The sequence below is a fragment of the Hibiscus syriacus genome, unplaced genomic scaffold, assembly GCF_006381635.1.
Source record: "Hibiscus syriacus cultivar Baekdansim isolate YM2019G1 unplaced genomic scaffold, ASM638163v2 tig00111238_pilon, whole genome shotgun sequence".
Lineage (NCBI taxonomy): Eukaryota > Viridiplantae > Streptophyta > Magnoliopsida > Malvales > Malvaceae > Hibiscus > Hibiscus syriacus.
This window is the reverse complement of record NW_024063030.1, coordinates 598,538-813,712: the sequence shown is the minus strand read 5'-3', so window position 1 is coordinate 813,712 and position 215,175 is coordinate 598,538. Positions and strand designations below refer to the sequence as shown.

Genomic DNA, 215,175 nt, shown 5'->3' with positions numbered 1-215,175 from the left:
ACTTTAGTACTTAAACGATTGCTTTTGTTCCGCTTTGATATCCAAATTTTATCTTTTTTCAAAACCATACTTAATGTTTAATTTAAGTTGCATTTTGATATCTTACCGTTAAAAACTAAATGGTGATGTTAATGTGTTAATATAAGATAATATTATGTCATCATTGAAAAAATGCCACATCAACAATTCTGGTAGCTTTTTTAACAACATGTATCAAATTGAAACTTAAACTAAACGTTAGACTTGATTTTGAGAAAAATATTAAAGTTTAAGTACCAAAAACGGAATAAAAGTAATAGTTTAGTTACTAAATGTGTAGTTTAACTTTATTTTAAATGATAGTTTCTGTTTATTAAACCAAATATTTGACCTACCTACCTGTTTATATGAGTTGTCTTGTGTGATTGGAATGCCTTTGCAGGGTTGACCCTGCTACTATTAGTTTGTAGTTGTCTTTCGTAAATTGTAGTCAACCCCTTGAATGAGTCGAAACCTGATACAAGTAGATCAAGGAATTAGTCACCAGCTGGTTAAGCGAATTCTACAAGTAAAAATGAGAAGAAAGAAGAACTCGCAAATGCAAACTGATATGGTATCTCTGTCTGTATACGCAAGTCAAAGTACAAGCTAAGCTTTCTCTGGTTAAATTCGTTTGATTGCTGGATCATTCATTGCTTTGAGATTTGTCAGGAAATTAGGAAACGCGGGCCAACATTGCCGATTGTCATTCTCAGGTCAGCCCCCCTAAAACTCATGCACGCTGTTAGCAGTCAAGGGCGGTAACCATCTACATGAGAAGTCGATAGTGTGTCGGTTTCTCTACTCCCTGAAGCTAGCATTGCAACATGTTGATATCAGATATATTTCAACATTAACCTGCTGAAAAAAAAGGGGAGCATTAACGTGCTTATTCAAAGCAGGTGGGGGGTTGATCCTCTCTACTTATAGAATCAGCAGAGTTACTGGTTCATGGCAGGAAGAGCTATATTGGGTGATGAGGAGCATCAGAGGGAAAGCTATTAGTTAGTGCTGCTGCATTTAGATTGGCCCCGAATGCTCAAATGTACTTCCTATGGCAAGAAAGAAATTGAAGACTTCATGGCTGACAGCACCAAGAAGCTATTAGTCTAACTGTAAATATCGTTAATGATAGATTAGTAGGCACAATAACAACACTAATCGATTTGTTGACTGCATAAGTAACTAGCATTTTACAGGATGTAAACACCAGTAGCAGTTTTCTCTGCTTATTGGATAGAATAAATAAGTTCTTAAATAAATATTGTGAAGTTCATGTGTAAACAGGATTTATATGAAGACAAAAAAAATCAAAACTATGAACGAAGATCAAACAAGTTACCTCACGGAAGGCAAGGAAGGCAAGGAAGGCAGGGACATAAGGAATGTCAAGTCTGACGAAGGTATATTCCTGATACACAAGGAGTAGATTATAAAGAGGTCCAAAACCACCAAGTTCCCTCATGCCATGGATGGATCTTCCTTGGAGAAGCTGACGTCCACTCCTACATACTTGAGCTGTTGCTGCTGTGATTGTGGAGCGGGTAATCTCCATGGGAAATAATCGACTATAATCATACAAAATCACTGCGTTATAAGCGAATTCACATTGATGTGTGCAATCGTTACAATGGACGAATGTCACCGAGATTAGCATAATATCTCAAAAAATTCGTACACTTAAAAGTATGCGCATAGTAAATGTTGAAGACACGAACACAAACACAGTGGAAGACAGCAGCATACCTGCGAGGCGAGGGCCTTATCATTCTACATTCAACAAGAAAAAGGAAGGAAAAACTCCACATCCAAATATGTTTCATTTCCCAATGTAGAGTATGTGCTTTTTAAACTCTTTAAGCATTACTAAGTTCACAGTTACGTTAACCAAATCCGATTAATACAGTTACAATTTACAATCACGTACTACGTTCATCTCAGCCGAACCAGGACCTGGACCTTCTTGTGCTTCCTCTTTCTCATTTATCCCTTCCATTTTCACTTCCTCTAACTGATCTTAGAAAATTCTTCCATTTTTATGGAAAATTGAAATTTCTTCTTATGTTTTAATTTTTCACGCCTCAAAAATTGCTTCTAGATTAAAAGGAAAAATCGCGAGAAAAAATGCTTCGGGGGAAAAGAAAAGAAAAGCGAAGGAAGGACACGCGCGTTATTAGAGGACGGAGTCCTCGAAAAAAAGAAAAAGAAATACAGGCTTTTACAGACACGTGTATTTTAGGCGAGTGGAAAAGTAGGGGAGAATAGTGACGACTGGTGTTGGGAGGTGGTGATTTTACCCCACTGACACCGTTTGTTTTTATTTTTACTTTTCTAACACCGTTCGACCAATATTTCCAAAACTAGCACCCTTTATGCTGAGTTGGCAAAGGCGCGTCCCCGGGGGCGCGCTTTACCCGGTTTTTCGCTGAGTTGGATGCCACGTGTGAAAGGCGCGTCCCCGGGGACGCGCCTTTGCCAACTCAGCAGACACGTATTTTGTTTTATAATAAATAGTTTATTTTTATTATTATTATAAATTAATAATATATATGTAAAATGTTTCGATTATATTATGTAAAATGTTTCGATTATAATGTAAAAAATATAATATAAATATTATATTAAATAAATATATTAAATATATTTATGTATTTAAAAGTTAAAAAAAATTATTTAGGTGTACATACATTGACAAATTATATAAATGCAATAACATTAAATTATTAGAAATAAAAACATTCATTTAAAAACTTTAATTACATAAGAGTTAACGGTTATATGATGATAACAGAGCTGGACATTTTTTTCTATTGTGCCCGATGTTTCTACAATGCCCACATCGTTTTTGTTCTGTTGACTTCTCCCGAATATCCATATCACAATGTATTCTAGTAGATTTTGGACGACCTGAGTCCCTCAATAGCAATGGATCTGGGACAATTGTAAGCCAAGTTTGAATCTCATTTGGGTCTCTTTCGTTTCCTATGGGCGGAAACTCAAATTCATATACCTTGAAAACTTGTGAAAGTTGGTATACGGGATCAACATAATTTTTGTAGTCCAAATGCGAATGTCATTCATGTCATTCATGTCATTGCCCTATTATGTCATTCATGTCCCTCGGGGTCACTAGATATATCAATACCTATTATTTCACTATTCACGTGAAGGCGCGTTCCCGGGGGCGCGCCTTCCATTATTTCGTCAGAGAATATTATCATTGCCCTATTATGTCATTCATGTCCCTCGGGGTCACTAGATATATCAGTACCTATTATTTCACTATTCACGTGAAGGCGCGTTCCCGGGGACGCGCCTTCCATTATTTCGTCAGAGAATATTATCATTGCCCTATTATGTCACTCATGTCCCTCGGGGAATAACTTAAATTTAACTTCTTTTGAATGTTCAACAAGTTAAGAATAACTTAAATTAAAACGTTATGTGAAGTTTGAATAAATTAGATAAAATGTTATTGATAAATTGAATAAATGTGAAGTGATAAGTTGATTGTGACATTGAAATTGTATGGAATGAGCATTGAAATGTGACATTGAATAAATTGCCAATTCACCCCCCTCTTGGTTGATTACGTCGATCGATGAACTCAACATAAATTGATTTTAATGTATACGTTTTAATATATATGTTAATGATAAAATCATATGTATGGAGTCCTTTAATTTCAATTTAAGTATTGTGAACTATAATTGGAATATAACTTTTAATTTCGAATACAATTGGAATATTAAGTTTAAATTTAATGTTAAATTTCGAATACTATAATTTATATTTTAAATTTAAATTTGAATAATATTATTTTTATTTTTATTTTAAATTTCGAATAATATAATTTGTATTTTAAAAACATTTATCAAACATTTAATGTTAAATGTGAATAAAAAATAACATAAAAAAATATGTATGTAACAACCATGAAACATTTAAATAACATAACCAAATTACATAAATTCTGAAATTTAATTATTTAAATAACATTAAATATAACTGGATCACCGATGTCGTCGTCTCGAATGAGTTCCACATGGCGGTGGTTGCCTATTTCGTGGAGGATTTCTTCGTGGAACTTGTTCTTCAGTCTCCTCATCTTCACTATCATCATCAGCAGCATTTTCTTCATTTGGTGCAGATGACGCTGAAGGGGCTGAAGGGCCTGTATAAAATAACGACCCTGGAGGAGTGCTAGTAACAATCCCACCGCTCCCCGGGAACTGTGGAAACTGTGGAAACATTGGCATCGATGTATGTGATCCAGATGAAGATTGAGGTGTCTGCGGAGAAGCACCACCAGCCAAATAAGATGCATATGAAGCATATGCTGGATCATTAAACATAGTCGTATATGCACCTCCATATGGTATAAAACCCTGCGGGCTAGGCATGTAACCTGGCGGGCTAGGCATGTAACCTGGCGGGCTAGGAATGTAACCCTGCGGGCTCGGAATGTAACCCTGCGGAGATGGCATATAAACTGGTGGGCTTGGCATATGAAGTGGAGGGCTGGGCATGTACCCCTGCGGCATCGACGAATAAGGATGTTGTGGTGGGACTGATGCAGAACCGGTAGCGCCTTCTCTCCGTCCACGCGTCGGGGGACGATGATATTGAGACGGTTGACGTCTTTCTCGACGCCTAGGAATGTTAACCCTCGTGCTTCCGCCGAAAGTAGAAACGGCTTCCCATTTTCATTAAACCAGTCCATATAGTTATCCGTAACCATATGACCAGTTTCAGCGTATTGTCGAGGGGCCAACAGTGTATATCGGTTCTCCCAAAGCGCAATCCAATCTCTGTGTCTCACCACCCAGTTAACATCTTTCTTTCCCCGTCTATCTATGTTATGCACGTCGTCTAAATTTCTAGGAGCTCCAGGAATATATTGCGTACAACCATACTGACGGAGCACGCGATCAACTGGATGCCACTCAATAATAGCATAACATATAAGAGGTATAACCGATATCCATACCTCTAATGACCCTCTAAGGTGGGGTGGGATGCAAGCTTTCACTTCATCGCTCGCATAAGGTATCCACTGAAACTGAAATATAAATATACAATTCAAATAAATAAAATATTCTAATTATATCTAACATTTTAAATTAAAATATTAATAATTAAACAAATTTAAAAACATACCTCAGACCCAGCTTTCGTATCAATAAGTAAACGAATTTCCTCTAAAACAGTAGGTACTTTTATGGTCCTTTCTTTTCATCGACCACCTATGAAATATAATATAAACTAAATATCACCATATTTAATTGAAAATATTTAAATCAAAATTTAGTTCGAAAATTACCTCAACAATAAGGGGAATACGTATGGTTCATTCACGATCGGGCATAAGAAAGGCATGCGGAACCACGCCCATGATTGTAGAAGCAGAAGACATCCACCGATAGCAGTTTTCTTATAATTCGTCGCCCGACACATTTCTCTAAAGAGAAATGCCAAAACTGCAGCACCCCAACTATATCTTCCAGCTTCATCAAAATCGATCAGATGCCGCAACCACATACAATGCACCTGGTTGCGAGATTTGTCGGGCATCAATATTCCTCCAATTATTCGTAGAATATATGCCCGAGCACATGCCTTTGCTTGATCCTCTGAAGCATTTTCATTTAAAACCTCAAAATTAGCTTTCAACCAAGATAAAGCTATTCTACCTCCATTAAACTCTGGCGGAGCAGCTCCAAGATAATCAATGCACATTGATTGCCAATCACCATCCGCCATACCACACATCATATTTCCGTCGACGGGAAGCCCCAGATGCATAGAGACATCCTCCAACGTAATTGTTGCCTCTCCACATGGAAGGTGAAAAGTGTGTGTCTCGGGCCTCCACCTCTCAATCAGTGCAGAAATTAGGACAGGTTCGAGTTTGCAACCGCCTATAATTGTTGCAATATACCCGAACCCAGCAGAAGCCAAATATGGCAAAATACGTTCCGGTGTCGGTATACGTGGATTTTTAATAAAAGTTTCTAAAATACGATCAGCATCCTAAATAATATATATTATAAAAAGTAAAAATTAATATAAATTCATAATAACTTTAAAATAAAAATAAATTTAAATATTAACATTAATTATAAAAAATATTACCATATCGCTAAAATGTCTGGAGATATGATCATTATCCAATCGCAACAGCATTTCGTTTTCCATTATAACTGTAGACAAAACAATATAATTAGCAAAAAAATTAATAATTCTAAATAAATAATAATTATATAAATATTATTTAATAATAAAATAATTTTACATAAATATATTAATATAAAAAATAATAACTATTTAAAAAAATACTAACATAAAAATAAATTTCTTACCACTAATAACAAATTTAAAACTCAAATAGTTGGAGAATTTGAGTTATATAAGAGAGGAGAAGATGATTTTGGTGTGAAGAATGAGTGAGGGTTGAGGGGGTTTATATAGGGGAGGAGGAGGGGTAGTTAGGAAAAACGGATGGGAGCATTAATGACATTTAATGGAAGGCGCGTCCCCGGGGATGCGCCTTCCACACGTGTCTGCTGATATGGCAAAGGCGCGTCCCCGGGGACGCGTCTTTCACACGTGGCATCCAAATCAGCGAAAACACGGGTAAAGCGCGCCCCCGGGGACGCGCCTTTGCCAACTCAGCAGAAAGGGTGTTAGTTTTGGAAATATTGGTCGAACGGTGTTAGAAAAGTAAAAATAAAAATAAACGGTGTCAGTGGGGTAAAAAAGCCTTGGGAGGTCTGGTCATAATAAAAACGAGACTTTGAAAGTAATCGAGAAGCAAACATTGCTCTTCATCTTCTTCTTCTCGTCTTTGCTGGGATTTTTGGTCCAGTCTTTGTCTTCTGCTCTTTCTTTTCCTTTTCTTTTTTGTTTGCTAAATATTTTGCTCGTCTTCTTAGCCTTGCACTTCTTCTTGCTGGAGGCATTTGATGAATTTATTAAATTAAGCATCTGGATCAGTCGTTATCCAAATTCCGTCTACTCTTTTTGTTAATAATAAATTTCAGGTATGCATTTTATATATCCCCTTAAATCCACTCTCTTAATCACTTGTCCTGCAAAAGTTTTGGCTGCTTTTCTGCAATTCTCCGAGCTTCTTTCTATTTCAACGTCTTTTCATAATCTGATTTATGCCTTCTTGCTGGAATATGTTATTCTTTTTGATAATTTAGGTTTTCCAATTAGAAAATGAAAATTTTGGACTGGGAAGGATGTAGAACTTGAGTATAAAATTTAAAGGTAAGAAATTTGGTTTTCTATTTGTGTTTGGTTGGTCTAAAATTCATTCTATTGCTGGTACTTTGAGGGTTTGACTGTTTTTTGAACGGTTATTTTGGCTCATGAGCTTCGATTCAGCTTAAGCAATCCGGGATCCTCAGTAATTGCAATTCTAGGGTTTGTTAGCGGTTCCAAGGGTTCTATTTTTCCTAACTAAATACGGTTTGCCTTATTTCTTAGTTCGATTCTTTTAAAGCTAAACTCATGAACGATCATTTCTGAAGTATCTCCTTTCTCAAATAATTTAAATTAGAAACAAACCCCAAGAGAAAAATGTAAGGGCCCGGCTGTCTGATGATATACTTATCCTCTTAAATCTCCAAATATTTACTTACCTCCCTTTGCTTGCTGATGGATTGGGTATTTCTTTGATTCTGTCTATCAACTTTAGTTATGTCATAAAACCTGATCAGTGCTCTTCCATAATCTTTAGCACTTAATGTCAGACGGAAACTCACAGGCTTTCGTTTTTGTTGGTTTTAGGGCAGGTCGTGTAGAGATTGTGCCATCAAATGAGTATCAAGAGTTTGGGCTGAGGAAATCTGCTTATCCTAGTTTTTATCACTTGGGGTTTCATTCATGATTGGGAAAATGGTTGAGGGTCCTAAATTTACAGGACTTATCGGAGGAACCAACAACAATGATAACAATTACTATGATTTTACTCAAGGGTTTTACCAAAAGCTTGGAGAGGGAACTAACATGTCTATTGACAGTTTACAGACAAGTAATGCTGGTGGGTCTGTGTCCATGTCAGTTGAAAACAGTAGCGTCGGTTCTAATGATTCTCTAACCCACATTTTAAGCCACCCTGGTCTTAAGCCTACTAACCGTCACAATTACTCCGTGTCTGTGGGACAGAGCGTGATTCGTCCTGGTAAAGTTGGCCATGCACTGACTGATGATGCATTAGCGCAGGCATTGATGGATAATAGATATCCAACTGAGGGATTGCCGAATTATGATGAGTGGACAATTGATTTAAGGAAACTTAACATGGGTTCAGCTTTTGCTCAAGGAGCCTTTGGGAAGTTATATAGAGGTACATATAATGGTGAGGATGTTGCGATTAAGATATTAGAAAGGCCAGAGAATAGCCCAGAGAAGGCACAAGTTATGGAACAACAATTTCAGCAGGAAGTTATGATGATGCTTGCAACACTTAAGCATCCAAATATTGTGCGATTTATTGGGGCTTGTCGCAAACCTATGGTTTGGTGCATTGTGACAGAGTATGCAAAGGGTGGCTCAGTTCGACAGTTTCTGACCAGGAGGCAGAATCGTGCTGTGCCATTGAAATTGGCAGTTAAGCAGGCATTGGATGTTGCGAGAGGGATGGCCTATGTGCACGGGCTTGGGTTTATTCACAGGGATTTGAAGTCAGATAATCTTCTAATAGCTGCTGATAAATCAATAAAGATTGCAGATTTTGGAGTAGCACGTATTGAGGTGCAGACTGAGGGCATGACACCAGAGACAGGGACGTACCGTTGGATGGCTCCGTAAGTCTTTTTGAACCATATATGTTCAAGTTTCTACCCATTTTGCAATATACCATTTATATCTTTTTGTTAAAAAATATTGGTGGCAGTTTCCATCTTTGTTTAGATGATTACTGCTAATTTGCATGGACTTGGATATTTTTAAAAGAAAAACCCATAAGGCTCTGCATTATTTCTGTGTTGATTTCCTACCCATTTGTTTAATTGACTATAATGATTTGCAGATTATCTTTGATATTCTTTTGTTGTGATTTGTGAATTATGTTAGTAAGCCTTGCTGTTAAGGTTCTGATATTTTCTATTTTTGCCTTTTGAGCTTGCAATTGTATATTCTTAAGTTTTCTGTTTGAAACCATCAGGAAAATATATTTTCTTTTTGTATAATCACATCTTTATTTGTTGAAGTCTGAATTTGTTTTGACATTTAGTTTATCATTAGTTTTCACAGAATTTTCCTTTACATGAATCTGTATTCATTAGTTGACCGACTGAATTGGTGTCTGAAGTGTATCTGTTAAGTAATTTATACATTTTTGTTCATTAGTAGTTATCTTTTGTTTTTACAGAGAGATGATACAGCATAGACCGTACACGCAAAAAGTAGATGTGTATAGTTTTGGAATAGTCCTTTGGGAGCTTATCACAGGCTTGCTTCCTTTCCAGAACATGACTGCGGTGCAGGCAGCATTTGCTGTGGTGAATAAGGGTGTTAGGCCAGTTATTCCAAATGATTGCCTCCCAGTGCTGAGGGAGATCATGATGCGTTGCTGGGACACCGACCCAGAAGTCCGTCCTCCCTTCACTGATATCGTGAAGATGCTTGAGATTGCTGAAACAGATATACTAACAACTGTTCGTAAGGCCCGCTTCAGGTGTTGCATGACTCAACCTATGGCAATTGACTGATCCAGGATAGAAAGAGTGAAGAAAAGACAGTAAAAGGAAATGAGGATATAAATGGAAATGCAAGGGAAGCAGTAAGAATTTATATATAAGTTCATGTATGTATCAGTATTTTACATTATCTTTTTTTTCCTTTTACACTCTATTTTCCAGGTAGAAGATAAGTTGTTGGGCTGAGAATGCTGATTTCTGGATTTTGGTGTGAATTTGTTCTTGAACAAGTGGTGTTGTAGTTTTAGTAGTAAGGGGATCATGGATGTGGTTTCCTTTCCTTGTGTACCTATACAATATTTGTGGGACTTGCCATATCTCTTACTCTTTTGATTGTTTAAGTGCAGGTTCTCAATTTGGATGAGCCTCCTCTTCTGGTTTTTCTTTGCTCCTTTTCTTTTGTTACTTTCTCAACTTTGGCTTTGAATTTCATGGTTAAAATGAAGTATGCTTTTGCCTTTCAATTTTGTATATATATATAATAGGAAATCACCATGGATGTTCAAATAATCGAAAGGGAACAAACCTTTGATGTCCCATGCTTACTGTTATTAGGGTAAGCTATCTTGATAGTAGTCAACTATTTTTATTCTAGTCACTCTCGATTGATATTTTCTCAATTTCGTCATCAAAGTTATAGAATAAGATTATTTTAGCCAGTCACGTTAAATGATTAATTGAATTGTTGACATGATTTGTTAATTGTTATAGTAACATATTTAATCTCCGATATTTACAAATCCTTAATTGAACCTTTAAATCTGAATAATTTAAGTCTTGGTAGTTATAAATCATAACAATTTAGGCTTGAAACAAATCATCACCCGCATAGAAAGAAAAAGATGCAACTTTCTTTTACTTCTTTGCTCTTTCCTTAAAACTAAAAGCCTAACATTTTCATCCTTTACTTTATACCCCTTCGCCGTCGGCAAGGGGCATCATAAGCACGCTGGTTTACTTCCTTCACCCTCTCTATCTCACATTCTTCTTCTATATGCTAAAATCAACCCGATATCAGATTTTCGACCGGATTAGTCCACTCGAATTTGAGCCGAAACCACTTTGGTGGGCCTCTCCAACCAGCCCTTTTTCACCTAACTCAAATTACAACTCTTGAGTGACATAAGCCACAACGCGTTCAATGCAGCAGCATTCCCGCCGGACGTTTCCATCCTTAAGTTCCTCAACATCTTTAATGCATACAACAACAGTTTCAGGGGTCCATTGCTGAGATATTATTTCATAGACTTGCGGTTCTTGGTGAAAGATACCTTCGAAGGTGTAATTCCATTTGGCTGTGGAAAGTTACAAAACTGGAGTTTTGATAGGGAATGCATTGGAAGGCACCTTACCCCCTCAACTAAGATTCTTGGACCAGCTTGAGCATATATTTAATGCTTTCTCTGGCACTCTTATCTAATCTCAAGTACTTGCTTGAGGGCAATTTAACCAAGAGAGAATGTTTGCATTTGTTTAAAACTAACTTTACAGGTGAAATCCCAGTGAGTTACACGAGTTAAAAGCTTTGAACCAACTCAGTGGCTCAATTAGGGGTGTAAACGAGTCGAGTCGAGCTCGAGTATTGCTGAGCTCGACTCGACTCGAAAATTCTGAAATGGAGCTCGACTCGACTCGACTCGAAAACTCGCGAGCTTAAAATTTTCAAGCTCGACTTGAACTCGAAATCCTGAACTGAAGCTCGTGAGCAGCTCGAAAAGGCTCGAAATGAAAAAAAAAATCTTAAACTTAACTCGATTGAAGCCTCAAACTCAAACTCGAACATGAACCTTAAATACATGAAATCTTACTGTATTTAAAAAAAAGCAATACATAAATATTAATATTATTATTATTATTAATTTATTTTTTAAAAAATTAAATCTTAATATATTATATTTTCGAGCTGCTCACGAGCTTTTCGAGTCGAATATCGAGTAGCTCGTTTCAGCTCGTTAAGAACTCGAGTCGAGTTAACATGGTTGAGCTTAATCGGCCACAAGATTTCTGGTACTATCAAAGCATCGGTGAATTGCCAAATCTCAACACTTTTGTTACCACAATTTCAGTGATTTGTTGGCCTTCATAAAGCAATCATGGAGATGGTATTGGTGAAGTAGATTGATGAGAGGTATGATAATGATAGAGGAATTCCTTGAATTAAATTAGTTGAATATATAATTAAAAAATGTAAATTTATTTAACTATTTAAAATTACGATTAAATGAATAAGATAAGAATTAAATATAATATTATAATAAATGAACAATCAGTTACATCAGCAAATGTCAAACATTCCTTTCAAATTTGATCTTTCTCGAACGCCTGCTAAGTTGGTCGGATTTACCAAATATATAGAAACCCTTTCCCCCCTCTCTTTTGAATGAAATAATTTCAGTGTTCCGTATAAAATATTACCGTTTTGTCTTGATAATCAAAGTGAAACCATTCGCATCTGAGTGGAATCCAATGCCAAACTGTAAAGGAAAAGGCTATATTGGCATTGCCAGTGCCAACAAGTTGAGTGGAAAGAAAAGAGAAGGAAAGAAAATATACTTCATTCATAAACATTGCGTCTCAATTTTAAACCATAGTAATCATTCACTTTCAAATGCTCATGCTTCTGGAAATTCATGAAATAACCAGACAATCTGAAAACCTAACATGATCCATGATGGATAAACTCCTTAAAAACACTGCTACTCTAGTTTCAAGACACAGTCATCGAATACTACAAAGGAGATTTTATTATCCAGGTAAGACTTAAATAATAGTGTAAGTAAACTAGTCCTCCACAGCTTACAGCTCAACGGAAAAAAAGATTCTGCAAATGAAGCAAGACAGATAGATTACGAAAAATTCAAGTTTGATGAGTTTCTCAAATGAACTTGACTCGAGAAACTCATGAACAATTAAAAAAAATAATATGTTAAATTTTTAATTTTTAAATTAAATTAAATTATTAATAATATTATCATTTATACATTGTATTTTTAAAAAGATGTAATACAAGGTTTTCTTACACTTACGGTTCATATTCGATCATGAGTTCGAACTTGAATTTAGTTTGATTTCGAGCTTTAATCGAGCTAAGTCTGAGAATACTTCGAATTGAAATCTTTTTCAAGCTCGAGTCAAAATTCAATTTTTGATTTTGAGTTCGAGGTAAACTTGATAATTTTAAGCTCGTGAGCTTTCGAATTGACTTAGCTTTGAACTTTTTGAGTCAAATCAAATTCAAAATACTCAAACTTGATTCTACTCATTTACAGTCCTAACGAAGATGCTAGTTTTTTTTTAACCCTTTCTGATCCTCCTGTGCATTCTATACACAAAATATAAACAAGCAAACAACTAATTATGAATTAGCTAGTAAATCAGCCCTCCTTATACGAATAAGCTCATGCGTACATAAAATTTTTGGATTGAATATTCCAGGTAGATAGTAATAACCAAACGTAATCACCTCCCCTACAAAACACAATGACGCAACTGCTGTGCATTCATCAGCTCAGAAACAAAAGTTATATGCTAAATTTGACCCCAACCAACACTTACTTCAAGGTGTAAAGAAAACTGGACATAGATGAGACCTTTTGGTTCATTTATAACCTGCAAAAAAGATGGCAGAATAGGTTGCGACTGTTTCAGCTACGTTCACACTTCATTTTTTTAAAAGTACCCACACATGTCCAGGCAGAGATATGAGGTATGACTACGGGCACTCCAGATACATGGAAGAGCAGAGAAAAAACTTAACATACAATTTTGAACACTCGCACCCGAGTAACATAACATGATAACATAGAACTTTAGTACTACATTATGAACTGTCCACAAGAGAATGTGTACAATGATGCACAAAAAGTAGTATAGCGATTAACTCTTAAGAATAATTCCCTATTAGCAGAGAAGCAAAGCATCTCACAGCCACAGGCCTCACTTGCATTATTCAGCGGTATCAAATTATCAAAAATAGAACAAACACTATCTTTTAAGATATAAATACAAACAACCATAGACAGCTGATTAAAACTTGCACATGTGATGAAGAGTCATGCTAACAAGGGGAATGATCATAAGAAGAATTTTCTTTTCAATTATTTCAGTAATAGAAGACGAGGCAAATCAGATCTCAACTATGTCTATGGAAATATAAATAGCAAGTATGATTTGAATCCCAGAAGAAGGCAATTAATTTGACAGTAACTTTGTTAATTTAGAAACAGGAAAAGAGAATGACCAATAATATCAAACTAGAATACTTTTCTGAGAGATACAAGTAAATAGTTTCTTACGAGATAGATAAATATGTTAAAGAAGTTTCAGTTCAGGACATTATGCAAAACAAGCACAAATTTACCTTACATACTAGTAGGGTTTTTTTTTCAAAGAGTGAAGTTGAAATCAACACAAACATGTGTCTGTAACAAAAGAACTTTAATGGATAACCCTTTTCCAGCTAAACAAATACAGCTCCCCTATCCCACACACCCCTTTTATCCCTTTCCAAACCAAAAGGATGATAAAAAGAGGGCGGGAAACAAATAAACAAAAAAAGCCAGAAAGGATGCCCACTTCCAAAAGCATATAGGGCAGTGAAAGGAGAGCAAAGTCCATGCACCCTCTCTTGACCCTGTAAAACTAAGAAAATGTAAAAACACAGCTAAGAACTATACTACACTAAGTCTACTCAGGCCGCATATATCTAGAAGTTACACGCTCCAATAACCAGAATCCAAATATCCCCAATTCATACATTACCCCGGGCAAGTTTAAACCAGTCAGTCAGTCACCTTCGCCAATGTTCTTCACAAACGCACTTCCTCCTCCTTTGTGTCAGTGTTTTCAGCAGCCTCATTGCTAATTTCTTCGCACCTCAACTTGTTTTTGTCCTCTTCAACAGTCTTCTCCGCCGCAAACTCACTGTCTCTGGCTTCATCACCCTTGGCATCATTTTCCTTTTCTCGAATTGTTCCCTCCCTCACATCTTGAGGCTTCAATTCACTGTTCCCCTTTCCTTCGTTGTTTAGCTCATTTTCTCTTGCAATCTCATCCATAAAAACATCCATTACAATTTCATTGCGTGGCATTCCACCATTATTATTCTCCTCCATAACATCAACGTTTCTAGTATTTTCAGCAGCAAACCTCAGCATTTCCACATTACTATGAGCAGCAGCACTGGTAACCACCCTGAGATCAGAGCCACCATCCTCACTCTCCTTATCAGACCCATTCTCCACAACCTCCTCATTAGCATCTTCCACTATCTGACTCTGCCTCTCTAAAAACTGTAACCTCCTCCTCAAATCCCCCAATTCCCTCTCCATCAAAAACAACCGTTCTTTTAATGTCAAATTATCTTCTTCCAACCGAGCTATATGGGTATCTTGATAATCCACTCTATTCTCCAAAGAATTGTTATAATCACCTCCATAACTTGGATATATCATCTCAAACCTACTTAAATCGTGGTCCAACCTCCTCTCCACTTCCACGTGTTCTTCCACATCACTCTCACTTGAATCCCCACCATTTCCCCCATCCTCGTCTTCCTCTTCATCATGACCAATTTCCGGTGATCGAAGCCGTATCAACCCTTTCATTGACCCATAACCATCCACACCCCATTCTTCCTTGGCCATATCACCCAAAACCTCCCTTGATGGTGAAAACATTGGCGTAGGAAGAACCGCGGGCGTCACAGGGCATGGCGACACCAAAGACGTTATTCCACCGGACTTTTTTGCTCGGATTATAAACGAAGTTGTATTTCGCGGAGCATAAGGAGCAAATCGGTTGTTGCCGTTATTGAATTTCTTCTTGATACCGTAGAATTTTCTGGCTTTTAACCGGTTATGATTTTGAAGCTCGTTGAGAGTTGGAGGTTTGTATCCTTGACTACCGGAAGAAGCAGGCACAGAAGAAATAGCAGAACCAGAACCCATGGATAAAGGCTTATTCTCAAACTTCCAAGAATCTTTACCGAATGAAACTTTTTTTCCCTTCCAGTTGTTATTACGATTGAAAGGAGAGAATTTCTTGCTAAGGTTAGGGTTTTGATTTCGTTCCTGGGGTTGCCAAGGCTTATAGCTTCGATTCAACATCATCGGACGCGGAGGCTGAGTCATCATCTGAGGACCAGAACTTATGGGCTGCGACTGCACCGCCGCAAATTGCTTCATCGCCTGAGAGTGAGCCGCCGACGCCATCAACTGATGAGACTGATTCATCATCTGCGGCTGAACTGGAAGTTGACCCTGGACCGTGTTCATCATCATTTGCGGTGGCTGATTCATCATCTGAGACTGATCGTTCATTGTTTATAAAAGAAAATGCGAAGGAAAACGAAATCAAAGAAATCTAAATAGAGAGAAAAAAAAACCTAATTCTTCAGTTTTAGAATTGAAATTTGCCGCCAGATCAAACGAATTACTACTGATCCTTTAATTTCCTTTGATTCGTCTAGTTTTCTCAAATCTAAAGCTAAGAATTTTAGGTTCAATTGCTTTGAGTTGAAGCTTTTTCCCATACGTTCCGCGTCGAAATCCCTAAATCTGGAAAAATCGTATTACCCGACGCTTCAAGGCCAATGGTTGCTTTTATAGGGAACGAAAAGAGTCTCTGGACGGTTAGATTTTTAGGATTATAGATTGACAGCAGGATCTGATTTCGTGTCGATGCAGAGACCGACAGGTAATCAGTTTGTTAGACGGGGTTTCTTTTCTGTCCTTTATCTTTTGAAATTTCCAGATATGACCCTTTTCTTTGAAGAAATTATCTCTTTGCAACATATTTTGTTGTAATTTATCCTTCGACCCCTTTGATTTAATTGCTTAGTTGTCAATTCCATATGTTTTCTTAATATATTTTTCCTAATAATCTTTCAAAGTCCTTAAATTATTAATAAGTGTTATAATTATAAAAAAATATTTTTAGGGTAGAGATTTTCGTACTCGGATTGAGATTTGTTTCTTTTAAATAAAGTCTAAACTCAATTATATCGAATATAATTATTTTTTTTATTATTTAAAAAAAATCTTGAATCTTAAAATATTAAGAATATAATTTATTATTATAAATTCCTTATCCAAACTCAATCTAATTTAGATTTGTAGATATAAATTTGATTTGATTATGCCGGTTTAAAATAGAGACCTAATTAAAAATCTATAGAAAAATGTGCTATTATAGCAATTATCTCGGGGTCAAGCTATAAAATTTTCACCCCTCTACCTAAACCCAACCGACCTCATCCTATATAAAATTTAATTAAATCTAATCTCATATGACTCCGACTTCTTTCTAAAAAAAATAATTTGATAAAGTAAAATCAAAATCCATCGATTTTAGATTAAATTATTATATTTGTCGACAAGGGCGGGCAGGACTTAGGTTGGGAGTGTTGGATTCTGGCACGATATTTGAATTTGGTAGGTAAGAAGACCTTTAAGGAAGCATTAGATGAATATCCCGGAGCAAATGAGTAATCACATGTGGTTGGAGAAGCACCGAATGAGCAGGCTTGGGCTAGACATATGTGTATGGAGAATGTGGAAGATGCTGGATTTCAGAAGCCTGTTGCGAGTGGAGTAGGCACTGATGATCAATCTGCTAGCTTTGTGGATGTTGGCACGAAACCCAGTTCGGGATAGCCCAGTAACGAACCATTACATTCGAACAACTAATCTTCACTGCTCTTTTCTTCCAAATTCTTCTGTTTATATTTGAAGGAATACGTAATGTGTTTAACATTACAGAGTGTGGTTATAATTAGAAACGGTCATGAGTCCGGTCCAGTCCGGTCAAATTTTTAATTTATCTAAATTTAATCTGAAAATTAAATTTTTATTTATATCTAACTCGATTTGAGTTTAGGAGGGTTTTACACAATCTAATTTTGAGATGAAAATCCACATCTCACTCGTAATATATATATATATATATATAATTTTTAGTTTTATTAGGTAAAATAAAAATCTAATTGAAAAATAATATCAAGAGTAGTAAGGGATAATTATAATACTACCTTAGATTGAATCGAGTTTTTCATCCTAAATTCGAACCCAATCTAAACCCATCCTATTAAAAAACCTAATTTGATCTTGATTTTTTTTAAAAGAAGGTCGATTCAATCAAATCATGTATCAAAACTCATTAAATGTGAGTCAAATATTGATCCCTAGTTGTAATGTGGTCTAGAATACTAAGTTTTGATATAGATACTGGATTTTTGGATACATTAGATATAATGTATTTGTACCGAGTGGTGGATCCACCCTTAGCTCAGGGTGTGCACGTGCGCATCCTGAAATCATAATTTTCTTCGGTTAGTTACCTATTTATATTGATTGTGCCCACCTTATAATTTTATTTATATCCATCCCATATAAAAGTTTTGTGTTATTAATGCATGTGTTCCCATCTTCAAAAATATTTATGGATCCACCACTGTTTGTACCTTTCGTAATCTCTACATTTATAATGATTATTTTTCTTTTCATCTGTATAAGCAAGCAAGACTGAACCACATTAAATCTCGTTTTTGGTGTGTTATTTTTTCCATGTTGATCTCATTTTAATTATTTTTCCGCTCATAAATTCTTAACAAGGGTATACAAACCATGGTTTGAGTTATGAAGTTTTGAATGAATTTGTTGTTGCATATTCTGTTAATAATTTTGAATACACACAAGAGGAATTTATACCATAACGAATTTTTAGTTGTAGGGGGAATAATTCCCAATCAATCTAACGACACTTTAATAGATATTACATAAAAATTGAAGTTGTTACATATTTACTCAAATTCTAATTGGTAATTAATTAAATTAAAATTTATTGTAATTCTAATTATTGAAAATTACATCATAATTGAGTTTATTTGAATTAATCACTGGTATTCGATCTTTGATCGACTAATCCAGATCAAGTACTACAGAGGTAAGGGCGACCCTCCCAACCCAGTTTGCTCCATTCGCAAACGTCAGGGCTTGAACTAAGATCACTGGTATCCGATCATTGCTTAAAAAATTTAGTGCTTCATCTCACTAGACTAACCGGTTGTTGGTCATAATTGAGTTTATTTAATAAGTAAATACTTATTTTAGGCAAGAAATCTTATATAATTAGATTTTTTGGTAACCAAATGTTTGACTATGTAAACATAAAGTATTTTTTAGCTTTAGAATTATGAGAGAGAATTTTTTTTTGGAGAGAGATGTAATCCTTTTGTAGTCTCTATAACTTTTAAGATTTTTGTTGTAGAGATTAGTATCATAAAGATATTAGAAAACTAAGAAAACTAATTTGTGATACTTTGAGTTTTGGTATAACTATCGAATTTTATGATTCATCATGATATATCATATATTTGTATTATTCGTGATCTCTATGTCTACAACATATTATTCTTCTTCTCATCCGTGGAAGTAGACAAAATTGAACTACGTTAAATTTTGATTGTTATGTGTGATTTTTTTTCTATATTGATTTCGTGTTAGTTATTTTTCTACTCACAAATTCCTAATAATTTAGGCACCAGTCCACCACATAGTAACTACAAAAAATTATAATTTTTATATATACTTGATTAATAAAATGTAATTGTAGACTCGTTTGTTAATAAATAAATAAAAATAATTTGAAAATCGTTATCACTAATTGTGTTTTTTCTATTGTAATTGAATAGAGTAAGTGGATACTTCAATTACACATAATTCAGTGATACACGTCAATCACGATGAGTATCTAAATATATCACAATTGTATAATCCAATCGAAATATAATTAGTTTATATGCGTAAATAAACATAAAATAAAAAACTAAACTAGTTCTTTAAATTAAGTTAAAAATTAACGGTTTCTGGTGCAACAAATGATCATTAAGTTGATAGGATACTGATAGGTAATTAAAATTAAAAAAATAAATTAAAAATAATTTTGGAGGGATTTCACATATACCTTCCATATAGAGACCATTTTCTTGTATGTATGTATGTATATAAGAGTTTTTTCTTCCCTTTCTAATCACAAATATTTCAGAGCATCAAAACATCTTAGGCTTCCATAGTTGTAAGTCTCTTTTTTTCATATATATATATATATTTTTTGTCTTTGCTTGTCTCCTCCCTCCCTCCCCTCTCTCGTATGTGTAAAGAGAGAAAAGGCAGTAGGAGCTCATACTGATTATTGATCGAGATCGGATCATTACATTGATTTTATATTATAAAATATTATGAAAAAAAAACCATTTTCAAATCGATATTTTTTTACTGTTAGTTTTTGTTTCGTTGTAATTATTATCCCCTAAAAGGTACGACCAATCCCTGCATGTGTGTCAGTCTTCCAGATCATCTTGTTGCTCTACCTATTCACTTCTGCTTTATTCTCTCTCTTTGACCATCTGGTTATTTGATTTTGTTCTTGGTCGAAGGAAAAAACAGTGAATCCATGGATAACTCAAGGACATTCAATCGAGCAGCTGGTGAAATAAACCAGCAAGATAATAGGGTTGACCTCTCTCTCACATTGGGTCTACCTTTGTCTGATCTTCATCCAAACGCGACACTCTATCATAATACTCAGGTTACTCACCATTCCTTTCTCCTATAAATTATATACACACTAGTCTTTTTGTGTGTTAGTTTCATGTATAATGGTACAAGGTTATAAGGTTTTTCTAAAACAAAATAAATTATTTCATTATTTAAAAACAAATGGTAGGATTTTTATATTTGTTCTATTGATTGATTATATTGTTTTATATAAACTCATTAAATATATATGGAATTATAATAATTTTTTAATATTATTATTTTATGTCAAATTCATAAAAAATGGAAATGCCAACGAAGCTTAACGGTTTTATTATTAATTGGGTTTTTTGAATTAATAAGGAAATAATAAAATCTACGCTGGATATATATTTTTTGTCGTCTCGTTAATAAGGTGATAGGCTTATGGTTATTATAAAAATAATTTTATTGTGCGTTATACTTTTTAACTTAAAAATTATAAATTTTATACAAGAATTATAAATTAATAGAAATATTTTAATTTAGCCATTAACTTTAAACGTTGATATCATATTGATTGAGCGAGTAAACAAGTAGAAATATGTTTGGTAGTCAAGGAACAAGAGAAAAAGATAAAGGAAATATTTATTAAAAATCTAATATACACTTGAGCTTTGACTAATTAATCTTTTGTCTTTTGATTTTTATTTATTCTTTTACATTATTAACTGGTTTATGATTCAGCAAGGACTAGTTAACCAAGGAGCAATTGTTGAAGGTCAGCAAAGCTTCAATGGCAACCAAGCTCAGTTTGAATGGCCATCAAATCAACTTGGTAGCGGTGCCCATAACATGAAGTATGCAAATGCATTTAACCCTTTCTCAGGCCCTTCTATAGGGTTTAGTTCTTATGGCACCACCAACTCTCCCCCCTACAATTTCACCCCTACTCGTCCTCTCCCTGTGCCGCCTCCTCCTCCGCATGAGGTGCCTCCGAATACCTACACCCTGATTGATGTCCCTCCAAGGAGAGCCGCCGCAAATCAGCATCATCTCGAGATCGGGAACTCCTCCAGCTCAGGTTTGGGCGGGCAGGTCCCCTGGCGTATTGGCACCTACAACGACCCTTTCAAGCGCTGCACTAACTACAACTGCAACACCAACGATACTCCTATGTGGCGTAAAGGACCTCTCGGCCCCAAGGTACACATAAATTTCCCAATTTATATATATTTATTAGAAATTAGACATGGGAACTTTGAAAGTATATTCATTTATTGATAGTTAGATTTAGTAATAATGAAAGACATGGTCATCTAAAAGAAGATCAATTCCTAAAAATGAAGGAACTTCAGTTTTGTTATTGAAGTTTATTTATTAATCCATGTAATTCAATTATAGTGAATTTGCAGTATGCATGGTGGAACTTTGAATAACATATGGAGTAATTTTCTCATACTTTTATTTAAATTGTAGACTCTCTGCAACGCATGTGGTATCAAGTATAGGAAAGAAGAGGAGAAGAAGAAAGGAAAAGAAGTCGGAGGTAGAAGCCGACGGTCCAACACTGATGGATAGAGGTAGAGGCCGACAGTCCAACCCTAATGAGTAGAGGTAGAGGCAGGCAGGCAGACATACCAACTCTAATGGATAATTAATGATTCTATAAAACCAGTATTTCCTTTTTTGTTTTGGAACTTTTCTCTCTCTTTCAGTTGTGATGAAAACATTTTATTGAGATATCAATATGCAAGCAACTTTATTTTGTTCTTTTCGTTTACTCTAAGAATATACACATATGAATGCATATGATAGATAATGCTATGCTGTGCATGAACCATCCGGTGTTGTACCAGCCAACGAATGGCCTCTCTAAGCGCGAGAGCATTATCTACACTTGGCGAGAAGAAACTTTTTTTTATTAGTACGAGATGATTATAAGAGAGTATTTGTTCAGAATTTTTTAACCTATTAACAATGCACATATACCCTAACGACGCAACTACTCGAACTTAAATCCTTTAGGAGGAGCAATACTTTTGTTTATTGTAACTGAAGTCTTCAATGGATTATGTTGTACTAACAGATTTAAACATCGCACAAAGGGCAAGTCCGAAAGTAAATCAAGTTGACTCCAACTTCGCCAACACTCGACAGCAAACAGACAAGAGAGAAAGACATGGTGTGTGTCTTCAACATATCCACAATGCAAATAATCCACGTTTAAATCAGTTCTTCGGACTTTGGAGATATACATATTTTTTACAAAAAAAAAAATTAATTCCGACCATTCGCATCAGCAAAAACATTACAATAAAGAGAATAAGCCGCATGGTATACTGATTCATCTGTAACTTATAATTTGAACTGTAATTATTAAATAGTAATGACCAATAAAGATGAGATCAGTGTAGTGATTTTTTTCTTCGTTGCTAAAATTCAAACTGTTTTATAAAATACAAAATATAACGGATTTTTTTATAAAAAAGTATTATTTGCCTAAATTTGTGTATTATTAAAAAATATATTTTATATCTGTACTTGTAATATGTAGTAAAATATATCAACGAAAATCTTCAATTGATAATTAATTTATTCATAAAATTCTACATTCTTAGATATTATATAAACCCAGCTTGTGTTAAAAGCTCTTACATGCAAAAGAAATCTCAATTAGTTTTATCCTATTAAAGTTGATGTAACAGCTGAAACTATGAATAAAAAAAATTGAATATAGTATCATCCCCAAATAAATAGTTAAGTTAAAAAAAATGAAAATATCACAAATAATGACGCATATATTACCTTCCTCCAATAAATAGAAGAGAGAAAAAAATAAAATAGAAACATTGTTCGATGACGTACTTTTCTTCATAATAATGAGATGTAAATCAATGCATACAAAATCATAATAGTTAGGGTACCTCCAGAGCCCATTCCGTACATGCATACATTCATATATCATTAAAAATAAGAAGAAAAAAAAACCCTAGAAGAACATTCTTGCACTCCAAGCTACCTTTCCATCCCGGGAAAAAATACAAAAACGCATAATCGACTACACCGAAATAACCCATTGGCTAAAGCAAGAGTTGTTACCCAACACAACATTAGGAATTTACATTCCTGTCTGGCGCAATTCTTCAGTTCCATGCGCAAAGTGGCACCTCTCACCAAAGGTGCAGGATCCTTTCGAAAAGTTCTCGCAAAGCTTAGTTTTAAAGTTGTTCCCTGAGCCGGACCCACTCTTACCGGCATTCTTCATGCTACTTCCATAGGCCGAGCCGACATTTAAAATCAGTTCATGAACCATTGCGCTGGCTTGCTTGATCTGATCAAATGTTCCCTCCAGCTCAATGTTCCTTGAACTAGGATCTGACTCATTCTCCCTTATGGAAAGCTTGGCTCCTGTAACCCGACAGATATGCTTTGAGTTCACACCATTTTTCCCAATAATAGCTCCAGCAAGTGACGCATCAATGCTGATCTTGGCAGTGGCAGATGCTCCGAAGCTGGCTGCAGCACCAAAACCAGGTGAGGGAGGCTCCATCCTGCCGGCCATCCTTCCAGGCACGGCTCCCATGGAACGAGGATCCTCATAAGCAGGACCAGTCCGCTTGCCAAGCTCCCACTCGCCATGAGCAAAATGGCATTTATCACCAAACTTGCAACCTTCTGGTGTGCTGAATTTGCTGCACAAACGGGTCTTTACAGCTGGAGGAGATGAGCCGTCAGGGAAGGATGGTGGGGCTACTGAATTTCTGCCAGCTGCAGGAAGAGCCGGGTTGTTACCAAGCATCTGAGACACTGCTTTGATGCCACCTGGAACGTAATGCAAGAAGTGACAGCTCTCACCAAATTGGCACCCAGAAGTGCTGTGAGATAAACAAAATTCAAGAATGTCAATCTACTATCAACAAACTACTGTTTTGCTAATTCAATAATACAAGTACTAGTTCAGTCTATGAGATACAATTAGGAATCTATCCAAGCTCTTCATGCATAAACCAGCTGATGCAATACTATGAGGTAAATGTTACTGCTTGTACCATCAAGAATCACAACAGCAATCTTCTGCATTACTACATTGAATAACAAGCACCGAGAACATGACACCGCCGTTATTATTGTTCAGAACCAAGCATCAGCAGTTCTGTATCATTTCTCAAGCATCTTCATGTGATAAATATGAGGAATTTTCAACCAAAACATACTCAGAAAACTGTTATCTCTCTTTATGTTTAATATAGTCCATCATGTAGCTAGTCCAAGAATTCACCAAGCAACCAACCATTTTTATCCCATAATCTTTCTTATCATGATTAGAGCAGAGGGCATTACCTGTATAATCATCACTTTAAGTGACCAATTAATTAGTCATAATCGCATAAAGTTTACTTCAGAAGGTTGTCGTCAAAGGAAAAGTTTACTCGCAACTTATAACTTAGAGAAGATGGAAGTGCATTAGGCTATTTATTTTGGATAGGTTAAGATTTGAACCTGAAAAACTTTGTGCATGGCTTTGATTTGCTTCCTATACCAGTTGGAAAGGACTCCATTTCTGTTGCAGAACATTAATTAATTTATCTCAGTTATAATTTCAGAGAGTAATTTATTTTTGAACTTTACAAAGTATTTAGTACCCTTTTACAATTTCTTATCAGTACTATAAAAGAAAATATGTGCTTTAACTAATACGAATAATTGGTTTAGATCATTTTTAAGAATAGAACCATCAAGCTTATTAATTAATTGAATAGTGGGTTGAGAACTTTGCAACTACACCTAGTAAAAGACTTTTAAAAATGTTCTGTTTGAGGCAATACTTCAAGCAAATAAGGAAATAAAGGGAAAAGGATATTCAAACAACATGTTTTCTATTTTTGTTTCCAGAGAAAAACACTCCCCCCCCCCCAATTTTCAGTTGAGAAATCATAATTAAGACAAATATCTCTTCGCTTCGTACATCAATCCCAAAAACTTCTACATGAATTACCATGAAAGAGAAATTTTCCAAATTTTCAAATACAAAGATATATATGACAAATCAAGACTATAAAATTGCAACAGTACAATATATATAAGCACTGGATTCACAAACAAAGTAAGACATCACTTATAATGATGTAAAAAAGCTTAACCATAATGAAATAAGGATCAATGTAGAATGCACTCAATCTTTTACCCAAAAAATAGAATGATAAAGGAACAAGAGATGAAGCAAAATAGATCATCACGATCACCAATATAAACCTAGCTATGCAACAACACTATGATACAAATAGTGATAAAGCAAAAGAGCAATCACATGCAGACTCACTACCGTTTAAGCTCAGGAAATCCAAACTAAGTGGGATAAGAAACACAATGGACCGTGGACAATACCCTACTTAATTGGCAAAGGATTCCAAATGTCTACAAGCAAGTTTAATTAGTCACTAAAACCATAAATATCTACAGCATATGTTATTAAACGAATGTGACAATCAACAAACCAATTATAGTGTAATTAATTCCATGCTCAAAGCAATAGATAATTGCATTACCAAAAACAGGGGGTTTACACTTCTACGAAATGCTAGATAATGTGCTTACTTAACACTTTTATATCGATTTCTAAAACTCCACGCAGCAAGCATAAAGCTGCTTGTAGAGTTTCAAAACTCCACAATGTGTGTTTGTGATTGAATGTGACATAAATAAGCAAAATCATAATTCAAAATGTCTTCTTTTTCACTTTTATTTTTTATAAGCTTTTTTCCCTTTTCCCACTCATTAAGTTTCCATAGTTAAATTAAACTAGAGCATAAATCAGTCAATTTATATTTATCCTTGTGCATTCCCAGAAATTTTATATCAATTTACCAAAAGTAAATTTAATATTCAAATCTCTTTTAGTACTTTCCAAGTAATCAAACACTCCTAAACTACACAAATTCGAAGCTTGCTACTTCCTCTGCACCTCAAGAAAGTGAGGGGAAAGATTACAAAATTAAAGGGGGAAACAAAAGCCAGAAGAAAGGTTCTTCAAACCCTAGAAATAACCATTCCATCACAAATATAGCACAAGCAGTCATATAATCATAGATATAAACAAGATATGCATATAAGTAGCAGAAAATTCACACCTTGCTTGGATTTTTTGAAGCCACCATTGCCGTTCAAGGCAGTCTCGGGCCTCACTCTCTTGCGTCCACCACCAAAGTCCATTGTGCGAGCAACAAGATCTAAGAGGAAGAAAAAGAAACTGAGAGAAGGGGACGCTAGGGTTGGGAGGAGAAGGGAATGCGCGGGGGAGGAGAGAGGAAAATGGTCGAAAAGAAGCTAGTTTTAAATTAAAAATGGCTGATACATGGATGATATTCTGAAAATTGTGAATTTAATAATCCCCAAATTACAGGGAAAGATTACTAGTGGTGTTGCTGATCACGTGACTGCTCACGGGCTACGACTTATAGCGTTATTACAGAAGTTCAGAGAGCAAGATTCCACAGTAATTTTGAACATTTTTTCTATGAACTTCTATTCATTCTCATATCATCAAATGTAATTAAATAATTACGAAATTTTAGATTTTAAAATAATATTTTAAAAAATATATAAAATAATATTTTATTTTTTAAGAATATGTAGTCTGAAATTTGTGTCATTGATATACTTTTATTTAAATTTTTTATTTAATTAACCTAATATCTTTTTTAATAACAAATTAATTTGACTTATTTTTTATTGTTAATTAATTATTTTTAAAATTAACAAGTGATGAATTTATTAAGTGACCTTAAATTCTTAAAGGTAAAAGGGTATTATTCTTTATAAAATTTGAATTCAAACCGTTATGTTATGATGTATGCACGATTAATGTATTAGAAAATTTGAATAAATACTAACTTATAATTATCATATATTATTAAAAAAATAAGAAATAGAGAAAAATATACAAATGGTATTTCGACTATAGTGTTGCTTTATTGAATTCATCGACTATTAAAAGTTACAAAATAGTTATCAGATTATTCATATGCTCTAAATTCATCATTTTCTGTTAAAAGTTTATGAGCTTCTGAATTACACTTCAACATGTTGACTGAAATATGATAAAATTATATCTTAATGGTGTCTATCGTTACCGTCGCTGCTTTCAAACACTAATTTCTCAACATAATATTTTAAGCATTGATTCAATGGTATAATGTAAATGAATAGTCGACTTATAAAATACAACTCAATTGATTATGAGATCATATTTTTATTTTATCTCAATCAACATGTTAACGTTCAATTTAGATAGTCAATTAGTTTATAACGAAAATGACTAATTTAAAATATATATAAATAATTGAATGATTATTTTATAACTTTTAATATTCAAAAAATCAACGGAACAATTATTTATAATAAGAAGATTATTTTATACAACGTTATAGTTAAGAATTATAAGTACTTTATCCTTAAAAAATAACGTAGTAAAAATTTGGATGATGGCCGTTGGGTTATGTTTTTAGTCGCCCAAATGACAATTAAATCCCCAAATTCTCCCATCAAAGCTCTCCATCTAAGTTTTCATGGTTTCTTTTAGATCACAAACCCGCATTTTACTTTGTTCTTTTGTTTTCTCTTTCCGGAATTCTATTCCACAATCTTTCCATTCAGCTCTCTCCAGAAATGTCAAACTGCAAAGTGGATTATCCCACTGTTGAAACGCCTGATAAAGTGAAGCTGAGCGCAAGAGTTTTCAAACCAAAAGAAGAGATCAAAGACAACAACTTAGTCATAGTCCTTGTCCATCCATACTCGATCTTGGGTGGTTGTCAAGCTCTTTTGAAAGGGATTGCTACTGGGTTAGCTCAAAATGGTTACCGGGCTGTTACTTTTGACATGAGGGGTGTTGGAAGATCGACCGGAAGAGCTTCTCTCACAGGTTTTGCTGAGATCAAGGATGTCATTGCTGTCTGCAATTGGGTTTCTGCAAACCTTTCTTCTGATAGAATCTTGTTGGTGGGTTCTTCTGCAGGCATATTATAGACATTTTTTTGCGAGTATCTTCGATTTTGATATGTCCTATTGAAGTATTGGTGGGTTTGGGTCGTAATTACATTTTTTGTTTTGTTTCAAATTCAGACCCCTTTAGTAATTTACCATGGAAAGGAAGAAACTTGAAATGAGAATTGATTGGTGAAGTTGTATTTCTGGATTTTGTAATTAGAATTACTTCCGATATTGTTTAAGTTGTAGTGTTTCCAGATTTTATAATCCGTTCTAAAAAATCTCCAAAATGTGTGGAACTTCAGTCAAGAAAATCCAACTCATACAATGGTTATCTTTCCTCTTTTGTGATTTTCTATTCATTCCCATTAATTTTACTAGAAATGTTAAGTAATATATCATTTACTGATTTCTTTCCTTGGGTTACAGGTCATCAAACAAAGAGGTGGAAATGCCTGAAAACATATTCTCGATTGGGGCGAATGAAGGCATTTATTCCTTATATTTTTTAAAAATTTTATATTTCACATAAAAGATTTTATAATCCGTTCTAAAAAATCTCCAAAATGTGTGGAACTTCAGTCAAGAAAATCCAACTCATACAATGGTTATCTTTCCTCTTTTGTGATTTTCTATTCATTCCCATTAATTTTACTAGAAATGTTAAGTAATATATCATTTACTGATTTCTTTCCTTGGGTTACAGGTCATCAAACAAAGAGGTGGAAATGCCTGAAAACATATTCTCGATTGGGGCGAATGAAGGCATTTATTCCTTATATTTTTTAAAAATTTTATATTTCACATAAAATAACGAGTCTATCCCAGTACTCGATCTCTCTTTCAATTCTAAAAATCTAAAAATGAACTTTTGATCTCCGACCTACGAAATTTTGTTTCCAAAAACTGAAAATTTAAAGAAAACTATAAATATACATGCTCAGCATTCAAATCGTATAAAAAGCCACAATTTATCTTAAGATCATATGCTTAATTTTGATGTTCTAGGAAACGAACAACTCTTTCTTCTTCTTGGAAAGGCGTGCTTTCCTTCCCATTGATTCCCTTCATCATCAAATAACACCCAACAATCTTCATTTCGATTCGTATAAGTAATAGTTTTAGTTTATTTTTTCCTTCCCCTTTGATTAGCTGCAAAATATAACAGAGGACTTCAAAATATATATATATATAATCCAGAATGCTGCTAACTATATGTTAAATGTAGTCTCTAAAACAAAATTACATCGTGTCAAAAAATATACGTGATGTTTGATTAAATAATCATTTCAGTCCTTATTTTTTCGAGTATTTTACCCCTCAATAACGTTTTATTTTATGATTAAAAAGAACCCTTAATGTTTGATTAAATAGTTCATAGTTTGGAGTGTTATTGACTAGCACGAACCAAGCGACCCTATTGATTGAGGGAATTTGTTGTTATCTATGGAGGTTCCGGGTTCGAGCACTGCGTATATAGGGATATGAGCTTTTATTGTCAAATGGTTGAGAATCTTTGAACATATATTATATTGTATTTATCCTATATCTATTATAAAAAACCATTTTCATTTACGAAAGAGTCTTTTCACCGTAAAATAAAACATTAGGATTAAAACACTTTAAAAAGAAGAATAAAGATGAAATTAACTAAAACCTTCGGAATATTTTTTTAACATGATGTCAAACAGAAAATACTTACTGTTTGATGGTTGCTGCATTTACGTTTTCATAGACTAGAAATATTGAGAAGACTTTTTAAAATGGCCGGTAATGTAAAAGAATTGCAGTGAAGGTAAAAGTAACGTAATGTACGTGCGAAGGTAAAAAGGAGGTTACAGTGATGGATGTAGATTTGCAACGTAGGAAGTGATTGTAGTCAACTGAAACTTACCTTGATGGATTGTACTTGGGGGATGTTTGTGGAGAATAAGGAAGATGGGAAAGCTGAAACTACGGAGAAGAAGATTGACAAAAGACTAAAACAAGGGCGTTGATCATGGAGGAAGGATCCCCTACACATGCTTATGCGCGCCCATGATACCTTCGAAAGGAACAACAAAGACGAGGAAGAGGAACACTACTCAAAGCCGAACCACATACAGGATATCAGTCATGGAATCTCACTAGCTGAAGATCAGTCCAATGTATTTAATTATTTATATATATAGGTTCATAAAGGTTATAATTTAGTTATATTAAACTTCAAAAAAATATATAGATATTTTAAATAAACGCTAAACTCAAACACTGGCTTTCATTAATTTCCTTGTTTTTTTTAATGATTCCTGAGGATTGATTTTTCAGGAAATCGAGTTTAGTTTTTATATTTGCATTTTGTCTTAAGTTAATTTTGTGTTTTCCGGTGAAGTTCGAGAAAAAACTCAGATTTTTTTTAAACTTATTTTTAGGCTAAATTTGGAACATATTTAACTAAAAAATACACAAAAACAGTATAGTTTATGTATAAAAAAAACACTCTAATCTTAAAAAGAAATGTTAAGAATTTACTATTCATCCAGGGGAGAAAGTACGAATTTGTTTATCTGAAACGATAATACGAGGTAACGATTTTATGTGTGGACTAAATTAATATATAAATAAAAAATTAGTATTTAAATTTGATATATTTTAAAGTTTAATAATAAAATTGATATATAAACTAAAAAATATAGAAAAAAAATTATCAGATTATAACGATTTTAATGATTTAAAATTCAGTATCTTAATTAAACCCAAAATAGATTTTAATGTGAAAAATCAAAATAATTTAATGACAACCTACAATCTAAAATTTAATGATGTTTAGTATAATTTACCCTAAAATCAAACAACACGTATAACAAATTTACCCCGCCTCGCCCGTTGCCGATTCTCTTTCAAGAGAAACCTGTCACAGATTAATGGTTCTTACAAATTTACGAGTGCTCATTGAAAACGTTATACAACACCATATGAATCTTCAATTGTCTCGTCATGGGTTGATTGATTATCCGATTGTGATTGTGGTCCACTAAGTGCTTGTTCTAGTCTACGGAAATGGTCCATACTTATTCCATTGGTCCCAATTTCACATTTTTGTCTCGTTTTTCTTCTTCAATGGTCCCTCTATGTTATGTACTTGCCTAGCTATGCTTATCCTTAAAAAAAATCTCAGCAGTAACGAAAAATACAAATTAAATAAGCTGTGTTTTCACGTTAAGTTGTACCATTTCTGCTGCAAGTTTTTAAAATGCTTTAATAAAATGAATATTTATTTATTTTAAATATAAATAATGATTAATATGGTATTGAAAGAACACTATGCTTGTGTTGTTGATATGTTGTGTCGTGCCGGGAGGATCGTAGAACGGTAGAAGCTTACGAATTGGTGAAGGAAATGCCATTTGTAATTACCGACTCGATTGTCGGTGCTTTCTTCAATGGTTGTAAAGTCCATGGGAGAAAAGATTTGGCAAAACTGATGGGCGAACAAATTCTTAAAATGGAACTGAAAAGGCGGAGTGGTTTCGTTACACTCTCGAATATTTATGCTGCTGATGGAGAATGGGAGAGGCTGTGGAGAATGTAAGAAAGGTCATGAAAGAAAAGAAAATCCACAAGAAGCCCGGCTTTAGTTGCAAGCAAATCGGCAGCATTCTTGGGGAATAAGAAATGTATAAGTTCTCCTCATTTTTGGATGCAGGAAAAATTAGCCATAAGCCTAACCCAGTTGCTCAAAAATAAAGACTAGCCTCAAGTCGTTCTTTAGTTATTTCAAGTTTTTATTCTTTTTTTAAAGGCCAAAGTTAATTCAAATAAGCATGTACCGTAAACCTTTTTATTTCTCCATAACCCATAAGGCAGATGAACATCCATAATGTTCACAATACAGAATTCGAGATATTAACCTCAGATGGAGATGCTATATGGGACTCCCTTCCCAGTGACCCCAGGCTCGGAGAACGGCTTCAAAAACTCATATGGAACAATTCCGGCACCATTTCTGTTCTTCAAATCCGGGTTTGCATTCCTTGCATCAATAATCCCTTCAAGCTCCATTAACCTCCCATTAAACTTTTCAAATGCTGCTTTGATCACAGGATTGTCAGCCCAAGCCAACTCCGACTTTTCTCCCAAGTACTCCTCATCTGGAGAATGATTCGATAACACATCCAAAATAGCCATCACTGTAGCAGCTTGAATCTGTGAAGGGAAGCACCTTAGGAGTAAAGCTTCGGGTTTCTTCATGAAGAGTTCCCAGTCTTTTTCGGTTGCCTCTTCGCTTGGCATATTCTTTCTAGCAATTGTTGGCCTATTGGGGAAGTAACCGGAATATGTATATTGTCCAAAGTTGACGGATGCATGATGACCCGAGGTTACCCAAGCGATGGTTGTAACGATCTGGATCAAGTCTTCTGGTGTTTGAGGACAGGCCACCATGGTTCATCTTTCTTGTCAGCGTGCCCGACCTCACGAATTTCTGTCCACCATGCCTGAAGTTCTTCATCCGACTGCACTAGACTTGCATCCGGATAGTAGTGGTTCACATAATCAGAAAACCATTCTTTGAGAATATCCCAGAGAGCAAGTCCATCGTTGGCAAGAGGGTAATCCTTGATCGCTAACCTCAGGCCATGAGGAGCTTCAGGATCTTCAACAGCCAACCCCCTAGAAAGGAAGAAAATTGTGAATATTTAATGTCTACGAAAATTTCAAAGAATATATATCTTGAAAACCAATGACAATACCTGCTAATCAAGTCTGCAGGTAACGCTTGATGATCAAATCGCCATTGAAGGTCATAAGCAACAGAACTAAGCTCGATAGAGTACTTGCCAGGGCTGAAGGAGGACTCGATGATCCCATCTGCACTGATAAGATACTCTCGAGCTAGTGCATTTATTTCCATTGTGTAACGGAAATGGGGATGGAGCAATCTGTAGATTGGATGCATTTCACTGAGTTGTCGATTAGTGGCAATTATGTAAGGTTCGGTACAACAGTGTGTTCTTAACCTGCAATACAAATTACAAGGTTACTTGTAACTCGAATTCATCAGACAGAGTTATGAGAAACTTTGTATTATTGCAGGATTCAAAATACGTACCAGTGACTAACAAGCTGATGATAACCCGAATCGTGAGCAAGTACATGAGCTTTTGCAAGCCTCCAAAGCCAGACACCAGAACTATGCCAAGCCGGCGTATGTACATCCCTCCACTGTGGCTTCCCATCCATAGGCGGTCGAGTTAGCTCGATGGCCACTGGCCTCAGGGTCTCATCAGGACCTAGGAAAAATAGTGATCGTGACCCATATAATGTTGTCCCTGGAAGCTCTCTCACTTTCTTCACATATGGTAGTAACAAGTCATGGTAATCCAGGACGAACAACTTTTTTTGTTTCACTGCCTACAAATATATACACAATATAATTACTCATTCAAAAAATAATGTTTCTCTGTGTGTTAACTTTTGAATGAAGATATGGACTACTTTGGTACCTCTTCTACTGTCATGTATCCTCTGATTTGACGCTCCACCAACTCTTTGGTGATAGCAGATACCGGATCTCCATAGATTTCTGGATCAAGATTGCTCTTCAATGGCCACTCCTATAGTTTTTTTTTTCGTGTTGGGGGGTGGGGACTATCAGTCGAGAATTAGGTAGAATTTGAAACTTTTTTTCAGTATTTAGTAAATATCATACCGTGACCAAACGAAGAGCATATGGATTGATCCCGGCAAGGGTTTGTCGAGCAAATTCCTCATCCCTAAACCAGAAGAATTTGTCACCTTCAAAAAATTAAAACAAAAAAAGAGAATTAGCAATTGATTAAATAATGTCAACAAAACTAAAATAAATTAACTGAATTAGAGAGTTGATTTATGTGATTTGAGAGAGAGATGAGCTCACGATTCATAGTCTCAGGCGTTTCAAAGCGCAAGGCATTGTTGTCAGAAATGACCTTGAGTAGTCTAGGGAGAACTGTTTTCCACAAATTTTGTCCGTCCATGTTAGGCAAGCGAATCCCCTCATTGAACAACTGATCGATGGCCGTGAAGTATGGGAATCCAAGATCCTTGTCTACAATCGCCGTCTGCAGCGATGGGACCACCGCATGAAACACCGAGTACAACGTCTTTGCCGAGAACGTCATTTTGTTTCACCTCCGAGAAGCTCTCATCCCTTGGCACGTAAAATATGTTGGTCTTTGTCTCCGAATTAGGATCTGCAATTATTATTTTACTTAGTTACTTTGATAATAATATAATTTTATCCCACAAATAATAATAATAATAATAATAATAATAATAATGGTAATTGGTTATCGAGAATAAATTTTAAAAAGTTTTTGATCGCTAAATATTATTAAAAAAGTATAAGTTATTATTATTATCTCTATAATTATATAATTTTTTATTTTTTTAAAACTTCATTTTTACAATTAAATTTTTCAAACACAACTAATCAATTTTAAATTGTTAATTAACACAAAACTTTATAAAAAATAATTAGCAATTGATATGAAATTTATTATCAAATAAAATAATTTAAGCGTAAATTCAAGAACAGAATAGACATAAAATTTTATGTTAGAGGTCGAACTTATAAAATTTTAAGAAGTGAAAATAAATTATCAATAATATAAATTTAAAATTTTTACGGAAACGATTACCTCGCGCAAGCTCCCTTGATACATATTGAGTGTAATGTCATATGTAAATATTAATATTAACATAATATCAATAATCGAGTTGATTACCTGTTTTACAGCGTGGACGACCTGTCCGACACCGTCTAGGATAAGGTAATTCTTTATTACCACCAAGCACGGGTCTTTTTTTATTCGGATCGGAATCAGGGTTGCCGAGGTCGTTGTAAACATCGTAATCATATATCCTCTCAAATGACTTACGCTCTCCCACACCGTTCCCTCTCAATACCTCCAGCTCTTCGTTCCTTAGCCTCTTCAACCCGCTTGGTGTTTGTGACGGCAAGTATGACTGTATTATTATAGCAAATGAATTAAAAACAACAACTACCACAGCAGCAGCAAAATTTTCTTTGTTAACGGAAGCAACGAGGCATGAGATGTTGCAAAATCATGTTATGAAAACTTCAATTGTCTCATCATGGGTTGATTGAATATCCGATTGTGATTGTGGTCCGCTAAGTGCTTGTTCTAGTCTATGGAAATGGTCCATACTTATTCCATTGGTCCCAATTTCACATTTTTGTCTCGTTTTTCTTCTTCAATGGTCCCTCTATGCTATGTATTTGCCTAGCTATGCTTATCCTTAAAAAAAAAATATCTCAGCAGTAACGAAAAATACAAAAATAAAAAAGCTGTGCTTTCACGTTAAGTTGTACCATTTCTGCTGTATGCTTTTAAAACGTTTTGATAAAAAGAATATTTATTTTAAATATAAATGATGATTAATGTGATGTGGAAAAAAAATAAACCAAAGTGGGCCTAACATATCAGATCAACCCTTACGAAATTTTCGGCCTTTGTCAGTGACATGCAGTGTAGTGTCTAAATCCTAACGGGGAACATTGAATCTAGTGATGTTAATAGAGCACGCTTCCATTTTGATTTATGTGGTCACGTTAGTCATTAGTTTCTTATTATAAAACAATATATAAGGGTGAATGTAGAGGAAATTGCAACCTTGTGGGTGAAAAAGACTCGCTTTTGGGGATTGTCGAACTTGGAGTGAATCCAAGAATTACAGCTGACGGTAATTGGATCGGAGTCTTGGAAGCCATCCAGCACGATATCTGTTAAGAACATCTCTTTGTGATGCTCGTTCTCCACAATGACCGCACCTATTTCCCCAAACTCTGGGCCTACTGTGAAATCCGCCTCGTATGTCGCATCCTCACCATCTTGTTTCACTCGATGTGCATAAGCTTTGATCGTCTCCTTCTCTAACCCCGTTTCTGCACGCAACCACATTAGATTCGGTAATCAAATAAACTACTCATCAAAACTTGTCTTTTTATCTTTTTCTTTCTAGTTAGTTGTCAAGGATGAATCGAGGAGATTTTGAAAGCGGCTATATTTTTTGAAAATTTTAAATTTTTTAAATTTTAATTTAATTTTTTTAAAAAAAACAGTGACACTAATATAAAATCTTATATCTCTAATCCTTTCATAAACAAAATTTTATTCAAACCCGGCTATCCTTAGAATTTATAAGATTAATTATAAACAAAATTTTATTCAACTATTTTATATTAATGTAAATAAATTTATAGTCGTGTCATAATAATAACCATAATAAATTACGTAAAATATGAAATAAGCTGTTGTGTACCATTACTAATTGGTTTGACTCCTTAAATGCTGTCATCAACGCGTGATTAAGTGAACTAACTAAAAACACTAACATATTGTTTTCAAAATTTAATCACTTTAAAAAATTATTTAAATAATTTTAAATAGAATTATTATGAATCACGACCATACAACAATAAATTAATTCAAGTAAATAATGCAAAAATATTAGATCAATATATATGTAACACAATAGGAAAAAATAATTAAAATGAGACAAACAAATAAATAAACACGAAACAAACGTCAAAATATATAGAAACGACATCAACTCATAAAAGAATTATATAATTTTATAACAGTGTATCTATAATAATATTATAAAAAATTAGGGGTAATATTAGAAATATTTGAAACAAATTTCTCCTTCTTTCCCTCTCTTCTTCGTTTGTACAAACGTTTTAGGGTAAAAAGTGAGAGAAAGGAAAACGTGTCTTTTTCTCAAGGCATCTTATCTGTTGTTTCCAACACGATATCTTATCTACTCCAACTTTATAATTAAGCATATACTTATGAATATTTAGACATAGATAAGATTAAGCTACTCAATGTAAAATTAAAAGATTTTACTTTGATTGATGATCGTGAATGAGTGAAAATATTCGACTGAGATTAATAGTATGAAATTAAAAGATATTCGCTAAAAAAAATAAGAAGATAATTTCAATCTTTTTTTCTACTCATCCAATGATCTTAAATCAATGTAAATATTAACAAATTATATTATTTAAGTAAATATTAACTGTATAATTATTTGTTAATTTACTTTTAAAATGTATATTTTTATATAAAATATTTTCATATACTTATCATGAGCAACGGCGGAACACAATGGAGACTAGGGGGCCATGGTCCCCCATATTTTAAAAATTATACTTTAGACCTTTAAATTTTCAAAATATTTAATTTGTCCTCATAAAAATTTTGAAATTCATATTAATCTTTAATTTTTTTGAATATTCTTTATTAAATTTCTCCCATAATATTTAAAAATTCTCATTAAGTCTCTCAAATTTTCAAAAATTATAGTTAGAGCCCAATTTTTCTAAAAAATGTAAATTGAATCTTCAATTTTTTTTAAAAATTAATGTAAACCTGTGAATTTTTTAAAGTTTTAAGTTGCCCCTTAGACTTTATCACCAAATTCCACCACTGATCAAGAGTATGCCAAAATTATATATTGTAAGTGTGAAAAGTAAATATTGTTAAATTGTTTTTAACGGTACGAGAGGATTGTAAGGTAGTATTTGTTTAAAAATTTTCTTCCATGGACAACACATACCCAACATATAACATAGTTGATCAAACTAAAAACCTAAAGGAAAAATAATCCTCTCTTTTAATCACTGAGTCACCCAATACATTTAAAGTTAGAATTTAATATTCAGGCAAGACTGGACAAAAGATTGATAAAAAAATCCCATAGGTTGCCCTAGCTTAGTAAGTCCAGTGCCACAATTATTGGAGTTACCAGGTTAAATATATATAAATATGAATCGGTAAAGTGGGAAAAAAAACTGTGAAATTAGGTTCATCACTTACTGGGGTCAAGCTCGGCACTAACGAGCTCCAAGAGAAGTGATTTACCAAGCAAGTCTTGTATATCATCTAGCCCTCTTTGGAACCCTAAGTTGGTAATGAGACCACCGACCCCAGTAAGAATGGCTTATGCAATGGCAATGGCAGGGTTTTGTTGGTGGAGGGATGGTGAACATGTGTCTTCAACATCTCTGTAGATAAGTCGATAGACAGATAGATAAATCTAAGGTTGTAGTTGCAGAAACCCTAATCAATGCCGTTTTATTTATAGATGAAGAAACAGGTCATGCAAATAAAACGTTTTATTTATTTATTTATTTATTTTATTATCATTATTTCTCTGGCTTAGGATCTTGATTTTGTATATTTTTTCCGTTTTGTGTTTGGACATTTTGTTTATTATTGTGACAGTGATGAATGAATGAACAGATTTCTTTGCTTATCTGTAAAACACAGCACGTGATAAATGAACCCAAATGAGGTATCCTCCTCTGGTTGACGTGTTCATACCACCTAATATGTTGTCCCCAATGTATAAAACAAAATTTTGAATTTTAATCATTTTTAAATAAACAAAAGCATGACCTAAATACCAAGTCTCTTACCACAATTAGGCACTGAGAAATGAGAATATAATTTTAGTGTAAAAATTATCATCAATAATATTAGTGTAAAAAGTGTATTCAATAATATAATTTTAGTGTAAAAAGTGTATTAAATAATATAATTTCAGTGTAAAAAGTGTATTAAATAATATAATTTTATGTGTATTCTAATGGTTTTAACGTTGGAGTGGCCTTTTCAAAAATATGATCTAATATTGCCGATTTTGTACATTTTATTTTCAATAGTTTAGAACATACTATTTATTTATTTTAATTAGTTAATTATAATATAACCGTGCAAATGTATTTGTTATAATGGAATAAAAGGTAAATTATTTTAAATATCATTGGATTTTAAATTGTGAATTGTTTTTATTACTAAACTTTAAGTTCAATAATATTAATATTAATATTAAACTTTAGTTTCTAGATCAACTAGGATATTAGACCATTAAATCGTTAACGATATAGTAATGAGTTGTTTCTTGTTAGGTATGACTCATAAATATACCGGTAAAGTGGACAGAGGATATAACGGTACATGGTTATTTTTGTAAATATGTACCAGAGTTTATTTATTATAAAAGGAGATGTAATCTAAACGTATGAGACATTGAGATATTGAATAAAAAAATTCTAGCGCCGCACCGAGGACGTAAGCATATTGCTGAACCTCGTTAAAATTCTTGTGTTCTTTCCGTTTTCTTTACCCGATTATTCAACATTTTCTTTCTCATTAAATTTAATTTGTGTACCCATTTTGTTATTAAACTTTAAAATATTTCAATTTAATTTAGGTATTGAACTTGAATTTGTGTATCAATTTAGTCCTTACAGAAAATTGTCAACGCATCCGATTGTCGCTACCGATCAATTATCGTTGGTCATTAATTTTCATTTGTGGCAACTTATTCTCTAAAACTAGCTTTTCATCAAATTCACTCGAAATCGATGAAAATTTATCTAAATATTTAGCGTTTTAATACTCTGATCTCATTTGATGGCCATACAATGAAACTAGTTTCAAGGTATTTTAAATTTCTCCAAAGAATTGTTCTCAATATTAAATTTTTCTAACAAATACTTCAAATTTAATCAAACCCCTAAACCCAAAATATTAATTTCTCAGGTTTTAAATTTTGTGTTTCTAAATAATTTTTTAGTAAAATATATTTCGATAAAATGATGGGACAATGAGACAACTTTATTGGTATTTTAGGGTGGTTGCAAAAGATATTGAAAAATGATAATTATCGATAATTATTAAAAACATATGAAAATCACCCGACTTTTATGAAGAAAAAGAATAGGTAAATTAAAAAAAACATATTTTATTTCCATCTCAGCATCAAACTGTCATATCATTCGAGTATTAATGATTTGAGATCTTTGTACTTTTAAATTTAGGATATGACACTTCGTTATGGAGGTAAATAAAAATTTGTTGACTGGTGAATTGATTAACAATCGTGGAAGGGGATAGAATATGGTAAAAAGATGGTTCTGATGGTGATTCCGGTAAGTTTTGGGATGTTGGTGGTTTTCAGTTGAGATGTGTGTTTGTCTTCTGCTCTCCATATGAGTATTTATAATGTCTTGTATAGATGTAGGTTATGAGTTATTGTGTCACTGGTACAAATTAATTAGATGTTCTAGGGTGTGAAGGCTCAGATTAGGAGATCACGTGTGTTAACACGAGGCCTACAAGGGTGTGTTCGTAAAAATTTAATGTGATTGACACATGATTGTCGATGACGTTAGAAGGATATGTTCGCAAGGATATTAGGTGATCGGCACTACAAGAAAATGCACTTTTAGTGACATCTAGATTGGTAACTAAAAAATCTAGTCACTAAATTTTCTATAGATGAGTCATCATTCGTCGTCGCTAATAACTCTGTCATTATTATATTAGTGATAACTTTATAAATTTCATCATAAAGTTTGTTATTTTTATTTTTATGACGACACTTCTTGGCACAAAAATTTTAATAATAGTGACAAATGTTTTGTCACGGCTTATATTTAAATTAAATAACAAAAATTTAAATATGAAATTAATTATAATAAATAATATATTTTTAGTTGTAACAAAATCATTTTTTAATAGTTTGGGTTAGTATATGTTCATAATCTTTCTTAGACATTGACAATGTGCACACACACTTTGCAGATGTGACTACTCAAATTCGAGTCCTATATGATAGTTTATTCATTATATTTATATCATTAGTTAGTTATTTGTTTACGATAGTTGATGTTTCATTTTTATTTCTTTTAATGAATTAATACAATGCATAGCTTTTAGAGGATCGAACTTAAAATTTTTAAGGAAAGAGTGCAACGTCTAATCATTAGGCTAAGTCAAAAACTTTAAAAAAAATATTGAGACCTCGTTAAAATCCCTCATAATTAATTTCAAGTTAAGAACTCAAATTAAAGAGTGGAAGGGGAAAAAGAGTGCCCATATACTATTATTAAAACTCGAGAAATGATACAAGAACAATGTTTCCAATACAAGCCAATTCACACAGCAAACACCTTCGAACGTAATTACTAGAACCGGAACCCGAACCCCATCAGAGCCACACTAACTATCCAGAAAGAAGATTCTCTGGAACACTTAACTAGCCCAAATAAAACAACTTGCAGGCAAGCTATAAGAAACGCCTAATCAATGCCTGCTTAGGCTAAAACATCCGCCTCAATATTACACAATCTGGATACATGACGAATGAAGAAATCTTTAGCACGAACACATTCTGAGATAGGCTTAGGGGCTGTTTGATAAAATAAAATGATTAATCGATGAATAATTCAATGGCCTGAATGATTCAAAGGCTCTGTATGAATTGACTCTGAATGTGACATATTTGATAATGGTTCTGAATGTACAATCTGAATTATGAATATTTTCATTTTAACCTTCATAATGATTTATTATATTATAAGATATGATTGTTTAATAAGATAACATGTGAAAAAATATGTATTATGGTGAAATACCAGGTGTTTAATGATTCAGAATGTACTTTAATGCTGAATCATTCAGCAGTGTTTTGCTGAATCAATCTGCATAGTCTTCATTCAGAGGTGAGAACGGTTCAGCATTCAGCGCTAAACGGCTCAGTATTCAGCGTTGAATGGTTCCATTCCACAGTAAACAAACGGCCCCTTAATCATTGAAGCGAAACAAACAGTAAGTATTTGGATTTTTAGTTCATAACTGTCATATCTCCCGATTATATTAAAGAAAATCGCCATCACAACTGATTAATCATATGTGATATTTGTAACTAATGTAGTCTTGTATATTGTGCAGTAAACGTGGGTAATAGTTTATTTTCTTCTTTACCACCATCAATAATAGAGTCTACTGTTTGGTACGTATGATTGTTCAATGGCCAATTGTACTTTGTTTGATTATGATATAAGAAAACTACTAGAAAAATTATTTTTTTCTCAATTAAAAATAATTAATAGAATGAATGTGCATTAACAAATATACACATTTGTAATTTTCTGTTGCTTGCTAAGGATATTTTCTCTTTTTTTGTCGATTACTGACACGTTGACAGTTGTGTAATTTTTTGTATTCATTAACGACAAGTTTGGAAAAAAGAGAAATCGTGTGATGGAGAAAAAATCTCTTAGCAAAACCATTAATTAATATGGGAAGTTGAAGGATTTTGGGATTAAAAAAACTGAATTCTAGATTTTTTTAATAATCACAATTGAATTTCACTGATAGAAATAAATTAATTAATTAAAATTATAATGCACTTAAGCATAGAAAGAAATGGAAATAATAATAACCAAAAAAAACTTGAACAAAATAAAAGTATTAAATTCAAAGATACAAAGAGAAATGAAATATTCCTTTGAGAATAAAGATCAACATAAAAAAAATTCAGTAAGTATTAAATCCAAAGATACAAAGAAAAATGAAATATTCTTTTGAGAATGAAGATCAACATAAAAAAAATTAGTAACCTTCATAAAAATGAAATAAATAAAAGAGACAAGAGACGCTTTACAAAGTGATAAAAGACTAGTGAGCGAACTAAACTATTTGGCGGACTGCTTCGCTACACAATTTTGACTATATATGCAAACACCATTTTACCAAAGATGAGATTTGAATAAACTTGTTATTTGGTAAAATTCAGGTCGGAATTTACCGGGTACGAATGGACTTCAAGTTGGGTCATTTTCGGGTGAATTATTTTTCGTCTTTCATTAATGACGAATTGTAATTTGTAATTGTATAGAGTTTGTAGTAAATTTAAATAAAATAGCAATATTTATGGCCAAATTCATATAAAATATAGTTTAAAGGACTAAATTAAACAAACATAAAATTACAAAGTGAGATTTAAATAAATTAAACAACACGCATGGATCAAGTTGAAACAAATGGAAAATTTAAAGCTAAAATTAATATCAAATTGTAGTAAATTGAATTTGTAACACCCCAACCCGTATCCGACCCGGATACGAGTCTAAGATGTCACATTGACATTTTAAAACCTTTATTCTTGCAAAATATCAGAACATTTGAACTTATATTCATATATATATCACACGTACATGTATTCACATAAATCACATGTAAAAATGCACTTACTCTATAGACATATACATGTATTCATTTCATTGCTCTTATGATCACATATTTCTTAAATTCTATCACATACCACATGTATCACATACTGCATATTCAAGTAATCATGTAAATCATGTCACATATAATAACATATACTTATTTTCATGTGCTCATGCACATATAAGAATTCCATAATATTTTAAAAGTTATTTTTTACCATAGTAACTCAATCACTGGCTCATCGCAAGCCAATGTTCGTTCAATAACATAGGTACAAATTAATTTGCACTCACCTTAGCCTTGTTTTGATTCGATCCTAATCCTTTGATTATTCCGGAACTTATTTAGGCTCAATATCTACATAAATATAACATTTCAAAACAACTTTCAGAAGCCTAAACCTTAAACTTGATGTTAATAACTTAAGCCGGTTTAATGAACCAAAATTTCATTTTTCATTTAGGGGGAATCGATACCCCCAGGGGGTATCTGTTCCCCCTGCACAATCTGGAATTCCCGTTCAAGCCCAGAAATCATTGTTCATTGCACGAAAATTCACTATTTCCACTTCAATTCTTCATGTTTCATCCATTTTTCTATTCTTAACTCAAATATACATACTTAAACTAATTTATATCCATTTATTTCATCTTAAACCTCAAAATTATATTCTTCATATAGAAGTCAATAATCATACCAAATTTTCAACATGTTCTAATTTCAATTCTAGCACTTCATATCTCTTAATTTAGCTTATGACAAGTCAAATTTAACTTCAAATTCAACTTATCATCTCTATTTCAAGATTTTACTCAAAAACACCAAATCTTTAATCTTCTCTAACTCCTGTATCTTTTGATTTTAAGATAACTTAAGCTTTTCTTAAGCTTAGTTATCATCTAATGATCAAAACTCAACCTTTAATTCAACAAATAATCAACAAATTAAATTGAAAACTCACATTTGCCTAGCTTCCACGGTTGGAGAAGAGAAGAAAATGAAGAAGATGAAATGTTTGCATCTTACTCTCTCCACGTTCTTATCTCTTATTAAAGGGGGGAAATATCTTTAATGTCAAATGATCATTTTTCCATTTAATTCCTTTGATAATTACTAATAACTTTCCGAAAATATTTCTAAATAAATCATTGAACGATTCAACTATTTTACTTTTATCACCAAATTCTACAAATTTACGATTTAGTCACTAACCCGTAATTTGGGATGTTACAGAATTCATTTAAAAATTTGGTGAACAAAAGTTTATAGGGTCTTGAGATTAAGATTTGAAATAAAGTTTAGGATGTGATTTATAAGGTTTGGAGTAAAATAAAAATAAATAAATAAATATGTTTGTTCAATTTAGTCCATAAAGGTATATTTTTATCTGAAATTAGTACATAATTTTTTTTATTTTTTAACTTACTCTAAACCTTGTAAATCACATCCTAAACTTCATTTCTAATCATATAAATTATATCATGTTCACAAAACCTTATAAACTTTTGTTCACCAACTTTTTAAATGAATTCAATTTAGTCCAATTTGATATTAATTTTAGCTTTACATTTTCCAGTTGTTTGAACTTGATCCCTATGTGTTGTTTAATTTATTTAAATCTCACTTTGAAATTTAATTTTGTTCAATTTAGTCCTTAAATTATATTTTTATATAAAATTGGACGTAAACATTTCTAATTTATTTAAATTTACTACAAACACTGTACAATTACAAGTTATAATTCGACATTCATGAAAAGAGAAAAATAATTCACCCGAAAATGACCTGAACTGAAGTCCATCTGTGTCCGATAAAACTTGACCTGAATTTTTTTCAATAATGAAGTATCTTAACGAGATATGACCTAAATTAAAATGTTATTGAACTGATTTGCACCCAAACTGTTTGACATAAATTGATATTAATCCGAACTAAAATTAATCCGACCCAAACAGAATTGAATTTGATTTCAAATCAATCTAAAAATAACTCAAACCTGAGTTGACCCGAACCTAATTTGATCTGTGTCAAATCATTAAATTAACCTGACATAATATATATTTCATTTGACTTATTTTGACATAATTTGATTTGAAACTACGATTACTAGATTTAAATTATACGTAGATATATCTACTTCACTGTAGCAATAATTTAAAAATGAACAGTAAAATAGATTGTGTACATATCGTCTTCATTGTAAATGAAATTTAAAATTTTAAAAAAAGGTGAATAGTGAAAACGGAGTGTAATGCTATCGCCTTTACTGTACATGGGAATTAAAATTAAAAAAGTGAATAGTGAAGATGGAATATATTTCTATCATCTTAAAATTTTAATTATAAAATAATCACATAATAGAGAAGACAGTGGTGTTTTTCTTAAAAAAATCACAAGTGATCGGTATATTTATCGATCTAATGCCGATGAGATTATATTTTCTGATCTAATACATGTAGCAGTAAAGCGTGCCCCCTGAACCGCGCTATACGCTGATTTGGCGTCACATGGAGTATAGCGCGCCCCCTGGCCCTCGATATACGGTGATTTGACGCCACGTGGGTATAACGCGCCCCCTGATCCGCGCTATACCTGGTTATCTGACATGTGGGGTATAGCACGGTGTAGGTAGCGCTATACCCCTAAATACCCACCCCCCACATCCCAATCCTCCCTATAAATACCCTATCCTCAATCACTTTTATCACATCAAATTCTCTTAATTTCTCTCAAATACTCTCTCTTTTAAAGTATATTTTATAATATTTTTAATATGATGTATTTAATTTATTTAAGTATTTTACTTTATTTAATAATTTAGTAATATAATTCTTTTGCAGATATATAATGGAAGACAGTCTACTTCGCTCGGATGGAAATCATATATCTCTACACTTTGCTGATACGGTAACATTTTAACATTTTAATTTAATTTAAATTATTAGTAATAATTAGTTGATTTAATTAATGCATGATTATTAGATTAAGAATTAAATGTCTCGACACTTTGATGATACGGTAACATTTTAACGTTTTAATTTAATTTAAATTATTAGTAATAATTAGTTGATTTATTTAATGCATGATTATTAGATTAAGAATTAATTTTTGTAATTATTTATTTTTATGAGAAGGATCGTGTATTAGATCATTTTATTAAGAATCTTAAGTTAGTGATACCCAGCCGTGTCTTGTCGTATTTAGTAGAGGATGGATTCGGTTACATAGGTAGATATCAGGGTCACTGTAAGATAGAGCCAGACCTGATTTCTGCCTTAATAGAGCGGTGGGGCCAAAGACTCACACATTTCATCTTCCGTGCGGAGAGTGCACGATCACGCTTGAGGATGTTTCTATGCACCTGGGGCTTCTGGTGGATGGAGATGTAATATCGGGGATAGCTTCCGGTTCTTCGACTACTTTGTGTCGGGATAGTCTAGGACGTGTCCCGAAAAATTTTATCGGAGGTAAGATACCGTTAAATTGGTTATACGCCAATTTTCGAGAGTTGAGCGCAAACGCCTTTGAGGATGAGGTTAAGATGTATGCACGGGCATGCATACTGCAGCTGATAGGAGGGTTGCTGATGCTGGAAAAATCGCGCAACCTAGTTCACTGCATGTGGTTGTGACATCTTAGCGACTTTCGTCTCGCCGAATCATTTAGTTGGGGCTCGGCAGTTTTGGCTTTGTTGTACATGGAGATGTGTGGAGCCATTGACTACAGGCGTAATGCTATCGGCGGATGTCTCCTGCTGGTGCAGTCTTGGACATGGTATCGATTGCCCCTTTTTATCTCCCGTTGTGAAGAACTCATTCGTATTTCCACTACTTCTTAGGTAATTATAAAACTAATTTTGTATATTAATAATTTTATACAGCGTATAACAAATATTTTTCCTTAAATAGGTGGTCTACTGATAGGAAAAATCATCAAGAGCTACCTGATGATTTAGAAAAAATTAGGGTGCTAATCGATCAGAAGACTGGCACACAGGTATGAATTTTAATGTTTAAAAATCGATTTTAGATTATAGTTATATAATTATATTATTATTTTGATAAAAATTATATATTATTTGTTTTAGTTTGAATGGGTGACATATTCTAGTGATGATGTGAGGGCGGAAATCCCCCCTGAGTTGAGGGGTCCATTAGATGTTTGGATATCGATGATCCCTCTGATCTGTTATGCAACCGTCGAGTGGCACTCAACTGATCGCGTGCTCCGGCAGTTTGGTTGTTTTCAACCAATTCCGGAAGCACCTCGCAATATGGATGAGTTGCATAGCTTAGATAGACGCGGCAAGACAGATACAGATTTGCTGGTGAGACATCATGAGTGGGTCGTGTTGTGGGAAGATCGACATCGGCGCCTTCCACGTAGAGAGCTCATTTTTACTGACTTCTTGATGTATGGTGAGGATTATTATGAGTGGTTCAACAGTAATGGGAAACCATTTCTACTTCCTGAGGATGCACGAGGGCAGACCTTTCCACGACATCGACATAGACGTTCACCGACAGAGAACCATCGTCCCCTAACTCGTGGACGGAGAGCAGGTGCTTCCGGTTCATCCTCAGCTGCACCAGCAGGACCTTCATAGCAGCCACCGCAGCCATTTATGATGTCGCAACCATATATGATGCCGTCATCTCCTTTCCATTACCAGATGTCGTTGCCGCCGCCTTCACCTGGTTTTATGACCACCGCCGCCGTCACAGATGACCCCTCTTGGAGGCTATTATGGGTCTATTTTTGTAGATCTGACTTAGGGTTCATATGCTAGATATTTGGCGGGTTCAACCTCATCACCCATGGCCGCAGCACAGACACCTCCTGTACAGTTTTCACACTCAGCGATGTCTGGGTTTTCCCAGTTTTCCCAGTTTTCGCAGGCCGGTGGGATAGTCAGTCATACACCTCCAGGGTCCTTATTCTATGAAGGTGCTTCATCGTCATCAGCTCCTCATCAACCTAATGTATCTGCTCAGGACGACGACGATGACGACGATAGCGATGATGATGACAGCGAGGAGTCAGAACCAATGATACGAATAAATCCTCCTCGAGACCGACAGCCACCGCCCTGCGGAACACATTCGCGTCGCATGCATCAATAGATTTTTTTTTATTATATTTGTATTTTTTTTATTTTGTTAAATTGTAATTTTTTTATTTATCATTTAATACTTACTTTATTTTGTTAAATTTGTTGGACTTTTTTAAATTGATCTCCAATATACTTGTTTTTAAATTCTTTTAAAAACAAAGACCAAGTCAACTGGTCGGTTGACATTCTCATGGTGACATTCGTCCACCATATCCTCGCCTGACCCCTCAATAAAGACACAGCTCCATTTAATTTCTCCACTTCGGAACAGTGGAGACCATCTAACATGATTTTCAAATCATTCAACCAAAGATCCGCTGACACCAGACCTTCCTCAGCTTTTCCCTTAAATTCAGGAGCTCCTAAACTTCTCAATTCTTTTGCTACATTAATTCTTGGAGTTAGTGGAGCAGGAGGTTGAAGACGCGTCAGAATAGCGTCTAACGTTCTGAAGAACGTATCTTGATCTTGTACAGGCACTCCTTGAGATGCCTGTTCTTCACCTTGCCTGGCCAGGGCAGGTGAATTACTGCTTTCAGCATGCCTATCTTCTCCCGCTTCACTTCGGGAGCTATTATGTCCGGACATCTAATAAGAATAAACACATTATCCTATTAGCAAAACAGCATACTCATATTATACCAGATCAGAAGTTCTCACTATTAGTTGGCATGTATTCCATTTAAAGACTCCATAGACTCTGGTTTATGCCTAGAATCGGCTAAACCATAGCTCTGATACCATTAAATGTAACACCCCCAACCCATACCCGACCCGGATATGAGTCAGAGATACTACATTGACTTTAAAACACAACTCTTAATAAATAATAGTAAAATATTTGAACTTGTATTAAGAAAATACAATAATATACATACTGTAATATAAGTTTACCAAAATATTCAGAGCATACACAACTTAACCCTTTAATTACATGCCAACTGCTATTTACATCACAAAATGACCTACTGATTAAGTTGCTTCTGATCTGATGATTGCAGGAGTAATACTGTCAAGCTGCTTCACCTGTCTCGTCTAATTCCTCGGATCCTACGTGTGAAACACTCACACGCTAAGTCATCGACTTAGTGAGGCAATAATAATAAAGCACATGTAATGAAGATATCATGATCATATGAGATGAGATGCAAACATGTACTTAATCCATGTAGTATACATCATTCATATCCATACCTGTAAGCGTATGACTGTAACATTCATGAATCTGTATTAATAAGTTTATTGGCCCATGATAGCATATTGAGAACCTAAGGTATTTGAGTAATGTGAGGTTGTGCACTATGCTGTCACCACAGCTCGTATAAATGCACCGAAGTGCCCCGTAGAATTGCACCGAAGTGCCCGTAGAATTGCACCGAAGTGCCCGTAGAATTATGTCCATAAGGACCACGTAGAATTCCTTAAGAATCATATACATATACTATGGATCAAGTATGTGTCTTTCAAGACTTCACACAGGTTCCAAAGGATATACATATGTCCTAAAGAACCGAGTATACCCTCTACCCTTGGCATGCCAACTATACCTATAGTTCTCATCTACATAACATGGGCTTATACATTTCCCGTAGTTCATATCGCGTAGTCATATTATTTCCATACCTTTATCACATAGACATATCATTTACATACCTTTATCACATAGCTCATATAACTTTTTCTGCATATTCATGTCATGCAATACACATAATATAAATTCATGTCATGTATCATAATATGGAATGTGATCATATGTCAAAATATGGAATCTAGACTTATCACAAGTCTAGAACTGAATATAATACTATATTCATGCTATGCATATGCACTCACCTATACTTCTTTGCCTTTTCCTCGATCGATCCTACTTGTAGATTGTTCCCGAACTCGAGTAGGCTCGGTATCTACATAAACATAATTTTTAAGATGATCATCAGACGTCTATGTCTTGAAATTAAGCTTTAATAGCTTACTAATTTAAAGAATTTATAGCTTAGTCTTGCTTTCTTTTCTTTCTTCTTCTTTTTCTCATGGGGGAATCGGTTCCCCCCCTGGGGGGTATCGATTCCCCTCAAGCAATCTGGAATTTCATATACGATGAGGGGGTATCGGTTCCCCCCCTGGGGGTATCGATTCCCCTCTAACATTCTGGAAATTCATTTCGTTGAAGGGGTATCGGTTCCCCTTGAATGGGTACCGATTCCCCTAGCCCGAAAATCCTAATTTGAGCTCGGAAATCATCCCATTTCAGCTCAAACATACATATTTCAATCCCTTTACTACTCTTATCTCTCATACACTTACTTAAACTAATTATTATCCATTAAATACCTCTAAAACTTAGAAATCTAATTCTCCATGTAAAATGTAAGAATCCAACCCAAATTCCAATATGTTCTAATTTGAATTCTAACACCTCATACTTCTTAGTTAGCTTCTTGACAAGTCAAAATCTGATTTAAACATCAAAAACTCATCCATATCAAAATTTCATCTAAAAACTCATTTTCCAAATCATTCTCTAAATCACTTATCTTGTTGTTTTAATGTCATATAAGCTTTCCTTTAGCTTATATAACATCCAAGCTTTCATTTCCAATCTTAAAAATCAAAGAAACTACCAAGGTTCAGATTCTTACCTTTAATTGCAAGCCCACGTTTGGAGAAGGAAGAGAAGAAATAAGAAAGAAGGAATGAGAGTATTCTGGAACCTAACACTCCACGTGGGTTCTCATATATCCCCATAACATTTTTTTTTAAATTTTCCTTACAAATGACCATTTGGTCCCTACCTCCATCTCATATTTACTAACCATACTTTTTAAACTATATAATTATTCTACTTTAATCATCAAATGTTGAAACTTTGTAAATTAATCACTCACCCGACATGGAGGATGTTACAAATCTCTCCCCCTTAAGAAAATTCGTCCTCGAATTTTTCATTGCACGAACAAATGAGGGTATTGATGTCGCATATCCTCTTCACGCTCCCACGTTGCTTCTTCTACTCTGTGATTTCTCCACAACACTTTGACCAAAGGAATGGTCTTGTTCCTCAATTGCTTAACTTCATGCGCTAAGATTTGAATCGGTTCTTCCTCATAAGTCAAGTCAGGACGAACCTCAATCTCTTCTGGTGTCACGATATGAGAAGGGTCAGATCTATATCTTCGAAGCATTGAAACGTGAAAAACATCATGTATCTTTTCCATCCCAGGTGGTAAAGTTAGCTGATATGCTACAGGTCCTACTCTCTTTACAATCTCATATGGTCCAATAAACCGAGGACTCAATTTTCCTTTCCGACCAAATCTCAACACCTTCTTCCATGGAGACACTTTTAAAAACACCTTATCTCCAACTTGAAATTCAATTTCTTTCCTTTTAAGATCAGAATAGGAATTTTGCCGATCAGAGGCCACTTTGAGGTTATGCTGAATTTCTCGAACTTTCTGTTCTACCTCCTGAATTAAATCCGGACCAAGAACACTTCGGTCTTTGAGTTCATACCAATTTAATGGAGTACGACATTTTCTTCCATATAATGCTTCATATGGGGCCATCTTTATACTAGACTGATAACTATTGTTGTAAGCGAACTCTGCCAGCGGTAAATACTTTTCCCATGATCCTTTAAATTCCATTACGCACGCTCTCAACATATCTTCCAATATCTGAATAGTTCTCTCTGATTGCCCATCAGTCTGAGGATGAAAAGCCGTACTAAAGTTTAAACGAGTCCCCAACGCTCCATGCAAAGATTTCCAGAATCTAAAAGTGAATCGAGGGATACTTAACCAATCTTGGCTTGTTTTAGTTTTAAGAAAAATCCGATCCTCTTATTGTGTTTTGAAATATTTCGGGTTTTCAAATTCTGGGTTCCATTGTTTTTGCTTTAAAAGCAGCTATTCTGGGTTATAACATTAAGAGAGAGAGAGTGGTTAACTTTTTTGTTTGGTCTAGTCGAGAAAGAAGGAGGGCCTGCGACTGTAACTAGGAGGCAACCCCCGCCGCCCCTTCCGCCATTCTTGAGCTTCTTTTGCATTTGGGGGTTCCTCTATATTTTTGTTCGTTTTATATTTGTATATACGTTTTCATCTGAAATTCTAAGAGGGTTTCGGTGTTTTAAGCTGTGGCGTGATTTGTCGGAGGAGTTCTCTGTTGTGATTTGTTTGGTCTAGTCGTGATTTGTTTTTGCAGAAATTTAGCAAAGCTTCCGATACAAGATTGAGAGACGAAGGTTACGAGAAAGTCTCGGATCTCAGTTCGATCGGACCACCTTCCTCATAGAGCAACGATCGCCTTCGTCAGCGGTTTAATTTCTGAACAAAATTTCTGGGTTTTCTCTTTTTCTTCTAATTTCATAAGATTTTGCATGCTAATTTCTTGATAGGTAAAGGTTTGATTTTGTGTTATAGCAAGGTTTTTATCAGATTTTTATTTGAACAAAGATTGTTAATTTCGCATCCACGAATTTTGATATATCCCTTTTAGCTCTGTCGTTGTTTTGCATATCCCTTGCATATTTTTGTACTTAATATTTCATAATCTTGTTGTTGTTGGATCTGCTTTCTTTGACTTAGCTTCTTGCTGTTTTTTCTCTTGTTTTTTATATTGATCTTTTTTTACCAGCTTTGGGTTTGATGTTTTTAAATTAGTTGAGTAGGATTTCATTACTCTTATATCTCGTGTTACAATTTTAATCCTTTTTTGCTTAGCTCGGATATTTATTAAACATTTTAAATTATAGTTTCTAGATATTGGCATATAGTTAAATAAGATAGTATTATTTTTCTTAAAATCCTATTAAGTAACCAACTAGGATTTTTAGTACTCCTCAATTCTCTAGCGTTTTATTTAGTGCATCTTCTGTCTTATTTGGATTCTTTTTTCATAGTTCCTCATAGCTTCGGTTACAGATGCTTACTTGAGGTCATGTCATTCTTTTAGATCCCATGGGGCGTATAGGGGGAGGGCTCGACAGAGTGGTGACAAGGAGACTAGATTAAGAGTTTGCTCGCTGAATGTAGGCACATTAAATGCTAGGCTGCTGGAGCTGACCGGCGTACTTAATAATAGAAAAATAGATTTTGCATGTATTCAGGAGACTAGGTGGAAAGGGTCTCGCGCAAGAGAGTGTAATGGGTACAAGTTGTGGTATTCAGGCGTAGATAACGCTAGAAATGGGGTGGGTATCTTGGCATCCTCTAGGCACAAGGAAAATGTAGTTGAAGTTTGCAGATACCGGGATAGGATCATGATGATTAAGGTTATTATAGAAGAGGAAGTAGTGAATGTCCTTTCAGTGTACGCCCCACACGTTGGCCTAGGGGAGGGGGAGAAACGTTGCTTCTGGGATCAGTTAGATGATATACTTAGGAGCATTCCGGAGGACCAAAGAGTTTTCATAGGGGGAGACTTCAATGGCCATATAGGAAGCGCAACCGACGGGTATGACGGTGTTCATGGGGGTTTCGGTTATGGTAGCAGGAACGATGGGGGGCGTACGTTGCTTGATTTTGCTACTGCTCACGATTTGGTGATCACTAACTCCTTCTTTAATAAGAGAGATGCGAACTTGATTACGTTTCATACCGGGGGACATTGTACACAAATCGACTACATCTTGATTAGAAATCAGGAACGATGGGCTTGCATTGACTGTAAGGTGTTCCCTGAAGAGGCATGTGCATCACAACACAAATTGTTGGTTTTGGTATATCGCGTACCCCACGGGCGGAGCACTCATAGGAGGGCTAAACTTGGTAAACCTAGGATCCTCTGGAAGAACTTACATGGAGCGACAACTGATGACTTTAGGAGTAAGGTTTTGTCTAATATTAGTTTTGAAACTACAAACTCAAAAAATGCAGATATGTTATGGAAAAATATGGCAAATTCCATCAGAGATGTTGGCAAAAATACCCTTGGGTTGTCGACGGGGAAGGCCAAGGAACATAAAGAATCGTGGTGGTGGAACGACGAAGTCCAAACTAAGGTGAAGACAAAACAAACTTGCTTCAAGGAGTTTCTACAATGCAATGACGACGAAGAAAGGTCGAGAGCTAAACAAAGATACCAAGAGGCAAAGCGGGAAGCCAAGAAAACGGTAGCTAAAGCAAAGGATAAGGCATACGAGGAAATGTACAAGAGATTAGACACCAAGGAAGGACAAAATGGCATCTTCAGACTTGCAAAATCTAGGGAGATTAGGAAAAATGATCTAGGTAACATTAGGTTTATTAAGGACAACAATGGTGTTCTTTTAGCGAAAGATCACGATATTAAGAGGGTTTGGGGTAGTTACTTCTTTAGCTTATTTAATGACGGTGCCTCTCCATGTAGAGATAGTATCGCTGATGGGTTAACCGACTATCATACTACGGCCAATGACTGCCCTACAAGTAGGATTGGGTTTGAGGAAGTCAAAATGGCTCTTAGAAAGATGGGAAGGGACAAAGCTGTCGGTCCTGATCAAATTCCTATCACTGTGTGGTTGGCCCTAGGAGAAGAGGGAGTTAAGTGGTTGACCAACATCTTTAATATTATTCTAGAGACTGCCAAGATGCCAGAGGAGTGGAGAGAGTCTACGGTGATACCAATCTATAAAAATAAAGGAGATCCCCAACGTTGTGGTAACTACAGAGGTATTAAACTCCTCAGCCATACCATGAAGCTATGGGAAAGGGTGATAGAGGCTAGGTTGAGACAAGTTACTAGGGTTTCGGAAAACCAATTTGGCTTTATGCCAGGCAGGTCTACCACGGAGGCGATTCATCTACTTCGACGGCTTATGGAGAAATATAGGGAAAAGTCTAGAGATCTTCACATGGCGTTCATTGACCTTGAGAAGGCTTATGATAGTGTTCCCCGCGATACGATCTGGAAGACTTTGGAAACGAGACGGATCCCAACTGCGTATATCCGGGCGATTCGTGATATGTACTGTAGATCTACTACTTACGTCAGGACTACAGTTGGCGACACCGAGGCATTCCCGGTGGAAATCGGACTCCACCAGGGGTCGGCTCTTAGCCCTTACATCTTCGCCTTGATCATGGACGACATCTATTGTGCGACACCAGACGGTGTACCATGGTGTATGCTTTTCGCTGACGACATTGTCTTAGTTGCTGAAACAAAATCTGAGTTGAATAGTAGACTGGCTACCTGGAAGACTGCTTTGGAAGAAAAAGGTTTAAGGATCAATATTGAAAAGACAGAGTATTTATGTTCAAACTTCAATGGGAACCAAAACGATGAAGATGTAGAAGTATGCATAGAAGGACACGTTCTCCCCTCAAAGGATTGTTTCAAGTACCTAGGGTCTATGATACATAAAGATGGGGGTGTAGATGATGACGTTACACACCGTATAAAGGCGGGATGGCTAAAGTGGAGGGCCGCTACTGGAGTTCTGTGTGACAAGAAGGTCCCTCTAAAACTTAAGGGAAAATTTTATAGAATGGCAATAAGACCAGCGCTGTTGTATGGATCAGAATGTTGGGCAACCAAGAAGGATCACGTAAGGAGGATTGAGGCCGCAGAAATGAGAATGCTTCGATGGACATGTGGTAAGACTCTGAGGGATATGACGACAAACTCTGCTATTAGGATGTCCTTGGGGGTGGTGTCTGTTTCCGAAAAATTGAGGGAGGGAAGACTACGGTGGTTTGGGCATGTCCTTAGGCGACTACCGTCGGATGCGGTAAGGAGGGTAGAGTCGATTACAGTCGACGGTGCCAGAAGGAAAGGACGACCAAGGCGAAAGTGGGAAGACTGCTTGAGATCTGATTTGAGGGATTTAGCCCTTACCGAAGACATGACCTCTGATAGGAAAATATGGAGGCTAAAGACTAGGGTAGTCGAGTAGTGTGGGTCACATCTATAGGGTGTATCATCTCTGTCTTCTTTTAATGTCTTTGTAGTATTTTCCATGACTTATACTTTTTATACGTTTCTGTTATTGGTATTTATGAAGGATTAGAACTGGGCTTGCTAACGTTGACTTCTGTGTATCATTCTCTTCATGTTTCCTCTTTTAAATTTAGCCGGATCTTATCTTATGTTTATGTCTATATGCAGAGATTCTTTCGCAGGGATAATTATGCAGGGATTAATTCCTGTTACAGACGCACATATGATTTTAATGACTGCATATGAATACTGTTTAGCTATGTATTTATGTATTTATTTATACATGCATTGCATTTTATCTAAATTTTTAATTTTCTGACTGCCGGAGGTCTTCCACGGAAGTTACTCTCAACCTGGCGTTGGGGGTAGCCTACTACCCTACCTCCCCCTTACCCCATACATATGGGAATTGGGTTTTGTTGTTGTTGTTGTTGTAAAAGTGAATCGAGGGTCTCGATCAGAGACTATGGAAACAGGTACTCCATGCAATCTAATAACTTCTCTAATATACAGCTCTGCATACTTTTCCATAGAGAAATCCGTTCTAACAGGGAGAAAATGCGCTGACTTAGTTAACCGATCAACAATTACCCAGATTGATTCTCTTTTGTTCGGAGTCAAGGGTAACCCCGAAACAAAATCCATCGTAACATTTTCCCACTTCCATTGAGGAATGAAAAGCGGTTGCAATAATCCTGATGGAACTTGATGCTCGGCTTTGACTTGTTGACATATCAGACACTTAGACACAAATTCTGTGATGCTTCGCTTCATCCCTGACCACCAAAATCGATCATTCAAATCCATATACATCTTGGTTCCACCCGGGTGCATCGTTAACGGACTGCAATGAGCCTCTGTTAATATCTCCTTCTTCAAGTCGTCATTGTCGGGTATTACAATTCTTCCTTTACAATATAGATTTCCATCTGACTTAATCTCAAAGTCTTTAATCTCTTTGTTCTTTACTTGCTCAATTCTTTTCAAACACATTTCATCTTTACCTTGCAATTCTCCTATTCGTTCCAACCATGCTGGTTTAAGGGTTAATTCCGCACAAAGACCACCGTCTCCCGTTAAAGATAATCTTGCATCCATAGCTCGTAAAGCTGCAAACGTCTTTCTACTCAGAGCATCTGCTACCACATTAGCCTTTCCGGGATGATAGTCAATTATCACATCATAATCCTTTAAGAACTCTACCCATCTACGTTGCCTCAAATTCAATTCTTTTTGAGTCATCAGGTACTTCAGGCTCTTATGATCCGTATATAAGTAGCAACGTTCCCCATAAACATAATGACGCCAAATCCTGAGAGCGAATACTACAGCAGCCATTTCTAAATCATGAGTGGGGTAATTCCTTTCATGTGGTTTCAACTGTCTCGATGCGTACGCTACCACTTTTCCTTCTTGCATTAGTACACACCCCAACCCGTTATGGGATGCGTCACTGTATACTACAAAATTCTTGCCAGATTCCGGTTGAACCAATATCGGAGTTTCCGTCAGAATTCTCTTTAAAGCTTCGAAACTTTCTTGACATTCAGAAGTCCAAACAAATGGTACGTTCTTTCTCATTAGCTTTGTTAGAGGCAGCACAATCATCGAAAAATTCTTAACGAATCTTCGATAGTAACCGGCAAGTCCCAGAAAACTCCGAACTTCAGACACATTCTTAGGAACTTCCCAATCCATTATAGCTTTAACTTTCTGAGGGTCTACTCTAATCCCAACTGCCGAGATCACATGCCCCAGGAAAATTACTTCCTTTAACCAGAACTCACATTTGGACAATTTGGCATACAACTTTTTATCTCTTAAAATTTGCAAGACGATCCTCAGATGTGTGCTATGCTCTTCATGGGATTTCGAGTACACCAGTATGTCATCAATAAAGACAACGACAAACTGGTCCAGATAGGGCTGAAAAATCCTGTTCATGAGATCCATGAAAGCAGCAGGTGCATTCGTTACTCCGAATGGCATTACGATGAATTCATAATGACCATATCTCGTTCTGAAAGCTGTCTTCGGAATATCTTTCTCCTGGATCTTCAATTGATGATAACCCGAACGTAGATCAATCTTCGAAAATACCGAAGCTCCTTTTAGTTGATCAAACAAGTCATCAATGCGCGGAAGGGGATACTTGTTCTTGATGGTCACCTTATTGAGCTGTCGATAGTCAATGCAAAGACGCATTGATCCATCCTTCTTTTTAACAAATAACACCGGAGCTCCCCAAGGCGATACACTTGGTCGGATAGATCCCTTCTCTAGCAATTCTTGTAATTGATTCTTTTACTCTTGCAATTCTTTCGGAGCCATTCGATAAGGTGCCATTGTAATCGGAGCTGTTCCCGGCATTATTTCAATTTGGAATTCTACCTCTCTATCCGGAGGTAATCCTGGCAATTCAGCAGGAAAAACATCAGGGAACTCTCGAACTATTGGAATTTCCTCTAACCTTTTCTCTTGAGCTCTTGAATCAATCACATTTGCAAGAAAACCCTGACATCCTTGTAGCAATAATTTCTTGGCAGACATCACTGATATTACATTTGCTAAAGGATTAAACTTTTCACTGCTCACACTTATCTCTATTCCGTCTGGACTTTTCAGAGTTACCTTTTTCAATCTGCAACTAACATCTCCATAATACCGGAACAACCAATCCATTCCCAAAATCACTTCAAACTCGTCAAAGGGTAATTCCATCAGATTAGCAGGGAATTCAATTCCCTGAATCTTTATGGGACACCCCTTACAAACTTTATTCACCCGGGCACTCTGGCCTAACGGAGTTGTTACTATAATCTCATTACTCGTAGCTTCTAAGGGAATCCCCAACTCCTTTACTAACTTACTTGTAATATAAGAATAATTAGAACCCGGATCAATCAGTACCAATACTAATTTATCATACAACTGAAAAGTACCTGCTATAATATCAGGGTCATCACGGTCTTCACTTGTCTTTAGGTTGTATACTCGAGCAGTGGATCGAACTTCAGGTTGAGCAGAGAATTCAGACGGGTTCCTTCCTCTGCCTCTTCCTCGTCCTCTTTGTGAGAAAGAACCAGCTCTTCCAGATGGTGCCGGCTCACCAACAATCAAGGGACAATCCCGGACAAAATGTCCGGCCTCTCCGCATCGAAAACAAGTCCCAGCTGCCATACGACAATCCCCATAATGGTTTTTCCCGCAGTGCTCACACTGTTTCCTTTGACCCGGAGTAGGTCTCCCATCACCGGATTCCACTGACTGCGTCTGTCTAGTTCTTGCCTGACTTGCTCCCCTAGCAGACGATGCAACTGATTCTGATCTAGTTTGTGATCGATATCCCGAGTCTCTTCCCCTTTTTGTTGGTGTTGAACCAGAATAAGTAGTCGTCCTCTTTGATGTTTGAACTCTTGAGTCTCCAAATCTTTCATTCTGAGCCCTTTCAAGAGCTTTTGCACGATTGATCACCTCCTGGAACGAGGACAAGTTTAATGCTATCAACATTTCTTTAAGTCTAGGGCGCAAACCCTCCACGAACCATTCACAAGCATCTTTCTCAGTAGGCACAAGCTCAGCTGCAAACCTGCTCAGCTTATTAAATTCACATTCGTACTCATATACAGAGCGGCTCATCTGCTTCAAACTCATAAATTCATGCTTCATTTGGCGGATAAACTGATCTCCAATATACTTGTTTTTAAATTCTTTTAAAAACAAAGACCAAGTCAACTGGTCGGTTGACATTCTCATGGTGACATTCGTCCACCATATCCTCGCCTGACCCCTCAATAAAGACACAGCTCCATTTAATTTCTCCACTTCGGAACAGTGGAGACCATCTAACATGATTTTCAAATCATTCAACCAAAGATCCGCTGACACCAGACCTTCCTCAGCTTTTCCCTTAAATTCAGGAGCTCCTAAACTTCTCAATTCTTTTGCTACATTAATTCTTGGAGTTAGTGGAGCAGGAGGTTGAAGACGCGTCAGAATAGCGTCTAACGTTCTGAAGAACGTATCTTGATCTTGTACAGGCACTCCTTGAGATGCCTGTTCTTCACCTTGCCTGGCCAGGGCAGGTGAATTACTGCTTTCAGCATGCCTATCTTTTCCCGCTTCACTTCGGGAGCTATTATGTCCGGACATCTAATAAGAATAAACACATTATCCTATTAGCAAAACAGCATACTCATATTATACCAGATCAGAAGTTCTCACTATTAGTTGGCATGTATTCCATTTAAAGACTCCATAGACTCTGGTTTATGCCTAGAATCGGCTAAACCATAGCTCTGATACCATTAAATGTAACACCCCCAACCCATACCCGACCCGGATATGAGTCAGAGATACTACATTGACTTTAAAACACAACTCTTAATAAATAATAGTAAAATATTTGAACTTGTATTAAGAAAATACAATAATATACATATTGTAATATAAGTTTACCAAAATATTCAGAGCATACACAACTTAACCCTTTAATTACATGCCAACTGCTATTTACATCACAAAATGACCTACTGATTAAGTTGCTTCTGATCTGATGATTGCAGGAGTAATACTGTCAAGCTGCTTCACCTGTCTCGTCTAATTCCTCGGATCCTACGTGTGAAACACTCACACGCTAAGTCATCGACTTAGTGAGGCAATAATAATAAAGCACATGTAATGAAGATATCATGATCATATGAGATGAGATGCAAACATGTACTTAATCCATGTAGTATACATCATTCATATCCATACCTGTAAGCGTATGACTGTAACATTCATGAATCTGTATTAATAAGTTTATTGGCCCATGATAGCATATTGAGAACCTAAGGTATTTGAGTAATGTGAGGTTGTGCACTATGCTGTCACCACAGCTCGTATAAATGCACCGAAGTGCCCCGTAGAATTGCACCGAAGTGCCCGTAGAATTGCACCGAAGTGCCCGTAGAATTATGTCCATAATGACCACGTAGAATTCCTTAAGAATCATATACATATACTATGGATCAAGTATGTGTCTTTCAAGACTTCACACAGGTTCCAAAGGATATACATATGTCCTAAAGAACCGAGTATACCCTCTACCCTTGGCATGCCAACTATACCTATAGTTCTCATCTACATAACATGGGCTTATACATTTCCCGTAGTTCATATCGCGTAGTCATATTATTTCCATACCTTTATCACATAGACATATCATTTACATACCTTTATCACATAGCTCATATAACTTTTTCTGCATATTCATGTCATGCAATACACATAATATAAATTCATGTCATGTATCATAATATGGAATGTGATCATATGTCAAAATATGGAATCTAGACTTATCACAAGTCTAGAACTGAATATAATACTATATTCATGCTATGCATATGCACTCACCTATACTTCTTTTCCTTTTCCTCGATCGATCCTACTTGTAGATTGTTCCCGAACTCGAGTAGGCTCGGTATCTACATAAACATAATTTTTAAGATGATCATCAGACGTCTATGTCTTGAAATTAAGCTTTAATAGCTTACTAATTTAAAGAATTTATAGCTTAGTCTTGCTTTCTTTTCTTTCTTCTTCTTTTTCTCATGGGGGAATCGGTTCCCCCCCCTGGGGGGTATCGATTCCCCTCAAGCAATCTGGAATTTCATATACGATGAGGGGGTATCGGTTCCCCCCCTGGGGGTATCGATTCCCCTCTAACATTCTGGAAATTCATTTCGTTGAAGGGGTATCGGTTCCCCTTGAATGGGTACCGATTCCCCTAGCCCGAAAATCCTAATTTGAGCTCGGAAATCATCCCATTTCAGCTCAAACATACATATTTCAATCCCTTTACTACTCTTATCTCTCATACACTTACTTAAACTAATTATTATCCATTAAATACCTCTAAAACTTAGAAATCTAATTCTCCATATAAAATGTAAGAATCCAACCCAAATTCCAATATGTTCTAATTTGAATTCTAACACCTCATACTTCTTAGTTAGCTTCTTGACAAGTCAAAATCTGATTTAAACATCAAAAACTCATCCATATCAAAATTTCATCTAAAAACTCATTTTCCAAATCATTCTCTAAATCACTTATCTTGTTGTTTTAATGTCATATAAGCTTTCCTTTAGCTTATATAACATCCAAGCTTTCATTTCCAATCTTAAAAATCAAAGAAACTACCAAGGTTCAGATTCTTACCTTTAATTGCAAGCCCACGTTTGGAGAAGGAAGAGAAGAAATAAGAAAGAAGGAATGAGAGTATTCTGGAACCTAATACTCCACGTGGGTTCTCATATATCCCCATAACATTTTTTTTTAAATTTTCCTTACAAATGACCATTTGGTCCCTACCTCCATCTCATATTTACTAACCATACTTTTTAAACTATATAATTATTCTACTTTAATCATCAAATGTTGAAACTTTGTAAATTAATCACTCACCCGACATGGAGGATGTTACAGATATCCACCATCATATGCGTTCGTCCACATTTCTTTGTCGATGAGGCTAATGTAATCGTATCCTTCCTAGTTCTTCGCCCGCAAATCTTGAAGCATTGATTCAAACGTTCGAGGAAGTAGTTCGTAACCTTATCAAAAAATTTATAACTTACTAACTTGCTTTCTTTGCAAAATTAAAATGATCAAAAAATGTATAACTTACTAACTTGCTTTCACTTACCCATGCGCACAATTAATTGTCGCTCATCATTCTTCTTGTACCTTCCATGATAGTTCGCAGCAATGTGTCGGAGACAATACCTATGTTGGACAAAGGGTGGTTTCCACATTGGACCCAAAGACTCCATTGCTTCTTTGATCCCAGCTTCGCGATCTGAAATGACACAGATGTTTTCCCTCGTGATAACATGTGCACGTAAATTTCGGAGGAAAAAAACCCAAGAATCTGTATATTCTCCTTCGACAAGAGCAAAAGCAATTGGAATAATATTGTGATTGACATCTTGGACAACTGCCAATAATAAAACTTGCTTGTATTTTCCATACAAGAAAGTCCCTTCGATCTGGACCACAGGCTTGCAGTATTTGGCAGCATTAACGCACTGTGGGTAACTCCAAAAAACCCGGTAGAATTGGCATCAATCGCGAAGAACTCGATCATTATGATATGCATAGGAGGTTTCGAAGTCCACAATTGTCCCAGGATTCAACGTCCACACCAGCCTAAACCAACCTGGAAGTTCGTTGTAAGATGCATCTCATTCGCCATGAAGTTTGACAATGGCATTTTGTTTTGCCAACCAAGCTTTTTTATAGGAGACAGTGTACCCATACTGCGATTGTATAGCTGAAATCAACACTGCAACAACTATATGAGAGCTTGCTTTTACCATGGGTATGATGGCTTGGCATATCACTTCAGAGTCCAAGTTGGGATTATCTTGGTTGACCCCTCCAGCACAATATGTGTGAGGACCGTTGTATAATGTTAGTTCACATATGTTGTTTTTCCTCTTTATTTTCGATACGCGAACCATCCAATTGCATCCATTTTCACGTCAGGCACAGTAGCATACATATTTTTCGGTCGTCGATCGGTTGACTCTGGACTGAACAGAATTACGGATATTGTAATTTTTATAGCCATCATCGCTTCTTCTTTGCTTGAAAACTCCATGCCTAAAGATAACTCATCATTATTTATTGATGAGTAATATCCATAGTCACCGAGATGAGGCATATCCGCAAATTCTGGCCCGTACATTGCACCATAATCAGCTTCATACATGTGTACAGAAGGGTCAGTTTGTGTTATATTTCCTGGTACTTCAACTACATCATCATCATCGGAGTTGAATTGCGGTGATTCTGGGTGAATGAATAGTCCAGTATCAACACCATCTGCACCAGACTCACAAAGCGGTTCTTCTAGTGGAGATGATGGTTCCTCCATGCGCTCCACATTTAGGTCGAAGAACCTACTACTTGCATGTCTTCCCCTTGAACCATAATGCATATCGACATTGAGATCGAAAAAGCTCGAAGTCGAATGCCTCCCCCTAGAGCTTGAAGCCATCGTGTGAAATGGAAACTGCACAGATGGTTGCGTCGATGGCATCTCCATATGGTCAAAGAAATTTGAAGATGAATGTCTTCCCCTTGAACTGGACGCAGTGTTTCCATACGGATTGTTCGTAGACCCACCTCGGTATATATCGTAAGGAGTTGCGGATGAATGTCTCCCTATTATGGCATTAAAATCATTACACATTACTGTAGTCGGGCTGTCAACTTGCTCAGTCAGCCCATAGTGGGAGCTTAATGATTGACCCCGAACAACATGCACTTGAACAAAATGTGCATACATCTCAATAGCGGCGTCTTAATAATTACTTTGAGCATCAACCATCATTTGAACATCATCATTGTTCGAAAGTTCGAACGTTGTATAAGTTAATGGCAACAATGATGTTGGAAATCTGTACTGCAACGACGACATTCTTCTACTACTTCCAACATGGAATCTTCCTCGAAATCACCGTTATCAGCTCCTCAAGAGTTATGTTTTTCTTGAATGATATTTTAACACGCTCATTTGATACGAAAACAACGCCGGTTTCATCTTCTCGAATTTCACCATCATAATAAACAATAGCTGAAAGTCGCGCCATTCTTTGAGTTTAAAAATGCGACAATATTATATCTGTAAAAAAAATAACTGAAACAAACCTGGTTAAATAAATTATATATGAACGAAAATATAACACAATAATTTTTTTTACACATCAACGTAAATAAATTAAATAATATAATTTTATATTTTTACCTGCACCACAAAACTATTTCGACGTATGTTCCTGCTTTTCAATTTTACAAACATAAAAATTAATTGAATATAATTAGTATAATTGTTTTTTCAAATAATGATAATAAATAAACAATAAGTATAATTAAAAAATTATAACAAAATTAATTTATAACGAAAAATTGCAGGAACTTCTAAATCAAATATGAGAAGATTGCCAGAATTATTACTTGTTGACGAAATTGTTGTATTAATTTATAAGTTGAGAGGAGAGATGAGATGTGAGAAACGTAACCGGAGGAGGGTATTTATAAACATATAAGGCGCGGTACTTGCATCGCGATATGTAATTATTATATAGCGCGGACCAGAGACCGCGTTAAATATAATTTTGGTACGGCGTATAGCGCGGCCCCTGATCCGCGCTATACCCCTACATGGCGTATAGCGCGGTGTAGGGGGCGCGCTATATCTCACGTGTAACCCAATCAGCGTATAGCGCGGTACAGGGGACGCGCTATACTCCACGTGGCGTCAAATCAGTTATAACGCAGTTTAGATGATGAGCTTTACTGCTACGGGCGTTAGATCAAAAAATATAATTTAACCAATGTTAGATCAATAAATATACCGATCACCGGTAATTTTTCGAAAAAAATACAGAAGACAGTGCGTAATCACATCAACTTTAAATCTACTGTAGAAAACACAATGGATTAAAAAAAATTAAACTGGTGAATCTTTGATTGAAAATCATAAGGCTGCCACTTGGCAGGAAAAACGATGGCTGTGGAGAAATGTTAGATGTTCAGTCTGATCAACCTGTCCCCGAATATTGCTATTATCCTGCCGTGCCAAAAGAAATTTCCACCCACAGCATGGGCGTAGATGGAAGGCTCTAGCCATTACCACAAAATTCTGATATGCATTTAGTTGCGTTTGATTCACAAAATGTAAGATTACCAGTGGTAATATAAGATTATCAAGGAATAGGATTACTGGGATGTTATATTTGATCGTGTTTGATTAAAGAAATAAAGGATTATTAGAATATATATATATTTAACCAAATTGTCCTTATTATATATTTTTTTTAACAAGTTAGAAAATATTTATATATTTTCTTTAAAAATTTAAATTCATAAAATTTATATAAATTTTTTACAAAATTGAAAATATAAAAATGTTTAATGAAAGGGTAAAATTTATTTTAACCCATATAAAATTTTAATTATAGATTTTTTTTATAAATCTAAAATAGTGTAAGGATAAATTTGTAATTTAACCTTCGTAGAATTTTTATTATTTAATGACAGAATAAGGATATTTTTGAAAGAAAAAAATTAAGGGCATTTTAGTCCAAAACGCCGGTAATCCAACAATACCTAAGGAAATGGAGGTAATGACATTCCCGGTAATATACCCCAAAAAATCTACTATTGGTAATAAAACATTACCGGGAATGAGATTCCCGGCCAATATTCCTTGAACCAAACACCCCCTTATTGGTTTAGATCGTGAGTTTTTTCTATATTGATTTGGTTAAAACTTAATAAATGTTTTATTTTAATAGATTTAAAGTTTCACATCGATTAGAGTTCTTAACGAATTGAAATAATCTATTTAATATTTGATTCGAAAAATTTCCGAGTAATTTAAAAAATATATATATATTGATTTTTAAAAAATATATTAAATTATCAATAATATTAACATTTATGTATAGATTTTTTCTAAAAAATGCAGTATAAGATTTTCATGTAATTAAAGTCTAAGTTCGAATTAGAGCTTCAATCGAGTTAAATTTAAGATTTTTTTTTGAGCTTTTACGAACTTCAATTAATGATTTTGAGTTTGAGTTTGAAAATTTTAATCACGAGTTTTCGAACCGAGTCGAACTTTATTATAAAATTTTCAAAACGAGTCAAGTTTAACGATTCTCAAATTCGACTTAGTTTGTTTATAGCCCTAATCACGATTGTCAACAAAGTCGGAGGACCATGAATGTACCCACAGACTAGGCAATGTATCAGTGTCTGGTAGACAATGAGCATGTAATTACCGGGACAGAATTGCAGCATTATGTGAAGGACAATTCACAAGTAGCGAGATAGAGCTGTTCATTATCCCTTTGGTTCGCCAACAACTGATCCCTCATTCTACGGCGGCTTTAACATTCCATTTGATGGTACAAGTTCACCAGAGGAACTACTTGACGATGACTTAATACAATACACAAGAAAATCACTCAACATATCAAACACTCACATCCATGTTCAAATAGCACCGTCATTAGTTTCCATAACAAGGATGCATTTGCAGGGTTTATTTTCAATATACACTACAGTAACCTACATGTATAGCATAGATATCAGGTGTTGCCTATCATATCCTCTATGAATCTTCCAATTGAATTAAATGAAGATCCACCTTCAGTAACAGCCTTCCTAGCCATCCCAGCTATTTCCTTCACTTTCTTCCTAACCTCGCTGCCTGCATCCATAATCTGCCGCACGCCTTCCTCTATCTCTTTTGCCGTCACAACTTCACTTGTCCCTCCCCTAAAATCCAACTTCATCACTACCGCCAATCCCATCTCCTTCATCATATATGCATTCAGTTGTTGTTCTGCATGCATTGGCCATGTTACTATCGGAACTCCACACCACAAGCTTTCCAGGATCGAGTTCCAACCGCAATGAGATACAAACCCTCCTACTGCCCTGTGGCCGAGCACCTCCAGCTGCGGTGCCCACCCGCATATCATCCCTTTCTCTTGAATCCTTTCCATGAATCCTTGTGGCAACATTTCCTCAGGATTCTTGTAATGAACAGTTCCGGCAGCATCATTTTGTGGCGGTGGCATATGGAAGGACCATAAGAACCTACGCTCACTCTTCTCTAGCCCAAGTGCTATTTCTTTCGCTTGGAGTGGTACATGGCTACCCATGCTTCCGAAGCAAAGATAAACCACTGATGATTCAGGCTGATTATCGAGCCATTTCCTAATCTTGTCGCGTTGGACCTGGTCCAACTCAGGGTGAGACAAACTGTTGAGGTGAATTACTGGTCCAACTGGATAAATTGGAGGGTTTTGCCCATTGTAAAAACAATTAACAGCATAAGTCTCAAGCTCTTCAAACGTATTTACAATGATTCCATTGGCAAGCCCGAACTTTTCAGCAATCTTGACAAGTGCGTTATAACCTCCATCCTTGTTGAACACAAAGGAAGGCAGAACACGTGAAGGGACGGGATTTACAAATCCTGGGATCAAATGTTCAAGATCCGTGTTTCCAGTCTCGGGTTTCGGGTATTCAAATACCGAGCTGTTCTGGAGATGTCGGGTTGATAGGTACAGCATCAGGCCAAAGAAGGCAGCATTTGTGGTTAAGTATATATAAGAAGGAAGACCCAATTCTGTAGCGATATCAACCATGGGGGAACAGAACAAATCAAGAACTAATCCTGCAACTCGGACTGAACCCGAATCCGGATCCAAAGTAGATGTCATGGACATAATATCCCTGACTGCATTTCTCACGGGGACAAAGTAGTTTTGGATGGCTTCATAGAAAAAGGCTTCTGGTGATAATTTATAAAGATCTAGTGAGGGAAGATCTACCTGAGGAAGGTGCATTATGTGGATTCGATCGGGTTCGCAAGCAGCAAGCGATTCGGTGTAGGCATCGGCAAAACCCGGAAACCATTTCATGGAAAGAATAGTGACTGATATTCGATGATCGAAATGGATAAGACGCTTTGCGAATTCACCAGTTGACACCAAGTGGCCCACTCCTGGTGCTGGAACAAATATCAGCTCCACTTTCTTCATCTCTGATCTGTTTAATCTTATTTCTTGCTCTGCTCGCTCCATAAATTCTCTATTTAGCCTTCACTTTAGGTAAACAATCGTCAGCTAGTTTGGTAGGTTGGGTAGCATTTTCTTCTTTTCTTTGTATTGAATCAACTAGGTTAGTTGGGTAGGTTGGGACAATACATTTTTAATAATTAATTATAAAAATAATATCTAAAAAATATATAAAATTATTAAATATTAGAAAAGAATGTATGGACATGTTGGAAACGAATTTGGATAAGTAATGTACAAGCTTATCTCCTATATTTAGGGTCGGGTTTGGACCGACCCGACCCGAAATATATATACCACCGACCAGAATTTGACCTGACTTTTTGAAATAAAATTTCAATCTGATCCGACCTGATCTAAAATAATAAAAATATTATTTTTATTTAATAAAAATAATGATTTAATTGAAAAAAATAATATATAGAGGGATATTATTATAATTATTCCTAAATATATATATAAAATTAGTTTTTATCCGGGTCAGGTCGAGTCGGGTATTTTTCACTATAAACCCGAATCCGACCCGGACATCATCTTTATAAAATCCAACCGACCCGATCTGAATCCAATTATTTTTAAAAAAGCCGACACAATCGAATCGGGTCGGGTTCGGTCCCTTGCCCATCCCTACCTATATTACTATCTGACTGCAGAATTTGGGAGTATGAACCAAGTAAAAATCCTTGGTCAATGCCCAAACAACGAATGCAGAATTTGAAGTACCATATACATGAACAAAATTCTTCTACCTCGAAAATATGTGTCTAACTGTGTCCCACCAATACATTTATAATGCGTGTTTCTAACTTAACCTTTCGTTAAACGCTATCCGTTTTAATTATATTTATTACTACTGCTGGTCTTTTTTTCTAAAAAAAATCCCAGGAATCATCTTCTACAGCAGAACGACAGTTACAAAACAAACTCTTGGAACAAATTATTTTGGAAGCTTAAATTATCTATTAAAATCATTTTGTTTATTTGAAAAGCATGCTCAAATAGTCTCCCTAGTAACCAAGAAATCAGGAAATATGCATTCTATTGATCTCTTAGTTTCTTGTCTTCTTGTTATTGCTCTAGAGCTGTCTACTTGGGTTCGTATTGCAGTTTCAGAACTACGAAACTTTGATTGCAATGTATTAAATCCTTCATTTATCATCAAATTCTTCAGAGTAATGTGAATCGTAAACTGGAAGTTGATACTTATCATCAAATTACCAGTGTTTTATGTTGCAGATAAATGAAACTTGTTTGAACAAAAGTAAGAGCAATCATGTAAATGTTGTTTTTTGAAGCCAGACACTCTACTTCCGGTGAAAGACGAATATTTGTTATTGAAGTAGGTTTGTCATCGCCATGAAGATCCCAATCTTGTTACGATTGTGAAGAAAGGTAGGCAAGGTTTTGGCATAGCTTTCGCTATAATTTGTAAACCTCGTAATTATATACTCTGTTGTATGGAATTCAAACTCTATATCTTTGAATTTATCAACATGAACTCTAGTTCCTCCATATTTCAAGATTCGGGCTTTATTGGTTTCAATTTGTGGGACTCTTTTATTTTCATGAATTTATCCAATATGAATTCCATGAATTTAGTTTTCCATAATTTGATTTTTTTTTCAACTTGTTGCTCTAGTCCGAGGACTATGGTTTGGCAAATCCTTCATTTCTTAATGCAACTTTCAGCTTGAATTTTGCCTAGAATTCCCATTGTAGTCGTCGTTTTGCTGTAGAAGATGATTTTTTTTTCTTTTTTGAAAAGGATAACGGCAATAGTAATAAATATAATTAAAACGGATACCGTTTGGTGAAAGATTAAGTTAAAAATACATGTCATAAAAGTATTGATGAGACATTGTTAGTGGCATGTTTCCGAGGCAAAAGAATTTTGTTCCTTATACATCATTATTAAGGATACTGAAATTTATATAATCTAACATACTAAAAACTATTTAAGTATCTTAAATATCATTATTTTTTATTAATTTGGAGTAAATAAAAAATAATATATTTTTAAAAATAACTCTTAACTATTTGACATTGACCTCTTATATTCTTAATATTTATAGTGTTAGAATTTAAAACCTGAAGAAATAATAATAATTATTTTACCAACGAAATTACTTAGTTCGTGCTCTCATACATCATTACTATAATACTAACAAAGTGAAAGGCAAAATCAAAAGCTGTGGTCCAACTCATAAACATAATTATTACTACATAAAAATCACTTGTTCCTACTATACAGCATACATCGATATCTGCTTCACCTAGCTTTTTTTCCGGCTCTCTTCTTTCTCTGCGGTTCAAACCCACATAATAAATGCTTTCATACATCCATTTCCCCCCTGTTTTTTAGTGCAAAAGAGCGAGCTGCTTTCGTATCTGCTTTTTTTGCGAAATAGTGGTTATTATGCATAAAACATAATAATCATAGGTCGCAACAACTGCAAAATTTGCTTTAATTAGCTATCATTGCTGCTGCCGCTGGCGTTGCGAGGAACACGAGCAATTTGCACGACTATCCGAGAGTGTCTGAAACTATCGAGACGTGGTGAACTCAAAATGGAAAAAAGAGAGGTTCCGTTGCAACTATTTCTTGGTGGGTTTAGGGTTCATTACCTTGATCTGTTTCTGGAGGTCTCTGATATAATCAACGGCCAAATCTAGCATATCGGCGGTGTTTGTTTGCTGCAAAACATGGAAATAAAAACGTGGGTTTTTTCCTTTTCTCATCCCCCCAACCCCAAATTTTAAATAAAGAATCTGTTACCTTATCCATGTTTGGAACAAGGTCTTGTAGTTTCTTCATGCGCTCACTTATTTTCGTTCTTCTGACCTGAATGTACGTAACAAAATATTTTAAATAAAGCTCGTGGATTTTCTATTTTCAGCAACAAACTCATTAATTTGCATGCAGTCATATAAATTATACATATAGAACTTATACTTTTCAAAATTTAATTTCGTATACAAATCATATTTTACTATATTGATTATATATTTTATTTATTTGTATAGATTATGCATGTCAAGTTTTAGAAGAAGAAAAAATAAAAGAAAGATGTAATGTAAGGTCCAAAGATAACCCTCTCAGCAATGCTTCTAGGGTGAGTAGCACAGCCTCTCTTGGCCCGGATCTTACAAGGAACAGAATCCTGATACTGCAAGAACATCTCAATGGCAGACATATCTGATGAACTTTTCGGTAAACTCAAGTGATGAGCCAAAAGTGGCGGCCGACCGTGATTGCCGTCGTCTGCGTCCTATCAGAGATTGACAACAACGACAACAAAAAGGGGGGAAATATAATTAGATGAGAATATTATTGAATATGAGAAAAACGTGGCATTGTATTAATGCATGCTACCTTAGTTTCTGCTCCGTCTAAGGCAAGGCCAGAAAGTGATCTATCATCTTCCCTGAGTCTTTTTATGCCAGACATGTTATCCGAAATCATCATGGAATTGTCCCAAGCAGCAGCTGGAAACCCTGAGGAGTAATTGCTGGGATGATTTTCACCAAAACCAGCATTTTCTGAGCTAATATTTTTGTTCCCCATCTCCACAATTGGAGATATCAGCCCGGAGGGCGGTGGTGGTGCCGGTGGCTTGCTTGCTGAATGGAATGCTGCTTCTCTGTTGCTTCTATTAGCGCTTCCATAATCTCCCATTCCCCTCATCGCTCCATAGCCTGCAACTTCATTACACTTGCAGTCATTCTCAGATTTTTTGACAAAGTACTCGGAACAAATGAAATTGACAATTATATTAATCAAATCCTCAAAAAGAGCAAAGAAAATGGTAAGTTCAATATCTTTGATTGGTCTGGTAGATTGAAAATTCCTTCTTTTATCCACGAAAAGAGTCGATTACAAGCTCATGGTACTGAAAGAAGCTTTTTCACTGATTATGGTGAAAAGAAGCCCCTGTGAGTCCTAACATGAAACTATATATAAAAACACAAAGGCACTTACTGTTTTCCATGTTTATTTTGGAGAACCACCCGGCAGGTGAGCTACTGTGTCTAACGAGATTCGATTTGCCGCCGCCCGTGGCTGAACCCGGTTGCTGATTTACCGAATACTGTTGAGGTTGGCTTTGGTATAGATTATGGGGAACAGGGGAATAATTCGCCTGCTGCTGCTGCAAAACCCCTGTTTGATCATCCATTGGCGTCATAACATGCGTTTGCGGCTCGATTTTCACTGTTGTGTCTCTAACAGGAGAAGTCGGCGTTATGTTGCAAACATTCTGCTCTGGAATCTTCTCTGTATTAGCATCACCGCTACCACCAGCAGCGTCATCGCCGCAAGACAAAAACTTCGCGATAATTCGTTCTGTTTCTGGACTGGAAGGCTGATTTAGAATCTCTCGGCAGAAATCCCAGTCCAAGATGTTGGAAAAATACGAACTCGGTGCAGATTGGTACCTCGTCAACCCAGAGTTCATATGCCTCTGATTGTGTTGACGTTGATGATAATCAATATGATGATGATGGTAGAGTTGAAGATCTGACTCCATTTCTTCCTTCACAATTTCACAAATAATTGTAAAACCCCCAAATCAGTAACTAATTTTCCTGTTGTCAGGAGATTTCAATTCAGAGTCGAAGGGCCCAATTAGGAATAACCAAAGCCTCTGCTTGTTTCCCAAGAAAGTAGCTCCAGAAAAACTTTTCTCGGAAAGCTTCATCTAATACAACAAAGAGAACACCAAGAAATATGAAACTACTTTGTGTGGATCAATTTTAAGAACCCCAAAGTTGAATCACAAGAGTTTGACTGGCTTGAAACTCAAGTTCTAGTGTTCTACCACTACTAGGCTATCAGAGGATGATCCAAAAACAGAGGAAAACAGAGATTCCAACACGAAGTTCTTCACTTACAATCAAAACTGAACGAAACCCATTTTTCTATTCATGGAACCAGGGCACTTAGCTGTAGAAGATAACACACATAAGGCTAAAAAAAGAAACAACAAAAGAGAAGTGAGCCGCTTAATGAAAGGAATATAATCACAAAAACAGAAGAAGAACAAAAATATAATCACCACCCTACCTCTCGTGTCTCTCCACTTTGGAATTCACTTAATTTTTATCCCCTTCTTTCCCCTTCAGTTCTATCTTGACATGTGTTTCGGGGCTGATAATTGTGTTGATGCAACTCAGTAATGGGAGAGAGAGACAATGAAATAGAAAGGAAAAAAAAAGAGAAGGGTTAATTGAGGACTGAGGCATCCCCCCAAAAAAAAATTGTATCGGAAGTAACAGAGTGCCTCAGATTTAGTGCGTTTTTATTTTATTTAAGATTTATTTTAAGTACGAAACAAATATTTTAGTACCACAAACATATTTAATCGGTTAGTTAAATTATTTATCTTTATTTTTTATATTCTCTTAGAATATGTGTTTTAAATTTAATAGGAGCACTATACTTTCCCTCCTAAAATCCTCTCATCATCTCTCGTTTAGATATGATTAAGATTAAATTTAAAATTTGTTAAGAAAATATTTTAGTACTTAAACATATATCTAGATATTCCAGATTCAAATATTGTATTTACAATAGTGTTTAAGTATTTATTACTATGTAACTAAAAGTATTTTTAATATATATTATATTGTAATTATTTCAGACTAATACAAAATATTTATTCAACAAAATGTTTATTTTAAAATAAATATTAGAAATATAATATTTTTATGTAGACATTTTAAGTAGTTTTTATTAATATATATTATTTTTTTATTTATGTATTTAAATTATAATAATTTTATCTAGACATTTGAAGTATTTAAAATATAAACATAAACATTATAGATAAAGGAGCCTTGATTTTGGTTAAAGTTGGTACTATACTTTTAGGGCAACCTGAGCTCGAAGCTCATATTTTTGGGGTAGTTGAACACAGAGGAACATAGACGAGTCCTATTTTCAGCAGAAAGACAGGGTTTTATATGAAATAACCCACAAATGAAAATTACCTTATTAACCCTTTTGTTGGACCACAACAATTGCATATCAGTGTGTTAAAACCCTGAACTACATTTGGATTAGCCTAGGAGGAGATAAAAACATCACAATTTTTTTAAATAGTTTTAATAATTATAATATAATATAATTTTTTTAATCATTAATAATATATAGACATCCTATGGACGCAATTGTACGAACCTAATAATTTTAAAAATAATAACACTCTTTTTAACTACCGAGATCGCTTGATAAATTCAACGTCACAATTATTGTTTACCTGGATGAATAACATAAAATTACATTTTTAAGGTATTGTTCATCTTCAATACCACTTTGCCTCTATTAACAAGCTTTATTGTGTTTCGATTGTTAATTTTGTTAATTTGGAAACCTGTTGATGGAGTTTATACCACTTTAGTAATTGAATTTCAATGTATACAAATTTGACCTTAATCTCAAGTCACCTCGTTTTATTCTTTATTCTTTATTTTTTAGACAACTATTTAATATTTAATTGATTGATTGATTAGTTATATTAAATATTAAAGGGAATTATTATATAACGATCCTCACAATCTAATTTATTTCATACATAATATCAAAATTAAAATTTCAAGCATTTTTACATTATCTTGATAAATCAATTATTAGATTAAAGAATAGGACAAATTTATATAAACTACAGTTTATCAGATTTCTTCTTCTCTTCCTTTAAATAATGGATTTTTAGATTTAAAACTGTATTTGGAGCCACGCGGCTATATAACCATGAAGAGAGGCTATATAGATAATCTTTCATGGACCCTATGTTGAATAAGCGGGGTAATTGAACTTTACAAAGACTACATCGTCCCTTGAAAGATTATTTAATTAAAGGCAGTTTTGTCATTTAAGTACCCCTTTGGTTAAAGAAAACAAAAGTGGTGGTGTTTTGTGCTGCTTGCGTAGTTCTTGGAAGGCAGCCTAATAAACAACAATTTCTCAACTTAATATAAAAGGCAAGACAATGACGACACTGATTTTGATTGCAAAACAACACTTAAAATAGGTTATGCTTTAGATCTCAACTTATATATTTAATTACATATGTCGATGAAGTGTCACCTTTATACCACAACTTTATTGTAAAGTACGACTTCCTGTACAATTACAATACGTATTAATAAAACGCAAAAAGAAATCAAATTTATTTTCTGCCGACGTAACAGAGAAACATTTGCGTAGCTCAATCGGACAAGCAATCGACATAATACAATTGGGCCCAACTCCTACTTTTAGGCGGAAACATTATTGTATTTTCTAATTCTAATAGGGGTGGGAATAAGTCAGGCCGGTTTATTGGGACCTACGGCGTGGCCTGTAAAAAGCCTGGTCTGACCCGACTTATTTAAAGTAACTACTTTATAAAATAAGCTAAGTTAGAGTGACTTAATAGAGATTTTACTCTAAAATTAATGACTAAACTGAAAATATTAAATGTTTATTGTGAAACAGACTTTTAAACAGGTCAGACCGAGCCTAAATAAAAGCATTTGACAGGCTACAGGCCAGGCTCAGGCCTACAAATATCATCGTAGGCCAGGCTCAGGTCTATTAAAGCCTGGCCTGACCTGGCCTATTCCCACCCCTAATTTTAATTTAGACCGAGTTTACTATATTTATAATATTAAAGAAATAGATATGTTCAATATTTATATTTTGCTTATATTAAACAATTGTTTAATTAAAAAATGATGATACATTTATCATCTTATTTGAGAAAATTGACAAAAATGAAAAATAGGGACCAAACCTGAACAATTGGAAATAAGGATGACTTATGGTATAATATTAACAAATGTGTTATTTAGTTTAAACTATGATTTGTAAATATTTTTAAAGAAAATACGATGATGCACATTGAATCCTACTCGCCTATGATTGGTTTTAATTTCCACTTACATAGGTTGGATCCCTTTGAATCACATTGTATCCCAGGTGCCTATGATTGTGTCAATGTACGTATATGCCTCGAATGGGTGTGGAATAGGGTTGTAAACGAGTTTGAATATTGTTAAGTTTGATGCGACTCGAAAAGTTTTAAATTTGAGTTTAACTCAATTAAAAAAATCACGAGTTTAAAATTGTCAAGTTCAATTCGAACTCGAAATTAAAAATTAAAGTTTGACTTGACTCGAATCTTAAATTTTTTAAGCTTGACTCGAATTCGAAAAAACTGAAACCCGAAACATTCTTAGGCTTAGTTCGATTGAAGCTTAAACTCCAGTTCGAACTTGAATCTTAAGTAGATGAAAGTTTTATATTGTATTTAAAAAATATATATAAATGTTAATATTATTAATAATTTAATTTTAAAAATCAAATATATATATTTTAATTACTCGTAAACTTTTCGAGTCGGAATCTCCTCTGTTTTGAAAACCGGATCGGATCGGCCGATTCAACCGGGAACAGTTGCTTAGTCCGGTTCAATCTAAACCGGTTGAACCGCTATTAGTGAACCGGCCAGAACCGCTGAATCGTTCGAACCGGACCGGCTGAAAACCGGAAAAAATCGGGAAAACCGGGATTTTTGTTTTTTTTAAAAAAAAAATTAAACCAAACAACGTCGTTTGTTAAACGAGCCAAGTCGAACTCGAGTATTGCTGAGCTCGACTCGAACTTGAAAACTTTAAAAGTAAGCTCAACTCAACTCAAACTCACAAGCTAAAAATTATCAAGTTTAACTCAAACTCGAAATATAATATTGAAACTTGAACTCAAAAAGGTTTGAACTCAAAAAAAATTTTAGAAGCTCAATTGAAGCCTAAAATTCGAGCTTGATTGAAATGAAAGAATAATTCACTCAATGATCACCAAAAGGCTCCATGATTTTGAATGTCAAATTACCTCTATTATTTATAGAAGTTAGTTGTGATGCGCTTCTATGTTTCTTAGCAATGTGAGATTATTTTGTTCTCATATTTTTACTCTTTAGACTTTTGAGATGCTCTTCTATGTTTTTTAGCCATGCGAGATTGTTTTAAAAAAAAATAAACCAAACAATATCATTTTGTTATGATTTTTTAACCCAAAATTTATTTTTTAATTATAGTTATATAATTATATTTATTATTTAATATGTTTTACCTTAAATATTATGTTGTAGTTAATTTAAATCATTTTGTTTTACTTGATTTTATGATTTTTAACTTATATATGTTATGACTTGCTTTGAATATGACTTGTGATATAAAAAATTATTTTTTATTAAATATTTTTGGTATTTTTATTTAATTTTTTAAATAATTATGACGTCGTCCGGTTCTTCTGACCGATCGAACCGGTTTAACCGGTTGAACTAATAAATCGATAGCATGACCGGTTGAACCAGTGAACCGATAACATGACAGGTTTGTTAACCAGTCTAGTTCTGAAAACCGTGGGAATCTCTCATTTCCAGGCCTAACTTGGAATACCTAATACCGAAGAAATTTGAGAAATGGGATCGTGGAATGCAACAAAATGAAACTTGTGTAAAATACCTAATCACAAGGCTTGCCGCTTTAATTGCTAAAAGATAAACAACAAAATGGAATAGACAAGCAGTTTCTGGAGCATTGAAGATTTTTATTGACGACGTGTGTAAAATACAGTTTTATATAAAAAATAAATAAATAATTAAAAAGAACGACAAAAATAAATAGGATAATAAATAGTTTAACCTTTTAATTTTTATCATTCATTTGTAAAATATTAAACGTGGTTCAATTTTTTTCCAGCAAATTTATGCAAAATTCCTCTTAAAATATAATATTTTGGACTTATTTTCTTTCACTAGAGCCAAAATATTGCATTCAAAATATGAATAACGAGGAGATAAAATATCTTCATTTCATGATTAAATATAAAAAAATTATTATTTCAAACAATTCAATATTACTTATAACATGTACCCATCACACCTACGTCCTTAATATCAATCAGTGTGAATTATTAGTGAACAGATTATAGAATATAAATTTAAATAATTCGCTTGTTTATATTTACAAAACCAATTAAAAATGAGAAAATCGCCTCAGTGACCAAAAATGTCTTATAATATACGATTTTAACTAACTTTTTCCGGATTTGCCAAAATGACCAACAAAATCGCAATGCGATCGTTAATTCGCAACGCGATCTCCATTATCGCAAATTCGCGTTGCATTTTCGCGTTGCGATAGTTGGAAATCGCGTTGCGATGGTCTACAGTGTCGTTGCGATTTTCCCAATTCGCAATGCGAATAAGTAAATCGCAACGCGAATTGGGAAAATCGCAATGCGATACTGACTATCGCAATGCGATAATACAAAATCGCAACGAGATACTGACTTTCGCAACGCGATTCTGACTTTCGCAACGCGATTTACATAGCGCCATTCGTATTTTTTTTTCAAATCCAAACACGAATTTTTTCTTAATAAATCGGAAACTGAACCGTCCACAGTAATCGCAACTCATAACCTCAAACCCAAAATCACAACACTCAGTCCCATCTCATCTCTCACTCTCTACGGCGAAATCCGTCCCCATCTCCGAAGATTTCCGTCCCCATCGCCGGCGAAATCTCTCACAACCATTCACAGTCAAAAATCCCTCACAATCATTCAGAAATGTAAAATCAACCTCCGAGGGTTAGTTTTTTTTATTTTTATTTTGAAATTTTTGCATTATTTTAGGTTTTTCATATTGAGATTGATGATAAGTTTACTGGTAATTTCAATAATAGATTAACCATTTCACTTAGATTTCTTATTAAATTCATTCGATTGCTGCCAATACTGCTAAACTGTTTAGCCTGTGAAGTTAGTATTTGTCTTTGTTTTGTCTTTTGGTTGAAGTAATGCAGAAGAAGAATAGTTTCGAGAATGAAAATCGCAACGCAGAATTAACTATCGCAACGAGAGAATCGCAACGCGAAATAAAAAACGCAACGCGAAACCAAAATCGCATTGCGATTTTCATTTCGCGTTGCGATTCTCTCATTGCGATTTTCATTTCGCGTTGCGATAGTCATTTCGCGTTGCGATTCTCATTATCTCGTTGCGATTTTCATTTCAACCAAAAGACAAAACAGTGTTGCAAATTTTAGTTTCAAGAATAAACTACTATTTATGTTTATTGTTTTTGGTATATCTTGACATTGTAGTTTTTGGTATATCTAACTTGGTATGTTTATTGTTTTTGTAGAAATTTTTTTCTGCTTCATTGACATTAAGGAATAAAGTTAGCCTAGCCACTACAATTGCTTCGAAGCTTTCACCTGCACAAAGAAAATTGTTTGAGGAAACCTGCTTCGGGCCATGGCTGAGAGTACAGCATCCGGGTGGAGATGCTAATTTGACCCATTTGTGGCTTCAGACCATGACTAGAGATCTACCCGACAGTATACAACGTGGTGAGGAAGAGATATGGTTTCATTTTCCACCGGCGTATACTTGTTTTGGGCGGAAGGAGTTATGCTTAATCACTGGTCTACGATTCGGACACGATGATGTAGGCCGGTACACTCGTCATATCACCCGCCCATCATGGTTATCCAGGGTTTTTCCTGATGAGTCAATAGAGAAGCCGAACTTACACGTCGACGACATGAAGAAATTGTTTAATAAGAAAGATGGTTTTACTCGGATGAATGACGTCAATGTTGTCCGAGTATGCCTTCTACTACTTTTGTATGCAGGCTTTTTAGGCAGAGAGGCCAGACAACCTATTCCTCAGGAGCTAATATTATTGGTAGGGGACCTAAATGCATGGAATCTGTTTCCGTGGGGTTCGTATATATGGAAAGCTACCTGGACTAAGTTGTCGTATGCCTTTGATGACTGCAAAAGTTTGCGGGGTGATGGGTCGAAATACACTTTGTCAGGCTTTGTTTGGGCCTTTAAGGTAAGAATTTCTATATAATGTTTTCAAAATTATAATTAATTATTTAACAATTACTAATGTTTGTTATTATATTGTTTATAGATTTGGATATTCGAGGCCTTTCCCGCCATGAAGACATATGCAATAAAAACTTCAAATGATATTCCCAGGGCTATTTCCTGGAAGAGGAAACGTCTGTTGGATTGGGAAGACTTAATACCATATGCGACAATAAATAATGTAAGTTAACACAAATACTATCATATATAAACAAGTTATTAATAGTAGACGTTTAACTTTGTTTGAGTTTTTATATTTTTAGGAGGCCAACATTCCATTAATGAGACTGACACCCACGGAGGCTGAGCTTGCCACTGATTGGTGGCAAGCTAGTCAGCGTTTTCTTGATGGCACGAATGATGAGCAGCCTCTACTTCCTCCACTTCGAGAGCCATCACCTCATCCAGAGCCATCACCTGATCGACCCGACTATACACCTCTACAACGAGAGCCATCACCTATCCCGTCACATCATCGAGCCTCTTCTCCACCATCACCTCATGATAGGCGACCGACAAAGATGCCACGACTTCTATCTCCCTGTTCTCCACCTCCACGGGATGAGTCAAGGGAGTTACGTGATGAGGTCAATGCCTTGCGTGAGGAGATCGGTACTCTACGCGATAACGATGGTGCATGGCGTGTGGAGGTCAATGCCTTGCGTGAGGAGATCGGTACTCTACGCGATAACGATGGTGCATGGCGTGTGGAGGTGTCTACTTTACGTGGTGAGGTTGTCGCTCTAAGTGAGATGGTAGTATCGTTGCAGAATGAGGTTCACACTCTACGCAACGAGGTAAGTTTAAGATTTTCCATATTTAACTTGATGATAAATTTACTCGTAATTTCACTTAAATTAACTATTTCAATTAGATTGCTTAGTAAATTTATTCGGTTGCTGCCAATACTGCTAAACTGTTTATTAACACTGTGAAGTTAGTATTTGTCTTTTTGTTTTGTCTTTTGGTTGAAGTAAATTTATTCGGTTGCTGCCAATTCTGCTAAATTGTGTATTCTTTAACACTGTGAAGTTAGTATTTGTCTTTGTTTTATCTTTTGGTTGAAGTTTTGAAAATATTTGTCTTTGTTTCACTGTTTAATATCATGTCGGTTTATTTACTGTTTGTATTTAATTATTTAGCGGAACGATAAGGTGGATGCTTTACGTCGGGTTTTTCTTGCACGACAGAGTTCACGCATCAGACGGCGTGCACGTGCTATTAAGTCTCCGTATACCCCAATAGTGCGAAGACACCGCAAGAAGCCCGACTCGCCTGTCATCCCTCAAGAGTCCACTCCTATCATTGAAGAGGCCCCTATCATTCCTCGAGAGTCCCCTCCCACCGTTCAAGAGGCCACTGTCATCCCTCAAGAGTCCACTCCTATCATTGAAGAGGCCCCTATCATTCCTCGAGAGTCCCCTCCCACCGTTCAAGAGGCCACTGTCATCGTTGAAGAGGTCCCTCCCACCATTCAAGAGCCCGATTCACATGGCGTCATATGTAGGATTCTTGAGAAACCCTCTGACGTGCCGGACATGATGGATTCAAGTTGGCTCTCGTATGAGTTACCGGCCAGTACCATACCGGTATATGAAGTGGAGAGGGAACAACTACTGGACACAATTTTGGATAACACCCTTTGGGCTAAGACCGCAGTTGATTTTCATCTACATGAGCGAAGCCAGGGGTGTTTCACTGACATATGCAAGCTCAATGATGATATCTATTTGTTGCTTGATCGGTCTTGGTGGGGCGTATTATTAGGGGTCGAAGACAATGGCTATTTCGATGGAGGGGTAAGTCTTATATTTTTCTTATATTTTAATTTGATTATTTTTTTGTAAATTTATGTAAGTTACTAATATATGTCTTTTTTTTGTAAAACAGCATATCGATGCGTGGGTGTCACGTCTTCTAATAAATAGAAAACTTAAGGAAAATAAAAGAAATACACGATATACAATTATGCCGACGTCTTTTAACGCCGTTCACTTGAAGAATCAACGAGATGAATCATTTGCGTTGGGCAATGGACAAGCTAAACTTTATCCTGCATGGTGGGAGGTCGATAAGGTTAGTGTTTATTTTAGATTGAGTTTAAAGGTATTCATAAATAAGTACGCAAATGAATGAATTATTACTTATGATTGCAGGTGTTTATCCCTGTTTTGGAACGTAACCATTGGCTTCTCGTCGAGCTTCAGATCCCATCCCTTAAGGCAATAGTATATGACAGCATGATAAATTACATATCATTGGTTGATTTAAGAGATATTATTAAGGGATGGAGCTCTTATTTGGCTAAATTCTTGGATGCGATAAATTATTGGACTCGTTCTGGAAACAAGAAGCTAAAGAAGCTCAATATTACAGTTAGCAGAGACGAGACCGCACCACAACAAACGAAAGGACCCAGAGGGGATTGTGGTCCTCTCGTATACTTGGCGTTGGACCGTTTGATCACAGGAAGTATAAAGTATCTACCTCCCACCGATATAGATAGAGCTGCAGTAGGCTTGTGGTTTCGACATTATATGGCTAGATCGATATATACGAGACGCTGCCTACCTGCATCCGCGTTATAAAAATATCCATAAACAATTGGTATGTTTATAGGCTTGTGGTTTGAAAATGTTTGGTTAAGTACCTAGAATTCAATAATTTGCTGTTTGTAGGTTTTAGATGTGTAGAAAGTGTTGTTTGAGCAAATGTTTGGTTTATGCAGGTTAATCTCAGAAGTGAGCTGCGTGAAAATGATGTATGGCTGCAAAAGTTGATTCAATAGTAGAAGTGTTATTTTCTCTAATAATTATTGCTTATTTTTTGATTGTTTAATTGATTTGTAAAAGGTGATTTGTAAAGTTGATTTGTTTAATTGATGTTAACATAATTCTTATTTGTGCTTGTTTAATTGATTGAAATGTAATGGTTGATTTTGTTGATTTCAATCTGCATTATGTTGAAGACAAAAAGTACTATCGCAATGCGAAATGAAAATCGCAACGAGAGAATCGCAACGCGAAATGAAAATCGCAACGAGAGAATCGCAACACGAAATTAAATTCGAGTTGCGATTTTCATTTCGCATTGCGATTCCTTCGTTGCGATTTTCATTTCGCATTGCGAAATTAGCGTTGCGATTTTCATTTCGCATTGCGATTCTCTCATTGCGATTTTCATTTCGCATTGCGATAGTAATTTCCGCGTTGCGATAGACATTAAGATGATTGCCTATTAAGTGATAACAACTGAACAGATCATAGCAATTTTCAAACTCAAGTTACTAATACATGCCTAACTGAAAATGTTAAAAGTTCACACATAAAATCTACATAATACAACGTTTGCATTTAAAAATCACCTAAGTTAACAGTCCCAAAAGGTGAAGCCAGTTGTGATTGGGATTTTAAAGATGATTGCGATTTTGATTGCCTTTTTCTTGACACCATATGAGCTTTGGATTTTGATGATGATCCATATTTTGGTAGAGGAAAAGATGATTGTGATGGCACTGGTGATCCACATGTCAACCTTGTATGACCACTTTCCTTGCACCGACTACATGTCGATCTCTTCTTCTCTTCATCCTTAGACGGTATACGATCGTGACTTTTTGGTCGACCAGGTAGCCTACTGTCCATGGCTGGTGGCAAAACTGTTTGTATGTCATCTGGTATGTCCCACTCAGAAGGATGTGGAATAGGGTAGACAATCTCGGCATAAGTCTGTCGATATACTTCTGTAGTGTAGCAATCCATAGCGTATGTGCTTGAATCATCTTGGTTTAGATGAAGAGCAACTTTTATAACATGGCCACACGGATAACCAGATGTTTGCCATTTCATACAACTACACGTCCTTGCATTTAGATCGACAAGCCCATTTAAGTTATTATCCAGTACTTCAAACAAAGTGTTTGAACATGGTTCAACTCTCCATGACGTTGACTTCACAACACGTTTCGTTATCTTTTTTTCAGTCCATGGTGTAACACGATGTTCCAATGTTCCTGTAAATTTAAATAAATAATACTTAGTAAAATATGATAAGTTACGAATTCAAAGAAATAATACCTGCATGGTTCTTTCTTGTAGTACCACTGTTGAATAGAGGCTCGAAAAAACTCCATTAACATAGTAATGGGTAATTTTCGGGAATGACGACTTAGAGCGTTGATTGATTCTGCACTATTAGACGTCATGAAACCATATCTTGCTCCAAGTTGATGTACTCTTGACCATCTTTCAAACCCGACATCTTCTAGTGTTTGAGCACACTGAGGCAAAACACGTCTTAAACAGTTATATGCTATTGAAATCCACTTCCCGATAAGCCTTTACAGCCTTCCAGTATGTCCATTTGTGCTTTTTTATACCAGCAGACCTTGATTTTAGATTTCTATACAAATGAACACCACAAAGTCCATGAAAAGCATCTGGGAAACACCTTCTAACAGCGTTGTCAATTGAGTTTTCCCTATCGGATATGATTGTCAGATTGCTAATAGGACCTATGCAATCCCTAAGATGCCCCATAAACCATGTCCATGAATCAGAGGTTTCAGATTTGCCAACCCCGTAAGCTATTGGCAATATCTCATTGTTAGCATCCATGGCTACTGCTAATAAGTTTACTACAAGGTATCGACCTTTCAAATGTGCTCCGTCAACTATAATAACTGGGAGCATGCAAGTAATAAACGAACGAATCTACAAAATAATATACACAAGAAATATAATCATTTAAATGTGAAATGCATGTAACTAACAGAAATGAGTCAACAGAATTATATTGATTTACTAACCGCAGCACCAATGGCGATAAACAGCAACTCAAAGCGTCCATCTCTATCTGTTTTGATATGAGTTACCGACCCAGGATTTTTCAGCTTTAAATTGTGACAATAAGCCGGCAGTTGGGCAAACGATGCTTCTGGCGACCCCCTCAACAATTCCAAGGCATAACATTTGGCTCTCCAAGCTTGAGAATATGATATACTAATCTTGAAACTGAGCATTCATGTCAGTCATAATTTCATGTCCCCGATATACCCTGCCATTCAAAACATTAACTCAGCCAGAAAACCACCCAACACCTTTTTGTTTGCCTGTCTATGGTGAGGAAAAACTTGGTTCTTGAACATGTATTTATCAATAAAAGTCCTAACTTGAAACATTGCGCAATCTTTTATCCTCTTTGCAATCATACGCCACGTACAGTTTTTGTCAATCATACACCTTGTTTCGAAACGATCTTTGCTTGATTTGTTAACTTTTAGTTGATAGCTATCTTCCACACATTTCGTATACAAAGCTATCTTCAAGTCTTCCTTTGTATCAAAACAATCATCTTTCTTGATACGAATAACTTTTGTGTAACAATCAACTGCTTTCTTTGCCAACTCTTCTTCCGGTAGCTAAAGTAATTCTGGCATATTCCAGTTATACTCCCGTGGCATTTTCTTTTCTTCGGGGACTTTTTCTTCTTCTTTTTCTTCTTCAAGATTATATGAATTACAGAATGGATGTTCAACATGTTCATTCACAGTCGTAACTTCCTCCTCATTATCATCAACAATATATTCCTCGGCAACGGGTGTTTCATCATCAAAATTCGGGTATTGACCAATATCAAATCATTACACGCAGGGTATGTTTCTTCTTCTGATACATCATCAAAATCCGTGTATTGACCAATATCAAAGTCCGGGTATTGACCAAGATCAAATTTTGAATACTGACTAGTACTCACAATTTTTTCTCTTGGCTCATCATCGTCTAATTGATCAATACGAAAACCGGAATTTGGTGCTGAAAGTTGATTTGGATTTGGATTAGAGAAAGGCTGTGGGTTTTGAGACCCACTTAGTTGATTACTACCCGCTACTGACCTAACAATAGTACTTCTAGGTTCAACAACATACAATGTAACATCATCACTTGAAACATTAATGTAAGCAATGAATCGTTAACATCATTATCGGTTAACAAATAAACTTTACCATTTCTCTGATAAGATAGCCTAAATCCACTTAGGGCTCTAAATTCAATTTCTTTGAAACACGTAACATTAGGGTTCATAAGTTAACTTCTTTAATGACAGTTTTAGTTGAAGATTCATGGGTAAAAGCATATATTGTAAAACCATGAACATCTCCCATGACCCTTCAAACACAAATCTATCCAAACATGATCAACATTAGATGATTTCATGGTTGTAACTAAACAAACGAGATGTGAATGAGTTGTTGCTGCTGCGTAGATATATACACAAAAAATTTGGCTTGCGAAACTAAAACCTGTTGCGAACTTTGAAACTCGCATTGCGATTCTGTATTATCTCGTTGCGAAAGTCAGAATCGCGTTGCGAAAGGCAATCATTTGACCATCGCAATGCGAAATGCAAATCGCAACGATAGAATCGCAATGCGAAATGAAAAAGGCAACGAGGATTAACATGCATAAACTTTTAACAATTATTGAATTCTAGGTACTTAACCAAACATTTTCAAACCAAAAAGAGTATATATTTTAACAAAACTTGCATTATGTGTATTTTATGTGTGCACTTTTAACATTTTCAGTTAGGCATGTATTAGTAACTTGAGTTTGAACATTGCTATGATCTGTTCAGTTGTTATCACTTATTAGACATTCATTTGACTATCGCAACGCGAAAATGGCTATCGCAACGAGAAAATCGCATTGCGATTTTTTCGTTGCGATTTTCATTTCGCATTGCGATTTTCTCGTTGCGATAGCCATTTCGCGTTGCGATAGTCTGTTTTGCCTTCAACATAAAGCAGATTGAAATCAACTATTACATTTCAACACAAATTATGTACACATCAATTAAACAAATCAACATTTACAAATCATCTTTTACAAATCAATTAAACAATCAAAAAATAATAATAATTCTTATTTCTTCATTAATTTGAATCAATGAATCAACAACTTTGTGACCCCGTACATCCATTTCACGCAGCTCACTTAAGGATTAATCTGCAGAAACCAAACATTTGCTCAAACAAGACTTCCTACACATCTAAAACCTACAAACAGCAAATTATTGAATTCTAGGTACTTAACCAAACATTTTCAAACCAAAAGGAGTATATATGTTAACAAAACTTGCATTTGACTTACCAATTAACAATGGACACTTTCATAACGCGGATGCAGGTAGGCAGCGTCTCGAATATATTGCTCTAGCCATATAATGCCGAAACCACAAGCCTACTGCAGCTCTATCTCTATCGGTGGGAGGTAAAAACTCTGTGCTTCCCGTCGTCAAACGCGCCAAGCAAAGGCATACGAGAGGACCACAATCCTTTCTGGCTCCCGGTGATTGCTGTGGCGCGGTCTCGTCTCTGACAACTGTGACATTGAACTTCTTTGGCTTCTTGTGTCCAGAATGACTCCAATACTTAATCCCATCCAAGAATTTAGCCAAATGAGAGCTCCATCCCTTGAAAATATCTCTCAAATCAAGGGATGGAGCTGAAGTTGGACGAGAAGCCAGTGACGACGTTCCAAAACAGGGATAAACACCTGCGATCATAAGTAATAATTTATTTATTTGCGCACTTATTTATGAACACCTTTAAAAAATTTAAAAAATAAACACTAACCTTATCGACCTCCCACCATGCAGGATAAAGTTTAGCTTGTCCATTGCCCAACAAAAATGATTCATCTCATTGATTCTTCAAGTGAACTGTGTGAAAAGCCATCGGCATTATTGTATATAGCGATTTTTTTTTATTTTTCCTAAGCTTCCTTATTATTAGTAGACGTGACACCCATGCATCGATATGCTGTTTTACAAAAAATACATATTAGTGAATTACATTAATTTTTAAACAAATTAATCAATCATATATAAGACAAATATAAGACTTACCTCCCCATCCAAATAGCCACTGTCTTCAACCCCTAATAGCACACCCCACCAAGACCGATCAAGCAACAAAAACATTTCATCGTTGAGTTTGCTGATGTCAGTGTAACACCCTTGGCTCGCTCATGTAGATAAAAATCAATTGCGGTCTTAGCCCAAAGGGTATTATCCACAATTGTTTCTGGTAGTTGTCTCCTCTCCACTTCAGATACCGGAAGGGTACTAGCCGGTATCTCATACGAGAGTCAACTCTCATCCATCAGGTCCGGAACCGGTAGGGGTTTCTCAATACTTCGATATATTACCCCATGTGAATCGGGCTCTGAAATGGTGGGAGGGACCTCTTCAACGATGACAGTGGCCTCTTGGACGGTGAGGGGTGAATCTTGAGGGAGAATATGGGCCTCTTGAACGATTGGAGGGGACTATTGAGGGATGACCGGTGAGTCGGGCTTCTTCTTGCGGAGTCTTCGCACCATTGGGGTGAATGGAGACGTAATAGCACGTCCACGCCGTCTGATGCGTGAACTCCGTCGTGCAAGGAAAACCCGACGTAAAGCATCCACCTTATCGGGCCGCTAAAAAAAATTAATACATAAATCAGTAAATAAACAGACATGATATTAAACAAAGACAAATATGTTTCAAACTAGCATTGTATCACCCAAGTCATTATTCTATCATAGTTCACAAATGCTCAGATAACTTCCAGAAGTAAGCACTTATATAAACATTTAAAAGGACAACATATATAAACATTCCAGAAGAAGAATAGTTTACTTTCGCAACACGAAACTTAAAATCGCAACGCGAAAATGACTATCGCAACGCGGAAATGGCTATCGCAATGCGAAATGAAAATCGCAACGACAAAATCGCAATGCGAAATGAAATCACAACGACAAATCGCAACGCGAAACACAAATCGCATTGCGATTGACAACATATAAACATTCCAGAAGAAGAGTTTACTTTCGCAACACGAAACTTAAAATCGCAACGCGAAATGACTATCGCAACGCGGAAATGGCTATCGCAATGCGAAATGAAAATCGCAACGACAAAATCGCAATGCGAAATGAAATCACAACGACAAAATCGCAACGCGAAACACAAATCGCATTGCGATTTTGTCGTTGCGATTTCATTTCGCATTGCGATTTTGTCGTTGCGATTTTCATTTCGCATTGCGATAGCCATTTCCGTGTTGCGATAGTCATTTTCGTGTTGCGAAAGTAAACTATTCTTCTTCTGCAAATTGAACTTGAATGGATTGCATTACTTCAACCAAAAGACAAAAACAAAACCAAAAATAAATACTAACAAAAACAGTTTAGCAGTATTGGCAGCACGAATGAATTACGAGTATGAAAATCTTAAACTTACCTCGTTGCGTAGAGTATGAACCTCATTCTGCAACGATGCTACCATCTCACGTAGAGCGGCTACCTCACGCGTAATGTAGACACCTCAACACGCCATGCACCATCGTCTTTGCGTAAAGTACCGACCTCCTCACGTAAGGCATTGACCTCATCACGTAACTCCTCTAACTCATCCCGTTGAGGTGGAGAACAGGGAGATAAACGTCGTGGCATCTTTGCCGGTCGCCTATCTTGCGGTGATGGTGGAGAAGAGGCTCGATGATGTGACAGAATAGGCTGTCGTTGTGGAGGTGTATAGCCGGGTCGATCAGATGATGGCTCTGGGTGATGTAGGTCTAGGGCGAGGTGATGGCTCCCGAAGTGGAGGCTGCTCATCAACCGTTCCATCAAAAAAACGCTTACTAGCTTGCCACCAATCAGTGGCAAGCTCAGCTTCCGTGGTGTCAACCTCTGTAGAGGAGTGTTGGCCTCCTAACATATAAAAGCTCAACAAAGTTAAACGTGTACTAGTAATAACTTGTTTATAAACATATGGTATATTTATGTTAACTTACATTATTTATTGTCGTATACCGTAGTAAATCTTCCCATTGCAAGGTCCGTTTCCTCTTCCAGGAAATAGCCTTGGGAATATCATTTGAAGTTTTTATTGCATATGTCTTCATGGCGGGAAAGGCCTCAAATATCCAATCTACAACAATATAATAACAAACATTAGTAATTGTTAAATAATTACTTATAATTTTGGAAACATCATATAAAAATTCTTACCTTAAAGGCCCAAATAAAGCCTGTCAAAGTGTATTTGGAACTATCGCATGCAAACTTTTTTCGATCATCCAAGGCAGACGATAACTTATTCCATGTAGCTTTCCATAAATACGAGCCCCACGAAACAGGTTCCACGCATTTAGGTCTTCTACCAATTTGATTAGATCATTGGAATAGGTTGTCTGGCCTCTCTGCCTAAAAAGCTGGCATGCAAAAGAATAGAAGGCATACTCGGACAACGTCGACGTCATCCATCCGAGTAAAACCGTTTATTATTCAACAATCTTGTCAAGTCTTCTACGTGTAGACTCGGCCTCTCCAGCTCAGGAAAACCCGGATAGCCAGAGGGGCGGGTAATGTGTCTAGTGTACCGACCTACATCATCGTGTCCGAAGCGTAGACCGGTGATTAAGCAAAACTACTCCTGCCCAAAACACGTATACGCCGGTGGAAAATCATACCATATCCTTTCACGACGTTTTATAGTCTCTGGTAGATCGCTAGTCATGGTTTGAAGAAACGTGTGTCAACATCGCATCTCCACCGGGATGTTGTACTTTCAGCCATGGCCCGAAGCATGTATCCTCAAACATTTTTCTTTGTGCAGGTGAAAGCTTCGACGCAATTGTTTTGGCCAGGCTGACTTTATTTCTCAAGGTCAATTGAGCCGAATAAAAGTTCTACAAAAACAATAAACATACTAAATTAGATATACCAAAAACTACACTGTGAAGATATACCAAAAACAATAATAAACATAAAGAGTATAGTTTATTCTTCAAACTTAAATTTGCAACACTGTGAATTTCGTATTTGTCTTTGTTTTTTTGTTGAAGTAATGCAATTCATTCAAGTTTCAATTTGCATAAGAATAGTTTCTGAAAATGAAAATCGCAACACGAAAATGACTATCGCACGCGAATTTGACTATCGCAACGAGAGAATCGCAACGCGAAACTAAATCGCGTTGCGATTTGCATTTCGTGTTGCGATTCTCGGTTGATTTAATAAGCAATCTAAGTGAAATGGTTAATCTTATTGAAATTACTAGTAAACTTATCATCAATTTCAATATGAAAAACCTAATAATAATGCAAAAATTTCAAAAGAAAATAATTAAAAAACTAACCCTCGTTGGTTGATTTGGTTGATTTTCCATTTCTGATTGTGAGGGTGCTCTGAGAGATGGAGATAGACGGATTTCGCCGGAGATGGGGACGATTTCGTCGAGATGGGTGAGAGAGTGAGATGGAGATGGGACTGAGTTGTGATTTAGGTTTTAGGTTATGAGTTACGATTACGGATATACTGTGGACGGTTCAGTGTTCCAATATATTAATATTCGTGTTTGGAATTTAAAAATAAAATACTTGGCCAGGATACTAATGGCGCTTTGAAAATCGCATTGCGATTATGTATTATCGCGTTGTGAAAGTCAGAATCGCGTTGCGAAAGTCAGTATCGCGTTGCGAAAGTAAGTATCTCGTTGCAATTTTGTATTATCACATTGCGATAGTCAGTATCGCATTGCGATTTTCCCAATTCGCGTTGCGATTTACTTATTCGCATTGCGATTTTCCCAATTCGCGTTGCGATTTACTTATTCGCATTGCGAATTGGGAAAATCGCAACGACACTGTAGACCATCGCAACGCGATTTTCAACTATCGCATTGCGAAAATGCAACGCGAATTTGCGATAATGGAGATCGCGTTGCGAATTAGCGATCGCATTGCGATTTTGTTGGTCATTTTGGCAAATCCGGAAAAAGTTGGTTAAAATCGTATATTATATGAGATTTTTGGTCACTGAGGTTATTTTCTCATTAAAAATCCAATATGGTCTAAATTTTAACGACAATAATACGGCTAAAAAAAAGCCCAATTCAAATATTAATATATAAATATTATTTGTGTAAATTACATATTTAGTATCTAAATTATCAGATTTATTTCATTTTAGTACCTAAACTTTTATTTTTACAAAATTATACCTAATATTTACTTTTTATTTCATTTTAATACCTCAAAATTTAACGGAATTGTTGCACATAGTATTTTTATGGGTAAATTATATCATTCATCACTTAAAATTAATAATTCCAATTTATTTTATTAATAATTTTTTTGACATGAAATTTTTGTTATTATTTTATTAATATATTATTTAAAAATAAATTAAAAAGTGAGTGATTAAATTATTAGTAATTTAATAGTTAAGTAATTAAATTAAAAAAATAAACTTTAGTAACCAAAATATAAATGATAAGATAGTTGAGTGATAAATGATGTAATTTACCCATGAAAAAGTGTCTGCAACAATTCCGTTCAGTTTTTAACGACGAAGTACTAAAATGAAATAAAAAAGTAAATGTAACTATGATTTAGAAACAAATGAATGTTTAGGTGCTAAAACGAAATAAAATCGATAATTTAGGTAAACAACGAAATAAAATCAATAGTTTAGGTACTAAACGTATAGTTTACCCAAAAATAAAAAGCCAAAAAGGGGTTTACTTGTGGAATTGGGTCTAAAATAGACCCATTATGAATCCTCCCCAAATTCCGAATTTCAGACTTTCATCGCGAGAACACCTTTGCTTCTCCATTAAAGACTGCAACATTTCTTAATCACAATATCGCCTTCTATCTTTGTCATTCATTCATCTCAAACTCCCAATCTTATATCATACTCTCCTTTGCATTCAACCCCCGCCTCCAGGAGCCACCCATACTCCCACTCCCCTAATTTGCCACCGTCTTCGATAGGCCAACGCTTGCATTCCCAGCTGCAATTTTAGGGTATGTTGATTTTTATTATTTTTTAAAGATTTTCTGTTGAATTTACGTACAATTATTAGTGATATTGATTTTGGTAGGTAAATGGAATGAACTCCTTTTTCTAGTTTCAGGCACATCTGTAAAGACTTTTTTGGAACTTGGTTGTATATAGCATAGACTTAGTATGCTGCCTGGCTTGTGTGTCTTGTCTGAGATATTGTTTTCTTTTATTATTGCTGCCTTTCTTCTTTAGTATTTTTTTTTTTTGATCCTGTATTAACTTGACATGTATTACATCTATATTTTAGGCAGTATCCTTTTGAAATCATGCAATCAAAGGATTCTATTGTATCTTGACAATGCTTTATGGTAACCTCGGTTCGAGCGGAAAAGCATAGTGTATGCAGTGTGAATCTTAGTAATCTCCTTAAGATAATGGATTCTAGCATTGGCACCACTGATGCAATTTCAGCTCCACACCCGGATATGGAATTTGAATCACATGAAGCCGCTTATTCATATTACAAAGAGTATGCCAAGTCTGTGGGCTTTGGCACTGCTAAATTGAGCAGTCGCCGGTCCAGGGTGTCCAAGGAATTTATTGATGCTAAATTTACATGCATAGGATATGGAAACAAGCAACAGTCTAACGATGCCATTAACCCTCGGCCTTCCCCAAAAATTGGTTGTAAAGCTAGCATGCATGTGAAGAGAAGGCAGGATGGAAAATGGTATGTTTATAGTTTCATTAAAGAGCATAATCACGAACTTTTGCCGGATCAAGCACATTTTTTTCGGAGCCACCGAAATGTTGATCCACTTAAGGCTGATGTTGGAAGGAGAAGGAAGAATCTGGCTGCAGTTTCTAAACTATTTGGTGCCTATCAAAATATTGACTTTTTGGAAGGTTATATGAAAAACCAGCATGATAAGGGGCGGAGTTTGAATTTAGAAGAGGGAGATGCTCAAGTACTTCTCGAACTTTTAATGCAGATGCAAGAAGAAAACCCAAAAATTTTCTATGCGGTTGATTTGAATGAAGAGCATCGGTTGAGAAATGTATTTTGGGTTGATGCCAAAGGCATGGAAGATTTCAGTAACTTTGGCGATGTTGTTTCTTTTGACACTACATATTTCACAAACAAGTATAAAATACCTTTGGTACTCTTTAGTGGAATCAACCATCATATTCAACCCACATTACTTGGTTGCGCTTTGATTGCAGATGAAACAGTTTATACTTTTCTTTGGCTAATGCAAACATGGTTTATAGCAATGGGGGAAAGGGCTCCTGGAGTGATGCTCACTGATCAAAACAATGCCATAAAAGCTGCTGTGGCTGCTGTGTTTCCTAGTACACGCCATTGTTTCTGTTTATGGCATGTGTTGGAAAAACTTACCAGGCATCTTGAATATCCGAGCCTGTGGCATAATAGTCTAATGCTAAAACTTGGTAAATGTATTTATCAGTCTTGGACTGAGGAGCAATTTGAAAAAAGGTGGTGGAAGATGGTTGACAAGTTTCACCTAAGAGAAATGCAGTGGGTTCAGTCTTTGTATGAAGATCGGAAACAGTGGGTTCCCGTCTTTATGAGGGGTGTATCTTTTGCTGGATTATCTACTTCTTTACGCTCAGATAGTTTGAGTTCTTCATTTGACAAATATATGCATGTAGAAACATCATTGAGGGAATTTATGGAGCAGTATAGATTAATTCTTGAGGACAGGTATGAAGAGGAAGCCAAAGCTGATTTTAATGCATGGCATGAAACTCCAGAGCTGAAGTCTCCATCTCCTTTTGAAAAACAAATATCGCTTGTATACACACATGAAGTTTTCAAGAAATTCCAAGTTGAGGTTTTGGGAGCTGCTGCTTGTCATCTTAAAAAGGAAAACGAAGATCAGGTGCCCGCAACATATAGTGTTAAGGACTTTGAAGATAATCAAAATTATATGGTTGAATGGAATGAATCTAAATCAGATATATACTGCTCATGCTGCTCTTTTGAGTACAAGGGCTACCTTTGTAGACATGCTATTGTTGTGCTCCAGATGTCTGGTGTGTTCAACATCCCATCAAAATATATTTTGCAACGGTGGACTAATGCTGCCTTGAGCAGGCGTCCAATCAGTCAGAAATTGGATGAGGTCCAATCTAAGGTCCGACGGTATAATGATTTGTGTAAACGTGCCATAATATTAAGTGAAGAAGGCTCACTTTCTCAAGAGAGCTATAATCTTGCTCTATCTGCCATAAAAGAAGCTCTGAAGCAATGTGCAAGTGTCAATAATTCGGCTGGGAATGATGACAGATCTAATACCTCAGTGATTCATACCGAGTCTGGTGTTGAAAGAGTCAACCCATGTGTAAATACTTCTCTAGAAAAAACTCCAGACCCTAGAATTACAAATAGAAAAGGAAAGGTAAGTCAGCAGTCTGCTTACGTGTATGATTTCCTATTAGAACATTTTGATTTATAAAGGGAAAGGAAAAGAAAAAGTAAATCACCAGAAATTGCTTCTCTAAACAGCAGGTATCTCCTGCAGGAGCTGCCAATGTTGGGTCACAAAATGGCTTTCACCAAATGGTTTGTTGTACTTTCACCTGTTCCTCGTTCTATATTGATGATGTTGTCATATTTTCATGAATTCTGGAAATGATTTGTAATGCACTTAGTAGTTAGTTCTCATGATTTTGTTGTTGCCTTAGAAGTGTGTAATATCTGAACCATAGCATATGCAACAAATTTTGTTTAATTATGTGTATAATATGCTAATATTAGGTTGTACCTTTCAAATTCATTATCAGCATCATCTATGCTTTACTCAATATAGAATTTCTCCAAATGCGTGTCCTTAGATCTGTGTTCTTTTTAGCTGCATGTAGTTGTGTAACCTTCAATCTTTGTAATGCTTGTTGCAGGGGCTGTCAGACATGAGGCCTACGCCAATGCATAATGTGATGCCACCAACGCAATTGCATAATATGGTGCCGACTATGTTTACAAATGTTGCATCAACACATTTTCAAAACGTCACCGCTGCACATTTGCATGACAGCCGACTCCGTCGGTGACTGTTTTTTACCTTGATTTTGTAAAGATAATGTAAAGCTACTTTAGGGTTGTAGGAAGAGCAGTTTATGATGTTGCAATTGTCTTGACTTGCATCACAAGGTTTTGGTGCAGCTGACAAGATTGTTATGTTTCCCTCTGCCGACACTGTGCTATGCCAATTGCATGCGAATTTGTCACGAGTGTTGGATACGATTGTGTATTTTATATAATATATTAAACTTTTTTCTCTTAATTTTTTCAATCATACCTTCAAAATGGATCAAGGACAAAGTTTAGGGAGTGGTTTTAGTTACCGGAGATAATATACTGGCAACTTTAACTACCAAAGAAATAATCTTTGGCAGCCTAATTAATCAAGGGTACGGCAGTGTAATGGGCGGAGGTTTGCAATCCTTCTATGCTGCGCTAGTTGAATGTTAAAAATATTTTTTTTTTAAATGTCACGTGACTTGAGTAAAATGCATGTTGATGGAAGATATTATTTTAACATCAAACTCATTTCTTGAAGATATGCATTGGGAATCTACACAATTGTTTGTTGCATGATATCCACATAACTTGTTTTTTCACATGATCTCTTCCATGATTTGGATGGCCCGCACTCTTTTCCCTGGGCATAGGGACGGTCCAGATGAATGAAAGTGTCATGGCCCACGGTGAAGAGCTTGAGAAATTGAATGGTGAACTGAAAAATCTGACGAAAAGGTTATGGATTGCAAACAAAGGAATTGGGGAAAATATTGGGTCCACAGAGAGGATGGATGCACGTGGGGGAAAAGAATAACAGGGCCTGAAATATGATATAGTGAAGCAGGCCTCAATGGGGAAACAAGTGACAGGCTGTTATATCAGCAATGACCCAAAAGATAGTCTAGCAGGCAACCACAATGGAGCACTCTGAAGAATTCTGTTAGCGGTATACCTAGAGCTGTCATTAAATAAAGAGAAAATAACCTCAGTGACAAAAAATACAAGTCAAGACCACTGAGGTTATTTTTGCGAAATGCAACGCGAATTTGCGATAGTGGAGATCGCAATGCGAATTAGAGATCGCATTACGATTTTGTTGGTCATTTTCGTAAATCCAAAAAAAGTTGGTCAAAATCGTATATTATCTAGGATTTTTGGTCACTGAGGTTATTTTCTCTTAAATAAAACATCTGTAGTACACAAATTTATTAAGATATATATGATACGTAACTGCTAAATGCATTCATCGTGAATGAATTATTAATAATATGTATTTTATGGATGTAAATGTAATTATTAGTATTCAAGACCACTAAGAGGAATAAAAATACTTTTTTGCCATTGATATAGTACACCCTTCTACGTTCCAAGAAATGGGAGAGTTTTCGACTTAACCAGTTTCCGTATGTTGATATCATGCAGAAGGCCCAATTTATTTCTTAGCTTGATGTGTCCAATAAACTACTATTTGGATCTCTTGCTTCAGCCCAAAGAATCTGCTTCCTGTGAAGCTTAATCCAAAAGGCTGACCTTCATGCTTCTGCATCATCATTCCACACTTTCACAACAACAACAACAAAACCCTATTCCCATATGCAATGGGGTAAGGGGAGGTGGGGTGGTAGGCTGCCCCCAACGCCAGGTTGAGAGCAACTTCCGTGGAAGACCTCCGGCAGTAAGAAAATTAAAAATAAAGATAAAATATAATGCATAGATAAATAAGTCAATAAATACATAGTTGAAATAGTTGAATAATTTTCATACGCTGTCTTCATATGCGCGTCTGTAATTTGAAATAATCCCTGCAAATAAATCCATGCGTGAAAATCTCTGCTTATAGACAGAAACGTAAGTCCCGGCTAAATTTAAAAGAGGAAACATAAAGAGAAGGATAAACAGAAGTCAGCGATAGCAAGCTGCGATAAGGAATAAAGTTAAAATAGTTAAAACCTAAACTAAGGTAACACTACTCCGCCACCCTAATTCTAAGCCTACATAAATTCCAATGACAGAAACATATAAAAAGGAAAATTCATGGAAATTACTACAAAGGCATTAAAAAAGAAGACTGAGATGCCCACACTACTTAGCTACCCTGGTCTTAAGTCACCATACTTTCCTATCGGAGGTCATGTCCTCGGTAAGGGCTAAATTTATCGACTTTACCCTCCTTCATATATCTTATTTTTTTTACACATATCAAAACAAATATATCAATCATATTTTAAGATTGTTTTATCATTTTTCTCGTTTTATATGACTTGACATGTACTTAAATTTATCTCTTAAAACTATGTGCTTGGTTAACAAGACAAAATTAATGAGACGGGTGAAGTATTATTTAGCTACGTAACGTAAAATTAAGGCTAGGTAAGGGAAGAGTCCATGGATGGGCAGAGGAAACTGACAATTTAGTCGTTCTTCTAAAATTTTAACTTTTTATATAATTTTAAGTATTATTTATAATTATATTTTTGTTTCATTGAATGTTTCTTATTAATTTTTTTTTAATTTTAACTTATTATTATTTAAAATTTATTTATTAATAAAAATATAAAAATATATTTTAAAAACCACAAATCAAATAGTTTTTAAAATATATGTTTTATAAAATTTAATTATTTAAAATATTTAAAATAATCATGGTCAAAGTTAAAAATACATTATTATTAAAAAATCAATAATGGGACGGAAGGTACTAATAGTATATTTCCATCCCTTTAAAATATTAAAAAAATTAAAGTAAACTACACACATTTAATATTTAAAATATTACTTTTATTTTATTTTTATACTTAAACTTTAATTTTTTAAAAAGTCATATCTGACATTTAGTTTATGTTTTATTTTGGTATTCCATCTATAAAAATTTAATGGCGATATTAACGTGTCACTATAAGATATTGTCACGTCATCATTGAAAACATATATCATATCGATAGCTCCATTAATTTTTTTAGCGGCAGGATACCAATTTGAAACCTAAATTAAATGTTAAGAATAATTTTAAAAAATAAAATTTGAGTACCAAAAAGAACAAAAATAATAATTTGAGTACTAAACATGTAATTTACCTTAAAAGTTATGTACGTATTATTTTAATAATTGTACTATTTAATAAATACAGTACGTAACGTCATTTTATCCACTTTTTCTGTTCAAATATACCGTAAATGCACATGAGATGGGGGCTTTTGCAAACTTATATCGTATTGGCATTACATCCCATTATTGGGATGTTCAAGGTGCGACGGTGCGACAATCTTAATATACAGTTAAAGAAATATGTTACCGGAAATATTAATATTTTTTTTATAATTTCTAATAAAACATCATCTAAAATATTATTTTTTTCTATCGAAAACGTTAATATCGGGGCTACATAAAATGTTCACCATACAAATTAAGAGAGAGAAAATGTATTTTTTAAATTATTTTTGATTACTTTATTGGTTAATTATTATAATAATGGTTGTGCAGTTTAATGTGATGAAAGAATTAACATAATATATGATTTTCTAAAGGAATGTAAAGCTTGCATATATTGTGTAATGAGGATATGATGAGAAGTAAATATATATAATATAGAATGAACTACATGATGTTGAAGTTAGGCTTTCCGTATATCTTCTTCTTCCTGATCAACAGACTTAAATCATTGAACTTTATTTTCAACTCTGCAACCTCTCAGGCAAACACTTGCTCAAATGGCCACTAGGAGCAGAGCATCCAAGCCAGGGAGGCAACTTGGAGAACTCCACCAAAATCATCGGCCAGGATATCTGCCACTGTGTTGAATCAACGGTTGTTGATGCCCAATCTAAGTCGATGCAACTCACAAGTCACAACACGTAATGTCAGTCTTCAGAAGTTTATAGAGGTAGAGGAGAAGATAAGGTATGATCCTCACCCAGATAATCCAACAGGATGGACCGTTTGCCGACAGGAAACTAGTATTCGTATTAAGCCATTATCGGCTCTGGCATCCATGGCTGAAAAAGTGGAGCAACGATGCGCCGCGAGGTTTATGCAAATAGCGTGAAGGGTAGAGAAGTAATGGAGAGGATCTGCAAGTATCTTGAAGCTGAATCTAGAGGGATGGCTCTATAATTTTCTCACTTGCTGCACTTTTGAAATCTCAGCTGCCTGCTTCTCTCATAGGGTAGGAAATAACAGAAGAATGTAAGATGCAAAAACCTGGAAGGTCTAGGTTTAATTTTGAATGCCCCTTTTAGACTTGGTGCAATTTTTGGTGTATTCCATATCTAATATTGGAGTAAGATTCAATTTACTCTGCCAGATGGTATTAATTTGACGGTAAACGCTGGTTGATGATGAAACTAAGCAGTAAATAGTGTAAAAGAGGGGGTTCTAGCTTTGTCATAAATAGCTAATGTTTCTCTGACTTCCATTTTCTCCTCCCCCCTCCCTTTTTTTCCACGTCTCTTCGACTGTGATGATTTTTGTTTTGTTAATTTTAATATTTGATGTCAGGATTTTCGTCCTCGACATTCTTTCAAAGCACAAATCAAAGTTACTTTGCATTTGCACCCCATTTTCACACTATACAATCACTGCAGTTATACGCCAATTAGAGGCTTCGTTTTACCGCTTTCAAAAGTACTCGAGACATGCCCCTTCACAAGAGCTTTCATTTACTTGTGTCGCCGCTTTGACTATTTGATAAATGTGATCGGGGCATAGCCATGTATTATCACTTTAATACTACTAATATTCTTACCAGAGTATTTAATAGATAGCCAATACAGGACAACTTGTTTTGAAGAGGTCTAATTCTTCTAAAATTTTAATTCAATTTTCTATTTTCAAAACACATAATTATTAAATAAGATTGTCATGGATTTAAGTAAAATTTTCTTTATGTTGATAAACCAAAAATGTAGTTACTTTGGTTTTCCCTCCAAAATAACCTGAAAAAACTTACGAAACTCGTTCAAATGACGAGCTAACCGTAAGAGATAAAGAAGAAAAATTAACAAGGACCCAACCTATAATCAAAAGTTGAGGTGAATGGGGTGGAGGCTGACATAGAATGGATGAATGAGGAACTAAAAAAAAGATGATTCGATTTGGAATTGAGCTAGACACACTTGTAAATGATGCATCAATAAAATCAATTTGGACACGCAACATCCATGTTCTTTCTCCATAATATATAGACAACTATCATCAAAATTGTGAATACTTGAGGGCCACGAACATTCCAAGATATACTATGGAGCCGTGTGATCCACAGTTTTCCATGGACGAAACCCCCCCTTATCCTTAGTTTCGATGGCCAACCCCAAAGTGAAACCTCTTTGCATGTTTGTCATTAAAAGCATATTCAAGTCGCAAAGGCCCTAAAGGCGAGTCCACTCGGATCCCAAACCCGTATCCATAGCCACTTCCAGGCTTATATCTTGCCCCCGCAGGATCACCTGAATAACAAAAAATAAACAAACACATTCATGGGAAACAAAGAATGTTAGAAAGTGCACGGAATTCACAAGAAACGAAAATAAAATGAAGATTAACCAGAAAAAGACTTACCAGGCACATTGGGTCCCGACCATAAATCATGGCCGTAATCAGCAAATATAACACCTTCCACAGGCCCCAGCTGCACAATAGCAAAAAACATAAAACGCTGCACCATCAAGGTTATCTTTTTTATTTAATTCTCATTCTCCAATGGCTAGATTCTTATCTCCCCATAACCTATCATAATTTCGAGTTCCATAAAAAAATAAATATCCTTATATCCTGAAACAACAAAAGATGAGGTGGAATTAATGGACATACCATTGGGAAAGAAACTTCACTTGAGCAACTACATAAGATCGTCCAGACCTACAGCACCTTCTTCGTAACCTCTCACGCTGTTAGTTCCACCGATAGCAAATGCTTCATGAGGAGAAAAATTTCCCACCACATGCCCACCAGACAAACTAGCAATAAAAAACAGAGCAAGTCAGCACAACTCTCTACCCTTCTCTCCCCTTCAATTTCTCTTTAGAGAAATAATGAAGCTCAGGGTCAAACCAAGCAAGAAAACTTTTGAAGTTCAGAAAACAAACAAAGAAAACAAGAGTTTATAAACCATGAGAATCATAATATGTCATTCCTTGTATACAAAATGTAAATGATAAGCAGAATACCTTAAAAGAAGGCGAGTTGGACCAATTTCAACACCTTTTCTTGCCCGAGCATTCACTCTGTTGAAAAACAACCACTCAGGCATGATGGGAAGTCCTTGTTCCATGTTAAATGCAAACTGCAAAGGTAACAAAAAGTCAGGCCCGTCCATATAATAAGTGATGAAAAACCACAGGGTGTAGATGCTAACCATGGAGGAACCTTGATCACCAGAACCAGTATAGACACTTTCAAATTTTGCCACTAACATATAGTCATAAGGCTTACCACTACATTAAGATTTTAATAGAAGGTTAGAAGCAAGAAAATAAAACAAAAAAAATCATAACAGTAATTAATGCAGTGAAATAAATCTTATAGAAGCTATACAACACCAGGCCTCAGACATACAAACCTTGCAGTAAGTGGGCTGCCATAGAAGTCCTTGATAATTGGATTTCCTTTATCATCACGAGCACCAGCATGCTGCATATTCAAACATCATAAATAAATCATATAACTGAAACATAAACCACAACCCCATAAAATATCAAATTCAGAATAGCAACTAAATTTTAGGAACTACTTTTTACAAACTTCCCTTTGAAGAAAACCTAGAACAAGCACGTCAGAAAAAAAAGTTATGGGATGAAATAACATGCCCTACCTGAAAAATAAGACCAGCTGTTCCACTCCATTTCGGCCTGAGCGGTCGACTAAACTCTATACCAGCTGTTACACGGCCAATACTCAGACTGCTATTGTCATGTTGGTTACCATGCACAAGTGTCCCCGGGGTTCTTGAATTCTGTAAAAAGAAATGCTCAAGATAGTAATCAATCTCCCAATACAATCATTGAAAACGTAAAAGCAAAACCCACCTGCACAATTATTGTTCTAGATGTCCTCTTGTCGTCTCCTTCAATCCATGGGTCTGTGTAGTTAATGCGAAATATAGAGTCAATTTGGCCCCTCTCTAAGGAAATATTAAGCTTTTGGTTTCTTCCAAACAAATTTCTATGAGAATATGCAAAGCTGCACATAGGAAACAATAGATGAGACATGATAAACTGCATAATGCATGTCATCACATTTAGCAGACCCTACATTTCTCTCCTTTTCCTCAAAAACAATTGGGCAGGAAACAAGAAACGCTGAATGCTCACAGTGATATAACAAGATGAGATATGTGGTTGCATGTAAGAAAGTTTACACCCAAGGAAGTTGAATAGAATAAGAAGACGCACTGAAAAGAAAACATAAAAACATCCAATAAAATCCACCATTACTAATATTATTCTGTCATTTAGTACCGAAAGTACCCTGGTTCTGGAACATGCAACCCCAAGAAAGCAACTTCTAGTGTATCAATTACCATGCAAGTTATCACTTGATGAGAATCATTAAGAAATAAGCAACCACAGTCAACAAGATTGACAACCAAAGGAATTGATATGGACTCTCGCAAGCAATGCAAAGCCAACTTAATTCTCAAATCAACAGGGTACTAAGGAACAAGAAAACCTACTTGTTGCTTGGCTTTTCGGTCAAATTTATTCTAGAAAACGTTCTTGCTTGTATATAGTGTAATGACAAATATTGCACACTTATGATATATTCATATGAGTGATGGAAAAAATTAACCAATGCGAACTACATCCCATTCAAAAAAAGGATTTGCTCCCAGAAGCATGAAAAGTTGAATGAGATTAAAGTTATAATTTGCATGCACAATTCAAAATGAACCGCAGGAGAAGGATGAATTGAAAAAATGGAACCAGATAAAACTGAAATTTTTCATGTTACCTTCCAATAAGTCCTGATAGAGGGCCACTTGTAATCCTACAAAATTATACATCACTTGCATAAATATTATTTAAGATATACCAACCACAAACAAATAAGTGCAGGTTTTGGTAACTAAATTAGGCAAAGACATAAGCTAGAACATGTAGCATTGCAATTTAAACTAGCATGACATACCCACTTGATATTCCACCACCAGCAGAAAAACCACCACTTGGACGTTCAACAACATTCATTATCAAATCAACTTTACCAGCATCTACAATGTTGAGAATCAAAACGATAATAGAAAAATAAATACATAGAAAATGTCTGACAATGTTAAAATAAAACAACATTAATTACAAACTATATCCAAAAAAGGTTGCATATCATCCGTTTCAACAACATTCATTATCAAATCAACTTTACCAGCATCTACAATGTTGAGAATCAAAACGATAATAGAAAAATAAATACATAGAAAATGTCTGACAATGTTAAAATAAAACAACATTAATTACAAACTATATCCAAAAAAGGTTGCATATCATCTGATGACTATTTAATCGATTAGCGCCAAATCCTGTAAAGAAAATTAAATGTAGTCCACTGGTTTCAAGTTCCAACACAAGCCTTACACAGCCTTAGTAATTAAGAGCCACACACAGCAATTACAAAGAAACTAATATTAATCGGCTACTAATGTTTGTCATAACATCATTATAGTTTTGTTAAATAGCACTGTACTTACAACCAGAACAATAATAATCTAGAACCAAATTCATTAGACATTCTTACTATTGCATTATGCCTCTGAAAACTCAGCATAAACCTGTTAAAGTCCTCACTCCTGAGCATAAAATAGCCAAACAAAAACTCACTAGGGCATTGTACATGAAATATAACATTTTCAGGAACTTGCTTAAACATTCTCTCAACAAGCAAAGAATACCTCAGAACCTTAGTTTTAAAAGGCGCAAGGCGCACCAAGGTGTAAAAGGTCCCTGGAGCCTAGGCGCAGGGCGAAGGTGCGCGCCTTTCGTAGGCGGGGCACATTTTTGTACTAAAAACCTATAAATTAATTATACAAACATATTTTGTACTCAAAAACATATTTTGTTCTTGTTTGTAAGTTCTGATTTTCTACATTTTCTTATCGGATCTAAAGGATTCGATAATCCGGTTGAAACTAACCCGAATCCATTTTGAAACTAGCTGAAATTTAAAATAGTATAAATAAAATTTAATATAGATAAAATTTTAATAATATAAATAAAAATAAAACATTTTAAAAGAATGGCAGATTGAGAAAATATGATGTCATGTATACTATCTACTGCCACTATATTGCATAATTTGGGATCATGTATTTTTTTTAAAAAAAAGGGAAAAGCCAGTCTAGTATTTATTGAACTTTAAAAAGAAAACAATTACATGTTGTCCATTTGCAATGCACTAACAGGAAGCAATCAAAGCTTCAATAAAGACTTTAGGGAACAAAGCAAAAAGAAAGAAATAACCCCAAAACAGCCCAAGAAATAAGCAAATCCAAAACTAGAGAATAGCTAACCTTTCTTCTTCCTTGCTCAAAAACTAAAGGTTTTTATCAGAGAAGACCCGATAGATTTTGAACAGAAATGAAGAAGCAAAGAAGAGATGGAGAAGAGAGGCATGGTAAGTTTTCTACTAATTTCTCTCCCCCCACGTAAAAAAGCGCCAAAAGCGGGAAAAGCGTGCGCTGCGCCTGTGCCTTAGGAGGCGATTTTTCTGGCGCCCACCTGCGCCCGGCTCCTTAGGCACGTCTAGGCGCGCTTTTGAAAACTAAGCTCAGAACAGAACATGCAATTATTTTTAAGATTCATTAAAAGATGTATTCACTCACCCCCAGCTGGTTGAGGAATGATACTGACATCTGCCATGAGACCCATAGTTGACACCGTATCCACATCTCTTTTTACTTGAAGCATACTACACACCTATAGGAGGACGGTTCAAAAGAAGCAAAAGAAGATAGTCAGGACAAATTTTGCTATCCACAAGAACTCTTCCTTGATCAGAATATATCTTTATGACTCATCATCAATAAAACACCTATGCGAGTAACAAAAGCTAGACATAGGGTCACACCTGTCCCTTCTTGGTTGTGAGTTGCCTGAGTATTGTTTCAGGCTTTGTCTTCCCTTTAGTTGGTTCTCCACTGAAACAATTACAAGCATTTCGGGTTATTATTTTCTAACCCTAACAATCTTAAAAGTCCGATATGCATGTTTGAGAGAGTGCCTAAGTAAATGCACACCCACGAGTAGCAAAATCAAACTGAAGGAAGCTTCTTAGTTCTTAAGTCTTTCGATCAAGGAAACGTATCGATATATTATTGACCTCGGCTTCTGCAACTTGTAACTTTATAATACCTCCAGAAAAAATATCAACTCCAGAAACCTATAAGGTCAAAGAACAGTTAATGCAACATGGTTGTACCAAAGATTAATGAAGAGTACAACTGCATCCCCAAATTAAAGAACCATGCAAGACAAAGTACTAACCAAGCCAAAAATACCACGTTCCATATACCATCCATTGATAGAATTAATTACTTCATCCAAACGCTTGAGATTTACCACTTTTCCTGCACAGCTTGACACCGAAAGTGAAAATAATGAAGGCCTCCTATGACCAGAATTAAGAATCAGCTCATCAAGTAAATCATCTAAAATGCAAGTCCATCCATACTTAAGAATGCAAAAGAAAACCTTACCATGTGCATCACAAAAAGCATCCTCGAGAAACTTTGATGGAAGAACATTGGCCCCTTCACAGACCAATCCGTGGAACTCCTGATTTGGTTCTACCTTATGCCACAAGAAGCCAACATCAACCCAATCAAAATTATGTTTCTATATGTGCCAAAGTTGTAGGCATATAATGCCCAAAACATGAGCGAAATGTACAGCTAACAACCAAAAGAAACTATGACACATGAAAGACCAGCCAAAAAACAGCATCACTCCATATGACTATGGTATTATCTCATTATATGAAGTTTCCACAGCGACAATCTATGAAGTAAGCATGTGCTCTATTTTTCTGGAAACAGATACCAAGAAAGACAAAAGGAAGGAGGCACAAAACGGGCAATTCACCTCCAATTCCCCTGAATTCTATCAGAAAAGATTAAACTAGTGCCAGAGAGATCACTGGCCAAAGCCCCCACAAGTAGAAATATTCATGGTAACCAGTGATTATGACTGCAATTCGGAGCAATTAAAAAGAAAAGTGAAAGCAGGACAAATATATTATTATGTATAAAACTTTTAAAGATCTATAATAACATACTTGAAACACCAATCTGATACCATCCCGCGTGTCAACGGCGACGGGTATACAGGAGGAGAAGTAGCCGCTATCAATGATCCGATGGACATCTTCCTGGACCTCCCGCACAGTCAATGCTGAGTTGGCTCGGCAAGCTTTCAACGCGGTAAGGGCTTCCATTTCAAGGTCTTTCCGCTCCAACTTCTCTCCGTCTTTGTTCCTGACGAGGACCTCGCTTATCAAAACCCTCTCCTCGTCGTATCGACTGGCAGTAGTCGACTGTCCCTTCTGAGGCACCTCCGACCCGGACTGAGCGGAGTCGGGCAAGCTCGGCTGAGACAAAGACAAGGAGGTGGAACATAGCAGAGGCGATTTAGAAAGGTTGTCGCTCGGGGTGGTTAGAGACGGACGCACAGCAGAGTAGGTGAGAGCCTCCGAGTGAATTCCAAAGGCGGAGTGAGTGGATGCAGCGGTAGGGAGGTTTTTGCGAAAATTGGAGCGATTCCTGAGGGAGCGAATGAGTTGGAAAGCCGAGTGACGAGCTCTGGAGAGGTGAGAGGCTAGGGTTTGTGAGAGAGGATGGTTGGAAGAAGGGATCTTGAAAGAAGAGGACGTGAAATAAACGCCGTCGTTGCGAGGCATTGCGGACGGTAATCTAAGTGGAGAAGAAGAAATGAGTGTGAAGTTGATTCTTCAATCAACATTGATGGGAGTCGATAAATTTGAGGGGGCTGTTATTGTTTTGGTTTTAGACGGCAGAAAATGAACTACATTCTTGAGGGTTTGACGGCCCATGAGCAGGAACTACATTTCACGTTTCTTTAGTTGACGTGCATTGCCACCAAGTGCAAGGGGAAGGCCGACCCTCACACACATCAAACTCCAAAAGGCCCATTCACCAATGAAAATGGTAAGCAGTTGAAGGCAAAAGTAGCACAGCTTAGAAAGGTGCTTTGGGTTTGCCCCGGAAGATTAGGCATAAATAGAGACTTAATCGGGTTTTGATTGAGTCGGGTTTTGATCCAACTTAGTTTTATTGGATTGAGTTTTTTAAAGAAAATTTGAGTTTGAATTTAGGGTCAAAAACACTTTACTCGAATTATATGTTTAAAGATAACTATAATAATACCTATATATATATATTCAATTAGATCTTTATTTTATCGAATAAAATTAATATACATATATGTTTATAATAGATCGGGTTAGATAAGAATTTTATCTAAAAAGACGGATTAGATTTAGAATGAAAGAGACATATTTATCAGGTCTGATTAAATTAGACCCGTGGGTATGTCTACATAAGATGCCAAATGGTAATTCTCACCCAATCACTAGTATTTTTCTGCAGATGCCAAAACCATATAAACAGCCCATATGTTTGTTTAAGAGATGAGATGCATTCTGCCTAATTGAAGAACAAGCAATATCAAATTGGACCATTTCTTTTCCTTTTCCTTTTGGGGTCCAGGAATCCACAACCAAAGTAAGCCCCCCATGGAGGCATGGACCATGGGATTTTCTTTTTAAAAGCTTAAATGTATTTTAATTTTTAAAATTATATTTTATTATCATTTTGATATTTAAAATACTTTTTTAGTTTAATTTAACTTCCCACTTCGGGAGTTTAAATTTTGAAAATTTTTAATAAAATTTACTATTCATAGTCTCTTCAAATAATAAATATAAAAGAATTATTATTCATAACTACTTCAAATTAAATTAGAATATTAAAAATAAGATTATAAAATATTAGTATTCTGTTTATATTCATTTAAAAAAAATTAAATATACGAATATATCACTCGTTGGCCATGGAAGAGAGGGTCGTTAAGCAAGGTGGTGGGAAATGGAATATAAGACGATAAGTTCAAATATTCATTTTTTATATCTTTTCTTGACTAAGAAAGACGAACGCAAACAACTCTCTCGAAGAGCCAAAGCCTGCCTCTTCTTTCTTTCTCCCGCAACCGTCCATTTCCAATTCCCCTTATCAAATCCTAATCCACTTTGTTTAATCTCAATTCCCATTCTAATACCCTAATCACCCCCCTCTTTTTAATAGAGAAAGAACTTTTTCCTTTATCTTTTCCCCCAATCAAAACATAGGCTCACCATTAACTGACTTGAAAGGAAGGTCTCTTTGATCTTTGTGTGCGGCGTATTTGTTTGTATGTGCGTGTTTTTGATGCCAGAACTTTGGGTTTTAATTGTTTGGCTTGTTTAAACCTCGGGGTTTCTTTTTTGAAGCTTATTTTCTTTGCTTATTGATTCATATTCCGACTTGACCGAACTTAATATTTTTGAAGAAAAAAAATGTTGTTTTCAGTTTGAATTTCCATATTCTTCTCTGGGTTTGTTTTGTATTCAATATTCATGAATGCTTTTCGCGGGCTTTAAGTTTTTTTAAAATGGTTGATAAAATTAAAATTCTAATTCCCAAGCAAGTTTTATCGTGTTTGATTTGTACAAAGTCTTGGCGGCTTTTTTTGTACTTTGTTTTTGCTTCTTTTTTCCTTTCCCCTCGATTGTGTAATTATTTAATAGTGCAATCCATTTTTTTTCTTTTTCTTTTTGCTGTATGATATCTACAACAGTTGTTTTAGAGTAATGATTCAGCCCTAATTTTGTTGTTTCTTTTTTAGTTCAATTTTATCTAACATTGAACAGATTTTTTTCTCATATATTTCAGTATATTTTTTTTAAGCTTTTGCAAACCGACTGAAATTTTGCTTCGGAAACTGGTTTGTTATTGAAGAAATCTAAATTGCTTTATTTATATTTATTTATGTTTTGCTTATTGTGTTTTCACAGAAGCCATGAATATTAATGTTGGAGACAAAACAATGGAACTAAATGGGAGGGAAGATCTTAAGAGTCCTTTGCTGGAGCCTTCAGATAGTGTTTGCGTAACTATACCTGAACCAATTGATAAGTCGGGAAAGAAGAGAACAGTGATGTTCAAAATAGGGGATATCAAGTGCGCATCCTGTGTTGCTTCCATAGAAGCTATGCTTGGAGAGCTCAAGGGTGTTGAGAGTGTATCAGTGTCGCCAATTCATGGTCAAGCAGCAATTGAGTATTTTCCAAAGCTCGTTAATGTAAGTTTTAAGAGTGATTTATGGTCACTATAGAAAAATTTTAATTCCTTCCCTTTATTGTGTTCCAATTTATTTATTGTTTTACTGCTATTCTTTGGAGCCATTGTTATAATGTTGCTCACATTTTTTATTGCTTGAACCTTTGTCTATTTTACTTTAGACGAAACTGATGAAAGAGACAATAGAGGATGCTGGTTTCCCTGTTAGGAGTTTTCAGAGCAAGAAATAGCAGTCTGCTGGCTCAGGATTAAGGGAATGGCATGTACAAGCTGTTCAGAATCCCTTGAACGTGCTCTGAAGTCCCTCGATGGAGTTAAAAAGGCAGTGGTTGGTCTAGCTCTTGAAGAAGCGAAGGTGCACTTTGATCCAAATGTTACTGATTCTGAACGCATTGTTGAAGCAATAGAAGATGCTGGCTTTGGAGCTGATCTAATTAGTTCTGGAAATGGAGTGAACAAAGTACATATAAAACTTGACGGAGTGTCATCTGTAGAGGAGATGAATACTATAAAGTCCTACCTTGAATCAGCCATAGGTGTAAATCACATAGATATGGACTTGGAAGAAAACATGGTCACAGTCAACTATGACCCAGACCTTACTGGTCCGAGATCTCTTATTGAAGCTGTACAAGAAGCTGCTCATGGATCCTACAAGGCAAGCTTGTATATACCTCCCAGACAAAGAGAAACTGAGCAGCAGCATGAAATTAATTCCTCTAGGGATCAGTTCCTTTTAAGCTGCCTGTTCTCAATTCCTCTGTTTATATTCTCTATGGTAATTCCAATGCTTCCTCCTTTTGGTGATTGGTTAGAGTACAAGATCTACAACATGTTTACTGTTGGGTTGCTTCTGAGATGGATTCTTTGCACACCAGTACAGTTTATTATTGGCCAAAGGTATTGGTATTCATTTTCCCTGCGCAATTGTAGCTACTTCTTCTGTTATTGGCGTTTTGTCAATGATTCAGCATTTCCATTCCTCAGAGGTGGCATTCACTCTGATTATATAACCAGTCCTTCAGCATAACAATTCTGTCTTTTGTTGTATTTGTCAGGTTTTATAAAGGGTCATACCATGCATTGAGACTGAAATCTGCTAATATGGATGTTTTAGTAGCCATGGGTACAAATGCTGCATATTTTTACTCCGTGTATGTAGCTATTAGATCTTTGAGCTCTGACACATTTGAAGGGCAAGATTTTTTTGAGACAAGTGCAATGCTGATATCCTTTATTCTCTTAGGAAAATATTTAGAGGTATTGGCTAAAGGGAGAACCTCAAATGCTTTAGCCAAGCTGACAGACCTTGCTCCTGATAGTGCTTGTTTGCTGACATTAGATGATGATGGAAATGTTGTTTCAGAGGTGGAAATCAGCACCCAACTAATACAACGGAATGATATAATCAAGATCATTCCTGGGGAGAAGATTCCTGTTGATGGCATTGTCATTGATGGTCAAAGCTACGTGAATGAGAGTATGATCACAGGGGAGGCACAACCTATTGCTAAAAAGCTTGGTGACAAGGTATTATTTAGTTTCCTTTTTTATATTTTAAAGTATGCCTGAGTTTATGAATGCTGATTTTTTTATTCAATTGTTATGAGTAGGTCATTGGTGGAACTATGAATCAGAATGGATGTTTACTGGTCAAGGCTACTCATGTTGGGTCAGAGACTGCACTTTCCCAAATTGTTCAGCTCGTTGAAGCTGCTCAGCTTGCAAGAGCACCTATTCAGAAAATTGCTGACCGGATTTCTCGGTTTTTTGTTCCTGCAGTAAGTTCCAGTTTCCATCCTCAAAAATGTTTTTATACTATTTTATCGCACTTTCAAATTGATTTTTTCAAAATATTAAAGGGTTTCTGTTTCCTTCCTCAATTTTTTGTTTATACCTCTCTTTGCAAGTTGCTAAAAGAATGTACTATTGTTTTTCCGTCCAATATCAGATTGTTCTCACTGCATTTATAACTTGGTTGGGATGGCTTATCCCTGGAGTTATTGGTATTTACCCTAAACATTGGATTCCAAAAGGAATGGATAAATTTGAACTCGCACTCCAGTTTGGTATTTCCGTGCTTGTGGTTGCTTGCCCATGTGCTCTAGGACTAGCAACCCCTACAGCCGTCATGGTCGCCACAGGGAAGGGTGCTTCACTTGGTGTGCTTATTAAGGGTGGAAATGCACTTGAGAAGGCACATAAGGTAAAACCATTTTTGTTTAGAAACAGCTAAGAACAGGTAAAGTTTGAAGTTGGATTGATGATTTGGTATATGAGTTTCACAATCATGATTGAGCATCATAAGCAACTTGCTATCTCTTCTGAAAAATTTGACAATTGATAATTTCACTTGCTTTGAAGTAGCATGAACTGAAAACTAACTCAACTTTGCTATTACAAGAATTGCAAATGCTTGAAGTTACAATTTTTTAAGTGGCAGTCATTTTCAAAAGTTATCTACTGTAGGTTCATAATCATTCCATGATAATTGTTTTTGTTAGGAAACTAGAATTTTTTACTTTTCAAACTATATATCAACTCAACTTTTTTTTCTGAAAATGTGAATTTCATTAAAAAAGTATCACCCTTTGATTTTATATTTTCATGATTGTTGCTTGTAGCGAAAGGGCACTTCTTCATTTCAAATAACCAGTATATCAGCATCAATAAACTTTTGTCACTGTGCCATTCATTTATAATTCTATACTGAAATCACAGACCCTCAGAAGGGTTGTTTATTGCCTTATCATTACAAGCCCTTTAACAACAATACAATACATTGGCCAAAAAATATGTATAACAATACAACTAACACCTAAGTCTTGAAAGTTGGATACAAGTTCCCTTGCAGATGGCTGTTGCAACCTGAACTATCTTTTCCCTGTCTCCTGTAGGTGAAAGCAATTGTGTTTGATAAGACGGGGACATTGACAATTGGGAAACCTGAAGTTGTAAATGTTGTGCTCTTTTCAACTGTGTCAATGAGAGACTTCTGCGATGTTGCTATTGCTGCAGAGGTACAGACCTAGTTTTTCCTACTTTCTGATTATATTTAGTGAAGTTGCTATGGAACGAAAACAAGAAAGCTTGGTGAGATATTTGAATAACCTTAATTGTACACCTGGATCTGGATTTTTTTATTACTTTTGGTTTTTGAGGAGGTGGAAATATTAAACCAAAGCTTATAATGTGCAATTCTATATATTAGATTTAACCAAGATTGGTCCAAAATGCCACTGAATGACTTAAGCTAGTACATCCAAGCTTTTATCTGTTTATTGCTATCGATTGAGTCCTCAAAGATCTATTTCATCTGTTTGCTCCCTCAATGACCGTCAACCAATTCCATCCGATCAATGGCTCAATCAGGTGAAAATAAATGTTTGAGGGTTCAATTTATTGCAATAAGATATGGATTTGGATGGGTTTTCTTAATTACATGTGTATATATTTATATATAGTTTAGGGGATCTTTTACATTTAAGCCCTAAAATTTCAGGCAAATAGCCAGCATCCAATAGCCAAAGCTTTCCTGGAGCATGCTAGAAAATGGAAGATAGAATCTGACAATCAATCCGATAACCAACATCTCATGGAGGCAAAGGACTTTGAGTTGCACCCTGGCACTGGGGTGAGCAGGAAAGTTGGTGACAAAATGGTCTTGGTTGGTAACAAGAAGCTTATGCAGACTTATGATGTCACATTTGGTCCTGAGGTTGAGGGCTACATTTCAGAAAATGAGAAGCTGGCTCGAACATGTGTCTTAGTTGCCATTGATGGTGAAATTGCTGGAGCTTTTGCAGTAACCGATCCAGTGAAACCAGAAGCTGAGCATGTCATATCATATCTTCGCTCAATGGGCATCTCAAGCATCATGGTAACCGGTGATAACTGGGCTACTGCAACTGCCATAGCAAAAGAGGTTGGAATAGAGAAGGTGATAGCCGAAACGGATCCAATGGGAAAAGCTGATAGGATCAAAGAATTGCAGGCAAGCTTCTTTTCTTTTTCCTCTCGTTTTGTTTTTCAATTTTACATGGCTTGATCCTATGAAAAACTATTCATGTGTGAAAAGGTTGTGAAATGTTCAGCATTAGAAAGTAGAAAAATACATTTATCATATGCTATGAACAATAATTTTCTGAGGCATGGTGTTCTAGTAATTTTCAATATATAAATTGGGATGAACGGTGGGGGTAAGAAAGAGGGCTTCATATCTGGCTAGCCTTGAAAAAGTGCCTAGAAGGGCTTCAGTGTAAATTATAGTTTAATCTACAAGTTCAAGTCTTCATGCGTGAAGCAGATAACATCATTTGATTAATTTTCTCTCTTGTAAACATGGGATGCATGAAGGGTTTGACTGTTGCTATGGTGGGAGATGGAATAAACGACTCCCCTGCTTTAGTTGCAGCTGATGTAGGCATGTGATAACTCCGTAAAAGGTCACATTTTTGTACCTTTTTACTTAAGTTATTGAATGCCTAAAAGACCATTTAGAACCATTTAGATGCATTTAGGAGCATATAGTGCATGTGTGGATTTCATTTGCCGTGGCATATTTTTTTACAGCGGTGCTGCTTTATGGGAAGGTACTTGTCTGATGTGCAGGTGTTGAAAGCACAGAAAAGAGGATTTAAAATGTCGTGACATAAGGATGCTGAGCTAAATAAAAATGCCAAGTTCAAATGGCATTTCAGAGCGTACAAGGAGAGAGAAGATATTTTCTAGCCAGCTGTCCCGGATTTTACGCATGCTCTGCCCGAGATACCCACCGCAACATGGCGCTTCAACCACCGGTTCTGTTGATGACATTGCCTAGTCTGACCCTGCAGATCCTGTCGGTCCTAGGGCGCCTGTAGCAGGATTATGCCAGTCTGCTAGACTCCCAAGCAACTCAATCATGGTTTTGGGGTTTTCTAGGATGGTTAACACCAAACCTTAGGATTTCTTTTCCCCTATAAATAGAGGAGGAAGCCATATTGATGGGGATTTTAGTTCCAACCATATTTGATCTTAAAAAGTTAGAGAGAGAAAGTCTCATCTTTCTCCGTCAATCCCACTTGCCGTGGCATTTCTCCTTGACTAGCAGAAGGGAGTGGCGTTCTGAGCATCCGAGAGGAGCCAGTCCGCTAAGAGCAGCTCGTGGTGGCAGAGGGAAGCATTAGGCAGTGCACGTCGAAGGCTTTTTCTCCTCCCCTTAGTACTTGCTTTTATATTTTGTTGTTGGGTTGTAAGGAACGAATGAATCTTGCTTTGTGCTTGTTGATTTCGAACCCCACCATGAACTAATCCTATTTGGTGGGAGTTTGCATGGATATTTAAGTTTTTATTTTAATGAATGGTTGTTGTTTCATGCTCTATTCTGTTTTGTTTATGATGCTTAAAGCCTTGAGGTTGTAGGAGCTACGAGAGTAGCCTTTCCTTAGGAGGGTTCATGAGGTTCGAGAATGCCTTGGCAATTTATCTTTAGTCTTCGAGAGAAGCTAGGGAGAAACTACATAAACAACGGTTCTAGATAGTAACTAGGCCTAATCCACCTTAGAGATAAGATAGGATTTCATTCGATTAAAAGGAGTTGTGTATAACGATAGGTTAGATGTTAATGCCGCAAAAGGTATTACCGAGACATATTCTATTAGCTGAGTCAATAGGATCACTGCTTGGGCTTACGCCAATCGGTTTTGCCAGGGTATCTTTAGTCTGTCGAGTCCCTTACTAGAGATAGCATAGGGCACGTCAGTAGATTCTGTCGGGCAGGGTAAGCATAGAAGAAGCACCATTCAGAGAAATAAACTTAAGTTTTCCTTGTGTCTCCCATCACTCATTTCCATTGCTGCTTGTCTTGTGAGAAAGCTAAAGTCCTACATATATTAAATCTAGTATTTGCATTTTTATTTTGCCTTGACATTTCCATTTGTTTTCACGTATCACAATTTAATTTGCTACGACATATCCATCTGCTACCACACTATCACCACTCCATTTCCACTACGTCCATTCCATTTTGCCACTGCATTCTCATCTGTATATACCATAAATAACTTTACTTAGGTGACAAAGTAAAGTGCCTTGACAAACCTATTTGATTTCTCCAATTTCCTGTGGAGACGATACTATACTCATCACTTTATTACTTGTTCGATTGTGTATACTTGCACACATATCCGCATCATATTTTAGTACTCACAAATAGCGGACAGCATGGCAATTGGTGCTGGTACTGATGTAGCCATAGAGGCAGCTGACGTAGTACTTATCAAAAGCAACTTGGAAGACGTAATTACGGCAATAGACCTGTCCAGAAAGACCATTTCACGCATTTGGCTTAACTATGTGTGGGCCCTTGGTTATAACATTCTGGGCGTGCCAATTGCTGCTGGAATCTTATACCCTTTCACTGGAGTCAGGTTACCACTTGGCTAGCCGGTGCATGCATGGCCGCCTCCTCTTTCAGCGTCGTTTGTTCTTCTCTATTGTTGCAGTCTTATAGGAAGCCTTCGGTATTTTAAGATTCAAAAGGACACAGCCATTGCTCCAAATCCACATGATGGGGTATTTTCTGGTAATTCATATTTGATTGCATATTATCGGTTTTTAACATGTAAATTTAGAAGGCCCTTCGATTATTACCGGTTCCAGGTTCTGAATCAGTCAATGTTATTGCTAAGCATTTGTTTGCAACCAAGGCTAATATCACATGTTCTCGAAAATGGTACTTCAGGAAACTAGGATATGATATAGTTGTATTTCTTGTATGACAAAATGTTAAGTTTGTCATTTCGGATTATTGGATCATTCTGAACGAGAAAATTGAAATACATGAAACATTATGGATATAAACCTCTCTATATTTTAGGGACACAAACTGTTTCATGTTGTTGTAGCTTTGTAATGCTTGCAAATGCATGTCATTTCGTGTTTCAAACATTTCATCTGATTTCGAGAACCGTTCAGATTTCTGTCTTCATTATTATCACTTGGTAGTGTTTAACTGTTATGGATTATAGCCGGAAGCTGGGGTAGCAAGTTGAGAAGAATGAGCTGAGAAAAGAAACACCAGGCTGCTTGCTATTCTTCAGCTCTCCTTTTTTTCCCTTCCATACAAAAGCTTGAGCCACTAATGATGAATCTTTTTAATTGAATGATCTTCATCTAATGAGGTTCTAATTTGATATTGACAACATATTCTATTAAATATTAAACTTGATTTAGTAATAATGCATTTTTATACACACTCAGCAGACTTGGTTTCGAATTCTCCTTCAATCCTTTTTGTTTCCATTTAATTTTGACCAATAAAGTAACCTTTAACATGTCTTAAACCTTAATATTCCGAGGTTCAATCCACTCTGCTCCCACTTTAGACTTTAATTTTCTTTATACAATCAGATGGTGACATGTGTCATTATCTGATTGAATGATTAAATTTGTTAAATTAAATTAAAATTAAGACTAAAATGATAAAATATATAAATAATGAGAACCAAATATAAAATTATACAAATTTGTTTAAGCGTTGTGTGAATATTTTTGTTAACATGACATTGACTTAATTAATATTATTTAAATAATTAAATAATTTGATTTATAAAATTAATAAATTAGTAATTGAAAATAGAGAATTTTTTTTATCCTAAAAAATAAAAGAGAATTTTTCAGGTGTATGAAAATATAGTTCCATGTTCTGTTGCAATTCAATGGGAGCTTCCCTTCAACAATATTTATACATATACTGCTCCACATTTTAAGGTTGGCCAAGTCTTTTCATCCATTTATTTTATTTTAATTTTTCCATTTACATGATTTATGTGATGTGTGATTGTTCAAGTGCTAACTGTTTTATTCTTCTTTGGGTTCAATGGACATGCTTTCATTTCGGCTCATTCTGCTCTTGCTCTTGTATTTTAACTCCTCTTTCTTCTTCTTCTTCTTATAAACCCCATTTCAGGCCTTTGTTACTTGTATCTCTCTAATTTGTTCATATCCTTTTACAGGCCAGTCAGTAATTTATAGTCTTAATAATTCTTTTTATGTAGATATGATTTTTCTTTTATCTTCTTCACATAAAATGAACATTTGATCTTACTTTGAAAGAATAAAAGTTGCTTTTTATATCTTCATGTCATGTTCGTGTTATTTTTATTTTTATATCGTTTTTTTCCCGAAGTTCTGTTCTTCCCCGGCTCGTTATAATCATAATATTTGGGTTCTTTGATTAGGTTGTTTGTGGAGAAATGATGGCTGATAGGCACCAACATCCTTCTGTCATGCAAAAGGTTGCTGGACAATTTCATCTCGGTTCGAACCTTTCACAAGATGTTCGATACCGGTACGGAGGATTCCGAAGGCCTGTCCCAAATCAGAGGCGTTTTGCATCTGCAAGTTGCAATGCAGCACTACGGCATCCCATGACACAGGCATGCCGAGTAAACTATGATCTCTCGATTGTTGGTTTGAGTTCATCGCCTTTATGTGTCCAGGCTCCATCGGAGAAAGGCATTTCGGGTTTCGCGATCGATTTTCTCATGGGCGGAGTCTCTGCTGCTGTGTCCAAAACTGCTGCTGCACCTATTGAACGTGTCAAGCTCTTAATTCAAAACCAGGATGAGATGATTAGGGCGGGTCGGCTTTCCGAACCTTACAAGGGAATTGGTGATTGCTTTAAAAGAACAATGGCAGAAGAAGGCGTGATGTCATTGTGGAGAGGAAATACGGCTAACGTGATCCGTTATTTCCCAACTCAAGCCTTGAACTTTGCCTTCAAGGATTACTTCAAAAAGCTGTTCAACTTTAGGAAGGACCGTGATGGTTACTGGAAGTGGTTTGCTGGGAACTTGGGATCCGGTGGTGCAGCGGGTGCCTCTTCCCTTCTCTTCGTCTATTCCCTGGATTATGCTCGAACTCGTCTTGCCAACGATGCCAAAGCTGCAAAGAAAGGTGGGGAGAGGCAGTTCAATGGTTTGGTTGATGTATACAAGAAGACTCTTCAGTCAGATGGTATTGCTGGCCTTTACCGCGGTTTCAACATTTCATGTGTCGGTATCATTGTGTACCGAGGTCTATACTTCGGAATGTATGATTCTTTAAAGCCAGTGATCCTTGTTGGCAAGTTGCAGGTCAGTAGATTTCTTGGTGGTCTTTTGGACTATAATTTCCTTTCATTCTTTGGCTTTATTTTGCATCAAGTAACATTCACTCTATCTTGTGGTAATAAAGTGAAGCCAAAGGGACTTTCTCACCTGCAATTTTTTGTTGTTGTCGTAAAATATCAGGATAGCTTCTTCGCTAGCTTTGCTCTGGGTTGGGTTATTACAAATGGTGCCGGTCTTGCCTCCTACCCGATCGACACAGTCCGCAGAAGAATGATGATGACATCGGGTGAAGCCGTCAAGTACAAGAGCTCAATGGATGCGTTCACGCAGATCCTTAAGAGGGAGGGCACGAAGTCTCTGTTTAAGGGAGCCGGTGCAAACATTCTGCGTGCGATTGCTGGTGCTGGTGTGCTTGCAGGCTATGATAAGCTCCAGATGATTGTTTTCGGAAAGAAGTACGGTTCTGGTGGGGCATGATCATGCCAACTACAGATGGTGATCAAATTCATATGCAAATTTATCTATTACCTTCCACATTTTGTCTTGCTGATCGCAAATATATATAATATTTTTCTCATTTGAATAACTTAGTTTAGAGGGGTTGTCTAGTCTCCTAGAAGAACATTGTGGTGCTCTTGGGATGAAATTTTTACCCCATTTATCTTAACTATTTGAGTGGTTGTAACCTTACATATTACATCACTACTTTTTGGAATTATATTCACTTTTTGGTTTTCTAATATTGGTTTATAATTAATTAATAGCGTTTTTTCACTATCAATCATTAAATAATTGAGCTATGCAACTAACAAACCGGAATGCATATGAACAATGATCACAAGTGTCGGCATCATCGAGTATAGGTGCCACAAATGTCTTGAATTGTGCTAAAATCATCATGTAGAGGCTGCATGCTCTTAAGGAAGACGCGGTTGGTTGACTCCGTTACCAGTTTCTGAGTCTAACTGGGTTTGATTTTAGATGTGTTTGATGCAGAGCTTTTGGATTATCTTTAACCAATGACAATGATCTTTGCAATAATGTAATGGGAAAAAGTTTAATGATGGGTACTGAGCAATGATAATGTTTCTTTTCACCGTTTTCATTGGATTCTTGACAGAGCATGCATATGAGATAATTGGAGTAATCAAGAACCAAACATGATTATGTGGGTTAATCTTTTCAAAATCCCATCACGCCAGTGAGACTGGAGGCTGCTTGGAGAAGTACATGTAGTTTAAGGAAAAAGGTAGTACCAAAGGTTGTGCTTACATGTTGTCGAAGACCTCTCGTTTTAGCGACACGAATTGCGTCCTTAGGCTAATGAGATGATTCATTGAAACAATGGATTGGATTCCAGAAACGTGTGTTCCATTAATCTTGAACCTGCACATACTGTTGAGAGTTCAGATTTTAGACAGATTTTCCTTATTCAGGTGCCCTTAGTCTGTATAGTTACTGCAGCTAAGTTTAGTATATATCCGTCTTCCGTGTTCTTTATCTGCTTTGTTCTGTTAGGGTACTCGACAAATCTCTGGAGCCATACCTTGGAACTGATTGAAAAGCCAAATTTCATCCTCCTGCTGATGCATGAAGCTTTTTAACATTACTAGGCCACGGGAAAGAATTAAGAGCTGAGAAATGCTTACTTTTGCGTTGCATCTTGAGTGTACTAATTCCTATTGACATGAGTTTGGTTTTACTGCATGAGTTTTAGCACTTTAAAGATTCTGTTGACACAAAGTGTAGAGACAAAAAGAATGTAGGAATATAATGATTGGCAGGGCAGTGATGGATTACTTGCACGCTAGGTTTGGTTTTGTTCTCTCTCATTCATAATTGTTTGTCTGCTTTCTCTGCCATCTCTCTCTCCCACATGCCTTGCAGCTTTTGGTTTGTGGATGATGGAATGGCAGTGATGATCCTCACCCTCCTTTGCCTTTGGTAGATTGTGTAGACTCCAACCTGTAAAAAGTTTTTATTATTATTGGACCAACAAAATCATTGGGATGCATGCAGCCTGCTGCACCACTCAACTTCTTTTTTTCTCCTGTGGATCTGCATGCTTTATCATTTACACCAAGAACCCATCTTCTACTTGTTTCAACTAATGGGGAAACCAAGTTTTACAAGACTTCATTACTCCATACACAGTAAATTTAAAGAAACTTAAAGGTAAAGTACCGAAATTATCACTAAATTATGCTAAAATGTATTTTTTATTATTAAATTTTCTAAAGTGTTATAAAATGGTCATTGTATTATAAAATGTTGATAAATTATAACAAGTTAAATGATCATTTTGTAACAGTTCGATAAGTTTAATACAATATATGTAAAGATTCTCTAGGATAATTTACATTATAAGTCACTTAATTTAGCATCAATTTTTATTGAAGCCATAAATCTTTGATTTCATCAAATTCTATCACTAAACTTTTAGTATTAATCACTTATACTACCTTAAGTAATTCTAATAGAAATGTTGGCTCAGCATCTATCCATGACTTTGCATAATATCCTAAGCATAATTGTCCTTAAACATAAGTCACAAATGCATGTTGAGATAATCGATAATCAAAGCTAAACACATGATTTTATACCAGAGAATAACAAATTTATAAAATTTCAGGGGATAAAAATTGATTATCAATAAAAAATATAAAAATTATATGAGAATTTAAAGTTTTTAAAGAATGATCACTCAACCCATTCATATCGATAATTATATTAAAAATATCCAACGAAATTAGCAGCAACAACCTAATTTATTAATAATAGAAGTTTAATAATATAATCTGATAAAATTAGAGATTTGTGGTTTATATAAAAATTAATTTTAAATTTAATAATTTAAAATATAAATGATCTGATCTATTAAACAAAAATAATATTGCATAACCATATCTGCTACCGCGGGACATAGTATCATTTCCCATCTAAAGTTATGACGGAGTTTGCGTGTTACTGAAACAACTGTATAAAGGCGCCACTACCACTTCCCTGCTACATTAATAAATAAAAAAACCAAAAACAATAAGACGGAAAGGGTTTGCTAAACTGAGCTTAAAATAAAAGCGATGAATGTCGGCTGGTAATCTCTTTAATTTCTCAAAGAATCTCTTCTTTTCAAGATTTATTTTCCCATTTTCTTCTTCTGATTATATTTTGACTCTGTTCTCTTTCTGGTGTCCTTTCAATCCATTTCTAGTCCTCTCGCAAGAAGATCTCGCATTTCCTCTGATGGAGATCTCACAATCATAGAATGAGGTTGTTCGTTTTAAGTTTTTTCACTCACATTTTCCTGTTTGGTTGCTCAAAAAGTTCAGTTTCAGCGTCTAAGCAACCGGAAGAGTGAGCGTCTCCGTAGAAGATTGAATCGGCTCTGACTAAGCTTAACTGTAATTTCCTTCTCTATGTTCCTTATTTTCCTGCCTTCTATCCGTTACCAAACGCAAAGTTTAATTTTTTGTTTAAAACATTGTCATTTACTTGAATATTTGCTAACAAGTTACACGTTTTGTTGCAGTAATTGGATCTCGTTGTTTCAATTAACTTGTTCTTCTACACATTATGTATTTATTTAGAAAATTTCTTCCAGAGATTCTATATAATTTACGTTTTAATCTCTATTTGTTACTGTCTTGTATGATTTTTCCGTCAAAGCTAGAATACTAAAATGTACTAGCAGTTTTGTGATTTTTTTAGATCATTGTTTCTACTGCTCATTGCAAATTTGAATTGTCAAATTTTATGCTTGTAGAATTGTTGGATTTTTGGAAATGAGTTGGAATCCACATATGGAGGTTCAATACATCAACAGTAACTACCCTTATAATAGTGCTGGCAGCTTTATGGAATATTTTGAAGGTCTTACTTATCAACATGTCAATTTTATTTTCAACGGTGCCACCCATGTCCAGGTACCGTTTATTATCAAAAAAAGTTTTTGAATGTACTAAAGTGATTCCTTTAATGTCTGTTCGTTTTCAAGAGCAAATTAATCAGATAAAAAACAGGCTGACTTTTCGGATGGGTTGATTGTAATTGATCCTCTGTTTAGATTATTGTAATTTGTTAACGGATTGTTGCTATTGATCACATCCAAAAGCTGAATTTCTTTCTGTAGGAGAGTGTGTACCCACCAATGAATTCAAACTTCTACAAGTTTGGCCTATCTGATTCTGGCAGTATTTCATATTATGATCATGATAATGATCATAGTTATGAGGTGAATGATCATGAGCTATGCATTGATGAATTTAGAAGAGCATCAGAGAATTCCTCATCAATGAGTAATCAACAGAGTGCAGCAATGAATGTGGAATGGGAAAGAAACACAAATGCAACTTCACGTGAAAACTCAGTAGATTGTAAGTTTCTCAATTCTGCTTTACGTTATTGTTTCAATTCTGTGTTTGAAGGTATGTAATATAATGCTAAAAAATATTTATAACGATGTCTATCATAACATGTATTTTTAGTATTAGGCAAAGTATTTATGTCAATGGTATGATTTAACATGCTATAAGCGTTAAACTTAATACCTCTTACAGTTGCTCTTTACTTCTCAAGATTGTTTTTCCTAGCCAGTGTTGCATAATCTGATGAATTTAATTTCTACCCGGTCTTTGATTTTCTATGGTGAATTGGTCATTAACGAATTGTCAAATTGTTTGCAACTTTATGCTTTCTCTGGATTTTATGATTGGATTGGATGCTGTGTTTTCTAACAATCAAGTTGTGGCATTCAGACAGCAACTCTGTTTTGATGGATTTTGAATTTTAAATCATACTTGATTGAAGAGAAATTAAGGATTCTGTGAGTCCCATGATCAGTTGCGTTTATATCTTGTTTGGTCCCAAACAAAAGGTCCTGGTTTAGCAGTTACAGCATTTTCAAAGCTGTCCAAAGAATCTGTTTTTCCTTGATGATAGTTTTTGGATTTTCTCCAAGATGGTCTCTCTCTCTCTCTCAATATCATGAAGTAAAATGTAGTCTTTTTCTCTGTTTCACCAGTTCTGGTCATAAAGTGACCACGATATTCTTATAACAATAGCTATCTAGGATTTTTGGAAAAAGTTTCCTCATTCTAATTCTTTCACTTTACAGGTCCACGGAGACAACATGATGCTCATGATTACCAGGTGTCTCTCTCTGACTGTTATTTTCTTCATTGAGTACATGTGTGCAACACCTTTCTCGTACTATGAATTTTCATACCTATATATGTCAGTAGATTATTTGCATCATCATCTAATTTTAGCTACTTCAATCTTCTAAGTTTTAGTGCTTTATACATGTTGAAGTTTGTCTCTATGCTTTTTCTACTAGTAGAGTTACAGAGGCTTAAATTGTAGTAATTTTCATTTTCATGGTTCGCAATGTTAAACGTTGCCAAAATATGCAGGTCATTTGGCAAGATTGTGTTGATCCTGACAACATGACATATGAGGTTAGAAGAAAAAAATTCCTACTTTTGTCTTCCCAGCTTAGTAGTTGCATTGTTTCTCCAGTTTTCTCAGTATCCTTCCGCTTAACTCTTAATATGGTGGAATTCTGAGTTCAAGAAAAAGAGAAACCCAATGCGGTAATTGGTTCAATGTTTGTCGAGATGCATTTGAAGATTAAACCTTGTGTTCAAGACCTAAGTAGTTGTCTGTTAGCAATGATGTTTTATTCCATCTTTCTATCTTTTTTTCTTTTCAATGTGTTTTTCATTAAGCCATGCTACGGACAACTTGACTTGTAAGATGTGAGATAGATCTAACTGTAAATGTTAAATTAACTATTGCTAATAAGTAGGTTAGGTTTGAAAATCAGGTTTTGGGGTTGGGAAATCTAAGGATGCATTTGACTGCTATGTGATTGAGACAGTTATAAAATAAAATAGATTCAGAGGTCATTTCTCTGCTTTAGTTGTTTGGATTGGCGGACTTATGAAAGGTGGAAATAGAACATTGAGTTTGGGTTCAGAAGAGGGTGAGGTGCCCACATGTTTTCAAAAGTGTTCTTAGAATTAGTAGGAATTTGACGTAAGACATGGAGTTTGTGGGTGGCTGCCAACAACTCCATATAAATGGGGGGGGGGGGGTGCAGGAGGGACTGTTATCAGCTCTCCGCCTCTACCCTGCTGAAAATTAATTAATGGGGTGCAAAAATTTTGTTTATGTGATGGGGGTGCAGGAGGACTGTTATCAGCTCTCCGCCTCTACCCTGCTGAAAATTAATTAATGGGGTGCAAAAATTTTGTTTATGTGATTATTCCCTCAATCAAGCACATATTCGTCCTTGGTTTTAGCTGCAAATGTTGCTTAATTTCAATACGTCAAAACACAATTACCAAGCACTTCTCTCAATATTTCATTGGGTTCATGAGCACCAAATCAAAATTGAACAAACCTATTTGGACATTTTCAGACGTTTATAGAGAACATTATTGTGATTACATTTATCACTTTAGGAATTACTTGAATTAGGCGAGAGTGTTGGAACACAAAGTCGGGGTCTCTCCCAAGAGCTTATTTCTTTGCTACCCGTTTCAAAATACAAGTGCAGCATATTCTCAAGGAAGAAATCAAAGAATGAGAGGTAGTGCATATGCTTCTACTTTTGTACCTGTTAAAATGTGATTCGTTATTTTTATCAGCTGCTGCTAATGTTATTCAACAGATTTTAAATTGAAATACAACCCTAGTTCTTCTTGACATAAATTGTACTGGTTTGCGAGGTCCTGTTAATATTTGTGATAATGCCTTGGTCTAATTAGTTGTGTATGAATACTATGCATGCCTTGCACGTTCTTCATAATACCGGTGAGCTGTTTCTAGTATATGGATTCCACTCCTCTCCTGTGGTCTCTTTCCCTTTCTCTCAGCCAATATGGTGAATCTCATTATTATTTTTGGGGACTAGATGTGTAATTTGCCAGATGGAATATAAAAGAGGTGAGAGACGGATTACACTGCCTTGCAAACATGTCTACCATGCTGGATGTGGCACCAAATGGCTTACCATCAATAAGGTAACCCACTGACTCATGATTGAAGCTTTATTCCATTTATTTAGGCAAGTATTTTAGGAAGCCTGCTAATTGAAGCTTTATTTCTCCAGGCTTGCCCTGTATGTTATACAGAGGTATTTGGCGATGGGTCAAAACATTAAGCGACAATCACGATGAACATAAACAAAATATTTGTTTGCTTTTGATCAAATTTGGATTTGGGTATTTCCCTTAATACCAAGATGTTCTATTTTTCGATCTTCTGCTTTGCTCGACGGAAGATTGATATTTGTTATTTTCCAATTATTGTTCGTTTCCATCAATCATTATCACACGCTTTTGAGGAAGTGATCAACCCTTTAATCACAAATGCAGACAAGTTTTTGGAGGCTTCCCACTTTTGAGCAATTGTTGAAAAAAAATCAGAATATTGAAATGGAAGCAAGAACCCACACCGTTTGTCAAAAAAAGAAGACGATAAAAACAATAAACAAAATATTTCATTATTTTACAAAATAAAATAGAATTTTCAAAAGAAAAAAAACCTAGTCAAGTGATGAATTATTTGAACTTGATACCGTCTTCCCATCAATTGTGTAAAGTAAAATGTTTGCTTTAAAATCATTCATTGATTAAATCTAGAAGAAGAAAATGGTGGTTGTTCTTATGTAAGTCAAATAAACACGTTATAGTTGATGAATGAGCAAGTTCCAAATTGCTGCTTCTACCTGCATGTTGATTTTTAAGCCGTATTATTATAGTGCAAAAATCATCATCAGACCTATTCTTTCAGCTTCAACGCGTTGGGGGGATTTTATTTTATACTTAGCTCAGTGGACCTTTTCTTTCAATGGCCATTCCATTGGTCAAACAGACCTAAATAGTTGAAGGGAAACAGCCAATTGTGATGGCGATTTGGAGTTTTATATTAAGGCCAGATGTTAGAAATATATTTAAATCCAGCTTGCTGTTCATATTATATCAAGAAATATATTTTATTCATGATTGAGGAGATGACTATATAAAGGGGGATATCTCTTGGAGTAAATTCAAAGTCATATTTTCTTTGCTATTAGGAATTGTATTGCCTGGAAAATGGGGAGTTCAGTACACCCACCGGGGCGGTTCCCTCGGCTCATCCTTGCTTTGTCATTTTGCCTTGTAGCAACGAGTGTGGTTGCTGATCACAAACCTTACGATTATTCTTCTCCACCTCCACCATACCACTCAAAGGACAAACATTCTCCTCCTCCTTACTACTACAACTCACCACCACCATACTATTACAAGTCTCCACCTCCACCGTCTCCCTCTCCACCGCCTCCTTATTACTACAAGTCTCCACCTCCACCCTCTCCCAGTCCCCCACCACCATATTATTACAAGTCACCACCTCCACCATCTCCTAGTCTCCCACCACCATACTACTACAAGTCCCCACCTCCTTACATTTACAAGTCACCACCACCTCCCTCACCTAGCCCTCCACCACCATACTACTACAAGTCTCCCCCTCCCCCTTCTCCTAATCCCCCACCACCATACTACTACAAGTCTCCACCTCCACCATCTCCTTCTCCACCTCCTTACATTTACAAGTCACCACCACCTCCCTCACCTAGCCCTCCACCACCATACTACTACAAGTCTCCCCCTCCACCTTCTCCTAGTCCCCCACCACCATACTACTACAAGTCTCCACCTCCACCATCTCCCTCTCCTCCACCTCCTTACATTTACAAGTCACCACCACCTCCCTCACCTAGCCCTCCACCACCATACTACTACAAGTCTCCCCCTCCACCTTCTCCTAGTCCCCCACCACCATACTACAAGTCTCCACCTCCACCATCTCCCTCTCCTCCGCCTCCTTACATTTACAAATCTCCAGCACCACTATCTCCATCACCGCCACCTCCTTACTATTACAAGTCACCTCCACCCCCTTCACCTAGTCCACCACCTCCATACAACTACAATTCACAACCACCACCATATCCTAGTCCACCGCCACCATATTATTACAAGTCACCACCTCCTTCTCCATCACCTCCACCACCTTATCACTACAAATCACCACCACCTCCTTCTCCGTCACCACCGCCACCTTATTACTATTACAAGTCACCCCCTCCACCCCCTTCTTATCACTACTAATCAACTATCCTCAAGTGAAATCTCCACCTCATTACTACGATACACGCTACTTAATCTATGTTATTGTTTTAATCTCTTCGTTCGGGTTGAAGATTTGATTTGGAAGAATAATAATTATTACATTTTCAGCATTCTTCGTTTAAGTAAATTGTGTTTGCTTTCTTAACAATAAGGGTCCAATGCTGATAAAGATCCTTGATGAATTCTTTGATAATGGATGTTCCCTTGTACTATTTTGTATCGGCTTCATAGTGATTCTTTGAGCATTTTTCCTTGTTAATTGAATTCCATATCGCGACTAGCTACAATACGTGCGGGGCATGAATTAATGCCCACAAAAATATCTTAATTTCATTTATAGCGATTAAAATTAAAATCTAAAGTTTTCATAATAAAATTGTAGACAATCAACAATAATCAAATGTTACTGATAAGTCAATTTTAAAAACCTGTTGAGTGATATTTAAATTTGGCATCAATCAATACTGTCCATAAATCATTAATCAAAGGTAAATTAATGAAATGTTCTTCTTCATGTAAATGCATGACATGGTTAATGGCATCATATAATTAATTTCCAAAAGTTTGCTGCTAATTAATTATTCTACGGACGCAGAGGCAGTCAAATTAACAGCAAACGATGATTATTGTTTTCTTATGTTTCTTCTCTGTGATTGCCATATCATTAATGCTTTTTAAAACTTCAAATTTTAACTCCCAACATTTCAAATTTTAGTCAAAATAGCTCGAGTTAGACGTTAGTTGACTAACGATCAATATATATTGCTGATGTGATATTGTCATATGTGTTTAGTCGATGTGACGTATATCACGTCATCATTTTAAGTGATATGTTACATGTAATGTCATCAATTAAACGTATATAAAAATGTTACGTCAACAACATGTGTTGATTATTAGTAAACTAATGGTTTCCATTCAACAGAGAATATTTTGATAAAAATTAAAATATTTAGAGTTAAAATACTCTAAAAAAGAATAAAAGACAAAATAACAATTTATACAGACGTTAGAAATTAATTTTATCATTATATTTAAAGAAAACTAACCGAAGGGGAAGTTCCAAGATGAGATAACGAGGATAAGGCCAAGAGGCTCAGGAACCAATTCAGCATATGAAAGCAGTGCAATTATAGGAAGTTTGGCCTGTTATTTCCACACACACACACTATATATATATATATATGTTCAATACAATTTGGACCTTTTACTATCTTAATGTTAATGATAAAGCCCAAGACAGAGTAGGCAGCGTGCAACTATTAAAACAAGGACGGAGTGAAGGGGAATTTTGTTTATTTTAATAATCTTAAATTAAACTACAATTAGAGTCGTACCTGCAAAACAAATAAAGAAACGGTGCGGACCTCTATGATGTCCGGGGTATCTTAGGGGCGGACTTCCATGGTATCCGGGGTATCTTAAGGGCGGACCTCCATGGTGTCTGGGGTATCCCAGGCAACCCCTCATCCAGGGGCGGACCTCCATAGTGCTCGGGGTATCCCAAGCAACCCCTCCACAAGTGTCACCCCTAATACAAGTGACACTCCTCAAAAGTATCACTCCTAGGGCTCTTGCAATCCCTAAATTTTTGTCATGGGTCCGCCTCTGATTATTTATACCTCATCTCGGAAAGCTTCGACTTAATGTTTCCTAAATCGAGGTTTAAAGCCCTCAAAATTTGAACCTCGTAATGGAGAAGAAAAGATTGCAAGGCTCGGAGCCGAGACCTCCTCCATGATATAGGTTTGGTGTTACCATTCCTATGACATTCCCTCATCTCCATTATCTCTCTCCCCAAATCTTTCTCCATTCTTTTTGTTGGACTATCTTCCGCTGCATTTTCCCCATTCCTGTCAATACATATTTATAAAGCTCTGTCATGGTTGCCTTAGCCCTCGGCCAATAGGGTGGGGACTTCATCAGAGCGACCAACTTCCCAACCCTTCTTTTTCTAGCGTATATTAATTGAGTGAAAATGAATAAGATAAACTACGATTATACACGAAACGTGTTTTTTTAAATATTTTTTATTTTAAAAAAATAAAAATAATATAATTTTTTAATAATTTAATGTGATTATAAAGTAATATATGTTCCGAATTTTCACATATTAACAACGATTACACTTGCTGTTGCAAATATAACTGCTCTATTCCAGAATCCCGAAAAATAATATTTCCTTTTATCACTAATTTCAGCCGATGAATTCTAACATGAATTTTTTTCATAATCAAAGGATACTTATTAACTTAAAAAATGATTATAATATGAGTAAAATACCAAATTAATTCCTCAATTATAGGGGTATTAATTTTATGAGCTCTTCAACTATAGAATATTATAAAATGATTATTTGATTTATAATAATAATTTTCACTCAATTATGGGCAGAGAGCTGGTGGTTTTCAACGACTGAGCCGCCGAGGAACATGATAGGTGCTCTCGATATATGGAAACCAACCCCGTCGACAGTTCGAAAGATCGGAGACGACAATCATGGGCAGAGAGCTGGTGATTTCAACGACTGAGCCGCCGAGGAAAGCAGTCGATGAGGTGAGCAACAATGAGTTTCGGTTTCACTGCTGAACGAAGGAAAACTGGGATCTTGTTTCAGATATTGGAGCCCCAAAAGATTGGGAATTAAGATACATCATCTGATCATTTTCTTCTTATTTCAACGTAATTTCAGGCCCTGGTGCTTTCGTTGTTAAAACAAAGACTTGCATTACAATTTCAGTGAATTATGTAATTTTCATGCAGTCCATGTGCACTCATTAATGACATTTTTTCTTTAGTACTCATTAATGACATTTGTACATAGGAGAAAGAGACAAGGAAACAGTCCAACCCCCTTTTCCTATCCATTATTAAAAAATGATAAAATAACTTCAGTGACGAAAATGTGTTATGATATATAATTTTAATAAATTTTTTTTGGATTTACGAAAATGACCAACAAATTCGCAACGCGAATTCTAATTTCGAAACACAAGTTCCAAAATCGCAATACGATTTTTCAAATTTGCAACGCGAATATGTAAATCGCAACGATAATATGTAAATCACAACGTCATTTTCCAAATTCGCAACGTGATTTTCTAAATTCGCAACGCGATTTTCAAATTCGTAACGCTAATTACCGATATAGATAAACAATACTATCACAACGCGATTTACAAATTCGCAACGAGATTTTCAAATTCGCAACGCTAATTACCGACATAGGTAAACAGTACTATCGCAACGCGATTTACAAATTCGCAATGAGATTTTTAAATTCGCAACGTTAATTACCGACATAGGTAAACAGTACTATCGCAACGCGATTTACAAATTCGCAACGAGGTTTTCAAATTCGCAACGCTAATTACCGACCTAGGTAAACAGTACTATCGCAACGCGATTTATAAATTCGCAACGATATTTTTAAATTCCCAACGCTAATTACCGATATAGGTAAACAGTACTATCGCAACGCGATTTATAAATTCGCAACGCTAATTACCGATACAGGTAAACAGTACTATCGCAACGAGATTTACAAATTCACAACGCTACTTACCGACATAGGTAAACAGTACTATCGCAACACGATTTTCAAATTCGCAACGCTAATTACCGATATAGGTAAACAGTACTATTGCAACGCGATTTTGGAAACTGTGTTGCGATTTACAAATTCGCGTTGCGATTTTGGAGTTTGTGTTACAAAATTAGAGTTCGCGTTGCGAATTTGTTGGTCATTTTCGCAAATAAAAAAAATTAGTTAAAATTATATATTATAAGACATTTTCGATCACTGAAATTATTTTTTATTAAAAAATTATATACGTATTTTATCCTTATAATATTTTTAAAAGCTGTCGGAAAATAAATAATGTTTCAACCAGACGGATAAAATTAAAAGGCGACAACCACCATGATCCAATTTAATAGTCACAATTCACTTTCATCTGTCGGGAGTAAATTTTGCTTACAACTTGTACATGTCAACAATTATAAAATAAATTCATTTAGTGTTGCAGTAATAAAAAATATATATAATGTTAAAAATAGTCCCTCAATATTTATTATAATAATTATTTTAATTTATATTTTTAGAGTATTTTAACTCCTAAAAACTCCTTATATAAATAAAAAATCATTAGTTAACATGTGATTAATGCTCTAAAATAGGAGTACTTTTAATCTTAAATGAAATGATGAAGGTTAAAATGCCTAAGAAAAAAAAATAAAAACCAAAGTGATTATTATGTCAAATGTTATGAGTTTTTAATCATAAAATGAAACGTTAGTTAAAATACTCAAAAAATAAAATAGGAAATAAAATTATTATTTTGATATTGGGGTTTAATTTTAACATTATGTCTAAAAAAATATTATTCTCTTTTGAAGTCTTAAATTTGAATAATTATATATGTAAGACATGTATTGTCAATAATTAAAAAATTATAAATAGATATTATCATTTTATAATATTTAAATAAAAATATATTTTTGAAAATATCAAAATTTAATCTAAATCGTCATTTTTATAAGTTAGCGTTGATGTGGCCATAAACCTAGCTAAACCTGTTGAAATAGCCTGATAATAACGATATGGAAAGTATTAGGCTTTTCAGACCTGAACCTGCAAATTATTGTGATGTGGCCCGATTCATCATGGAAATGGTGTGTGGACCATTGCTGGTGAGAAACATACAGCTGTGTAAATGAATCGAATTTTAATAAATAAGGTTATATATATATATATATAATATATATATATTTTAATATATTTATATTTAGTTTGTGTTTGTTTAAATTTTTAATATTTATTTACGTTTATTTGTTTATTTTTAAAGGTATTTGTATAGAATTCGTTTAGTGTTTATAAACATATTCATTTAACGTTCAAGAACAAATTTATTTATATGTTCAATTCATCAACATGTTCATTTAACGTTTGCATGTTTATTTGTATGTTCAAAAAATGATGAAATTATGTCATTAGTCCTTACACTTCTTAGACTTCACAGTTTGAACTCTAAAATTTATTATGTGTTCAATTTAATCTCTATCTTTATCAATATTTAAAATGTAAAAAATGAATAAAAAGAATAGAAGAACCGGATAAACAAGTTGATAAGCAAATTTATAAACGAGTTGAGCTTATTCGTGAACTTAAACGAATAGAATGTACCTCTGTTAGTATTTGTTACTTTATTTAAGAGATTCCTTGTCAAGTCTCCCATGGACGCAGAACTGCTGATTAGAAATAGAACCATTAAAAATTGTTTGCGAAGAAGTTTCGACCTTTTTAAAGGGCCTGGTTTAAAAGGTTCGAATCAATAGTAAAAACTTCGAGTTTTCCGGTCTGGTTGAAGATCTGAGCGCATACCGTAGATCACCACGGTATAGGTGGAATGCGACCTCGAAACAAGATTAATTCAGCACACCATATAGCAGCTGCTGTTCTGCTACCACTAACTTTTAGACAAGCTGTTTTTGCAAGTCGTCTAGACCAGATTGTTAAATACATGAACTCGTGTTGGACTTAGTTTAGTTGATTTATGTAACCACCTTTGGCATCCAACAAGTTTGAAGTTCCCTATACATTTGCCAAAGAAAATAGTTCAATGCACAAGTTTGAATCTCATTGAGCAATCTCAGCTTCAGTTCCCTCCATTAGAACCATCTGAAATGATGGGTAGTATTTATATACAACATTCATTTGTCACCATACGTTGATCTTGTCGATTTTACAGAGAGGATGCCTAATGCTAATAACAGAGATCAGAAAGAAATCAGATAGAGTAGGGTCCCTCAGCCAATCTTCTCGGTGTTTGTATCATCGGAGGGCGATGGGTAGTATTTATATACAACATTCATTTTGTCACCATACGTTGATCTTGTCGATTTTACAGAGAGGATGCCTAATGCTAATAACAGAGATCAGAAAGAAATCAGATAGAGTAGGGTCCCTCAGCCAATCTTCTCGGTGTTTGTATCATCGGAGGGCCAAACAACGGTCTCCATGAGCCGCTCGCGCATCAGTTCCAAGTTCTCGTCCGAAATCTCTTTGTATATTTGAGCATGATCGCATTTCTATACCAACACAACACACAAGGTCACAACATACGTATATATTCCGTTTGTGTAAGTATTATATATGCTGAAGAGACTTTTAATTACCTTAATCCATTTCCCATACAAATGAAGCCTTGTTATCATCACTCTTTCAGCAAGCTCTTGCCTCTCCTGTCATTTCCAGAGATGAGTAACCTCATTTCTCTTTGTTTTATTATATATAATACTTAATATTTTACATTTGTGTAAGAAAAACATTAAGAAGAAAAGACTCTTTGACGTCACCTTGCCAAGGATACGTAAGAAACGCTTGCCATCACTGGGCTTATTTGCTGCTGCAAACCTGACAAAATCACAATAAATGAATTAGACACCTTTCCTTTCAGCCAAGTTCAAGGTAAACAACAGGGTAATCAGAAACAGAACAAACAAGAATATATTTGTATAGAACACTGGACACCAGATATGCCACTTACTGATAGAACCATGTATATTGTGGTGGATTCATCTCATAGAGCTGATTCAGAACAGTCCTCACTGCTTTGTACGTGAAATAGTTGAGTAATTGCTGCAAAAAAAAAAAAAGGAAAAATCAGTCACCAAATAGCAAACTTATCAGAATTTACCAACATCTTACCATTTTAACATCCCCAAAAGTATCTTCATACTGCCCTCCTAAATTGTCGATGACCACGAGTTTTCGATCCTTACGTTGCTTCCTTGAACTCTTGTTCAGGGCACCAGGAATCATCTTGTAAGACAACCTCGAGTCATGCCATGAATTTACAAAAGAGCTGCGTAATTCCAGTGACCCTGGTTTTGCGATGGCTAGCTTTCTTTTCATTGAATTCCTCCTCTGCATGACCCACTCCCCACCTGGTTTGAAGTTCATGTTGGTGGATGGCAATGCATCCAAGCACAAATATGGAGCTGTTTGAGAGTCCATAACTGACGAACCCACCACAGACAAAGCCCCCACCATCTTTGTTTTCTGGGTGACCTGAGCTCAAAGTAACAAAAGTTGCTGATCAAGCCTCGAGGTTTATTATCCAAGAAACAAAGGGATACCAACTAAAGAGAATGATTTAGTTGGTATCCAAGAAAGTGGGGGTTTGAAGGTGGGGAGTCAAAGATTCATGCGCAAAGGGAAATGGGTCTTTGTTTTGTTTTTTTGGGGCAAAGGGAACGTGTGAAGAATGAGGTGCTTTTGTAAGGGTGGGTGAAGCTTAACCAGGCAAAGATTTTGAGGTCCAAAATTGTCCAACCCCGATTTGGTTAGAAAAAATACAACCGAAATCAAAGAAAACTTAGCTTGCATGTGTTTGATTATAGGGCTCCAACAAGTAACGACCACCTGGACGGTTGCCTGTTATTTGCCATCTGTTTGAATCTTGCCGTCAAAACGTGCTAAATCCATCAAGCTGTTACAACAACTAAAATTCGTTTTATCTTCTTCTTCTCCAAGTTCTTTAAGTAACTAATATTAAAAACATCTTTAAAAATGAATTTCCATGAAAAAAAACATATAGGACTGTATGAATAGAAAACAACGATAAATTGAAGGCTGTGCTTAATCTGGAACGGAGCCATTGTGCCCATGCAACTTTTTTTCTTCTTCTCTAACAAAGTAACACTGATCAGAGAGCAAACAGAAGCTGTCATACCCAGCCAAAACTTCTCCAAATCAAATATTAAGGCCCCTGTTCATTTTTCTTAGCAAACCTTTTTCATCCTCTCTGAAACGACCTATAACCATCGTGCTATTGTGTTATTTTTTAATCAACGACGACTTCAAAATACATTATTCATACAGGGACAGAGGGAGGGAAAATTAAAGTGATTATTTAAAAAAGAAAAAATTGAAGTGACATATATATTTCAAAGTGATTGAGAATTATATCGTTCAAATTTGAATAGGAATTGAATAAACAAGTAAATTAAAGATCAAATTATGATTGAGTTAAATATTTAATTAATAATGTTTAAAATAACTATTTTAAGACCCTAAAAATAAAAAAGTAGGGACAAGATTGAAGCCGTCGACGCGCCTATAGAAGGAGCAGGTGGATAAAAGCTGGAATCGTAACAGTAGGTGACGCGATCAAAGCTAACTCTCACATTTGAAAAAATAGGCAATGCCTGTCTCCTTGACTATCTGTTTACTGAGAGTTACAGAGAAACTAGGTATCTCTCTCTCAACAAAAATCCCCAAATTTAGGGTTTCTGTTATTCTCGGTTGCACGGTAAGTGTCTTTCTCGATTCCTTTTTTTATTGGTTTATCATATTCTGATTGTCTTCGGTTGTTTCCTTCCTTCTTTTTTTAACTTGGAATTGCAATTTGTTGTCTTTTTAAGGATTTTGAGAAATTTGTTGTTGATTTTGGAAAATTTAAGAGTTTTTGGTTGTTAATTTTGATGAATTTTCTTTATGTGGGGATTTTGGGTTCTGTAGGACGACAACAAGAGGGATTTTTCTATTTGAAAATTTAAATTTGTTGATTCCATGCAGAACAGGAAATAAGAGTTTTGAATTGTGCTTGAAAGAATATAGTGAAAAATGCTTAGCTTAGAGGAAGGTTGTAAGAGACCAAGGAAAGAACTTTGTTGGGACTTCAAAATGATTTTTTTTAATTTTCAATTTGATATTTTAAGATAATTGAATGTTGTTTGCAACGAGGTTGACTTCAACTACTTCCACTGCTGACATTCAAAAAATAAGTTTGGAAATGGTTTTCGGAAGGTTCCCTTTTTTTGGGTCTGGGTTTATAGATTCTGAAAAATGTTTCAATGTAGCTTCTTATTATTTGGTTAAGAAGAATAATTTGTTTTGAATTTTCTATTCAGTCTAAAAGTCTTTGTGGTTGTTGTATATTTGAATTAAGTTTTATCTTCAATTTGAAGCTGGCAATAAGAAATTGACTACTATTTGTGTGTATTAGGAGGAATGCAATTGAAGTCTGAAGGTGGAAGGCGATTAGAACCTGATCTGCATGGTGTTCCTCCAACTGCACTTTATTCTGAACCTTGGCGGCGTAATAAAGGTTATGTTGCCATCTTCCCGGGAGTGAGAGGAGGAAATGTGTCAAATTCATCTTCAGGGGAATGCCTTAATGGTTCAGAGTCAAATGATGGCCAGACATTGTCCAACGGTTGGGTAAACAAAGAGGGCAATGTTAATAAAGAAACACAAACTGCTACATCGTCTTGTTCAGGTACTTCACAGTAATACCTGTAGGAAATAACTACTAAAATTTCATATGTATGACCAGTCTTGAGAAGGTTTCTGATGGGTCATATTGTTTATCATTTCATGACTTTCAAGACTGTTCATGGATCTGTGGGTTATTCAAAATAGATATGCGTCAAGGTTCTGTCTACTATTTCATGTAAGCCTTGGGGACTTTCCAAATGCATTGGGAGTATTTAACAGACAGATCTAAGTGGTCTGGTACTCTAGTTTAGCATTTAGTATCCAGAAGCTGAGAAAACTGGTGTTTCATCCATTCGCGTAGCCTTACATGGAAACCAAAAATTATCAAGAAACCTAGTTCAAGACAATTAGTCTCTCTTGAAGGTTATAACTAGATAAGCCAAGCTGTGGTAGTAACATTTTCCATGCCCACCATGGAGCATTAGTTGCCATAGCATGTTGGTTTTTGCTGGCTCTTATTATTCCTTTCATCCTACATATTTTTGGTTTTGGTGCTAATGTATTTTTCCTCTGTTCATTTTCAGTTGGAAATGATGGACAAGAACATCTTAATTGAAGCAGCATGTTGCATCTACCATGCCTGCTACGCATGATGAATGCTTCACACAGCCTAGCCATTCAATTGTAAGTGCATCAGGCTCTAGATTTTTTTGACATACAGTTAGAGCCTTAGATGTCATAGTTTCAGAACTTGCTATGGAAGAATCCCTAGCTTTCTTTCAATCTTTTTGCAGGTATGTGCATCAAATCCTTATCAAGATCCATTTTATGGAGGAATGATGGCTGCTTATGGACATCAGCCTTTGGTATGGAACCCTAGTTTGTTTGATCTATACGGTCAATTCAATATGCTTTCTGATATTATAATTTGATCATTCTATTTTACTTTTGTATTGAAGATATTTTTTCCTTTAGTTTTTGGCCCCCCCCCCTTCTCCTCCTCCTCTTACATAAACACATATATGGATTCATAAGCACATGGATATATGCATATGTACAGCCTTACATATATTATAGATATACATACACGTGTGTGTGCAAAGACAGAACATAATAGTTGTGAAGTCATTAGTTGGAATGAACCTGGCATTTGCCCTCTCCTGAGGCTAGCATAAGGATGTGTATGTTCATTTTTGGGGATTTAGATTCTGGAAAACGTCTTGCGGCAACTCCCTAAGTTGAAGGACTTTATTTTTCCCTTTTGTACGTATAGATCTTAAGGAACCTTGATTAGTATGTTTTCTTACCCTGTGAAGGGGTAGTTTACCCAATCAATTTATATGAGCCAACCCATTATTGTTTTTTACAAGTCTCTGCTTGGCAAAATGTCTCATGTTTTATGCTTAATGCTGCTCATGCTAGCTGGGTTTGAATGTTTCAATGGGCTTTTTATTTTATTTTTTCATTTACACCTATATTCAAACCAACTCTACATCCTGGGCTAGCCAATGCCAGTATTAAAAAGAACGAAATTGCTGAAACTAAATAAAATATGTATCATGTTTGAAGTTCACAATTAGGTAGTTGGAGACCTATATTTGGCTCTAAATTCTGTTCTCCTTAGTCTTTTCCTAGGTGTCCAGTTTTGCAGGACAGTATCCTCGGAGACTTTGCTGATTAGATGAATAGAGAAACATGCTTTTGAATTTCAAGTTCTTTGCAATCCTTTATGGTTAGTGAACCATTGCTCCATGATACTGACTTTTAAGTTTCCTTTCTTCCTATGAAAAAGAAGAGGTGGTTGGTGAGCATTAAAAAATGGCTGTTATGTTTTACATGTTAGTTTGAAAGGATTTTCTTCTTTCCTTGTTTTGGTAAGTGGGTTGTTTTCCGTCCTTTGCTTTGCCTTTCCCCCCCCCCCCCAAACTCTTTCTTCTTTTGTTTGGCGTTTGATATTTTGGGGATTGACATTTGACTCAAGGAAAACGGGGAAACTTACTGGGTCTTAGATTTTACGTATGTTAGCGGGCATCAGTCACCTGCTTTTCTTCTGTTACTGCCTTTTTTGTTAATAAATATAGTGAGAGAAATCTCTGTAGCAAGATCATCAGTCACCTTCTTTCAATACTCGACTATCAAAACAGGATATACTTTCTCAGTAGTAAATGTTTGAAATGACCAGGGTTATCCTCCATTTGTTGGAATGACCCGTGGAAGAATGGCTTTGCCAATTGAGAAGGCACCAGAACCTGTTTACGTGAATGCCAAGCAGTACCAGGGAATTTTAAGGCGAAGGCAGGCACGTGCCAAAGCAGAACTTGAGATGAAGGATATTAAAGTCCGAAAGGTAGATATATATACCTGCATACTCCTTCACTTGGTCAATCTATGCACTTTATCAAGAGATTGTCAAATAATTATTTCCTTTTTAATGTTTCACATTGAATTACATGCTTATTAGAGTTTGAATGGTGACCTAGCGAGACGCATGTTATTTTCATTTTATTTAACATGTGGTTCTACTTTGGTTCCAAATGCATGGCATCTTGCCTTTATCCTTGTAATACCTGCTCTTCAATATCCTACAGCCATATCTTCATGACTCTAGGCATCAGCATGCTATGCGCCGGGCGAGAGGTAGAGGAGGGAGTTTCGCAAAGAAGACAGATGCTAATTCTTCAAAACAGATGGAAGAAGACATAGGAACAGGGTCGGGTCTTGCTCTATCATCTCAATCTGCTAGTTCAAGTGGTTCTGAACCATTTCCAGTTGATTTTGTGGAAACCTGGAACTCCACCCTCAGCCAGAAGGAAGCAAGAGGGTCCCTTATGCATGGCACCCATCATATCAACAGCAGTGGTCATTATCAGAATCTTGGGGGTACCATCTCCTCTAACCAGGCCTCTCATAGGCCTCTTGCTATCCAGTGAACAGAGAATGCCCCTCTCAGAAGCCTAAGGGTTTAAGACTGTTGTCCATGATCCTCATCTTGACACTAGATTGTCAAGGCGGCAAATCATTCTTGGCTTTCATCTTTGCTATTAGATTGTGTATGCAAAGGGAGAAGAGATTGCAAGGAAATAAAGAATCATTCTTCCCAAGTTGCATTCTTGTACAGATGGTGTTGAATAAAACTCAAAACTTTGTTTTAGTTTGTGGGATGCCTTTCTACAAACATGTTGGATAAATGTTGGTATTAGTTTGCATTTTGAGACATTGAAACTTGGGCCTGGTTATAAAGCTTGGAAATATGAAATCACTCTATAAAAGGTTACCAAAACACATCAAATGTTTTTATGGATGTATGGTTTATACATCCAACAACATCGCTGCCCTATTGTTAGTGCTGTAACCTACCCTTATAAAAACACAAATTTGATAAATAACCGCCTTATTTTTCTCTTCTCTCACTTGATCTATCTACCAACATGATCTATCGGATGTTATCATTCTCGTATTGATCAGATTCCTCTGAACTTTCCGTTTCATCGGCAGATGTTACATTCTCCAACTGTAAGGTTACATTGCTCTCATTTGAAACATTGTTGTTTTCTGTGGCATTAAACACCGTCTGTTTCTCCATCATACTGGTCAGAGCCAGGCTAGGAGACCATTCAAGAACATCGTCAATTATATTATACATCCGCTTTTGATACCTGCAAGGTAAGGTAAACGTAAAAATTTTGGATGTACGACGGCAAAGGATTCCAATAACAATAATGGTTCAGAAAGATTGAGTTGTTTAGCATGCCAAACAAAGTAAATAAATAAAAAGAGGAAAAATTGTACCTGCCAAAGATTATAAACAACCTCATAAAAACCCAATTTCTATCGACAGTATTACCAACTAAATATACTCAAGATTTTCACAAACTGTATCAGTTTTGTTAAAGCAATAAGATTATTGAACTACTGTGCCAAACAACAGAAAAAGGGTGCCTTCTAAGTAAATATTTAAAGAAGAGCAGATTAACTGACCTTGCTCTATCAGCCTCATTAGGGGCATGGTGTCTAAGCAACAATATGACCAACATAGCCACTATTGCATAGAACAGCCTTGCTGTCCATTTTGGCCGCTCTTCTTCATCTTTTTTGGGCCAAAAACGGAATAATTCTCGCAATGTTGCCTCCTCAGCAAGAATGTTAGGGAAGAACCAAACACGCTTTCCTAGAATGATCCATGCAGCACCAAATATTGTAGCTCTCACTGCAAAATTTGTAATTAAAAGAAAATGAAAGGATTATAATAGGAAGGACTGATGATCGTATGATAGCGTAACATATATGACAATAGGATTATGTGACTAAAACAGGGGTTTAAATGTAATGCAATTCTTAGGTAGCAAACAAAGCCTTGAATGGAGGAAAAAAGATCACGACAACAACAAATCTTTGCTCAACCTGAAAATCAAACTAGCAACTAATTCTTTCTTCAGCCAGAATCATTCAAATAAATTTCTTCTTACATGGTAAACCAAAAATATTTAGTTTTTAATACAATCAAACGCATCCTAATATAGTAAAAGAACTAAACAAATTACATAAAGAAGGACCTAATATATGATAATATAAAATAATATAAAAATGAATACAGAAAAACTTACATAAAAGCAACGAGAGAATAAGTAGAAGCACTCCCACACAACAGTAGAGTATTAGTAATTTGCATCGATGTGGATATACAGGAAACAAGCAAATTGCAAGTGTCAACACAGGCCAGATAAATGAGAGAAGTGTTTGCCATAATGGCCTCTGTTTTACAAACGTCCATGCAAAAAACGCATCATTTTCAGAGAACACTTGTTCCTGCAAAAAGGTCAGGATATAGGTAAATCCACAAAACAAGAAGGCATCAGTTTCAACAGGATATTTGAATCTGTTTTTTTCAAAAATAAAAAAGAGGAAGAAATTTTTTTCTGCAAAATAATCACATGGATGATAGAACAGAGACAGCTTAAACCAAATAGCCATAGCCAATTGCAAGAACAAAGGAAAGACTGATAGAATGCCTATGTTAGCATTCCAAAATTCAAGCATCTTGGGACTTTGTTCTACTTCCGACGGCCATCTTCTTTTTGTAATAATTAAAAGAAGTTATGATGAGATAAAATGAACAATGCAAATTTAAGAAAATGCATATTATTTTCAGAATTAATATGAAGAAAAAAAACGAACTAGAACATCAAAGGTGCGCAATGGGAGGAAGGGGGGAGGGTAACTTGTTAAAATCAACTTTGCAGGAAAGCAAATGACAGTAGATTGTAATAAATATAACATCATATTTCATAGAAAACCTCAGATCCCACAGCACATAAATCGTCAAAGATACTAAGCCTTGTTGCATAGGAGACTTCTAACTTGAGGAACCACTCAATAAAATGGAACAAGCCCCTAGGACTCCTCTCAAATACATATGTATATAAAATATAAAAACTTTCAGAATATATAATATATTTAAGTTCAAACCAGTGATATCAAAGGGCAGACCATACGTACAAATCTAACATAAGGTATTTGTAAATACTAAGCACATAATCTTGAGGATTCTCCGGGAAAAAAAAGTTCGAGCAGCATCATAGGGCAGAGTAGCAGTACAGGTCTTGTCTGCATTAAGTAATTGTGGAGAAATAACTCTTTTCATATATCAAGAAGATAACTCAGATATGCATACAACATATATACATGTTTGTTTATCAGAAATTCAAGCAGCTACAACACCTAAGAGTAAACGCAGTATATGATTTATAGACTATTTTGAAGTTAAACAAGTAAAAGACTCACAGGGAAAATTTCTAAATGTGCAGGCCAGGTAGACAGCTTTTTCTTCCCTGGACGAACAGTTTTCACCACACGGTCACAGCGCACCAAAAGATTTTTTTGTAACAAAATATCGGCAATATCTTCAGCATCTAGATTTCTATTTGACTCGAGTATCTCTTTAAGCTCAGGATGATTTTTCATAAAGCTTACAAAATCCTTCCCTCTAAAATATTCAACACGAGTTTCCTGCAAGACAGCCCATCTAGAAACCAAATCTTTGTGGTCCCTCACTTTCTCAGAAAACAACTGAAACACATCCTTTTTTGTAGCTTGTTTCTGGCCAGAAAGGAAATTATACAGAAAATTAGAAAACAAAAAAATAGAAAATTCATTAATTAGGTTCAACAATAAATGCTTGGCAGTACGTCCATACTTGAAAAAACAACTCTAAAATCCATATCACAAAGATCAAAGTCGAGCATAAAAGGCAATACCATCAGTTAGTTGGGAAAACTGACAACAAATCATAATTGAGCACAAATCTCAATAGCATCATAGAAAGTCTAGTTGTTATCATAGATTCGTACCGCATTGGTAAGTTAAATTACCATTTTGCTCCACCATGGAAGCAACATTTCCTGAGTTAGCAGGGCCAAATAATCAGAAACTAAGGCTTGAAAAAAAAAACGAAAAACAAAATGAAAATGTGCAATTGATACTTTCATGACCTCTATATTGAGTTCCTCTTCTTTTAATCCGTACTATGACAATCAAACTCTTCGCATAATTTTAGTAATAGTGGAAACAAAGGATACCCGAAACTGAAACATTCTAAGACAACATAGCCCTTTCAAATGTAATGAACAATTCATACATTTGAAACCCGAGCCTGAGAATCTATCCCTTCTTTGCTTTAGTGCTAAAGGTAATTAAACAGAGCATTACAAATAATAAATTAAAGAAATAAAAGATCCTGTAGAGTTTCCGGCCCCAGCTCCTCAAAAGAGAGAGAAAAAAAGGAAATGGTATTACCCTGTTTGGGCTGGTGCAAACAATTAACACGAATCCATATCCATCTTTCATTTTTTCTAGAGATATATACATGTACTTTTCCTTGTTCAAGAAAATGTGTAGTATTTATACTAAAATTCATGACATAAAAAAATTCAAATAAAAAAAGAAAATAAACAAGAAGAAATGTCAAATAAAAGATGAAAAGAAAAACTAGATCAAAGAAATGAAATGAGAAGGAAAAAGCAAACTCTAGGAGGAGTGTCGGAGCCGGGATCTCTGCTGTCGTTTTGAACGGAAGCCGAAGATCTTCGGGCTTTCTTCTTCTCTGCTCCTGATTTCTTCATTCCTTTTCTTTTCCCGTTTTCTCTCCCTCTCTCTTTGTTTTCCTACTAATTTTTTTTCGTATTTGCGTTTCTTTATTATTTTCATGGTTTTCATAACCGGACTGATTAACAAACCGGTCATACTATCGTTTCATTGGTTCAACCGGTTGAATCGGTCTTACTGATGGGAAGAATCGGACGATGTCATAATTATTTAAAAAATTAAATAAAAATATTTAATAAAAAATAATTTTTTATATCACAAGTCATATTCAAAGCAAGTCATAACATATATAAGTTAAAAACCATAAAATCAAGTGAAACAAAATGATTCAAATTAACTACAACATAATATTTAAGGTAAAACATATTAAATAATAAATATAATTATATAACTATAATTAAAAAATAAATTTGGGGTTAAAAAATCATAACAAAATGATATTTTTTTGTTTAATTTTTTTAAAAAAATAATCTCACATGGTTAAGAAACATAGATTTGCATCCCAAAAGTCTAAAGAGTAAAAATATGAGAACAAAATAATCTCACATTACTAAGAAACATAGAAGCGCATCACAACTAACTTCTATAAATAATATATGTAATTTGGCATTCAAAATCATGGAGCCTTTTGGTGAGCATTGAGTGAACTATTCTTTCACTTCAATCAAGCTCGAATTTTAGGCTTCAATCGAGCTTCTAATTTTTTTTTTGAGTTCAAGCCTTTTTGAGTTCAAGTTTCAATATTATATTTCGAGTTTGAGTTGAACTTGATAATTTTTAGCTTTTGAGTTTGAGTTGAGTTGAGCTTACTTTTAAAGTTTTCAAGTTCGAGTCGAGCTCATCAATACTCGAGTTCGACTTGGCTCGTTTAACAAATGACGTTGTTTGGTTTAATTTTTTTTTTAAAAAAAATTCCGGTTTTTTTCCGGTTTTCAGCCGGTCCGGTTCGAACGGTTCAACGGTTCTAGTCGGTTCACTAATAGCGGTTCAATCGGTTTAAATTAAACCGGACTAAATAATGATTCCCAGTTGAACCGGCCGGTCCGGTTTAATTTTCAAAACAGAGATTATTTTGCTTTTGTTTTTAAGATATAATATCTATCTATATGGAGAGTGAGTTAAGTAACATTCTAAATTATTACAATAGGTATATGGTATTATTAATAAAATACGTATTAGAATACGTTTTTTTATTAAATATCATAATAAGTTAAAATATTATATTAAATAATTTTAGTTTTTATCAAATATTATCATTTTTTTATTATTTATTGTTAATTTTAAAGAGTATTATGTGATTATAAGATAATATATGTTTATAATTTTATTTGTTATTATTGCTAACTATTAATAATGCATACATATCTATAGATGTAACTAATCAAACTCAAAATCTTGAAAAATAACGTTCTATTTGATCATTAAGATCACAAAGTAAATTTATTAATATCTTATTAAATTTTCATAATAAGTTTAAATGTTATATGTAATCTTCAAAATTATTATTATTTTTTATTTTATACCTTTTAGTTTCTTTATATTCTCCCTTCTCGTAGTGATAAAACATCAGTTTATATTATTAAAATTATAAGTTACAAATCATTAAAGATATTTATTTGATAATAAATAAAAAAGAATTTAATGATTTCATTTAAGTTAATTTTTTAGTAATATTATTAAAAATTAAATCCACAATCTAAAGAAAAGAGGAGATATTAACTAAAAAAATTTAATCACTTGTTTTATAAATTATTGACTAATTTTAATTATTGTTAAAATATAATTTTTATCCCAAAAGATATATATATTTTTAAAATATTATAGGCTTCACTATATTCTTCCATTTCCCATTTTTAAAAAATTAATTAGATAAATTAATAAGCAATAATTTTAATTTATAAAAAAATCAATTAAATCATATAATTTTGGGATGCAAAATAATGCTAAGCAAATTGCCTTAAAGGAAACGAAAAAGACCCAAATAACCCTGTGAAACTATCTTCAAAGGTCATCAGTGGCACTGCCATCCATTGCCAAACATTAAAAGAGATACAGAAATGCTTAGTCTCCATTATTTGCTGCTTCGAAGCAACCGTTCATCACCATTTCCTCCGCTCTCTCAATGGGTTAAACTTCAACATCAACATGGCGGGAGTATTACCTGTAATTTCAATGCCAAGAAGAAAACCAACTTACCATCATCGTCTTCTTGGATTGCTCATGCAGTGGAGAAAGATACAGAGCAGTTTGAAGTAGACCCAGAAAAGGCTAAAGAAGCCCTCAAAAACCTTGACCAGCAGCTGCAAATCCTCTCTAATAAACAAGTCAGCACCCCTAAGATCAGAGGTACCTGAGATATCCCTTCATTTTTATCTTTAATTATCTGCTGTTGTTTATGTTTTGGCAACAAATTGTTAATTAAATTCATGGACGCTGTCTGGGTTTTATTTTAGAGTAATTTTCTTTTATCGTCCTGCTTAAACAAAAAGAAATCAAGTGAATGGCTTAATCAGTATAGGTAAAGCAACGAGTAAGTAGCAGCATCAACTTGGGTTTAGCCCGATTTATTCATTTAATCTTTATTAGCGATGACATTTGTTGTATTTCTGGAGTTATTCTTTCGCAAACTACAATCTGTAAACTAAAATCTTCGAAGTTTGGTAGCCAGTATTTTGACAAGATTATTGAAAAGCCCGAAAGACTTGTCGGTGTTAAATTTACTAACCGATGATTACATTTATTTACTCTGTTAATTTGTGAATAAAAAATCATGATGTAAGGTCTGATACAGAAGAACAAATACATAAACCCTATACCATCAAGGAGAATGGATACTTCTTCTTCTACCTCTCTCTTTACCTGAAGATATATGACATCGTTTATTATCTTTAATTGTCTCTGTCTATCGGTCGTAAATTGATCCATTGCGATTGTCCATCTAAATAAAAAAAAATGAACCGCTTTGATTCTATCAACAATATTTATCGGATTTGAAGTTGGAATTTCAACATCCACGAATCCTTCTCTTATCCAGACATGGATATCACTAGTCTTATTTACTAGCTTGTAGTAGTAACATGTTTACTTTCAACTGAATGCAGCTGCAGATGTAAAGCTTACGAGGGATGAAATGGTAGAAGATAGACCAGAAATTCCAGGGTCTGCCCTAGCATATTTAACTGTTGCTCTCCTTACTTTCACAATCTTCTACAATGTGTTGTTTTATTCGGTGATAAAGCCGTCCATCGATGGACCAGAGTACGATCCTCAACCTAGCAGCGCCCAGACTGAGTCAAGAGGTGCAGCAGTTTTGCGGTAGTCCTTGCTCCATTAACACCTCAAGTTTCTTTCCAGAGCTGCATCTGTTAATCAGCATCAGAATTTTAGTCATATATGTGTTTATTAAATAAAGTCCCCAGAAGAATACGATTATTGTGGATCAGGACACTGCATTATCACACTTGACACGAATGCAATCCTAATTAGCTACCAAACACTGCTTTCCCACTCCATTGAGTGCCTTTTCTATTGCTTTTTGTTCTTGTTTCGAAAAGCAGGTTCAAAATCATATGAACTAAGTTGAACTTTGGAGTTCAAACTATGAAGCCTAAAGAACTTAAGGACTAGCGGCTTAATTTCCTCATTTTTCTTTGTTTTGCAAATAAAAGGGTATATATAAGAGAGTGTTGGCTGTTCAACAATAAACAAAATAAAATAAATATGATATTGAATATTTATATGAACACGAATCGAACATAAACATTTTTAAAAATAAATAGACGAATACGAACATAGCTTTTTTGGTTCAAGCTCAATTTATTTATATCTTTAATTGTACGAATATTTGACGTGAATATTGTTCAAGTAAATCGTGTATAATTATCATAATTTTAAGTACTAGTAATGACGTCTTTTGAATATTGAAATTCGATATTATTTACAAATAATCCTTGTAGAAAACCACCACTTTTTTGTGTAAGTAAAAAAATTACACGCGCTAATAATATTGTACTTGTTAATTGCATGGAGCTGTTTACAAGAGAAATGAATGACAATGGCAATTAAGTAAGCTAGGAGACGAGATTGTTTGTTAAATATAGCAAACGCAAACATTGCATTTGAAAACGCAACTGTCAGAGAGGAGGAAAGAATTAACGATCTGCAATTTCCACCCACAAAAGAGAGAACAATTCCCCCTCCTCCAGAAAAAAGGGAACAACAAAATAGAAATCATGAGCACCGGAGAAGGGAAAACCGTGTGCGTTACTGGTGCCTCAGGTTACATTGCTTCATGCCTTGTTAAGCACCTTCTCCTTCGTGGTTACACTGTCAAAGCCTCTGTTCGTGACCCAAGTCTGTTCTTTTCTTTTTTCATGTATCTCTTCCTGCTTTTCCTTGTTTCATCATCATCATTTGTGTATCTTCTTTCTGGGCTTTGAATCTATTTTTATCTTTTTTAATGTTGATTCTTGTATCCTTCTTGTGCTCTGATCGATTACTTTGGTGCAGGTACGTGTCTCATACATGTTTATTCAATTCTTTAGCGATTTTTCATATATCTGGAAGATCATTCATTTGTCATTGTTATGCTCAATTACGTGCCAGACATAGGTATAGGATATGAATACTCCAAAAGGAAAAAAGTCCGAATAATACATGTTTCCTCTATCTTTAGAGGTGATTGAAAGAAATGTGGAATGCTGGAAAGGGGTATAGTTGCTTGATGAGAAAGAAAGAACTGACCATACAGGCATCTGCTATTTATCACGAGACAACTTTTTTGTTTCTGGCGTTTCTCTTGTTTGTTCTTGTATGAGTCACCTAGATGTTCCCTAAACCAGTTTCAATCATTTTAATTAGTTACTATTCATCGATAGGTGATCCGAGAAAAACACAACACTTACTTGCACTCGAGGGCGCTGAGGAAAGGCTGAAGTTGTTTAAAGCAGACTTATTGGAAGAAGGTTCCTATGATTATGCTGTTGAAGGCTGTGAAGGTGTTTTTCACACAGCATCTCCCTTTTATCATGATGTCACAGATCCACAGGTTGATGTTCAATCCTTTTTGTATCCACTGTGTTGTTTTCTAATGCGACACGGTAAAAGTTGCCTATCCTGTTAAGTTTTTTCTTTTATATCATCATCCATTAGGAAGCTATTTATTGCAGACATTCTAATCTTCATAGTTTCAAATGTTGTTTTCAAATGTTAAAGTCTTTTCTTTTTTCTTGGCTTGGATTTGACTTTGATGTCTCTCCTCAATTAATAAGCTTTTAACTCTTCATTTCTCATCTCAGGCAGAATTACTCGATCCTGCGGTGAAGGGAACACTAAATGTTCTGAATTCATGTGCTAATACCTCTTCTGTCAAACGAGTGATCTTGACATCTTCTATAGCTGCAGTCACTTACACTGGGAAACCTCGAACTCCAGATGTTGTGGTTGACGAAAGTTGGTTTACCGATCCCGAGTACTGTAAGAGCTTAAAGGTGAGTATATGTGCTACACATCTGATAGTGTATCGACATTCTGTTGTGTTTTATATGTAAATTCGACCTGTTGTACTAAAATTAGTACGGAGAAAGAAACAAAAAAAGGATTTGTATACGGAGATACGTTCAAATGAAAGTATATTAGATGCAAATTGTTCATTTCTGTGCTAGTTACTGAAAAACAAAGATAAATCATGTGAAATATAACAACATTCACTGAATCTTACTTTTGTTTTCTTATTATTATATCAATGCTCGAATATAGGTCCAGCTTGTACGAAATGTGAGTTTGAGCTAGTTGAAAAACTAGCTTATCGGTGCTTGTTCAATCAAATTGCAGAATAGGTTCCAATTTCATAATTTCTCTAGGTTTCCGGTCTCGATATAAATAATTTAGCTGTAAATTTTTGTCAACATACGAATGCATTCCTCTGAGTTTTCCTTCTGGCATTATTGACGGGTGGATTCGAGCTTCTAGAGATTAGGATTTTAACTATTAACAGCAGGCATATCCTCTAATTGACTTGTAGATTGGCTGGATAGTAGGTGGAAACTATGAGTCTTTTTGACTTGTAATTGGCTACTTCTATGTTAGAAGTTGTTTATGCTATCTCCAGTATTCCATATTTTAGGGCGTGGCTTGGAGTTGATGCTGTAACAAGTTGCCTAATATTTTATCATGTCACTGTTTTATATATATATATATATAAATAATAAGAGGGTATTATTTCTGAATGCCATCGTTTTTATTCAGCTCTGGTATGTAGTCTCCAAAACCATAGCTGAGGAATCTGCCTGGACATTTGCAAAAGAGAAGGGCCTCGATTTGGTTGTCATAAACCCGGCAATGGTGATCGGTCCTCTTTTACAGCCAACACTTAACACAAGTGCTGCAGCAGTTTTAAGCTTAATTAAGGGTGATTTTTGCCTGGCTACTGTTTGCCTTCAAACCCTGAACATGCCATTTGCTTTATATTTGATGATCAATATTCTTTACCCTAGTGATCGAGAAAATAGCACGTGTGCGCATACACACACTTTCTTTAATGATCTTCTGAAAGACACACTTAAACTTGTATGCCTCTTATAGGAATAAATAATACCCTTCCAACATATTGCTTCCCTGGTAAATGTCAATTGATTGAAAGGAAAATTCAATATTAAGGCCTGCTAATCAACTCCTCATGCTTGAAATTTGTGTATACGTACTGTAATAGTATCCCTGATAAAAAAAAATGGCAAGAATTTGCATGCTGGAACTCCAGTTATTATAACCTTGCTAACTTCTAATTCTTCGATAAAATTGTAACTAGTTGACAGAGTTGCCACTCCTGCATGCCTTTCGAGAAGAATGTAGACAATGCATCTGTTTTAGGGATTTCTTTTGTCTAAGTTTACACCTGCTGAGGTTATCTATCTCTTCTCGATCCTCTGTTCTTTCTGCAGGAGCAGAAACATTCCCGAATGCAACCTTCGGTTGGGTTAATGTAAAAGACGTTGCAGATGCACACATCCAGGCATTTGAGATTCCATCAGCTAGTGGAAGATATTGTTTAGTCGAGAGAGTTGCACATTGCTCGGAGGCTGTAAAGATCTTAAGTGAGCTATATCCTTCTTTCCACCTCCCAGAAAAGTAAGTTTTCAACTTCTAAATTTTAAAGCATACTACATGACTACCTCTGAGCCATGTGCTTCTCTTTCTCTTCTTGATCCTTCATTGAATGCTCGTATTTTAGGTTATATGTATTATATACTGAAGCAGTGAGCGGTTTTGATAAATTGGTGGCAGATGTGCAGATGACAAGCCTTATGTGCCAACGTATCAGGTGTCAAAGGAAAAAGCATTGAGTTTGGGAATAGAATTCACTCCCTTGGAGGTGAGTCTCAAGGAAACTGTTGAAAGCTTGAGGGAAAAGGGATTTGTCAGTTTTGATTCTTAGTAGCTCTCTTTGCAGCCCCTCCATAACAAATAAGTGGTGCATAAGCTTTTTGATGGCTTTCTCTTCTTCTCTTCTTCAAATTTCTTGAGATATTGACCTTTTTGCAGTTGCCTGCTGGTTATATTTGTTTCAGATGATTTAATAGGGAAAATGGTGATTTAATAGTGAAAACTACGTTGACTTCACTTCTAATTTTAATTTAAGCTGCTCAGTTTGTTATGGATTTCTGAAATAATCACTCCAATGGCCTTTTTGTCAAATGCCAACAAGAACAAGGTACCTTTCCAAAGACTTGTTTATGAAATTTGAGTCAAGTTTTGTTCATCCTTATATCCATCCATGTATACATGTAGGATAAACAAGCAAAACAGTATATATAAAATATCCACACGCACTCTGTATATTTTCCTCGGTTTTTTTTTTCTGTATAAGCAGACATTTAGCAACTAATCACAAACAAACATCAGCTATTCAACACAATAATCAACAATCACATATAATATAATATATAGCAGTGGCATATGATCAATGCCTTCGGTTATATAAAAAAAAAGAATTTAGTGTAATGGAGAGTTAAGACCCTCTTGAGAAGAAAGAGAGTGTAGAGGCTGGTGTCGCTTGGAAGACCTTCCTGAAGGAGGGCCCTTTATCAAGATGCTCAATTGTCTTCTTGGCATAAATTTCTTGAAAAATTGGTGAAGCCTTTTCGTCTTCAGAATCATGAAGAAGACAAGGCGGTAGCATATGAGTATGACCACCACTGCAGTTAAATCCCACCACTTGGACCGATCCGTACTCCGAAGTACTGCGTGATGATTTGATTGCAGGTTAGTTTCTGATCACCTGGTAGTAACGGATCGAATTCGAGGCTGATGAAATCATTCTTGTAGGCACCCTACATCATTGCATAGTTAGTGATTGTGATGAGCAAATACTTTACTAATTTAGCTTCATTAATAGATGAATTTCATACCTGAAGTGCCCATGAGCTAAAACTGATGTATGAAATGTGGTAACGCCAGAATATCATTGGAAGATCAGGCAGCAACCTGAAGAAGCCCGATGTCATCATTAGAATCCTCTGAAAAGTGATGATCTTGCGAGTTAAAATAACTGTTAGAGAGCTTGAAAAGATGATCAAGTAACTTTGTTTCGATTACTTACGATGATTCCGGCCCCAGTGATGATTCCCATAAGGTAATTGGGAACCAATGAAGCTACCACCATCATGAGGCTCTCAATCACAGTGATGCTGAAGAAGATATTGAGGCAAAAGAACACGTAATGCGAAAATCCGGATAGTAACTTCACCAGGTAAAATGTTATTGTTCCTGTGATGAGTGCAATAGCAACCAGAAATGGGAATGAGGACAAGAAATTGGAGAGTGTATAAGCTGCAACTCCATAATATCCATTCAGCCTTTCTTTATTAAAAACCTGTTACAACAAACAATGGGAAGTATCACATGACAACAGCAATGTTATTACCTTCTTTAACTCAACTGAATCACAAAGACTATTTCATTTTACCTTCATTTCTTCGATGAAGGAAGGAAAGCCTCCGATCGACATGAAGGTCATAAAACCTGTGATGAATGCACCACAAGCTACACGGGCAAGAATTGCGGTATTTCTGTTGCCAACATCATAGAAGACGGTTCCGACACAGATGGATACAAGTATATATATCACAATCCTTGCCCAGAAATATCCTGCATCTCTACAAATGTTGACAAATGATCGTTTTGTCAATGTTGTAAGTTGTTTCAATCATGTTGCTTCACTTCCACTGATTGCTTCTACCTCAAGTCCTTCCTGAAATCACATCAACTTTTTTTTCAGGCACTGTTTTGCATTTTAGACTTTTAGACATCAAATTAAAAGCTATAGTTTTGATTACTTACAATTTTAGATATTTCTTGAATCCTAGCTTTCGCCGCTTTCGCATACTTCGAGTGCCGGTACTTCTCGACGAGGGCAGCCATGATTTGTGCTGTTGCCATGCTTGTGAAAGGATCCGAGCTTGAAGGTTTATCCTAAAGAAATGAGATTAACTGTCAGTGTTTGGAAGAATAACTGTAATCCTAATTCCAAACAAATTAGAAAACTCTGGAGCAATACTTACACGAAGTCTTAGAGAACCTTTCAACGTGGCTGTTAGGCATCGAAGTCCGAATTTATACATCGGAGGAAGTGATCCGAAGGGTTTCTTCTACTTGGGCATGGAAAACCAGCTTTAGCAAAGATCTGTGAAGATCAAAGCTAAGGAATTAGATTACAGGCATATCAAAACTCATGCAATTAGGTAATGCAAAAGCTTGTTTGTTCCATGTTCCTATACCTGGACAGCCATTTTTGCCTCTTCAAAGTAAACAGTATCGCCTTCAGATAACAATAAAAGGTCATCAAACAATGCAAAAACTTCACTACTGGGCTGGTGGATCGAAGAGACGACGGTCCTGCCATCGCGAGCTATGTTTCGGAGAGCTTGAACAATGAAGAAAGCAGAGGTACTGTCGAGGTCAGTAGTAGGTTCATCGAGGAATAACATTTTGGGCATTGTGAGGATTTCGAGGGAAATGCTAAGTCTCTTCTTCTCCCCACCACTTATTCCTCTTAAATGCCAATTACCAACCACTGTGTCACCACATTCATGAAGACCCATATCCATGATTGTTCCCTCCACAATGTCTTTTACTTCATCTTTGGTCAAGTACGCGGAAGCCTTAAATGAGCCGAGTATGTTAGAGTTTCTCTTACTGTTAGAGTTCCCAACATCACATGCTCCTGTGTCACATAAGCCTGAAAATTTCAATCAAATTTATGTGTCAGTGAAGATTCTTTGATCCCAAGTGGTTCAATTGAACATAAATTTTGAAGATAACACACATATGGTTATTAAATTGAGGAGTAAAAAATCTTAAAACACCACCATATTCTAGCCTCGTTACCACATTTCTGGCGAGCCTGCCTGCACCAACAATATCAAGGTTTTCTTTTACCTCAGTAAAATAAAATTATCTTAATATCATTTATGAATAATCATATCAGATTATCATTTTTATAAAGAAAATGATTATTCGAATTAGATTTAATAATTAATGTCAGTAAAACAAGCTTATAATTAAAAACTTTTAATAACGTTTTTTAGTTAATAAAATATTTTTTTAATAATTTAAGATGATTATAAGATAATACATATTCATAATTTTTTTAGTTTATTAATAACTTACCACATTCTATAATTTTAACTCAAATTCTTTACAAAGAAAGAAAGATGAATTAATGAAAAACTATATTTTTTGTCCAATTTTTTTTTGCACAAGTCAGTCCAAGACATTATCGAGCCGGAAGGTAATCCATTGAACCATGTCCTGGCGTGATCTTTCAAAGAATATGAAAATAACTTCAATTTCAACACATCTTCATGTACACCTTGTCGTCGAAAGGAGTCACAGACCTCTAAAAATGCCCGAACATGTTGCCTTGTATCCTCATGAGGAGCACCACCAAATTGTCCAATCAAGTCTAACATGTCGAACATATCCGGTTTGAGCTCGAACTGGGTTGCCTAAATCTTGGGAGCTACAATAGCAGGTTTTAGGTCATCCAAGGTGGGAGCTAAGTGATCTCTAATAGTACGTGGTCGAGCAACATTCCCAACATTTGGAATTGTCGTGACATTTAGAACTGTAGGATCCTTCACCTGATTTTGAACAACATGAGCCTCAGGTTCAATATGAAATAATGGTTATTTGGGTCTTTTACGGGTCATGCGACAACGTAATACCTGAGAAAGGTAAACACAAAAACAAGTAACTATGTACAAAGAAAAAAAATAAAACGGTGCAAAAACTAAACTCAACATCTTCAATTGCCAATCCCCGGCAACGGCACCAAAAACTTGTCCGCGATTTGTGAGTACTAAATATGGGTGCGGAAATATATGCAAGTATACACAATCGAACAAGTAAAACACTGATGAGTGAGTATCGTATCCACATGGATTGGAGAGATCTTGAGTAAAGTTTATGCACTATTCTAAAGTAACTAAGTGTAGCTAATGATATTCACAAATGAGAATGTTGTGGCAAAATGGATGGAGATGTCGTGACAAATTAAATTGTGTTTAGTGCAAACAAATGAAAATGCAAAGGTAATATAAAATGTAAATACTGGATTTGATTATCAGGACTTTAGACTTCCTCACACGACAAGCTATTATGGGAATGAGTGATAGGAGTTACTTAGGAAATTTAAGTCTACTTCTCAGAATGATCTTACTTCTATGCCTTCTCTACCCGACAGAGTTTACTAAGGGTGCCCTATGCTATCTCTAGTAAGGGACTTGACAGATTGAAGATGTCTTGGCAAATCCGATTGGCGTTAGCTACTACAGGGATCCTATTGGTCCAGATAATAGGATATGTCTCGGCAATACCTTTTTGCGGTAGCATTAACATCTAACCTATCGCTCATACACAACTCATTTTAGTAGAATGAAATCCTAGCCTTATCTCTAAGGTCGATTAGGCCTAATTACTATCTAGAACCCCTTGCTTATATGGTTCCTCCCTAGTTTCTCTCGAACACTAAGGATGTGCTACCTAGACATTCTCTCAAACACTAAGTAATATACTAAGGAACGACTACTCTCGTAGCTCCTACAACCTTAAGGCACTAAGCTTCATAAACAAAACAGAATATAACATAGAAAAATAATCATTCATTAAAGCAAAACTTAAATATCCAAAATAAACTCCCACCAAATAGGATTAGTTCATTGTGGGGGTTAGAAATAAGCAAGCACAAATCAAGTTAATACGTTACTTACAACCCAAACGATAAAATATGAAAGCAAAGAGCAAAGGGAATGAGGAAAAGCCTTCGACGTGCACTGTCGAAGCTTCCCTCGGCCACCACGGACAGTCCTAGCGAACTAGCTCCTCTCGGATGCCTAGAATGCCATTCCCTCTAGCTTGTCAACGGAGGAATGCCACGGCAAAAAAGATTGACGGAAAAAAGAGAGATCTTTTTCTCCGAATTTTTAGGCTCTTGGCGGCTGTGTAAAAGTCTCTAAGTCTCTTCAAAAAGTCAGGTTTCATCTCTTATTTATAGGGGAGAATGAACCTAGGGTTTTGTGTTAAAATTACACTAGTACCCTAAAGTTCATTCATTTTATGTGAGAGTCGGTATAAAGATGGTAATTGGCCCCTCCTTTATGGCTGATTGCAAAAAGCACTTTTTATGCCATGACAGCTGACTCTTACTAAAAATATTTTCTTGGACTTTTTCTGCCCAGAAATACCGTCCGAGTTGTCGTGGCAATCACATTTTGCTAAGTAATCTCATCATGTCATGGCAATTTCATTTTGCTTATCATTGCTCCCAAATTCTGCACATCATCAAACAAAACACCTTCCCCATAAAACAACATTGATTACAAAATAAAAATGTCTCGGCAAACATAATTCCACCACATGCAACTATATGCTCCTAAATGCATCTATATGATCCTATATGAGCTTTTAGACCGTCAATAACTTAAGTGAAGAAATGCGTTATTTAGGTTTGATGAAAAATTCACTCTACTTATAATCAGTTGGTCTGATGAGATGAAACACTATATTCTTTAAACAAAGTTTAGAGGTTTGAATCATAACGTTTGTGAAAACAAACTAAGCTGGAAAAGTCGTCTTTGTCTCTACAGTATCCGATTCGGATTAATCGATTAATAAATCGAAAACAGATGATTATACCAAAAAATAATTCATTCACTCTCTCTTAATCGAAAACTAGGCTGGAAACCTTGATTTCATCACCTAATTGTGCTGATACCGAAGCATTGTAAATGTTTTGCATTGCGGGAAGAACATACTGAGCTTCAGGGTCGTTTGGTCTTATTTCGTTCCCGACTGCTATGTATACAATTTTTACTGCTGGAAAGAAGGCTAATATGTTGTTTTGGACCCAAGCGTTTGCAGTTGAGGGAGTGGAAAGGGATTGAAGGTCTCCATTGGGAACACCGAGGATTAGTTCTGTGTCTGTTCCTGCAAGAGCCTGGAGAGTTGCTTGGTCTGCATCGTAGAGTCTCATTTTCCCGATTCCATTCGACGTTGTAGAAATTGACAACGTGGAGAGCATAGGGCAGATTATCGGCAATTCTGCCATTGCATACGCCAATCGGTTTTGTTGCGCCTAAATCACGTACAAATATAAACAATTTACTTGTTATGATCGCTGCAACAAATGTAAAAAACAGATGAGGAAGGACAGAAATCGAAACTATTATCGTAATGCAGGCTATAAAAATTCCCAGGATTAAATGTGTTGCGACCATGGAGGTTCTGTTAACACTTTGGAAATCCATGGAGGTCATGTATTTTTCTTATGGAATTCACTATAACACTAGGACTATATATATATATATATATATATATATATATTAAGATACGTATATTTTGATCATTGCATATTTGCTTTCTCTCGACTACCACGGAAATTGAAAGTACGTAATAAACTCAGTTCTGCAAATCAATGAAGTTAATAAAGGTCACCAAGGCAATCAGACATGATAAAAAAAAGTAAAGTGTGAATCACATTAAATTATGGTTGATATTTACTAAATAATTAGTGTTAACCTTATAATTGAAAATTTTATTATTTAGCATAGCTCTTTCTAATTAGGTAAACTATATTTATGATCACTTAAAATTCATTTTTTCAAATTATGTAATTAGGTCATTTAATTATTTAAATAATATCAATTCGGTTTAATATTTTAAAGCTAAAATAAAAATAAAATATATTTTCTTAAATTAAGGTAAAATTATATATATAATATATAAGAATAAAATACATTTAACAAATTATGTAAAAAAATAAAATATATTTTAAAATTAGATATGAATTTAATTTAAGGTTTCGATATTAGTATACAAAATATATACCTTTAAAGGTTATTAATTATAAACTATCTAATGCTCTTGGCCCACTAGTTGAATATGAGTTTGGTTTTCCAAACTAGTGCGATTCCCCCCTTTCCCTACTGTGATCGGAGTTTGGAGAAAAGTAGATTTAATTCTCTAATTAGACGTTGGCATATGTCAATAAGAGAATTAGATTTATTTAATTAAATTAAAAATGTGCTCAAATTAAAAGAATTTATAAGTAACAAGTACTAAATGTATATTATATTAAAAAATTTAACTGTCACGTCATCTTATTTGTTAATGACTAATAGTTTGATTAGTATAATTTAAATAATTAAATGGTTTGATTAAAAAAACCTCAAAAATAAAATTTTACCTTATGTTAAGTTGCTAGAGAAGGATTAACCTATAGGTTTGAAACCATTGTTTATAAACCTAGCGTTGACCATGAATTACAAGAACATTTTGTAATTTATCTAAGGTCGTGGGAACGAGTCCCATGGAGGGCATTTCATAATTCGGAGGTCTCCTACGGAAGCTACTCTCAACCTAGTGTTGGGGGCAGTCTACTATCTTACCTCCCCCTTACCCCATTACATATGGGAACAAGGGACAACCATTTTGTAATTTATCTGGTGTGAGATATAACATTATTCGAAAATTCTTAAATACTACCGAAGGTCAACAAGGGCATTTTAGTGCGGTAAAATATTCTTACTACTTTGTAATGGGTAGCTTTTATAGATAAATTACACGAGTTATTATAGTATAGATAAATTTACAATTAAATTGTTTCATTTCAAAAGCTATAATTTTATCATTTTATTTATGCACTGTAATAATTAAATTATTATGGTTGACTTCATAGTAAATATTAAATTTTTTTGTTACATTTAAATGTGCTTATTATTATAATTAGTAAATAAAGTGACATAATTATTATAATAGATAAATACAACATCTAATTTATATTGTCTAAATTTTGTATGATTTTTGTCTTGAGATATGGCATTCATCTCACCAATGATAGCCTTTTTACTGTTCAAATCATTAAATGGAATTCCAAATCTTCAAGAAGCCTAAAATTTAAAATAGATTTTATTTTTTTTATTAATTAGTTAATTTATTTATAACTTTTTAAAATTGGATAAACTGCTCATAATTTCATTAGTAATTGAGAGACTGGATTATAATCTTATTAATTACATCTTCTTGTTCATTTTTAATAATTAAATGACATGTTTTTATAATCAATTAATTAAATGACTTATTTATAACTCTTACAAGTTAGATGATTTATTCATAATTTTATTAATAATAAAGTGATACATTATATGATTTAACATTTAGAATTGGGAACAAATAAACGAGACAAGCATAAATTATTTAACTATATTTTTTAATTAAAAAAAATGATTACTCATGCATTGATAACAGGTCTGAACAAATTTAATTGATATTCCGTATGTATAATAATTTATTTACCCCGGAAAATAAAATTCCTAAGCCCACTCGTAGTCGAAAGCTTGCCTTGGTTGATCAGAAATCAACTGAAAACAAGATTATACTTGGGCTGCTTATCAGGAGAGAAGAGTCCGAAATGGCGCTCAGTTTCAGCCGGACCCTTGAGGTCTTCATCAAACATTGCGAAGAGATAAGCTTCGATAGCTTGTCCAGGCTTCTTGGGAGTTCCATTGCTGACATGATCGATCACATTCTGGTAATAAATTCCTGCATTCTCCACCGTCGCCGCTTCTACTCCGGCAGATGGCCAACCAGTCTCCGACACAACAATCCCAACATTGGCACCCCCAGCATTTTCCAAAGCAGAATAAAAAGCATCCAAAATCGCATCGAACATGCTTTGGTAGTTCAATGAGCCATCTTGAACCACAGTTCCCGGAGCAGTAAACAAGGCATAGTCGAGACGTACGTTCTGGGGATCACTAATATAGCCAAAATAAGGGTAGACATTAGCGAGAAGAGGCGCCCCAGTGGTTGCTAAGAACATGACAATGGGTGTCATGTAAGGGCTTGAAACTGGACCAAAAGAGCCTGCTGACGGAGGGTACGATTGGCCCAACAGACTCGCTTCCACTGATGTGGAAACCTTGATTTCACTACCTAATTGTGCTGATACCAAAGCATTGTAAATGTTTTGCATTGCGGGCAGAACATATTGAGCTTCAGGGTCGTTTGGTTTTATTTCATTCCCGACTGCTACGTATACAATTTTGACTGCCGGATAGAAGGCTAATACGTTGTTTTGGACCCAAGCAGCTGCAGTCGAGGGAGTGGCAAGGGATTGAAGGTCTTCATTGGGAACACCGAGGATTAGTTGTATGTTTGTTCCTTCAAGAGCCTGGAGAGTTGCTTGATCTGGATCGTAGAGTCTCATCTTCCCGATACCATTCGATTTGTAGAAATTGACAACGTCGAGAGCAGAGGGCAGATTATCGGCAATTCTTCCATAGCATACGCCAATCGGTTTTGTTGCACCTATATCACATACAAATAAAAAACAATTTACTCGTTAAGATTACTGCAACAATTTTTTTTTAAACATGGAATCAGACGACGAGGAAGGAGAGAAATCGAACCTGCTATCGTAAGGCTGGCTATAAAAATTCCCAGGATTAAATATGTTGCGACCATGGAAGTTCTGTTAACACTTGGGAAATCCATGGAGGTCAAGTATTTTTCTTATGGAATTCACTATATATATAACATATTGATTCTCTTTCTATATATAGAGAGCGTGAGATTGAGAACTTACCATTATCGCAGGCAATTATAATGGGAAGTAATTAATATTAAAGTACGTATAATATGCTTATTATGGGAAGGAAATTGAGTAGTACATATTTGCTTTTTCTCGACTTAGAAATTGAATGTACGTAATAAATTTGGTTCCTGCAATCAAGCAAGTTAATAAATGCCATCGAGACAATCAGACATGATAGAAAAATAAAAGTGTGATTCACATTAAATTTGTAGTCGGATATTTTCTAAATTAATATTAAAACTTTATAAACGAAGATCTTATTTGTAAACATAGTAATTTTTTTAATTAAAAAATCTTAAAGCGACTTGTTAAATATTGATATATGATTATTTTTCAAAAAGTATTCCTTTCAAAGTTGATACATATACTAAGAATATATATCACTTTATTAATTTATAGAGCAAAATATATGAATAAACACTTAATTATGAGACTATTATAATTTAATAAATGATCTATTATTCTTTTAACAAATCATTTAATTATCTGAATGATACCGATTGATTTACATACCATTAATATTTAATAAAGAAATTGATGTGATAGTTTAAAAATTACTTTAAACTTTTAATTAAAAAGACGACTTAATAAGTGGTTGGAGTTGCTTCACCCCTGTTACCAATTTTGGAATTAAATTTTTGAAGGGTACAAGAGGAGAAGCCTCTACCAGGATACTGATAATGTATTTGGGAGCGTTTGATTCACGGAATGTAAGATTATCAGTGAGAGTAAAAGATTATCAGAGAATAGGATTACTGAGAATATTGTATTTTGTGTTTGGTTGGTATAACATAAATATAAGATTATCATGTTTGGTTAAAGAAATAAAAGATTATTGGAATCTATATTTTACCAAATTATCCTTATTATATATTTGGTTTTTTAACAAGTTAGAAAAATATTTATATATTTTCTTCAAAAAAAATTTAAATTCATAAAATTTATATATTTTTTTTACAAAATTGAAAATATAAAAAAGTTGAATGAAATGATAAAATTTTATTTTAACCCCTGAACTTCATATAAAATTTTAATTATAAACTTTTTTTTTGTAAATCTAAAATAGTTTAAGGATAAATTTGTAATTTAACCTTCGTAGAATTTTTATTATTCAATGACAGAAGAATGATATTTTTGAGAAAAAAAATTAAGGGCGTTTTAGTCCAAAACACCGATAATCTAACAATACCTAAGGGAAGGAGGATAATGACATTCCCGGTAATATACTAGGGATGGGCATGGGTCGGGTTTAGGGTCATCCGACCCCGAACCCGACCTATTTTTTTTATAGATAAAATCTGATCCGACTCGACCCGAAATAATAATAAAAATATTATATTTATTCAATAAAAATAGTGATTTAATTGAAAAAATAATATACATATGAATATTATTGTAATTATTCCTAAATATATAATATAAAATTATATTTTTACCTTAAACCCGAATCCAACTCGAACATCACCTTTAAAAAATCCCGACCCAAACTCGAAGCTTTTTTAAAAAAAACCCGACTCGATAAGGTTGAGTTCGGGTCTCATGTCTATCCCTAATCTTAACAACAGATTTCTTAAATGAATTTAATAAAAGTTGTTGATTAGATGTAACTTAAAATATTATATTTTTCATAATATTTTTTTGTTAAACTTAAAATATTACATTCTTCGTAATATTTTTTATTGACAATCGAAAAATATTACATAAATCTTTAACATTTTAGGTTAACTGAAAAAAATTATGAAAAAGATAATATTTTAAGTTAAGTTTAACTTAATGTTATACTTTTTGATAACATTTTCTATTACTCCTATTTCCGCTCTAATTGTGACCATCTCTCTTGGTAACATTATTTTAAGTTTAAAATTTAATTCTTTCAATAATGAACTTCAGTACTGGAAATTTAATATTTAAGAAGAAGAAAAAAACTGTTTGGACATAAAGAAAATTGATACATGAAATGTCGAAAGATTCCATGTAATAGAGTTCTAGAAAACCAAGGAGTGTGTTTAGGCCGAAGGGTCCCACATGGATTTGGATATACATGCAAAGGTTTGGTGTCGGAGGTGCAAGCCACTAATACCCAAACAAGCTCTGATCATCTTTTTGGCTTTTTTAAGTGGTGAACATCATCATGACCATTGCAAAAGCACTGAATTATTAACATTTCTATAGGTTATAACCTGAAAAAGAAACGAACAAGCACTGAGAAAAAGGAACTCACTGAGGTGATTTGTTTTTTTGCTTTAATTGAATAGTTGTAGTCCTCTGTTTTCAAGGTGTGGAATATTCTTGCTGAAGGTTGTTAGGGGCTGATAGACAAATAGTAAGTAGAAAGCTTTATTCATTTTGAGCTGGTGGGTGCTTGTTTTGGGAGGCTAAGAATTGGAGGAGTTGACCTCAATTTGGTCTCTTATTAGGAGATTTTCTGGTTACTTTTCAAGGTTCAATTTAGGCTGGTCGGTTGTTAAAGCAGAACTGGGTTTTCGTTGTTCTTTGAGTTTCAGTTTTGGTAAAGGGTTTGCTCGGAGTTCTGCTGCTTCTTTTTTTTTTTTACAGTGAGGAAATGGCTTGCATGAAACTTGGATCCAAAACTGATGCATTTAAAAGGCAAGGGCAGGCTTGGTATGTGCCTGATCTCTGCAATTCAACTACATCTCCCTCTCTCTCTTTCCCTCTGCCTGCATATCTTCTGTCATTGACTGTTGTAAGATTTTTTAACCAAAAAAAAAACAAGTATTTTCTTGTTTTGCTTCACTGTGCTTTAATCTTCACATGGATGTGTATATTGTGCTCTTTCTTTTTTTCAAGTTAAATTTGTTAGAGATACTATTATGTTTGAATTTGCATCATGCATATGGATCAAGAGAAACACTCACGTGCAGGTTTTCGGTTGAACGCAATATTATATTAGGAGTGAACTTGTAAAATTTTAGGGGATAGGCGAAAACAGATTATTAATAGAAAATAAAAAGTACCAAGAAAATTTCTAAATTATATGAGAATTTAAAATCGTAAAAGAGGCTACCGTTGTGCCAGCACCCTTCGTCCATCTTGTGTGTTTTGGTTGTTGATTTGACCGACCAAGTTAGTTTTTCTCGTTAGAGACATTTAACCTCTATATTTGTAGGTTCTGCACAACTGGACTTCCTAGTGATATTGTTGTTGAAGTTGGAGAAATGTCCTTTCATCTTCACAAGGTAATTTTCCCTAATCAAATCATATATGTATATACTACTGTAATTAATTTATGATCGATTAAGTTCTTACTTGTAGAAACATTCGTTTGGTGCAGTTCCCTTTACTCTCTAGAAGTGGTGTTATGGAAAGATTAATTGCAGAAGCATCTGAAGAAGATGAACAAAAGTGCTCCATTTGCCTCCCTGACATTCCTGGAGGGGCCAAAATTTTTGAACTTGTGGCCAAGTTCTGCTACGGTGTGAAATTTGAGCTCACATCCTCGAATGTTGTCTACCTCAGATGCGCTGCTGAGCGTTTGGAAATGACCGAGGAATACGGGGAAGGCAATCTTATTACCAAGACCGAAACCTTTCTTAATCAAGTAGTCCTCCGAAATTGGAAAGACACTTTGAGAGCACTTCAAACTTGTGATGATATCATCGATTATGCTGATGAACTGAACATTACGAAAAGGTGTACTGAATCATTGGCCATGAAGGTAACTACTGACTCCAACCTTTTTGGATGGCCCATAATGGAACATGGTGGCCCTATGCAGAGTCCTGGAGGAAGTGTGCTGTGGAATGGGATTAGTACAGGGGTTAGACTGAAAAATATGAGTTCAGATTGGTGGTATGAGGATGCATCGACTTTAAGTTTCCCTCTCTATAAGAGATTGACTGCTGCCCTGGAGTCTCGTGGTATCAGACATGAAGTAATCGCTGGCTCTCTTGCTTTTTATGCAAAAAAGTATCTACCTGGTTTGAAAAAGCGTCAGGGTGCTACCCGTACTAATTCGAGTGCTCGTCTCACACCTGTGGCCTTAGAGGCTCCTCCATCCGAAGAAGATCAGAGGGGTTTGCTGGAGGATATTGATAGGTTGCTTCCTATTCAGAAGGGCCTTGTCCCAACAAAGTTGCTCTTTGGATTGCTTCGAACAGCCATGATTCTTCGAGCTAGCTCCTCCTGTATATCTAACATTGAGAAAAGGATTGGAATGCAGCTTGATCAAGCAACTCTGGAAGATCTCCTGATGCCTAACTTCTCTCATTCTTCGGAAACACTATATGATGTTGACTGTGTGCATCGAATTCTTGAACATTTTCTTTCCACGGACCAGATTACTGGTGGAGCCTCTCCATCTTCAGTTGATGATGGTCAGATTACCGGCTCGCCTTCATTAACACCTGTTACAATGGTAGCCAAGCTAATCGATGGGTACCTTGCTGAGGTTGTCCCCGATGTTAATTTGAAGCTCCCCAAGTTTCAAGCTCTTGCTGCTTCTCTTCCCGACTGTGCTAGGCCCTTGCATGATGGTCTGTACCGTGCAGTAGACATTTATCTCAAGGTACTGTCCTTAGTTTCAAACTTATATGCATGGATTATGAGGAAGAGAACTAGATGAGAAGGCAATCGCTGTAATTTCGATTCAAACTTGTTAACTTTCCTATGCTAATCAACCTTGCAGTCGCACCCATGGTTATCAGAACCCGAGCGAGAACAACTATGCCGGCTGATGGACTGCCAGAAGCTCTCCTTGGAAGCATGCACGCATGCTGCACAGAATGAGAGACTGCCACTAAGAGTAGTTGTACAAATCTTGTTCTTTGAGCAGCTTCAGCTTAGGACATCAATAGCCAGTTGCTTTTTGGTTTCTGATAATCTTGATGGATCACGACAGCTGAGAAGCGGGTTCGCAGGGCCTACTGAAGGAGGGTGGACTGCAACTGCAAGGGAAAACCAGGTTTTGAAGGAAGGCATGGATCACATGAGAACACGGGTTTCTGAGCTCGAGAAGGAATGCTCGAACATGAAGCAAGAAATCAAAAAGATAAGTCGGGTAAAGGGTTTCACTTGGGGAAATGTCTCAAAGAAATTCGGATTCAAATTGAAGTCTCACATCTGCAGTGCTCAGGAGGGTTCCATTAGCAACCAGAAATCAAAAAGTGGAAAGATGGAGAAAGTAAAGGACGAGCAAAGAAAGCAAAAGAAAAACTCAACTCCATGATCCAGATAGGAAAAACTACTTATTTTCTCCTCACGGTAACACCCATTTGTCTCACTGTTTGTTGCTTGGTACTTTAAGCTTGCTAAAGTAGCTTCCCACATTTGATCTCACAGTATGTATATGATTGAAGGAAGTGTAAATTAATTTGTTTCATGTGATAATCCTCTAACTTTGTGGGATCAAAGCAATACATTACAAGTTGAGGGAGGGACGCCATTGTCTTACTCTTTTAGGATGTTGACACTCTCATTCTAATGATCTTCGACTTAAATTGAAAATTTACCATTACAATATATGCATATATGTTCGAAATTTCATTTTCTTCTTTTAAACGAGTTACCATGGAATATCGAATTTCAAATAAAATTTAAAAATTAACTCTTTGTTTGACACGCATGAAAATAAGTAAAATATATAATGTAACAGTTGAATTAATCAAATGATAAATAAATATGAGCAGAAAATGAACATTTATGAAACAGAGGAATAAGTGAACATGTATAGAAGTACTGGATTTGAAAAGCTTCAACAGAGGGGAAGCATCTTTTTACAGAGTACCTTGAAGGAAGAGGTAGAGGAAATGTAATTACATGCATAACATATTCATTAAATCCGAGAAGGGATCATAGGGATGTTGTTCTGCAGGTATGCGCTGGCGGCGGCAACACCGCTACCGAGCTTAACCGGATATCTGGCATCTTTGAGTATCATCTCCACACCAGCTAGGCAACCCAACAGTTGCAACTGAAAATATATAAAGAGGATGGTGATGTTGGTAACAAAGCATGTTTTAAATACCCAAACAGGAAAAGGAGCACTACTTGAAGATCATTGAGGAATTACCTCATTTAAGTTTCCAAGATGTCCTATTCTGAATACTTTTCCGGCCACTTTGTTGAGGCCGAGACCTAAGCTTAAATTGTATCTCTTCCATGCCCTTTTAACAATTTCTGTACTATCGATATATGGTGGAACAAGGACTGCAGTCACGGTGTCACTGTGCCATTCCTCCTTTCGTGTGCAGTTCTTCAAGCCCCAAGCCTCCACAGCAAGCCTGTTTCAAGATTGCAACAACGAAATCAATGGCTATGAGGTTCCCAACTGAGTAAATAGATGTGTCCACGGCTCACCTTGTTGCTGTGCCCAAACGGCTATGCCTTGCAATCACATTGTTGAGTCCTTCCTCGAAGATAAGATCCAGAGCTGCTCTTAGCCCATACAGTAGTTGGATGGAAGGGGTGTATGGCCAATATGTTCCCAGTTTGTAGAACTTCAAATAGTCGTTCCAGTCAAAGAAAACTCGAACTGATTTCGCACTTTTGGATGCCTCCAGAGCTTTGGGGCTTGCACAAACAATACCGATTCCTGTGGGAAGAGAAAGTGCCTTCTGAGAACCTGTTAATGCGACATCGACTCCCCATTCGTCCATACGAAAATCAAGGGCACAAATCGAGGAAACTCCATCAACAAGAAGTAGTGCTGGGTGCCTGTAGTGATCTGAGAAGAAACAGAAAGTATGAGAGCCATGTTTGAAAGTTAATTTGAAATTAATATACACTTACCAAGCAGCTTCCTCACTGTAGCCAGGTTGTTGGTGACTCCAGTTGCAGTCTCATTGTGAACAATGCAAATGGCCTTGATTGTGTGGGCGTGATCAGCTGCAAGTTTTTCAGCCAGAATGTCGAGGTTGGCACCTTGACCCCACTCGCTTTCAACTACGTCGACATTGAACTTGAGGCGTTGTTGTTGATCAATCCACAGCAGACTGAACTGCCCGATAAGGAAAGACACAATTCGATCTCCGGGGGACAGGGTATTAGTAAGTGCACTCTCCCATGCACCGGTTCCTGAATTCAAACATCATCAGAAGCTAATCCGAAACAAGTAAGATTCTACTATTAACAACATAGCACGTATGTGAGTAATCTTAAGTATTAGCCTGATATAGATAACCGAAAACTTGATAGCATAATTAAAACAATGAATATACCTGTAGTTGGGAACAAAAACGGAGTCCCAGTGGTAGTCTTGAAAATCTTCTTGACATCTTCAAGAAGAGTTTTTGTCATTGCAGGAATGGCTGGGGAACGGTAATCCTCATTGTTCCGGTTCATGGCCCGAATAACTGGTTCCGGGATGTTAACTGGTCCGGGAACAAAGAGATGGTTCTTCCCTGGTCCATACACATAGTCCATCTTTTCTCCCTCCTACAGATATCACAGAAAACTTTAATTTCCACTGTTTCTAAGTAGAGAAAACCAATATAAACCCGTGCTTTTGTTTCTTGTTATGCATCTAAGCATCTATTTTCTGATCAATCATAACTTTCGAAACTTAAACATAATTGTCAACACATGAGAGTAAACAAATAAGTGTGCAAAGTGGCATACCTTAGGAAGAGAATTTCCCAGACGAAATTGGATGAAGGATTGTTGCAGGCTGTTAATTGTGACTTGTAAATATATATGGTTGTGGAGTTTTTATAAGAGAGAGGGAGAATCACTCAACATAAACGTGGGTCCTAAGTGGATCAAACGTTGCAGATAAGAGCGAATTCATTTGGAATCTTGCGGCTATCAACCCCTCCGACTTGAAGGAATTCATCTACTCTTTGTTTTGTTTATTTATAGCTGTATTTTTTCCCATCTAAGGTCCTCTCCTTTTGGTGAATTTCCTTCTATGTCAGAGCTCAATATTTTGCATGTAGGGTGAGAAATGAATACCAAATTATATCGATATGTATCCGATACTCGCCTTAAATCCAAATAACATAATTTAATGGATTTGATGAAAAGGAGGGTGTACGTGTAAGTAAGAGATTGTAAAAGGATAGTGTTAGTGTGAGCAACATGCACAAAATTGAAAGAATTCCATAAAAGTAAAAGCTGAGGTTGAGAAAGCAATGCAAAGAGATAACGTGATAAAGTGCTGTCAACCACACCCTTCACTGTCGCAACCAACACCACAGATCTTACTTGTTCTATTTGGTTCATGTCGAGGGATAAAAAAAGAGTTGAATTTGTTCTTTTATCCCCTGATTTTCTGAGGCTGTCTATCGAACTTGTAGCCTGCATGCCTATGTTTTGTCCCGAAACTTTCTAACCACACAACACAAAAACCAACACTATATAAAAGTTATTCTTTCTGCAGATGCTGAATTTACGATGCTCTTTTCCCTGCCATTCTCGTACAATTTACGTAAACCGAAACAAAAACTAGTGTTGCATGGCCCCTGCATGGCCTGCCCGTTTTGCTTTCTTGTTGAGCCTCGCTTTTATATTCTTGTGCCTAATGCATCATGTTCATGCACGAATAAAATAATTTTTTTTTATTATTTCCTAAAAATTATTTGTTTAAAATTGAAAAGGTTGAAAACAATAAATTTATCATCTATATAAAATTTGTAAAGCACAAATGTGTTAAAAAATAAAATGTTATTATTAGTTTATCATATTACTAAATTCACATTAGAATTATTTACCATTATCAAATTTTAAATATAAAAAATATTTAGTTAAAACTTAAATTATACTTTGTATTTGCGCTAAATCTTCCGCTCACTTAAATTTAGTTCATTAAACGTTGAGTTATTATATTCCAATCATATCCAATAACTCAAAAACACCCGCGGGTTGGTTAGTGCACGAAATGTAAAAATATTTTCGAGAATAAGATTATTAGAGTGTAACGTTATCTTGAGAATGTCATATCGTCTTGTTTGATTTGTTTAGTATAGACATAAGATTATAATATTTGGTTGGATAAATATACGATTATTTAGATGCATATTTTACTAAATTATTCTTGTGATATATATATATATATATATATATATATTTTAACAAGATAAAATTTAATATTAACTTATAAATATTTGAATGAAATTCATAAAAATATTTCATTTTGAGGAAAAAATACACCTAACATATAATTAATATAGTTAGTATATTAAACTTCTATTTTTAAATACTTTTCATATGCGTCATATTTATTTATATATAATATAATATGAAAAAAATATTGTGGTCTCGAGTGGACAAAGATAATGTTTTTGAATGTATAAAATTCATTTTATTTAATAGGCTTAATGCAAAAATAAGTGTCCAAACTATATTCGAAGTTAACTTTAGGTGCCTAAAGAATTTTTCGTTAAAAAATAGGTGTAATATTTCCGACATTACACTTTTAGGTGTATGTTGTTGAATTCGACCGTTAAGTGACACATGTTATGCTTATAAAAATTTAAAAAATTTAATTTAAAAAATTTAAAATTTTATATGCCCGACACATGTCACTTAACGTCTGGATTTAACGGTATTAACTGTCCAAACACCTAAAAGTGTAACGTTAGAAACGTTAAACATTTATTTTTAACGAAAAATTCTTTAGGCACCTAAAGTTAACTTTAAGTATAGTTTGGAAACTTATTTTTGCATTAAGCCTTTTTAATAACTAAAAATTAGATATTATTTTAAATACTTATTTTTTTAAAAATAATATCATTTTTTCACCTCATACAAATATAAATAATTAATATATTAAATATTAAAAATATAAAATAATATTAACTACTAGAATTTATTAATATTTCACTAAATCAAACTCTTTGTATATTATTATTATATTTATAATTTTGAGTAAAACACAAATAATAAGAATCGAAGATGATACATATGAAAAAAATTCATTATTTCAATAACTAACCATAAGAATATACTTCTAGAAAAATAATATTTCTTCCAGTAATAATCTTTTCTATGAACCAAACCGCCCTAAAAAATGCTCATGTTTAGGAATTCTCATTCAATTAGTACAAGAGAATTCGACTTTCATATTATTTTTATTCTGACTTTAAGTATAATTTAATATCACTATAAAAATTTTAATTATTAAAACAGTCAATACATTTAATTATTTTAAACAATTTAATTAGTGTTATTTTAAAGTATTAAAAATATTTTTATATAATATAAAAATAAAATATTTATAATAACTTTAATTTCATATTATTTAATAAAATAATAATTTTGTTAGTAATTATAAATATAGAAAATGTTAAAACTCGGGCTTAATCAATCGGCCCATAATTCCCAATGGTTTTGGGGGGAAAAGCAGTACGTCAGCGGCTATTAATACGGCGTCGTTTGAAAAAGCCGCCTTTAGTCTGCACTTTTTAGATACCTAATAGAAGAAATAAATAAAAGGAAAAGAAAGTACGTTGAAATAATGAAATTTTAAGCTCGTCTCATCCCCAAATCCGACCAAAACCAAACCACCTCTCTCTCAAACTACCAAACCCTAATCAATACATGTTTATTTATCTCAAAATTCGGTTCCCCATGCTTTAATTCCAGGTTTCTCTTCAGATCCGATCCACATCAGGTGAGTTCTTTTTTTTTTCTTCCTTTGCCTTTTAATTTCAATTTTGAATTTTTTCCCGATTTGATATATTTATGTGGTGGCTTTCGGGGGGTCGTGGTTGATATTATTGTAATCATCTTTTTTTATCGTCGGCCTTGATGCTTTTTCTTTCTATCGTTTTGAGTTATGAATTCAAAATTTTATGTGTAAATAATTAATTTTTCTTATTATTTCTTAGAAAGAATTGAAATAGAAAAAAAAAGACGTGGCTTTGTAAATGTAACACAATACAGAGGATTTTTTTTTATTTCTCTTGTTTGCTTTTCTGAATAAATATTTTTGCGAGATGGTAATTATACGTCCGAATCTTATTTGAGACTATAAGAGAAGGGTTCGTTTCCATTCTTTTTTTTTTCTCTCTTCTTTAAAAAAAATATATTTGATCTTTTTAAAAATCTGTAAATATTATTATTTTAGATTTGTTTAAGAATAGACTGTTAATTATTTGCTACAACAGAAACAATGTCTGGGTTTGGTATGTATGGTATATGAGTCTGAGGTTAATATTAGTCTTAGGATGCTAAGGGTGGATTCATCAGTTTCCGAATCATCTTTTCCATAGATTTTTCAATAATTTACGATTATTGTTCAAGTAATCAGGTGCGGATAAGCAATACATGGTATGGTAAGGGTTTAAAATTTTCGGATTTTTTGGGGCTGTATGAAGCTTCCATTTGAAATCTGAATTAGAGTTTTATTCTTGCGAGTTGTCATTGATCCTGATGTATTCTTGTTGCATTTTGTGAGAGTTGTTGCATTTTGAGTGTTAGAAATTTTTACTGTGTGCATCCTGTAATCTGGCTATAGCGGTTGTACTATTTAAATGGAGTTATGTTGCATTTTGACTTAACATAGTGGCTCACTTTTTGGATGATCAGTGCCTTTCCCTCCATTGTTTATAGCAGCTTAGCCGTGACTGTAAAAATTCACTTTATCAAATGAAATATCACCTGTATTTTTTTGCTGATGGTGTGAAATGTCTTTAGGTTTAATTCATTTTGATGAAGTACTGTTGATGGATGATGACAGTGCCGATTGATAAAATGTCTCCTCCTTCGTCCAGGGAGCATGCGAAACGTCTTTATGAAAAGGTATTCTTTCTCATCTATTGAAATGAGGTCCCCTTGGAGTTTCTGACCATGGAAATTAATACTTGGTATTCTCTGCAGAACATAGAGTTGGAAAACAATCGTAGCAGAGATGCTAAGGCACGGGTACCTTCAGATCCCAATGCCTGGCAGCAGATGCGTGAGAACTATGAAGCAATAATTCTCGAGGACCATGCTTTTTCTGAGCAGCACAATATTGAATATGCTTTGTGGCAGTTACATTACAAGCGGATCGAGGAACTAAGGGCGCATTATAGTGCTGCTCTAGCTTCTGCAAGATCAAACACATCTAATGGTGTGAAAGTTCCTCCACAACCTGACAGGCTTACAAAAATAAGACTGCAGTTTAAGACTTTCCTTTCAGAGGCAACAGGGTTTTATCACGATCTGATTTTGAAAATCAGAGCAAAGTATGGACTACCGTTTGGGTACTTTTCTGATGATTCAGAAAGCCAAATTGTTATGGACAAAGATGGGAAGAAATCTGCTGATATAAAAAAGGGTTTGGTGTCTTGTCACCGTTGCTTGATATACTTGGGAGACCTAGCACGGTACAAAGGATTATATGGAGATGGAAATCCTAAATCACGTGAATATGCAACTGCTTCAAGTTACTACTTGCAAGCTGCATCAATTTGGCCATCAAGTGGGAATGCACATCATCAGGTTTTTCTTTATTTTCCTTTTCCCTGTTTAATAGAGTACTCTCAACTTTTATGCCCTTATATTATTTTTGCACTTCCCTTGAATTTCTTTTGTTTAACACAATTCTGAATTTTTACATGGTCAATTATCTCCTTATTTCAGCTAGCTATAATAGCTACATATTCAGGAGATGAGCTGGGGGCTGTTTATCGATATTTCCGGAGTTTAGCTGTTGATAACCCATTTTCAACTGCAAGGGATAACTTGATTGTGGCATTTGAGAAGGTATAAGTGCAATTATAGTTTTTATTTTGGGTTTTGGACATTAACCACAAAATGGCCTTTTGTATGTACTATGGGTTATGATGTGTGCGCTTGTTACAACCAGGACGTTATGTTGCTTTTTATGGTTGAACAATTTGTTGTGTGCACCATTTTCATATGTAGTTACAGTTCTTTGAAAATTGCATATGGTTGCAAACTTTATTGGGAGACATTTTGTGAAGACAGATGCCTACTACTTTCCAGTCTAATGGGAAAAAACTATTGATCCATCCTTTCTAGGTTTAGTAGTTATTTTCTTATGAAGATTAGAAATCGGATTTTATGGATTGCTGATACAAAATTTTGCCTATTTTCTAGTCTAAGATATCGTGTTACAGATAGGTATTGCATGTATTAGCAGAAGCTACAATTTGGCATGATGTTAAACAGTTACCAGAATCCTTCCATCATGGAGTTTTGGAAGGATTTTTAACTGTGTTCAATGTCATTTTTTTCTTGGTTCTTTGAGAATGCAGCCAGTTTATCGACATGGTAATTCAACTTTGAGAATTCTCTGCTTTTATATAATTGTCAACAGTTTAATTATTTTATGTTAAATGTTAATGACTTGAAACTTGAAAGGTGATTTTGAGTGGGTTTATTATTTATATGCTAGTATTTGAAAATGCAGATATTTATGGAAACTGTTTTAAATATATGTTCTTTATTTGCAGAATCGACATAATTACTCACAACTTCCTGGGGATGTTAAAGCTCCCTTCAAGGAACCTGCTGTGCGTCAATCAGGTAAAGGTAGAGGGAAGGTGGAAGCGAAACTTGCATCTAAAGATGGCAACATGGAAAAATACCCTGCTAACGAGAAAGTCTCTGGTGTTCAGGATACTTTTAAGTCCTTTTGTATTAGATTTGTGCGTCTAAATGGCATTCTTTTTACACGCACAAGGTATATTTTCTCATAAGTTTATTCACCTATGTTATTGACCTAGGTTTTCTTGGGTTGTGTCCTTATCAACTCTTACTTTTTGCAGCCTGGAGACTTTTGCAGATGTTCTTACTCAGGTTAACCATGATTTATGTGAACTTCTCTCTTCTGGACCAGAAGAGGAACTGAATTTTGGAACGGGTGCTGCTGAGAATGCCCTTCTCTTTGTTAGGATGGTTTCCATTCTCATATTTACGGTGCACAATCTGAAGAGGGAGAGTGAAGGTCAAACGTATGCTGAAATTGTACAGCGTGCTGCCCTACTTCAGAATGCCTTCATCGCCATTTTTGAGTTGATGGGACATGTAGTGGAAAGATGTTTACAACTCCGGGATGTTTCTTCAAGCTACACTTTACCTGCTATTCTGGTTTTCCTAGAATGGTTGGCTTGTTGCCCTGATGTTGCAGCTGCTATTAGTGATGTTGATGAGAAGCAGTCAAGTACTAGATCTTTTTTCTGGAAACACTGCATATCATTACTGAACAAGATTCTGTCAATTAGGCCTATGTGCATGGATGTTGATGAAGACGAGACCTGCTTTTTCAATATGAGTAGGTATGAGGAAGGAGAAACTGAGAACCGTCCTGCATTGTGGGAGGACTTTGAGTTGCGAGGGTTCTTGCCTCTTGTTCCATCGCATGCCATTTTGGACTTCTCGAGGAAACCTTCCTTTGTAAGTGATGGTGATAAAGGAAGGAAAGCCCATGTCAAAAGAATCTTAGCAGCTGGGAAGGCTCTAGCAAATGTCATTAGGGTTGATCAGAAAATTGTTTGTTTTGATTCGAAAGCTAAGAAATTTCTTATTGGTGTGGGGCCATTTCCAGATGGCACATCTGCTACCTCAATGGTAACAAATAGCTTGGTTCATGAATCCCCCTCTGAGAACATAGTTAACATTGGAAATGTTCAGTCAATCCCACAACCTAGAATCGCTGGGGAAGAGGATGACAATGATGAAGTGATTGTTTTCCAGCCAGCTGTGAGTGAGAAGAAAACTGAGGTGATTGATCCAAATCATTCCCCTTCTGAGATTTTGAAGCTCAATCAAAGTAGTGCTGGTGATCTAAAATTCTTTGGCAGTACAATGTCTGCTCCTTATGATAGTCTTCTCCAGTATGAGACGTTTGATGCTAGTCATCCACTGCCTGTATCTGTTGGTACTATTCTCCCTCAGCATCTGCAACCTGTTCAGATGCATGGATCTGGGTGGTCAATGGAAGATGCTACTTTTCTGGCTAATAGCTTTAAAGGTTTGACAACATTGGGTAATGGACATTTAACAACGAGTGAGGTGCAAGATAATTTAGGCTTTTCTCATCCTGCTACTCATTCGCTTGCCATCCAACAGCCTGTCAGTGTTGGTGCTAATGGTACATACTACAGTCCGACAAAAATGTCAGGAATTGTGATGCCATCCAGAACTAATGCTATTGTGCCAAGTGTTGGTACTGGTGATGCCTTAGCTGCTAGAACTATCTCAGCTTCATTAGTTGGGATGCAGAAGAATCCAGTTAGCCGTCCAGTTAGCCATCTTGGTCCGCCACCGGGGTTTAGCTCTGTTCCTCCAAAGCAACTGAATGAATCTGTTTCTTCCATAGGTTTGGAAAAAAGTCCGATGGATTATTATAGCTGGTTGGATGGACATCAGTCGAGATCCTTATTTAAAGGCTCTGGGATTGAGAGTTCACTCTATAATTCATCTCATGCTAATCCCCAGTATGCCAATAACAAAAGCAATGGCGTGACTGGAACAGTAAGCTTTCCTTTCCCTGGAAAGCAGGTTCCAGCAGTGCAGGTTCAAATCGAAAAGGAGAAAGGCTGGCAAGACTACAATACCCTTGAGCATCTGAAAATTCAGCATGAACAGAAATTGCATCAAAAGCAGCCCATGAATGGGAACCAACACTTTACCTCGTTGCCTGAGCAGTATCAAGGACAATCAGCATGGATGGGTCGTTATTTTGTGTGAGAATATGCAAATGTAGCTGGTAAGTGGGAATTTCCCTCGTTTTCTAACTCAATTTGATTGTAATTGTTGCTAAGGTTCACTAATGTATATTTGATTTTGTTCTTGAGGTTCTTGAGAATGATTACACCGTGAATGCACTGCTTCCATTTGCCGCCAAGTTCAACTCCAACTTTGAAGTGTTGTCAATGTTGAGTTTTTTTTTTTTTATGGAACGTGCCAGGCATTGGCTTCCAGTGGGCACTTGCTGCTAAACAGGTGAGTGTGCACTCATTATCAGAGATTATCTCAACAAAGTGAAGCTTAGTGTTAATATTGCGGAGTTAACCAGATTTGTGGAGGAAGATTGAGGAAACCAATCTTATAAGATGCTAAATTCGCAAGGGAGTAAATGGTTACTTGAGATGGAGCTGCTTGGTTTTTGGGGCCAAATAACTTGAGGAGCTGGGGTCAAGTAAAACTTGGTTTAGTATCCTAATTAACTTTGGGAATGTCTGTGCGGTTAAAAGTTAGCAGGCGGCAGATGGTAAAGTGGAGCTGTTCTCCGCAGATAGCTTTGCGGTATGATCAATGGAGGGACGGTGGGATTGGTAAAACTCAGAATTTGTGGGGGATGGTTTTGAGTTATGTTATATCTGGAGGATCCAAGACTTGTATGCTTTTATTTTGTTATATTCTAGTGACTTGTACTAGTTTGGGAATCCCTCGATACTTCTTTTATGAAATAAATGCATAATAAACGTTTGGTTGCTTGTAATTCTAGTTAATCAACCATTTTTACGAGCAATCTAATAGAGAAAGTATGTGTATCTTACTCGATGATATGCGGTTCCAAAAGAAAGGTAGTGGCAGCAGTTGTATACATTCTTATTTAATTATTATTTTAGTTTTTCGTGGTTGGTTTATTAGTATATATCTATTAATATATACTGTATTTATGGGTTGAAAATTGAATGAAAAAGGGAAAAGCATGAAGTTGGGTAGGCAGAGTAAATGGATGTGATGTGTCAAAAATCGTTGAACGAAATGAACCCTACGGTGTTGGGTAAAACAATTGGTTACGAAATTGAAAGCGTTAGCCGAGTCCCCACCATGGCTGGCATGAAGGATTTTTCCATGACCTCAATTAATTTCATCATATCGATACTTGGGAATAGATTTATATGATGTGACCCTCGAGCACATATTGTGTATATTGGATAAAGGTTGAAGCATTAAGACACTAAAACTCACAAAAATATTAATTACATAAATAATATTTATACGCGCATACGTTGATTAGAAAGTATCAAATTATAAGAAGAGTACGAGACATTTAAACGTGTTTATTTTATATGTAAATACTTTATATGCACGAAGTATTTTTACATTCATTAAATATGATATTGTATCATTAATGTTATATTTTTGAAGGACGGTTGCATCGAGAAACTGGGTGACGTCAAGTGTCCCACCAGCAGCACCAGAATGATAAGTGCAGCATAAGAATTTTAATGGGGTTATTTTCAACATATTGATCATGACTCCGGGGAACATTTATTCATTATTCCTCCACCAATATCAAGATATCTTAATCAATTCTTTTTTTATTTTATTTTAGTCTTTCTAATTTCCAAACAATTTTACCTCTCTCTTGTTTTCTTGTTAATTGGGAAGAAAGAGAGTAAAATATTGTTTCAACAATTTTTTTATCCAAGTAAAATACGAGGGAATGTCGGTGTGCCTAAGCCAAAGGGATAAAAATATTTAAACAATTACGCCACTAAATCAATGTAATCATTGTTCCAACAAAATAAGGTAGTTTTTGCCGTAAGATAGTTAATTTTAACACGATTTTTAACTTAAAATATTATCATATTCAATTTAAAATTTTATATAAATTTATAATATTTTTTGTTATAATTAAAAAGTTATATTGCGGGGTTTGGAGTTTTTAATCGGAAAAGTTACATAAATTTATAATATTTTAGGTTTTAATTTAAAATGTTATTATATTTAATCTGAAGTATTATTTTTTAATAATTTTTTTAATTATGAGGTAGAGCACAAGGTTCTTAAACTTGAGATCGTGGGATCGAGTCCCACGGAGGACATTTCATAATTCGGAGGTCTCTTACGAAAGCTGCTCAACCTGGTGTTGAGGTAACCTACTATCTTACCTCCCCCTTACCCCATACATATGGGAAAAAGGGACAACCAATTATATCATTTTTAAAACTTTATATTAACGAGTTGTATTTTTAAAATTTCCGACAAAATAAAGCAAAACAATCCATCACTTGTTCGGATAAGATTGCTTCCACCTCTACGCAAATAAGTGTGGGTTTGGCATACATTCAATTTTTTAATATTGTTTTCGTAGGAACAAAATACTAAAGTGCAGAGAAATTCTTCAGTTATTCACATGGCTTTGTTACAGTTGATAGATTACAAATCTCAGCATTTAAGTCAATACAGGGATTAACAACAGAAGTAGAGAGAAAACTAGGCTCTTCAACAAGGATGAAGTTGCTGTTAAGACGAAAAACAAAAAAAGGAAATAAAATCAACGCCAAAAGTAGTAGTTCTTAGCTCTCAATTTGCAGTAATATCTGATTCAAAAGAATGCCCGGCTACCATAGAAAACCCTGGACCCATCTTTCTTTTTCTCTTGTTCTATTTTCTTGCTATTGTTTTGAATGAAATTACCACGATGTTCATGTTCGGGTTTGTCAAGATCCATGGGAAGCTTCATTTTAGCCAAAGACTCGGTATACTGTTGCATGCTCCTCATGTACATGTCTACTATCTGTTGCTGCATTGCCGATTGCTCTGCCTCCAGATTCATGTTCCCCAATGGAGCTGAAAACACTTCTTTGCTCGAATAACTCGACTCTTTCTCCTCTCCAACTTCGCATCCTCTGTTCGAGGGACAACCACCTGGGCTCGGATTAGTCTCGGGAGTGAGAGAATTCGATGGCTTTCCTGCGAGACGGCTCTTCTTCTCATTCGAGTCAGCTGAGTTGCGATCATCACTTAGGCTTGTTGTTGTGGAACTAGAAAACCCAGAATTTTGGAGGCTTCCATTGGGAGAAAGGGATCCTCCATGGACTTCTTCGGATGAATTTACTGTCATCTCGTAGTCTTCGACAAGACCGAGTTGAAGGAATGAAGCAATTCCTGGCCTTGGATTTAAACCATTAAAGTTCTGTGAAACCATTTGCTGATTCTCCCTAACAACATTGATGTCAGGAAACTCTATCCTGGAATACTCAACAGGGTCTAAAACAACTTGGGATTCAGATATTTTCCGGTCAAGCAATACCACTTCTGCTGAGATGGAAGAATTGGTTGTTTTGGTCTGAGAATTGACAGCCATTGATGTGTTCAAAGAAAGACTCAATTTGACAGTTCCGGCAGGAGAATGGAAAAGATCAGTGGACGTGAGGCTATAATCTTGAGTGATTTTTCCTTTGCCGATAACTTGTGAAATCGGGACCAAAACAAAGCCCAAAAGCTGATCTTCCAAGTAGTTTCTGGCCCTACTGAGCATCAAATCTCGCATTTGAGGACAGCATCGATCTGGGTGACTTTCATCATCAAGTTCTCGTTGAATTCGGGATTCTTTCCGCCTCCATTGATGATCCTAGTTGAGTGGGTATCGTCAGGGTTATAGGTGAGCGAGAACTTGGCATAAACATCTTGGTTGCCGTAGATACATATGTTGTGAATATTCCTAGCATGGTGAACGTATATTTCGAGAATGCCCGAGAACTCCGAATCTCGGTCTGCATCATCAACGGTGCTTGAATTCGGGTTAAAACGGAAACCAGATGATGTACTGAAAGAATCCATGATCTGGCAAAATAAAAAAGAAGACAAGGAAAACAGAGTAAGTTGAGAGGTGAGGAATGCAATGGAAGCAACATTTAGCGGTTGTGTGTCATGTTAGATTGAAGGGTTGGTGAGGGAATTTTGCAAAAGGATCCATGAATTCCAGGAGAAGCATGGAAGGAAAGAGCGGCTGAGAGGAGGGTGGTGGTAGGTGGAAATCAACAGGGAAGAACATAAAATCAAAATCGTTGTTGATGATGAAGGTGAAGACGACGAAGTTTCTTGTGCCTCTTTTTACCACTCGTACACTTGTTCATATACTTAACCTATTGATTATATATCTCTAGTAGAAGTAATTATCCCTACTTAAATCTTTTAAAAATATAATATTTTCATTTATTATTTAGTCTATTAAATATAATAATTATTTATAAAAATGTACAAATTTAATGCATATATATATATATATATATATATATATAGAAATAAATAGATTAGGGGGTGGGTGGGGGATAGTGATTTATGGAGAGGTGATTGCTTTGCTTGACAATACAGCTTCCACTTGGTATGACTAAATTTGCTCCACTTTGGAAAATGGAGGTCCCCACTTGGGCCCCAATCTTCTTTAACAAATCACATGCCTTCAAAATTAATTATATTTTTCATTCTTAAATTAGTTTATTTAAATTAAGAATATAAATATTTAAAAATTAAAGACCTGTTATGGTTGGATTAAATTCAAGTTGTAAATAATTTCTTAGAAACGACAAACAATAAGGTTGGGACATATAATTGTAAAGACAGAATTTCCGCATTCAGCGAGAAGGTGAAATCACCGACGCCGGCATTATGAACGGCAAGGACCGACCTTTTTCAGAAGAATGATTGCTTTCATTTCAACAGCTAGCCACTCAAAACCCTAAACTCCCCGTTTTGAAACCATTCCCAACTCTCTACTGCACTTATTTCACATCGATTTCCTTTGTAACAAAGTGTTTTGCTTATTGTCTTTTCTAAGATTGAATCGAAACCACCCCTTCACTAGCTTTCAACAAGATTGCTAACTTGGGATGGCAGTATGACTTGAACCTGACGGAGAAACCCGAAACTCGATCAATTTCGGGTCGGGTTAAATGATATCGGGTCAGGTTTGGGTTTAGAGATTTTTTTGGGAATTTTTTCAGGTCGGGTTCGGGGCAAGGTATCCCCGCTCCGCCTCGATTATATATATATATAATATTTCTTATCTTTTATATTAATTATATATATAATATTTTTTATATTAATTATATATAAAATATTTTCGAGTCCGGGTTCGGATTCGAGTTTGGGTATAATATTTCGAGTCGGGTTCGGGGACAGGACAAAAAAAATCCCCAAACCCGACCCGTTGCCATTCCTATTAATCTATTTATTCTGGTTGACAAATATTTATAATCCATAATATGAATTACAGGCAATAAATAATCACCTAACTTTCATGTTTCCGGACGATGCCTAACGTAAATAAAAATTTACTCAAATATTAGTGAATATTTATGTAATCTTTTCTTTTTAATTTTATACATTTATTATGTTACGTCAATAATATGTTAAAAGTCTAACAATAGTTAATCGTCAATAACCACATCTTATTTAAATAAAAACAAAGATGATCAAATAATATATTTTTAAAATTCAATGAAAAAAATACAAAATTTAAACGAAAGTGATCAATCTTATAGTTTATTTTTTTAACACAATTACAAATTAATTATAATTATTTGTCATATTTTCTAAATTATATTTTTCAAGGGTGGCATAGCTAGAATCCCATTTAAATCTGAGGAGTGTAAATCTTAATTGCAACACGGTAAAATATTGGAGAAACGTCGTATGTGTTATATAATATGATGGCACACAAATAAAGTTTTAAAAGTAATATATTGGTCACTAATGTTATCGATTTATATAAATTTATCACTCGTCGTTAACAGTAGTTATTGTAGTAACGGAATGTTAACATGGCGTGTTAAACCATTTGACTTAATATATTTGATTATGCGAGATCCTCTTTGATCGATCGTTTGACTTTTCTTCTTCTTTGCATTCGAGTTGTTCATATGCAAATATATCAAGAGAAGATTATAACTGAAATTTCCAAGGCAAATCTACAAATCTATCGTATGTTATTTGATCTTGTTGGCCAAATAGGTATTTTGGGTTCTTGCTTTTTTTTTTATTATTGGAAAGGTCTCATTTTGAACCTTTTTATTCTTATATGCTATAAAAAGATTATTCACTATCTGGTTTGCGAGATATATTTCCCAGTGATAGCATAACACGTTTTATTGAGACATGAAAATGTCAAAATATTTTTCTTTTTCTTGATAGTTTTACAGCTGATACTAGCAACAAAGATCATATGATAGATTTGCAGGTTTATAGATTTGCAAATTTGCTTTGGAAATTTCAGTTATAATCTCTAGTTGATAGGTTTGAAGATGAACAATTTGAATGCAAAGGAGGAGAAGAAGAAGAGTCAAACGATGGGTCAGGGGAGTCTCGTATGGTCATATGTGCTAAGTCAGTTGATTTGATGCGCCATGTCAGTATTTCGTTATTGTAGTAATGACCATTAACAACAAGTGACCGATTTGTTACAAATCAATAATGTTAATGACCAATTTGTTACTTTTAAACTTTAGTAAAAAAATAAAAATTTACTCCAACATTAATAACCATTTGTATAATTTACCCATAATATAATGTCAATTTCACTTACCAATTAAAATTATTATATTATATTACATAAACAAATAAATTCACTAAGTAAAACTAATATCACGTTTGGATTAAATATTCGTGTGTGTTTTTCTTTATAAATACTTCTTTAAACTATTATCAACATGAAAGTATAATAATAATTCAGTGACTCCAATGAATGTTTTTCAACTTCAATAACTGAAGTATAAGTATATTAAAAGTTTAATGACCATTAGTATAGTTTATCGAAAAGAAAGAAAAAAAGCTCCTCAGTTTCTAATCGGAGAAAAGTGAAACGCGGGAAGACAGATGTTTCTGTATGATGACGTGGGAGCAGCTGATTGGACATGGCACCTCATTGGCATGTCGACTTCTTTATGACTCGATGCGGTGCATTTGCCATTTTCAGTTTTACACCTTCATATATTAATTAAACCTTCCCATAACAGCAATGCACGTAAGACATTACAAAGCCTAACCATGTTGCGCCACGAGTCAAACAATCCCCCAAAATCCCTTAATTTCAAAATTGCCAGTCACACATTCTTTTTTTTCATTGGCTGTCACAGTACATTAAATGACAGCATCCTCTAAGAACAGAATTAACTCCGGCTTTTAGTTAATACTAAAAAAAGTACCCAATATAAATAAAATAAAATAAAAATAAAATTCTATAAAGATTTCCTTGTATAGAGAAAAAGAAAAGACAAATAGATTATCGTTCTCCGATCTGTAAAACTCCATCGACCGTTAGAGAGAGAGAAAGAAAGGAGACCAAGGCCAAAGGTTCTAATCCCTAATTTTACTTGGAAATTCTTTCGAATCTTGATTTTTCTCTCTCTATTAATTGATTAATTTTTTTCGATTTGTTGTATTTATTTTTCTTTTTGTAGGTACAAAGAGACTCTAATCTTCTTTGCTGTTATATTTAAAATAAACTACGACGATGAAGAACTCTGAAAGACTCGCCAATTTGGCTTTAGCAGGTTTGCCTTTTATTGATATATTCTTGATTAATTTTAGTATATTATTGATTTTGAAAGAATTTATTTCGTTCATTCAGTTGTTCAATTTAGTTCAGTAGGAGAAGAGAGGGTTTAGTTAGTTAATGTGTATTGGTTTGAGTTGCAAGGAAAATGAGAGAACTGATTGGAGAGAAATGATGTGAGGGTGAAATTTGGGAATGTGTAGTTTGGTTAGAATGCGGTAGCCGGTAGCTTTGTTATCTCTGTCTTATTTGTAAAGTAATTATGAACCAAAAAGTAATAAGCAAAAGCAGCAATAAGTAAATTCGCTCGCATTGCATATCCCCAAATGCATTATCATGTATTGAATATGCTAGATTTAGACTTAATGAATCTTGCATAATATGCTAGTGAAATGATAGATATCAGCCTTATGGCTGATTCTTTTAGAGAATATTTGGAACCAAGCGTGTTCTTATCTTGAATCACTGTCAGAGTGGACCAATATAAGGAGCCATATGTGTGCTTAAGAACCTGGACTCTTTCTAATAACATCCTTGATTTGCTAAATGCAGGGTTGTCATTGGCACCTCTTGTCGTGAAAGTAGACCCTAATTTGAATGTTATTTTGACTGCATGCCTCACAGTATATGTGGGTTGTTATCGTTCTGTGAAGCCAACTCCACCATCAGTGAGTATTTCAGCATTTAAATTAAATTTTGGTATCTTCTTTTTTGTTATCAAGGTCTATAGACCAAAATTTGCTGACAATGCCATATGTTTCATACAGGAGACAATGTCTAACGAGCATGCTATGCGTTTTCCATTTGTTGGGAGTGCAATGTTGTTATCACTTTTTTTGCTGTTCAAGTTCTTATCAAAAGACTTGGTTAATGCTGTCTTGACATGCTATTTCTTTGTGCTTGGGGTCGTCGCTCTTTCGTATGTTCTTATGGATTTGCTGCTACATTTTACCTTTATACAATTAATTTCCCTGATGTCATATTTAATTGTTTGATCATCTTATTTATTCTTTATGCCATCATTCTAAGGGCAACAATAGTGCCCGCCATAAAACGCTTCTTGCCAAAGCATTGGAATGAGGACCTTATCATTTGGCGTCTTCCATACTTCCGCTGTATGCCCCTTCTTTTTTTAATCTTTTGAAGTTTTCTTATTCAAGTTTTTTTAAGAGGAATTTTTTTAGTTTTTGAGCTGGATGTAACCCTTTTTTCCCTCTGATTTGTATTTATGTTGCTTCTACTGTATCTCCTTATGACATATTCTGCTTTATTTTGGCTTTATTGTGTCTCATGTTTGATCTGAAGAGTCTGGATATACCAGTATTCTTGAGTGTTTTTTCCTGAGTGCTTTTGTGTTATTCACCATTTCTCTGAAAATTACTTTGGATTGGTTTCTCTTGTGGAGGAGGAAGTTATATGCTGACAGGAAGATCCTTTTTAAAAAAAAATAAAGGATACTATGTGCTTTAAGCTTTCTGCCTTTTTTTAGAAGTTCCATTTCAATTTTGTTCCAGGATTTCCCTCTGGAATTTGCATAGGTCCAAAATGGAATTAATTATTTGATTGCTGTGATACCTTTGGGACTATGTTCCTTTGGCAGTTTATGAGCACTCTTTTCTTCTTCTTTTTTCTTTTTTTTGCTACATAAAGTTGGCAGCTTAGGAGCACTCTATGTCCACGATTGACTTCTTAGAATTCTTATTTGATCTAGTTGGTATTACGTTGCTTGTATTATTCAGAATGATGTTTTTCCTTATGCCTTTCCAAAACATTCTTAAACAGCTTTCGAGATCGAGTTCACAAGATCTCAGATCGTAGCTGCAATCCCTGGAACCTTTTTCTGTGCATGGTATGCTTCGCAGAAGCATTGGCTGGCTAATAACGTTCTGGGTCTTGCTTTCTGCATTCAGGTTTGACTGAATACCTATTTTGTTGACTTTGCTATTCGCTAACAAGTTAATGTGGTGCTTGATATCTAATTCCTTTTCTACGATTTTTACATGAGACCCAAACAAAACAATATTTTTTGGTATATTTCTTGTCACAAATCAAACACTGAAATTGGAAGTTCATATTTCTTTTAGCCGAAAAGTACTTCCGGATGAGCATTTTACAATAAAGAGCCCATGCATTTTGAATTGTCTTAACGGATTTTGAATTATCATTTGCTTCAGTCTGTCAAGTCACTTTAGATATTGACTAAGAAATGATTCATGTCGGCATATTCTCCATAACTTGATACAGCTGAATTTGTGGCTAGGTTTCAATTAAGTTGTACTTAACCTTGAGGTCGTGGAATCGAGTCCCACGGAGGGCATTTCATAATTCGGAGGTCTCTTACGGAAGCTGCTCTCAACCTGGTGTTGGGGGTAGCCTACTATCTTACCTCCCCCTTACCCCATACATATGGGAAAAAGGGACAGCCATTTTTTAAGATATGAAAGTATTCATTTTCTTTATGTTCTAATAATTTTATGATGAAAATATGATTTAACTATATTTCATCACCTTGTTGTCTTTTTCCTCCCAGTTATCAAAGTTTATGGCTGTTCTTTGTCAAGTGTTATACACATATTAGCTATGCTCTGTTTGAAGGTCAATGTTGGTTTTTGCAGGGAATTGAAATGCTTTCCCTTGGATCATTTAAGACTGGTGCCATTCTCTTGGTAAGAAGTGGATTTGGGCTTTTAGTTGGTTATTCATGGGAAGTTTTTATTCCATTTTTGTGAGACAAGTTAGCTTCATGATTTATTAATTTATTTAATTTCAAAGTGTAGCAACTTTTGCATTTTTTTAGCTGATTTTGATCTTTGAATAAATTAACTTTTTTATAGTTGTTTATTCTGAAGGTTTTATCCATAGACCCGGTTTCATTTTTAGCAATCTGTTTTGATGGAGACTTAAATTGATCCTTGCTGCTTCTATTTTACATTTAATGCTGACATTCTCTTCTTTGAATTTTTGAGGTTGATATTAGTTTGCTCTGATTAACCAAATCTTAAAGTAATGTTTCTTTTGCTGATTAGCCAAATTGGCAAGCTATATTATAGTATTATTTACTTGACTTCTCGTATTCAGCTATGTTTGCTTTGGTATGATTTTCTCCATCTTTATGCTGTGCAGGCTGGGCTTTTTGTATACGACATTTTCTGGGTTTTTTTCACTCCTGTGATGGTCAGTGTTGCAAAGTCTTTTGATGCTCCTATAAAGGTCCGTTATTTTTTTTTCAATTTGAAATACTTGGCATGGTTTTCTTTTGTTTCAATGTATGTACTTTATATTTTCAATGTATTATTAAATTTGTTACCCATGGTGATCAGATTTCTTTCAAGTACTTTTCTGCAGCTTTTGTTCCCAACAGGAAACTCTGCTCGACCATTTTCCATGCTCGGACTTGGTGACATTGTAATTCCTGGTATGTTTAATATCTGGTTTTTGTTGGTAGGTGTAATGCATGCTGCTGTTATGACCTGAGCTTTTGTTTAGTGTATCTTGTTTTCTTATCAAAGAAAAAGTATTCTGAGATCTTGAATTTTGAAACAGGAAATGTCTAAACGACTTTCCTTGCTGTGTTTTTTTTTCTATACCTAGAGGTCTGATGTATTTGTCTTGGCAACTCTTTATTTCATTTCATTTGCATTGAAATTTTAAGCCTACCAATCATTTAACTTCAGACAGAGTCTGTTACATAGCCTTAGAAATTCATAGGTTATATGCTTGAGTTCTGTTTCATACAGCATTCTGTTTGTAGAGTATGATCTCATTTACTGCTGTAAGCTCATTGGATTTCTGTTGTTTGATTATGAAGTTGTTTTAAGCCGATGGCTTCATCATCATTGCTCTCTGGACAGAATGCAAATTTTTATGTGCAGTGAAATTATCAGCTGCTGGTGTTCTCAGAATGCTATTGATTCTTGACTGTTTATTTTATGAGTTTTAGTAATGACACAATTATTGGTAAATCTAAATTTACTTGGCTGAAAATGTTTTTTTTTCTTTTAATTTCATTTTGATCGACTATTATCCCTTTTAACATTAAAATCTTCTCATTGCATTATGCACATTACTATGAGAAACAGCTACTGTATAATCAATTATTTTCTGTTTTTATATTGGTTTGTTTCTCCCTTGCAGGCATTTTTGTAGCACTAGCGTTAAGATTTGATGTGTCCAGAGGGAAAGAGAGCCAGTATTTTAAGAGTGCTTTTTTGGGATACACAGTTGGAGTGGTTCTTACAATTATTGTAATGAACTGGTTTCAAGCTGCACAGGTAAATTATTCATCGAGCTTTGTTTTATCATCTCTTCTTGCTAATGCGCGCACAGATGTATTGAGTGAAAGTTTGATCCTGTGGGTATACACTCACTCTCTCTTATCACAAGAACGTGATAATCTGCTTTGAATATTGTGCTTTTCAGCCTGCACTTTTGTATATCGTACCGGCCGTTATTGGATTCTTAGCTGCTCACTGTATTTGGAATGGAGAAGTCAAACCGGTTTGTCCTCCACCCTTGATTGATTCTCTCTGGCATTATGTTCTTGGCACGAACTTTTCAATTCAATTTCTTTTTCAATTGTAAAGAAATGATTGTTATTGTTCCGTTTCCCAAGGAGAAGCAACAAGTACAGTTGTCAACTGCTTCTTGCCATAGAACTCGTAGGATTTTGCATTAGAGAATCAGGTTAATGTTCATGGTAAATAATCATATCCATGGAGCCACCAGAATGTATTAATTGGCATTCTAAATAATACTTATAAATTGGTTAAAGGGGTAGAAACATTATTCCAGGGATCATGTCAGTTTCTCATGCGTGTAATGTTCTTTAGTTACGGTACGTAGAGGTTTCCACTATTCAGGTTTGAATTTGAGCACAAACTGATTCCCATCTATATTCGGATCACATTATGATGGCTAATATGATTTGCAGTTAATGGAGTTTGACGAGTCAAAGACTGCGGTTTCGTCTCAAGACGGTAGCAGCGGTGACGAATCTAGCAAGAAGGTTGAATGAGTTAGAAGAGAAGCAGAGAGACCATTTGAATTTAGCCTGGGAAGGATAAGTGTTTAATTTAGACAGAAGGATATAGTGTTCAGTTTTAAGGTCAATCTTGGCTATAACCTTGTTCTACTACTTTGTGACAGATTTTGGAATTAAGCAAGAAATAATGAAGATTAATTTAATTTTACACAATTTCTCATCGATTTTCACCAATCATAATGTTTATTTCATAGCAATTAAAAAGATTAGGTCAGGTCCATGTTTATTTCTCAAAAGGCGATGAGTCTATTTATTTATCATGCAGCTCAAGGACGCTGTGCAAGTTTTGCTATGAATTTATCATCGGAAGGCTGGAATTTCAGTCACGTGCAAAAATTTGTCTGAAGAGCATTCATTGAACACGTACTCTCATTTTTAGTGACACTGAATCTCATTTTTTTAGTATGTGACTGCGACCAAATTCATAAAACTTGAAACAAATGTGATGATAGATAGTTCAATAAAAATAGATAAGTCTATTGAGGCGGAGTCAGAAAATTTATTATTATGGGTGTCAAATTTTAAAATTATATGGAGATTTTTTAAAATGAAAAAATTGTGTTTTAATAAAAATAGATAATTCTATTGCTACTTAAATTATTTTTAAGTGGTAAAAAAAATCTTTCTGATTCTTTATATTTTCACATAATATAATAGTTTGTTTACGGGCTTCAAGACTTTTCTATTAAAAGAGGAGAGAAGCATGGAAACATACATGAAAATACAAAATATTTATTTATGGGTAAATAATACGTTTAATACTTAAATTATCACTTTTGCTCTGTTTTAATATTTAAACTTTTTTTTTTCAAAATAACATCTAACATTTAGTTTGGGTTCAATTTGGTTCCCCTGCCGTTGAAAATTTAACAATGATGTCAATGTATCATCATAAGGTAATGTCATGTTATCATTAAAAAATATCAAAAAATATCACATCAATAGTTTTGTTACTTTTTTAACGGGGATATAAAATTGAAAAATAAACTAGACGTTAGATATGATTTAAAAAAAATTAAAGTTTAGGTATCAAAATAGAATAAAAGTAATAGTTTAGGTAATAAATATGTAGTTTACCCTTGATTTAATTAGTTATACCATCATTTAGTTAACAAAACTTCAGTTAGTTTTGGGCCCAAACCCTTTTAATTACTTATGAGATCAAAGACCAAATACTTGATTATGTTGCTCTTCTTTCTTCTTTCTTCTTTCTTCCGGCCACTGTTTTGTTTTTCTTCAGCCGCTGCTTCGATTGACAACCATAAATATTTACAAACATCTATCAAAACTCATTTTGACCGTATCCATTTTGTTATTTTTCCCGTCTGCCGACATATCCTGCACGTATTCCGACGTGCCAGTGTCGGACTCTCCGGCGAGTCCGTGCTTCATAGCGGTCAAGTGTCTCTTCCTTTCCCTCAGTCTCTCGTTTAAGGAAAGCAGAAATCTTTACAAGTATAGTTAAATCTATCGGAACCTCCTGGTGTAGCTCTTAAGCAGCGGCAAAAGCCCACTTGGGTATTTAACAGAGGATCCCGGTGGTAGGGCGATGAGGTGATGAAAACTACTCTCTATGGCTTCGAAACTGATTAGAGTCGCATCCATTGAAGCTCAAAATCAGCTAGAACTCTCTCTAAGGCAAGCTTTTGACCTTCTCGAATTGAAACTGAGACCTCCATTTTCGTTAGCAATCCCAATCCCTCAAGAATACACTCAACTTAATCAAGCTATTCTTTATGGTGTTCTAATCGAACCCTATGTCTCAAGATTTCATATTAAGCACTTACATGCTATCGTCATTGATGGGTATAATTTGTTTATAAGTTTACTTGTTGGAATTGTTAATGAATTGTATGGAAAACTTTTTGACTCGGTTAAGGAACAGTTGATTTGGGTTACTAAAGAAATGATTGATGTTTCCGCTATAGGAATTGATAGTTTGTTAGTCTGTTTATTGAGGCAAATTGTTGGTGGTGATTTCAGTGATGGGAATCTTTGGTTATGTTTCGAGCTAGTGAGTCTTTGTTAAGTAAATGGGATTGTTTGTTACAAGAAAAGCCTGTAGTTTTGACTAGTGCATTATATACATTTCTTCGTGTATTAGCTGAGCATTGTAGGGTAATGAGTAATCCAAAACTAGAGATGTTGAGGCAGTTGGAGATTGAGTTTTGTGTCAAAATGTTGAGGGATCAATTTCAGCTTTGTTTGAAGATAGGGAGGGATCTTGTTCGATTATTACAAGATCTATTTCATGTACCTGAGTTTAAAACTATATGGAAAGATCTAGTTCTGAATCCTAGTGAGTTTAGAACTCCCGAGTATTTGGATATTTCTCAGTTGTATTGCACAAGGACTTCAAGTCGTTATTTTCTACTGCAGATCACTCCCGAAATGGAAACACAATGTGATGCTTGGTAGCCAGAAACGATATCAGATCTGGTTTGAAAAGAAATTTCTTTTAGGGCCAGAGAGAGAGAGTCTTATTGTTGATATTGTGTGGTTCATATGTTGTGCGCACCACCCGTCAAATGAAATTCTTCATTCAAATGTTATTCCTAGATGGGCTGTTATTGGTTGGCTACTAACATGTTGCAAGAAGAAATATATTGAAGCTAATGGGAGGTTGGCATTGTTTTTTGACTGGCTTTTTTTCAATGAAAAAGTGGACAATATTATGAATATTGAGCCTGCAATTCTGTTGATGGTATGCTTCTTGCCTAAATATATCAACTTCACTCACTCACTCCTTGAGTTTTTACTTCTTCTTGTGGACAACTATGATTTGGACCGTAAACATATTATAGTCTGGGGTGTTTCGTCAGCTTTTAATACACTTGTCCAGAAAGGAGTGGTACATTCATTGGATGTTCTGACCCATTGTGATGCACTTTCTCCTATAAAAGAAAGGCTTCAGAATTTATTGTTAAATGATCAATGTAAAGTTCCTAGAGATTTGCTTCCAGTTGGTCTTCCTTGCCACTCTACGCCATCTTCGAGTTTGCCTGATGTTTCATGTACGGGTTGAAGTTTGCAGGTAATGTATAGATGATTGAGTTTACAAATAAGCTTTTATTCTCAGTGGAAGTAAAATTGGCAATCGTGGAATGAAAGATGCGATGCCTTACATGAATATCCTTGTATTATTTGATGCCTTACATGAGTCTCCTAGTATTATTTGCAGAAACCTCCTCTGCCATCTCATAAACATGTTACTGCAGCTGTCTCGGAGGTATAATATTGCGTACATCACCTCGTTAAATTTCAATGCCCAGATCCATTGACTATTTGCTAATTTGATGTAATATGCTAATATATGATTTGGGTGCTAATTTTGCCATTTGGGAAAGTTGCTACTCAATCCCTTTCTAAAACCGACTGGATAATGCAAATAAGGAGATGTTTTCAATTTTTTATACTATAAAATGATGGATATTCAACGGCAAGCAACATATTAGCATATCACAACACCAAATCCAAACATGTCTTTTCATTCTTTCATTTTTATTTCATAAAATATTTTCCTCGCCCTACAGTGTGGGAGATGAAACATATTGCCTGGGTAGGCTAAAAAGATCTTTCCCTTCAAATGGCGAAGTCCACTCATGAGAGCCTGCAGTTGGAGAAGCTTCTGTAGGAGCCACTACATCCTGCAAACCTGCAATCGGCAAACCACCACCACTGGATGTCAATCTCATTGCAGGTTTCGCACTTAGTCCACTTGTATTAGGATAATATATGTGAGTGCTCTTCAACGGAGATGTCGATCCTAGCCAAATTCCACCAGGTCTTGGAGAAGAAGACAACCCCCGATCCAAGCTCCAATCAATATTGGTATAATCCAACTGTGCCATGGAGCTACCACTGCTCCAGTCAACTGGAGAAGTGGCTCCTGATGACGTCGTAGAACCTGGTCCAGCGAAAAGTCCAAGTGAAGATGCAGCAGATAATGTTGGTGACGCACCTGTTCTACTCCATAAACCATTTCCACGACTAGTACCTGGAGAATCTCCTGGACTACTGCTGCCTGGCAAGTGCTGCTGCGGTGGATGGTAAAGCTGATGATGCATCTGATTCGAACTCAAGTTGTTGGAACTAAGGCTTCTAGCAGTTGCAATATAGGGCAACAACCCATTAGACTTTGAGATTTCAACGCTACTCGCCGGATACATAAAGGGGGTTGATCCAGGAGGAGATGAGCTTATACTAGTAGCTGGAACCTGCTTTGTATTTACAGATTGAGGTCGCTGCATCATTATAACTGGTTCCCTAATTGAGGGCTGAAATTTCTTAAAATCACTTCCAACAGCCACATTATGACTTTCTGTCTTTGCTGGTGGTGAGGCCTGCAAAGGTGATGCCAAGGAGTAGGAAACAGGAGGATTTGATCCAGAACTTGGCCAACTTTTCTCTGCTGGTACTGCAGTTTGTTGGGGTTTTGCCCATTCCAACTTCGGTTGTATTCTCTTCAATGGCTGAAAAGTTTTACTCATTAAATCTGAAGAACTTACCACTGTAACTGGTGCTTTTGCATAGTTAAAATCTTTCTCGTCCCTTCTTTGTTGTGTTGCAGTAGATAGATTTGGTTTTGATTGTGGCCTTAAGGATATGTTCTGACTACCTGCAACTGACACCTTATTGGTACTAGCAGTCGGTTGATCACAAATTTCTTCTGGCTTTGGTGGAGCAGGTGGATCCTCCTTTAAAGATCTTAAGGATTCTGCTGCTTTCTCAAGATCACCTTCAGCAGCAACAACTGCTCTTTCAACCTCCTGCTTTGTGGACGTGTACCTGATTTCCATGTCAGCAATTCGTGCAAGCTCTTCTGATATGTCAATTTTCAAGTTTCCACCATCAATAGTTGATTCCTTATGCTTAACTGCTTCTTCACTTCCTTCAAGAAGCCATGCCACAGATTCCTCCACTTTGCCTTCATTGCAAATAAGAGCCATTGTAGCCCGATCATGTGAAAATCCCATTGCTACAAGCTGCTGAGCAAGTGCTTCAAGCTTTCTCGACATGAGATAGCCACTGCACCGCTCATGCAACTCCTGTGCTCGCCTCTCCTTCTGACGTTGATGTTTCTTCTCATTCTTTTGACGGATTTTTTCTCGCTTATCATTGTCAGCTCCCGGTATTATTTCCTGTCGGACAGGAAGATTTGATGTTTTCTCTTTGTGCTCTTCCGACTCACCTGACCAGCTACCATTATTAGATATGGAATCATACTCAACCGCTGCTCCAAGTGAGCCCCCCAAATGCTCATCTGTTTCATCAATGTTCCGGAAACGCCCATTGCTTTGAAGAGGTGAAGCAGACGATGATGGCACTGTTTCAATGGTATGGAATGTTCCCAGAAGTGGATTATATGCACTGGCTGGAACACCACTAACAGCATTAGCAGGTCCAGAAGGCTTTGAAGAAGCCTTCTGAGATTCCTTGCTGGATTTTTTATCTTTCGACTTGGACTTGGATGCAGGAGACATTGTTGTAGCCAAATAAAGTCCTGAAAGGTTCAAGATAATAGTTTACAAAATCAAAGATGTATGGAAGATTTAAGCAGTCAATAAACAGCAAGAGCAGTAGTTATCTCATTCTGAGTTTAATTCTCACAATTTTTTATCAAATAAACAAACCCAGATAGTTTTCATGGACAAAAAAGCGGCAAAATCCAAAAGCTAAAACAAGTAAATTGATTCAAGGACCCTAGCCTGATATGACTGAAATTTATCGTCTTGTGCGTAGACCACAAGTTTATAACCAGTATTAAGTTAAAGAAGGCATGTCAAAATAAAACTTGAGAACTACACACCGAGTGAACATGTTTCCTACTCAATGTGCACAATTCCTTCACAGGAAATATTAGCAGGGTATCAATGAAAGTACACCATATTAACGGTGCATCAAACTCCCAACAAAATCTCCTCGAGAAAAATTCCCTTCACTGAACATTACAATAATTAAAATTTTATAATCAAGGAACGATTTAGAGTGAAATAACAATAGCAAAGACTTTCAGAAAACCCTTACAGACATGGTTTCTTCTTAGGAATGCATTCTGGCAATCGCTCCAACTTATGCAATAGGTTACTCCCATCATAACACAAAGTTTCAGCAATATGCATATTTGTGTGTGTGTTTGCTATGACGGGAATTTTTTGTCTTTGATCTTCCATACGAAATTTAAAAATTATTGTTTTGGCATAATATGATCTCCATTTAGGAAAACACTAATATGCATTGGGACTCTCCATTCACAGACACATAAATTTTAAGCCATAATCAAAGGTGGTAAAACACTAATATTTGATAGACAAGAAACAGGAGAACAAAACTTTGGAAGGCAAATTTAGCTTCTGAAACTCTTTTTCTTCCACTTTTTAAAAAAATTTACAAAAGAAAAGCAAATAAATTTGATCCTCATTCATGCTCAATGGTATAAACACATAGAATAATTCTCTAATCCAAAAAGGGGGAGAAAAGAAGAAAATATTGTTTTCACAAGGGGTAAGTTAAAATCCACCCAAACTTGAAAGAATTCATAGATAAAGTGCAGACTAACACCCCGTGTTTTCTGGATTTCAATAACACAGAATCCAATTCTTCGAAGAAGCCAAATTTACCAGAAAAGAGACTGTAACCGACGCCTCCAGCTTTTGAAAAAAATATTTCTGAAAAGCCCGAAATTCAGGTTAAAAGAGAAGATATAAAATTGTGTATTCTAATTCCCTGAATAATAATGCATACATCTAGACAGCATATTTCAACCGAGACTATTTTCCTTAATCCAAGAAAAATCATTCCAAGACGCCAATTCAATCGAGAAATCACCAAAACAACCCTAAACCGGAAGAAAATCACGATTCTTTCGACGGAACAATGCAGATTCTATAGAAATTTTAAATATACATAGAAAAGGATCCACCGACATGATCAATCACACACACAAAAATCCTAAAAGGAATTACTGAAATAAAAAAGTTTTTAAAAAAGAAAGAAGAAAAAGGCAGAAATGAAAGAGGGGAATGAAAAGAATGGAGATACCTGGGTTGAATGCAAGGGGAAGATGGATCGAACGATGGAGGTCGAAGGATGAGAGAGTTGGATGCGAATAGATAAAAGGGGGGGGGGGAGATGTATTTTTGAGGCCCAAACTGAATCGATGAAATTAGGGTTTTGTTTCGTGAAATTTCATTTATTTACAACAGAAAAAAAGGGAAATTCCAGATTTCATAATAACCAAAATTCAATTGTTTATAACGGAACCCCCTCCGCCTCCTCTTTTTCCTTCTTTTATTTTTCTCAATTTATTTCTTTTCATCACATACATTTAAAATACAAAATTCCTTGTAAATACAACACTTCTTATAGTATTTAGGATAAATTTTCTGTTTCATACCACAACTATTTATGTGTTTCTATTTTGGTCATTCAATTATTTTTTTACTACCTTGTTGATTTGAATAAAGTCATTAAAAAATAACATGTGAACTATTGATTAGGAGAGAAAAGATAATATGAAAAATAAAAAAGTAAATATATCATGTTATCATCACTATTAATTTTTAATAATAGAATATTAAAATAAAAAAATATATAACATTATGTATAATTTTAAAGAAAAATAATTAGGTGATTAAAATAAAGAATGCAAGAATAAGTGAGGTTCAAATAGTTAATTTACCCTAGTATTTATTAGTATACTTACTCCAAGTAAAATTTATTTGCAATATTCATTTTCTGTTACTTTTTGTAAGTAAAATTATTTAAATTATTACCATATATACGTTCTTCATTTACCTTTTAATTCTATCCAATTCAAACTTATCATCTTTATAATATTTTATTTAAATTATGTCTTATATACATTTTTTTTCACTTACCTTTTAATTATGCATTTATACTCTATTTATGGCAGAGTTGTCATCATCAAACCACGATTTAAATTCTTTTTTTTTTATCTAAGTTCATATCAAGTTAAATTTATGTTTGGTTCAAATTTAAAAAGTATACTTTACTAATTAAAATAAGACTATTAATTAAATCAATACAATGTGTTCTATCTATTTAATATTTGTTTATTATTTATATTCGAAATTAAATGAATTACTTAATGGGTAAAGTATAAAAATGTTCCCTCAAGTATAAGGTGTTGCTTTATGAAATCCTCTGACTATTAAAAGTTACAAAATGATCCCTCAACTATAGGGCGTTGCTTTTTTTAGTCCATCGATTGTTAAAAGTTACAAAATGGTCACTCAACTATTCATATGTTCTAAACTTGTCATTTTGCATTAAAAATGATGACAAATTGAGCTAGATGTTAACCTGTTGACTGAGATATGATAATCGTTTGAGATTTTGGGATCAAATTTTATTATATCACAGTCAATAAGTTAACGCTCAGCTTAGATACCGTCAATTTTTAACAGATTAAGACGAGTTAGGAACATATGAATATTCGGGTAACCATTTTGTAACTTTTAATAGTTGAGGGACTCAATAAAGTAATACACTATAGTTAAAGGACAATTTCGTAACTTTTAATAGTCAGGAGATTCAACAAATCATGTAGACCTTTTGAATACTTTACCCTTGTTTATTTTCGCATGAACCTATTGATTTATTTTCGGGTTGGAAAATGCTTTTAAATCAAGAAAAATTGTACAATGGACGTCGTACACTGAAACGCACCACTAATTTGACACATCGATGCATACTATTAATTAATTATCCTTATTAAATAAATATAAAAAATATAATGATCTATCCATAATTAATCCTTTATTATTATCTAGTTCAATTTTAATAGGAATATAATTAAATTATATTTTTTTATTAATGATTATAATTATTTTAGGATTTTTTATATTTTAAGATTAGAACACTTAATTTATATAAATTTATATATTCATATCAGTAACAACCATCAAAACCAAACGTTAACGATCATATCCTCAAATAATGTATTACGTCCACCAAAAAAAAATATATTAGTTGTAAATATATGTAATTTCGATATTATAGTGTTGTTATTTTTTATATATTTTATTGTTTGTGTCATTTTAATGTTCTTCATAATCAATGTTCTTATTTTTAATATTATTTATTTTACTGACAATTATCCAATAATTTTTTATCTTCTAATTTTCAGATTTGGCCGATGAGTTGTTTTTGTTTTTGGGTTGGTTTTGTTGTTTTCAGTTTTGTAAGTTCACAAGTTGCTAATGCAACTGTTGAATGAATTGTTTTTATTGAGGGGAAAGCCCTCAATGGAACCATGGATGACGATTTCATCTTAATTTATTTAATTATTTATCGGTACCTATAATATTTTAGTTTTTTCACTATTACACGATTTTATTTTTTAATAATTATGTTTTTATGACATGTCTCATTTTATCTTTATGACACGTTTTTCTTTACCTTTATGGTACGTTTTCAGTTGTTTAGTCGTTAACTTCGTTTATTCTTTTTTTTTCAGGATTGGATTTAACATCGACATGACTGACATTTATTTGTTATAGTGAGGATCTTCCCTACTTTGGACCCTCTTGATTCTGATTTGTGATTTGTCAATGGTCTTTCAATAGTTTCATCCTCATTTGTGGTTCATTTATCAATACAGTCAGATATGTTATATCTACTTTTTGTTCGAGTTTATTTAGTTAGGTTTTCAACCTTTTCTTTATGTGGTCCTTGCGTGATCTTAAGTGACTAGTTTTCTTCTGCTTAGGAAAATATCTTTTTTGGTGAAAAGGGATTATTAAGTGTTTAGTTTATAATTATGGTTGTAAATTTTCATTATAATTTTGATATTTTATATTTTTAGTAAAATTAACGGCTTCTATTAAAAAATTATAAAATAATTATATTTTTAATAAAAAAATTATAATTTAATTATACTCCTATTAAAATTTAAACTAGATAATAATAAATGATTAATTGTAGATCTATCATTGTATTTTTTATATTTATTTAATAAGTACAATATATTTAGTGGTGTGTATTGATGTGTCGCATTAATGGTGTATTTTTTATGTGCGACGTGCGCTCTAGACTCATCCTTAAATCAATGTTAACTTGATTTTTTCCAAAATTTTGAAAAATATATATTAATAAAATTATTTTTTTTTATAATCTGTCATGAGTTTTTCTAAGATCGTATATTTAAGAAAATAAATTATAAAATAATTAGTTGTTCTATAATTTTTGTATCTGTAACACTTTTATACAATCTTTGAATAAGATGATGTATGTTAAGATAAATTTAAAATTAAACCATGTTAGATTTTACTTATAATAATAATTATATTAATTAAATTAAGATAAATTTCTTTAGAAATTTATGAAATTATGACATCACACCAACATTTATCTATTTTATTTAAATCATGCCGTATAATTAGTTGCGTCTTTTAAAAAAATAGTTTTTACATATTCTATATTTTTCATGTCCATGTTAAAAGTTCGTTATTATCCTTCTCAATAATATTATTAATTTTAAGGTTCGAATTTAAGTTATCGCCTTAATATATAATACACCCACCCAACCCCTATAAATTATATAGAAATATTTACTAGTTATTGTAATAAATTTAATTTTAAAAGTTTTGGTCGGGTACTATAATTTAAACAAAAGAAATAGGCCGACCTAACCTCGTCCGAATACTTTCTAAATCAGCTGAAACTGGAAACAGAACTGAAAATGGTTTTTAGTTTGAAAGACCAAGCACTTGCTACCAAATGTTGTAATAAACAGTCTACATAACCTAACTTTGTTCTATTCAACGAATCCGAAACAAACCCCACATTTATCTCTCTCAACAATAACATAAACACCTGCTAATTGGAAAATTCAATAATCAACTGAGCAATTAGCCTCTTAATCATTCCATCATCCATCTCCGGTACTTTACCACCATGTCTCGTCCGACAGAGGTAATCTCTAAACTCTCATAACTCCATGCAATGTTTTTATTTCATGACATGTGTAATGCTTGGTTTTCTCTCTGAAACGTTAACAAGATTCTATTGAAAAACTGTATTCGTGAGAGTAAATATACGAAGCTGTTTGGGATTTAACAGAACAATGAAGGGATGTCCATTCCTCGATTCGGAGGGTGGGATGAGAAAGGAGCCACCAGTTATTCAATGGTGTTCTCTCGAGCTCGTGACAAAAGGAAGCAATGTAAGAGTGATGTTATGTGTAGCCTCGCCAACGACCACGACTTCGTTGTAGCTTCATCGCCTCGAAAACACGAACCCAACTCTGTCCAAGACCCCGAAGTTCCCGTTACGACGGTATATATATATATATGTCATTTTCATTTCGTACATAAAAATCCTTGTTTTAATCTTACTGCAATATTTATGCAGAAGAAAAACTGGTTCTTGAACTGCATTAACTGCTGTATCAAGCCATGATGCCCCATTAAGCAATGTGGATATTTGTTGGTGCACCTATGGAAACTACCATGTGATTGACGCTAGCCAAAGTATAAGATTTTATAAGATTAGATATGAACCCCGTTGTGTAGTAAACTATATATTTAGTCATTTATCTATTACGACGGTTTCATTTTGATTACCTCAACTATTTTTTTTAAAATAATTATATCTAAAGTTATGTTTTGGTTACTCATCGTTAAAAACTTAATGGTAATGTTGACGTGTTTTATCTATTTTTTAACAGGTGACCAAAACATAATGTTATGTATGATTTTGAAGCAAAAATAGTTTGGCGACCAACACAGACCCGCAGAAATAGGTGGAGGATAAATATATAGTTTATCGTAGAAGATATTTTATTTCTTCTGCATTTGAACTTTAGGTTAAACTATATTTATTCTATGAGTATTTGAATATAAGTGATTGGTAAACAAATAATAAAACCTCTAATGCACATATGATCCATTCCAAAAAATATAGTACTTAATTAAAGTTACTTGCTAATCAAGTTTCTTTAAATTTCACTCAAGATATAATCTCCTAGTGCTACACAACTAGGGATTTATCTTCTTCTACCACAAAATATTAACGTAGAGAGTTAACACAAAAAAATCGGTCATGGAGAGAGGTGAGTAATCCGCGCAAGATTCAACAATTAGATTCTGTCGCTACTACCGTAAAGGGTTCCAGTCGATCAAGGCCTTGTATGGCCATCTTCGAATCCACCGTCAGGATAGGTCGAAAACTGAAATTCTCCACATCAACAGTCCGAAACGTGAAAGAAAACGCTCTCTCGAAGAGGATGAAGATGATGGTTTCGCTTGTTTCGTTTGCGACGAAAGTTTCTCGTCGATGCAGTTGCTGTGGCGGCATATGAGAATCCATCGTGGTACCGTTTCCAACAGTGTTCAGCAAAGACCTGCAGCGTCTCAAGAAAACAATAACAATTCTTTGAGGGAAGCTGAGACCACTCTCAAACTAGGGATTGAGAGCAAGGTCTCTCCAAGTAATGACAACAACATAGATTTGCTGAAAGACAATCCCTGCTGGTCTATCAAGAAGAAGACTGAAGAGAGCCTGGCCTATCAAGATACCTCAATGGAGGGAGGTGCTGATAGTGAGACCACAAGCTACGGTAACAAGCCCAAAAAATCCAGGACCGAGCATGGAAGAAGATCAATGAAGGAAGCTACGGTGGTGAAAAGAGTGCACCAATGTGAGATATGTGGCAAGACTTTTGCAATGGGTCAGGCACTCGGAGGACACAAAACGCTCCATCGGGTGAAGGATCAATGGAAGCCGGAGTTAGTGCAAGAAAAGACCAAACAACAAACATTGTGGTGAAGTTAAATAGTGTGTCACTAGAATGCTGTTGCCTGGATTATTGGCAGAACATGCTCATTTATCTGAAGAAACTCATCCTATGTAAAGTCTTGCATTAAATCTGCCACATAATGAAATAGAGTAGCAGCTTCTTTTGTAGACTCCAACTCATATTACTTTTGTATTCAAAATGACAAAAAACAGCTCCCTCAATGACATAGGGATTAATGCAAGAACACGAGTTTTATTCCTCGTATCATATTAAAATTTCTAGTTTTTTTATTAAATTTTGAAGTGATTTTGCTAATATATATTAAAGCTTTACGGGTGTCATTCTTCAAACCAAAATAAATAAATAATGACTACATAACTCTAATATCTTGTCCCTTTCGGCATTTAAAATGATGAAAATAACCTAATTCAAGGGTTTTATCATTGACCTATAAATAATATAAGCTTGATGGAAGGCAGATATTCCCATGATTGTACATCTCTTTCATTGTCCACAAGCTAAGCAATCAATAATATATATAGTTATTTTGTTCGGATTCGATTAAAGCATCGCATATATCCAACCTCTTTATACTCAAGTATACGTATGGATGGATGGCCGGTCGTTCTCTGAAAATTTTAAATTCTAATATAATTTAAATATTTTTTTATATTTTTATTGATAATATATATTTTGGTTCTTTAAACTTTTATAAGTTTATCCCTCTTAAATTTTTATAAATTCGACCCTTAACATAAAATATTGTTTCCGTACATATCGAATAAGAATGTTGACGTAAAAAAAACAAAGATTTAAATTATGGAATAATAGCAGAAGCAAGCACAGATACAAGTGAAGAATTCGGCTTTGTTTCCAAAATGAGGAATATGACTTTCCATGCAGTCTTAGGCTTCAAGAATAAAGACGAGGGCTAGAATCTCTTGCCATTCCCTTTATAAACACCAGCCCCCATGCCTTGACCTCATCAAAGCAACATCCATCCACTTCACAATCACTTCTCTCTCGAGTCTCGAGCCTCAAAAATGGTAATTCCAACTCTTTTTTTCTTCCTTTTGGTTCCATCAACATTCCCTCAATACTAAGCATTGCCTCTTTTTTATTATGTTTTTAAATTCAGGGTGGAAAGAAAGGTGGATTCAGAGCTTCTTTCTTTGTTTTTGGTAAGAAATGGTCTTAAAATGCATATCCCAGATTTCGTTTTACAATATTAACTTGATAAGGAAGTAATCAAATGATGAACTCATTCATGTGTTTTTTTCCTTTTGATTTTGTAGTTCTTGGAGCACTTGAGAACATTGGGTTTGTTGCTAACATGGTTAGCATGGTTCTATATTTCCATTACTTGTTGAGACTTGATATTCCAACTTCTTCAAATACTCTCACAAACTTCTTGGGATCAGTCTGCTTGCTTTCACTATTTGGAGGCTTCATTTCAGACACTTACTTGAACCGACTCTATACGATTTTGATATTCGGATCATTGGAAGTCATAGTAAGTTTTCACTGGCAAACGGAAATTCAAGCACTTGATGTGTTTAGTTTATTTCCTCAATTTGGTTCAACAAATCAATGCTTTTAATTTGGTTGCAGGGTCTGTCAATGGTGACCATCCAGGCTTATTCGAAAGACCTGCAACCGGATATTACTTGCCAGAAAGGTTGTGTCAAAGGTAAAGCAGCAGTGATGTTCTACAGCTCCCTTTCGATATTAGCCATCGGTACAGGCGGAGTTAAGGGAGCACTTCCAGCACTTGGTGCTGACCAGTTTGATCACAAGGATCCAAAAGAAGCAAAGCAGCTTGGAAGCTATTTCAATTGGTACATGTTGAGCACCACTTTTGGAGCTATGATCGGGGTCTCGTTCGTTGTTTGGGTTAGTATAAACGAAGCTTGGTACTGGGGTTTCTTCATGGGAACTATGGCTGCCATTGTTGGATTCATTGCAATTGGCCTTGGGAAGCCCTTTTATCACTATCCACCGCTTGGGAACAGCCCTCTACTGAGAATAGCACAGGTTTCCTCTCTCTCTGTTGTGCTTAAATATATTGCATGTTCTTTTTATGTGAGTCCTGATACAAGAATCAATTGTTTGATCCTTCAGGTTATAGTTGTAGCAGTCAAGAACAGACAATTGCAATTACCGGAAAACTCGGATGAACTTTTTGAGAGCAACGATGACGACGAACATCAGTATGATGAAAAACTCCCTCATACAAATCAGTTCAGGTGAAACACCATGAACTTGCTATTCTATCATGGAAACTGAAAAAATAAACAATCAAATACTCTTCTTTTGAGTAATCTAATACATTTTATGCTAATAAATGACTAAACCAGATTACTAGACAAGGCTGCCATTGACCCTCAGTTGATTTCTCCAGAGCCTTGGAAAGTTTGCACAGTGACACAAGTTGAGGAAGTCAAGATTTTAACAAGGATGTTGCCCATCTTAGCCAGTACCATTATAATGAACACATGCTTGGCACAATTGCAAACATTCTCGGTGCACCAAGGGACCTTAATGGATTCCGATATTTTCGGGAAAAAATTCCCTTCGGCGTCAATACCAGTTATTCCTCTAGTTTTCATGGCATTCTTAATACCAATTTATGAGTTTCTTGTTGTCCCTTTCGCTCGAAAAATCACCGGGCATCCTTCAGGCATCACACAGCTTCAACGAGTAGGTGTTGGTCTTGTCCTCTCTATCATATCAATGGGCGTGGCCGGCATAATCGAAGTTAAGAGGAGGGATCAGGCCATAAAAGATCCATTGAAACCTATTAGTCTATTCTGGCTATCCTTCCAATATGGAATATTTGGCCTAGCAGACATGTTCTCCATGGTAGGACTAATGGAGTTCTTCTACAAGGAAGCTCCGTCGAGGATGAAATCACTATCTACGTCGTTTGCATGGCTATCACTATCGTTCGGGTACTTCTTGAGCAGCGCCTTTGTTGACGTTATAAACGCGGTCACCAACAACATTGCCCCGAGCAAGGAAGGGTGGGTACAGGGTGATAACTTGGATGCCAATAATTTGAACCTCTTCTATTGGTTCCTAGCTGTTCTTAGCACACTTAACTTCATTGTCTATCTGCTCTGTGCTTCATGGTACAAGTACAAAGAAGATAACACTGACTCCGAATCCGATCCGGAAACAAGGGGCAGGGAGCAGATATGGTGAATAAGCTATCAACATCATAAGAATCTTTCAACTTATTCGTTGGATGAAAAGCGCTGACGAGGGAAATAGTGACATTATAAACAATAACTATCAGATGATATGTTTGTGATTTCTTCTCCTAGTATTCATTTGGATTGTTTAAGGTTATAAAGATGTATGACGTCGCGGTTCTGTGCAAATGTAATGCCAGACATTCTTGTACACCATACATAAATTACTGTGTTATTCTTGAATTAATTTAATTCCAAACATTTGAGGTTTTAAGTTCGATTTCTTTATAAAATATGAATTTAATTTAAGATCAGAATTAAATTATTCAAACGAAATAACAATAAGGGGTCGTTTGGATGGAGGAATGTGGGATTCCTCTAGAAATGAAATCTACATTCCCCGTTTGGTTTGGCCGGGAATATCATTCCCGGTAATGTTTTATTACCAATAGTGAATTTTTTTGAGTATATTACCGGGAATGTCATTACCTCCCTTTCCTTAAGTATTGTAACATTACCGGCGTTTTGGAATAAAATGTCCTTAATTTTTTTTCAAAAATATCATTCTTCTGTCTGAATAATAAAAAATCTACAAATGTTAAATTACAAATTTATCCTTAAACTATTTTAGATTTACAAAAAAAAATCTATAATTAAAATTTTATATGAAGTTCAGGGGTTAAAATAAAATTTTACCCTTTCATTAAACCTTTTTTATATTTTTAATTTTGTAAAAGAATTATATAAATTTTATGAATTTAATTTTTTTAAAGAAAATATATAAATATTTTTCAACTTGTAATATTATACAAATATATAATAAGGACAATTTGATCAAATATACATTCTAATAATCTTACATTTATGCTAAACCAACCAAACACAAAATATAACATTTACAGTAATCATATTCCCTGGTAATCTTTTATTCTCACCGGTATCTTACATTCCGTGAACCAAACGCACCCTAATTCTTTTATCATTGATATGACTAAAATTTGTATCTCAAAGATAATTTAAATGAAAAGGGATGAACGTGGTAATCGGTGGAGATAATCAAATGAATGAGAGATTATGTGGCACTGGCACAAAGAACAGACACAGCTTCCCATATGCCATTGGCACCAAATTCACTTTCACATGATTAATTAAGAAACTAATAATCTATCAATAAATCTCTTTAGGAAACTAATTTAATCCTAATTTGATTTAAATAAAAAAATTAAATAATAAATACATTTTCTATATATTTTTAAAATAAACTACATGTTTTTATCTAAATTACTGTTTCTTTTCATTTTAAAACCAAAATTTATTTATTCAAAATCATACATAGCGTTTAGTTTAGATTTAAATTTGTTATTCCTTCATTAAAAACTTAACAGTGATGTTTACATACCATCATAATGTAATGTTATATCATAATTAAAAAATATAAAAAAATATCACGTCAATAATTGTATTAATTTTTTAATAGTGTGATACCAAATTAAAATATAAAATAAGTGTTGTATATGACTTTGGAAAAAAATAAAGTTTATATATTAAAACAAAACAAAAAATAATAATTTAAGTACTAAAAATATAATTTATCTTATCTTTTAAAAAGCCGCAGACGTCAACCATCTTTTTACTTGCTCTTGGATCTTTTGAAGGCTTAATATAAAAACAAGTGTCTAAACTATATTTCAAAAAACGTTTTGATGCTTAAAGAAATTTTTGCTTAAATTATGTGTCTAACAGTTTCTCAGTTATACTTTTAGGTGTCTATTGTTATATTTTTTTAATATTTTAAATTTTTTAATAATAAAAATATTATTAAAAAACTTTTAAAAAAAACTTTATTTATTTGTAAAAAAACCCAAAGAAATTTATGTATTATTGTTACCAGTTTGTAATATTATAATCTCTTGTTAAATTATATTTTGACTAAAAACTTTCTTTGTTTGAAAAATTAATTCTCTAATCAATTTGTTCATTTTATATAAGTAACGTATACATCATATATAATCAAAGATGGTCATTTGATACTAATAGGGTTGGTTTAAGTAGTAAATAGTTTGATATTGTTCAAGTATGTTTTAAGTTTGAGTTCTTGTGTATGCATAAAATTATCGCTAAAAGGTTCTCCCGTCAAAATCAAGTGTACATCATGAATTGATCCATATTAGTTAGAATAAAATTTAAGGAATCAGAAAGACGATAAAAATAGTCATTTGATATTTGATCATCATTTATAATTATGTTGATTAATTAATTTTTAAAGTTATTTAGTTATTAAAATTTTTAAAACTAGTTTTGTTAGAGTAAAAAGATTATTAGAATAATATATCATTATTTTTGTTAGACAGACAGACAACAACAACAACAACAAAACTCTATTCCCATATGCAATGGGGTAAGGGGGAGGTAGGGTAGTAGGCTGCCCCCAACGCCAAGATTGAGAGCAGCTTCTGTGGAATACCTCCAACGGTCAGAAAATTAAAAATAAAGATAAAATGCAATGCATGTATAAATACATAGTTAAACAGTCTTCATATGCGCGTCTGTAATGGGAAGTAATCCCTACAAATAAATCCCTGCGTAAAAATCTCTGCATATAGACAGAAACGTAAGACTCGGCTAAATTTAAAAAGAGGAAACCTGAAGAGAATGATACACAGAAGTCAACGATAGCAAACTAGGAGAAGGAATACAATCAAATGGGTTAAAACCTAAATTAAGACAACAATACTCCGATACCCTAGTTCTAAGCCTATATAAATTCTAATGACAGAAACGTATATAAAGTAGAAGTCATGGAAATTATTACAAAGGCATTAAAAGGAATATAGAGATGTTACACCCAATGTCTGTGACCCGTACTACTCGACTACTCTGGTCTTAACTCTTAAGTCTTCATACTTTCCTATCAGATGTCATGTCCTCGGTAAGGGCTAAATCCTTCAAATCATATCTCAAGCAGTCTTCCCACTTCCGCCTTGGTCGTCCTCTCCTTCTGGCACCGTCGACTGTAATCGACTCTACCCTCTTGATCGCATCCGATGGTTGTCGCCTAAGAACATGCCGAAATAAACATATGTAACGAAATAAAAAGGAATTAGAGATTTTTACTATTTATTAAATGGAAAATACTCTTTACATGTATTATTGTAATATTTTCAGTTATTTTTTTTAATAATTTGAGATGCTTATCAGATACTATTTGTTTAAAATTTTCTTAACCAATTGATAATATATACATTACGTAACTGTTCGAACTTAAAATCTCTAAGAAAACAATTTTATCTTTAACTATTTTGGTCAATTAACGAGTTTTTCATCTAAAAGTTTTAGCTTTGGTTTTTGTTTTAATAATAATTGTTTATTTATTGTTAAATTATAAATATGTGCGGTTGTACCTAAGATTATATCACAGTTAGACTTCGACAAGATACTTATTATCTGTCCAGTTTGATCCAATTCAAATAATAAAAATTATTTTTATATAAATCATAAAATAAAGGGTAAATTACTTGAATGATCACCTACTTATGGTATTAGTGTCGAAATGATCGCTATTTTTAAAATTTTATCACTATAACTACTTAACTAATTAATTGGATTTATTATAGTCACTTACCGTTAACATTTGACAAAAATACTAACGTGACAGTTAACTAATTAATTGGGTTATATAGTCACCTAGGATAAAGGGTGGACACGCCTCAATCACTGAGATAAATTCAATGTTTGAAACTTGTTTGTCATGACTTTTATATATCTTGTTTTAAAAAAGGAAATAATAATATTCTCATAAATAATTTATAATTTATATATAAATAAATTAAATGATTTTTTATAAATATTTTTAATTATTCAAAAAAATTAATAAATTAATTAAATTATTTTTTCTTTTCTACAATTATTTTTAAATAATTTAAAAATTCTTGAAAATAAATTAAATTAAATTTTTTATTTTTAAAAGATAAACTAAAAACAAACATTGTAAAACAATAAAAATTAATGTATATTTAAACTCATTTAAAATAATTGTAAAAAATAAAAATAAAAATATAATTTAAACTCGATTAAAATAATTGTAAAAAAGAAAAATAATTTATTTTTAAAATATAAAATTTTTAAACTCATTTTTATTTTTAAACCTCGTATTAACTAATATTTTATTTATTAGAATATTATTTAGGTGGTCATTTAAATAGTTTATCCTATAATTTATTTATTTATTATAATATATTATTATTTCTTTTTTATGTATAATTAAAACAAGATATATAAAAGTTTTGACAAATAAATAAATAATAAATATTTAGTTTGCCTTAGTGGTTGAGTGTCTACCCTTGATCATAGGTCTAGGTTCATTCCCCTAAGTAGCAATTGATATTCTTCTTGTGTTTGTTTTCCCTTTAAGTAGGTGGTGACATGTGAGAAAATTCATTTAATTAAAAGAACTTTTTAACCAGGTAATGACACGTATCACTGTTAAATTGATAGAATATATAAACACTGAAGATCAACGGTATAATTATACTAATTTTATTAACTATCACATAAGCACTTCCGTTAAATGTTAAAGACATGTGACTATATTGAACCCAACTAATTAGTTAAGTGGTCATATTGATGAAACTTTAAAAATGATGGTCATTTCGATATTAACCTCATAGTTAGATGGTCATTCAAGTAGTTTACCCTAAAATAAATTATTATGTAGTTATTGGGACACTTGAGAACTTTGATAATAAAATATAATTAAATCAAAATATAATTTAAATTTAATAGTAAAATCTATACATAATTTTAAATTTAACGATTAATAAATTAATTTATTTTTATTTTTGTCATTATTGTGGGTAAGAACGTAAAACCCCAACAAACTTTGATAGAAAAAAAATGAAATATTTGGTGAAATCAATTATATTAGGGTGAACAGCTGTGGTGGTTATTGTTCCAGATACCAACCCAATCGATTCGGTTGCAACTCCTGTCGTTTCATGAATTCATTCAAGATGACTTCTTAACTACTATATAAGACAAATAAATTATTAATATATTTTCAGATTTCTTTCTTTCAATTTTGATTTATCCTAAAAACTTCAACAAGAAACTTATTGCAGGTTTTCCCAACTATAACCCAAATTAACATCAACTTTTATTTTTATATATATTATTGTAATTATTAAATGAAATTTCAAATTATTTTTAAAAATTAAATAACTGCAGATTTTATTGTACAATGAACAAATCAAACGTTAAAATTAATATATAGTTATAGACATGCAGTTATTTGAAATTAAATATTATTTTTAAAAATATTTATATATATTTCAAAGTTGATAATAAACTTTTGTAGATATTAAAAGACGAAGACCAGGAAGTTTTTCTTGGTCTTCTCCGTCACACTCTTCTTCTCATGCTTTTCTTGTCATTTACTCGGTTCTTCACGAAAACAGAAGTTGAATCTGACAATTTAATGGGGGTATGGGGACCATAAAAAAAGGATGAAGGAAACCATTATAGTAATTCCATGCGAAAGGCAAGGCTACATATATAAATCACAACTTTAGCTTCTTCCATGGCTTTTAGAGAAGACCATTTACTGACACCCAAGAAACATGGGACAAAGCTCTGTTTATCACAAGACTTCAGTTCTGCCATTCTTCACCATTAATGTTTTCTGTCTTCTGGTTCTGTCATTTTCAGGGTCCGTCGCTGCTTACAAGAACTACACAGTTGGTGATTCCCTTGGCTGGTTTGACCCCCTTGAAAAGCCTGACGTTGATTACCGGAAATGGGCTGATTCCAACAAGTTCAGCTTGGGAGATTTCCTCAGTAAGTACTTTTTTGTGTCAAGTTTCTTTTCCTTTTTGACTCATATGGTGAAAATCTATGAAATTTTAGTATATATATCCATTAATAGAAGAAAACCATTTCAACCAAAATATGGAAATCTTTAGTACTGATTACGGCGTTGTTTTGATTTCATTTCACAGTCTTCAATACGGATAACAACCATTCGATAATCCAAACATACAGTTTCACCACATACAAGCTCTGCGATTACGATGACGCTCTTCCAAACGACACGATTCAATGGTCGGCGGTGGATCCGTCGTCCACGGCGCCTCATTCAGTCTCAGTAGCAGTCCCTCTACTGAAAGAAGGGATGACCTATTTCTTCTCCAGTGATTACGACGGCGAGCAATGCAACAACGGACAGCGCTTCAAGGTAAACGTGACCCACGGCCAAGGGTTGCCTAAGAGCTTACAAGATCCGCCGGATGATGCGCCGGCGCCCAACAGTCCTGATTTCGAGAGCGATGATTCCGCCCCTGAGACCATCGTGCCGGCGAACTTCAATCACCCCATTGAAGAGGATAGTGATAAGGATGAAGCTTCTGGTTCTGGATCGATCTCTTTTGACGCCAGATTCAATGGCTTCCTAACGTTACATATTGTTTGCATTATTTTGAAGTTTTGATTTTTTCTTTCTTTATGTTCTTTCTATCCTTCATACGATTTTAGTAGTGATTTGTGAGTTTACGGGTGATCAGGTTTTGTTATATTTGGTCTTTGTAAAATAAAAATAATAATAATTTATATCATATTATTTTTTTAATATACTGTTTTCCAATAACTTTTTAAATTATCTACAACTCCTCAAACTTTTTTTTCTTTTTTATACAAAGTTTGAAACTAGTTATAATCCTTCAAATATTTAAATAGAATATTATTATTTTTTTTAAATATATTTAAATATAATATTACAGATAAGCATAAAATCGATAAGCTAAAAATTATGCACTGGAATTTTAAATTTAATATTTATGTAAAAGTTAAATTATGTCGTATGATAAATTTAGTTCTTAATATTTATAAATTTTAAATTTTATTTAATTTTAATTTTAAAAAATATTTATAGGTAAATTACATGTTTAGTATTTAAATTATTAGTTTTATTTCATTTTAATACATAAACTTTCATTTGTTTCAAAATCATACTTAACGTTTGTTTTTTTTTGTTTTTTTTAATATTTCGTCGTTAAAAATTTAGCGGATTTGTTACACGTGATCTTTTTTATGTGTAAATTATTTCATTCATCACTTAACTATCTTCTCACTCCTATTTTGGTCACTAAAGATTAAAAAATTTCAATTTAACTACTCAACTTTCAAATTGCTCATATTTTAATCACTCCAATTTATTTTATAAATAGTTTTGTGAAATGAAATTTATTATTATTATTTTATTAATATATAATTAAAATAAAAGAAATTAAATTTAAAAGTTAGAGTTGTTAAGTTTGGAGTCAGGGGCAGAACAAGAAATTTATTAAAGGAGTTAAAGTATTTTCTATTTTTCATAAATATTTTTTTAATTGAGAGGTTGATAAATTTTTCTTTATTTATTTTTCAAAAATATATATTTTATAAAATATTAATTAATACTTAAAAAAAATTAGCGGGCGAAGGTTGCTCTTGGCTCCACGAAGGTCCGCCCATGTTTGGAGTAATTTGAAAGTTAAATAATTAAATTTAAAAAAAACTTCAGTGACCAAAATGGGAGTGAGATATAAATGAGAGATGAATGATGCAATTTATCCATAAAAAAGTGTCATGTTGTAATAGTTCCGCTAGGTTTTCGACGTTGAGGTATCAAAACGTAACAAAAAAGTAAATGTTATGAATGATTTTGAAACAAATGAAAGTTAAAGTACTAAAACAAAATAAAACTGATTGTTTAGTACCAAACATGTAGTTTACCCAATTTTAACTATTGTATCAACTTAATCCTCCTTATTTCTTTTTCAATCATTATTCTCTCTATCAATCAACCTTCAAACTAATCAACATTCCCCCTTTAATTCATTTTCAATCATTATTTTCTCTATCAATCACAACCTTCAAACTAATCAACAATATCGTCATTTTTCCTTTTCAGTACTGAATCATCAACTTTAATAAATAACTTAAATCAACATTATAGACAAATATAATCCTTCATTAGAGACACTCCCAAAGAAATCAGACAGAGCACATATAATCGAAGTGAATTGTACTTGGGGAACAAACGGTGCATTAGTCAACGTTGCATACTTTTCTTGTTGCTTCATCAATTATTTAAGACTAATTTACAAGTCAAATAC

The 215,175-nt window shown here is 35.0% G+C and overlaps 26 protein-coding genes, 1 long non-coding RNA gene and 5 pseudogenes across 35 annotated transcripts; 18 read left to right on the top strand and 14 right to left on the bottom strand.

Moving 5' to 3' along the window:
• The first annotated feature begins 6,886 nt into the window (after positions 1-6,886).
• LOC120156856 (serine/threonine-protein kinase STY13-like) lies at positions 6,887-10,016 on the top strand. 3 transcript variants are annotated; one of them, XM_039168122.1, is made up of 3 exons: positions 6,887-7,061; positions 7,821-8,834; positions 9,401-10,016. In XM_039168122.1, exons 2-3 carry the CDS (start codon positions 7,912-7,914, stop codon positions 9,738-9,740), a joined length of 1,263 nt encoding a protein of 420 aa, XP_039024053.1. In that variant the 5' UTR covers positions 6,887-7,061; positions 7,821-7,911; the 3' UTR covers positions 9,741-10,016. The 3 variants fall into 3 exon arrangements, with proteins under 3 accessions (XP_039024053.1, XP_039024055.1, XP_039024056.1); XM_039168124.1 differs by having other exon boundaries at positions 7,816-8,834; XM_039168125.1 differs by lacking the exon at positions 6,887-7,061 and adding an exon at positions 7,135-7,293.
• Positions 10,017-14,126: 4,110 nt separating this feature from the next.
• On the bottom strand, positions 14,127-16,275 carry LOC120156855. Its single transcript, XM_039168121.1, has one exon. The coding sequence runs from the start codon at positions 16,046-16,048 to the stop codon at positions 14,537-14,539; it is 1,512 nt and encodes a 503-aa protein (XP_039024052.1). The 5' UTR covers positions 16,049-16,275; the 3' UTR covers positions 14,127-14,536.
• A 997-nt stretch (positions 16,276-17,272) lies between these two features.
• Positions 17,273-21,823, top strand: LOC120157189 (GATA transcription factor 29-like). Its single transcript, XM_039168418.1, has 4 exons — positions 17,273-17,372; positions 20,164-20,315; positions 20,990-21,448; positions 21,722-21,823. The coding sequence occupies exons 1-4, from the start codon at positions 17,273-17,275 to the stop codon at positions 21,821-21,823; spliced, it is 813 nt and encodes a 270-aa protein (XP_039024349.1).
• A 1,274-nt stretch (positions 21,824-23,097) lies between these two features.
• On the bottom strand, positions 23,098-26,588 carry LOC120157281 (zinc finger CCCH domain-containing protein 14-like). Its single transcript, XM_039168466.1, has 4 exons — positions 26,374-26,588; positions 24,746-24,806; positions 23,345-24,120; positions 23,098-23,303 (listed from the first exon to the last, which is right to left on the bottom strand). The coding sequence occupies exons 1-3, from the start codon at positions 26,453-26,455 to the stop codon at positions 23,364-23,366; spliced, it is 900 nt and encodes a 299-aa protein (XP_039024397.1). The 5' UTR covers positions 26,456-26,588; the 3' UTR covers positions 23,098-23,303; positions 23,345-23,363.
• A 1,217-nt stretch (positions 26,589-27,805) lies between these two features.
• LOC120156853 lies at positions 27,806-28,298 on the top strand. The gene has a single exon (XM_039168119.1). The coding sequence runs from the start codon at positions 27,911-27,913 to the stop codon at positions 28,268-28,270; it is 360 nt and encodes a 119-aa protein (XP_039024050.1). The 5' UTR covers positions 27,806-27,910; the 3' UTR covers positions 28,271-28,298.
• A 965-nt stretch (positions 28,299-29,263) lies between these two features.
• Positions 29,264-30,344, bottom strand: LOC120157054. Its single transcript, XR_005519111.1, has 2 exons — positions 30,126-30,344; positions 29,264-29,383 (listed from the first exon to the last, which is right to left on the bottom strand). It is a non-coding gene; the product is annotated as an uncharacterized LOC120157054 (long non-coding RNA).
• Positions 30,345-32,019: 1,675 nt separating this feature from the next.
• On the bottom strand, positions 32,020-39,458 carry LOC120157188 (linoleate 13S-lipoxygenase 2-1, chloroplastic-like). The gene is given in 12 exon segments (XM_039168417.1): positions 32,020-32,640; positions 32,643-32,881; positions 32,962-33,228; positions 33,321-33,622; positions 33,715-33,825; positions 33,921-34,006; positions 34,128-34,371; positions 34,373-34,443; positions 34,978-35,218; positions 35,887-36,158; positions 38,098-38,220; positions 39,455-39,458. Coding segments are annotated over 12 exon segments (2,478 nt in total). The 3' UTR covers positions 32,020-32,122.
• Positions 39,459-67,264: 27,806 nt separating this feature from the next.
• LOC120156978 (UDP-glycosyltransferase 71K1-like) lies at positions 67,265-69,079 on the bottom strand. Its single transcript, XM_039168247.1, has one exon. The coding sequence runs from the start codon at positions 68,989-68,991 to the stop codon at positions 67,486-67,488; it is 1,506 nt and encodes a 501-aa protein (XP_039024178.1). The 5' UTR covers positions 68,992-69,079; the 3' UTR covers positions 67,265-67,485.
• Positions 69,080-71,258: 2,179 nt separating this feature from the next.
• On the bottom strand, positions 71,259-73,732 carry LOC120156827 (transcription factor bHLH122-like). Of its 3 annotated transcripts, none has more exons than XM_039168086.1 (6): positions 72,965-73,732; positions 72,359-72,681; positions 72,078-72,254; positions 71,762-71,827; positions 71,611-71,679; positions 71,259-71,529 (listed from the first exon to the last, which is right to left on the bottom strand). In XM_039168086.1, the coding sequence occupies exons 1-6, from the start codon at positions 73,509-73,511 to the stop codon at positions 71,461-71,463; spliced, it is 1,251 nt and encodes a 416-aa protein (XP_039024017.1). In that variant the 5' UTR covers positions 73,512-73,732; the 3' UTR covers positions 71,259-71,460. The 3 variants fall into 3 exon arrangements, with proteins under 3 accessions (XP_039024017.1, XP_039024015.1, XP_039024016.1); XM_039168084.1 differs by having other exon boundaries at positions 71,268-71,529; positions 72,359-72,687; XM_039168085.1 differs by having other exon boundaries at positions 71,268-71,523; positions 72,359-72,687.
• A 19,769-nt stretch (positions 73,733-93,501) lies between these two features.
• LOC120157072 (protein FAR1-RELATED SEQUENCE 4-like) lies at positions 93,502-96,989 on the top strand. 3 transcript variants are annotated; one of them, XM_039168333.1, is made up of 5 exons: positions 93,502-93,637; positions 93,720-93,778; positions 94,105-96,179; positions 96,290-96,343; positions 96,679-96,989. In XM_039168333.1, the coding sequence occupies exons 3-5, from the start codon at positions 94,122-94,124 to the stop codon at positions 96,829-96,831; spliced, it is 2,265 nt and encodes a 754-aa protein (XP_039024264.1). In that variant the 5' UTR covers positions 93,502-93,637; positions 93,720-93,778; positions 94,105-94,121; the 3' UTR covers positions 96,832-96,989. The 3 variants fall into 3 exon arrangements, with proteins under 3 accessions (XP_039024264.1, XP_039024262.1, XP_039024263.1); XM_039168331.1 differs by having other exon boundaries at positions 96,287-96,343; XM_039168332.1 differs by having other exon boundaries at positions 93,502-93,780; positions 94,068-96,179; positions 96,287-96,343.
• Positions 96,990-99,986: 2,997 nt separating this feature from the next.
• LOC120157187 lies at positions 99,987-100,975 on the top strand (annotated as a pseudogene).
• Positions 100,976-101,864: 889 nt separating this feature from the next.
• LOC120157160 lies at positions 101,865-108,784 on the bottom strand (annotated as a pseudogene).
• A 1,213-nt stretch (positions 108,785-109,997) lies between these two features.
• Positions 109,998-117,709, top strand: LOC120157057 (copper-transporting ATPase HMA4-like). Its single transcript, XM_039168314.1, is given in 12 exon segments — positions 109,998-110,177; positions 110,855-111,141; positions 111,302-111,344; positions 111,347-112,040; positions 112,199-112,670; positions 112,754-112,921; positions 113,092-113,346; positions 114,038-114,160; positions 114,643-115,134; positions 115,491-115,567; positions 117,347-117,555; positions 117,558-117,709. Coding segments are annotated over 11 exon segments (2,910 nt in total). The 5' UTR covers positions 109,998-110,177; positions 110,855-110,859; the 3' UTR covers positions 117,653-117,709.
• A 1,650-nt stretch (positions 117,710-119,359) lies between these two features.
• LOC120157129 (ADP,ATP carrier protein 1, mitochondrial-like) lies at positions 119,360-120,947 on the top strand. Its single transcript, XM_039168376.1, has 2 exons — positions 119,360-120,259; positions 120,416-120,947. The coding sequence occupies exons 1-2, from the start codon at positions 119,378-119,380 to the stop codon at positions 120,710-120,712; spliced, it is 1,179 nt and encodes a 392-aa protein (XP_039024307.1). The 5' UTR covers positions 119,360-119,377; the 3' UTR covers positions 120,713-120,947.
• A 2,324-nt stretch (positions 120,948-123,271) lies between these two features.
• Positions 123,272-127,596, top strand: LOC120157132 (E3 ubiquitin-protein ligase BIG BROTHER-like). Of its 2 annotated transcripts, XM_039168378.1 has the most exons (9): positions 123,272-123,329; positions 123,447-123,589; positions 123,999-124,158; positions 124,365-124,608; positions 125,349-125,383; positions 125,647-125,691; positions 126,700-126,827; positions 127,152-127,260; positions 127,350-127,596. In XM_039168378.1, exons 2-9 carry the CDS (start codon positions 123,501-123,503, stop codon positions 127,398-127,400), a joined length of 861 nt encoding a protein of 286 aa, XP_039024309.1. In that variant the 5' UTR covers positions 123,272-123,329; positions 123,447-123,500; the 3' UTR covers positions 127,401-127,596. The 2 variants fall into 2 exon arrangements, with proteins under 2 accessions (XP_039024309.1, XP_039024310.1); XM_039168379.1 differs by lacking the exon at positions 123,272-123,329 and having other exon boundaries at positions 123,490-123,636; positions 127,350-127,592.
• Positions 127,597-128,334: 738 nt separating this feature from the next.
• Positions 128,335-129,396, top strand: LOC120157186 (extensin-2-like). Its single transcript, XM_039168415.1, has 2 exons — positions 128,335-128,989; positions 129,131-129,396. Exons 1-2 carry the CDS (start codon positions 128,335-128,337, stop codon positions 129,394-129,396), a joined length of 921 nt encoding a protein of 306 aa, XP_039024346.1.
• Positions 129,397-134,112: 4,716 nt separating this feature from the next.
• Positions 134,113-159,344, bottom strand: LOC120157184 (annotated as a pseudogene).
• LOC120157134 (chaperonin-like RbcX protein 2, chloroplastic) lies at positions 135,267-136,640 on the bottom strand. Its single transcript, XM_039168380.1, has 5 exons — positions 136,127-136,640; positions 135,966-136,057; positions 135,775-135,832; positions 135,595-135,660; positions 135,267-135,507 (listed from the first exon to the last, which is right to left on the bottom strand). Exons 1-5 carry the CDS (start codon positions 136,469-136,471, stop codon positions 135,385-135,387), a joined length of 684 nt encoding a protein of 227 aa, XP_039024311.1. The 5' UTR covers positions 136,472-136,640; the 3' UTR covers positions 135,267-135,384.
• LOC120157131 lies at positions 137,596-141,619 on the top strand (annotated as a pseudogene).
• LOC120157130 lies at positions 142,060-145,799 on the bottom strand. Its single transcript, XM_039168377.1, has 5 exons — positions 145,663-145,799; positions 144,422-144,736; positions 143,245-143,446; positions 142,619-142,847; positions 142,060-142,296 (listed from the first exon to the last, which is right to left on the bottom strand). The coding sequence occupies exons 1-5, from the start codon at positions 145,756-145,758 to the stop codon at positions 142,074-142,076; spliced, it is 1,065 nt and encodes a 354-aa protein (XP_039024308.1). The 5' UTR covers positions 145,759-145,799; the 3' UTR covers positions 142,060-142,073.
• LOC120157185 lies at positions 147,799-149,223 on the top strand. Its single transcript, XM_039168414.1, has 2 exons — positions 147,799-148,087; positions 148,843-149,223. The coding sequence occupies exons 1-2, from the start codon at positions 147,799-147,801 to the stop codon at positions 149,058-149,060; spliced, it is 507 nt and encodes a 168-aa protein (XP_039024345.1). The 3' UTR covers positions 149,061-149,223.
• Positions 149,810-153,304, top strand: LOC120157135 (phenylacetaldehyde reductase-like). Its single transcript, XM_039168381.1, has 6 exons — positions 149,810-150,094; positions 150,619-150,788; positions 151,039-151,230; positions 151,988-152,150; positions 152,680-152,866; positions 153,023-153,304. Exons 1-6 carry the CDS (start codon positions 149,974-149,976, stop codon positions 153,171-153,173), a joined length of 984 nt encoding a protein of 327 aa, XP_039024312.1. The 5' UTR covers positions 149,810-149,973; the 3' UTR covers positions 153,174-153,304.
• A 2,307-nt stretch (positions 159,345-161,651) lies between the features above and the next one.
• On the bottom strand, positions 161,652-162,790 carry LOC120157004 (glucan endo-1,3-beta-glucosidase-like). The gene is made up of 2 exons (XM_039168269.1): positions 162,706-162,790; positions 161,652-162,604 (listed from the first exon to the last, which is right to left on the bottom strand). Exons 1-2 carry the CDS (start codon positions 162,788-162,790, stop codon positions 161,652-161,654), a joined length of 1,038 nt encoding a protein of 345 aa, XP_039024200.1.
• Positions 162,791-165,280: 2,490 nt separating this feature from the next.
• LOC120156898 (BTB/POZ domain-containing protein At1g30440-like) lies at positions 165,281-168,259 on the top strand. Of its 2 annotated transcripts, none has more exons than XM_039168164.1 (4): positions 165,281-165,512; positions 166,018-166,087; positions 166,183-167,415; positions 167,536-168,245. In XM_039168164.1, the coding sequence occupies exons 1-4, from the start codon at positions 165,454-165,456 to the stop codon at positions 168,073-168,075; spliced, it is 1,902 nt and encodes a 633-aa protein (XP_039024095.1). In that variant the 5' UTR covers positions 165,281-165,453; the 3' UTR covers positions 168,076-168,245. The 2 variants fall into 2 exon arrangements, with proteins under 2 accessions (XP_039024095.1, XP_039024097.1); XM_039168166.1 differs by having other exon boundaries at positions 165,419-165,544; positions 167,536-168,259.
• A 307-nt stretch (positions 168,260-168,566) lies between these two features.
• Positions 168,567-170,569, bottom strand: LOC120156826 (serine--glyoxylate aminotransferase-like). The gene is made up of 6 exons (XM_039168083.1): positions 170,466-170,569; positions 170,066-170,282; positions 169,638-169,922; positions 169,206-169,572; positions 168,919-169,129; positions 168,567-168,819 (listed from the first exon to the last, which is right to left on the bottom strand). Exons 2-6 carry the CDS (start codon positions 170,268-170,270, stop codon positions 168,682-168,684), a joined length of 1,206 nt encoding a protein of 401 aa, XP_039024014.1. The 5' UTR covers positions 170,271-170,282; positions 170,466-170,569; the 3' UTR covers positions 168,567-168,681.
• A 2,700-nt stretch (positions 170,570-173,269) lies between these two features.
• LOC120157052 (protein SMG7-like) lies at positions 173,270-179,236 on the top strand. Its single transcript, XM_039168312.1, has 7 exons — positions 173,270-173,457; positions 174,483-174,587; positions 174,666-175,271; positions 175,413-175,535; positions 176,249-176,478; positions 176,564-178,506; positions 178,595-179,236. Exons 2-6 carry the CDS (start codon positions 174,516-174,518, stop codon positions 178,485-178,487), a joined length of 2,955 nt encoding a protein of 984 aa, XP_039024243.1. The 5' UTR covers positions 173,270-173,457; positions 174,483-174,515; the 3' UTR covers positions 178,488-178,506; positions 178,595-179,236.
• A 1,666-nt stretch (positions 179,237-180,902) lies between these two features.
• On the bottom strand, positions 180,903-182,587 carry LOC120156988 (annotated as a pseudogene).
• Positions 182,588-185,736: 3,149 nt separating this feature from the next.
• LOC120157120 (signal peptide peptidase-like) lies at positions 185,737-191,221 on the top strand. The gene is made up of 12 exons (XM_039168371.1): positions 185,737-185,828; positions 185,936-186,028; positions 186,583-186,698; positions 186,798-186,949; positions 187,060-187,145; positions 187,813-187,940; positions 188,646-188,696; positions 189,154-189,240; positions 189,376-189,445; positions 190,165-190,301; positions 190,450-190,527; positions 190,961-191,221. The coding sequence occupies exons 2-12, from the start codon at positions 185,989-185,991 to the stop codon at positions 191,042-191,044; spliced, it is 1,029 nt and encodes a 342-aa protein (XP_039024302.1). The 5' UTR covers positions 185,737-185,828; positions 185,936-185,988; the 3' UTR covers positions 191,045-191,221.
• Positions 191,222-192,298: 1,077 nt separating this feature from the next.
• On the top strand, positions 192,299-194,389 carry LOC120157119 (integrator complex subunit 3-like). The gene is given in 3 exon segments (XM_039168370.1): positions 192,299-193,089; positions 193,092-193,473; positions 193,475-194,389. Coding segments are annotated over 3 exon segments (1,449 nt in total). The 5' UTR covers positions 192,299-192,644; the 3' UTR covers positions 194,097-194,389.
• A 175-nt stretch (positions 194,390-194,564) lies between these two features.
• LOC120157117 lies at positions 194,565-198,274 on the bottom strand. Its single transcript, XM_039168368.1, has 2 exons — positions 198,113-198,274; positions 194,565-196,574 (listed from the first exon to the last, which is right to left on the bottom strand). The coding sequence occupies exon 2, from the start codon at positions 196,552-196,554 to the stop codon at positions 194,599-194,601; it is 1,956 nt and encodes a 651-aa protein (XP_039024299.1). The 5' UTR covers positions 196,555-196,574; positions 198,113-198,274; the 3' UTR covers positions 194,565-194,598.
• Positions 198,275-201,991: 3,717 nt separating this feature from the next.
• On the top strand, positions 201,992-207,038 carry LOC120157182 (protein NRT1/ PTR FAMILY 4.5-like). Its single transcript, XM_039168413.1, has 8 exons — positions 201,992-202,009; positions 202,157-202,372; positions 203,210-203,800; positions 204,973-205,015; positions 205,130-205,347; positions 205,446-205,868; positions 205,956-206,080; positions 206,192-207,038. The coding sequence occupies exons 1-8, from the start codon at positions 201,992-201,994 to the stop codon at positions 207,036-207,038; spliced, it is 2,481 nt and encodes an 826-aa protein (XP_039024344.1).
• Positions 207,039-212,628: 5,590 nt separating this feature from the next.
• Positions 212,629-213,509, top strand: LOC120157181 (early nodulin-55-2-like). Its single transcript, XM_039168412.1, has 2 exons — positions 212,629-212,860; positions 213,022-213,509. The coding sequence occupies exons 1-2, from the start codon at positions 212,644-212,646 to the stop codon at positions 213,507-213,509; spliced, it is 705 nt and encodes a 234-aa protein (XP_039024343.1). The 5' UTR covers positions 212,629-212,643.
• Positions 213,510-215,175: the final 1,666 nt, after the last annotated feature.

Coding starts and splice junctions, on each gene's coding strand:
- LOC120156856 (XM_039168122.1), top strand. CDS start 7,912: ATGATTGGGAAAATGGTTGAGGGTCCTAAATTTACAGGACTTATCGGA. Junction 8,835..9,400: donor ACGTACCGTTGGATGGCTCC/GTAAGTCTTTTT, acceptor TTGTTTTTACAG/AGAGATGATACAGCATAGAC.
- LOC120156855 (XM_039168121.1), bottom strand. CDS start 16,048: ATGAACGATCAGTCTCAGATGATGAATCAGCCACCGCAAATGATGATG.
- LOC120157189 (XM_039168418.1), top strand. CDS start 17,273: ATGGAGAATGTGGAAGATGCTGGATTTCAGAAGCCTGTTGCGAGTGGA. Junction 17,373..20,163: donor GGATGTTGGCACGAAACCCA/GTTCGGGATAGC, acceptor TCTTGGTCGAAG/GAAAAAACAGTGAATCCATG. Junction 21,449..21,721: donor AAGGACCTCTCGGCCCCAAG/GTACACATAAAT, acceptor TTTAAATTGTAG/ACTCTCTGCAACGCATGTGG.
- LOC120157281 (XM_039168466.1), bottom strand. CDS start 26,455: ATGGACTTTGGTGGTGGACGCAAGAGAGTGAGGCCCGAGACTGCCTTG. Junction 24,807..26,373: donor CTTCAAAAAATCCAAGCAAG/GTGTGAATTTTC, acceptor GTTCTGCAACAG/AAATGGAGTCCTTTCCAACT. Junction 24,121..24,745: donor CCATGCACAAAGTTTTTCAG/GTTCAAATCTTA, acceptor TTTATCTCACAG/CACTTCTGGGTGCCAATTTG.
- LOC120156853 (XM_039168119.1), top strand. CDS start 27,911: ATGTCAAACTGCAAAGTGGATTATCCCACTGTTGAAACGCCTGATAAA.
- LOC120156978 (XM_039168247.1), bottom strand. CDS start 68,991: ATGGAGCGAGCAGAGCAAGAAATAAGATTAAACAGATCAGAGATGAAG.
- LOC120156827 (XM_039168084.1), bottom strand. CDS start 73,511: ATGGAGTCAGATCTTCAACTCTACCATCATCATCATATTGATTATCAT. Junction 71,680..71,761: donor TTGTTCCAAACATGGATAAG/GTAACAGATTCT, acceptor CATGTTTTGCAG/CAAACAAACACCGCCGATAT. Junction 71,530..71,610: donor ACCTCCAGAAACAGATCAAG/GTAATGAACCCT, acceptor ACGTCTCGATAG/TTTCAGACACTCTCGGATAG.
- LOC120157072 (XM_039168331.1), top strand. CDS start 94,122: ATGGTAACCTCGGTTCGAGCGGAAAAGCATAGTGTATGCAGTGTGAAT. Junction 96,180..96,286: donor TTACAAATAGAAAAGGAAAG/GTAAGTCAGCAG, acceptor TTCTCTAAACAG/CAGGTATCTCCTGCAGGAGC. Junction 96,344..96,678: donor AAAATGGCTTTCACCAAATG/GTTTGTTGTACT, acceptor TGCTTGTTGCAG/GGGCTGTCAGACATGAGGCC.
- LOC120157129 (XM_039168376.1), top strand. CDS start 119,378: ATGATGGCTGATAGGCACCAACATCCTTCTGTCATGCAAAAGGTTGCT. Junction 120,260..120,415: donor TCCTTGTTGGCAAGTTGCAG/GTCAGTAGATTT, acceptor GTAAAATATCAG/GATAGCTTCTTCGCTAGCTT.
- LOC120157132 (XM_039168378.1), top strand. CDS start 123,501: ATGAGGTTGTTCGTTTTAAGTTTTTTCACTCACATTTTCCTGTTTGGT. Junction 125,384..125,646: donor ATGATGCTCATGATTACCAG/GTGTCTCTCTCT, acceptor CAAAATATGCAG/GTCATTTGGCAAGATTGTGT. Junction 127,261..127,349: donor AATGGCTTACCATCAATAAG/GTAACCCACTGA, acceptor TTATTTCTCCAG/GCTTGCCCTGTATGTTATAC.
- LOC120157186 (XM_039168415.1), top strand. CDS start 128,335: ATGGGGAGTTCAGTACACCCACCGGGGCGGTTCCCTCGGCTCATCCTT. Junction 128,990..129,130: donor TTACATTTACAAGTCACCAC/CACCTCCCTCAC, acceptor ACAAATCTCCAG/CACCACTATCTCCATCACCG.
- LOC120157134 (XM_039168380.1), bottom strand. CDS start 136,471: ATGGTGGGGGCTTTGTCTGTGGTGGGTTCGTCAGTTATGGACTCTCAA. Junction 135,833..135,965: donor CAATATACATGGTTCTATCA/GTAAGTGGCATA, acceptor TGATTTTGTCAG/GTTTGCAGCAGCAAATAAGC. Junction 135,508..135,594: donor TGTATGGGAAATGGATTAAG/GTAATTAAAAGT, acceptor GTGTTGGTATAG/AAATGCGATCATGCTCAAAT.
- LOC120157130 (XM_039168377.1), bottom strand. CDS start 145,758: ATGAAGAAATCAGGAGCAGAGAAGAAGAAAGCCCGAAGATCTTCGGCT. Junction 143,447..144,421: donor CACATTTAGAAATTTTCCCT/GTGAGTCTTTTA, acceptor ACCTTTTTGCAG/GAACAAGTGTTCTCTGAAAA. Junction 142,848..143,244: donor TATTCTCTCGTTGCTTTTAT/GTAAGTTTTTCT, acceptor CAAATTTTGCAG/TGAGAGCTACAATATTTGGT.
- LOC120157185 (XM_039168414.1), top strand. CDS start 147,799: ATGCTTAGTCTCCATTATTTGCTGCTTCGAAGCAACCGTTCATCACCA. Junction 148,088..148,842: donor CAGCACCCCTAAGATCAGAG/GTACCTGAGATA, acceptor AACTGAATGCAG/CTGCAGATGTAAAGCTTACG.
- LOC120157135 (XM_039168381.1), top strand. CDS start 149,974: ATGAGCACCGGAGAAGGGAAAACCGTGTGCGTTACTGGTGCCTCAGGT. Junction 150,095..150,618: donor AGCCTCTGTTCGTGACCCAA/GTCTGTTCTTTT, acceptor ATTCATCGATAG/GTGATCCGAGAAAAACACAA. Junction 152,867..153,022: donor TCTTTCCACCTCCCAGAAAA/GTAAGTTTTCAA, acceptor AATTGGTGGCAG/ATGTGCAGATGACAAGCCTT.
- LOC120157004 (XM_039168269.1), bottom strand. CDS start 162,790: ATGGATTTCCCAAGTGTTAACAGAACTTCCATGGTCGCAACATATTTA. Junction 162,605..162,705: donor AGCCAGCCTTACGATAGCAG/GTTCGATTTCTC, acceptor TATGTGATATAG/GTGCAACAAAACCGATTGGC.
- LOC120156898 (XM_039168164.1), top strand. CDS start 165,454: ATGGCTTGCATGAAACTTGGATCCAAAACTGATGCATTTAAAAGGCAA. Junction 165,513..166,017: donor AAAAGGCAAGGGCAGGCTTG/GTATGTGCCTGA, acceptor CTATATTTGTAG/GTTCTGCACAACTGGACTTC. Junction 167,416..167,535: donor CAGTAGACATTTATCTCAAG/GTACTGTCCTTA, acceptor TCAACCTTGCAG/TCGCACCCATGGTTATCAGA.
- LOC120156826 (XM_039168083.1), bottom strand. CDS start 170,270: ATGGACTATGTGTATGGACCAGGGAAGAACCATCTCTTTGTTCCCGGA. Junction 169,573..169,637: donor TACAGTGAGGAAGCTGCTTG/GTAAGTGTATAT, acceptor GTTTCTTCTCAG/ATCACTACAGGCACCCAGCA. Junction 169,130..169,205: donor CGTTTGGGCACAGCAACAAG/GTGAGCCGTGGA, acceptor ATCTTGAAACAG/GCTTGCTGTGGAGGCTTGGG.
- LOC120157052 (XM_039168312.1), top strand. CDS start 174,516: ATGATGACAGTGCCGATTGATAAAATGTCTCCTCCTTCGTCCAGGGAG. Junction 174,588..174,665: donor CGAAACGTCTTTATGAAAAG/GTATTCTTTCTC, acceptor TATTCTCTGCAG/AACATAGAGTTGGAAAACAA. Junction 175,536..176,248: donor TGATTGTGGCATTTGAGAAG/GTATAAGTGCAA, acceptor CTTTATTTGCAG/AATCGACATAATTACTCACA.
- LOC120157120 (XM_039168371.1), top strand. CDS start 185,989: ATGAAGAACTCTGAAAGACTCGCCAATTTGGCTTTAGCAG. Junction 187,146..187,812: donor GCGTCTTCCATACTTCCGCT/GTATGCCCCTTC, acceptor ATTCTTAAACAG/CTTTCGAGATCGAGTTCACA. Junction 187,941..188,645: donor GTCTTGCTTTCTGCATTCAG/GTTTGACTGAAT, acceptor TGGTTTTTGCAG/GGAATTGAAATGCTTTCCCT.
- LOC120157117 (XM_039168368.1), bottom strand. CDS start 196,554: ATGTCTCCTGCATCCAAGTCCAAGTCGAAAGATAAAAAATCCAGCAAG.
- LOC120157182 (XM_039168413.1), top strand. Junction 205,869..205,955: donor CTCTACTGAGAATAGCACAG/GTTTCCTCTCTC, acceptor TTGATCCTTCAG/GTTATAGTTGTAGCAGTCAA. Junction 206,081..206,191: donor CCTCATACAAATCAGTTCAG/GTGAAACACCAT, acceptor TGACTAAACCAG/ATTACTAGACAAGGCTGCCA.
- LOC120157181 (XM_039168412.1), top strand. CDS start 212,644: ATGGGACAAAGCTCTGTTTATCACAAGACTTCAGTTCTGCCATTCTTC. Junction 212,861..213,021: donor CAGCTTGGGAGATTTCCTCA/GTAAGTACTTTT, acceptor TTCATTTCACAG/TCTTCAATACGGATAACAAC.